Consider the following 243,793-nt stretch of genomic DNA (forward strand, 5'->3'; position numbering starts at 1 on the left):
TTTATAAAAGGAATGTTGATTTTTGAAACCTTCAGATATGCAAAAAAATGCTCCTTAACTAAAACACCTTCTACTGAGATGGACTATTTGTTTTTATAAGGACATAACTTATCACAAACGTAAAGAAAAAAAAAATACAGCTTAGTTATTAAAATGAGAAGACTAAATACTACGGTCACCCCAATGATTTGAGTACAGAGAGAAAGAGAGACTTTTACTGGATGCATGAATAAACCTGAATAATTTGTGTTGGGAGATAGATTTTTTAAAAGAGAGGGATACAAAGACAGGAGGTCCAAACAAAGTATAAAAAAAAAAAAAAAAAATCAAAATCCATGTTGACTAACTGTCAGAAAGGGAAATTTAAGTTTTGTAAAGTACATTATAAGGAAAATGAATTTGAAAATATTACTCGGGAAACTGTCACAGACAGTAGTAGATTTTTGTAAAATCAACTGTAGCAATAGCTTATAGTTACAACTTTTTTTAAAACAAACAAACAAGTCTCTTTATCTCCATGAATACATATGCAGTGCCAAAATAAAAGTGCCTGCACTCCACAATTGGTCAACATATTCCCAGCAATCATCTGTGGCCTCTAGATAAGAAGAAAAAGTATTTTGCTTGGTTGCAATTCAAAATCTAATGCAATCAATACAAACAACGTTTGTGAAGAGGACCATTAAAGCAATTTTCAATGTCCGACAGACAATCAATTTACATGTTTGAAGAATCAAGTGCTGACCTAAACTAAAGTATGTCCAGGGAAGAGCAGGTTACTATTGATTTACTTCTAGATGAGCATGATGTCTTGTATTTTTCTCTATGGGTTGTGTATAATGTGGACCCAAATTGAGAAAATGGCCATTTGGTCAGGGAGGACAGTGCTTTCTTTATTAGGTTGATTGTGCATTAAACTCAATGAAACATGAATGAAAAGATAAAGTAAACAGTGACCACGAGACCAGCAGCATTCACTGTCTAGCAGAATTTAAGAATATTTATATCAAGTATGTGAAATGGACTGCTGTAGAAATAACATGGAAACAAAATTAAGGCTGCGTCCTTTTTTGACAAATGGTTCAATTTGCAGGATGTACAGTGAGTGTAAACTTCTCTTTATCGTGTGTTTTAATACTTACTACAATATCACAATATGAAGACATTTACAAACTTTAGTTCATGTGTGAAATGTTGAATAGGGGAATACTAAATCCTTGTATCAGCTTCGCTGTTGACAACATGTCTGCGTCAGTGATTGCAGTGGTGGATGTGAAAAAAAAAATAAAGAAGTGCTTTCTTACAGGGCTGCTTTTAACAACCGTGATGAACAGAAAATAAAAAAAACCTTAACCCACCGATCGTGTGTACATTTAGAAACATACTTCTCTCCCTCTTTCACAGTCTCCCTCTTTCTGTGTGTGTCTCTCTCGCTGTTGTTTGGAGATCGATAGAGTCACCTTGGTTGGCTATTTGTAGCCTCACGGTTGGTGGGGTTATATGTGTGTGGGAGAGAGTGCTCCCGTGCAAGGGATGGGGTGGGTTGCAAATGTGTGTGTATGTGTGTATGCGTCTGTGTGCATGCATGTACAGGAGAAAGAGCACACGGGGTGTGAAGAAAGCCATGGGGATCAGCATTAGCTACAGAGCCCTTTTTGCTCCTCTTTAAACTTGATCAAAGGCAATAGTAGTTGAAGCCTATTAAAGCACGTCCCTCTCAAATGTGCAGAATAAGAACAACACATATTCAGAAGGGACCACAGCCACAGCCAACGAAACTGAAATGTATACTTTTTTGAAAACATTAATGCCTAATGGTAAAAAAAAAAAAAAAAAAAAAAAAAAAAGCGCGAAGGCAAAATGAAGAAGAAGAAGTTTTCTGAAGGGGTAAAGGGCTGAATTCAAAGCCACACCTTTGAAATCTTGAACGGCTTGATCCACACTTGCTAACTGGTTTATCAAAATCACCACAGCTATTTGCTGTGGTTGTCTGAGCTTATAAAAATACAATTTCAACTTCAGGGAAATGTTTTTGATGGCTTTTCAGTCACATTTTTATATAGTCCACCAGATGCAGGCTGCTTTCTTTTGAGACTTTATTTTTCCTGGTCTCCACTTCATATTGTTGAAACTTAATCACATTTCCATGTTTCTTCCTCTGTTAAAAAAAACCTGAATTAATTTTGTCCAAATATAAAAACTTACATGATGGTGTGTGAAAATACAGACAAAGTAACTGAACTTGGTAAATAAGTTAATTATATTCTGACTCTCTGTTGATAAAAAGAACCTTACACCTTAAATGTATGACAAATACATATCTTATCCAACACAAATTATATTTTAGCGTGTGTATTCTGTTAATTGTATAGTATTTACTTACTGCAATAAAAAAGCATCTTGGACTTCCATATCGAGCTTCGTCAAGGGTCAAACAGTGAGTAAAGATTGTGAAGCGATGCACGGATGAAATAGATACATGTATTATGACTTAAATGACAGATTATGAATGGGCGAGCGGATGTTATGTGGAGAACTAAACAGCGATTGAAGAGGTGAGGGGAGTTCCTCATGCCACTTATAGCTGGTGTGTCTGGTGCTTGGTTTCTCCGTGCCTCGCACAGTCCTCCAGAGGGATGAATTAGAATAAACATATATAATCAGATAATTAGGCATTCACCACAGATCCCCGCACACACACACAAGCACACACACAAGCGCACACACACATTTAGTTGCATGCCTCGGGCTGGGAAAGCCAATGAAAGCAGATTAGCAGATGTTTAAAGACAGTAGTGAGTGCTGGGGCTTGTGTGTTTATTTTTGTGTAATGACCAATTTAAGGTTTGATTTAGATTTTTTTTTTAAGAGGTGGGATTTATTTTAAATTAAATGATTTTATTTTAATGGGATATAAAATGTTTTATTTGGAAACTATTTTTCAACAAGAAAAAAAAACATGAAGGGCATGAATTTGGCTGCTGGGCTTCAAAGCAAGTTGAAGATAAACCACAAATTATGAATGTCAGCTACTTGTTCATTTTGAGGGAAACTAATCAAGTCAGAGGCCATCCTTTCATCAGCAGCAAAAGAGTGCGTGATGTTGCCCTTGCTCATCCCACCCTGTCAAATTAATTAGTACCCATCATTAATTTGGTACCAAAACTGGCTGTGACCTGCTAATCCAGCTCCACTTTGGTATCAAATCAGCCGTGTATACCTGTCAGATAAATTCTCATATCCTGTCCCATTTCTTATTCAGGAAATCTGTCAAAGTTAGCTCAGCCTTACCCCCTTCTCCCCACAATGAAAACAATCAAGCAGGAAGGATTTGCGTTTGACAGTTATGACAAAGCAGAGGGGGGCTTGTTCAGTTTCAAAGTGGAATGACTGCACCCCCTAAAGGTCGTAGGAGGAATTTCACACCAGTTTTGCTTCACCTCCAACACCCCCTCCGCCCCATCCACCCCAGCTCCACCACCAAGCTACCAGACAGTCACATAGAGAGGAAGAGGGAGAGGGAGAGGGAGAGAAGACAGAGGGGTGTTCGTGCCACCAACATCATCCTCTCCTCTCCACCAGCCTGCTCTCGTCTGCTGGGGTGCTTATGATCCATTTTCCCCCAGATATGAGAAAGTTGCTCGCTCAGAGGAAGAAAGCAGTCAATCAATGCTACTGAAATAGCCCCACTCCATTAGCAGGCGGTAACAGGAGCTGTGCCCTTGCTTAGGGGACTTTGGCTCATGCGGCTCCAGTCCCCTAGTCTCTCTCTCTCTCCTGTCTTTGACTTACTGACTCTCTCCCTCTGCCCGTCTCTCCCCACCCTCCCAAATTAAAACCAGATCCAGATAGTTTTACAGATATTATGGCATATCTTCCAACAGCTCTCTCATTTCCGCCTCTTTATTTCCTCTTACCTCAACACCCACCGCGACAGTGCACCTTGTGTCATTTTAAAAGCCTGTTTGCGCCCGTCTAAACATCCTTGTCTTTGTCTTGCCAAGTCAGCCAGGCAGTCGGTCAGGCAGCCAGTGCCCTGCTTGCCTGCCTGGCCCTGCTGCCTGTCTCTAAAGACCTCTAATTGTATTAAAAGTATTCCCCTCTGCAGACCCTTACACCCCGATCTTTGTGTCGCAGAAAGCCGATACCTCAAAGCTCCTTTTGTTTTATAAGGGGAAAATTGTTTGGGAGTGGACCCCGGGATCTCCACCTGGCGTGCATGCCTCTCTCAACTGCAGATTATTACAAGGAACATCTGCTCAGGGGTCACCAGCAGTGTCAGTTGGCATAGAAAGACAGGCAGCGTGGATCATCTTCACTTAAGCCCTGCACCCTCCCCCGTTTGAAGTGTACAGGACGAATGGTTTCATTCTGAGGAGCGAGTAAAAAAGAGAAAGTTTGAATATGGTAGAAAAAGTCATACAGGATGAGCTGAATTATTCGGGTTAGGGTAAGGGTTTAGGGTTGGATTAGGGTTAATCCTCTAATGTGGATTTGTAGCAAGAGTGAAGGACACACAACATCCAGTGGAATTAAAGAAAGAACTGGGTATCACTGAAGCCGCACAAACACTATCAACACAGAACAGTGTAAAGAAGGCCTAAATGTGAGAAAATCCTGTCATGTTACAGATTGCAAAATTTTTATTTTATTTCCTTTTTTATGCCTCTGTTTTATGAAACAAAACAAACGGCGAGCAACAAAGCTGCATTAATCTCAAGAATAAACACAGTCTCTGACATCTACCGGCCTCATATCCAGTGCTGTCTTTCCTCAGGCACATACACCCCACCCAAACCCCCATCTTCTTCACCCCCTACCCCCACCTCGCCTGTCCTGTCCTAACCCAAACTCAGCTGGGCGGCACAGAGATCGTAGCTGTGTGTAACGCTGTGTCAGGTGCTATTAGAGGCTGTTAGGTGGCAGCCTCCATCACTCTCTGCCTCTCCGTGTCCACTCCAGGGGTGAGGCAGTGCAATTGCCTTACATACACGCGCACCACAGTGCAGTGACAGGAAGGCCTGATTGGCAGTGACACGACCATGTTGCAGAGGGATGGTACAGGAAGAGAGAGAGAGAGAGTGAGAGAGAGAGGGGGGACCCAGGTGGTGTCGGAGCAGCTCCACAGGGTGTTATTCTATCTATCCAGCAGGACCTCAAGAGCTGATGGGAGGTTCTGTGTGTGTGTGTGTGTGTGTGTGTGTGTGTGTGTGTGTGTGTGTGTGTGTGTGTGTGTGTGTGTGTGTGTGTGTGTGTGTGTGTGTGTGTGTGTGTGTGTGTGTGTGCGTGTGTGCGTGTGTGTGCGTCCCAGGTGTTAGCATGGCCACTTCCCCAGGTGCTCTGTTGGGACATATTACATATACTGTACAATGACAGAGATGGCCCTGAATGAGACTGGATGGACTGGTCGGGGGAAAGGTGGTGTAAAACATGTGACAGAGTGAAGGATGTACTTCTCTGCTCTAGTAGAAATCTCCAGACAGCTTGTAGATAATAAATTATTGTGTTAGAATGGATATTACTGTGAAGTTTGGACTGAATGTGTTCATCTTACTTTTGGCAACCACAGAGAGTATAGTAATAGTTAGGTGTAGTTATGTATATAGAAAACTATGGTGGTTAAAGTTAGAAGGTTTTTATCAATTTTACGTCAAGTATACAAAACAAATACGTCCTTAATATTTGTTCTGGTAGCTCATCAGCCTAAACAAAGATGCCATATTCACTTATTCAGCTCTATTACAAACAGAAATTCTCACTATTGAAGTGGATTTTCTGCATTTAGCTGCTAACTGCTGCGGAGCATGCTGCGGTAGAATAAACAACCATCTGCATGACAGAAACCACTGCTCCCTGCTTTGTGATGAAGAGAAATGAAAGGTTCAAGAGAGGAGTGAGCATTAGGGCCCCCCCCTGTGGGGCTGCCCTTGTCTTGCCTGATCCAATGTGTTGAAAAGTGACGGCAGCTCTCTGGCAAGATGGCTCTCATTTGTTTCAGCTGTTGCTCAGCTTTCTTATTTCCTCCATATGCTCCGTGTCTCCACCTTAAACTTCCTGCAATATTATTAAACAAATGTGGCTATTGATTTCCTGGGTCATTTCATATCGCCGTATCACGGATCATAAATGACCTCCTGTGTGTGTGTGTGTTAGCGTTCATCCTTCTGATTATTTAATTGCCCAAAATGCTACTTTTAATTAAAGGTGGTAAAACCGAATCACCTATGTCATGAATATTTGCGAGCCATAATTCAGTATTCTGCAGTAAAGGCTGGGCCATATTTCAGATTAACTTAGGAGAGGTTGAAATGTTCCCACTGGTGTAATTTCTTTGACTTTTATTCCTTATCAATAGTGGTAGTGTAACACAGCAGACTGTGTACAGATTTAAGTATTCGTTATTGTAAATAACTACAAATATCATTTCACACAGGTAATTTTTTTTCTAAATATACAGTCATGATGCTGTTTGGGAACAGAATGATGTGTTGTGAGTTATGAATGTGTTATTTGAATATTAAGTGCAGGGAATTTTGCATCAAATGAAAAAAAAAACATTTTTTCTGCTCACTTCACATTACAGATCACTGCTTCTTGTTTCATATCTTTTTTGCCATTTGCTTCCTTATTTTTTTCCCCCTAAACTGCACTCAAAAAAGCACTGTTCCACCAGTAGATGCACTGCCTTCCATGGACGTTGTGTATTGTACTGCATGTTTCTTAGGTCACCAACAAACAGGATTCATCACACAATAATGCCTATACAAGTAATTGCCTTTCTTCAGGCTATGAGGCCCTGAGGTCCTCTTGTCCATCGAAAGCTTTGCTCATAAACTCCTGATTCTAAAATTTGATATTGTGGAGGCCTCGCTATTGTTGTTCGTACCAAAGCCTGGCTGATACTGTGTTAGCGCTGGGACTAAATCTCATGTTCTTCACATTGTATCTCATAACTCAGTTAGCTTTTCAAAAACACAAGATGTTTTCAGATTGCTCAGAGGGAAATTACTCAATTTTGACAAGTAAAAATGCTTGAATTATCAAATTGATATAACTTGTGAATCATCTTTTACAAATACACAACAATTTTTATACTACTGCATTTCTACCACTATTAACCTCTCACCCAGTAACACTCCCTTCATCTGCTTCCACTTATCAACAAAAACAAAGATGCTCTGGGCCATCAACAACCACTTTACTGCCCCCACGTATCCCTGGTGCAAAAAAAAAAAATGTCCCAACCACAAAGAAGGAACTCCAACAAACAATAAAGACAATTTAATAGTAATGTTCAGTGTAATTTTTAGAATCAGACACTGTGGTTTGTCATTTCTTATTTGATTGAGTCTCAGTAAACAACATTATGACCTTTGCTTATGTTGCTTTGTTGCCTTTGGCTATCTGCCAAATGCAGCCAACAAATCAGGGCTTATTTCATAAATGCATTTGCCCAGCCTATTGCATCGGACAGAGGAAGATCAGATTTATTCAGGTATATGTGTACCACTCACCCACTACTGACAGTCACACAATATCAGTTATATTATCACTGACATACACTACTTGTCACAGTACATGATTTTGTCCCAGGATTGTGCACATTTCTTCCTTTCAGTTTTAAACCATGTTGATACTAATGAAAGCATGTTGACTGAGGCAAGGCAAGCCTAATAATTAGGCACACTTCCTCTTAATATATATAGTGCAATATCACCCAATGGCCCTTACACCTAGTTGGGAGCAGTGGAGTGTGTTTACATGGCTCCTCTTCTTTGAAACGGACACATCTTATTAGCGTTTGTTTGTCCCTTGCCTTGAAAATCCCAGCAAATGACAAGGGAGTTCATTTTCTAACATCTTTGAGCTGAACATGAAAGAACCCTCTGGTAATTAGTATAGTGATTAATGATTGTCAGTATCATAGCTTCTTTTGCTTTAATCAAATAAACACACACACAGAGAAAAATACACCCTGCGTACATCCAGACTGCTGTTCCCACTTGGGCATGGTTTTGTAGATTCTGAAATTTGTATGTGGACGGAATCCTAAAGCACAACAAGGTTTTGCTAAATTAATGAGTACATGGTGCATATTTACCCTGTATCTAAAGCAGGGTTGTGTACTGGTGAAGCCACATGCTGTCCCACCCACATGTAAATGGGCTAGAGTTGGAATGAAAAAAAAGAAAAACTTCTTTTGGTCAAACTGTTTCAATGAGAATAACAATCAAATAAAATAAAAATCTTACGGTAGACTGCTATGATACAGAATGTACATGGCAAAAGTTTATTTTGCACATAAAATTATTATTAATAATTTTATCTGCCTAGTGGTGCCTTAGTAGTTTAGACATATTTTCAAAGGCTTTCAATCAAACGCTACGAGGCAAATAAGAAGAGGTAAACAGATCCATGCAGGCCAAACAGAATGGCACAAACACACTCGCAAACACACACAACGCATGAGCACAAAAATCATTGCTAATTATTTCAAGCAACACACTGATCAATCCTTCATAACATAACATCATTCCCCATGTAGGTTCTCAGCTACAATCTGATTCTGGTAATGTTTTTAAGGCTCTCATGCCGTTAGCTTTTCTATCAGCTTTATGGATTTTGCTGCAGTGAAAAAGAATAGGAGACCAGTTTTGTTCTAAAGGAGTTTATCATAGCCCATCTGATTAGATTGACAAAATATTCAATAAAACGCTTGTTAAAAGTAATCTAATAAGAAGCCATGCAATGTTAGCCAAGGATCCAAACTAGGCTTATTGTTGAGTCTGCATATTGTATATCATTTGCTGTTGGACTTAATTTTATTTGAATCAGACATAGTTTTAAATTCCAAAAAGGAAACTGAATCCGTTCTTTCCTTTACATTTTCATGAGATTTTCAAGACAAGAGCAGTCAAGGGTATTAACACCTCTTGAAAATGTGCACTTCTGCACATTTATGAACCCCGGAGCTTCCCCCAGCCTGGATTTCTCTGAGGTGAAAGGTTCCAAATCCCTCTTTAGATGGGTTGATCTTCTCAGGCCCATTGTGCCCCTTCACTGTGACAGACTGGAAGCTGAGAGGCAGTTCGGGGCAGAACACAGATAAAGGAGGAATTAAAGAGAAAAACCAAACTCAACTTCAGCATTTGTATAACTTACCCTATCTTACACCTGAGCATTAGGACAATTCAGTTTGTATTCCCTCCTTAATGCCTTGTTTCCCATCGCCCTTCAAACTATTGGGCTAAAGCCCTTCACTAAAATGTCAGCAAATCATTTGGGGACTGTAGACAAAAAAAAGTTTTTGTAAAGCTAGAGAACTGAACAATTCTTCATTGGCATAATCCCTTTGAAGGCTGATTCAGAAACCTCCATTATTACCTCCTCCATTATTACCTCCAAACCTCCTCCATTATTAAATAAATCATAAATGTAATCATTTTTCGATGAATTTTGAAAAGATGATGTGATGCATTTAAGATAAATAAGTAAAGAAATTATACTAAAATAATTTTTGACTGATTGTACATCTGAGAAAAAGCTAGGAAAAAGGTTTAGGAAAATGTAGAAGTCAGTGTTGTTGTATTAAGTTGAATCTGAAATTTTGATCCCTTTTCTGTTGCTAGAAGTACCAGTGGTAAGGTTTCGCGGTTTCGTATGAAACAATCAGATGTGGGTCTTGGATTAAACACTTCTGCTCATGGATAGGCACTTTATGTGACATTGACCAAAAAGTAAATAATGTTTCATTTTCAGTTATCACTGGATTACGGCTGCACTGCCCTGTCCACTTTTGTAGTGGGACAAAGAGTGTATCTCATGACAGTAAGCTGACTGAGCTGAGGGCGACAACTAAGTCCCCAAAGAAAAAACTGAGATTGACTGTTGGGAAACCTGGGACACAACTCATCCCCTGAAGCAGTTGATCACAACACAAATGACAAATAATTGACTGGATGATGGATGATGAGATTAGATTTATGGGTTTAAACAAGGTCAAACATCTCACTTCCACCTGCTAAACCACAACACTGCTCCAAACGATGGAATCAGAATTATGGTTATGTGCATGATAATTCTCCTATCACGGCCTTGGGAAGGTTGTTAAGGACTCGTGCGATATCCAATAGGTGTTGGATTTAACAGCTGAGCCTGCTGGGTCAAAACACAAGGTCAGAGGAACAAGGAGAGAGATCCATTTACTGCTACTGGGGTTGGCGCAAAGGAAGTGGTTAGATCTTGGTCAATTTCATGGCTGTGTCCAAACATAAGATGAGCCCAAACCGCTGAAATTAACTATAAACTGACAAATTCACCGGGTTCTTTGGTCATTGAAATCCAAATATCAAATTACAGATAATACTCCAAACATTACGGAATAGAAAATAGAGGAAAAAATGACATGTTGGAGTGAAGTTGTAATTTTTTTTTGCTTCATAAAAAGAGGTCTTGCAGAACATTTACAGTGGCTCCTATTGGGTTTTACTCTCCATTCTTGTACCACGTTGTAGTTAATGAACTAGAAAATACTGTCAGTTTTTACAATAAAACACTAACGTTTGAAGTGAAAATCCTTTAGTGGCACAGCATATTGTAGATATATGACCTTACGTATAGCTCTTCTTACATACTGTGAGTAATTTATGACTGCAAGTGTGAGGTCTGCTCATGGGTTCTCTGTGTTTTGCATTTCAAAATGTGAAGGGATATCTCCATGTCATTTATTTATAAAGGCAATTTTCACTGCTGATATAAAAACCTTCACGTAAAATGTGCAGTGTTTACCGTAAATCCTCTTTCTTTGATTAGATCAATCATTTGGTCACGAACTCTGCACTTGAGTCACATAATGAAGGCCAACCTCTCTCATATGGGATATTTTTTCAAGACAAAATGGAGCTCGCAATGCTGTTTACTTTGCCGTTAACTCATGAAGAATAAATTACCCACTTTAGAGGTTTCCAAGTTCACTACCGGTGTGAAAAAAAGCAGGAGAAGTTTACTATTTATAGAAGGTAAGTGGTTAACTTTTATACACACTTTGGTAGTTTTTACACAGTTTGTCTCCTTCATCCTCCATGGCTCGAGGACAAAGGAGCTGTTAACTGTTGAGAGCCAATAAAATTGTTATTGCTGCCATCTTTAACATGCTGTGAATGAGGCGAGTCTTAAACAAACTACAGACTGCAGCGGAAGAATGATTAACTCTTGTATTTATAATGCTCACAGTGTAAGGCAGCCAACTGTATTTTTCCAAATGGTTGAATTTTATTTATTTACACATACATTTCCTAAATCCTTGCCAATAAATTTACCATCAACCACAGGATGAGATGTTTAAATGTGTTCTTTGCTTTTCCAAAATAACTGATTTCACATGAAACACTACTGTATCCTCAAGTAGGATGAAATAATAAATCGTTTTATTTATTAACAATATAGATCCTTGAAGAGATACTGTTGTGAATTGATGCAGAGGATTTCGGATCTCAACCGACTACCAAACACCTAGCTGCAGTTGGCTGCCTTCACTTGCAATCACAGGTGTAAATAAGTCTCTGATCGGATCCTAAAAACTGTGTCTGATTAATTAACGTATGGATATATGAGTCCATACTCTAATTGCAATCACGCTAATGATGGATTAGCTGATATTATGCATTTCCACAAAATATCATGTTAAATAAAATTTCTGTATTTCTGGAACAAGCAAAACAATTCCAATTTATCTAACAGAGTTACAGCAATCTGTCCATATGGTTACCTATGTGTTATGTTTATGAAAGCCAGTGAGTGAGTACTTTGCTGGAGACAGGTCATTACTTAAGCAGCCAATGCACACATTTGCTTTTTGAAAATAATTTATCTAAGACCAAAATAAATCAATGCATATTTAGAGAACATATGTTACTAGATCTGGACAAGCTGCAAAGCCCAACCTCCATTAATAAATTGAGAATGTGAGGATTCATTACAGTATGGATTTCGAGAGCATATCCATGCAAATGACAAAGAAATGCAAATGCACAGGCATCATCAAGCAGAGTGCTCAAAATAGATTGCCACAAGGTAATCACAGGGCCCACCGCAAACATTTCCACTGGACTATGTGGGTCTATCAATTCAAAAATCATAATGTCCAGTGTCTTAAATGTGGGCATATATTATGTCAGGGAATATCTATTTGATTTAGATGTTGATCTAGAGCTAGAGAGGTAAGGAGTACCCGCTTTCTCTGACAAATGGCATTTTAACCTCTAAGTGAAGATCTGAAATTGCTCTTCTTAATTGCCCTTTAAGACAACAACACCAATTATTAATCAATGGGTGTCAAGGGAGCCAGGCCCTCCCTGTATTTAAAGCAATAAATTGCTGAATTATATTCATATTTATTCTAAGTAGGTCTTCATTGTAATTGGCATGTTATTAGGCTGAGGGCTTTTAGTCTGTATCAAAGTAATTCAATTAAAAAAAAGTGAAATATAGATCTGTCTGGGATAAACAAACAAGCCAGCTGTAATATGACAGAAATGCAGTGAACGGTCTGGTTAAGTAGCTCATTATTTTTGCCCTTCCTTGAGGAAAATAGCTGCTTCAGGAGTATAGGGCCTGTTTCCATTGTAGCAGCCGGGGACTATGGAAGCACCTCATCAATCCACTTATCCCTGTTCCGTTGGTTGGATAATCTGAGTGTCTGACACTAATGGTGAGGTTGCCTCACGACTGAGAAAATATACAGAGGAGCCAGCTGAACCCCCTCCTCAGGTCTCTTCCTCTCTCGTCTTCAGACACACACTCTTTCTCTCCCTCGAACACTCACACTCATACAGACAAACATGTAGTGCATACTCCGTCTCTCTCTCTCTCTCTCTCTTTTCCAATGTTCAGTCAAGAGGGTAATCCTAAGCTCCTTTACTTATCTGAGGGAGGAATTTCCAGCATTAGTCATGATAAGACACAGGTCCTCACTGATAAAGCAAAGGAAAAGCTCTCCAAAGCTAACTAAGGAGGAGATACTTATGGAATGCAGTTTCTGCAAGAAACCTGCTGGATTTAGATGAAAAGCTATTGTCTCTTTTCCCTCAAAGGAGGCAGTAAACTAATTGTTAGCCAGTTTTCATTCAAGAAAATAATCAGTGTGTTGGTGCTGAGGTTCTAATGTATCTGTTCACTAACACAACAGTGTTTAAACACTATTTCTCTATTTTTAAAACCCCATAATCCTCCCCCAAAAAAAGATACAGTATGTGCCTGGTCTGCAGCCAGTTCCATATAGTACATCATGTCCTTAAGTAAAACATCATCACAGATCTGTTGCTAAGCCAATATTAAGCAGTGAAAGAGAATATTTGGCTTGCTTTCCAACTCAGCTGTGTAACTTCAGTATCACAGACAACTCAGACATCATGATTCAAACTTATTAGGCAGAGATGAGCCCCCTGTCTGCTGAAACAGTGGCGTTTACTTTGGTAAGAAATTGCAATACGTTAGGTTTTGCAACATATTGTTGGAGGGCTTTGCAGGTCAAAGTGATTTACACCTTCGGAAAGAGTTTGGCTCATGCGAAGGTGGAGCAGAGCTATGGGAGGAGGGGTTGTGGGGTGTAAAGATTTATCATTTCTATGAACTTTTTACAAGCGTCATGCCTTATCCAGAAACAACAACACAGGTATTTAACCTGTTCCTTGTCAAGCACTGCCTGGAAAACCTCCCTTCTTCTACAGGGAGTAGGTGACATTTGTTTATTTTCAACTTTGGCTAATTGACCAAACTATCTTTACAATTTTCCCGTTGCAGCACCATAAGTACATGACTGAAATGAACATTCTACCTCACAGAAAACAGTATCTGACGGATGGCGTGGGTTCAAATGAAGGTTAGGGCCTATGAGCGTGGAGAAACTAAAACAGTGGGCCTACACGGCCCCCCTCTGCACCCTGAATCCTGCTTTAAAGAAAGCAGCTCTGTCACATTAATCTTGGAAGCAAACTTGCAAAGCAATTTGTTGAAGGTCAGCAGAATATGTGATAAAAGTGTAGTCTTGTTAAGCATCCATCACAGGCTGATTCGGATTTTGAGCAAAGATGTAGTGACAAAAATACACAATGGGTTGAGGGTAATGGGTTTAGGCAGGGATATTGGTTTGGGTAATACAGTTAATAGGTCCTTGGATCTGGGGGCTCTTTTAGGCAGATATGAGAAGCATCACCGGCTGTCATATTCTCCGATGAGAGTATGCATTAGAGCAAACTCTATTTAGTAAAAGACAATTCAATTAGGGACTATTCAGAGACCCCAGATTATTTCCCTACGGGCATTGGCTCAGTCGAGGCAATATTCAGATTTCATTGTGTTTTCAAAGTGGAGAAATGTCAACGGCTGGCTCCTGCAGTGGTCGGGGGGCCTGTATGGACATTTATATTTCAACGGTCAAACAAATGAAGACAGAATTTTCTCAATACAGCCCTAATGTACAGTAGCAATATTTTATGGATTGAGTGGCTGCATTTATCTTATGACACAGAGGCTTTATGGCTCTGTTAGTGTTTATCTGTGTGATAGAGAGTCCTCCGTTTTTTATATATTCCCCTTCACAAATAAAAAAAACACCATAGCAGCCAAAAATGAACTCGAGGTTAATTACACCAGTCTGTGCTGTGTATCGAATGAAACATAACTAGATTAAAGCAATATTTAGACATATTTGTTAATAACATTGTAGTGTAAAATTCAGCAAAATACAAACTTCAACATACCAGCCACCTGAGTACATTCACATCTGCAAAAACAAGAACTGAACACTCAACAACTGATGGATTTCCATGTATACAATTTACATTCTACAAATTTACACCACATGAAGAGTTGGGATTTTCTATACATCGAACACATATGCTGCACATATCATGTGTGACCATATAGTAAGTGATATATCCTCCATCACCGAGCATGAAAGTATATTTCCATGTCATACACACATGTTGCACATATCGTGTATGTCAGTGCATGGGACATATACGTTAACGTTCTACTATGTCAGTACATTAAGGCAGATGTCTACATTGTACACACATATGTTACACATATCATCAGACGTCGAGACTACACCTGTCTCTACATGAAACTGGAGACCCGCGTCTGCATCCAGGGGCTATGCAGTGCATTGACAATGCAACTGGGTCACAGATAGTCATAAATCCAACCTCCTAAGGATATTACACAAGAAACTGAGATGCCAGCAAATCAATTCACAGTTTGGTAGAGGGCTCATAAAGTGTCTTTACTAGCTCATCTAAATCCAATCAGCATGCTTCCTATGTAAACAAAGACATACAGTATTTCATGCAAAGGGACTTCCTGGAGATGACATTGCAACCGGGGTGTGTCTCATAAACAAGCAGGCAATTGTTTAAATGTTAACCTAATCGTTTCATTGTGTTCTGTAACACCGGTTTGCGAGTCTGCTGTTTTGACAGTTGCTAACTTTATTTTGACCAAACACTGACAGATCTGGGGGAGCAGCGGAGACCCGACAACTTCTTGGAAAACATAAAACTTCACTGTGTCGGTGCAATTAATGAAGCGCTTGAAGAGTTCTTCCTTGAGCGAAGAAAGGGCAGACAATTTTACCAGTGGAAAGAAAGCAAGAGAGATGTCTCAGTAGATTAATTCGTCGTAGTCGCAATGGTGTTATTACCGGGAACAGCTCCAGGATTTCTATTTCACCATGAGACTGCGTTGATAAAGTGCTCAGAGCTCGGGACATGAATCTACCCGTGCAACACAAGTTGGGCAGATTTTAACTGTGTACATTAGATATCTCCTCTGCAGACATATTGAATGACGAAAGACATGACATGATAGTGGCAGGCTACTAAGATTTATTCTGAAATCCAACCATATCACATAACTGCTTTGAGAACTGTAAACTTGGTTCCTGACTCCAACTGACATTCACATTTAATCCACCACTGAATCATGTCCTTCCTGCAGCTCTGTCTCCTATACACTACAAAAATGCAATGAATGCATTTTGACACCAGGTCAAATAACATTCAATATATTTTTTTAAATTATTATACACATGCAAGCTTAATCACTATCAGCACACTGGTGACCGTCCGTCTGTGAGGTGTATGATGTTAAAATATGCTGGCGCTTCTATTCTTCAAATCTCAATGACAGAAGGGACCTTGGTAGCGAAGAGCAAATGTCCATATTCGCATGTAGAACAAAGGAGCCCGATATCAGCACAATGCTTAGGCCGGTATTTCCACCGCCGCTCGTCTCAGCGGGGTTAACATTTTGCCTCCGACTGATTGGCTGGTCACTGCCCTTCTCACTGACTGTGTGGACATTAACTTGTCAGAAGAAAAAGAGAACAACTTTGACAATGTCCTTTCTTTTTCCACTCGCCACGTAGATCTTTGGCAAAGTTTGACTGAACCTTTTGTCTGGGGGAGTTGGGGAGAGAGGGAGAGAGACACACAAAGTGAGACAGAGAGAAAAGGAGAGAAGAAGGGGGGAAAGGGGACACAACAGCGACCATATGTTCAATGTGACCCTCATTATTCTCAATTAGGGCAGCCATCCATGGAATGGTCTTGCTGATAACAGCCCATAACACCTTCAGTGGAATGGAGCACAATCTTCCAGTGACACGATGGACGAGCGCGGTGGCGAGCGGGTGCGTGCATGTCTACATATTGTATATCTGTATGTGTGTGTATGTGTTCCCCAAGTAAGTGTGCACAAACACCTTCTGCAAACTTACAAGTGTCCGCGTGCATGCATACAGTCATTTTTGTACATGAATATGAGCATCACTGCTCATGAAATACATATGTGGTGTATGTACAGGAGCTTTGCGTGTGCTTTTGGCTTTGTGTCTGTGTTTGTGCATGCTTGAGGGACCTGTGGCGAGGTGGGGCGGGTGGGCAAGCAGGCAGGCTTTGCCAGCTTCTGGAAGGCTTACAGGGGGTATGCAGGGCCACAGCCCAGGTCCCCAGGACGTCTGGATGGATGAGTTGATGGAGAGTAATGGGGTCACATTGAGCATATGATGTAAAGGCTAACCTTATGCCTAACCGTTAATGACATTATGAATCTGGCAGAGCAATTCCTCTTTCCCACTTAACGTATAACAAGAACAATATTTTGACTGGGGGTGGGTGGAGGATGGTCGGGGAGAGATGCATACTTGTCTAATCTCTTTGTTCGTCATCCCTAACACTCTGTCGTTCTCTGTAGTCATTATTAGTGCAATGCTGAGCTGAAGGTGACCCATGCAAGAGGCAAGTGAGTGAAGTCAGTAAGAAGTTGAGGGTGAGTTTTTCTTTTTTATAGACTCCTCTCATTTCAGTTAGTAAATCAAAAAGAATTGATGAATGTGTCAAAGTGCATAACTTACATATTTATTCATAACCAGAAGTGCATGTATTTGCAATAAATTCTCATAAAACTGCATCTTATAAATAATATGAATGTCCTTTTTAGTTTATACTCAAAGTAAATGAACTTTCCTGCTGAAGTAAATGAATGAGGCTCATACTAGTCATTTGTGACTATTTCCCCCTGGCCTGCTTCCCAAGCTCTTACTGTAACCCAAGGAAACAGTGACATCACCCTCATTCCTTCTTCCACTGAATTCAAAATGGCCCAGGTGATTAAGTTCCCTATAAAGAGATGGGAGTCGGTGCAAGGCCGCGGCATTGAGCAGGCTCATTGATTAAAACCAAACGAGAGCCCTCAGCACACTGCAGCGGCGGCAGCACTACTCACAGTAACTGGTACACATCATTCGTCTTTGATCTTGTCCTCCTTTGACTATTGTCTCCATCAGCCTGCTTCTGTGTGGCAGCTGGTTCCCAAATGCAGCACTCTTCAGCAATAATGCCAAAAAAAAAAAAGCTAAAGTATCATGACTGCTCAGCATAAATCTGGTAATCTCATATTGTAAGACTGCCGGCTTATATCAATTCTCTGAAGTCCTGCTTCATCTTTAGATCATGGTACAATATACAAAAGTATACTGTAGGTCATTTAGTGTGTTCAATTTGATTCACAATAACAACACAGATTTACAATTTGGTTTTTTTTTATAAATCAAATATGCAAGCTACACACATGGTCTACAATTCTGAAGCAACCTCATGGAGAGATGATGATATAGGTGGTCTAGAACTTTAAAATTGTTGTTTCCTGTGAGGGTCTGTTATTTCTATATAGGGAAATTTAAGACAAAAAAATTTAAATAAATAGCTTGACCACCTACATAGCCTTCGAGAAGATGCAGTGCTCGCTGTATGTCACATATCACTGGATCAGTCCCAGGATGTAGTAAAACAAGCACAATGTCATGGAAAGCAAACACATGATGAGTTAATTATGCAGTTGGGTGGGGTGGCTCTGACCTCATTTCACTCTGAGCCTCCTGCTTTGAAGTTTCCACTGGCAGTTAGGGTTTTGCTAATTTAACTATTATCTAAATATAAAATAAACCTCAACACATTGTTTCAGTTAAGATGCCTAACCTTAACTAAAGTTATACACAATTTGACCCACAGCTATAACCATAATCAAAACCCTAGCCGAAGCCGCAGCTGTACAGTTTAAGTTGTGTTACTGTAGTTCAATAAACATAACCGTTTCAAACCTTTATCATGCGACAGATTGGTGAAAACATTAGTGTTGTCACATGATCCAAATCCAAAGTGAAGAAACACAATGAGTGTAAGAGCATACGTTGATTTCCCAGAATGCCATGCGTCTGTATTGCACTTGATTATATATAGGTATTGCAAAATGAAATGAAAACGGCATACACACAACCATAATCAAGCCACAGCCTCCTCCTCCTGTGTACACCTAAAACAGAACAAGCCCATACAAGTTTGAAATTGATGAGTGCGCCACTACAAGTTCATGACTTTGACCTCCAGGGTATTTGATCCCATGACACAGAGTTTATTTTTCTAAAGCTACAGCTTGATATTCCAGCACTTAATTTAAGAGTGCAGTTAAATCACAGAAGCCATAATATGTCAGGCGATCCCACGACTGGGGGTAAAAAGAGAGTGAAAATGGGGAGGGGGAGGGAGGGAAAACAGTAAGTAATGAAAAAGCTATGATTGCTTTTCTGTCCCTCCAAATGACAGTTAGCACCTCAATGACCTGCTCGGGGCAGGGCCATCTAGAAATGACACGCTAAGGCACAACGTCATCTAACAGGGTAGTTACAAAAATCAATACAAAACCCATTTCAAAGATGCTCGGCGAGCGTGTGTGCGTGAGACTGTGTGTGTGAGACAGAGAGGGAGAGAGAAGGACCTGCTGTTATGTTCATTTATTGAGTAGGCCTGAGGGGCAGAAAACAAACTTTTCTGATATACACATTACCTCGCAAGCAAAGGAATTCTGAGGGCTAAGCAATAACTGCATTCCCAGTCTATTACTTAAGTCATGAAGAGCCCCTTCCACAGACGGGGGTCTTTCATTGCATGTCAAGTATGGCTTAATTCTAAACTCACTGCCTACAGCCCTCTTCATTGTCACACTTTTAGCTAAACTAGGTATTGGCCACTAGAAGAAGAATGGCTCTTTGTCTGCTGGGGGATCGATATGCAGTCTTTCTGACATTCACAGAGAACACATGTAAACCAGCCAGCTGGGCCGTACGACTATCTTGTCTTGTTGGGATACTGGCAAACATCACCATATATTATCCCCTTTGATTTGTTGTCAATACCCAATCAAGGCGAAGAGGTGCAGGTCTAGCGGAGCACAAAGACACTAAGGAGTGTAAAACAGACAAATGGGCAGGAGGGACATCAATCCGAAGGGCACGTCAGCCTGGCCCCTGATGAAATAGGGCGCCATGTCGACGGCTGAAATTTATAGACAGTAACATGTGAAAGTGCTCACTCCTCACAGCCCCGAGAGAGGTCAATAGCCTGATGCCTCTGTCCAAATGGGGGTTCTCATTAAGTCAGTTCATTCAAAGAGTGTTGTGTTTTTTTGGGGTTTTTTTTGCACAGCAGGAAAGAATACAAGGATAACTGGTTGTTTGTTGTTTCAAACCAAATTACCTCCCTTTAACAAAAGCTTTATGTCTAATAGAAATTGACGTGCATGCCTTGAAACACTTTGTTTCCTGCTCCTTTTTCTTTCTCTTTCTTTCTTTCTTTCTTTCTTTTTTCTATCTGCTTCCCTTTGAACTGTGCTGTCTGCATTGTACCATCTGCATTATACCTTACCATATATCTTTTGGGGATCATGTCAGATATCATCATAGTGTTTGGACTGTGCTGTGTGAAAACCGAGGTAAAAACCATGGGACTCATTTGCTACACTTGAAAGAATCTCGGTTCAGCTCTGTGTGGAAATCCCACTTGTCTAAAATTTGGAAAAGACACACACTACAGCAGGTGATTGAGAGGTAGGATTTTGGGTCAGCGGGGTGCTGGATTCAACACGGATATTCCTTTGGAAACACAATCAAATAGAGCTTTTACTTTGTGTCAGCTACATTTCCTGTGAGAAGTAACGCTGCTCCGGAGATCCGATCAGTGTTTCAACAGTACCGGTGTCGCCATACCTGGTTCCAGTAAATTACATACAATATGAAAGGGCTTGGCTCTCGCGGATGGACCTCAAACAATCTAAGAGAAAACACTGGTACATCGTCCAGTCGCATACACACACACACACACACACTCACACACATATATGTATGCACACAGAAAATAAATTTAATGTTGTCACTACCCTCAAAGCCGTCAGTGTCAAGAGAGACCACTGGCAATTCAAAGTAATCGGGAAGCCACGTAACAAAAATAAATTTGGGGCTTGACACGCTGTTGGAAAAGAATGGCAATCAGCAAATTTAATGCATTTCTGATGTATATTTAAGGCTCTGACACTAGGCCACAGATGTACATGTGTTGGGTTTCTATTTTGCAAAAGATATGGTTGGTGATAACCTATTATGGGACATCGTCAGTTTCCCCACTGCCTCAGCCTCGGATAGGAAAAATTCCATCACTTGCTCTATCCAGGAGATGTAATATCGAAACAAATTATGGTTGGAATTGAAAAGTCACAAGCTTATTCCGTCTTGATCAAACCACTGCCAAGAGGCTAAGTGCAGAAGTGGAGATACCCCCAAAATGCTTTTTATTGCATTATCATCATTGACATCTACGGTACTCCCAGTTCACAGCTTTAGTAGTGGATATAAATATATAATTTTTTCAAGATTTAATCCAACGCACAGGAAACAACACAAATGACAGTTACCTCTAAAAAACAATCACCTGCGATTAGTTTGTTGTTGTTTTAGTCAACAAGAAGTTTGCAGTTATTTTAAATTTCTCGTGACGCATGGTAAATATGATTTTAATGTGTGCAGTTTAATATCATATTAGTTTTACATTCATACTCAGCAGTTTAAGACCAAGTGGATTTGAAATATACATAATATTCAAAAAACAAAACACACAGACTGCAGTGAGGGATTCTGATCAATGCAACTGTACCTACTACTTTTGCTATCAGTCAGTGTTAAGGTGTCTGAAGTCAGGCCCAACAAGAAAACAAGCCATTAATGTGACCCCGCTGCACAGACAAATCTTATTTGGTGGGACATCGTTTGTAAGATGTAATGATCACATCTCAAAGTACATAACATTTGATTGGCTGGCAGGAGTTTGTTCTGGCGGCAGCAATAATAAAAGAAGTCTCATCTTGGTTTTATGGTGTAGAATATTGAACCATCTGAGTGCTGCCTTGCTCTACGGTGGCCTGGAGGCGCTTATTCTTTTCAGCAGTGATCAGTCCTGACACACGAGAGGCCTGCTGAGACCCAGTTAAAGATTTCTATTATCATATCAAATCACACACCAGTGCTCTCATTATAATTGACACATCTTGAACAGTGAATAAAGGCTGCTCTACATAATGCATAATTAGAAAGTTTTTTGACATTTTTTTTTTTTTTGCATATGGTAATGTGTGATAACAGCTGATGTTAGAGAGAATAGCCTTAGTGGAACATTAAAAGATCTCATAGAAGTTAGAAGATTATGGTTGGGTACATTGACCTCCTGACCTGGCTGGATCCCTCTAGATGGCTGAGCAGCGGCGAAGCTTGGGCCGACGAACGCAGGGGCTGATTCCCCCGTCCTTGCCCAGACCTCGTTAACGACTTAGAAGACCCATCAATATTTAACAACTCTATGATTGAAATTTCAAATTCATCTCCACAATGGTAAATCACAAAGGAGAGGGAGATGGGAGCGAGGGGAAAACGGGGAGAGAGAGGACAGAGGCAGAGAATGAGAGCGACTCATTTTTTATCAGAGAGCTATTTTAAATAAAGACTGTGATTTAGTGAGGCCACACCAAGTCAATTAGGGGCAGAATATCTGAGCACTGTTTAAGTAGTTACTGAATCACCATATTGGATCTGACTGTCTAACAATCGCTCTGATATGAAAACATACTATTCCACCGGTGGGGAACGAAGAGTGTGTGAGATACAAGAGTGATTTCCTTCCTTCATCTCTCTACAATTCTTGTCCTCATTCCTCCCTCCCTCCCTCCCTCCATCCCTCCACTCCACTTCCTTGATTCCTGCCATCTACTTTTCTTTTATGCATTTCTCAACCCCCGTGCCCTCTCCTGTTCGTTCGACAGACCTGAGTCAGAGAGCAAGAGATAGCTTTACTATTTTATGAAGGTGTGAGGTTTCTTGGTGGTGCCAGTTTTCCGTGTCCGACAAAGTCCACTCGCTTGTGTGAAGGTACCATGAGACTCGAGTCACACGTTCAAAATAGAACCCTACTTGTGTAATTCAAATCTGAGGACAGAAATACTTACCTCTAAAATCCTCACATTAAGTAGCATTTAGATTTTTGAAATCTAAACAAATCTAAAGAAATAATGTCTCAGGTGCAATGAGGTGAAAATAGTTTGTTTAATTTTCGGGTTCATCTACGATGGCAAACACTCATTTGCATGTGGTTGTATAGCTCAATGATCTGTGTCTTCTTTTTCAAAATACTCTCTCACACACACATAATATAATATCCTCTGATATATTACAGAACCGCACAGTGGGCTTGGACATAGTATACCTAAATCTTACCCTAAATGGATACAATGCAGTATGTGTCCTTAATTCTGTAATTGCCGTCTTCTCTCTTTGTGTGCTTTTGTCATGTGGTTTCTCGCAGTTAAACAGAGCGGCAGTAAAACCAAAAGAAATCACTTCCTGATGCAGCACAGTCATCTTCCTCTGTGTATCAAAGACTGTTTTCGTGGGAGTACCCCTGCCTACACATCCCATTCCTCCCCAACCATGTGCGGCTTTTGGTTCACTGGAGGTCAGGACGATCATTCACCCCAAGGCCTGAGGGCGCCCATATACTCTCCCCTTTATGACCACATAAAGAAAGCCAAGTGCTCAGGCGTGCCTGATTAGCTGCCCTAATATGCTATTTGTGACTAATTTCAGAGGCGCTAAGTCACAGGTGATGGTCCTAGGCTGTAAATCTAACTTGGCCAGCCTGTGTGTGTGTTCCTGTGTGTGCGTGTCCTCTCCCCTAGGATGCAGTAGTAGGTCCCATGGTGAATATGCAGAGGCCATTTCGGTGAAAGGCAGGGCATAAAGGTAATGGATGGTAGATGAAGCCATCTCAAGATGACAAGTCAACTTGCATCTATACTAAGAAGAAGTGCGTGCATACCAGTGTGTGTGTCTGTTTGTGCGTTCATTTGCAAAAATATGCACTTGACTAGAGTAGTTTTGTTTTAGCACAATCATTACTCTTTGCCTCCAGCACAGATACACTCTTACTGCTGAAATTTGGTGGTGTTACATTGTACATTTTATGTGCTATACTGATTGACTAGTCCACACAATGCAAATCAGAACAGTTAAAAATAGTTAATGAGTGTCTTTTGGCAGTATCAGAGTGGAACAAACTGTTTTACACCAAGAACAAGGGATTTTTGACCTTGTCCTACAATATTTGTTAGATTTTTTTTTTAATTGTTTGACAAAGATAAAGCAAAATGTTTTGATACTGGTCCAGAGTAATTTGTTGATGAGAAAACTCTCAGAGATTTCAGTGCAATTTTTATTTCTAAATAAATACAACTGTGAAATGTTGCCATATTGTCAAGTATTTCTATGTATGTATTTATTCTGAGAATTTAATGAAAATGCTCATTTGAAGAAGGCTGTAGATAGTTAACAGACCTTCACTCTCTGTTCCTGTCTATCCTTTACCACCTGATAATGTGTCAACAGTTCCCTGTATGAGCTGTTTTCCTATTATCCTCCTGACCGCTGCTTTTCTGACCCCATGGTGGAGTTTTGACAGGATAAGGGAGGAGAGGGGAGACAAGCAAAGCAATGCTGTTGAAGTGCCCACTGTGTGTGTGTCTATTGGTGTGAGTGAAACAGAGGGAGCGAAAGAAGAAACAGAAAGATGGTGAATGTGTGTGTATATGGAGAGGCAGAGACGGTGTGTATGCATGGATGCATGACTGCATTTGTGGTTGTGTGTGTGTGTGTGTGTGTGTGTGTGTGTGTGTATATATATACACCATGTGTATGTGTGTGCGTGTGCTCCAGTGACCTCTGCACGGGCTGTGCTGTGTCCTCCAAGCTGACAGAGTCCTCTCCTCCAGCTTCTCAGTGTTTAACACCCAGGGTCTGTTCCCAGATGGGCAGCCTCAAACACCCCCTGCTTGATGCACACACATACACACACACCTTTCAGCAGTATGAGGGCTCCCACTCTGCACCCTAACACTGCTCCAGCTCCAGAGAGGTGAAAGCCACGTGTGTGTGTGTGTGTGCGCGCGGTGGTGGTGATGGTGGGGGGGTGGGGGGTTCTGAGCTACACTCACCTCAAAGCCACATAACCAAAAGGTTAACAGTTCTGCCAGATGTGGGGTCACCACCAGTAAAGAATCACATTATTTCTATATGAATGACAATGTACAGCCTTGAGACATTTGGACTTGTATTTATTCAGCAGAGCTGACAGACTATGGCACCCAAGACATTTCCCGGTGAATTGTTGAGATATGCAGCAACAGGGCTGAGACACTTTTAAGCCATTTGCATTTATGAGAAATGAATGACAATACACCATGATGCATTTTGGGTAAGAGCAATTACAGCATGGGCCTGTCATTGGTATTTCACTGGTGCTTTCTTTGAAAGGTGCGCCTTTTCAGTTAAATCTTCAGGATGTTAAAATAATTTTTTCCAGATATTTTTATATCCAATCAAGCTCTAAGAGTAAAATCCATTTTTATTTTCTTTATAAGTGGTTGAATGGAAGAGCCAACGATTCCATGAAAAGATCATAATTACGATCAAAAGCTCAAATAAGCCAAGACATTCTGGAAATGAAATAAATAAATCATGATAGATAGATAGATAGATAGATAGGGTCTTCTTTTTATTATTATTATTATTTTTAATTTTTTCACTTTCTTTATCTTTTACTTACAAATTCTTTTTAACAGTCCTAGCCTCCTGTCCCTCACACCCCTGGGAACATTGCCCAAGCAGGTCATAAACACCCCAGTCGCACACAATTGAACAGCCGAAGTTAAAGAATAGTCCAAATAATAAGATGCAAGCCTCCAAGTCTGGTAAATCAGTGTAAAAAGCACTCTTCCCTGCAGCCAAAATACTTCAACCTCCTGTCCCTGTTTTGAAATCATAAACAGCCCACCGTCCCTCACCAATGGTAATGAAATGCAAAACGGTGTGTAAGAAAATATCAAAACCTGCCTAAGCTTTGCGCCCCTTCATTGAAAACACTTCAGAAATGCAGGGGGTATCACGTAGCAAAAACACGGATTCTGTCTGAGCCAAATTAGGGACATTAAAAATCACAGGCTGAGAACTTGCTAATTATTACACCCACTTACAAACAGAGACAGTCAAGCTAAGCAGCAAGCCACTGGCTGACTCCCAATGTCACTTTCTCTGGGTAACAAATATCCAAAGGTCAAAGTGTGTACTTCAGGGGAATAGGGAAAAGCTCAATTGGCTTAGTGGTGTGTGTCTGTGCGTGTATGTGTATCTTTGAACGGATCTAGCCTCTCATGTCCTCTAAGACTATGCTGCCACCTGCAGCTCTGGGTACGAACAAAGACACAGGGGTCCCGCTGAGGGGAATAACAGTCAGGGTAGTAAGTCACATACTGTAAAAGTCATGCACAATTACCGTCAAAATATCAACCTAATCTGTTGCTGCAAACTCATTAAAATGACAGCCTGGAGGTTTCACAGACATCTGAAACACGGTTGTTGTGCATCCTGTGTTGTAAAAATAAGACTTTAATACTCTACACTCTAATTGTTCTTACAGCACAAAAAAAAGAAACTTTGATTTTTTTTTTAAATATTGCCATATTGGAAAGAATATTTCTGTGATCAAGATGATAACTACAAAGTTCATTACAGGACAATATTTTAAAAGATATTAAAATTCAAGTCGTACAACACATCCATAGTAAATATACGGCAGATCTATTTAAATACCATTTCCAATTAAATAATGTTATATATCCACAAAATTGTTATTCCACACGAGGAAAATACTATCGTGTATCCCTACCTGTTGTGATTCATGCAGTGTCTATTGTGAACTTGCATTGCAGAGAATTATCCCATCCCAAACTCCTGCTTATTGTTTCACAACCCATTTATTGTTGCAAAGGACAGATAGATGTATGACCCTGCAGCAATTAAAATATTAGATATCAAAGTGCCGATGCCAGGCACTGTTAAAGAAATGTGATAGTGAGCATGAGTAATGACGGCACACATGACTTGTCATAAATAGAAAAAAAAAAAAGAAAAAAAATGAAGGGTGGGGGTGACCTCAAATGCAAGGATTCTGTATTACAATATTCTGTTGCCTAACAATCAGCACAATATATATATATATATATATATATATATATATTTTTTTTTTTTTTTTTTTTTTCTAGGAACTCTCCTCTACAAAGAGCGGTGAACTTTGAACTGACATTTGTACAGATGTGGTAAGGCTAGAAGCCACCCTGTAATTAAAGCACTCACCCTGGGAAAAAAGGTGCGATCTTCTGTCATATTTTGACAAGGCTCCAAGCACCGGGCAAAGCAATATAGTTACATGCATGGTAGCAGCTGGAAGAAGAATGACTGTACGTTTGATTGCCTGATAGCCAGACTGTATCTCCAAGCTATTGTCTTTGGTGATGGCGAGAGACCCTGGCGCTGTGTGTGCGTTACGTGTGTGTGTGAGTATAAATGGATGTGAACTTGTGTTATGTGAAAATTTATTTTAAAAATACCTCTGTATCCTTGACAAGGACCTTTGAAATATTATTTTTCTTTGTTTTGCATTTTACTAAGGGAAGGATAAAAAAAAAGTGTTTTATGATGAGATACATTCCAATTTTAAGATGATCATATCAGCATTGTAACCAAATCCCTGTTTAAGTGGATGAGCATTTCAGTAAATATATTTTGACTTCACTTCACTGCCTTGTAGAAACCTGAGACAGACACCATATACGCTCTGTCAGAATCATTAAGTCAACATGCCATCAGGTTCAACTCAGAGTCTCTCCTCAGAATTTGAGAATGATACAGCCTGACGCGGCTTGAACTTTACGTCTGCCAGGAGGGGCTATTCTCTGTCGGCTTCGCCATTCTCCCATGGCTTTAAATATTGTAGGCATCTTGGGGATGTGGAGACGCATTTGTCATCCTTGTTTGACAGGCTTGATGAAGGGGTTGTCTGTCAGTGTTTCACAAATCCGACCAGACCACAAGCCCGCGGGTGGCACATAGACAGTCACGAGCAACGGGGAGTTCCCTCCCCTCCTGGCTCACAGGGTAATTGTGATAATACTGGGATGGAAAATTATAGAGGGGTGACTTAAGGAGATACTTGAGTTAAATGCAGAGGCTTGACACAGTGAGGAGAGTGTGGGTGGTCTAAGACTGTGAGGGCAAGTTCTTACAGTTCATTCTTAAATGCTGTGATAGTTGTAGCACTTACATGTACTCTGGTATTAAATCTAATAACCCAAACCTTTTTTTTTTAATTTCTTCTTTCTTTGTGCAAAACTACAGAGGTGGTGAAAATTGCTTGTGCTTTCAAATTAGGTTCTGCATTGTTAAACCTGCATTGTTAAACCTGTCACTTATTTCATAATAACTTCAAACATCAACCAACTGAAAATTTCAGGTTATGCCGTTAAGGATTTGGAGACTTTACTGTCGAAAAAAAAAGAAAAAAAACACATTTTCCAACCTTTTGCATAAAATGCTGAGATGATCCAACCCAGTCAGCAAATAGCATAACAGTCCTATAAACTAACTTCAGCTGGAAAGACACAACAAACACTTTCTTTTCCTCTGTTTCTCTCCCTATCCCTCTCTCTCTCTGTCGCTGACATAGGGGTCAACCTAGCATATAATAGACAAACTTGGCAGTAATCTTGGGACTCTGAGAGAGGTCCGGGAGATTTATCAATCAACTGGCCACATTAAACGGATTTCCTAATGAAGTGAAGTCTTTACAGGGATTAATCCTCTACCACCTGCGAGGAGCCACCTGCTCGACTGCCATAATTGGCATGGATGGCACCGCCACCATCAGCAGAAAGAGGAGAGGCACAGAATGAGAAAAAGAGGGGGAGAGAGAGCGAGAGAAAGGGGGAGAGAGACGACTGGGATGAACAGAGTGGGGAGAGAGAGAGAGAGAGAGGGAAAGAGACGGACAGAGAGGAAACAAGTTGGAGAGAGGACAAAGAAGCCAGACACTGGGGTGTCAAACTCATGCAAATGATGACACTCAGTGTGTTGCAACGACTCAACGAGGGAGGAAAATAAATAAAATATTTTAAAAAAAGGAGACGAGACAGCGCCAGGTCTCTTATGACACGGCGATGAGCATCCAACCCTTAGTTTGTGCCAGTCTTGCAGCATTCCAAGACCTTGACAGCAGCTCCTCGCTACATCTTCCAGCTGTGTCAAATCTGCCTATGTGCTAATGAACGTGTCAGCACCCCAATCGTGTCATTGCTGTGTGTGTTTCAATTCACCTCTGAGCACTGAAATTCTACCCCAGGTGTACCAGCTTACACATTACATTCACCCGCAAGTATTTCTGCATGAATAATTACACAGTTGCTGCCGTAAAGTTAGAATCCAGGCTGGTTTCCTGATTGTTCTGCCAAAACAATATTTTTGATTGTGTTTCTGATTGCTTTAACTTGACCAGACTGATGCTGTGCATGCAATATGGACACACATTTATCAAGTCTGAGTTAAGCATGACCAATTTGGCAATTTGTCTGATACTCACTTGACTGATTGCAGTGAGATTAAAGAGACACTCCCACTGGCTCACTGGAAAAAGCTATGTAAAGTGAAGATTTTAAGGCCTTATTCTCACAAATCATGGAAGAAACATAACGATGCTGTCAGCTGATGGCACTAGCTCACATACTGTGTGTAGTCTCACATCACAGAGTTACCATCTTGTGTCATGCAGTCACGCAGTGGCAGAAAAGGGCTAAATTAGCAGGAAAAGGATAATTGGATTATTAGGCTCTTGTATCAGTCTTTGACCATCCAATTACCTCCTCTAAGTGCAGCACGCTCATTCTTCATCAAATGTTTGCAGATTACTTACTGTATATACAGGAGTGTCCGAGTGGCAAGGTGCAAATACATCACTCCAAGTATGAATATACAGAACTTCAATACTATCGTTCACATCACATATCATTTACATAACTGGCCTACAGCAAAGACCTAATTGTGGGAGTCAGTACTAAGATATTAATCTTTCTGTCAGTCTCAAATTTAACCAGAACAAATGCAATCACGCCATACTGTAGCTCCACCAAACTGAGTTGTTTACATAATTCTATGCCAATGCAAGGTCTTAGGTGCTACTTTCGGGAGACATTGGAAAGAAAGTGATGACACATGAAACTGATACAACCCAGAGGTTTTTGGCCACAAGCATTTGTGAACCTCCGGGATCTCAGTGATACAGAGTGTGGAGAAAAAAATGGAATAGTGCAAAAATTTTCTTTGCAAAAAATTTCTACTTCACCGGAGGTTCTTCAAGATGTCACCATCCTCACTCTTGTATTAACAGTTTGTACTGGGAGCTACTTTGAAGCTTAACCTTACCACATCAGAGCTTTGTGTATGATCAGTGTTTAGTGCTCTTGTGTAATGCTGAATTATGACATGCTCAGTGGGTGAGGCTACATATATCAATGCAGCCTTGATGGACGGAATATGCCACTCCAACAACCTTTAGATGGCTACAGGGATATTCTGAACTCAAAGGAAACACCTTCATGCATCTTAGGAGCAGACAGGTATGACGGACAGTAGGAGGAATTACTCCTTAAAGAGGGTTAATGTGAAAAAACTATTTTGTATATTGACTTAGGTTGGACACAGGGGATGTAAAGGCATTGAAATGATACTTGGTGCTATCTGACTGAAAATTTCAATATTACATCATAGAAAAAAGACTAATTAGATGAGTATGTTAGTACAGTCTCTTGGTGCCATATTGCATAGCATTTAGTTGATGAAATTTAAAATGGTTATTTGAATTTTTGCCAAAAAAAGCCAAAAATGTAGCACATGCATGTGCAATGTTATGGCAAGACATGAGGCTATCGAATGGGAACAGAGCAGAAAACATACACCTCTACCCAAACAAAACAACCATTTTGGCAGTGCATGTTGCTACACTTGATTTGTCCCAAAACATAAGTCTCATTGATTTGTTCCCAGACCATTTGCTTCAATTGCATTAAAATCTTATAGCATTTTTCAGTGATTGTTCATTTATTCTTAATAGAATCCACTGACAAAACTCAGCTACAGTTTATGTTTAAATATGCATTAAAATTAAGAGCAATTAACTTACTGAAGGGTGGGGCAACCTCTAATATTTCATGTCTGAAAAGTTGACAGAGATTTTCAAGCAACTGCAGTGATTTGTTGTCCTAGGTCACTACGGTCAGGTGAGTTACAACCTGAGTCACATTTGATGAGTGTGTGTCTCTGTTTCTGTGATTCCTGACTAATGATCAACTCTCCAGAGTCATAACTCCTGGGAAGAAAAGATGATTTTTGTGGAGTCTGCCAAGGGACTGAGACTATTGGCACAGCTAGAGTGTCCCTCATTTGTTATGGATCCATACTGCCACCTTGCCAAAAGAGGTGCCAGGCCAAGGACAAACTCTGTGTGTGCTGGTGTGCGTGTGTGTGTGTGTATTGTGTGTGCGTGCGTGCATGCGTGCAGTCTGACCCTCATCCCAGGACTAAAACCTTGGTGACAAGCCATATTGGCATCTAAAAATATTCTAATGGAGCTATAAAGAGGAAATAGGCAAAGCACTTGCGTTTGTTCTCAAAGACAGACAGAACTCCTGTTACTATTCTTTTATTAGCTGAAACATGGTAGTGGAATGAATCAGGTTTAATCTGTTTTTATCCGTTTTACTAGCCTGTTCATAGCTAGTGGCCAAATGAATTCACTAAACATGTCCAACTTCTCTGTATTTGGATGATAGACCTCCTCGATGTCCAACAGTATAAACTAAAGTGGGATGTTTAACCTACTTAGAGGAAGATGGAGTGTAAATCTGCATGCGAGGCCTGCTACTTTTCCAAGGAACTGTGCCATGTTTGTAAAGTTACGGATAGTTTCCAGATTGGTCAGACAGCATTGTTCAGTCTTTCTGGAAAATATCACAAAGATCAAGGTAAATATATATTTGTGACTATGGTATAAGAGCTGCCCTTACACACACACACACACACACACACAGAGAGAGAGAGAGAGCGCTTCATCCACCTCCTCATCTAACTCCTCAAGCTGTGTTGTTTTGAGTGAAAGAAGAACCGTCCCTAATCCACTTCACGGATCAGTTTCACAGAGACGGTAAAGCCATTCTCCCTCCAAGCTAAAGCAATTCAGATCAGACACCTTGATGTCTCAAAGAGCACACAGTGAGCTCTTGTTTTCTGTTTTGACTGCTGGGAATCCATGCCAGACAGCACCCCTGATTCCAGCTCAAAGATAAAACTAATGAGGTTTTCATTCAAGTCCGTTTTATAACAATAACTGAGTCATCGCCAGACGTGGCTGTTTTCACTAGCACCTGAGATTCTGTGATCCACTAATCTAGGATTTGGAGGAGTTAGATTTCCAAAACTGAAGGTGTAAGGCTGTACAGCATATCAAATGCAGTCGTTACTTCCTTTTTCTTTCATCATTCCTTATACATGTCTTTATGATAAATTGTATGGAAGTGCAGCAAGAATGAGTAAAACCATGAATTGGCTTCTTTTTTATTCAGATTATATTGTTGAGAATTTTAGATTTGGCGTTTTTTTTTTCTAATTACATTAATCATTTAACACTTTACCTCATTAACAATTCAATTTGTATCTGACACCTGAAAGAACTTTTGTCACAACACGCTGTTCGGTATGAGGTGTCAGTGGCATTAATGAGTTCATTTGCAGCTAATTGTTTGGTGATAGGAGGCTAATTATAGGGATCAGCTAGTTGACACATGCCTTGATACCTACCTGACGTCTGAGAGACCTGTGGACACACCCATTGTAGCTATGTGTCCCAGCTACACCCACAGCCCCCCTTGCCCTTACGTTTCACCAGGAGGTGGCATTAGCAGCTGACTTAAACATCAAAGACAAGGCCTTAATCCTTTAACAATAACCCTCGATGTCCCACAAAGACATTGTTTATATAGACATCTCAGGTCGGACACCTCATCTAACCTTCCACTAGGTGCCTCGAGGTGACTCTGTGTTGTCAGCAGCATTCCTGAGACCAGAGCTTTACACGTCTCAAAGAGTTCTCTGTCAGAGAAATCCCTTCCTTTCTTTCCAGGGGCATTAATCTGCAAGCAGCAGAGGCCATCAAAAAGACAACTCTCACAAGCAATTATGGTTCTGCCGATATTTTCAAATTCCAACCTGGAAACAGCAACTGAATAAGGTTACTGCAGGCTCTAATAATTCCTGAGGTCTTCTCACACTGTGTCATAACTCTAATCATGTAACAGAGTCTGGTTTAGTTTGTTGGGAGTTTGTCGGAACTTGTTTTGGTCAATGATAGTTTTGCCATTGTACAGGTTTTGCTCAAACCCGTGCCCCTTCCCCCGTCCGGTGGCTATACTGTTTCTATCTTTCCTCAATGACATCATGATATAAGGTAAACGGTTCCAGAAGAAAATAACTGGTTTTAAGATGTAACAAATGTGTGAAAAACTTTGGCCATAAAAAGCTGACACCATTCAGAAAAGAAATGTGTTTTCCTCCTACATTGCTTCTATCCAGAGGCCTAATAACTTGGGTGGACTAAGAGTCCACCTTTTGGCCACAGGGTCACCAGTAAACATAAATAACAGATTGTAGAGCTGCTCCCAAGTGGTGGCAGGGGCTTAGATGGGCTAGATAGAGCAAAAATATGTTATACAATACCCACTTGGCAAAACAAAAACACCTTATAAAAGCATAATCAGCCACGTATTCTTTTACAGGTACCGTGACAGAGTCCATCATTCCCACTAATGTGTTTCCCAGGAGGCTTGGATTCTGCAATAGAGTTTCTACCGCACAGATTTGTGAAACTGCAGCTTCTTTCTGCATGTTTTCCTCTCCTGTACTCCAACAGAGTGTGCAGAACTTTCATGCAGTTGCGGTTGCATCAGCAAGTTGCCAGTAAAACTGTCTCACACGCCACTTAAAGTAAATAGCACTGGTGATATCTTAGAAGAGATTTCTGAGAACTCAATTATGCCCGCTCGGCCCGAGATGTTGGTGTGCACAAGTCTGAAAATCAGACCACCAGCATGACAGTCCTTCCCAGTGATGATGTTGTCATGTCAGTCTATAAGAAGACAATTCATCTGCCACTCATGTCATCACAAACTGGATAGCTCTGTTTCTGTTGTGGGACATACTATCATGGTCCTCATGCAGAGAAGTAAACCCATGAAAAATTATTTATTCCATGGCTCCAACTTAATCAAAAGTCACGACAATGTCACTTTGGAGAAGTGCAAGTAATTATCAAAGCAAATCTTTGTTCTTCACACTCAGTTTGTGTGGTATGCACCATCGGCGTCTTACCGCTAGGCCCTCGTAATGTTAACGTTTCAAAGTAAGAATTCACCCCGTGCCCCAAATCAGAGGCTCAGTTAGCACTGACTTAAATCTTATGTAACTCTGGGCTTTTGACAGGCAGACACCTCTGCTGACTACAGATAGGTAATTTGTTTTGATCTGTGATTATACCCCTCGTGTTCAGAGGAGGATGTAAACCCTCTTGTGAAGCTGTTAGGCAAATCCTCACAATGTGAGGAGAAGTGCCCCCGGGGGTCTAAAGTTTTCACCCTCCTTCTCCTTCTTCTTCTTTTCTCTCTGTCTTTCTTTTTTTTTTTCCTCTCTTTTTTCATCTTGTATGAGAGACAAAGCCTCCTGCCAAACACTGAAGCCCCCCAGGAGCTCATCATACAGAAAACTAGGGCTCCTCTGAGAACGAGAAGAACGAGCGAGAGGGGGCAAAGGAGGAGGGCAGAGAGAGATGGAGGGAAGACGAGGGCTTGTGTAAAGGTGGGAAGGGGGTGCTTGCATGTGTGTATGTGCGTGTGTGTTCTTTCTACATTGTTAATGACTGTTAAGAGTCTATCAGAGCCACGGGGCCTTTCGCACATCCCACAAGCCTCCCTCCTTTGACTGCCTCCCTGCTATTTCCTTAACACTGCCTTTTGTGGCCTGTGCCAGACATACCTGCAAAATTATCTACTAATTATCTACTAAATATGTTTGTTCATGTTGGTTGAGCAGCTCACTTAATTGAAGGGGCGCTCTACCTTCCCTCTGCTGTTCCCCTCCTTCATGCCCTCCAAGTATGGGGGGTGGGTGGGGAGGGGTGGGGGCTTTGGAGAGTGGCTTATCTCCAAGAGCTCGTTATATTAATGCCAGTAATTATGTGTTTTGCTTACTTTTGATGTGCCTCTGTTCAAACGGGGAGAGTTAATAAGAGGATGACGGCAAATATGTCGGAGGGCCCTCTGTGTTGTCTTTGGGCTCTGGAAATTCCTGTGTGTACCGGTGGGGGTTTTGTATGTGTGTGTGTGTGTGTGCGCGTGCAGGGGGGGGAGGCAGTATGAAGGGGTGGCACCTGACTCACAAGAATGTCCAGTACAAGTACACAGATAATGGCAGGAGCGTATGATCAAATCTTCACTTCATTTTTATACTACCGTTCCTCTCAGGCACACACACACACACACAAACACACACACCAACCAACACCTTTCTTTGGATCCTAAAAAGGGTGGGGCTGGCAATGGGAAGGGGTTTCGTAGAGGAGATTGTTTCAACTCTGTTTAAGAGGGTTAGAAAGGGAGCTGCTCTTGCCAAGAAGAGCACAGGTCTCTCCGCTCTCCCCGAGGAAAGTGCTGGCATGAAGAGGCACTCTCTAATGGAAAGAAACAATCACTAATGAGGGAAATAAATAACAGGCTCATAAAACCGAGGGGGGCTGGGGGTGTAGAGGGAGAGAGGATGTAGGAGAGAACAAACGGAGTAAAGTTAAATTTGAATGATGGTCATAAGCACAGGCAAATACAGCAGATATACAGACACACACACACCCAGTGATGTTTAGCTGTCATTGCTAATGAGACAGTGTCTCTGTGATGTAAGGACAGGAGCTTGCTGATGGAGATTCAGACAGACAATTGAATAACATTATCTTCTCTCTCATTGTTCATTGTTTGCTTCTGTTTCTTCCTTTTTTTCTTTGTTTCAGCGCAGTGATTAATATGCTCAAACAACAGAACCTTTCCATCTTCTATCTTTTTTTTTTGGTCCAATGCAGTGATTTGTAATGCATAATATAAGAACATTTGCGTCACATTAGATTAAATTTACCCAGCTCTAGATTGAAAATAGAATAGAACAGGATACAATAGAGTTATGACAGTGTGTGAATGTGCAAGTACAAGTGTGTAACTTTCATTTCTTTTACTTGAGGTAAAAGGAGCTATGTTGTCCCTGTCTGCATTATTGCCTGTTGTGTCCTCTGGGCTAGAGGAGCAAATGTCACTTTCACAAGTATGTGATGAGCAAAAGTGACATTTCAGTGCCTCTACAAAACAACTATCTTCCCTATGTGACAATATTGAATTTTCTTGAAAGCACCATGTAACCAGAGCTTTCTGTGACTCTGCTTTTAACACTCAGGCCATCACAGTGTAAGTGTACAGTATAGCACGGCACTCGAGGGCATAGCTTCTATTTTTTGCAAGTAAATCTGGTTTTCATGACACTTTCAATCAGTGGTGGTTGTCTGTCCTTTTGCTGACTGTTAAATTAAAAGCACACATTTCGGTTTGCTTTGGTTAGGTTTCTGCAAAATTTTGAGGCCTGGAAAAAAAAAAAAAACTCCTTCTCTCAATATCTATTTCTGTGCGTGTCTTTTCTCTTTTCATCTCTTTGTACCTGTCTATGTCCCCCTGCGTCTCTCTGAGGCTCACTGCTTTGTGAATCCACTCCCTGATTCTGTAGAGGCGGAGACAGAGACTGGTTGAAACCCACTGCGGTTTTAACATTCACATTCCACCTGTGTTTTGACAACACATTTCACAAGAGGGATCTGAAGTGGTTTTAGAGTTTCTCTCTTCAGCATTTGATATCAAACAATGATCCCTGCAGTGGCAGAACACGCAAGACTCCATGGGATAGATTAACGCAACATTAAAAGTAATCCCCAGAGTCAGACACTGCTTCTAAAGCAAAAGAAGGAAACAAAGAGACAACTGCCCTGGGTGTCTTTATCGGAGGTCTGATAGTTCCCATGCAGATCAGGAACAGAAACGTCTTCCTGTATAAAATGTTTACACTGCTGATATTAAATAAGTTGAAACTAGTGATGACAAGAGTAATAATTATCATTACACGCATGACTGGCAGCCACCTCAAAACTGAATAAGAGATTAAGCTTAAGATTACTGTCTGTTTCATGGTTATGTGCCCTTGCAACTATAGCCTTGTCTTTTTGCTCAACACTTCAAACAAGAAACAGCCACTTCAAAAAAAATCTTAGTTAATTGCTTTTTTTTTGTCAGGAGGTCAATCCTAGTTCATCAGCATGTTGAAGGTAAGATACTACGTATTTGTCTGTTTTATAAAAAAAAAAAAAATTTTACCCTGGGATTATGATAAAATGTGCACACATACAGTGTACCTCATCCTAAGCTGTAAATAATGGAAAGGAATTTAATTTTATACATAAAACTGGGGCATTTTGCCAACATACCAGTCTCCCAATCAAACAATGGTAAGGTACACACAACGACAGTGATAACCATTACATGTGAAGATTGAAATACATTACAGAAACCCAACCATTTGGGGCAGCAAAGCCGTGTACAGCAAGAAAAGAACTGCAAGTAAGTTAACAAAGGCCTACACCAAGTACCAGCATGCTCTGATCAAGGAAAGTACTTTAACACAAGTTCCTAGCCTGAGATATGGCATTTCAGTTCTGCTGATTAGCATATAATTCAGGATTATTTTACTGTATGCTGATGACGGAACGCTCTCTTCAATACCCATCGCCCCCTTCTCTGTTAACCTCTCCCTGATACCACTCTGACTTTTAACACTGGCCCGTTCAACACCAGCTAATGATGTAACGGTCTCCTTAAATATGTAAAGTATAAGACTTAATAAAACCCAGCAGTGTGATTATGTCTTAAGTCTAAAACCCCACTCCTGGATATGCAGTTCTACATGGTGATCCATTTTAAATCAGCCTCTTATCCACTAGAACAAGGGGAGGAAAGTTCATGTGTAAATTACTGAAGTCAGTGCAGTGGAAGTTTTCCAATAAAAGAGTGCTCTCGCTCGCAGTTTCTCAATTTTTATGTTGAGATATCAAACACTCATTAAAATAAAGGTGAAAGAGGAAAATGTCACGGGTGTTAAAAGGCAATTAGTCTTCCTGTGCTATCACAGTGTTAATCAGAGTGATGAAAATGAAGATATGACGCTCATTATCATGTATTCAATAGTAGATATTGCTTTCATGAAAGATGAGACACAAGATGAATAATGAGAAAACCTGTGACTGCCTTGCTGCAGAGCAATTTTGTTCAACATTTGATGATTTTTGATAAGATGAAACCAATGATATGTTCCAACAGGTCTGCTTTAAAGTGGTGAGTTTTAATTGCTGGATAAACAATTTTTTTATATAGCTTTTTCAAGTCAGTCAGTTCAAATTATGAAAATAAACAAGCACGCATCCAAAAATAATAATCTCACTTTTTGGCACTGATTTGGTCACAACAAGAGAAGACAGATCTCATTATCTCTGTGTGGGAAAAAAAAACTGAAATGTTATCTTGAAACAACAGACAAACAGAGACTTTATAAATTTGAGTGCTTTTATGCCAAAACACAAACAGGGTGGAGAGACGAGGCGGGGGGAAGAGACAGACAGACAGTCAGCAAGACAGAACAAAACAGACTAAGAATAAGAGAAAGTGAGAGGGGGAAAGCATAGCTAATGGCATTGGTATCAGATTTATTCCAAAGAGGCAGCAGCAGAAGGAGGCAGGAAGGAAGGCTGGATGATTTCTTCGCCCCGTCTTCCCCTTTCCCTGATTATGAAAGGAGACATGGCGCGAGGTCGAGGGTCAAGCCAAAAGGAGACAGCATTGTGTAGAAACTGTCACGCACCGCCACCTATTTTGACATGCACAGGCCCGTTTGTTGTCTGTCGAACATGCAAATTGGCAAGCCCAGGCTGTCATATAAAGGCAGGCAGATATGCGCCAGTCGGGAAAATGAGAGACCACCTGTAACCAAGAGAATGGGGAGTGATGGACAAGCATTCAGTCAGCCCGCTCGTCATTTCCAGGCCCGCCATTCACCCATCAGCGGTGTATCCCCCCCCCGCGCCCTCCTCCTTTTGCCACCACCACCATCAATCCCATCCCCAGTGCACACATATACATGTAAAAATCTATTCTTAATATTCAGAAGCAGGAAGTGAAGGGAAATAAATATATACGATGGAAGGGGATTGGAGGGGGTCGGTGGTGGTGATTTCAACCTGCTGGCTGCCTAATAGGATCCTGCTTGGAGACAGCTGAGGGTCAGACCTGGATAATTAGTTGTCCACAGAGGAAACATCACTCTTCCACAGGGAGTGGACAGGAGGGGGACCCTGAAAGGTGGCCTTAATGCTGTGAATCCCAAAGAAAGTCCAGAATGTGTCAGGTAATCGACATTAGATTCTTTTGTCCTGACTAGGCTAAATACTACACTGTGCTGATGCTTTATGTTTTAGGTTGACAGGGACTGGACACTGAGGCCGGACATAACACTCACTGTCTTAATTATACGAAAAGATGACAGTGTGTCATGTAAACTTGATGCATTTATGTAAACCATCCGCGGTGTAAAGTTGACCAGATAATTAGCTGTCCAGTAGAAACTTCACCCTTACAGAGTGGCTAGACAGGGAGCAGTGGAGGAAGTGGACAAAAATATTAGTTTAAATGTAGAATTTTTGTAGAATTTTTCTTTTGCATAAGTCTTTTTGTAAAATCGACGGCTTTAATTCCAAATTATGTTTAAAATCCCTAAGCACTGTTTCATTTTATTTTATTTAATTTGCTTGATTAACTTACGAGTGTTAAGTTGAAGTATAAACCAGCATATGATCCTGACATATAATTTGGTTTAATGTAAACAAATACACCTGAATGCAAATTTTAAAATAAATAAATAAAATAAGTAAATTTTACTCTTTCAAGATTCAAGATTTCTGTCCGACACTGACAATAGCAAAAAGCAGCACCAAAGAGGGAACCTATCCTGATTCAGGTGAGCCCTGAGTGTGTGCATAAGTGTGTGCACATTATTGTAATGGTGGCACATGACAGAAATCTAAGGCAGTAAATATGACACATCTAATGGCTTCAGTCTTATTTTCAACTTTCTAGGTTTGCTAATTAGTGATCATCAGGAACCACCTCCACATGAACATACGTACAAATGCAAATACTTTCTCCCCTATTCACACAGACACACGGGTGCATGTGCAGAAACACACACCTCCAAAGCTCAGCCACTCAGGCACCATATGTGGTATGTGGTCATGTCTAATTTATCATGAGCTGTTTTGAAGAGAGAAGTTGAAAAGAATTATTTTATTCCCCTAAGACACCCCGTTTCTGTACTTTGCTACCAGAACAAAAGGGTCACACCGGCTGTACTCTTTTCCTTCCCAGTCAATTTAAGCAATAGATCATTACCCATGTAGACGTAAGCTAATCAGTGCTGTCCGCTGTTGTCAGTTCACCAGGCGAAACATTTTTCTCTGGCCAAATGATCTATTAATATTGAAGGATTAGGGTCTCTTTTCTGTTTTGATATAGGGCAGAAACTGTCCTCATTATATGATTTAGTCCAGTCAAATGTATTCAAATGCCACCTTTATTACCCTGGAGGTGCTTTGCATAAATTGAATAAATCCAACGGATACTCTGCAAGAATCAAACATATCAAAGGTTTCCTGTCTTTGAAGTGTGGGTAGTCTCTAATTCCAAAACAGATTTTCATGATAAATAAATACATTATTTATGAATTGTGGGGTAGTGGTGGTAGAAGAAGACCAAGAAGAAGACCAAGAAGAACAGGGAAAAAATGAAAACAACGATAAAAATGCATAAAACATTTTACGCTGTGGAAATGTCAAGAGACGCAAAATGACACACAGAGTGGCGCGTGCCGACCAAGTGCCTGACTGATAAACAAACTGATTAGCATATGCACATTGGAGCATATGTTGTGCTCATTTGCTTACACAAAGTCTCAATCAGAATAATACACCGCACTCGACGTATGTCATAGAAGTCTAGAAATATGTTGATGGGAATGATGAAGATGGAAACGTTTCAATTATTTAATTTCTGACAATTACACTGACAGTGTGACAACCTCAACAACCAGAATGCAGCATGGTGACTAATTGCCCTCAGGAAATTTATGGAAATGGCAAATAAATAAAAACAAACCAACATGTTGACCAACTGCAGCACCAGTTCTTACATTTCTGTTTGTTGACACATTGTCATAATAATATTCTCACATAATTCAATATCTTTTAACATGAAGTGAATTTGTAAATGTGCAAAAAATGAGATGCTAGTTGCAGAGTAAGCCCTGGAAGAAGGTTGGTAACTGTGCGTGTGCATCTTGGTGTGTTTTTCTGAACAATTCCTTGTGGCAGAGAAGCAGCAGTGCCACAGCAAACGCACCAAGTGTGTTAAGATATGGACCTTTAGGAAGTGTCAGGGGTGAGTGTTAACGGAGCAGCAGATCGAGGGTTGAGGTGGGACTGGGGGCGGGACATCCAGTCAGGATGCATTACTAACCTGTCTGAGAAAAGAATAAGGGTTTAGCATGGCACACAGAAGGCAGGGCCATACAAGGCCTGCATTTTCCTTTGGAGCGCCGCAGGATTCAGTGGTAAGTAGAGCCAGATTCTTTGAATAATTACACATTGGCTTAACTAAATCAGACTGTCAGGCGTGCCTTTCCACAAAAGATGGGTCATTATTAGACTTCCAGTTATACCTGAGCAGATGTTCTGTCTAGACTGATGCACTATACCACATATAAAAGTTATCAGGTTTTTTTTTTTTCGGTATTAACCAAATTGTACATCAGGGTCTTCCAGCTGCATATGGAAGCGTAATGAGAGTCTTTTAAACAACAAACACTTTCCTTTCTGACTTTTGTGTTACTCCTTTTTATATGTATGCGTCTTGAAAATAAATTAAAATCAGAACAAATGTGATTGGTTCTACAGTATGCAGACCTCGGGTGGTGCAGAAGCAGTCCTTATTTCTGCTGTACAAGACATATTACTGTCTTAGTGCCATACAAACCCACGCTGCTTGGAGCTGTTTGATCATCATTTAAAATGCCTGACTATTTTTTTTCTATCCCAAAGGCACACAGAAAAAAAAAACACATTAGAAATATTACAAAAATATATTGAATGGAGTGGAGTGGATTAATCAATTAAACCTTTGAGTAAATAACCACAAAGGGGAGCCCATCGGGGGTAAATAATGGAGGTTCTGCACCTACGCAAACGTTCATTTAACCTGTGAACCACAAGGTTATTTCTGTTAGAAATGACGTTAACACACACGCACGCACGCACGCACGCACGCACGCGCACATACACACACACACACACACAGCCACACACAGACACTTAGACACACACGCCAGCCTGGAGGAAGGATGATTTATGTGGGAAGATCCATCTTCATCATCTTGCCTCTCACCTTGGTCTCCATCAGTGTTAATTAAAGGAAGGTCAGTGTCACCCTCCCTGCTCCCCCCCAACCAACCCTCTTTTACATAATAAATCACTCCAGACACACAAAGGAGGCTGTTGACACAAACAGAATGCTCCTAGCTAACTAGCTAACTTCAGTCCGTTGGGCTGAGGAGTCAATTCATAGCCTGCCATAAATAATACTGAATGTCACAGTGTTGTGTCTTTGTCTGGGATCAAAGGATAGAAGACAAAGACAGGCTGTTCTTGGAGTAAAAATAATCAATAAAATATGCAATATGTAAAAGCTTGTATAACACATAGAATCCACAAAATGTGCAAATACACAAAGGCAGAAAGAAAAAGTGTGGTTCTCTTATTTCACTCATACTGCATAACATATTGTATTGAATATTGGGGAAAGCTGGGTGTTTTAAGATTATTTGGTCAGCAGCCATATCTGAAAACAGCAGAGAGAAGGTCTGTGGAAAGCTTACTGGTGGGTTGTGACATTATGTCAACAAGTTTATCTAAAATCATCTATGACTGAAAACAGTAAAATCCCACAGTAGTCATTATGCGGGTGACTTGCTGCATATGCTTCCATTCTTTATCCACCCAGGACAGAATATGAATGTGTGGCTGACTTAAAAAGAAATACCCATTGGCATGAATACAACACCCACCCCAAAACACTACAGTAGTTTGTGTCAGAGTGCTTTGGTCAGCCCCACATTGTCTATGTCATTACTTTCTTGAAATCAATTTTCTGAAACAAGAAGAAAGAAACAAGAAACATGTGCTTTGTATTGTGTACAGTTTCCTAGGTTTTCTAGGTTACTGTCAGACTTGCATAATGAGGGCCACTGCGCTGCAGAGTTCCCCTCTTATCACAAACTAGCATGCATGGCCCCGCTGCTCTCTCCTCAGTCATCAAGCAATTGATGTAATTGAACCAGCCCTTTGCTGTCAAGCAAGCAGCGCAGCTCAATAGCATATGCTCCGAACACTCTGGACAATGAGAGCCACGCAGCCGGGCAGGAAGGCAGGCTGGCTCGTTGCTGTTCTGTCAATAAATTTCAATTCCACTAATTGTCCGGAATTCATTAACTGAGCCTTTGAGACAACGTGGTCCCATGAAAAACAACACAACAATAGGAGAGAAAAAGGCAAAGGAGGGTTTTTGATGATGTTGTGGGGTGTGTTGTGTATATTGTGAGCTGTTGTTTTGCATCCTGTTGGCGATGTTTGAGCGGATCCAGCAAATGACGAGTGGGTACTCTGGGACTGTCCTTGTGAATAAAAATCTGTGAGTGACAGAGCTCTGCAAAAAACATTTTCACTGTAGTAATTTATGACAAGCACAGTGTTAAAGCAGATCTGTAACTTGTGGCACAATTTAAATGTGAATGAATAATTGTCCAACTTCAACAAATACATGACCAGGTGAATTCCTGCCCCAGTTTCTGTCTTTTTATAGATTAAAAAATATTTTAATTGTATTTATTGTGTTAATAATTTAAATTCAGTTATTATAATTGCTAAAAACTCACAAAATTTAGGCTACTCTTTTTTTCTCTTCTAATTTCAGTGTCCACAAATTTGTAAAATCATGAACCCTGACCCAGGGCCAAAGTGCATCTATATACTACAATGGCCTCATTACACTTTATAGTATCTTTTCTCCACATGAGTTTAGCTGTCTTATTTCTATATTTGTTTACCATGATCTCAGTATGATATTCTTAAATATTAAAAACATGATTAAATTAAAACAACTGTATTTAAGTTTTTAAAAAAAAGTGAAAATAACTTGAGGATTGCTCTAAACAGTGGATGTTAGTCTGCAATTGCAAACAGCATTCAGCTCGTGGTTTGCATTAATAATCACCCTGACTATTGAATATGAAAGTGTTTGGAATTATCTAAGCCATTTTTCTGCACCAGCCGAAGTCACAATAACAAACAATAACTTCTTCCTCCCCTGTTTTCCCTCCTTCGTCTGATTAGGACTGGCCTTCCTTTCTCAGAGTCCTTGTCGCCCTCCGACAAAGTCCTCAACGTCCCACATATCTGCCTAAGTGACCTGCTACGGGTCAAGGGTCGCCAGGAGCTGCCACTTCCCCTGTCACAGGAAACAAGCAGCAGGAAGGCGAAAGGAGAAAGAGTGGAGGGGAGGGAGGGAGAGGTGGAGAAGAGGGAGGGAGGTGATATTCAAAACACAACAATGACAAGGAGGTGCCTGAAATTAGCGCTGTCTTTCTGCCTCTTACACACACACACACACACACACACTGTCAGTAGGGTAGTGGTTTAAGGTGGATAATAACAGTGACAGGAAAGTGGTTAAAAAGGCGTTCACCATTCAGGTTTAGGGTCTTAAAAAATTGTTTTTTCCAGTATACAGCCTGTATAAGGTGTAGTCATATTTCCACAAAACACAATAATATACACAACCACCTCCCTTGGAAAAACACACACACTTCTTCACACATATATAGGCGGGCCCCAGTGAGAGCAGGGTGTGTTATGGTTGAGTAAGCATGGAGCCACTGCTGCTGTTGAGCCCAGCGCCGCTACTCAGGAGGGATCACTAGATCACATTATCAATCATACAGAGCTGTACAATCACACGTGCAGTATATACTCTGTGTGTGTGTGTGTGTGTGTGTGTGTGTGTGTGTGTGTGTGTGTGTGTTGTTGCAGTGCAATTTCTCCTCTTTTTCTCTTGTCTTAAGATGTGTGTTTCTTTGGTTGTGGTACAGTGTATCTTCCAATGAACCCCTGAGTAGACCCATGTACACAGCATGAGGCTTCCTAGTAAAGCAATTACAGGGTATACTTTGAGTGTTAATATTGTTAAGTATATTTCATTTGTAATTATGAAAATACAACTGCTGTGAAAACAGCGTAAAATCTTGTTGTCTTCTCTGCAGATTTAATGGAAGATGCAGCAATAGTCTCCTCCTAAGGGTTTTTTGAACACTTGTGGTACAACAGTGCAACAACAGGGCAGTCACCATGTAAAAAACCTTAAACTTGGTGCAATGGCTAAATCCACAGAACCACTGATTGTCTTAGTGCGTACCAAAACACTACTTAGAGTGGCGACACTGTCATCTCTTTATTCGTAAAAGAGCCTAAGCGCGGTTCCGTGAAATGAAAATAACTATTATCAAGAAACTTCCGCATGCGCAGGCTGCCACAGCAAAAAATGGTCCTTTGTGAGACTATAAGCTGACACATACATATGTGAGTGCAGTTATAAAAGTTCTTTAAAATGTCATGCACATAGTTATTTTGAAGAGCGGCCTGTCATTATGTTTGATGTCAGTGCGTGGTCATGCTCCTCTCCTCTCTCACCCCCCGACAAGCTTATTTGATTTGTTTTACTCAGAGGAAACTGTGAGCGAGCCAGTGCTAAGGCCGAAGCAGTATGGATAGGAAGAGATATAGAAAGTGTTTATGTGTCCTGGTTTACAAAGTCAGCACGTTTGGCCACATTTCTGTATAACTGAGTGTTTCAAATTTAAAAGAAAGACCACCTCGTCAAGTGAGCATGTACCCAGCATCCACATGTGTGCACAAGAAATTAGATCCTTTGAAATCTCTCTGAGAAAACCAGAAACACAGTCATTAACCCTGTGAGACCTGAACTATGAAAGAATGGTCAGAAAATTCTAATTTTTCAAATATGAACTCTTTATTTGTCCCTTTGACAAAATGTAAAAAAAAAAAATTAAAAAAAAAAAATTCTAAGTATATTTTTTGTTTGTATCACACATGTCAAAACATTTAGAAAAGTGAGGAGTGTCTACCAGGAGTCAGTATACGAGCATAAGAGTTCATCTAAAAGGGTTAAATGCAAAGTTTATGCTTGATGGTGATGCAATGAGTCCCAGAAATGTGGGTATCATATATGATACGTACGGGCTCACAGGGTTAAATATAGCAGGCACTCAAGCCAGGGATAATATTTATTGTGCATGATAGCCTGCATAGGATTCATTCCAGGCATGCTAATAAAACATAGTTTTGATGGGTGAACACCATCAAACACTATGAATTTCTAAAAATGACTGCCTAAAATATATTTCAATAATTCACTTGTTCAATTATCAAGTCTTTTCACAACATTCTAGATTTGAAAGTACAAACTTTATTTTCATGTTACTCCTGCGTTAGAAAATCAGCAGCACATGCTGACTATTCAGTTATTGACAGTAATTCACTCAACACTTTATTTCTACTGCACACACACTGTCTCAGTACCAAACCAGTAAGGATATTTTTTTGTATTAAAACCTGCAATCTTTCATTTTGTTCATTTTATGTGGAATGTGACTCTTCTAAATCACTTTGCAAATTAATGAATAAGAAGACAACTGTCACTTCTTCGCCCACTGCCATCCCCTGTTCTTATAAAATTATGCATTTATTTATCAAAGTCTTTTTGACTAGTATGAAAGACAGAATAGTTAATCGATTAACACTTTTATTACAAACCTGGTGTCAAGATACTTTGGCACAGAAAAAGTACAGCAGCCTCTAGGTTAATAAGAATTGTCCTCTTTAACTAAAACACATAACACATCCTTCTTTAAACTGTAGATTCTAAGGGAAAGGTGAGGAAAAACTTTTACATCGTCCCCCTTTGTTCAAACTGAGCAATGAATGCACAGGACCTGCATGTTTACCCAAAACCCTGAGACTGCACTGCCCTCAAATGGCACAATGAGGTCAATGCATACGACTCTTTCATCCCGTCCCTGCCTCTCTCCTTATAGCTCCTCCAGGACAAAGAAGCATTAATTAAGAAGCAACCATGAGCAGCCAAGGAGCATAATGCACACAGACGAAACACTCTTAGACACACTTACACACACTTACACACACACACACACACACACACACACACACTGCTCTGACTCACAGCCATTCCCTTCTATTCTCCACAGCTTCTGATAACTGTGAAATTCAGTCCCCCTGCACAAAGACATGGCCGGGGAGGAAAATAATTTCAGTAATAGAGCTAATGGGTTTAAGTGAGACTGGAGAGCAACCAAGAGCAGCTAAAGAGGAGAAGAGGGAGGAGGAGAAGAAGAAGACATGGCTGTGTGCATGGTCTGGAAGAAAGAGAAGAGAGTGAGTAGAGGAAAAAGAGAAATGCAGAGTGTCTTTTGTTTTGTGTCATGATTAGATTGTTGGGGAACAGAAAGAGAATGCTCATTTTCTCCTGACTGCCAATGATACAGTTGCTGATAAGAGTCGCTCTGCGTGCACAATGGGAGGATTTGGAATGGTGGTTAATTTAATTGATAAAGCCAAACAATGGCACAATGCTTGGAGACCGATTACATTTCTTTCTGTGTAATCACCGTAGAGGGAGTTAAATAAAGCAAAGTGAGGCTTCCAGGCAATCTGCAATGATCCTGAATGCATAGTATCACTCTCACTTATAAGTAAATACACACACACACACACACAGAGATCTGCACTTAGAACAACATGGCCACTTAGTGCATCAGTAAAAATTAGATATCTCCTACTCCTTGTCTATCACCAGGATTCTATCAAACCATACAAACATGTTTATTTACAACAGCAGATGTGTTTTATGACTTCTGTGTCACAGTTTAAAACTGAAAACTCAGCACTCATAAGTAGTCAGCACTATCAAGTTTAAAAGTTTAGTTTAAAAGCAAAAGCAAAATATAATGTTATCTTTAAATTTGCAAAAAATAAATTAAGATCACTTTATAAATTTACATATGCATGTCATTTTGGGACTATTTAGCCTGCATCTAATTGTTATAAAGGAAATGTGTCATCAGATATGTATCTATATATTGAACCATACTGCCAATTCAGGTTTAGGCAGGTTTATTGTCAGAAAATTACATTTTCACAACACAAATGAGCAAGCAAGCTAATCAGAGCAAAGATCTAGACAAAATAAAGAAAAAAATGGCTACAGAATAAGTTCATGCAATGCAGTGCACAACACAGTAATCCTACTAAAGCTGATCGCTTACTCGAGGCCCTGTGCTCCGTTAATGAACAGTTGAAAAATGCAGAAAGGTGATGAGCAGGAAGGATCTGTTCCAGAGCACAAAGCACAACGGGGGTATACAAGCCAAATGCTGCAAATCTCAGCACCAGATAAAATAACTGCTGAGTCACAGTTATTGACCAACAATCCTATCAAACTCCCACACATATTATATGCATTGCTGGTGTTTATTGCACAAAAGAAATATAGCACAGATTACACTTACAATTTAAATAGCTCTTTTTTTTGTGTGTCTTGTTTCAGCAGTGATCCCCCAGTGATTTTCATTTTCTTTCTCCACTGTCTGCAAGACTGTTGCCGTATTCCGTCAAGAATATATTTTGTGGCCCTTACACAAGCAATCTCAACTCAAAGGGCAAAAGCAAACACTGAAGTAACAGTAGACAAAAAAAATTTCACTTGTGTGAACGATGATGGATGTGATAATTAAGCTAACTACTGTGAAAAATAGCTATATCGTCTCAGTTACCGACTCAAACTAGTTCTAATGTAATTGCATTGGAGGGATGCTTTCATTATATAAAGAGCCTGTGTAGAAAGGAGTTCCCCAGCAGCTGCTACATCAAGAATCAACTGTCACGTCCTCAGCAGAGGCTGAAAGAGGGCCAAACGCACCCCCTTTCCTCCCTGTTCCTCTCCTCTCCTCTCCTTTCCATCCACCCAGCCAACCATCCCAGTATTAAGTGAGGCGAGCGACAGAGATATGAATGTGATATTCCCTCTGGTATTTTTAACCGCCGTATTGAATTCGTATAAAACACTTAAGGCTCCTCGGCTTCTGCCTGATGGGAGCCTCTCGCAGGGCTATCTGTGTGAGTCTCTAGAGAGACTTCTCTCCTGCCACGAAAAATTCCTGTTTTCTCTCTTACACCATCTATCCCTCTCTACCTCCATCCTAACCTTTCTTCCTCTGCTCTTCGATGCATATGGGGATTTCATGAGGAGCCCCCCCACCCGCCTGTCACTCATAAAAACCTAATGAAGTTAGAAGGAAAAGTCCATAAAAATCTCATTAGGGGTTCACCTCCTGATATTGGATACAAATCAAACTTAGAAGGCCTCCTGAGGATTGGTGTAATGAGTAGTGATAAGTAGTACTTCTTTGGAAAAACCCTGCCATTTCAAGACATGTGCTGGCAGGATGTTTGGTTCATGTTATGTTAAAAGCACAGTAAAACAAGGAGTCCCCCCTGCTACATAAAAGTAACAACAAGCGAATGAGGACAGACACATTGGCGACACGATGAGAGGGAAGATCAGTGGAAGATCGGTAAATGGTCTGCTAAATGAAGGGATGGGGTGGTGGTTTGGGCCACTACAAACAAATTAGGTTTCTTTTCCCATAAAAAAGCAAATTAACAAGTTGGGATGTGGCCTTAAACTTCACATTTTTAAACCATATGGTCAATCACTGTCTCTGAGTCTAACCACAGCAGAGGAGACCATTAATGATTCGAGTCAGAAAGAGGAAGTACGAAGCATATTAGGCTATATTATGAATAATGGAGAACCTTGAGAGACGCCTACACTGATCGAACACAACCTTATGAATTATACTGTGATGGGTTTTCATATTTATTTCTGGGCCCCGGCTATTTCTCATGCTTGAGCGAGGCTTATCACTTAACAATCAATTATTAACATGTGTCAGAATAAGGAGTGCTATTACAGGGATTGAGATGCATGTTGTACACTGGCCAGAACTGACAACACTTCTTGTACTCTCGCTCTCCTGTCTGTTTGAAAACCTTGATTTTTAGGTGGAAACTGAAATTTATGGCTTTTAATTTGTGAATAATGCATCGGCCAGAATATGCATTATACTAAAAAGTAGGAGTAAGTGGAATGGTACATTAGAAAAGGTTTCTCAGTCTACATGCTTGCTTTTTGCTATCATTTGCTAGAATATAATTAGATTTGATAGATATGGACAGCAATTATTCTGTTATTTAAGTGATAGGAGTTCAAAGTTCTCTGCCCGTCACAATGATTAAAACCCCCACGCATGATATAAACACGATTCTGAAGAGTAAACAACATAAACTGCTCAAGGTTACAGATTTAGCGTTGTACACATTATGGTTTTAAATTCTTCAATTACATCAGTTCAGCACTCAAACATAATGTATTCAACTACATCCCCTGATTAAGGTTAAAACTGGATGGCCCCCCAAGAATATTAATAAGGCATACAAGTCAGTCAAGAATATCATCATCGCATCCTCATGTCCATCAACAATGGTACAGATGTAAGCAGTGGTAAACCTGATGACCGTTAAACAAAGACCACATTCATTATGCAGACAGATCATCGTTCCACATTCTGTTCATTTGCATATATCACAATCTCATCTATTTGTATGATAATCTGATGGTTGATGAAAAGTGTGTATGTTTCGATTGGGAGCTGCAAAAGGAACAGGGAATGGGAGAAAAGGGTGGGTGTCTTAATGCAGGTTTTGAATATGCAATGCGTGTCTGACCTCACTGGGTACGGAAGAGGAGGCATGTAAGATTTATAAGTCGTCTGCAGACCCCTGATTGACTAAAACACAGGGGATCGTTTAGATAATGCATCCTCACTCCTAACAACTGCTTCGGGTCAAAAAGTAAAAGAAGTCTGCGTTGATGAGGCAAGGTAGATAAAGTATCCCCAAAAGTGCACAACAAAAGTTATTTTTCCCTCTGCTTCTATGTTTGATATAATTGTTTACTTGTGGTTCGTCTGAGCACGATCAAAATGATCTGATGTCATATTTTGGTGTGTGTGACCAGAAACTCAAGAAGTGGGAGGAGGATGTAGAACCTTTACCTTTTTTTTTTTTTTTTTTGCAATGGCAATCTGGGTATGGGAGATAACAGAGTGAAAAATGTTGGAAGCAATCCACTCTGCCTTGGAGTAAGACCTTTACGATTTCACCACTTCATTAGGAAGTGGCTAATCTCTCCACTTGAAAGGCCTGATAAGGACTCTGCACTAATGCAGGGGGAGTCAAAGTTCAAACAGCCTTCGATGTTTTGATGCTTAACTTACTAAAGTTCCTGTATGTTCATTAGACAGCTTTATCAGGAAACTCTTCTCTTACATTCCCCAATACCCATCAAGATTGGAAGAGGAGGTGGTGGTGGTGGTGGGGGGGAAGGGGAAAAGGTGGAGAGCGGCGCAGTCTGCAGCTGTGTGGAGATAACAGATAGCGGTGATAGCGTGCTCTTGTAGAAGGAGGGATGGAGGGATGAAGTGGGGAGAGAAAGGGAGACGACTGGTCAGACCATCTCCTCCTCTCCTCTAGAGCGTTCGCTCTATATCTTGATTAAGCCTTCAACCCTGACTGGAGTGTAAGTGTAAAGCCAATAGAGAGTGTGCGTTCGTCTTCGTGCGTGTGTGTGTGTGGCTGTGTATTTGTGCATGCACATGTGGATTTCTGTGTGTGTTCTGTGTGTTTTTCTGTACTGTCCACATTTGCATGCATCTGCACAGTTTTGTGAGTGTGAGAGTGTATGTGTGTGTGTCTGTGTGTGTGTCAGGCCTTGATGTCCTTATGCAGTCACATCTCCATCCACGCGACAACAGCCCAGGCCCCTCCACTCATCAATTTTGCATTGCCATTTAAAAAAGCCTATCACAAGTTCCCCATCAGATTCACATCGGCCCCTGGTGCACATGAAAAGGCCTATTTATACTGATCCCCTCTCAGTGAAATTGTTTTTCAAAGGGAAGATATTATTTTGTGCCCTTCTAGTATCAAAGGCTCGTCAGCACTCCAGAGAGTCAACCACATATATCAAAGTAACACAGGAGCAAGACGACACATTGAAGAGAGAGTGAGTGTAAAAAAAAAAAAGATAAATAAATAACACATTTAGCATGAACTACTTTGGGATGTTTGGATGCTCTTATTTTTGTTTACTGAATCTGAATTCTGTCACTTTGTGTCAGGCGACACCCGGGCTCTTTTTTAATTGGGTCTGACATGTTTCTCATCTTAGACTAACTTTACCGATGTACAAACATGCTGTTCACCCTTCACAGAGGAAGTTGTGAAAAATATAGAGTACAAACTCCAGAGAGTGGATGAATCAAAGGTTACAAAATGTACAAAATGCATTTGGGTGCATTTGATAAAGTGCGCTTGTACTGGGGAGCTACCTCCCGAGTGCAGGTGCATTTAACAAAAAGTCATAACACTATAAATCCTTTGGAAATGTACTACAGTGCAGATTTCCTCCATGGCAGGCAACAGAGGATTAGATTTTCAGTCTCTCATTGAGACCTGTGGGATCCTGGGTACGGTGATTCAGTCTACAAGTGTTTTATGAATCAAAAAAAGGTTTTTAATGACGACTCATGAGCTGCTCTGTGGAGGATGTTATGGTGATTTGGGCACAGAGGCTGGTGTTGCATGGTGTATGTCCACATTAATGACCTTACATCATCTATGTTTAAGGAGGGCAATAGAATTTCACTAGGGTGCATCTCCAGTTTGTGACGTATATGAAGAGCATATCAAGGTGCAACTGAGGACAGCCAAATTGCCATTTCAGTGATATTAAGAAGACATCTCAGGAATAGAGTGAGGAGTTCAGCCATCCCAGAGTAACACAGGAATAAGACCCAATGTATATTTGAATTCAAAGGTGTGAATTGAGGTGAGTCAGGCACCTGGTAAGGATGCCCCCTTTGTGCCTCCCTTTGGAGGTGTCCCAAAAGAAATGTGACTTCACGGAGCAGATCCAGGAAACACTGAAGAGATTCAATTACCCAGCTTGCCTCAGAGCTCTTCAACACCCACAGAAATACCTTAGGAAGCTGGTAAATTACATTTGAGCTGCTCTGGTTACTCTGCTGCAACACTGACGCTAATCTGGCTAAGTTAATAAAGATGGATGAATGCATGGATGGGTGGATGGATGGATGGAAAAACATTAGTCAAATCCTTAAGTGGCAGCTGTTCTAGTGTTAAACAAAGAACATAAAAAAATTACAAACTTGTTACTGAGTCATGGCACACTGCCTCAAATCATGCACAACACAACATTTTGATGCACAGAGTGAGTTTGTTAACCACTCTGTCATAGTATGAACAAGGATTAGTGGCCACGTTAGATGCATGTTAGCATAAATAATAGCCCGTTCCCTAGATTAGCTGTCTTATCTGAGACTATTCGACAAAAACAAAACGAGGATGGCATGGCAGCTTGCCATTTCTCACAGGGATTAGATACATAGATATACATCTTGATCTACAATCTGAATCCTTTTCAAAATCTTTTTGTTGGCAGTATAAAGGTTTTTGTTAAATACCCAAACTAAAAAATGGTGTGACATCACAGTCTGATGGTATATCCAATGGCTTAGCCACTTTAAACAATGAAGATTTTATCATGTGTTTTAAAATAACACTGCACATGGAATACCATCTTTATATATCATCACATATTCACCTTTTGGCATATCTGAAAACATAATTCAACAAATCTATTTTATCAGTGAACAGGCTACCACTTGATGTACAGATGGTGGTTTTGTTGGACTTTGTTGCTTCATGGACGTCCACACAATACAATGAATAACAAAGTGAAGAAGTGAATATGTCAAGATGTTTTATTCTGACATTTCTCTCTACCTACACAGACTGTACCTCAGTGTATCTGTGAGCAGATAACAAATGAAGGTGCCAACTGGGCCACAAAATGCTGCAGAGATAATCTGCTATCAGTGAGCCTCTCTGATCCCAGGGAAAAGAAATAGGGCTTAGAGGGCGAAGTGTCAACACCTTAGATATCTGTACATACTTAGCCCTGGAATCAAAGCTAAGGTGGCAGGGCCTGCTCACTGCTTAGCCTCATATCTCCACAACAGTGACATCCCTGTGCTACAAACCAAAGTGACTCTTGACTTTGAACCCTGGGAAGGCAGTGAGAACAACAACATCTACACAACTGAGTTGTTTCTGAAACACAATGGATTCACATTAAGAAAATGTGATCACGATAAAGGTTTTGTTTCCCTACAAAAATTCATCATTGCATTCCTTTTTTTTTGTTCTTAAATTCACATTCAAATGCTGTGGCCAGAGTGATTGGGCTTTTGTCCTGATGTTCTTTTCTTTCTCTGTGACCTTGTTATTGTGTTTGGCTTTTGTTGTGGCCAAAATCTAGAGACACAAAAAACAGGATGTTTTATACTTACAGTGAGCTTGAAAGAAACATAAATACTTTGCATAATTAGTTGTTTAATTATGCATAGTTTGCTCAGTGAAGTGCCTCACAAGGGAAGAGATCAGGAAAAACCTTGAACTTTATATCCACTTACAGAATAAAGGGAACATTTAACAAAGACAAAAAGGATTGTGCGCTGGGAGAAATCCAATCCAGCACGCTTCTTCCATAATCCCTCTCTTTAAATGACTGTAGCAGTGCCCATTTTTTACAAATCATATTTTCTTTTTATTTATACAGACCTTTTTTTTTTTTTTTTTTTCAAACAATATTGTTTTTTTTTCCTATTATTTTTGTCCTATTTTCCAGCTAGATCAAGATCATGGGGTAATTCATGTTTCACAACTTTTACAGTCTTCCTCAAAGGCAGTGGATTAAGAAAAACATATCTAAAATTGGTTCTAATAAAACTGTTGACCAATATACTGCTGCTAGAGTAAGCTACCAGTGTCCAGTAATCTATATAGTGGTATATAAAGATTTAACTTTATGTGCTGTGCAGTCTGAACTACTTTTCCTGTGTATGGTAGGGGTGAGTATATATATATATATATATATATATATATATATATATATATATATATATATATATATATATATATATACACTTTAAATCAGGCATTATGGAATGAAAAAAATCAAGAGATGTGCCTTTACTTAGTCTTTTAACTGTTCAGTGTTTAAATAGATATAAGTTTAAAACACATTTGAAGCATGTCAGCCTTATAGTACTAACTACAACTAACTTCTTTATTATTATCAGTCACTGTTAACATGAATCACTTGTAACTTTGGCAGTGTCATTGCCTTAATGCTGCTTTATCAACATAGCCTATAGCTACACCGTTGCGTTACACAGCGCCATTTATAGTCACATCTGTTGCATCTATGAACTCACTCTGCCCAACTGTTTAATTTCCTTGTGCTGAGCCACTAGGGTGCTCTCTTGGTATAAAATGAGACTGTATATATTAAGAACATGCATCTTCTCCCATGAGCTCTGGCGGTATTTAACTCCCATGAATTTTCCCCAAAGCAAACCAGAGCCTTCATTACGAGTCATTAGGTTTCATAAGGTTTTCATGAGATTTGCCGTGTCTCTCTCGCTCATGTAGAGATCCATGCAAATTTCTCAGGCAGCTGAAATCTGCTCACTACAGAATAACAAAACAGATATTCCAAGCTATTGGAGGTCCCCAGTGGTCTTTCTTTTCTTATGACTCAGTCTCCTTTTACCCACCACCATAATATTTTCACAAAGCAGGTCCTCTCCTAGTTTTAAGAAATAGAAATAGAAATACCAATGGAATAGCATACCCATCTCCATAATTTCACTGTGCTACCTCCAGGTTATGTAGAGACATGTGCATGTATGTAGGTGTGTAAGAATGGGTGTGCATACCTCTGTGTACATGTGTATTTTGATATTTTTTGGGAGGCTTCAGACGAAGATGAGCCAGTCTATCAAACACGGGTTTTCCTTTATCCAGCTTTCCATTTCTCCATTGATCTTAGTACAGTCACCTCAAAGGGCCCAGAGAACTATAGGAGTGCAAAGCAGGTCCAATCCCCACTTTACATCTGAAGGACAGCCTTGGCCCTGGATGATACCACTCTCAACCCGACACTGATAGGCCAGCCTGGCTTTATTACCTGATGGTTTGAACCTGAGCAGAACAGAGGAGACACCAAATATCAGTTTGCCACAGGCATTAAAACTTTTTGGCCTTGTCCACACCCCAACTCCGTCTCATCTTCTGTTTCTTTCTCTTTGTCATTCTGTCTTTCTATCTCTGTCTGTCTATGTCTGACATGGATTTCAGCTTCAAGAAGGTCATTGCAGAGGGAGTAAAGTGGATAATTCTCCTTTAATTTGCAAACACATCTCTCATAATGCCACTTCCTCTCAGCTTTAAATATATCCTGTGACTACATGTGCACATATATTGAATACAGATATACAGCAGACAAGTATTTGCAGACTCACTCAAACATATTATGTTGTCGACACATACTCTCATACTATACATACCCTTACATATAACGCGGTATGTACCTTTACAAACATGCTCACACTTAGCCATCTTCACACTCACACACACCATAAATAAACACATCGCCACCTCCACACACGTCCTCCACCACCTCCAAATCGCAGCCCAACAGCTTGATCTTTAGAAGTTCTCTTAATCAAAGTGCAGCTGCGAGGCTAATCAAAGGCCCTAAATAACTCCATCTCCCAACACAGGCCATAGGAGGATTAAAAATCCACTTGCCAGAACTGGGTTTCTTCGATCTGGGGGCCGCTAACGCCTAATGAGAACTCCCCAAAGCCCCAGATCACAGCTGAGCTGCTGGGCGCAGCATGCTGAGGCCCCTCTTTAAATCCTAAAGAGATCCTATCAGGACCAGATGAAAATAGATATTGCCCTCTCTGGGTGTCAGATGATTAAAAGAATGGCAGAGGATTATAGAGTCCAGTTTGGACGTTAGTTCTAGGAGGAAAAAAAAAAGAAGAAACTCAAAGTGTTCCTGTATTTGTGTGTGTCTTTTACATGGCATTAAGGCCCTTACAGATAAGAGTAGTCTGGGACCAAGGGTGAATGTAAAGGCAGTGCTCCATTATGCAGACTTAGAAGACCTACATTTGTTTACTTAGATCTTATGGGGATTACAGAACTGTTTGCTGTGACTCCATTAAACACCAAAGCCTCTTGTTCTAGTGTGAGGGTTGATGATAGTTAAAGTATGTTTGTCTTTACTGAACTACTGTCTCAACATAATAACTGTTTGACCAGCACCTCTGATAAGTGGATCATGATTACCAGTATGCTTTGAACATAGTTTATAAGACATACTTTTGTTCTTCTTGCTGGACATTTAAATTCCCAGTAAAGAGTGCTACTGTAACTTCTATCAATAATAAAATAGTTACTTTTAGTCAAGTTACTTATAGCTATTTTCTTCACATCAAATAATGTCAAGAACAAATATAATTCATGTTCAGTAGAAAAGTATACCTGTTGTATTTTAGCATTTTAAGCATCTTCAAGTACTAATAATTTTACAAACTCAACCCTGTAATAAAATCTAATCTTCATGTATTTTTGCATACCTATAAATACAAAATAATATTTACATTGTTAGGAATCTGACAATTAGTCAGCTATTTCCCTCTTTTTGCAGAGAGACACATCCTGGCACCCGATCTGCCTGTCGGTCTTTTCAGAGAGGAGGATCTGTATGCTCTAACTAGACCAACACAGATCTGACAAGGTTGTGTGCACCTGTCATGTCCCACTCTCCTATAACTTTAACATGTTCATGTCTGGGCCTGGCAGGTCATTATAATAAATGAGGTGGGCTCAGTGGACAGCCATGGCTTGTTCCTCTTCCCTAATGGGAGGGAAGAAATCTGCAAACCAGTACTTTACACTGACTGATGCTGAAGGCTCAGAGAAACTAGTTAAAGTGGACAATTAGATTTGCGGATGGTGGGGGTACATCTACCCCCCTCGCCCCCAACAATCACATGAAATGTCCCTTGTTATTTTAATAATTCAGACAGCGGCTAATTTCTACAGCCCAACTGTGTCAAGGTAATGTGCAGCTCACATGTCCTAGATGTGTCACTTTGAACTTGGTCACTACAGCTTCTAAAGTACTGCAGACAGGTTCCTAGCAGGGGAGACGGTCCGGACTTTCAATTAAATCAAGCGTGGGGGGACAATATTGAGAGGGAAGACATGCAAGAGGTAAGAGCCAAAAGCCTTTTATTGTGCGGCACAACATCTGTGGTGGTGCATTGTAGATATACAGAGGCTTGTCTCTCTTTTTTTGATTTGACAGCAACCATATTCTATGTTCAGCACCACAGCCCCCCCCCAACAATATGTTGAATTGAACACAGAAGGCATAACTTGTATGAAATTCTCTCACCCCTTCTAGGGCATATTCTGCCCTCAGTGCTTACACAGCTCAACAACAGACCTACACACATACCTTGATGCTCAAGTCTAAGGCTGTTAGACCCTCCACTCACATCTGAAGTGGCTTAGCACAAGTGCAAATCTCTGCAAACCAGACCCTGAGGACTCTATTTCATACTCCCAGCGCCTTTCTGCCTCTTCCTCTCCAATATGCCTGACCTAGACGTCTGCGCTCCTTTCATCCACATTCCCATGGAAACTCATTTAGCCTAGCTAGAGGGAGAAGGCAGCCCTGGGTTCAATTGGCTGGATTTACACTTGAGATATTATTCATTACATTAGCTGCCATGCTGATCTCTTGCTCAGTTGTTCTCTCTCTCTCTCTCTCTCTCTCTCTCTCTCTCTCTCTCTCTCTCTCTCTCTCTCTTTCTCTCTCTCTCTCTCTTTCTCTCTCTCTTTCTCTCTCTCTCTCTCTTTCTATCTCTTGTTCATTGTCTGGTGCCAGGCTTCTCAATATATTCCCTGTCTTAAAATTCATGGACTTCTCCTCAATACATACCTATATTCAGTTTTCTGCTATTGTTACCTTCCCTGTCTCATCGCCACATGGAAATTGCATTCTTGAATGTCAAGAGCAATATTTTCAAGGACAAATTAAATTGATGGCACAAAGCTGCTGCATAACAAAGTAAAGTTGTCTCAGATTTATTTGAATGTATGCCAGTGATTGTAACAATATGCAAATGCAGAGATATTCCCCTTTTTTCTTGAGGAAAAAAAAACAAATAAATAAGAATAATTGAATTGTCGACGCTTGTTAAGACAATTCAACATGGTGTCCAGACAATGTAACAGTGAGAGGATTTTTTTATCTTCAAAAACCAATGTGTGGCTATCAGTACCATGGAATGTAATGGCTAATTGTCCTTGCTACTGCAGATTTTATGGTCTTTAAGCTTATTATATAATTGCTTGCCAGATCCTCCTTCCTGCAGTGAGCTGTATGTGTGTGCATATCAAACGAAATGCATGATCCTCCTTGTACACATTTGTACTCAGTCCTCATTCACTATCCTTTCCACTTTCTCCACTTGCAGCATATTTAATTATGTGGCCTGTCTGTTGATGGCCAGCTGTTGGGATGCAGTATGTGGCATGTTAATGGACATTACATGACTGGAAATGAAGCTATTATTCCAGAATAAGCATTAATATCATCAGCTGCCAACAGCCTGGGGGACAAGTAATGTTAGATGGGTGGCAAACAATGATTAGCTCCAACTCTAACTCAAAGTTTCACACATTGCACGCATATTGTACAATCACTGGCAAATATGCGTCACCACCTCCTCTGCCTGACAATGAAACTCTAGAGAGTTTTTATTTGTTTTCTGGTCAGATGTTTTGCTTGCATTTTACATGTGATATTACAGTATATTGTATATATACTTTTTTTTTTTCTACACTTGATGTGCAAAGTCATAAAGTACCACACACACACACGTGGTTTGTCTGTGCCTTTGTGTGCTTATATGTGTTTGAGTGTGCACATTCATTTACTGTATGTGCACATGGCTCTTTGTCAGAGAAGGGGGGTGTATCCATCTTTCCCAGTCCATTTTTTGGAGATAATGACGGCCATTTCTTCTTCTCAGTGACTGATGACAGGCAGAACTAACCGCTAATGGCATGCCAGTGCTGGAGCGCGCCACTTATGTTATTTTCCCTGACAAGGCTCAGGGGAAGGCTTCATTTTTTTGACATTTGACCATGCAAATTCACTCCTGCTACATTATTCCACATTTACATCCATCTCTCACCCTCCCCCCACCCCCCCTCGTCTGATTCCATCCACCCTAACTCACCCCACCTCTTTCTCTCTTTCCTTTAGAATATGCTAGTGGTTGCAGACAGTAAACGTCAGGCTAAAGTGCCATGAAAAAAAAAAAAAAAGTCAAATAGCAATACAAAAGAAACCCTGAATAAAAAGCCCAACCTTTCTTATTCTGTACCTTTCCAGCTTAGGCCTTTTTCAAAGCAAATGAGGCAGTCAGAGGGAAAGCTGGTAAATGCAAAGGGACGTGGTAAATATGAGCAGTGCAGAGTGCAGTCAAGGTGAATATGAGCAGTATCAAATAATTCATTGACACAGGAAATTTCAATTTGTGTCTTTGTGTATTGTTCATTTTTTTTTTTTAAATCTCAGGTTGTGACAAATGCTGGTGCTGTAGCTGTACATTACAGAAGGACCTTATGATCTAGAAATCCACTCAGACGATTTGCAAGATTTATTATCAAACTTTTAGAGAGAGCCGTATAATGAGGGTCGCTTGGTAGAGATGAGCCACGGTGAGTCAGTTTAGATCAGAAACAGCACGTAACTGTAAAGACACGTTCACTATAGACTAATGCACACCTAAAGACTGATCTGGAGTCCTGGACCGATTACAGTTCTATCATGATGCTCACAGTAAAGGCAGATTCTGCGATCATAAACGAAGTGCCACTTTTGTGCTGCTCTGAAATAATTTGGCCAGAACAGATTCATATTTAAATTCTATTTTGGATTTTCATCCGTTTTTCCTCACACGACCAACCTGCATTATTTACCTTCAGGAATCACACATCCATATTCAAAACCCCTTTGTCCACAAACATCGGGTGTTGCCCGCAGCCACTAATAAGGCATTACACCGTGATGTTTTTTCATCTCCCAAGTTAGTGATACAAGACTGCACTCTTATTAATGCAACAACTTCATCTCCCTTCAGATCACTTAAAGAGCTATTGTCTCAGTGACTGTTTTGTGTGTGCGCATGTGTACTGCCATTCGTGCACATGTGTAAGTTTGCATATGTGTGTGCATGCAGTCAGAAAGTCTATGTGTTTCAACTGAGTCTGCACGTGTGGGTGTGTGTAGGTGTGTGTATGAGAGAGAGAGAGAGAGAAGCAGGGGGTTGATGGGTCTTGGTGGGTCAGCACACCTGCTGTGGCTACAAGCACTCTGGGACAGCTAATGTTCACTGAGCTGACAGGAATCTCCCCCACTACTCCAATGCCCAACCCTCCTCCCCTCTCCTTCCCCTTTAGTTTGAGCTTAGATAGATTGCCCTTGTAACGGGGGCTAATAATGTGCCACAGAAGGCTTTTTAATGGGGAGGACTTTGATAGGTTTTCCAGGACACAGAAAAAGCCACACAGAGGAAGACATATGCATGGCATGCGCAGGAAGACAAGAACGGACACACACACATGCATGTCTGTGAACTCACACACATCCATGCACGTTCCCACACACACTCTACCTGTCGGCTTGTTTTACCACATTATTATGGCTGGCAGGGGGTCTCTGGCCCTCTGCTGTTCTCCAAAGGCAGCCTGTAATGTGTCAAGATAGAGAAAATGAGGAAGGAGGGAATAAAAGGAGGAAAAGAAAGAGGAAAGGAGGAGGAGGTAGACTGCCAGCTGACAATGAAATAAAGCCCATTAGAGAGAAGTAAAATAACACAGGGAAGGAAGTGACAGCAGGCCTGTTACACACACAGCTTTACTGTCTTTAACTACTGTCAGCCCCACTGGGTGACAGCAGCTGCCATCTCTCACACACACACACACACACACACACACACACACACACACACACACACACACACACACACACACACACACACACACACACACACACACACACACACACACACACACACACACACACACACACACACACACACACATAAAGGCAGGCATGTACGCATGTACACACATGCTCACAAACATAGGTATTCACACACACACACACACACAAGGTTTGCAATGGCACATTCCCTACTTCCTACGTGTAATCATGCACATGCAGGTATGTGCAAATAAAGGGACATACAAATACATGGACTCAGAACAGACACAGCATGCACACATCAAAACAGCAGTGAAACGCACACTGCGATTCACACAACATTTGAAAGATTGTTTTTGTTGTTTGAGTGTATTATTTTTAATTGTCAGTATATTTAAATGTATTTCTGCACTGTATCTAAAAAAACAGCACTGTATATTGTTTTTCATCATTGGTATACAGGAAGGGCACTTCAAAATAAAAACAAAAACAAATTAAAAGAAAGAAATCATCACTGGTCCTTCTGACTTGATATATATATATATATATATATATATATATATATAATTTTTTTTTTTTTTTTTTACTTGCACGCATTCAAAAAAATAATTTTAAATGCTTTCAACAGGCCCCCAAAAAGCATGCATGGATTTCCCAGCACACACATGGTTAGGAAATGTAATAAACCATTTCCATGACAAATCTTAAGGATTTTAAAAGTTATTCCTCTTTTCTACATCTATAAACTTCCACAGAAAGTTGACCTTGTCATCAATCTCCCATACATTTCCAAAAGCTCTTGTTATTAGCGTGAAAGAGCTGCATGTGTCATCTCCCTCTTGCCTTAAGTAGCACAACTTTATTGCAACAGACCTGTTGCTGTGATCAACATAATTGTATGTTATATCAGTATCATGGCTGCACCTTTTCTTTTTTCCATTTTTTCTCCTGTTAGAGTCTAGAAATGCACAATTTTAATATGTCATTATGCATGTCTTTAGACAGTTGTCACCCCCTGTTAATAACTACAACACCAGACCATAAAATTAGCTCATGTCTAAGGTCGATGTTCCATTTTGTAAAAGAGAAGAAGATTAATCTAACTTCCTTTTACTTCTCAGTTTATAGAAACCACCCTGTTTTTGAAACAACCTCAGCTACACATCTTAGTTGCAGCATGAAACTGGACTTGGACACTGGAAAGGATAATTCCAGTGATATGAGGTTAGTTGTTTGGAAATAAAATGGATGTCATGTAAAGAAAGATTTCACTAATGTTCTTGTCGCCATGGTCATTCAAATGCATGTCTTAAAGTGGCATGAGGCTGACCTGTCAGGAAAAATGGACTTTTAAATGATATGGACAGAAGACTCGTAAAGCCAGGTCTCACTAATATTTTGAAATATTAATGCGTACCTCCATCAATGCACAACTGAGGGATATTCTAATAGATACTCAATTATTCATATCCATAAATAAAACCTGCTTACCTAGATTAGGGCTAAAAACCCCTACCATGATGGTTTATGAGGACAGGCTAATAATGTATGTATGCAAAGGTTTTAGATGTTCAGCTGTACCTGCACATTAAGTTCAGGCCACAGTCTGAGGAAGATGGCTGTCACAACCATGTGGTCGCAGCTAAAAGCATGGCCGTCAGGTATATGCTCATTTTACAGAACACAACTTTCTGGCCCTTACGGCACTATTTCAAATACCCCCCTTGCATACTTCAGCATGTGCAGTAAATGTATGGTGAAGGCCAGTTTGTTAGACCTGTCAAACCAATACATGGCCACTTTCATGACACAACCACGTGACTTCAGTTACACTGGCTTTCGTGTTCGTCTTGCAGCAGTTTCATGCAAAGCAGCTTTTAGCGTTTGGAAGGTTATTGCATCATGACTGTGTATGATGCAAGGTCTTTTTCCTGAGGACTGTATAGTAAGAATAATCTCTACACATGTCTCCTTTCTTGCATGGCTGATATTAGTAGTTTGAGCTTCCTGATGCAGCATACACGCACGTTAACAGTTAAGGTCTGACAGAAGACAGCAGAGACAGCAGAAAGTAAGAAAGTACTGAGGTCCAGATTCGAATATACAGTGTTTACAATGTGTACAAGGCACTCTGGAGAGCCATATCTTGTGTTGTGTGACGTTAAAAACCAAATTAAATCTAAATGTATTAATTTATCAAACAGTTAAGTCTTTGCAAACACTATCCCCACCGTAATAAACTCACCCAGACGTACCCCCAGACGTGCCTCACCATGCGGTTGTTTTTTGCTCCACTGACACGTCTAGTCTGTTGTATCCTCCAGATCTGTGAGACCACTTGTGAGAGAGAATTAACTGCTAATCAGTTTTAGTCGCAGGCTGTTAATATTTAATTGAATAAACAAACAGACACAAACAACTTAATGGGGAGTGTTATGATAATGTTTTGCATCTTCCCTTACTTAAAATTCTGTCATGAAAAATGTAATTATTGTTGACAAAATTAATCGCATTATAATTAAGTTGTGAGAGAAGACGAGAGTTGTGGAAGTGGGTTAAACATGGAACACTTTTCTTTAAGTTATTAGTCTAACTTTTTTCTTTTTTTTTTTTAAAGTTGCATTTCATCATCACTTACGGATTTAAGTATGTTACAACAAAAAGTAACAGGAATCTCTTTTGTACAGTACAACTTTATAAAATAAACATTTCTTTTGAAGTAGGAGCAACTTTGTCCATGGTGCAGAGCCAACACTCTGATAAATGTAGTCCAGCCACCCTACCATGGACAGTTCAGATAGAATATACTGTTGTGAAGCCACCTGGTTATTGATTGGCCCTTAAAACCGGGTGAAAACCAGGTTGCTGTTCCTCAAGATTGTTTTTAATGTCTAGTTACACAACAGGATCAGTGTGAGATTTGCGTGTATAATATGAACATTTAACCACTATACATCTGATATAATAGAACAAACATCTTTTGTGAGTTAAGTTTCAACATATGCAGACATGCTCTCCCACCTCACCTTACTCTTCCACTCTACGATAGGTATTTCAGCTCCATTTGCAAAACATATCTAACAAAGAAAACAAAAATATTTCAGGGAAACAGGCTGAGCCAGAGGGGGGGAAAAAGTAAATAAAGCCACTCATTTCTTTTTTCAAGGTACACTATATGTCAGTATATTTTTCCAATGAAAATAGATATGTTTTTTCCTGCAAAAGCTGAGCACAGTCAGTTGCAAGACACACAAAACTAAAAAGTCATACGAAGGTTATCATAAATTTAAATCTTAAAAATGCTCGAATATTGTGAAACTGTTTTGGGTTATTGACATTTTGAGTGCAGTCATAAAGTTACATAAAATAAAAAGATGCCTTCAGTGTTCCACTCCATTATACCATGTCATCAAATTTATTATGATGTTGACATATTTGATAAATACTGAAATGCACTTAGTAAAACACAGTCATTGATCTTAAAATGCATCGGTTTTCTTTGATTCTATCAAACTTTAAAATTTGGAGATAAAATGTTTTCATCTGACAGCATCAAGACCCTGTGCATCTCTTCATACCCTGTTAAAAGCAGCTTCAGCACGACGTTGTCAATTCAAGTGGATGCTCTAATAATCAGTGATCGCTTGGCGAGAAAAGAGCAGACGCAATTATTGAATAGATGGTGAGTGTTTAAAGGCTTCTGATGAGGCGAGCCCAGTGAGCCTGTGGAAAATCTGAGAGGCAGGTTCCACCGATAATGAAGTCTTCAGCTGCGGTGAGGTACACAACTGTGTGTGTACATCTGTGAATAATGATCCCAAATTGTGTAATTAATTATGAACACATCTGAATAGAAGGGAGATTTCAATAAAGGCTTGAGATACATGTAGAATGAGAGGCAGAAAAGGAGAAAGGGAGAGATATAAAGATCCTTCCTCCTTTTGAGTTGTTTCCGTCTTAATAAAGCAGCAGGGTGAGAGATGAGCCTGCTGTGCCCTCCTGTGGCCACAACAGTGAAATATCGCCTGTCCCACTTCACTGTGTAATTCTATTATCATGTGATAGGAGTGCATCATGGAGTCATATCAATCAGAGCTGTTTTAATAATAATTTGGAAGAATAAAAATGTTTTTATGTCAGTGAAAAGGTGGGATGAAAAGGATTATGTTCTTTTAAATAAAAATACAGTGGATGACAATGAGCTGCATAAATGAAGTCTAACATTCATTTTGCAATGACAAACAAGTTTTTAGACAGACAAAGGATGGTAACCAAATAAATAAACACTGTGATGGTTGTTTTATCAATAAAAACTAATTTGTTTTGTATTTGTATTTGTAATTTGTATTCTTGAACTTCCAGCACACAATTATTCTTACTACAAAGAGTATTAATACAGCAAATGTAAGGCAAATAAATAAATAAGAAATATTCTCTGAGGATTGATTAATAAACAGAAACACAATTAAGAAGAGGCTACCCATGTTTTCTTGTTATGGCTAACCTAATTTGTGTATGTGTTATTAACAATAAAGAAATGCTGATTACCGATCATTAAAAGTATTTAAGCAAATATTAAATACATAAATAATTTTTATTTAAATGAGTGAGGTTTATCCTCCTCGGTTTGATGGTGTATTAGTGTCTGCAAACAGACTCAACAATAAGCCAAAAAAGCAAACCACCAACCAGATCCGTGTTATAGTCTGTGAGACAAACAACCACCAATCCAGTCAGTCAGACAGTTGGCCAACAAGCCACCCAGACCGGCATCTCAGCAGTCAGTCAGAGTGACAGTCATTCCACCAACAAGTCAATCAGACACTCAGCTAATCCTTTAGTCAGTCAACAAGCCGGTTGGCTATCCAGCCAGCCTGCCACTCATCGGGGTAGCCAGTCAACATGCCAACATGTCTACCAGTCATTTAATTTGCTCCTCTCACAGCCGCCGAACCAGCAGCCAGTCTAAACTTCAAATAACCAGTCAGTTACTCAGTCAGCCAGACAGGAAACCAGTTAACCTCTGCCAATGAGTCAACCACTCCGTCACTTTAACCAATAGCCTACCTGTCAGTTTAGCGCAGCACATATTAAGTAGGGCTGGGTAGCACACATGACCTTTCTCACTTCCAGTGTGGAGGAGCCAAATCATTAATATATATGGCAACCGCAGGGCAGAGACACAAACTGGGGGATAAATAAAGACTGAAGCGTTTAAGAGTGGCCTCCTCACACAAGCATATGTGCACAGACACAAGGATGTGCATCCATATACAGACACAAACACACATACACACACTCACACAATGTGGTAGCTGACATGTGCCCATCTCCTCTGTTCTGCCCTTGGAGAATCTAAATGCTAAATGTATGTGCATATTTTTTCATAGCAAGAGACATATTAGAATTTTTCTGGCGACCCCCCCACCACCACTCCCGATCTCCATTCGCCGTCTCCCATACGGAGGACATGAAAGAGTCTGAAGCGCATAATGCTGGAGGAATTAAGAGATTCCTTGGTGGCCCTGAGTACCAGGGGCCATCGTAATGATGAGGAGGCTTAAGCGCTTTGTATCCTCCCTTTTACCCTGCTCTGTCTCTGCCTGTCTAGCACTTTCCATTTTTCATATTTTTTGAGGATGTGTATGTGTGTGTCATTAAATATTCATCTTGAGGTAAAGTAATGATCATCTGTTTGTTACTGAAAGAGCCACATTTATCATAAGACAGAGGAGATAGATTTGTTCTTGTTTGGAAAGGGGAGAGACGGAGCATTGTACAGGGGAGGAAAGAGTGTCCTCGTCTGTGTGTCCATGCATGTTTGTACTGTATATGTGTGTATTTGTAAACGCTGGATTAAAGAACCCCTCATGTGGAGAATTCAGTTCTTAAAAGCCACTTCCTTAATTTTTTCAGGTTTCACGTAAATTGACTACCTAAAGCGAAAAGGGCAGACTACCAGAAAGACACAATTTCTCTATTTCCCCCAGTGAGTTTATGCGAGATGATCTCACTCTTCTCCTTTATCGCTTCTTCTCCAATGATGGCTATTGATCTGGGTCACAGAGAGCAGGAGGAAATTGATTGAGAAACTCTAGCATGGTCAAAGAGGAAGGATTCCCACTAGACTTTCTGACTGGTGTTGTATACTTTATATGGATCACCCTCCATCAAGAGCCACTTACCATCTCACCACCGCTGTCAAACACTATATTGTAGACATACAGATGCTCTCTTTTCCCCTTTTTCTGAGGGGAAGCGGGACACAGATGTAGTAATTTGTGAGTGAACTGTGTTGACTTTATCCAAAGAAATGAAAGTTTTTGTTTTTTGATAGGACACATCTTGTGAAGTTGATGGAGGAAATAAGCCAGCCAGCGTACACGCCATCATAGTTTAATAAAGATGATTCAGAATACATCCACTTCATTTATGCTCAAGATCTCCTGTCAGTAAATAATAACCCTGTGTTAAGAATATGCATGAAAGTATAAAACAAAAACTCCAGTTTGCTTCATGATTACATTTCTTCCATTTCATACTGAAAAAATGTTGACTATCATTTAGCCTTGACAGATGAGTCTCACTTGTGTGATTAAAATGCTTCTGGAGACATTAATAGAAAATGTCCACTAGAGGGAGAGACTGGACTGTTTATTCCAAAAATAAATCCAACAACTTACATTTACATTCTTTGTGCAGATTCCACTGCACTAGTTAGGAAACCTGATATAAAAGATGCTCCTTAACTATTTCAGCTGACTGCATTAATCAGTAAGGGGATCTTGCCTTTGGTTTACTTAAGTTAAATATGCCAGATGCCAGACTTTTCCCAAGCTTTCATGTGGTGGTATTAGTACAAGTTGGATTTGAATGTACATAGCATGATGTTTCACTGAGCCACAGCAATGAGATGAGAGATAAGGTTTGACATTCCTTTTAGAACTAACAGTCATTAAAGGATCTATATCTGAATATAATATATGTAAATGTAAAACCATCACAGGAGCAGTTAGTGTAATATTACAACAGCTATGTGCACCTGCTCTTTATGTGCAATGTTTTTTTTAAACAAATCTTCGTCTGAGTCATGCTGTTGTTCTGACGCAGATTCATGAGTGAAACTTTACCAAAGGCTTCACAGCTCCCTCAACAGCTTGCATTTCATGTACAACTCCTAACCCTCACCACAATCACTGTCTCGCAGCATTACCAATGCAAAAACAAGAATTTTAATAGAAAATGTCCACAAAATGTATTGAGTAAAATCTGCCAGAGATCAAACTGCACCAAATATACAACCGGTTCTATGTTGTTATCTAAGACAATGTAATGCACATGATAGTGAACAGGCAAGTTTTATGAAACATAAGGTATTTTTTCTTATTTTCTATTGGTTTTTGTTTTTTATATTGTGATCCTATTACTTTTTCTTAACAAAGGCAGCTCAATTGTTCACTCTCAGAAAGCCTCAAGGTATCAAGTAAGTTAAAAAAGAAAAAAATATATCTTTCTGCCCACCTCTGACGGCAAGTACTGTAAGCTCATTGTAGTGTGACAGGTTAGATTCGTGTTTTGTGTTAGTTTTGGCGTTGTTCCCTCCAAGGGGGAAAGTGAACTTCTGTCAAAGTCTCACATCCAGGCAACACTTGTCTTGATCAAAGATGGCACCCGCCTGGCCCAGACTGTTCTGGTGTACATACACACACACACACACACACACACACACACACACACTACATGTTTAGCGTCAGTGAATGCATACACAAGTACATGCACACTATATTTCAAGGGCACACAAATGCACACTAAGACAACAGGGATGAATGCAGACTAGAAGATATACACAAGCGCCACCAAAGCCACACACACAAGCACAAATGGGCACTGAGCTGTTTAGGCCACACACATGTGAATACACGAGACACAGAGAGAGAGAGAGAGAGAGAGAGAGAGAGAGAGAGAGAGAGAGAGAGAGAGAGAGGGATTCTCACTAAATCAGCAGAGGAATACCTTTTGAAAGAAAGGAAAAAAAAAAAAAAAGGGAAGCTTCTCCTCAGAGTGTTAATCCCCTTTGTTGTTATCGATGTTAATTGAAAGAATGAGCTCTATAATATGGTCCCCCGCTGGGTGATTACTTAGCCTGAGCATAGCCTGGCACGATTCATAAACACTTCCAGGAAAAACCGAATTACAGCCATTCTCTGAACTATCATGTTGAATAAGGTAGCAAACCCCTCACTTTTTGCGGGACACAATGTTTATTTGAAGACACTGATCTGTTCGGCTGTGGGTGTTCTGTTATTTGAGAAACACAATTCACAGCAATGGTGGAGGCCGAGAAAAGGGCGAAACGGAGAGGGGACAGGAAACAAAGCGACTTACATTTCTCTTAGATTGACCCATATTCTCATTGGTTTCAGGGTCAAGCAGAGTTCAGTGACAGTTCGCACACGGTGTCAAGTGACCCCTGACGCCATCCAAGGTCTCTATCATTATTGTAGTTCTTACCCCCTCTCAGGTTTTGTGGGAAATGTGGCTGTAACTCCACCAGGCTGTTGTTGTATGCACAGCCATAGGTCCAACTCCCACTTTTAGATCATGAGTTTTCCAATTGGTCTGAACAATTTGATCTCACACTTGATATATGTACCAATTTATCAAAATTAGGAGAAATATGTAGCTAGATGCTTCAGAATTAAAGAAAAAAAAAAGACTTTGCTCGCAATGCATTTCCTTTGTATGTGTGTGACTCAGCAAAGACTCTGCAAAGAAGGAGCTTTCCTGGCATGTGATGATTGGTGCACAAAGATGGCAGCGCAATTGTCTACATATTTCAAACTTTAATGACCTGAGAAGGATTGGACTGATATCCGTTCTAAGGCTTATATTTCTGTGGGTGCAGCTTTATGTGCATCCACGGGGAGCCTTATGTGGCTCCAGGGGGCTCTCAATGTAAGAACAACCTCTGACCAGCTGTTCACAGGATCTATAGCAGAAATGGAAGGCATCTTCCCCTGCAGTTTTCGCCTCACGGACCAAGCATGTGTCACACACGGGAAGAACGGTGCGGGGATCCCCCACACCCCCCACCCCACTCGGCTCATATCCTTTCCTGGATTTCTCCTGCTTCCTTGGGGGGAGTTTGATATTTCCAAGTCATATTACCTTCCTCAACCCCCTGTGAACAGTGAATATGGTTTTGCTCTTCTGCACTACAGCGGAAAATGACCTGGAACTTTGGCCAGACCCTTTTTCTTGCAGAAATATCAAATATCAAATATCATCATAAGCTTAAGCTAAGTGATGTTTAGTATTTTAATTTGGATAGGAGAATGAGCGCTTTGTAAGCTCTAGTTGGTCAGTGGACATCACACAGATGATCACATAGATTCAATTGTTGTAATGTAAGACAAATGTTCAACTTCTATAATAAAAATGCAATCAGTTCAAGTTAGGGCCTTCAAATGGCAGCAGCAGCTGTGACCCTCATCATTCAGGTATAATCCATTCTTAACATGTGTTTACTCCCTCTGGTGGCCAGAGGATGCACAGCTACTCAGCTACATGGACTCTAAACTATTATCACACATAAACACACACAAAAATACAGTATAGTATGCACACACAAACTGCTAATATGTGACTGCTGATCTGCAGCCAGCGGCAGGTGCTGACTTGCCCTGAGTTTGGCTCAAATATCAAATCCTCATCAATACCATATGACCAAAATTACATTTAAATGCCAAAGTGGAAATGTTTTAACTGATAAGTTTACACCAAGGGCATGTATTACGCATTATCACTAATCTCCAAATTGCACATGCAAATAATATGCATACACTGTGCACGCATGCATAACATCTAAGCAGGTGCCGGTCATTCATCTTGTCAGTCTTTTTTAAGTACGGCAGCTCTAATTATCCTACAATCACAGAATAATAATTTCTCCTTTGAAAACAAAATTACAGCCCCTCTCTCTTTTTCAGGCATTATGGAATGCGGCCCAGGCTCTAAGTGCTTGTGTATGTGTGTGTGAATATGTGTGTGCATGTGTCTTATATTGTAGAACCAAGCACAGACAGAGAAGCTGTCAGTCTTCAAACATTTGGCGCAGGCCCCAGGATTTGTTACCATCCTAATTAGACTGATTGAAATGCACTCTTGGATTATCACGTAAAGGTTTCCACTCGTTTGACAGAGGTTGTTTGTTGCAGAATGCTGAGCATGAAATGTGGTTCTTCCATCCTAGTTTCCATTCAGTCTGTCTACAGTAGAGGAACTGCACACTTCTTTCATTTGTTTACCCTTTTTTCATTAAAAGAGGCAATGATGGCAAGGAAATCAGCCATACACAGTATACAGCATAATGCAGCTCTACGTGATTTCAGTTAACTCGATTTAAGTAAAATAAAATGTCATAACTTTGCCTGTGTGAGCTAGTGTCATAGTTGCTAATACTGACCCCAAATATAAATAACCACATATTTGTCTGCATTCTACTTTTAAATTCTGGTTCTGGCTTGTTACTTATCTTACAGCACAAATTTTAATACTACATTCAAGTACCATATTTACATCATATCAAAGTTACTTCTGTTTCCCCCTTAGTACTAAGTATCATTCATTCCACATGGAAAATTTGTCTAGTATTTTAATACTCGGCTCATAAATCAAGTGTCTGAAGAGTATACAGACCTGGTGCCCCTGGTGATATCCCATTATGCAAGGTGATTGGATATTAATTTGATGTTTTATGGATTCATTTAAGTATAAAGTAACAACATTTGCTCTTTATTAGGTGAAAATGGAGCGCAACAACATGATTACTGGCGCAAGTATTTTTACTTGCCTGCCAAATGTGTAAAAAACAATATGCCATGTAAAAGTAGTGAAATCCAATGTTTCTGTTGGCTTTTACAATTAACACTCAGCAGCTAAGCCTGCTGCTGCTACGTGGGTCCTTGAACTTCTGTTGTGTTATTTTCCCAGCAGAGGTTGTACGGTACCTTCTGTCGCACCATCCAACAAAAACTGTCAGCACTGAGGAACTCTTATGACAACATACCCACTAACAACCACTGATCTTCAGTGGGCTTATTTTCACCTGATCCTTGGTGGGAAATCAGTTGGCAGGAATTGAAGAGCTGTTTTCTAAGCCACTGTATTTCGAATAGTGATGGACAAAAGTTTAACTAATGGAAAATGAGTGAATCTAACCCAACAAAAGCCTACCTCAGACACCCTTCCCTGATTTGTAATCGGCTTAGTCTAATGATGTTTTCAATGTAATGACTAATGAGCTGTAACAGCTCTGTAAGTCACTGATTGATGTGTCTAAGTGGGCAGCTTTTTATAGTGAGGGATGAAGGGTGGGTACCTAAACAATGTAAGAGTGATTGACGAGATGTTTGGAATACCATTTCAGTCTAGTCGGTTCTCAGCATCTCACCGTTTCTGTGTTTCACACTCCTCCTCTCTTTATTTTTCTCTCTGGGTCATTAAATTACTGTCCATGGGGGTTCCCGATGCACTGTTCAGCAACATAATGGCATGCCACCTCGAGCACATGCATGCATACACACATACTCCAACACAAGCACACATAAGTCTAACACTCTTCTCTCCCATCACCCCTTTTTCACAATGCCCCTTCCCACAATCCCTGCCAGTCATAGAGGAGCCTTTAGCCCTAACAATACCAGCCTTTGTCTGATAGATGAGGTTTTGGGGGTATTCAGTAAACCTGGCACAGGTGAGCACTTCCACCAGGCGCCTATAGGACTAGACTGGAAAGCGTGGTAGTGTGAGCCTCTGTGGGGTCACTTGGAGGTAACAATTAGAGTTTAGGAGGAAAAACTCCACTTACAGAGACAGACTGTGCAAAATGAGGGACTGTCACTGAGTATGGACAGGGTTTCTGCTCTATATATTTGCGACACAATAAACCCAACACTTGTCAAATTGTTGTAACGGACAAAATGAAAGTGTTTTTGTTTTTTTAAGAAAAAAAAAAGACGAATGGACCATCTGATTACTTATTAAAAATATAAATTAAACAGTCACTATGAAATGCCACTGGTCAACCACTGCAAGTTAGACGACACACAGACTACACACTGTCTACAGTAGTACTAAAGGCTTCTATCTAAGCCTGTTGCAGTTTAACACACTGAAACGCAGAGCAAGTTGGAATATTTGGTTTGAGCCCTGCACATGATCAACAGTGTGAGCCGTGCTCAATACAAGGCAGGGCACAGTGCACAGTACAGAAGACTAGTGTGGCCTGGCCACAATGTGTGGCAGGTTGCATAATGCAAGGGGAAATTTGAAAATCAAAACCACACGGCCTGAGAAGACCATTTGTCAATGATGTGTTTCACTTTAACTCAAAAGAAGCCACTGAAATGGTCCTCATTAAGAGAAAATAAACAGAAACACAGATTTTAATTAAGAGGAGTTTGGGTGCACTGAAACCTTTTGTTGAGAACATTTGTTGCAGACAGTGGCCATCTCACTGGTTGTGCAATGATCACATCCCTAAATGGTCAAAGCTGAAACTGTTTGAACTTTGCAAGGCCTAAATCTGAGCGTCCTGCAATGCCCTGAGTATTGAATAGTTTCTCATACTTATTCTCAAAGGAAAGCATTGTGCAAGGTGATTCTCCTACTGACCACCTGTAAAGAGCCTAAGAGAGAGTTAAATTCATCACCTCATAAATGCCCATTTTAAGATTTTTTTTACTAATGCCATGTCCCATCTGTGTAACTTGACAACATGCTGCAAGAATGCAAACTGAAAGAACAGGTACAGACCTGAGGTAGCACATTACCAGGTTCGGTTTGTTGGTGGATAAAGCTTGTTCAAAAATCAAGTGCGCATCACTACTCCAAATCACTGCTCATCGCTGAGATCTCTCTGCTCTATCAGCCTATGTCACCTAACACTCATTTTTATTTTTTTATTTTTGAGTTGACAATCTACAAGAGATGGGAAACAAGGGCAGAGAGACGTGTGATGTGCAATATTTCCTCCGACTGAGAATCAAATGGTGGACATTGCAGTTATGTGACATGCGCCTCACTTATTAGTCCACTGGATGCTCCTAAGACTTATTTCACATAAATATCTTTGTATCTTGTTGCTATAAATGTGAGCATGTGGTAAGAAGAGGACTGAAGGGAAAATGTAGAGGGAGATATCTAATAGTTTTGAGGCAGCACAGTGGCTACAGTAAAAACCAAAATTAAGAGTTTGCAGAGAAAAAAAAGAGACTTAAAATGTCTGCTCATGCCATCTGATGAATGAATAATAGGTGTCTGAAACTACCTCCCATAGACCGCAGTTAAAGTGATGTGTTCAAATACAAGGGTTTGGCTGATGTTCAAGTCACCCACTGTTCAACAGCCACTAATCATCTTTAAAAACATCTGAAATTATCATCTCTGTCTCTAGTAAAATAGACATCTGACACATCTCGAAGAGAAATCTCCATGCCTGACAAATCAACATCCTGAGGAACAAGGAAAACTTAAGACAACACCTGTTAAGACAAAGGATTCCTTTTGACAAGTGTAACTTTTTCACTCTCACGTTTTCACTCACTTCTGTTCTTCTGCCAGATAGCAGAGAAATGTAACGGGGAAATACAGAGACCTTTGCTAAAAACAGCTGGTGAGAAAACTGATGTCATTTGGGAAGTGAAGTGGGAATCAAGTGTGAAATACATTACAAGGAGACCTGTTCCTCCTTCATCATATCAGTCAAACTGATGTCCGTATAAAATTTACAATCCATGATGCAGGACGGAAGAAACACCACTTTGTGGTGACAACTGCACTATTGAAAAAAGACTAAAGGAATACAGGATGCCTCAAGAAAAAAAAAAGGTATACCATTATACCATTACATCATTCTCATTCATACTCATTCTCTCATCATCTAAAATCTTGAGCATAATAAATATAATTTGGACTTAGTAAATACTACAGCCTTTTACACCTTGGCTGTTGTAGTCCCAGGATAAAAAGGATTCTGCTTATCGACACAGAACATTTTTTATTTTGCACACAGCAATTCCCTAAATATCTGCCACCGAATGTGACACTGCTTCCTGCAGTGGGACTAAATGGTGCCAATGAAGATGAGCCACTTCTGAAAATGATCTGTGCATAAACACATACTAATTCCTTGGCGAGGAAGATTTGAAATCTGTAAAGCCCCTTGAGGTACTTGCATTGTAACAGGTTGTGCTATCCATGAATCTGCTCATTAATAAAAAGTGTCAGCCTCTGTCCACATGGGGAAGGAAATCACTGATTAAATAAAGTAAAATATTTTTGTAATCAGAGTAGTCCAGAAATGTCTACATCATGTCTTTGTTGACCTCTATTTATTTGGTACTAGCTAGGTTCTGCATAGTTGCACACTCATGACAAATTAATATTGAATTCAAAACTGGACTGGACAAGGACTAACGTGCCTCTGCTGCAACACAATCATGGCAGCTGCTACCAAGGGAGGCTGTTTCCAAAGAGGGGGATTAGACAAAACCAGTTGTCAGTGGATAAATGAGAGCCATGGGAGCAAAAGAGTCTCCCTGATACACAAACACACACACATACTCTCTACACTTTACATGACCACATACAAGTTTTTTTTTCTCTGTGTGAAACACTGACTTCTCCATATAGACTGTGAGTGGTATATGTGTCTGGGAATCCCTTGGACAATCTGAGGGTGTGTGACTGAAATCACTGAGATGCCATAGACTCACAATAACTAATAAAAGAGAAAAATGATCATGAGAGCCTGCATAGATACTGCTGAGCTTTTGTCAGAGAGCAGATAATCTCAGTTAAACACGTTACAGTTCCAATAAGTGTAATGGAGCATTTTAGCTCCTCTGTGATTAGTCACAAACCTAAAACACAAGGCAGATTTATTCTCAGTGCCCATCCATCCACCCACCCCCTCCCTTCCTTCTTTTTTCCAGCCATGTTAAAGGTCTTATTTTTCCCCCCTTCTCCCATTGCTGAATCTTCAGACTTCCTTTATGTGGGATCTGTAGAGAAAAGCTCTCCATGCCAAGAGACTAATGGTCTGCCATTTTCAGATAATGGGCTTTCAGTCGTCTCAGCTATATGGACAGAGTGACACTTCTTGGGGACTGCCCACACAGAAATACTTCTCCTTTCACACAAGGACAGGCTTGTGAGAGAGCAAACTGTCCGATTTGACTCTTTGTTTGGATGCTTTCATTGTATCACGTTTAGTGAAAACATTATTGGATTTGCATTGTTAACACACACATTAGTATGAGCAAAGAACAAAGGCCTGACTTGGGGCATCTTTAGGGTTCGGTGAAAATGAAAAACTTATATTTCTCTCATGTATTGTGGAAGGATTCTTGATTGAGACATTACTGGTTCTCACAATACAGTTTGGGATTCTGACTAGTGAAAGCAAAAAAATAAATTAACAAATGTTTTCTACTGAGACAAGTTCGGTATGTACTCTGAGTCCAGCGCTGACAAAATTCTTGGCATTTCCCTCTTACTCTGTTTTTATATATTAGTTTGGTAATATATAATTTGCCAAAAAATATATAAATTGCCAGTGATCAAAAATGGAAGTACTGCAACCTTGAAAAGTATTTACAAACTTACTTGAGTACTGCGTGACAAGGTTTACCTTGTGGTGACTGACTGAAACTTGTTCTCCTGTCAAGACTTACAAAAGCTATTTACAAAAGCTATTTACCAAAGCTATTTGTGATTGTTGCTGAAATTTTTCATCACCACTTTTACTCGACTCAAATACGCAAGAAGACAAAAACAAGATAGACCTTACAGATATTACAATAAGCTTTGACCCACAACATCGGGGGGAAAAGGCACATTCAAGACACAACAAACAAAAGGCTGTTTATCTATCTGATAGCTCACTAGATGGCTAGATTGCTAAATGGATTGTCAAGGACAGTGGCCAAGACACGTCACATCAGTGGCACGGCAGCCAACTAAGAGTACACCAGAGAATTAAAAGTAATGAAAACATGACACTTCTTCTACATGAGAAACAAATTACTGCACATACATTGACCAAAGCAGATAGACAGATCAATAGAGCAATAAATTACAAATCAATAGACAATAGAACAATACGCTTTGAGCCCATTTTGGCATGTCATCAGAGATAAGGCACATTCCAGACCCAACAAATAGCAGGCTGTCTATCTGTCTGATAGATAAATAGATAAGCAGGCACAGCAGCCCAAACACGTCACATCATCAGCATGGCAGCCAAACAAGAAGACACAACAGAATTAAAGGTAATGAAAACATGACACTTACTGTTTGTAGATCAACCTGAAAACCAAGTTATTTACATAGACACTGATCAATGCAGATAGATAGATTGATAGGTGAAGTGAATGATCGATACAATGATAGATAGAGTGATAGGTCAATAAGTCAATAGAACGATATATCGAAAAATTGATAGAGCAATACATCAATAGTTTGACAGATAAAGCGATAAATTGACAGATAAATGTCACATTAAGCTTTGGTCCATTTTAGTGCAAAATTGGAATCAAGGCACATTGAAGATACAAACCCCCCCCTCAAAAAAACAAAAACAAAAACAGGCTGTCAATCTGTCCAATAGGCATGGCAGCCATCCAAGAACACGCCACAGAATTAAAGTTAATGTAAACATGACACATTTAGTTTGTAGATCTGCGTGAAAAACAAGTTATTGCACAGACATTGATCAAAGCAGAACTGACAGACAGATACATGTCACAATAAACTTTGTCGCCATTATGGCACAGCAGCCAGGACAAGGCACACTAAAGACAAAACCAACAACAGGCTGTCTTTCTGTCTGATAGATAGCTAGATAGTCAGACAAGCTCGGCAACCAAGACACTACATCAGTGGCACTGCAGCCAGCCAAGAACACATGACACTTACTGTTTGTAAATCTACTTGAAAAACAAGTTCTCAGAAATCTCAAAATCTCAGAAACAAAATGAAAAACATTTTTTCAAATTTATTAAATGATTTAATAAACATCCCAGTTCCAAAAAATTAGAATTTTCTGGCTTGATATGTCAGGTTTTACAGGGTTAACATAATTAAAACCAGGATGTAACAATATGTAACAAGAACATTACTGAAAATTGAAAGCAAAATAAAAAATTATCATTAGGATTATTATATTTGCCTCAAATGAAAAGATCAATCCCCTCAAGAGCACCATTGGAAATCTGGCCTAGAACACCAAAAAGTCCAGAAGCCAGGCAACTAAATTACTTATTGGTATTTGAAGTTACAACATCAAAGCAAGCACAGGCAGCCAGCTCAACACACTACACAACAAACAAATTGCAAATAAGAATGGTTTGGACTTACAGTTTGTCACCTCTGGAAATAATCTCTGTGTGCCTTTCTTCATGAAGATTCTTGGTTGGTTGGTTGGTTGGTTGGTTGGTTGGTTGGTTCTCCTGTAAAAGTCCTCCTTCTTGGTCTTCAGCTTTTCTTCCAGACACTTGATGGTCAATTCCACTCGTGTATTAAAAATAAATAAAACTTTGAAGTTCAATTTTACTCACACGGTTACTGGTTGAAATCATTGAAAAGTATCAAGTGTGAGAGTCTCAGGATTTGCAAAACTTTCTCTCATTCCGTTTAGCATTCAAGTGTTCAGTGTGTTCATTTTGGGTGGCATGGAGCTAATTCAGTACCAAACTATAGAGACAATGACCTCCATTTTGGCATTAATTGTTTGACATGTGGCATTTAACTTCCTGGGAAATTGTGTATTGGTGAAATGCTGCACAAGTGGGCAGGGCCAAAAACTTCAGCCAATAAAACCAGCACAAACATTTTGAACAAAATCCCCGCTATCCCATTGGTGTACTTACAGGCCTCGTCTTAATATCCTGTTTCAAGAGGAACTACCTCTTATTAAGGAAGTAAAGATACCATTTCATCAGACTTTTGAAGATGACCTACTTGGATGGTCTGGGGATTTAAGATGCTGACAATAAACTTCCTGTTATTTGTTATTCTTTAGAAACTGAAAGGTTGTCTGATATTTGTAGGTTTTAAATTAGTTGTGATATTATTCACAACAGCAAGTTGCTTCATAAGAATTTAATATAATGATATACAAAATCCAAATAAGCAGTTGTTGCCAGTGTTAAGCTTTAGTGTTACTAAGCTGCTTAGTTAGCTGACAGCTATGCAGCTGTGGACCAAAAAAATATGAATTCAGAACATCTGATTCAAATACAATCATGAGCAGAATTGAAGCACATACAATCCAATCGTGTTGCTCAGACAAATTAGTCTGATATGTTTCTGCTACAGTAAGCAATTTTTACATCCAGCAACATTTATTTCAGATTTCCACAGTCTGCGTATTTTTCCACAGCTGGTGACCCGTCTGTCCACCGTCTCCTCCAGTCTCTTGAAATTTGTCGACCAAATGTCCACCAAGTGTCGAAGATCAATATGTGATTATATGCAACTATCACAGGCTATTGCAATGGATAAATGTTCTTGACAAGTTGCCTGGTGAAATATTATTTAATACATTAAGTCATTTTAAACGCCTAAGAGCAGTGGATGCATTTGTAAAGAGCAGCCTGATTATGATTGATTATGAAAATTGTGAAATGGCATTATATTCAACTTCAAGAAGAAAAACAACCCTACATCACCAATTCTTTTCTCCGTTGTCCAACCAGAAAAAAAGCCATTTGTCATGTCAAGAAAACAAGAACAATTGAGGAAATATAATATAGAATTCTAATTAACATCAGCCAATTTTTAATGCAACTAAAAATGATTTACAGAAGTTTGTGTTTTTTTTTCTCTCTCTCTCTACTAAAGATACCACCACATTCAACAGCTTAGCTTTTCATGGGGGTTTGATACTGCTTCTACATCTATGAGAAATGTAAGCTGTAGTTATTTAAAGTATGTGTCACCATATGTGTGGTGAAATATTATCAGGTGACTCCAGATAATCTCAGTATTAGCTTTTCAGAAAGGCCCGCTATGAAAATTGTGCAACACAACCTTGGCTAAAAAGAGGGCAGGACTTCAGATCTCTATTGAATAATTTCATTAGCTGTGCTAGCAAAGTGATTGACAGTAGTCAACTTTGTGGCTCCCTAGCGACAGCAGAAAGATGCCTCCAGCACTTCTTCTTTTGCATTCTTCCCTTAATAAAGGCTGAGCTGTGGGCCTCCCAGTTCACGCCTACAATGCATATTCTGTATGAATGTACACTAAGCGCAATAACTCGCACTATCAATGTATATAAATGTTGCAGGTAAGGTGAATGTAATCCAACAGAGTGTTGTGCAGCAATGGTTGGAAATCAACAAAAGGCTACTGTAGTTAGGAAGGTCTAGTTCAAGTGAGCACAGATCAAAAATCTGTGTCTCTGAATGTGAGATGTGTCTCGCTTGTCAGCATCAGATCTCTGACATCTTTTATCTTTGACCCAGATCGAAGGTAGGAATGTGGTTTTTACTAGTGGAGACATGGATATGTAAACTCCCTGCACTATGGGGTCAGAGGGCACGCCACATTCCAAAGGAGGCTCTTTTTTAAAGTCATGAGTGACAGCCGAAATATTTTCATAGTTAATTTATGGGTGATGGTTTTATTGCTCATTGTTACACTGAGCAAATCAACTACTTATGAAACATTCCAAAAGAGGGACTTTCCAAGGTTTCATAGTTTGTGGAAATACCAGAACAAATTCTATATTTTTAATGGTGTATGGTGGGTATGTACCATGCTATGATTTGCAACCAGATGATTTTGGAAGGAAAAGACTAACTGTGAAAGGTGTGAACTTCACGTAAATAAATTCAGAACTGTCACTGTGTTATAGAAAACCCTAAATACACTGAGAGGAACAAATGGTGCAAGCCAGCCCACCCTTTAATCTAGCAATCAAACGGAAATGTTTTTAGTTGCTTTCATTCTATAGCCATAGTTTTCACCTTTGGGTTTCTCTCAGTGCTTGATGCTTCCAAACATATATTTTCAGGTTCACTGACACAGCCACACAGGCAGCCATGACAGCTTCAGTCAACTAGCATCTCAGGACCTTTGAACCTCACAACCAAAATAAAGCTTTGCTACCGCTATGGATGGTCACCTATTCTGTCACTGACGGGGACACACACTGACGGAGGTGGTGACCTGTAATGATTGTCCGTTGGATGGAGAGTGTTGTTGTTGTTGCTGCTGTTGTTTCTCTATGTGTGAGTGCGTGTGAGTGTGATGAGTGACCCAGAGGAGGTTGTTTGGCAAAGACTGGATGAGCCACTTGGAAGAAGGTGTGTCAATCTTTGTGCCTCCTTCCTGTGTCCATGTTACTTAAATGTGATGTGCACAAACACTTTTTTTTTAACTTTTACAAAACCAGAACATGCTCTCTTTTACACACATTATTCAACAAAATTAGTTGGACGTTCTGAATCCAAATGAACCCTGTTTCACTGCAGCAGATGTTCTGTCAATGTAGGTTGTCAAATAGTGACACACACCCTACGTCCTTTCACATTTAAAATTACACACAACTGCTTTGGTAAATTGTCACCATCTTAAACGCTAGATTAAGTAAAAACCTCATTTTGAAGTATTGATGTATAAACTTCAAAAAGATGACACTGTGTGCCCTGAGGATCTATTATGTACAATAATATCTAAATCATACTGAATACTGTCAGTAGCTCTGTAGCATGGAATTGCATCACCTCTCTTTTTGTTTTATGCACTCGAACTTCTCTAAATTCCTAATTATCCCCCTTCATGTCTTTATTCATCACCTGATGTATCTCTCACAGATTCTCTCATAGACACTGATTCATTGCTGTGAGTAAACCACAGCTTGAATGCCCATTAGTATAATACTGTTCAGCTTGTCTGCACTTTGAAGAAATTAAGCATTACTAAAAGAACAAAGCAGGCCCTTCATAAGGGAAGGTGGAGAGCTCCTGCAGCCACACAAGGCATTCCCTTCAATCATGGCTGAAAGTTTGTTATGGATGAGAGCCACGGTTCAAGCGTTCAGAGATACAGGCTTGGCATCCAGGTGGACCATAATTTCTTTGTCAATTAGGCCATTGTGCCACCGAGCAAAACTTGAATGTGTGTACACATTGCAGTGAACATGTATGTGCATAATTACTATAACTCTGATATTTCAGTCTTTAGCTTTTGCTAATTTCACAGGACTCTGTGGAAAAGTACGTCACATTCAGTAGGGCTAACTGTTTTTGCACCATGCTGTGTTCCTGGGTGGTCGGTAAGCTTTCCATACTTTGATTATCCTGGGGGGCGTGAGGCAGGTTGTTGGTCTGGTGACTGGTAGTGAATTAGAGTTTGTTAGAATTTATGTGCCAATGACGGAAATTTTAATCCACATCAGTAAGTTTGCTTGATGTGGCTTTGAACAGCAACTCGTTTGTTAGAAACAAACACTGTTATCAAATTCAGGTGAGGAACAAGTGTAAACTATTCCAGCATAAGTCCGTTGATATCTGAAATGTGATTTATTGATTGATGTCAGAACCAGTAGTGAGGAACTAATGTCTGCAAGAGTTGAGTAGTTGCACTGAATAAAATCCTAAAGCTGAGTAGGTGGTTTCCTTCAAACTCTTGCTAATTAGCTTGGTGTATAATCCTCTGTCTCACACATTAAAGAACATCATTCACTATGCTATGCTGACTGAGCTATTATACTGAACACTTAAAACTTAGTCATTGGCCCTTTTCATACTTTGGCTGACCCACAGTGGTACCTGGAAACTCATGTGGTTCTGTGGAAGTTACTGTAGTAGTCTCTGTATAAGTCCAAACACCCTGCAAGATATCTGCATTACAGTAGCAGAATTTGTCTCTTGGAGGTAGATCAACGGTGAGAAACACTAATTAAACTGTGCAGCAGATGTCCACCAGGAATTCCAGATGGTTATCTGAAACCGATTAAATACTTCATTGATCTAAACATGCAAATTCTCTGTTCACAGGACTAAGGTCAAGTTAAGTTTACTTAAAGCCCCGGTCAGTTTATCAATCAGTAAATCTAAGTATGGAAGCTAGAGTTCAATGTCATCAACCCATTTCACTGCTTTATCTATAATATAGAAACTAGTATATTGACAGGTTTGTGAATTCTGCTCCACCCAGCAAGAACTTTGCACGCATGGGCTTTGGGCTAAATGAGGAGGTTTGTTCTTTTCCTCATCTTCCTGCCAGCAGGTCCAGTTCCACACCACACTATGGATACTAGTGGGCTGTGTGGGTCAGAGACTCTTGGCCAGACATCACTTTGCACAGAGTGAAACCCCACCACCAGTTTGCAGACATGCAAATGTTTGAGTGTGGAGAAACACTTTCCTTTGGGTCTGGCACTGTAAAATAGAGCTACTGTATAGTGCAGAAGGTAAGACTGGCAAGGCTGCTGAAATTAGCCTGCATTTCCTTTAGCCTAAATCTGTGCAAGATTCAAGGAGCATTTCTGGAGACCGAGGTCTTTGCAAAGGTTTTTAATCCAAATGGTTAAAGGCCCATTTATTGAACATTTTACACATGTATTACTCATGGAAAGATGTTGCAAGTAATGTTTTCGTCATTTTATCCAAATTTGATTCAAAAACCTGCAAACAGGCCACTTTTCATCTGCCATCTCTGATAAAAGTTTTACAGCCTTTTTCCCGGCCAAGATGAAGGTAGTTATTATAACAGCGCTGCTTACACAATACAGAGGTGGTGAACTTTTGCAGGCTTTCACCCCTGCAGAGTGTCATAAGACTAGCCACTTTGTTTTTAGGTTTCACCCCTCCAGAGATGCTCTTTCTGCCCCAGCGATCACATACAGCTCACTACCAATAATTAGCGCAATTCTTCAGCCCTTCATTTTCATCTCAGGCTCTAAAACCCAGAGAAAATGGTGTTGCATTAATACCTTGAGGAAATATAGAGATGTAGGACAAGAGACAAGGAAAGTTAGCCGCAACTAGCTGTATTTTTCATGGAATACTGTAACTTCCTGTACTAATGTTGTCCCTTCACCTTTAATGAAAGGGAGGAGCTTTTACAAAGAACAGAAGTGAAAACAATGAATCTATGTACATAAGTTGCAGTTATGGCTTTCAGTGCCTTATCTCTTAAAATAAAAGTAAATACATAAAACATATTGTAATTATCTTAATTACTCACAACCTAAAATAGGAAACTGTGACCCAAACTATTAACTCTACTAGTGTTGCAATTAAAGAACTTCACGCACTCAGAGCGTGACCACTGTTTTGATAGGACACTTGTTGCCGAAAATAATGCGCAACTGATTGGATTAATAGCCTATCCCACAACTTGGACAGCAATAGATCAACATGATGATTGCCACCATAAATCAGATTAATCAGGAATATGTCAGTTTCCTCCAGCATTGTGTCCCAATGTGAACTATCAGTGCTCACATGATCAAACAGGGTCAGAACAAGACCTCCCACGCTGCAACACTTCTCAGGCCAACTGATGTAGAGCACTGACATCAGCACAATAACTTCACTAATCAGTGGTTATTATGAAGACTAATGCTTGAGGCACTCAGCCATGTCCAATACATTATCTAGTTCAGTGGAGGCTATTTGAAAAGGAGGGGTGAAGCAGTACAGTAACATGTTCCAAGTGCAACTTTCCACCCGACTGCTGGTGAACCCACTGTACCAACAATCTGATGTTTGGTGCTAAATAAGTGAAACTACCACACCTCCTGGATAATATACCTGCACTAATACTTCTTGTGAAGACTTAAAAACAAAATTATTTAAGACTTTAAAGATGCATACAATGTGGTAGGCATTTGTCAGCCACTTTAATACATTACAATATGTTGTTGTAGAGTGTACACGTACTTTATTGGCCATTTACAGAGATATTCAGTGCATAAAAACATTTGAAGACAGCAGCTGTCCTGTCACCTGTTTCTTCACACATCTGACTTTGTGTTAACGCTCATATGTAGCTACCCCTCATCCAGTTCGGATGCAGTCACAGTGCTAAAGACAAAGCATATGTTGCATGGCATACTGCTTTCCTGGACAATGCAGATGTAAGCACATACTGTGTGTCCTTGATTGTGTTTGATACAGTAGGTGATGTAAAGACAGAACTTTCATCATGTTCAGATTTTGAGAATTGTTACTGGAGAGAATTAAATTAAATGCTGCCAAGTTAAATTAATGACAGGTCTTAGCTTTTTACTCTCAAATTGAATCAAATTGAAATTAAAGGATTGGGGGACAATCACAAGCAAGGCTCCCGGTACTGCTCTTGAACTTTGGATTTCACTGAACCACTGAGTATTAAATGCTAATGATTATGTGGTTGCTGGTCATACTCAGCACTGAAACAAAAAAGGGGACTGTATCCTTAAAACAACAAATTTAATAGGTCTGATTTATTATAAATAACGATTACTTCTGAAGTCTAATAAAGATTTTTATTGATAATTGGTTTTTCTTTTTTTTTTTCTTTTTACCACTATAGCCTCTACAGTATCTTTACATAGCCAGTCACTGTGTTCTTCCCTATTGAAAAGATTATTGATTAAGACACTGCTGGTTTGCCAAAGGAGAAGTAAAAGTTTGAAATTAAGTCTGCAACTGTTCTATTCACTTACTCATCATATTGTAGCCTGTGCAAGTCATGCAAAACTCAACCTGCATATGTAACATAAAAGAATAATTTCCACAACACATAATGTATATACACACGTGTCTTCTCTTCTACTATTGTGTTAAAAAATGGAAACATTATTTCATCTTCTCTTGTCCAACTCAAGTAGTAATTTTAATAATTGTAAAGTATTATTCCAAAATCAATAATGTGTGAAATGTTCCTAATAATTAATTAATTAAAAAAATTAATAGTGACCTTATGCTGTTTTTATTTAACCTATACCAAGATGGTGAAGGTTCTTCCATGCTAGATGATTCTTTCGGAGTTTACATTGATTATACTTTCAAATAAAGTAATGTCAATGTTAGTCTAAAATATAAAGTAAGATCCGTGAATTGATAACTGGGAATGTTTCCAGCAATGTACAAAAGCCAGACTTCTGCACCATCTGCAAATATTTAGAAGGAAACAGTTGTTTCACTCTGAGCTGATACATCCAAGGTGTATGGGTTAGACAATAGCCGTAAAGGCATCAGTATTCTTCGACAGCGGTACAGAATTTCTGCAAAGCCTGACTAAACCTTCAATCATCAAGCTAGCTGGCAACCAGCGTCTCCCCCTGCTCCGCTCTCACCTTCATCTTCCTCTCCCACCTCCCTTCACTCTTGCTCTCTGTCAGCTCCCATCAGCCTCCCCTCTGTGATGCTCAGAGAGGAATTTTACAGCTGCTGTCAGCTTACTATTCACGCACACATACACAAAGGGAGCAAAACGCACAAGCACACGCAGATATGCAGGCACAGGCTCACACTCGCGCAACGACACACAAGCGCATAAATCACGTAAGAGAGCTTGCACACAAACTCACATGTTGCCTTGATGACAGTTGTAGACAGCTAATTAAGTGAGACTGTGGAGTGAGAACTACCTGGAGAGACTATAGCAGAAAGAAATTTTAAGACCTGCATTGTGAGACTCAAAGGAATAATTCAACATTTGCTAAGAGATAGATGAGAAGATCAGCATAATTCTCCTCAAGCCTGCACAGCAAATATGAAGCTACAACCAGCACCCAGCTAACTTAGCTTAGCATTAAGGCTGGAAACAGAGGGAAACAGTTGTCAAAGGTAACAAAATCTTCCTACCAGCACCTTTAGAGCTCACCAGTTAACACACTGGACCTTTTTTGTTTAACCAGTACAAAAACTGAAGTGTAAAAGTGGATAATCTACTGTTTTACAGGGCGTTACGTGGCGAACTATTTCTTGGCTGGGACCAGCTGCCAAGACACCAGCTGAAATCCGAAAAATTGTAATTTTTACACTCTAGGTTTTTGTACAGATCAAACAAATAAGAAATAACGTGTTCATTAGTTAGTTTTACGGTCTCTGTGCTAAGCTAAGTAGACCAGGTGATTGGTTTCCCAGATGATATTGAAGGCAGGCAATCAGGCAAATAGTCAAGCTGATAGAGAGACAAGCAGGCAGACAAACAAGCAGTCAGACAGACAGGCAGGCAGACTGAGAGGCATACAGGAGCTCAGAGGTTCAGAGGTCAAATCATTCACGGCAGCCAACTCAGTTTGGACTACAGGGGGTTTCTTTATGTTCAACTGCTTCAAACAATACAATGTCTTCACTTTATTTCTCAGTCTGCTGTTTTTCGATCTACCCGCACACCCCCCGCAGGACAAAATGAAGCATACTACCATAGATCATAACACTATGCTGTCAGACTCTTTCAGAGTTCAAAGGTTTGGCAGCTGCTCCAATCAGCTGTGCGCATTTGCATTTGCTGAAGAAATATAAGGAACTGGCTAATGTAAGTGAGCAGCCTGTTTCCCATACATTCACAAAACCAGTCACATTTGTGCAGAGTGAGTATTGCATTGCAGCATGTGCACACATGTGTCCGAGTGAAGGGGGGAGAGGGGGGCTAAAGGAGGAGGGGTGATATAACTTCAGCAGCAGCTGACACTGTAAAGATTACCTGAGCCTCCAAACATATGGTAGGAGTTCTCCTCATGATGGCATTTTAGCACTGATTAAAACCAGAATTGGCAAACATAGGCAGAAATCTGGAATATGTTTCGTGTATGTATCAGTTTTATAGGCTTAGAGCATGTTACTCTCAGGTTGACAATGTTCTAACATTTAACAATCAAACTTCTTATCCGTGGGGAGTTGCACTTAGGGAAAAGTTGGTCACTCTGTTCTGGTATTGCCATATTGTCTCATTCATTCCATTCCTACCACTGAAAACAAATAAATCTTTCATGTGTGATACTAATAAACTAATTTAACATGACACCGGCCATTTGGAAGATGCATCAAACACTTTGCGCTCCAGTGAGAAGCAAGCCCTCAGGACAGAGAGCTGAAGTCCTGTCCCACTTTTAAGTCCGGCCTCTGTTCCTCTTGAACATCTTTTGCTCAGCGAAATTTGTCATAGAGGGCGTCTCTCATCACTCTTTCTGAATTGCTGAAACGTGACACTGGAGTTTTCTTTACTCTTTCTGAACCTCATGGCAACCTACTGTGATGGGCAGCAAGCACCAAAGATCACATTCAATCAGCACAGATGTCAGCGCATAATAATTATCATGAAGTGCTTGCATTTAATTTGACTTATATGTCGATGTAAAGCCTGAGCTTCTTCAAATTTTCAAAAAGTATATGCAAAAATACACTGCAGGCTGACACTTGTGGAGCAGATCTAAAAAGGGGGTGGAACTTCATGTTTAATCTCATTTATAATCACCTCAGATTCCTTTTGCTCTCATCCTGATATTCTGACTTAGTGCCAAAAAGATCACACCGTAAACCGTCACACATTTATTTCTCCTGCCACACAGCAGAAAACTCATCTGGTTTTCTTTTAGGGAGGATGAAATGCTCCAGAATATGAAACAAGCGCTCCCAATCCTTTGGCTCCCACACTCCTAAGCACTTCCATGAATGATTGTGGGGAGTTAAGAAATGTTGGCAGGCTGCCTATCAGTGCAGCTGCGGAATACAGGAGAAATGGGAGAATGACGAGCGGATTAAACAGGGTCAAAGGTTAAATTTCAGACTGTAATCCATCACAAATTACTGATTACCTGCTGCAGGGTGTAGTCTGCAGATCACGTTTGGGTTACAAGATCCAGACTACTGGATTCAAGTAAACACTTTCATTCCTGTATACATCCTTTGAAATGCATCATTTGCAAATGAACTGATTACAAACATAACAAACAGCTGTTATTGCAGCCTCCTTATAGTGCATGGAAAGAATGCATGTACCTAATTACCAGAACACTTTACCTGTTCTCTTCTATGTCTCACACACTCCCTCTGTTCCCCTCACACACATCTCCCGCAACCAAACAGATACAAAACCTGTCGCTCAGCACAGGTGTCAAATGTGATTGGCTACAGGCTGTGCTTACCACCCACACCCACACCCCCTCCTCAAATCGCACACATATGCACACACACGCACCCACAGGGCCCTCATCAGCCTTGTGTTCAGTGCTCCCTCGACAGGCTCCCGGGGGAAACTCAGACTCGGACTCAGTGCGACTTTCATAGAAGTCTGCTATTGCCAAGACGAGACGCAGCCTATTTAAGACGATCACATGATTCCACTGGGAGTCAAAATGGTCCGCGGGGGTCACTGGGTAGAGAGAGAGAGGGAGAGGGAGAGGCAGAGTGAGCGTGTGTGAGACAGAGAGAGAGAGGAGAGAGAGAGACGTTAGATACTGGTCGCACTGTCTGAGTGGAATAAAGGAAAATGACTTGCCGGGAGAAAGAGCTTGAGTTCATGCGATTTGCCGCCTTGGGATACTGCGGTTGGAAATGAATGGAGACCAATGTGGCACAGTTGAAGGAGCCCGCATCTGAAAGTCGTTGATGCTTCATTCATCACAAGTCCCACAGAACTGCTGCGGCTGCTGGACTGCTTTATTTAAAGTGGCTGTGTGATATAGGCTTCAGTTTTTTTCTTTGCTTTTTGTTTCTTTTCTTTTCTTTTTTTTTTTTTTTGTGGGTAAAGGTGATCCACAAACATGACTTTCTTACGGATTTGTGCAGAGTGGAAAAACTGGACGCTGCTCGTTTTCCATCTCCTTTGTCTTTTCACAGTTGGCAAAGTAAGTGAGTTGCATTATCTCCGCTGCGCCTGTACGCACATGCATGCAGAGCTCACAAAGTCGTCAACACTTCACATGACAAGGTGTCGAGTTGGGCTCATTTTCCGTGATCGGCTGCAGGATACACTGTCTCATTTGCATTTCCTTTCTTACAGAGCTTGCTTTCGAATAAAGGTGCTGACAGTGCAGAATCTCATCGGGAGGAGTCGGCTTTACTCCGATTTCTCAATTTACCTCAGCATACAGGTATGTTGTCTCGCAGATTTCAGCAAGGCTTCTGCGACTGTCATTAAAGTTTTTTTTATGTAGGAGAGTGCATTTTGGTACGCTGGTTCACCGTACATTAAGGGAAAAAACATGAAGAAAAGCCATATACTGCATCCCTCAAACGGCCAACAGCATCAAACAGCTCTCACCTGCGCTGCGAGTTGCCTCTCTTCACCGCTGGGGGGCGACCTGCACCCTGACACAGAGCCATCAGTATCTGCTGCAGCAGCAGTGGAGCTCAAACTGGGTTTCACGGTAAAACGAGGAAAAGTTTGTTTTAGAAGTAGATAAGTTCCACAAATCAAAAGTTCACAAAATGAACTTTTGATTTGTGGAGGCCTCAGATAATAAGCAGTTAAAAGAAAAGTATCAGTGTGTGGCATTCATTTAATTACTGAATAACACAATGAAAATGCCCCCCATATTTTTTACACTTAGATTGTTATAAGACACTGAGAAGTCAGACCTAAAAGAAGAAGCACTCATGCCTGTTTTAGCTGCTCAGTCTGCTCAGTAATTAGTGCAAGCAGGAAGTGCAAGACTTTCATCTGTTCTTTGTTTTGTGGATCTAACCCCATGTGGTGTGCTGAGTCAGCAGCTGCTTTGGCTGTGCATTCTTCTTCAGATCTTTTGGGTTTTTTTGTTTTTTTGTTTTTTTTAGTTACCATGAAAAGCAGACACAAACAAATAAACAAAAATCAAAACTCCTTTCTCTGGGTACATGTGGAGATGATCTGAAAGAAAGGTGAGGGGAAGCCCTTATCTCTGTTTCACATCATCCCTCAGTCGATGCTTTAACAACTACTGCTCAGTTAATGTGTTTAACATTCATACGGCCGTGTTAGAGTGGGTGAGGGAAGAGTTCACATGTTCAAACCTTTGTTACATTTAAACCAAGGCACCCATTGGTTAGAGCCCCTATCAGTACTAATGGCACTCAGGAGCTACTAAACCAACAAACTAACCACTGCAGGATCTTGTCTCAGTTTCTTAGCCCGTCAGATATCAAGTGTGTGTGTGTGTGAGTGTGCACTCCGTTCCTGCAGACTCTTTTGTTTGTATACTGTCAGACATGGGTCACTGCAGCTGGTTTTTTAGTTAGGACGATACAAACACAGTTAAGTGTAAATGTGTGTGTGTGTTGGGGGAGGTGGACAGAGTGACAAAGACAGAGAAGACCATTTTCTGGTTTTGCCTGAGTGCTTTGGTGTCTGCACAGAAAAGGCTTGAGACTTCAAGTATGTGTTTTTCTCTTTGCAGTCCTGTAGCTCCCTGGTTAGATCACAGTTGCAACATTGCAAGGGTTGGAGGTTTGCTTTCCACTGTGACCAGTCATGCTAAAACACATGCACTCATGGTAATGCATGGTGCTTTAAATAAAATGCATCCACTAACGAGCATGTGTAATACTGAGCATAGGGGCTTTAAAGTCAGCCTACCCAAAATGCACCAAATAGCCAAGTTCAAACCTCAGGCATTCACACTGCCAGTGATGACACACTGTCTGTCACCCTGCGTGTTTCTCCCACTGACTGCCAAAACACTTCTGTCTCTGTGCTATATTTACTCATTATTCAGACTTGCTAAAGCAGGTCATACTGTACAGTAACTGACTCTGGCTCTTGTTGACTGTAAGTCCAAGGTTGCTGTTATTTCTGTGCACTTTTAACTGATAAAATGACCACAGGTCCATTTTCCCATGGCAAGACTGAACTCATTTGCATTGGCCAATACAACACTCTGTAATGTAGTTGTTTGCTTACTGGTTACTCATAGACCCAAAGTGTATCAAGAGCATAATGTTGGCTTAGAGTATCAGGCACTTTCTATTACTATGATCTCACCAGTTGCAACTAAAGTATGTGAAACCCATCACCACCAATTAGAGAAAAACAATTCTCAGTTTTAACACATTTTGCTGCGTTTTATACATTTTACACATCCAAAACCCTGCAATATATCCACAGCCTTAAAGACAATTAGGTGCTTCATTCCTAACACAGGAGGTCCTCCTTTAGTAGGTCAGCTAGTTCTTATTCAGAGGATGGACAGGATCTGCATTTACTGTCATGATTTCCTCTGGAAAACCAATTTTGGAGCAGCTCAAGGAGTCAGCTACTCTTTTGATTTGACCTTTGGAGGAAAGCAGGTTAGTTTCTGTGGCCACAGCAACATTAGACATTTAACTGGTATAAGAGGCCAGGCCTGCCTGTGACAGGCCACCGGCCCTCTTTACGACCCGCAGTTATCTAAGCCTGAGCTGTAGTAAAAACTGTAGTAAAACATTAGGTCAAACATGATTCACTCTTCACTGACCGGCCTGTGTTGGAATTGTCTAGAACCCTTCCTTTTCTTGTAACTCTTTCTTGACCCTGCCAGCAAAAGTATATGAGGCAGGTCAAGGAGAATTTACAAAGGAACGGAAAAGGTTGTAGTTTTCTCTTCGGTCCGTAATGCAGCCAAGGTAGCAGCTGACACAGCATGCAGAGTATCATTGCAAACGATGTTGACATATCAAATTAGTATGAACTGACTACAATGACCACAAGGACGATGTGTTTTATTTTTGCCAAGTTGCATCTAGAAAATATAGTCCATTACATTTGGCACCACAAGTTTCTCTCAGCATTATCTTCCACTATTTGATTCCATGAAGCTCCTATTTATCAAAGGAGTAGATTTTGTCTTTAAACGTGATGCTTTTCACCACCTAAATTATCACTCTCATTTTCTCTCTCCATCTTTTGTGGTTAAAAAATGATCTCCCAACTTTCTGTCTTTTTCTCTTCTCCCTTTCTCTCTAGAATATGAGATTGTATCTCCGTATGAGGTCAACCACCAAGGTACTTATATCTCTCATGAAGTTGCCCACCACCAGCGCAGAAGACAACGCAGATCCCTGACCCCAGATGCAGGCTCATCAAACACTGATGGCAGCAGTGAAACGGTCCACTTCCGGCTAAGTGGCTTGGGGCAGGACTTCCACATGGAGTTGAGGGAGGCCTCGGAGAGCCTGATTGCACCTGGCTTTACCATCCAGGTCCTGGGAAAGAACGGCACCAAGAGCCTGAGGGCCTACCACCAGGACGACCTCTGCTTTTACCAGGGGTCGCTGAGGTCGAGGGTCAACTCCTCAGTGGCACTGTCAACATGCACGGGGATGGTGAGTCTGAACGTGCACGTGTGGAGTCAGGTTGCAGGAGGGTTTGGATGAGAAGGAGGGAGTAGATGAGCTGGATCTGGGCTGGTGTCTGTGTTTGCATCAGTAAAATGGACTTCAGGGTCAGTTTGACAATTTGAAAGTTTGTCTCTTGGAAAATTTTATTTTAGTTTAGTTTTGGCAGCTTTAGATTGATCTACCAAGTGAATACTGTAGTTGCACTTACTGACCTAGAAGAAATAGTGAGCCTGGGAGCCAAATTTAAAAAATTTGGCTCATCCTGGGACCCCAATAAAATAAACACAGCATCATTGTTCTTGTTATGCTGAAAGCCAGAAAGGGAGAAAGAGAGAGGTCCATGACCCCTTTTGAATTTCAAGTGAAAATTTAGAAAACACTGAATTAGAGCAGAAATGTAGTAGAATTAGAAGTAGAAGTAGTAGAAGAATAGAAGTAAATGACTGAAAGCATAAATATATATACTTTAATTTGGGGTTTGAAGATATGAGACATGTGATGCCAATCAGAAACTAGAGATAAAGAAAAGAGTGAGAGGTAAAAGCAGGATGAAAGGAGGAGAAAGATTACAGCAGCCTGTAAATCTAGATAAAACCAGAGACCCTGTAAGACCCTGTCTTGTTTTGTGTTTTTTACACATACGCATTCATCAAACTGTTCTTTCAGTATGTTACTGTGGGGCTGCCTTTCTGGCCTGATCTGGTCATAAAATTAACTTCTACTGGACTTAAGTTGACTTGAAAACCCACTGACTAAGTTGGCAAGTTATGCAAACAAGTTTCTTCCCTCAGTCTGTCCTGTATCATTAGTTTTTGCTCATTCCATGTATATTGCACTTTTGCCTAAATCAGCTAATGAATAACTAATGAATGGAAAAGTCAAGTCTGCAGACACCACAGAATGCTTGGTGTAAAAGCCAGGAACATTTTAAAAACACATACATGTCAAATATGCCAAAACAATGTTTTTGTGGTATTTCATCTTCTTATTGAGCACACAGTATGCTGTTAGACAAGTTTTCATGGCCAACGCATGAAGTACAGGTCATAGATATAAATTCATATTTCATATTTTTCAAGCATGAGTGGCATCTTTTGCATTGATCTTAGCTGGTTCTCAACTCAAGAGCAATAGTCTTTGCTGATCTCACACAGCTGGCACCATAATCAGTGAACTGACTGTGTGCGAACTACAAAATACAGAAAATTTAATTGAACAGAATTGTATTTAAGGAAGGGCGGAGTGCTAGCAAGGGAATAGATGGCAACTAGGTAGCGGGCTAACTCTGCAATGTACGTAATGTTAATATTAGTGTCATATAATGTACTAAAAGCTACACATTTAATAAGCTGATATCCAATCCAAAACTGGACTAGCTCTGCACTTGCTCAGGTGGTGTTTGGGGTTAATTTTTGGGTTCCTTTCTGTCACTTTTCATGTATTACAGCCAACTTATACTGGATAAAAGTCAGTATTTTAATATGAGGGATAAAATTGCTGAATGGACAAATTCTAATTATTACCCTTGTGCTGTGGAGAAAGTTGGCCGAATTTCAATTCTTGCCTTGGTGGTCCTCCTGTACAGCATGAACATGAAGGAAACATTACTGTAAGAAAGACATTAAGTATGCCTAAATGAGGCACCTCCACCCTAAGACCTCAAGTGTTTTGCTAGCCCTCTTAGTAGTCTGGACTAGAGAACAAAGGACTTTATGAATACACATTAATCCTCAGTCTTGAACTCACATAAACACATATTATGTTAGAACTCTACAATTACTGGAGACAGAGGCAGCAACTGGGCAGAAGGCAGAGAAATGTGCGTAATGTTACTTATTAGAACTGAAGCATTAATGCAATCTTTAGGTTTCCAAGAAACAAATTGTGTCTCGAGCACATTCAAGCTTGTGGTCAGACAAGCTTTGCATCTGAAGGACCTTGCTAGAGCAAACATTAAATATGGGTACTGAAATTCAGTGGCTTTTCACAGTTTTAACCAAAACGAATGCCTTGAAAAACCACTTCAACTTGGATTTTTTGGCGTTTTTAATTATAATAAATTCCAGGCCTGACTTTGCTGGTTTGCTGTTTATATTTATCATTGTGAAAGACCACTGCCGTGCCTGAGAACTGCCCTCTAAAACAACAGACAGAGAATGGCACATCTCCAGGGATGCTTCCTCTTCTTTCTCTTCCGTGTGTGTGTGTGTGTGTGTGTGTGTGTGTGTGTGTGTGTGTGTGTGTGTGTGTGTGTGTGTGTGTGTGTGTGTGTGTGTGTGTGTGAGTGTGTGAATGTGCATGAGAGAGAGAGAGACCGACCGAGAGAGACAGAGAAAGGCCATGTGTGTGTACATGTCTGCATTTCAGACCAGATCCCAATAAAAGATTCAGCCAAAAGGTCCAGGGTTGTAGAGACTGTAAACGTGGTTCTCACGACTGAGGCCGGCTGAGATGGACTGGGTCAGTGAATCAATGGGAATCTGGCTTTTTCTGATGTGAAATGGGGAACTCCAAAGCTATATTAGCAGACAAAGGTATTTAGACGTCTGGGGAAAGTTAAAGATAGTTGGCATTTTTCAAAATGCCAAAATGTCTCTTATCAGACTCTGAGCTGCATATTTTATCAGTATAAGAATATTATCATATTTACAACCTGATCATGTACAGTATCAAGTCAGCCACTTAATATAAGATGAGTTTTTTACATTCATTCCCTTTGGATTTATTTATTTTTTCACTCCCCATTCATCTTTGGATATAGTGCAATACTTGAACTCATCTTCCTGTAGCACCAAACCCACTCAGCATTTGTTTTTTTTTTCCTTTATCATCTATTCTGTATGTGTGTGTGTGTTGCACTTATGTACACATACCCTTTCTGTGCTCCACGTTATATGCCTATGACTGGTTGAAACTTGGTAACAAAGTTCACAGGGGCACTTGAAACCTCATAAGGGACCTTGTGCTTTGGTCAGGTTCCTATTTGGCAGGCAATGGGTAAATATTGACTGGAGGAGCCCAGATCAATAGCTGTATCAGTAAAAGCACCTGGCCTCCAGCTGCAGCGTGGTACAACTTAGATGAAACCATTTCATCACACTTATTTGCTCTGTCATTGTTTGAGAAATTTTACCAGATAAGGCAGTTTAGGTCAGAACTGAACCTGACCTAGACATCAGATATAGCAGAACTTAGTATACTTCTGCATGCAGTGTGAATTGTTTTCTGCTTCACTCTGTTGTAATAAGTCTCAATTCAATTCTCTCCATCACCATCTTTTTTGGTGTAAAGATGGAAGTCATCCTCATTATAAAGGATTTAGTATTATTCAACTGCACTTAGATTGACATTCACAGCCTGTATGTTAGTGTCTTCTCAGGCTTTCTGATGGATGCAAAGAGAAAGATCAAGAAAGATAAGAGAGAAAGAGAGAGAGAGGTAGAAATGAAGGCAATAAGGGCCATTGTTTTCTCCCTGGCATTTTGAAGTGCTTAAAACCGCTTGTAAGGAGTGTTACATTGTAAAGCCTGTGTATAAGTTGCCTTTTTAACTCCCCTCTTCTGGCAGCCCATATAGTGGCTGGCCCCGCTTTGATGACAGTAGGGAGTTCAACCATAAAAATCTCTTACTTGCAGGCAAGGAATTGGTGGAATAAAAGAAGCAGGCCAGTCCCAGTGACTGCACTGTTCACCTGCCAAATTGTTTGAGACTGCACAGTGGAGTTACACACATGTGTAGGGGGAGACCATAAAACAGGTCCTCCTCTGTGTCGACTTTATGCTGTAGCGTAATCCGCTTTAGTCTGGCTTTTATGGGGGTGAGGGAGTTGAGGGGTGAGTAGAGTGACATGCAGGCAACTCTGATGCCATGAATCACAATTTTTCCCCCTATATATTATATCTTGTGGGATTTTTAGCTGTGCATGAAACATGGTTCTAAGGATGGCCATCTTGGTCTGTTGGTCCACCTTTGGTCCCAACCGAAATATCCCACCATCTCCTGAATGGATTGTTTCAAAATTTTGCACAGACATTCATAGTCCTGAGAAGATAAAGTCTGCAGACTTTCACAATCCCTTAGATTCTCATTTAGGACAATCCTTTTACTTTGTCCAGTACTTTGGTGTGACTAAATACTTGCAGACATTCCCGTCACCCTCAGCTGTACTTTGTGATTAGTGCTAATCAGAAAAAGGTAGCATAAACTAAGAAGGTGAACATGATAAAAAATTATGCCCCCTTAGCTTCAGTATGTTGGCATTGTTATTATGAGGCTGTTAGCACGCTGACATTAGTGCTGTACCAAAGTGCAGCCTCTCAGAACACCTAGCATGGCAGAGGACTCTTAGTCTTGTTAGCACAGGGACGTCAGGTGGTTCTGTAATCTAGTAAACATTAATCAGGGACATTACTAGCTCTGTTCCTATCTCTTTTTGCCTCTAAACGTACATTATTATCTCTGGCCTTCACATACATCTCTATCTGTTTGTCTAATCTAATTTTACCCAGACTTCTAATGCACACCTTTCTTTTGTACCAAAGGGAAATGCTACATGTCCTCCCACTACAAATCACTTGGGGGTCATGTGTTTTCCTCTTGTAAAAGGACGGGTGTGTTTCTTGCCTCAGGGCTCGTAGTAGTAGTAATAATAGAATGTTGCACACTCGTCCCACCTCTGGGATTTCCAAGAATATATGAGGGATGGTCTATTGATGTGATGGAGCTTTGAAAAGCTTGCAGTGTGGTCTTGGCAATTTCTTCTAATCAATTTTCAGCATAAAATACATCAAATGATTTTAAAGGACTGATACTAGTTTTATCCTTTGCTAACGTCATTCATGGTTTCCTCAGCTATAAAAAAGCAGATTTGGCACTGAGTCATGGGCATGTGTCTCTGAGACTGGAATTAAGTCAGTTTGTTAAATGGATATACCTCCAGTTTGTCTAGTGCGTTCTGGATCACAAGCCAACAGATGACAAAAGTACAGCTTGAAGCGAAATCGCTAATTGATTAAGAAGTGATGTCTAGTGCTGAAGTGTGGTGTCATTATGGTATCATTACCAATTTTCCAATAAGATCTATCAACACTGAGCCAAAGTTTGAATCCTTGAGCTGCTAGATGTTTATGCACCAAAGACAAGAAAGATATTTGTTCTATTGCTTTTATTGAAGAATATGTTGTTGTTGTTGGTTACAATACATAAAACCAGCAGTGATAATAAAGTAAATCTGGTTATTATTCTAAGGTACTGTATTAAATTTTCCAAAAACTCTTTAAAACTGAATTAAAACACATGCTTGAAACAAAAATATTATTTGGTCTCGATCCCATCAAGAAAGGCAAGTTAAACAGAGCTAGGCAGAAAGAAACAGAGAACCATATATTGCACACAGTCAGGTGCACCTTGTAATGCACTGAAAGCCCCCCCCCCAGTTCCGTTTTCCTACCATTTTTCTCGCACCCCCCAACCCCCCATTCCTGTCGCTGCTTGTCTGGATGCGTCTGACTCCAGAGAGTCCAGCTGTTTGCGCCCTCCCAAGTAGTGTTTCAGCACTTTATGACTGCTATTTGCACCTCGTAGAGCACAGTGTGTAATCTGATGACTTTGACTATTTAGGAAAGGGACTAGTGTGACCTAATCTCCGAACAGAGTGGCTCTCGTACACACACACACACTTTGAAGAAAATAGCAATACATGTTGTTTTGAATGAGGCTGTGCAGAGTTTACAGACTACAGACATTATAGGAAGATTATCTGTGGGATTTGCTCCCTGTTATGCTTAGGAAGAGAAAGACGATGCAAGTCATTGTACATACAGTGCACTGCTTATACACATGGATTTGGGTACAATTTCTAGTCTGGTTTCTGTCTACAAATAAAAACTTATTATATGCACTGCATATAAAATTTGGTTTTAGAACAACACAGACCAACACAAGTTTATCATTACAATGTCTACATCTGATTGAATATCGTAAGCACAGGGCAAAAAAAAAACAAAACAAAAAACATAAAGACAGAATTCATTAAACAATAAGGAGTATTGATTTGTCTTGAGGACAGACTTATGGTTCTTGTTATGGTGAAGCCACAAACACAAGCCATACCAGTTGCTCATCCCTAAATCTAAAAAGGGTTTTGAAAAGATTTTCATGTGAGGACCTTGCAAAAAAAGTACAAATCATGAAAACACTCAGTTTGACAACAACTTCAATAAGGAAGCTAAATTTGAGAAGATGATGGTTGTTATCTAATCTGAAGTTCCACAGACAGTTGTCATACTGCAGGGAAAGTGCAATCAATTATCATAGTCTACTTAGATTTCCTTACATACGGTACATGCCCACTGTACAGTGAGGAGAGTTGGTAATAGGCAGTTGAAAATAAGCATACACAGTCATCTCCATATATCATCTATTTTGCTGAGGGGCCATGGGATTGGACCTGAACCTGAAAATCTCCAGACCCTTATTTGGGAATATATGTCACACAGTAGATTTTGACATACATTATAATAGAACCAATATATCTCTTTTGCACCAATGTGATGACAACATAAACCCCAAAACCTCAGCAGCAGTGCTGAAAAAACAGTGCAGTCTGTATATAGAAACCATAGAATGTAACATATGCATGTGGTGCTGACAGGGAAGAGACAGGAGAGGCAGTCATAGAGTGAACATTGTCACCATGAAATACTGTCATAACTATCATGATGTTCATGCTTGTTGACGTGCCTCTAGTGGAAGTGGTAAAAAGACTTTGACTTAGGCTGCACCATTTTATAAAAATAGTACCTCTGCGTGATTCTGTTTTGATTTGTTTGCTGCATGGATGCAAACATATCTGTGCTCTCCCTCTTTTTAAGACAGAATGTCAGCCAGATTACCCTGTCAACCCCTGACTACTGTTTAATATATATCAGATCATGACAGTTTCTATAACAACTCCGAACTAAACAGTCCAGTCCACAGGCTTCAGGTGTAGACCCAATGATTGTCTCTTTCCATCATGGATTTCCTCTTTTTTTATCTATCCCATCTCCTTTTACTGCTTTTGGAAGGAGAAGGAGTCTGATGCTCCTTCCAATGAGGAGCATCAGACTCTCTCATGACAAAAACAACAAAAAGGAGAATTTCCTTTTATTCCTCTCATCCAAAATCTTCAGCTCTCTACTTTCAGGATCCGGATACCAAATCAGCAGAAACCCCCTAGCCACCTACTCAGACAGAATGAGTACTTAACATGAAGTTTTGAAGGTTGACAGGCAGCGCCGTTCAGGTCAGAGGCCTCACCGTGACTTGGAACCAAATTATGACAATCGTCTGTGATTACACAGCGCCGGGGCCGGTGCCATGCGGATGACGGGATCACGCACCAGTTGTCACAAGTGATTGTAAAGAAACGATCTTGGCCTGGGTTTTCTGGCAAGAACTGTTTCTTGACCAACTGGCAGGCAGGCCGCAGTAAAAGGTGGTAATGCATTAGCAAGCATCTCTCTCTTCTCTCTCTCTTTCTCTTTTTCTCAATAATTGATCCCCCACCCGCTCATTTCCCGAAGCAAATTGCTGTGTTGAATCATGGTCCATAGTCAGAATCAGATGCAACATTGTGTGGGATTCTCAGTGCAACCACGTTTGTAGCTTTTTGGGGGATTTTAACATAGAGACTAGAAATGACTGTGCTGGAAAGTTGCTGATGTAGCAAAACCTGCACACTGTCAGAGGACTTCATTATAAAGCGTACATAGTTTTTTTGTGTGAGTGGGCATTTTTAAAGGGTTTAAAAGATTGTAATCATCTCAGTAAGTACTGGGCCAAAAAGTGTGTTTCCGGTTGTAAATATGTCTCCATATATATTTTTGCGGCGCTGTTTGTGGTTTTCTTTTGTCTGTCAAACACCAGTTACTGTACGGTGGGAAATAATCATTATCCGACACAGAACCATCTGTAAACAGCAACTGCTCTACACTGGCTTGTGGTAAAGGCATAAAACTTAACAGTGGGATTTGAACAAGCGTTCCCGGCATTTCACGATGAAGCGCTGTGACATCTTAACACTTAAGGAGTTGTGTCCTTCAGGAGTATGCATGGATTTTAAATGTCTTTGTTCTCTTTTTGCTGTTAGATAATGCAAAATGTGAGTCATATTTTTTATGATATTTAAGTGACTATGCCAGTTTAGCTGCTGTGGAACAAATAATGCACAAATGCAACATGAATGCATGATAGCTTTCCCTGACACAGTACGTGATGAAAGCTGTAAACTGTACAGTCATTGTGGTCACAGCTGACACATCTGTATTGGCTTGTATTCATGTGTACTGAGTTCAGATTTCTCAAAGTCAGTGCATAATGCAGTCGCAGTCTTTTCCAAGAACTTTCTTCCACTAGTCCCCTGATCTGTGGTTAATAGGCTGGCAGAGGTGGAGGCCCGGGTTAGTAAATGATGATGAAATGGGGTAAATCAGGACTGAGAATCATTACAACATCAAAAACATCACCAATAGAGGTCTGCGTCTGCAAAATCACCATTAGAGACGGTCCTACTTACATGAACAGATGGATACACACAAATCTCTATTTGACATTTAGACATTTCGTTACACATAAATAATCTGTCTTCTCTCTCAGACTCTCACCCTTTATTGTCCCACACACACACACACACACATCCATCTCGTACTGTCTTGAGACTGTCACACATACACACTCATCCCAGGACAGCCACAGCCTCACCGCTGCCACTGTGTCAGACTGTTTCTGTCAGCCAGCAGAAAGGCGGTGGTGATGAAGGACCTCACACTCCACTCACAGCTCACAGTGAAAACACTAAAGGAGACTGTAGTCAATTAAATGTATTTTAGGGAAACTACTATTACTGCCAAGCGCAGTTACAGTCCAAACACTACGCGCCAGTTGACTGTCAACACAGATGTGGTGCGTGTTTGGAGAGACCGAGAGAGACAAAGAAAGAGGCAGAGAGCAAGAGAAAATAATCTCCAAGTGTTTGAGTCGGCTGTGTTGATAGAAGTTTATTGAAAATGGAATATGAAAGCTGAAAATGTCTCTGCCTCTCTCCCAGAGAGAGACTGAGATAGGGAGAGAGAATAAGGTCAGCTGAAGAAATCTTTTGCTGAACCTTTAGAGATTTATAATGGGCTTCGCCATAACTTATCCCCTTAAATCAAAAGCATAAGGCACTGGTACTTAAAGTGGGGCCCTCACCCTTACATGGCCCTCAGTAACAGCAGCCTCAAAGATTAAGAAATGTTTATAACATCAAAGGACACATTTTAATAAAGGGTTTGTTAAATATTACACTCAGATAACACTTGAGGAGCTATTTTTGTTTGCTAGACCTCTAAGACGTGAATATTAAATTGAGGAATGCCTAAACCTTGAAAACCTCGAGCATATACATTGTTTATGAGAGAGATGCCACCTCCTTTCATCCTCACACCAGCACTTTTGTTTGAAACTCTTTCAGTCTGACCTAGCCTTATTTAGATTTTGCTGAGATAACGTCTGACCCCGAACAGCAAAACAGATGTTGAACATGAAGAAACATGGCCACTAATTGAGCCGCACAGAGATTTTGGTGGTGGGGGGGTCAGGTTCACAGTGGCCCAAGAGTCAAACCTTGACTAATTGCTGACAGAGACAGATTGGGTAGCTAAATGAATAGCTTGAGAAGGTTATTGTTTTGTTCATTTGTAATGTATGAGTGCAGCCCTTTAGGGCACTTTCAGTGGAAGCGAGTATGTCAGCTGTTGAGGTGTTGGACATAAACCATTTATACCCTACAGGTCACTTTTCAGGTTTTTTTAATATATTTTTTTGACAGAAGTGTAGCTATTTAAATAAAGGCTAAGGAGGTAGATGTAAAAATAAAGTCAAACATTGTACATTTTTTGCAAAGTACAGTATATTTCTGCACCCATAATTGATGTAAGTGTCTTTTTTCTGGGTCCCATGTAGCCTAAGTGCATAAAATTAATATGGGTTGCCCAAATAGGTGTAAGAGCCACTGCTGTAAAGCTAATGGGACTGTCTGTTTTGCCTCTAGTCAGGTTTGATCAGAACGCAGGATACGGACTACTTCCTGAGACCAGTGTCCCTCAGCCTCGCCCAGAGAGAGAACTTCACAGCACCCTCCGGTCACCAGCCACACATCCTCTACAAGAGTGTGAGGGATTTTCAGACAGAGCAGAGAGGTCATCAGCCTCGGGTGCTTCAGAAGCGATCCACAGATTTATCTCCTCGCAAATCAAACAGACACTCTGTCACCAAGAGATCCATAAATTCACCCACGGACCCCACCACCAGCACAGTTACTGAAGATCACCACAGGGGCCAGCAAAAACAACAAAGGCACAGCCACGATTATCATCATGACAGTGATAACAACAATAGTCATGATGACCAAACGGAGCATCATGGCAGTGGCCATCACCGCAACAGCCATCGCCATGACAGCGACTACAAACATGGGGAGAGGCAGAGACAACACTTCTGCGGGAGACGGAAGAAATGTATGTAAGGGCAATTTCTCATTCTGGTCCACATGTAACAGCATTAGTCCAGAGTGCACATTCATATACTAACCCTTCATGTTGAGATGCAATTACTTCCCATGCTCTCTTGCATGAACCTGTTCTGCACTGATGATACAGGATATCGTCTTAAAGACTTCAACAACAAATTTTATAATGAGGTTAATCTTTCTCACCTATATTCTCCCACCTAAAAGATATTTTCCATTTGATTGTTTGTTCTTTAGCTCTTTAGCTCACTAAATTAGATTACGTAACATATTTTGTCCTAAAATTGTCATGTAGTCATTTTTTTGCCATTTCTACTCCCTTAAAAAAAAAAGGTTAACATTTGACACTTAATGAAGACTGTTCCCACCTCAACGTACTTCTCGCATTACACATTTTACGCACTGTCATAATAAAAATGTTAAACATCAAGATATAACTAAATTAGTGGTTTGAACTCAGAGAGGTTAAGATACTTTCTTTTAGGAATTATCACACAGCTTACAGTTTCACACAGAAAAGAAAAGGATTGGCACATGATAATAATTCTCTTTGTTGACATTTTTGGTTAACTGTGTTAGCAGTCAGCCTCACAGGGTTGTGGTTGGTTAGTGTAATGGGAACACAGAGACATCAGCCCCAACAGAATATGTTCCCATGTTCATTGTAATTGCTATGAATGCTAATGTAATCATACGAGCACAGAAAACATCCACAATACTGATTGTAGTGGTGTAGCTGTAGTAGGACAACTATAGTGTTTCCTTTCATAGCGCAGCAGAAAGTAGGAGTAGAATCTGTGTTAATATGTGTGATTGTTAACACATCATTAGCCCCTGTGTGTGTTCAAAAGAAAAATCAGAAAATCTGTGTTGTCGCTCACAAAAAGGCAGACTGTTAATTCTGTTAAGCCTCTTTATTAAAATTAGATAGAGATGATTATTATTATAATTTAGACAACAGTCAAAATGACACTAATATTTTGCAGCTAGAGCAGGTTTTGATTTGTGTTTCTCATGATGACACGTGTTCGCTCTAACAATAATCATCATTCATCATTATTTACGCTGACATTTTTGGTTGATTTCATTAGTGACTTAACCTGTGAAAGGTTATGGGAAATTTTTCACTTTACACGGTGACAAATGTTTGCTCTCAAGAAATTACTACAAGATCAGTTAACATTGCTGGTGTCACAGGGGTCATTCGAAAGCGAGGAGGCAGGGATTGGACTGGTACCACCGTCATTACCCTGCAGAACCCCAGCTGTCTGTCCCCTGTGAAAACACACTGATGTTTACATTCCCACAGAGTGACATCACTGAACACCTGTGCCGTGTTTTAGTAAAAAAGGCACTTTGGTCGCTCACCTGCTTTCCGACTATATAAGCAACCTTTCGAACCTTTGTAGTTTATCGCAGCCAGGCACTGATAGGTGAAAGTTCTGATAACTTTAAAAACATGAAGCAGAAGATTTGAGGTGATAATGTCAAAAGCTACAATGGTTTTAGGCTGTTATGCTTTGACTGGTGTATACTATTGACCTTGTGTCATGTAGGAATGATTATGGACGTTTTTTTTCCCAGAGGTGGCCCAGCTTCAAAAGGAGAGTTAAAAACAGGGGAGAACTGGGCATTTTATGATAAGATTAAGTTTGTGTTTGTCTGAGTCACATGTTTGCTAAAAAATTAAGTGCTGATAAGTCTCAACAATAAGCCTGTGTTGTTAATTGATTGCAATTTTCGTCATCATTTTTATAATAATATAATAAAACAGTTTCCCCTCAGGAAAAAAAAACTGATCAGTGACACTGACATTTTGGGCACCATTCAAAATTACCTTTATCTAACATATGAAGACTACACAGACAGCAAAAATGGATTGACTCTTAGCATGTGAAGCTTTTGTATAATATCAAGAAAATTTGACTTGCTGTAGGTGCTGCTAATGCATAGTACATCACACGCTGTGGTTTCACACTTTACTGTAGGATAACACTGAGACTGCCAGAGTCAACATCAGAAAGAAAGCTCAGTTTGCAGTTTATCCATGACATCAGGTCATGAAAGTAAGAGTATAGTTAATCATCCAGAATGGCTGTCAGCTGCTTGCCAGAATCGCTGGTTAACACTCACAAGCAAGGTGACTATTTGGCTGGTAGCTATAGATTCATTTCAAATCTTGTGCAACGTACAGTATAATCAGCTGTGAGACGGAAGGATTGTATATTTGTAATGGACGTTATAACTGCTATTAAATTGTTATTATATGCACTAGTGTTTTTTTCTTTCATCAATCACTTACAACCCACTACTTCGCTGTTTGTTCTTGATCACACTGACTCTGCAGCCACAGTCTGTTACCTAAAGTTTAATTCAGTTCAGTTGTTACCACATAACTTTGCTTGAAAGCAGTTGATAAGTTAATTCATTCTACCTCCCTTTACCTCTCTCCATCTTGTTTTCTAGACATGCCCAAACCTCCAGAAGAGGATGTTTTTATCCTCCCAGATGAGTACAAGTTCATCCCCAGGAACAAAAGGGCAGTGCTAATGAAGAACCAGCCCAATCAGAAACTCAACGTGGAGACGCTGGTGGTGGTGGACAGAAAGATGATGGACAACCACGGCCATGAGAACATAACCACATATGTTCTTACTGTGCTAAATATGGTGAGAGAAATGTAATTGCAACTACAGTGTAAGACATGATCGAGGTTAAATTGGGATTTCACGTTTTTTTGAATACTTTGGTTTAATGAGCAAATACCTCCAAAACTAATCACATTCCCATCAGCCTCAGCTGTACATTGTTTTTAGTGTCCGTAGCCTGAATTCAAAATTGTTCTTACATGTTTTGTAATTATACAGCATGTAAAAAGCAAACATCAGCTGAAATTGATTTGCCATACATAAATAAGTTTGCCGTAGATAAGAGTTTAGTAACTGGACACCCTTGTCTTCTATTCTCACTTATCAGAGAGAGCACATCTAAAAACATGAAAGTGATATCTGGGTGAGATCATCGCCGCGACACTCACAGTGACCCTCGTCCCTCTCAGCTGATCTGCAGGAGAATTCCGTCACGCTCGTTTTGCTACTTAATGACTGACTGACAAATCCAAAGATAATCCATCTATTTTGAAAACACGGTTCCCTATAGTAGAAACCAAGTTGGAGTAGTCACAGGCCGCCTCAGAGGAATCACTTAAATACAGTATGGAGTTTCACAGAAAACACCCAACCCCCTGCACCACCTGCCAGCTCCCATGGGTCTCAGAAAAGGTTATTTAATATTTGCTGAAAATTAAATTTGATATGCTTTTCCAGCTTTTGCACAGATTTATGTTTTCTTCGTGCCTAAGTGGAAAGACTTCAAAAACATTTTGTAATTGCAGATTTTAAAAAAATATGCTGTACATTCTGTATGACCAAACACTGAAGCTCTATGGAAACTGGGGTGATTGTTTCTTTTATGAGGCAGTGAAAACACGGTGATTCACTGTATCTGCTGAAGTGTGTGAGACCGAAATGCTGGTGTTCCAGGATATCGTAGTTTAAGTAAATGGTTTTGATTGCCTCTTTGACCTCAGAATTCAGCTCGAATTCTCTAACAAACCACAGCCGTGTGTCTTCTCGTGAGTCAGTGCAGAGGAAGACCAAACATCAGGAACATAAGGAATGAATGAGAGTGTTCCTGACGGAAAAAAAAAAAAAAGCTGGTGAGTGGCACCTGAGTTATTCACAAGGCTCAAGAGAAATACAGAGAGTGAACAAGACCAAAAGATCAGAAGTCCACTTTCAAAGCCCAAACTGTTATGATTGATGGTCAGATATTCGTGTGAGCTCAAGAAGCTGAATAGGAAACAGCAGTTGTGGCTATCATACCTCAGTGATACCATCAAAACGGCTGTGTGTGTTATTTCTACAGGAACATCAAGGTGTGTTGTCTCCTGGACACAGACTCTCTCTAGCCTTAATATAGTTAAAGTGTATATGAAAATATCAACCACAATTATTTCACGTAAAGTTTACATTTACAATATCACACAGACACAGAGAACTAAACTGGTGCTTAGTATTCATGATTAAGACAAGTGATTAGCTGATTGTATGTGTGAAAGATGCTACAGGGTGTTTTTTGGAACAGCAAGCATTTTGACAGGCACTTTTCTTTTCAGAGGTGGGTCTGCGTTTTAAGGCTTTAATAACTGCATATCAGATGGCAGAATAACACTCTGACATCATGAAGCCTTTCAAATCTCTCTTAAAATCTCTGTGCTCCCTAGGTTTAAGGGGATAACAGGGAATCAGGTTGGGAATAAACAGCTCAGCCTGTGTTCAGCAGGACACTGTCTTAAATTGTCTTGGGGGGCCAAGTTTTTCAGGTTTTTAACTGCTGTCAAAGTCAATTTGCATTGATATTTAACTGTAAACAGAAAGGTGCCACAGTGACAGGGCTTTGATGAATGGATTGCAGAAAAAATTAAAGCATTTTGCAAATAACAGATTTTAAAAAAATGTAATAACATCTGTTTGTGTGTATTCTAGGTCTCCAGTCTCTTCAAAGATGGCACAATAGGGGGGAACATCAACATAGTGATTGTGGGCCTCGTGCTTCTGGATGAAGAGCAGGTTAGCTTCGTTCAAGTATATATCCTTACCTTAAGCACCCTGATCTTTGTTAGCAGTGACATTATGGAGCTTAAGGAAGGGAAACGAAGGGAATGCAAAAAAAAAAAAAAAACATAATTTGTTTGTTTGTTTTTATGCCTGTAGGTCTACATCTCCTAGGTTTCTCAGAGATTTTCCCGGGGTTGTCCTAACTACTAAGGACTTTTACACTGGTTAATTATAGGATATACATTTCTTGGATGTTTGCCAGATTCAGGAGGGAAATTCTTGCAGAGAGCAGGAGATGGAAAGACTGCATGAGCAAAAGAGGGAGGGAGATGAAGAAACAGGTCAGGTACCGTCAAGAGTCAGGCAGTTTGAGGACAACTCCCCTCTCACATCTTCACGTTGCCTCTAACATACATACAGTACGCCAAAGATCTTGGAGGTTGATTGTAAAGACAAGGCAAGGCTCTGGTAATCCAAAAATAAACTAAGTGTCTAATTAGAGGAAGGTGATGTTTAATTTGACTGCCTTTTTTTCCACTGAAGTCCACAATTGCTTCTTTCCATAAAGACAACACTGTCTCTCTTTCTGCCTCCTTTTATCTGATCTATCTCACAGGATGGCTTAGTGATCAACCACCATGCAGACCACACACTGAACAGCTTCTGCCACTGGCAGTCAACTCTGGGAGGCAGAGAGGGACGCCGCCACGACCACGCCATCCTCCTCACAGGACTCGACATCTGCTCTTGGAAAAATGAACCCTGTGACACTCTTGGTATGTCTTAATTGCCCTGTTTATTGCTGCACTGCTCAAGAAACATTGAGGAGTATAGACTCTGCAGAAAGAAAATGCCTGAAAGTGTAATTTGGGAAAATACAAAGGACTTGCAGCAAATTCACTGCTCCAAATGTTAAAATAAAGAGACCTGTGACAGTAAGAGTGCTTTACTAGAAACTCACTCATTTTGTCAAAGTCACACGTATGTCATCTGTCCCCATTCTTTGTCTGTTTGTTGCTCTTGATAGAAATATGTCATTGTCTCTTGCTGTCTGTCTCTCTCTCTCTGGGAAGATGCCCCTGTCATCTGTCACACGGTGTGACCCAGGATCACACCAGACAAACAGATGTTAAAAAGATCTGCAGCTTTCAGATCTTTTCTTCCCCACAGCATCACATATGCATGCACTAATATGGAGTAATATAAAGTTTAACAGCATATAAAAAGAAAAATCATAAGTTGTGAGCAGGAAGAAAGTGGTCAGAAGGTCGGTTTGATCAGCTTGATGCAGCTTGTTGCAGATGCAAAACCAGAAGAATAAAAAGCAAAAAAATAAATAAATAAATGAAATATGCTAATTCACGTTTTCACTTACAAGACAAAAAAGAGTTCAGCTACTTTAAACACACACACACACACACTCAGTCATCGTGAGTGTACACCATCTAACAAACTAACAACAGCTTGTTTGTGGTAATGACCATGCCAACACATTGTTGTCTTCCACACTGTGAGAAAAAGCTTCCATTTTGTGTCCCAGAGAAACATGAACACACACACACACACACACACAGACATACATGTGCGTAGAAACAGACACTACCTTCAAACAGACTTAAAGTTTTGACTTCAAAGTGCTGAGACTAACATTAGCCCTAATCATTGCTATGAAAGCCCAGTTCAAAGGTGTGTGTGTGTGTGTGTGTGTTTCTGTGTGTGTGTGCAGTCAAAAAAGTGTTAGATCTGACTAATTCCCAAAGAGGAAGGCAAAATGACCATTAGAGCTACCAGTCTGTAAATAACACAGTTTATTTGCATAACCGTCACAGCCCTATGCCTCATTGTTTTCCTCCATATTTAACCTGTATATTATATCAATGATGTACCACTTTCCTGACCTAAATGGCAGTTCTCACAGTCAGTCTGCCTTCTTATGTTTAGTATCATTATTCACATTAGTTATGTACATGAGAACATTACTTTAGGGGTTTTGCACTCTTTAGCAAATGAGTTAGAGCTGTAAAATAACAAACACAAGGCTAAATTCTCCCTGAGGCACAAAGACAAAAACATTAAGGGAGGCCCCCACGAGTATTATCCGTTTTGATTCAGAGCCAGGGGTGCTGCGTGAGGAGAGTCTGTGTGTCTATGTGAGGAGAGACAGAAGGAGAGCGGACAGAGAGAGGCGTAAAGGGAGCTGAATAGTAAAAGGGAGTTTAATAGAGAAGGAGGGATACGAGGAAGAAGTGAAGACAGAGGAAGAATGTTTTAAAGTGAATTGAAAGGTAGCAAGGGAATCTGAGAATGTGCCCACAGAGTCCCGTATTTTAACATATGGAGGGATGTTAACCCAGTTATGGTGTGTTTGATATTTCTTCTGCATGCAGTCCACAACTAGCTGAGACTAGAATGAGTTTTCAGTGGACCTGAGTGATGTACAGTTTGTAAAAGTGTGTCACCAATTTTGCAGGGTTTGCTCCAATTAGTGGGATGTGCAGCAAGTACCGGAGTTGTACCATTAATGAAGACACAGGCCTAGGTCTGGCCTTCACCATTGCCCATGAATCCGGACACAAGTAAGGGTCTTTGCACATCATGCCAGCACATTTTCAAACCAATCTCAAAAAATATGTTGAAAAGTTAAGCAGCATGTGTTTAATATTTGTCAGTATAAACCATAGATGTCAAACCTGTTCCACAAAGGGCCGTGTGGCTGCAGGTTTTTGTTCCAACCAATCAAGAGCACACAGTTTGACCAATCAACTGTCTGAAGACTGAGATCAGTTGATTAAATGAGTCAAGTCTGGTGTGCTGCTGCTTGGTTGGAACAAAAACCTGCAGCCACACCGGCCCTTTGTGGAACAGGTTTGACACCCCTGGTATAAACAATCCGGTTGAATAACAAATGCTTCCTACTTCTAATGCACATTTAAATTTTAAGTTTTTATCCATTAGGTACCCACAGTAATGCTGTTTATGCTCGCTCACCCTTTCTACAAACACATTCCTATGATGCAGGCTGTCTTCTGCTGTTTGATCAAATACAGACACTGTGACATTTTCGTGGAACCCGGCCTCCATAACTTCACCATGGTAAATATTTTACTCTTTTTATTTTGCCAGTTTTGGAATGGTCCATGACGGTGAGGGTAATGTTTGTAAGAAGTCAGAGGGCAACATAATGTCCCCCACATTAGCCGGTCACAATGGTATCTTCTCCTGGTCTGCCTGCAGCCGCCAGTACCTCAGCCGTTTCCTCAAGTAAGCAGCCATATTTTACCATTACTGTTTTGCTTTTGTTGTGGTGAACGATTCAAAAAGATTTGATTTAAGAAGCACTTACTGTTAATGCTGACATTTATGGGTAACAGAGTTAAGTTTTCATGACAGAAGAGTTACAGTGCATCCATGTGGCATATTGATGAGTAACGAGGAAATCCTCATGCCAGCTTTTGTTAAAGGCTCATGCAAAAAAAAAAAACATAAAGCACTGCATCGGTTTATAAAAGAGAATTATTAAAACAGTCATTTTTAGAATGCATTGTGTTTATATTATTCAACATGTGTTACTGATAGATGAACATGTGTTGCAGGAAAAACATGTCAGCAGCAGATACTTCAGTTTCAAATGTTGCTCTGGTCCAAAGAGTGCCAAGTGAAAAACTGCACTGATGTTATAATGATTACAGGACTTGCTTTATTTTTGCTAAAGAAAGGACAAACAGGCCTACAGTATGCATGTGTGTAGGAGGCTGAAATACATAGCTAACGTGGCAGCTAAGTTAACTGATATGTGGTGCTGCTATTCTACTGTAAGTGTTGCTTTACTGACTGCATATGTTTTGTATGTCAAGGTACATGTGAGGGAAAGCGTGTGAGGGAGAAAGTTGTGCATGTGTTTGTGCAATAACACGATAACATTTTCATGCATGCAGCCTGCTCACCCAAGTGAAAAACAAGCATCACAGACATAGCGTCTGGCTGTGGCTAGTGGTTGTGTTTCTGTGTGTCTGTGCGTGTTTGTGTGTGTGTGTGTTTGTGTACTTGAAACCAGATAGCCCAGAGCCAGTGCCCTCCACTAAATTTACCAGTGTGTTAACTGAACTGTCAGGTCTCCCCTCTCAGAGTGGTGGAGACAGACAGTGTATTTCCTCGCTGAGTTATTAGAGCTGGAGTGACCTCACCCTTGTTAGACCTGTCAGCCTTATATTAAACTCCCATCACCCCCAGAGGCCACGTGGAGGGGATCTCTGCACCACTGAGCCAGCCGAGGGTCGTCTGCCTGTGTAATCACTGAATGATAAAAATGCTGAAATGCTGTACGTTTTTTCTAATTGCAATCAACAGAGTGTTATCATATTTAACTGTTTTTGGCTGAATGTGTCTCATTAAGTTAACTGAGACTCCTGAAAGTCTCTGTCTTCATCTGCTGTGGAGGGGAGCGCTGTGTCAGCCAACAGAGTCCTGCATCACTCTCACTCTAAATCTGCCTCGCCTCAGTCAGCTATGACAGAGAGGCCTGTGCCAACACTTTATGTATAGTCAGATGCTTTATCTGAGCTCTTTGTCATGCCTAAAATGGATGGACAACTTTCATGGCAGGGGAAGCAAAATCCCCTTAAAAGCCACTTGGAGTTGTTTTTGTTTGAATGAGAGCTAGTGAAAAACCAGTGATAAGTGAAAGTTACAGGATTCTCTTATGGTCCTGTTTCTTTTCTTTTCAGAGTTAAACATGTCACAAATGACAGTTTTTTTAACCATGATCTCTGTGTCTTTTGTAAAAGCTCTTGTCTTGAGAATTAGATGGCAGGATTGATGCCACTGTCAAATCTGGATGATAACTATGTATGTGTTAAAGACTGGAAACAGGGAATAGACAGCTCATGGGATCTGTACAAATTCATACAAAAACCAAAGTGTAAAACGACAATTTTACCATTTTGTGAGGTGTTATGTGCTGTCTCTTGGCTTGAACTGGCAACTTCTTAGAGTCCAAGAAATTGTCGGATATATAACCCCCAACAAAAACAGCAAGCTGTCAGCAAATTGTCATTATCACAATTCAGTTTTCACTTCAATAAGTGAGCTTTCAAGTGGATTCTGTTACTTTCAGACTGAGCCAAGATAGCTGTTTCTCCATGTCTTCATACTAAGTCAAGCTAACCAGCTGGTGCCTCCAGCTACAAAATGTTGAGTTGGTCCTTTAAATGTTCTTTTGGTTGAGTGTTTTGTTAACTGCCACAGGTGTTTTATATTTGGCATATGTCATCAAGACTTTTGAGACTTTTTCACTCCCCACATAACATGATTTTGCTGTCTTTGATGCATCAACTGTTATGGGGTTTCCAGGAACATGGGACACATGAATTAGGATATTTTAATAACAAAATTTGAAAAAAAATCACTGGCTTACAGGTAAAGAGACAGGAGGAACTAAAGTTCACACAGCCAGGAACAAAACTCGGGAAAACCAAAAATATCAATGTAGGGGAAAAACACAGAAACAAAAACTCAAAGGAAACTCAGGAACTTTTACGTGAGCAAAAACAGGGAGAAACACAGGAAGTGAGCATGGTAGAACAAGCACAGACAAATGACAAGGAGATAGGAGAACACAGATACTTAAATGCACAAGAGATAATTGGGAACAGGTGACACACATTAGGGTGGGGCAGGCAATCTCAAAAGGAGGGAAAAAAAACCCTACAAAGACAGGAAGTAACTTCAGTGCAGAGACACAAGGGATGTAACTACAAAATAAATCAGGAAATACTAAACAAAAACACAAAGAAACCAAACCAAAGTCCACAGTGACTCTCACTGTGGTCTGATCGTGGCATTAACAAACCATGGGTGATAGAAAATGCCCAGCAGATTTTTTGTTGTCTGGAAGAGATGAGTCAGGAGATCTGCAGGGAATCCTTGAAAAGAATGGGTGCTTTTCAGATTCCTTTTTTTTTTTCTTTTTTATCTCTAGCTGATGATAATCTTGTGGTCTACAGTGCTTACAAGCTCAAAGGGAAAAACATTTTGTTCTAAGCCTCTTGCAGCTCCATCAGTGGACACAAAAAGCTGCTCTAAAGGGAATCTGTCCTGAGATTCTACAAATTAGCTACATGGGCTTTGTAATTTTACGTGCGAGTGAGCGATTGGTTGCACACATGCTTGCCCGCAATCCTTACGCGTGCGCCTGCTGTGTACACCACAAATGTAATTTATTTTGCAGAAATGTTATTATGTGAATAATGTAGAATATCAGAATATTGCACTTGCAGAGCAGCCATTGTTCTCTGTAGACACATAGGACCCATAAAGCAATGGAAGATCACACACACACACATATACTCTGCTAAAGCAATCAGGACCACTCACTAGCACATTGAACAATTCCAACATATTTTGCCTTTTCATGCTCTTTCCACCATATTTTTGTATTATATTCCCCAGCCTGCAGTGTTTAAGCTCTAAAACATCTCTGTATAGTAACCAGAGATATCAGTTAACACTGGAAACCCCCTGCTGGTGTTAGCATATGAGAGATATGGGCATGGATTTTTTTTTTTTTTTTAATGTCTGTCATAATTGAGTGTCTGATGCATTAAAACCATTACTCTCAGGATCTGAGTTTGGCAACATGTTATGTCTCCATGGCAACACTTTACGGTACTATCCAAAGTGGGAAACAATGGAATATCATGGACTGATGCTCTCTGTTGTGGAATTTCTGTGCACACAGCATGAAGCCTTATATACCAGCTACCTTACATTGTTACATGCATGTTGTATATTGCCAAAGTTGTTTTGAAATTCATGCTTAATCTTTAACCCCTTCTTCCCCTCCCTGACCTGTTCACCTCCACTCCCCTCTTTCTTTTGCTATCCTCATTCCCACCCTGCCACTTCTGCTTCACTCCCACATCCTTCCTCATCATGTGCCCTTTCTTTTCCTTTTTTTCTTCTTTTGTTCTCATTTATTCTCATCCAGCTCTGCTCAGGCTCTGTGCCTATCAGATGAACCCAGAGCAGTCAAGGAGTATCCATACCCTGAGAAGCTGCCTGGCGAGCTGTACGATGCAGACACACAGTGCAAATGGCAGTTTGGGGAGAAGGCCAAACTCTGCACCCTTGATTTTAAGAAGGTAAAATTGATTTTGACTCAATTATGCCATCCCATGCTAATTTTAAAGTGAGTTAAAAATCCCATGTCACGATTCTCTCAGGGGTTTTCTCAACACACCCACTGCAACCTGAGTGTTTAATTATTAAAACAATCTGATGGCAGTTGTTTCCTCGGAAAAACAAAGAAATCAAGAAAGGGATGGGGAGAATGAGGTAGAGGAAAAAAGGAAGAATAAAGGAAGGAGGAAGTAAAAGAGAAACTGATTAGGGTAGCATGCCCTCATGCACATACACACACACACACACACACACACACACAAAGATGCATCCACGCACACAAAACTGTGAGACTTATAATGCTGCCCATGAACTACTCATGGGATGGATGACTAAATATACACTGGAGCGTTGCCAATGGGAATCTCTCCTTGTTGCTATCCCATTGTCTCATTACTGCTGATGTTGCTGTTTGAGATACCCTGCCTGGGTCCAGATAAGATTGAGATTGCCTCATTGTTTTATGACACACTTAAGGTCCCTTAAATTATTGGTGTTCTTGCACCTGGATTAGAGATATTCATAAGTCCAAACCCCATCTAATCCTGAACCAGAGAGGCACCTGTCCTTCCAAAAAAAGGACAGTCAGTGGAATCAGTATATATTTGTTTGTTGTGGGGCAGTCGTATTTGGTTTCTTTTGGGGCCAATCTGACAAAGAGCTCTCAGATGTATTAAAGAATATAAAGTGGAACTTGACTAACAGTGGTAAAAATCACCCAGGAACCCAGACTCTGACAGCACTTCATTTGTCATGATTTAATTTAGATAACTGATTTGTATAAACACAATTTGCAATGCTGTGTTGGTCAAATACAATCATATTTAATCAACTGGTAATCAAATGAAGTTGAGGTACGGAGATGAGTGTGATTGGGGTTAATAGGGGACCACAACTCAGTTTTGCCCCAGGCCTCCTTGCAGATTAATCATGGAATGGAACATGGAATCACATAGGTAACTAATTAACCCCAAAGTAAACTAATCTTTACCTCCAAGAAGATAGAAATCTTAAATTGTGAGTTTATAGCATGTGGGCAGTTATTATAAGACTTAAAATAACTGGTATGAAATGGCAGGCAAAGTTTTTATTTAGCTTTTTTTTCCTTTTTTTTTTTTTTACAAGATTACTTTTGAGATTTTCCATTTAAATGAAGAGCATGATGGAGGATGATAATGCTGTTGCGAAACATATAAACCTGGTCTCTAGTTGGAAAAGAAGGTTTTAAATATCACAGAGATTATCGGTTAGATTCGAACCCCTGATATTGACACATTGTATCCTCCCTAGCCTACTCATCTAAACACTGAAACACCCATGCATTATATCAGCTATAAGATATTCGAGAATTGCTCCCTCATGGTTTTGTTTTTGGTCTTATATCGTCTCTGCTCATGCACCTGGTAGCATCAAGGTGCGCAGAACCCCCAAAATCCCCAAGCAGCCCTAATGCTCACTGTCTTTCCAGACACTTGTTACTCATAAAAAACACTCAAGTATCAGCCTCTGCGGTGCAGTTCATCGTGTAATGAATTCATATTTCATGAAACTTCTTGGCAGGCGTTGTCAAGATAAAGTACCACTGGAGGAACCAGATGATACTCTCCATGGTGTTTGTGGTCAGATAGAGCTCGGTTACTCTAGCAAAAAGCAAAATAATATGTATGGGTCTTTTTCTCTGTTTAACTCAGTCTGTCTCACTCTGTCCATCACCTCTCCGTGTCTCTCGCTCTCTGTCAACTCCTTCCCTCTTTCGCCCGCTCTCTGCTGTTTTTACCACTTCTAAAGGGCTTGAGCAAGCAAAACAGCTGGACAAAGAGGCCTTGGGATGGATTCCTTGGTGGCTCTTGGCAGCAGCAAGCTGAGGCCTAGTGGCCTGTCAGCATCTGCACCAAGTTGTCAAAATCTGATATACTCATTCAGATAGTAATAGAATTGATGTTAAAGTGTAGCAGGCCGTATTTCTCAGGCAGGGAGGGAAACCACCTGGTGTTCCCATGTGAATCTCAGACTACTGCTGAGAAACACAGCTATGACATCATGTAAGTTTGGGAAGGTAGTTGTGCCCGATTAATGCACATTATTACATGGGATTATCTCTTTGTCTTTTTGTATGTTGAGAAGGACTGTTAGGTAAATAACACATATAAAATACTGATTGCAGCTTTTTTTTTCCATTTAATTGGTTTCTGATTCTGCATTGGAAACAATGGATATGCATGTTTGATTATCACTCATGCATTGCCTGTTAAGGCTGTACTTGGACCTGAACCCAAATGCACGACTCGAAGACAAAGTACAAAATAAACAAAATAAATAAACAATAATTTATTACAAAGTACAACTGAAAATCACTCCAAGAGGCAACGAGATAATGTGAGAACAAAAAATCACTCATACAAGGACAAAAGGCACAATGGTAAAAGTAACAAAGGAAAATCTAGCAATGAAAACAATAGCTCTAACAAGGAAAAGTAACTAATACAAAACCTGGCTTGACAAGGTATATTGACACCAGGTAAGGGGAAACAGGTGGAAACAATTAGGGCGGGGAAAACAATCACACAGGTGGGAAACAAGAGGAAGGGTAAGCCACCTGGAACAAAAGGAGAACACATTTCAAAATAAAAGCAAAACCCACAAGACAACATGAACACAGGACAAAACAAAACAAGACATTATTTCCTGACTATGACATTGCCTGTGTGCAATTTCATGCATTTTCTTCTTTTTTTTTTAAATTCTCTTATCCTAGCTACTGAAGCATAAATATTTTGGAGATACAAGGTTGCTGCACACTGATAGCTTGCCAGAAGATCATTATTCAGACAATCCATAGTCCCCCAAGTTTCCATCAACATGTTTTAATAGCTCTCAAGAGGCAAAATAACAGTGTTATCATAATTTATTGTTCTCCCCATTGCTTGCTTTGTATACAGATGTTGTGAGAAGCATACTGATCATCTCAGACATATTAGCACTACATTGTAATTTACCCTTTGCCTTCCTCTCATGTCATTCCAGGACATTTGCAAGGCTCTGTGGTGCCACCGTGTTGGGAGGAAGTGTGAGACCAAATTCATGCCAGCTGCAGAAGGCTCTGCCTGCGGTCCTGATATGGTGAATTAATGTGTTGTTTAATTTTTTTATTCATTTGTTTTGTGTGTGTGTGTGTGTGTGTGTGTGTGTGTGTGTGTGTGTGTGTGTGTGTGTGTGTGTGTGTGTGTGTGTGTGTGTGTTGGTGTGTGTGCGTGTGTGGGTTCAAGAGAGTGGATGATACACTCACAGGCTTTGTCATCTCAGGAGTGGCATCACATGACTGGCATGAGAACCCATTCACTTCTATTAGATTTTTTTTTTGTCCATTGCCTTTGAGGCAGTTCAAGTGGTCATACCAGTGAAGTTTCCAATAGCTAGCAGGGACATGCAGCTAGATACTTCTTTTTTCAGGATATCATTCATCTTTTTTACCTAAATTCACCATCCATTCAGGAGATAGTTACCATTTAATCATATCATCCCTAAGATAACCTTTGTTCCATTTTAGCCAAATGAGCCAAAATTGTCTTGCATTTGTTCCACTTTTAAAGAAGCCTTGCTTTATTTTGTCAAATGAGGACAGCATGTTTTTTTTTTCTTTTTTTTTTTGACTGTTGCAAATGCATGGCTCCATGGTAACATCTTACCAAATAAATCCACAAATAAAAGGCACCAAACAACAGCCTCACAGAAACATTTCCCTGCTGTTTTGGTGAAAAAAAATAACCTCCAAGAACAACCCAATTCAAACAAGAACATTAAAAGTGACAGTTTTCAGATTCCCCTTTCAGTATTAACAGACTGAGCTGCGCTCAAGCCCAGTGAATTCAACTGTCAGAGCGGTTTTTCCCTTTAATTATCAACTGTGCGGCATTTAATATCAGAGGGAGTAGAGCTTGTAAAGAGACGTCTCACACACAGACACACACTTGCATTCCTCTTCCAAGGGATACCTCCAAGGGATTTATTATGAGTGAGTAAATGGCACAAAGCATGATTGTATTTTATAAGGTGAACAGGCTAAATTGATGGAGATACTGCTATAAAATAACATTTATTAAGCATTTTAGTGTTATAAAGTGCTGATACTTCCACTTAGTTTGGCTGTTTCAAGAGAAAAAGAGCCTTGAACTGTGTGACACTGCACTTCTTTTAATTGGGTCTTTTTACACACCAATGTCGTTGTGTCCCGATACAGACTAATAAATGCACTTGTAAACTACTTGAAGAGTTTTGGTCGACTTTACTGTGCTTTAAATTTGAGTTCATCTAAGTGCAGCGTCAATAAAATCTCCCTTCTTGATAGAGGTACCACAGTCGTCTTCTATTATTTTACCTCAGGGAGCAGCTGCAATTGGTTTGTTGCTGACATGGCAAAAATATGCCATTGGGGTTGGGGCCAAAAAGCAATCTGTGCTCTTTATTTATTCTTTGTTTTTTTTTTTTTCTTCTTTCAAGATGATTCTTCCCCAAGGCTCACTCTTTCTCTTACCCTCTCTCTCCCCTGACAGCCCCTCATCGACATTTGCTTCTCAATATATTGAACTTGATGGTTTAATCCCGCCCTCTCTCTCCACGGGACAATTAACTGAACACAAACAATGACAGGCTCACTTAGGAATCTGTGGCACTCAGCCGCAGGGGGAAAACTGAGGGGAAATCAGCTGTTCTAGTTTGTAGTCAAGGACCACGAGATTAGTTGGAGGAGGGTTTGTGTGTGTGTGTGTGTGTGTATGTGTATGTGTGTGTTAGTGTGTATGCATCTGTGGGTTCATGTGCAGGCATGAACACACAGTGAGATCAAGAACAGCTGAACATATGCCGGCTATCAATATTCGTGTGTGTGTGTGTGTGTGTGTGTGTGTGTGTGTGTGTGTGTGTGTGTGTGTGTGTGTGTGTAGGTGTATGTATGTGTGTGTTTGTGCTTGAGATCCCTCCAGGGCAAACAGTTGTGTATATTGTGACCACTGATGTCATCTTGACATGTACAAATCCAGTTCATTGCTGTGCCAGGAAACAGCTTGTGACATAATGTTGCTTTAAGAGAGTTTAGATTTTGCAAAGTCTTCTCACGTTACTTTAAGGGATTTGGAGTGAATCACTGCTCATTTTGTAACGCGTGATTGGTTGGTTCGTTGGTTAATGACTCAGCCTTTTTGAAGTACATACAATAAATAACTTGATCCTGTCGTATGAAGCATGTGTGTCCTGCAGCACCTCCATCATTTCATGTAGTTTTCACATCAGCTTTCCAGTACAGTTTGATATTCCTCTTCTGCCTTGCCTGGTTACCTCATGGAACACATTTGGTAGTGTTCATGGGTGGAAAGCAGCTTGGTCAGGGTGGCCCCCTGACCAAGCTGCTTTCCACCAGTAGAAGTTAGCAGCAACAAGATTGGGAGGGCAATTTGGGAGCGCATGGGAAAAATATCAAAAAATGCATAGTAAAAATCTGCCTGACCCAGTTCACTTCTTTCAGAAATTACAGAGAAACTAGATATAAATACTAATAAACAAGTCGCAAAAAGGCAGATACTCCACCCACTTATAGCTGATTTGCACTGGAAAGAAGTTAAATTATCTCAGTGCCTTGGCAGATATGTATTCTTTTGTTTCAGAACTAAAATTGTTTATAAGGATGTTTTTCAGCAATGAAGAAACATTACTATGTTGATTTGTGCATTGTTGGCAAGGGTATTTCAACCTGTTTCATGTTTTTGTAGTTACATTTTTTTGCTTTTAGTGCTTTTAAAAAGAAGAAAAATGGGAATGAGCCAAAAAGCAAAGGTTAAACACAGCACAGGGCAACATGGAAAGCAAATATGATGGTACAACACAATGGCAATGTATTATTGTGTATTATTTTAGGAGAATATCCTTGTCAGGTATGAGACCGTTTTTTCCACTTTTCAGTTGTGTTTGGCTTAGCTCTGTTAATTCTAGCTGATGACAGCTCAAGGTAGAGACTGTCCAAAAGGCAGCACAACTGGAGTTTCACTGACAGACTATGAGTATATAACCAGGACTGGACCACAACTGTTTTGACAGCAAAAAGGCCGTGGCCATACATGTGTATGCTGAGACCTGAAAGCTGTATCCTACAGGCTTCTGCTACGGGTTGACAGTCATCATAAGGAAGATAAAGGGCAGGGTCCGTTGGAAAGTCTGTATGTTATGGACAATATTAAAGACTTTGCTCTTTGCTTGTGTGTGCCTCCCTTCTTCTGCTTCCCTCTATCCCACCCATAATTCCTCTCTCTCTCTTTCTCCAGTGGTGTCGTAGGGGCCAGTGTGTGAAACAGGGTGACGAGGGCCCGAGGCCTCAGCATGGCCAGTGGTCAGAGTGGTCATCCTGGTCTGCCTGCTCACGGAGCTGCGAGAGCGGTGTCACTTATCGAGAGAGGCAGTGCAGCAACCCCAGGTAGAGACATACTCAGCAACAGTGCTTAACAAACAGGTACAGCAGCGCATGTTAGCAAAATGAGAACAGCACAAAAATGTAAAGCAACTAATGCTCAGTTGGACATTTTTAGGCAACACTTTCATAAGAAGATTGATACCACTGTCATGTCTGTGTGTTAAGTATGGAACTGGAGCCAATAGGTGATTAGCTTAAATTACTAATTAAAATGTTGTGTTTTTTTTTCCATCTGTACTCAAATAGCAGTTTTTGGCCTTTAAGAGAAGTGACATGCTGTAACTAACTTTTTCTTAACCAGGTGCAGTCAGGTCTACAATCTTGCTGATTCTTTACCAAGAAATAGTTAAAGCATGTAGCTCCAATTAAAACCAAAATCTGTTGGTTTTACATTTCTGTTAAACAAAAATTGTCAGAAAATTGCAGTGACAATTTGCAGATGTACATGACACCAAAAGCGTAATTAGCATTTTAAACTATCAAAAGACTACCTACCAAGCAAAACCATTTGGATCACACAAATATTCTTAATAAATATATAATTTTTACCATGTCCTAATTTGTAGGATTCCATTCATTTCTCTTAATTAATGTTAAAATAGCTATAGCAATATTTAACATGTTGTTTTAACATGTAAATATATACACACAGTCATACATTAAAATATGCAGGAACTGACTTAACTAGCATGTATACAAAAATGTATACACACACAATTGTACACAGAGGATTAATAGAGAGAAGCCTTGTAACAGAGAACAATCTGCACTGTTTGTGATTGCTTGACTCAAGGCCAAGATTATATTAAGACAAGTGATTAAAATAGTGAAGATCCCTCACATGGGTCCGCCGCCTCATCACTTATCTGCTCACTTAGTCCCTTACTCATCAGTCACTCAGGATTATTTGCACTGCCAGGCAGTCGGGGGGCCCTATCCTAAACGCCAGGGCCTCCCCTTTATCATGTCATGCCAAGGTCCTGACAAGTGGTGGACTAAATTAAACAGAGAGGGATGAGGAGAAAGACCAAGAGATGGGGGGAGGAGGGATGGCAATGGAGGGAGAGGAAAACAAAGACAGGCAAGGGGAGGGAGGCAGAGAGAAATGGGAGGGAGGGAAAGGGGGAAAGAAGAGATGACAGAGAAGGGATTAAAAAAGCAAAAGATGAAATGTAGAGATATAAGGATAGAGAAGCTGAGAGCAAGAGAGAGAGATAAGTGACAATGTGATTGGGGGGCTTATAGAGGGTGTAATTGCCCCGTGGAAGGTGTTTTAAGGAACATAGCCTGGGGTTATACACCTGTGATTGGAGAAGCCTTCAAACAGGCACACTCATTCACAGCCACATATGGAGGGAAGGATATTCATATGTTAGTCATGCCAAAATGCAGTTACAATGAAATTCTGTGCTATTTGTATTAAAACACAGTTTTCTCTGTAGATCACATACATATGAGAAGAAATCATAGTAATGAAATCATAAAATAATTCTGTGGTGAAATACCGAATATCAAGATAAACAACAACAAATAGAAAGCTTTGTTTTCATGACTTAGGCTATGTATGTATGTGTTCCTCTCCTCAGACCCGCATATGGAGGGAAGTTCTGTGAGGGCTCCTCCAGGTCGTACAAACTTTGTAACACTGAGGATTGTCCACCCAACACCGTTGATTACAGAGCGCAACAGTGTGCTGAATTCAACAGCAAACAGTTCAGAGGATGGTACTACACCTGGAGACCATACACGAGAGTGGATGGTGAGACAGTGACTGAAGTCATGAATTACTCATGAAAAAAAGATGTGAAACGTCAAAAGAAATTTTGGGGCAGTTTTTTTTTTTTTTCTTCCAGCTGGCCATGTCATGGTACTAAAAAATTTGCTTGTTGCATCTGGCCCCTGTGGCTATTTTCTTTTCTTCCAGATCAAGATGTATGTAAGCTGTACTGCTTTGCTGAAGGCTATGATTTCTTCTTTGCCTTGGCCAGTAAAGTTAAGGATGGGACACTCTGCTCACAGGACAGCTCTAACGTCTGTATTGATGGACTGTGTGAGGTAATACTTTTAAGCTGTCAAGCAGTGAGCCAGTAACATGGTTTTGTTAAAGAATGAGAAAGTGTGTGGAGTTAGTACTAGATTTTTTTTTTTTTTTGAAGATGATATCATGCGTGAGATCTTTGAAGTTGAGCAATAAATTTTGAGAATGGGTTTAGCAGTGGAGAACATCAATAGACACCCTTGTTGTGCTCTTTCACAACTTCTTCAAATGTAATGAAAAAGAAAGTGCTGACCTGTCAACACAAGAGGGAAAAATGATGGTAGCTTTCAGCCTTTCAGCTGTTGTAAATCACCACACTGTATGATGTAAAGTAGCATTTTATGGTTATAATCTACTTTTTAGTGAAAACCAATGATGTTTTTCTCCCACAGAGAGTGGGCTGCGATCGTGTGTTGGGCTCCACAGCTGTGCCTGATGCTTGTGGGGTGTGTAAAGGAGACAACACCACCTGCAAGATCTACAAAGGACAGTACACCAAGCAGCATTATACTAATCGTAAGTCATAAGTATGTATTTGTTTCATCATCCCAGATAGTGAAAATACTTTTTCCTACCTTTTATCATTTTATAGCTCATATATAAGACTATTTTGTGTGTTATGGTGTCATTGTGATGTGATTGTGTAACATTTTTTGTTGTCTTTCTTAGAGTACTATGGGGTGGTAACCATCCCAGCAGGGGCTCGGAGTATCCGTGTGGTCGAGCTGAATACATCAAGCTCATACCTGGCTGTCAGGGACACCCAGAGACGTTACTACCTGAACGGACACTGGACAGTGGACTGGCCAGGTCGACACCCCATCGCTGGAGCCATTTTTGAATATAAGAGACCCTATAACAGACCAGAGAGCCTCTTATCAACTGGCCCCACCAATGAGACACTGGTCATAGAGGTAAAGGATGATCAAAAATTATTACTTTGACCAGTGTTATGTGACTTATTTATGTGTTTGTGCCATTTGGTCATTTTTTAAATAAACTGTTGAAAACCTTCCTTCCTCCTTTTGATTATGTCTTTCTTCTTTACATCTTTACTTAGTTATGTGCTTGCGTGTAATTTTACTTCTTTCTGCAGTCTTTCATCTCATCATTCGTACCATATTCTTTGCCCTGTAGATATTGTTACAGGGCTGGAACCCAGGTGTGCGCTGGGAATACACTCTGAAGAAAGCTGATGAGAAAAAGAATCACATCAAACACAATTATACATGGGCCATCATACGCTCCCAGTGCTCAGCAACTTGTGCTGGAGGTATGTACAAGCACGAATGCCAAAAAAACATTTTTAGTAGCATTATCATATTACGCTTGTGCTGCAAATTAAATCAAAATGTGCTTTTACAAATTGCAATGATAGATATATTCAGTGTAGTGTAGTATAGTCCTTTTCCATCTCCCCTGTAACCTCAGACGTTATTTTATTTGTTCATTGCTTCATTTTTGTATGTTTTTTTTATCTTAGATATAAGTTGCATTGATGAAAAAGGACAGATCATTTCCTTTCAACGTGGGCTGAGTAATCTGGGCCAGCCCACAAATTAAGAAGGCAGTTTGTAGATCAGTGGACAAGAAAGCTCAGTCTGGCCCCTCTGATCTATAATAAGGCTTTTAGCTGCAGGTTAAATGGAGAGAGGACCATTCCCATCATTAGTTGGGGGGACAGTAGTAGCTCTTGTTTTGGACTGGTGGGACCTCTCCTTGTTCTACTAGAGAGCTGCTATTACATGCCCCCACACACAAGCAGATACACTAAAGCAAGCAAGCATACACATGCATGGCTTCGACTGGTGGCATTTGTCCCACCAGATGCCTGGTATTAAACTAACACACACACACAAACACACACACACACTGACATACACGTGCAAAGACTGCTATAATGACTTGAGCAGTCCCTGGCATGGTGATTTGAGGGTAGAGGTCAGGAGATAAAAGTGCAAATGTGTGTGTGTGTATGTGTGTGTGCGTGTTTGTGAGTGTGTGTGTGTGTGTGTGCGTGCTCAGCTTCATGAGTGTGAACAAAGCCCCCAGTGTAGAGTTCCTGTTGATTGACCCTCCAGGTTAAAGTTCCCCACCCTGGTCTGTTGCGGTCCAACCTAACCACCTCCACCTCTTTGTGTCCTGATTGTAGGCTGTGATGGGTTGGGGGTCGTTTGCTTTATTAAAGAGTGTGACTGACTAACTGACCTGTATGAGTTGAGATGTGCAGATTGACCTTGCCTAAGGCCAAATACCAACTAGGAGATCTGTGAACCTGGGATTCAAGTTTCACATAAATCAGAAATTGGGCAAGAATTCGCAAATACAAAATTCACACAATTTAAAAATTATTATTAGATTATTATTATTAGAAGTAAAAAAATTTCAGCAATTGTTTTCATGTTTTACTAAGGCAAATTCTCTGCGCGTGTAGAACACACAATGTATTTTATCACCTCAAATGTATGTCCATATCAGTGTGAAACCAGTTTCATGTTATTAAACAGGTGTCACATATTCACATATTGCAGGTATATTGTGTGCAAATACAAATAACAAATGACTGTAGTTTTGTTTAACTACTGTTCTTTTATCATAGCCAAGCAGCAGCTTGGAATAGACTGCAGCTCAAATGAAAATTGCCTGAACATATTGATATTTAACCCATACAGGCCAGATGAACACCAAGTCAGCGTGTTACAAAGACTTGAGAGTGCAGGTGAACACATCCTACTGCAACCCCAGATCAAGACCAGCTACTGGACTGATGCCCTGCAACACCCAACCGTGTCCTGCCAGGTCAGACCCCATGTTCTTTCAAATCTCACTGCATTGTGCATGCTAGTAATAGTAGTGATGGTTGGTGCTGTGAATGCAGTTGTACTCAGTGTTAACTGGTGTCATTCAGTTTTGTCACAGAAATCGCAAACCTCAGTAAAGTCAGTGGTAATTTGCGGCTTCATACGTATGTGATGGCCTCATCAATATATCTGCACTCTGGTTTTTAACTGGCTCTCAATATGGACATCATTAAAAAGTATTTGAACTGTGCAGACATTTGCTCATATTTTCCTGATACATACTTTTGGATGGAAAAAGACTGAAAATTTGGTCCTTCTAGACCTCTGGACTTTAGGGTATGTCAGTTATTCAGTCGTTCAATTGACATACCCTGGAAGAGCTATAAAGCGCCCTGTAGGCTATGTGATAGCCAAAAACATTGTTGGCTGTAAGAGCACAACATTCTGCACATGCATGTTCATGTTGGGAACTTGAGGAACTTGAGGGGCCATCGGCCAAATAGGTTGATATAGTTATTGAAGTTCGACATGCTAGTGAAGAGTTTATCTTGTGGACAAACATTTTTAGTACTCTCTTTATCTTGTCTTAATCTCCTTCTCTGTCTCTTAATGTGTCTCACAAATCACCATTTTGGATGTAGTCTTTTGTCTTCCTACCGTCTGTCCCTTTCACCTTCCTTCTCCCTCACTCCTCCTACCATGTGTTACTGGTCTACAACACCTACACATCTGTTCTGTAATTTCTTGACATGCGGTGTCAAAAAGAGCTGTTTATTGGCTGAGTCAACTCTTCCGAACTTCCCACACTATCTCCTCATAATAAAGTGAATGAAGGGCGTCAGGCAGCGCTGACTCTATTCTCCACCCTTCCACCTGTTCCACCATGACGGCATTTTCCTCTCTAGTAATGAAAAATAACTTACATTTTGGCCCAAACATGCGTGTGAGACACGGGGAAGACAGGGGAAGTTCCACTGGATATTCTGTTCGTGTCTTCATCCAATTCAGAATGATACCTCAACAAACGTCAGGAACAGTTAGCTTCTGTGTTTGTTTAATACAGCAGGCCAAGGACTTGTAAATCTTTTCACATGTAGAATCACTGTGGGGACCCAAACTCATAACAAAAGGTTAGTTCCCTGGCCCTACCAAGACCCACAAGGGACATTTTAGTTCTAGATGTGTAGCTTAAGTAACACTGCTGTGTACAAAATGCAGTGCCAGCTTATTCAGTGACAAATGTTGGTTCATTTCCAAACTCTGGTGATTCTCAGAATATATTGTCCCACAAACATCCACAGGAAACAAGCTCAGGATTCATTTGCAGTGGGGAACCAAAGTAGGAAATGTTATCATTGGTTCAGGTTCACTTTGAGGTTGATGTGGCAAAGAGGGCTTCTCTTGATGTTTCATAATGCCACTGATGTCACTTGAGAGTGGCACTAACACATTTTCCATGATGTATGACGATACCAAACAGAGCAAGAGAGGGAGTGAGACCCACTAATGATTCTGTGGTTTCAGGGTGTGGTTTCATGGGATCTTGGCTCGGCTCAGTTGGTTTGGTCACTGTCTATACCCCTGACAGACAGGGCCAGGGCAGAGGATCAAAGATCAGTCAACATGGTCCGATGCTGCGGACATCATAGGGAGTGGTGCGTCCACTGACAGTTCGGACATGTATGAACACACTTGCATAAAGACGCACACAGGGGAAATGTCCCTCCCTTGTCTGCGCGGCTCTGGACATTGTCATGAGGGGTAAAATGCTGGCCAGAAAACAAATCAGTGAAAGACGCTCCTGGGATACCACATGTTTTAATGAGGAGGGAACTTGAGATTTTGTTGATGATGATAAGCTTTCATAAAAATGGGATTTTTAAAAAAAAAGCTGGATATGGATGTATAGTTCATGGAAAGAAATTTACACAACAGGATAAAAGGTAGGAGTTGATGGTTGACCTTTTTTGGGGATATATGTTGTATCACATTTACAACAGGTTTTTGACCACATAACACCTAAATACCAGTCAAATCAGTGCAGTCATTAATGGAGATGCTGTGTTTCATTCCTACAACAGCTGTGGCTGAGGTATTATTTCCCCTGAGTGTTTCTGCAAGTGCAGTTGGAGTAATAATTTCTAAGATATCACGCAAACAGGATCTCATGGGCCTACATAACTCCTGCAAGAGAAGGAGGTCACCAGTGCAATACAGTAAGGAAGCATAACGGGTCACTTCTCTCACGGCCACCAGTTGTTACAGAGAAGCTAACTCTGATGTTGTGAGAGGCCTTCCCACAATGTGGTATAGTCCAAAATTCTTGCTGAATTCAAGGATAGGAAAAAACCGACCCCAGTCCCCCTTTAATTACTGTTGCTACTCCTGTCAAGCTTTCCATTCTGGCACAGCCCATATTCGGTTTACAGTGATAACTTTGGCAGATTTGCCACTCAAAATTCTTAGTGATTTTTGAAACACTGGGACCTTGATTCCAGACAGAGGTAGACAAGAACATTTATCTGGAGCCCTTTGACAGCTGCTATTGAAGCATCAGTTCCTATGTGCCTCTACTCCCTTGTACACCCATGTACACTCTTAGTAATGATCTGAAATATCAGCCAAATTCTTGCAAATTAAATGGATACTTCTGACAAGTTGTGCCTTGATTGTTGAGGAGAGTAGGGTTTTGCCGAGACATTGACCTCATCTCGGGTCAGTGTTGTGTGTGGATGTCCAGAAAAATTCATTTGTTGAATGTCCAAATGTGACTTTGTCCCCTGCGTGTAAAACTGTTTTGTTATGTTGCAGCCAAGCCACTTGAAATGCTTTAACTTTAGCTTTAAGAGCTGTTGTTATTTGGTGTTAGAAGGCCATGCCAGAGACAGACACAATGGAAATTAGTGCCTTTAATCTTGGCCACTGTCTACAGAATGAGGATGTTTAAGTGCCTGAAATGTTACATGATATGACAGTTACTTGTAATGTTCAGGAGTAAATTAACTGTAAAGGTATAGCAGAGTAAGACAGACACAATGAAGGCAATAAACTTTGGTTCAATGTGGTTTCAGAAATAAGAGATTCTGTGGTGTAGTTATTGCTGTATTTGAACCATAGTTTTTTGTCTGTGCACAAATGCATATGTATGTATATGTCATGTACAGAATACATGCAGTCATCATGTATGATGCTGGTGTTGCTGGAATCATGCTGCTAAGGGCAGAATGACTGGCCATCAGCTGCTGTCTGGCATACACACACACACACACACACACACACGCACACAAACACAGAAAGAAGACAGGGCAAGGCAGAAGAGGAAGACTGGTGGTGTCTAGTTACTCTGAAGCTTGCTCCTCACCCTCTCATCAAGACCTTTTTAAGTGTCCCTGCTGCACCCCACCCTGAAATCAGTGTAGTCAAAAGACAACAGTCTATTAACTCTGATGCAGATATTTGGTTAAGACGAGTCATATTCAAACTTCTCACTCCATCTCTCTTTTTCTCAGTGTTTCTCTTTCGAATCTTCTTGCTTATGAAGTCATCCCTCTCTTAATCTGCGTGCCACTGGTGGCGTCCCAACACCTGCTGAAAAAACCTGCTGCTGCAAAAACATTTTCTCAGGGATACAGTATTTACAGGACACCAATATTATGTAGTCAGCACTGAAATCATGGAATCCCAGTTACATTACCATTTGTTCTCATGTTTTATAGAAACCAACAGCTGTTCAAAAGGGGATTTTTCCTCCGCACAGTGTCAGTGAATTAATATTTCCCTCTTTCTCAGTTTGTGTATTTCTCCATTTTGGAACAGGTATCCTAGGAAAATTCTGCCTGATGACCACAGAGCTGTCTCATATTTACTGACATAAAGTAGTCATGTTGACAGAAAATATATATATAAAGTTGTCAGAAAAAGGAGGCCATGTCCTCCAGGACTTTGTTAGGTCAGACATTTTCAATAATAATATGTTTGTGGTTCATTGTGTCATCATGTGTAGTAATTTTGGTGTATATTATGTAGTCATTTCTGCTTTGTTTTCACTGTTATATTGAAGAAAATCTGGTACTGTGAGCACAGCTCACCAGTGCCAGCATTACAGATGATTCCCACCCAGGCTAATAATGTCTGCACTCATAGAGCTCTGAGGTACTCTGGATAAAAGAGTCCACAAAATATGTTATGTTAGGATGGCTACTACTGACCTCCACCTAAATTTTACATTATTATTATTATGTAGGCTTGTATTGGGGTAATTACTGTTGCCAAGGATTTTACTCAAATATTTTACTTCATACCGTAGAATCAAAGCTTAGAAAAGAAAACATTTTCAATAATAGGAAGCTTCACCACTGACATAAAACAACATAAATGCTGTAAAATGTCACTTTATGTAATTAGCTCTATTTTGGTAAAACAGCAGCGCCCTGGACAGAAGGTCAAAATTCATAAATTCAGACTGTGGCTTATTCAGTTTTTGGTAACCCAAAGTACTCAGTGCAAGGTGCAGCCTACTTGTTGTTTCTGAAGAACTCAACCACATCTTGTTGCCTTTGTTGACAGCAAAATTTTATTGACAAAATGTTACCTGTAAATCTAATGATGTTAGCAAATGTGTTTTTTATACATAATTTTACATACATACTTTTTTAATGCATCAATTCCTTTGCATTGAACAGGCCTTTTTCACAGCAGACATCTGTCAAACAAACAGGTGTAACTAATGACCTTTAATTGCTGCAATGCATTGCATTAACTGCACCAAGGAGGTAATGTTTTCACCTGTGTGTTTATTGTCAGTGATTTGCACTAAGCTTGGTGGAGGGATGGGACATGGGCCAGGGAAGAAAAAGTTAATTTTTGGTGTGGATCCAGTGAAAGGGCAGATACACAAATCACTTTCCTTTATACTGTGACCGAGGGCATTTTTCAACATTTTCATCAGCGTCATCAGGAAACAATGCTTGGCTCTTGATGGAAAAAAATTAGACATAGTTACTGTGTTGAGATCTATGAGTTTGTACAGTTTGGTGCAGATCCTGATAATAATCCAGATCTGATGGAAGAACACACAAAGGTGTATTTACTATGTTTCATGACTAATAAATCATTTGTGTTATCTCACTACTTCCTTTTTCCTATTACGAGAGCGAGAGGGAAATGTGTAGGATTGTTTGGCCTTGGCAGAGATATGCACTCAACTGAGTGCCACTCTAGTTGCCAGAATGGAGTCATCGCTAATGTCATTAGTTCCAACTGTGCTTTTACTGCTATGGTAAGAAGCTGAAAGCTGAGTTGAAAAGAGCTGTGATTCTGAGTCATTTGGAACATTCAAGAAATGAGAGCGCTCAGATACTAGCAACGCTGGCAAGATTCAGGTTAGAATGATTTTTTTTTTTTTTCAGAAATCAAAATGACATGTAAAGTGGCATGTAAGAAAAGAAACACTGGTGATGCCCATCAAGCAAACATATCATTTACATCCAAACTATGACGAAGCTAATCTTACCTAGGAGTTCACTATCAAATGCAGTTGGTTAGCCTTTTGTGAGTGAGTAAGAAGTTTGGCTGTTTGAGCAGAGTTTAACTGGCATTTTTCCTTCACTCAACAGAAAGAAATGAGCAACATGCATTTTGGCTCTTTTTGTTGCTAGTTTCCCCAATATTTCTGTTTGATAAATATACATTCAATTTCCTCATCGAAGGGGAGCATGAAATCTTTTCAGTATCTAAAGAGGTCATGACAGAAAACGTTTGGGAACCACTGGGTTACAGTATGTTAAGTAAAAGCATTGGGATTTCCTGTGAGAATCAATTACAGCACTGGTAAATTTCTAAATTAATACTTCACAATAGAAATGTCACAGATCGATTTAACTCATTTGATGCACTCCTAAAATGTCAATTTTACACTGAAACAAGACTCACTAAATGGCCTCAACTATATTTGTCAAGTATACCATACTTTCATAGAAATCATAACACAAATGGACCTATTAATATATTCGTATATGTATGTGAACCAATATGATGTAATGTATTATGTTTCTGTGCCACGCTTACATTGGAAAATTTAATTATGGTCCTATTGGTAAATGGATCCTAGCAGAGAAAGGAAAGTAAACATTTCAGGAGAGAAGAGGGCATACTGTACATCAGGGAGGACATCAGGAAACTCATGCTCGCAGCGTTTGTGGGTTTTTGCCAACGAGCCAAACAAGCCAAAAGCTTTATCTAGACATTTCCAGTGTGTGATCACTCTGTCATTATCTTGTAGCCAGAGACAGTGACTGTTTCGTTTCCATAGATCTCAGTCAGTACTTAACTGCTGACTCATCTCTCAGGATACTGGGAGATAGCTACAACAGATGCTTCAGTTTCCCTCAACACAGACACAAACACTCAAATACACTACTTCACTGCAGCCAGAGTTGTAGCCATTTATGTACAGGGCGAGACCACTTTCTTGCCCTTTGTGTGTAAGCCATAAGGTCAGTTTCTGTCTGTCTCACTGTCTGTCTCTCTTTCCCTTGGTCTCCCTTTCACACACAGAGCCATAGGTGAAGCCCTTGAGGTCAGTTTTCTGTCCCTACACACACACACACACACACACACACTGCACAGAGGAACAGCAGGCTGGGTCGCCAGACCTCCACTGCAGTGTCCATTAGCCTGGGTGGCTTCAGGCTCAGCTGTAAACATTACCCTAATGGCCTGGACGCTTTGATGTGACGTCTTTTTTCTCTGTGACCTGTCCAACCCTGTCCCGCCACACATACACATACACATAGACACACACACACACACATTTGTACCACCAAGAAGCCAGCCAAGGATAGCTGTCATTCAATCTAAGTTGTGCTCTGGTTGCAGCACTTCCAATCTCTCAGCAGGGATTTGTGGGGCTGTGGCTTTATGACAAACATACACACGCACTCTCTCTGTCTGCTTGTCAGTCAGTCTGTCTGTCTCACTGTCTGTATCTTTTAAAAGTGATTTATAAATATGTTCAAAAGCACATTCTCCCTCTCTCATGTACACCAGCACAGCTACTCTACCCAGGTCTCTCGTGGTTTTCTTAGCTGTTGATACCCCTCTCTGATATTTCTTTCCATACCTCTCTTACCTTCTCTCTCACACTCTACCGCTTACAAATTTACACACACTGCCCCTATCAGCATTTACTCACTAATGGATTTGTGTGTTTACACTGAGTTGAGGAAGGAGTGATAATAGTGGCTGTAAAGTAATCTCACAACTGTTTACACTCATCTCTTGGGCCTATCTCCTTCATTATCTACAGCTGGTGCTGCTTAAGTGTGTCTGTGTGTATGAGCATGTGTGTTTCTGGGAGGGGGGGGGGCTTGTTTTATATAGCTTTTATATAGCATCCAGCTTTGTGGGGACCAAAAGGTGTAAAAGGTGTGTGTGTGTGTATGTGTGTGTGTGTGTGTGTGAGAGAGAGCGAGAGAGAGAGAGAGAGAGAGAGAGAGAGAGAGAGAGAGAGAGAGAGAGAGAGAGTATTAGAGGAACCAGACACTTACAAAGCTACTTGGCTATTTACATGTTTTGCATTCAGTAATGTGCAACAGAATTTTTTAGTGTTTTGATAAATTAAATATTTATGTGATGGTCTTTGGGAGCTGACAATTAGACGCACTGCACTGCCTATGAATTTGTAAATATTACGATTTACCTCTGAATTGTTTGAAACTGTCCATGCTATGAATAAACTGTTAGGAAAAGTAATGGCACCCCATGGGTACTTCAACCAGTGATTTTTAAGTTACAGGGATATTGGGAACAGGACATATATTTAATTGATTATGCAGTAATAATGTTGACTAAAGCACTTACTCAATTTATTGCTCAGTTCTCTGTTATTTCTCTGTTATCGATCAGTATGTTACAGCCCTTCTGAGGTAACAATTGCCAATCAATGAAATAACAATATTATTGAAATACCCAGGAAATTATTGCATTACCTTCCTAAAGCAGTTAAAATAGCCTTTCATCACATTATGTGACAATTATACACTCTCAAAGTATCCTGAATGGGTTCAAGGCCCACTATTATTATTACTATCTAATTCTAATGAAACTAATATTCAAATACAAACAGAGCAGCAGATTTCTCATGTTACAGCTGAAAATTATACAGTAATAACATTATGTAATCCATCTTTTTCCCGTTGGTTACAAAAACCTCTAGGCTGCATTTCCATGCTTTTACACTGTAATTACAGTTATTTGCAGCAATGGCTCAAATTTCTTATTAAAGGTCAATAACATACGTATAATATAGTTACAGTGTTGTAGTGTTTGGGTTTCTGATGATCACATTTATTTGTGTATCCAACTTTATCAGAGTTCTGTTCCATGGTTTAAACAACCACAACTAGTTTCAGTTGTACCTATGTAAAAATTCCTTGTACAGTATAGAAACTTTTAGTTGAACTAAAGTGAAACATATTGCCTTATTATATGTGCATACCTTTACTTTTTTTTTCTTTTTTGGATCTGGGAAAGTTTTGTGTGCATTGCTTTCTTACAGCATGTGGGCCGTCAGTGTGCATAAACTGTGAGCTGAAACAAAACATGTGCTGGACCTACCAAAGCATGCGTTCTAGGCTAGACTGGCTGGCTGGTGGTCATCAGTCCATCTCTGCAGGTCATACTATTCTGAGGCCCCTGCTGTTATTTCATTTTGCTGTGTCTGCACCCAATGAGTTGGCACGAACAGTCATTACATCATGGAAAAAGGTTTCCAATGCCCGTTCGCATTTAGAGCATGATATCATTCTGTCTCACAGTGTGGACATCCACTAATATAAGCAGAGAAACACCCACACACTGACACATACACATGAAAACCCAAAGACACGCAGCCATAAACACTGGTCAGAGGTTATTTAATGCCCCTGGTGAGCATCTAGACAGCATCATTTAGACCACAGGGGCAACCTGACACTCTGTCCACAGGATATGTGATCCTGTGTGCCTCTGTCCACAGGGTGTGATGCTTACTCATCCTCCAACAACACCTACTGATAGCAGCCGAGGCAAAGATCACAAGGTGGTCTATAATTTGATATGGCATTAATCAGTATATTATGCCAATGGCCATTCCAGTGAGGTCACTAAGTTGATAAATCCGTGGCACAAGTAAATGCCTTTCAGTATTAATTAAAGCTCTAACACGTCGCCTTTATAGTCTGCCACATTTCAACCTTTTACCCACTGTGGGTCAGATGGCTATATTTTACTTTTCTGTGCAAAAAGTGATATCTCAGATGTGACTAAGTGGTGTAAGAGAGCCAGAATAAGATTTCATCAAGTATGCCAGTATGATATCATACTGTAGTGAGCTGGTAAATGTTCTTACATAATAAATCCATGATATCAGCTAACCACTACGCTGGTATGTTACGTCATAGAAATCCTGTTCGGTTTAAGTACTGAAATATTTTTGGTGATATACAAATTAAGAAAGACATAAGAAAAGAGATATTAAATTTACTCTGTCTTGAAGCTAACAGTGTAAGCGTAATGTGTTCTAATATGTCTCAGCTAAATTGCTGTGACTTTAGTTGGTCTACTGTTTGCTTAATTCTTATGTATTTATGTAGGTTTATTTCCTGTTTCCATGCCAAAGGCTAATAAATATCATGTCAGTGTGTTAAATATGTTACATGTATGTGTTGATCACTAGGTTAAATGTTTAAAGTAAAAAAAGAAAAAAAATCTCTCATCCTCCCTTTAATCTTCCTTTGATTATACTAAAGTGTGTATCTTCCTCCTGACATATATTAGACCAGATGGAATTTCTCTCCATATTTATTTAGATCCGATAGTGCACGTATAGGGCTATACTCTTCTCATCCTCCTTATACAACATTCCAAGCAAATGATGCTGCAAATTACTACAAATAAAGTTTAGATTGTTAATATATACAACTCAGTGTGCTGACAGCAACATTTTGGGGGCTGTTTAGGGGTAGATCTTTGGAAGCTGGGTGGGTACACTGGGGTGAAGTTAGGGAGAGGATGACAGAGTGTGTGATGTGGGATTGAGCTGCCTGCATTCTCAGTTTGGGGTCATTTGGGATAGATGCAATGAAGCTTTGAGGAAGAGAGAAAGGATAGGAGATCCAGGGATTAGGCGACTTAAGACATACTGTCTGCCAGGGTACGGTGTTGGGGGAATAAAACCCAAAAAAAGCACCAAAACATAACATAAACACTGCTGTCCTAATCGGAGCGCTCATCAGAGTCAGAGGATTATGTGTCTAAGATGCATTAATATGAGGGATGCTTAATATATATCTTGAACCAGCTACGTTTATGTGGTTGCAAACATATTTGTTACAAGTACACAGTACAAATGGAGGTAACGATGAAAAAAATATGTGATGATGTAAACTAAGCTAAGTTTAGGCGGGGGGGGGGGGGGGGGGGCGGCGGTGTTAAAATTGTGCAGTGGGGTTTAAATTACAGTCTTGGCTGTTCTGACTTGCTCTGAAGCCAGTCAGCCATGAATAAACATCTTAAACCTATAGAGTTAGGCCTGTAACACTCTACTGTGTCTGATAACAGTGATATATGGAGACTGGTGTTTAGAATAATGTTGAATAAATCTATTAATACTCTGTAATTTGGATAATAAGCTATTGTTAGACATACAGTATGTTCTGGGTTTTACCGTCATTTCTATTTTGAAACAAATTAGCTGCAGAGAGAAGTAGCTTAGGTGCAACACGGGGAGTCTTCTACAGCTGCTACCATTGTACAGTTATCGTCTCATTGGCAAATTCCCGCAGGCCTGTCTGAATAGGTGATTGAGGAGCTGTGCATGTTGACTCAGCGGGCTTTTTGTGTTATCCCAGCTGGTCTGTAGGAGAGTGGGGGGGATGCAGTCGGAGCTGTGGAGGAGGAGAGCAGATGCGGCAGGTCCAGTGTGTCCAGAGAACCAGCCAAGCCAACGTAGACGCCCTGGCTGACTCTCACTGTCCCCAGCCCACCCCAGCCAGGAGGCAAGCCTGCAACTCACATAGCTGTCCACCAGTTTGGACCACTGGGCCATGGTCACAGGTAAGCATGTGTGAAAGTGATCTGCCACGGACACACAAAGATGGGATTTGTGTGTTTGCATTGATATATGAAAGGCGTAGTTCTTCAGTGGTACAAAACATTTATCCACAGGAGGAAAGAAAAAATGAAACAGTTCAAAGACACACACTTGCTCTACACACTGCGTTGCTAAGTGAACCACAGCCTTGATGGCTTCACCACATTTTATGACAGTGATCTCAGTGGCTTTAAACTATGAATGTGCCCACTGAAACCTCATATGTTTTGTTCTCAGCCCAGTTCTTATACATTATGTGTGGTGACTCGTTTCACTTCCATTTTACCCCAAATGTCCCTAACTACCTGCCACAAATGGTGTCCAGTTTACATCCTCTGTGGCTCTCTGTGGTACGGAGGAAGTGCGTCAAAGGCCCCCTTCCGCCCCCTGTTTCTTGGATGAAGTGAAATACTTTCAAGATTTTGATTTAGGCTGTGCCATAAGATGTGTGCATAGGAACAGAACGAACACTGGGAGAATTATTGGCCTACCTAAAAGGAATTATTAAGGAAGTAAAGCACAGTAAGTCACTGTGAGGAGAATGAATATATTGTAGACTGTGCATAATTGGCTTGTTTAGATCTTTGGCTTGAGACATGTCTTTCTATGTTCAAGTCTTTTAACAGATCCATTATGTCAAATCTTGAATTGTGATAAATTCTTGCTTATAGTCAAAAGAAAGAGGAAAGGCTACTTCTAAAATGATGAGTGTACTACAAATGGACTTAAAAAGTGGATCATTCATAATCTAAATTGTGTTGTAGTTGAATAATAAAATGTACTCTGTAATGGGGCCTGGACGTGATTCTCAGGAAAGCAAAGGTGTAAATGTTTGAGGATTCATATAATGGTCCAGTAAAGATTTAATTTACCTATTGAATTTATTTTCCTTCTGCCTCAGTTAGCTTACTGACATTTTTGGAATTAACTATACAAATAATATTATCATAATGAGATCTACCAATCATGAAGGAAACTGTAACGCTTAATTAAATTATGAAGGCATAATGAATCATCGTTACCATGCTTCTCTTTATCTGGCAGTGTTCTCGTAAGTGTGGCAACGGCCTGAGGAAGAGGACGGTGCTGTGTACAAGCGCCAACCCAGGTGCCCAGACACACACACTGCCAGACAGTGCGTGTGCAGGCCTGCCGAAACCTGCCGGTCAAGAATCCTGCTTCATTAGACGCTGCCAGAAACAACGAAAAGTCCAGTGGTTTGTCTCCACGTGGCAAGAGGTAATTCTCCAGCAGTTATAAAGACTGATTATAAAGCCGTATCAAATTAAAATGACTAAGGCAGCAATTGCTGAGTTTGTAAAATTATTTTAAGCAAATGTAAATAAGTTTCTCCTTTTTTTCTTTATTCCATTTTCAGTGTTCAGTAACATGTGGTCGTGGCTATCAGGCACGCTTCATTAAATGTGCAGAGAAGGTCTGTATTGTATGTTTACTCAAATAAAGCACAATGTTGATTTCTTATTATTAAATCAGTAACTTTACCATTAATTGTGACACTTCGCTGCTTTAAATTCTCACCTCTTCCAATCTCATTCTATTATAATTTCGATTTTTAGCTTTTTACTTTAGCTTTGTTTATATTTAATGAATATAGTTCTATAGATTTTATTGTAAAGAACAGTTGTCTTAAGGGGTGACATGTCATTCAATGGCATCTTTGGTTTTCATAATACAGGACACTGCAGGAAAATACAGAGAGCTTGCTGCCAAGAAGTGCCACCATGTTCCCAAGCCCACAGTAGAGCTCCAGAGGCCCTGCATCGTGGCTGAGTGCCCTGTCCGTACTACACCACCAGTCCACCGATGGAGCACACATCATCGCACCTATCCACCTCAGCCACTCCCTCAACCTCCGCCTCGACCAGAGTGGCACTCATCTCCTTGGTCTCAGGTTAGTTCATTTAGAGCAGGATTACTCAGCTGAACCATGCACAGAGCACTCTACTGCATTTTATGTCTGCAGAGTTTCAGCATTGTTTGTAATTACTTTGTAAACTCATCAACACTCGTGAATTGACCAGAGAGGGGGGATTTAATGTTTTCATCTACAAGGACTTGTTTCTTTGTTTTCTACAGTGCACGGTGACATGTGGAGGAGGAGTGCAGGTCAGAACGGTCCAGTGTCTGGCTCAGGGGAAGCCCTCTCCTGGTTGTGCACTCCATCTTAAACCCTCAATGTCCCAGGCCTGCAACACCAACTTCTGCCCACAACCTGAGAAGAAAGGTACTGAAGCTTTGATGCCTGTAGACAAGCTAAAACTGCACTTCTTGTAATCTATAGTCAGAAAATAACTTGCCAGAATAGAAACAAACTTCTCATTTCTTCTTTCTTTTCTTCTTTCTTCTTTTTCACAGACCTTGCGTGTAGGGATTACTTCAACTGGTGTTACCTGGTGCCCCAGCATGGAGTTTGCAACCACAAGTTCTATGGCAAGCAGTGCTGCCAGTCCTGTTCCAATTCAAACCTATAATCATACGAAGTGACTGTGTCTGTGTCACAGACAGATAGGTAGTTAGATAGACAAAAGACTATATTTGACTTCCATGCTTGAAAAGACAGTGTTTTTTGCTTTAAGCGTGTGGCGAGCACTGAAAAACATAGGACATTTCAATGGAAGTGCAAGAGAGTTTGCAGTGCCCTTCCTTCTCCCTTCGATGCCGGACATCTGGATACAAGAACTAGACGGTGACAGCACTACACAGGAATGTGATCAGGACAGTACAAATAAAGGACAGAATTATGAGGAGGAACGAGCAAAATGGGAATCTTGATTAAAGAGAATAGGACTGACGTGTCCAAAAGAAACTGAAAACCTGAAAATTCCCAGCTTTGTTTATGTACTATATGTGACTGAACAGATCTGTACCCGGAACACCCAGCATCTCCCAGTCAACCAAGAGCCAATGATGGCAACAGAAAAAAAAATGGTTGACGATGTTTCAAGCACTGCCACGCAACAACATGTGATACGCCCTGGTGTGCACTGCAATTCTTGATGAATTGGAAAATCTGGAGTATGATAATGAAAAGGGATGTTTCAAAGAAAGAAGTAATAAAATATATCTTTACTGTAAGGCTTGATAAAAAACAGGCGGGGAATAATCAAAGTGGGCTTCCTCTATAGCTGGACAATAGCAGAAAGCTTGGTGTTGTCGTATAAAAGAAAAAAGGAAAGGAAAAAAAAACAAAATGCATAATGCATGGGAGAACTGTTCTGAAGTGGGTCTAGACTGTGTGAACTGGCTTTCGTACTCAGTGGTGCTATAATGTCGTCTTTTGTCACCGAGTCAGTGTGAAATCCTCAAGTTGGAGGAAGGAACAACTGAATTGTGTGACCCATGTACAGTATTGTTTGTTTTATTTATTGGCTTTACAATACAGCGTTGCTGGAAGACTGTATTAATAAGCAGTATAAATATGTCCTTTTATTACTCTACCCTAAGCCTGTTACCCTTGTATTTTGTATTAAGTTTCATAGGATTTCATGCTGATAAACTGCACCTTTCTTATTCAAAACATTTATTTAAAAAAAAAAAAAAAAAAAGTCTGTGATGATGAAAAGCCAGTTTCAGCAATGTTCAGCAATCAATAACAAAAGGTATGAGCATGCTGTGCAAAGAGGCACTGGTCCATTTTTACATTACACTGTCCGACATTATTACTCAAGGCAGTCATGTATTGCATGCATTGATATGGCACAGAATAATGCATTACATATCGGTTATGGTTAAAAGCACTGACAGATGATGGCTAATGCTATTTCAATGTGAGTTTTACAATGTAAATGAAATAACAATAAACAAATGTGTGTCATGTCAGCATCTCAGCTGCGGCATGAGTCGTGATTTCATCCTTTTGTCAGTTGTCAGTCTGATTGAATTTCATCTTCCGAGGGGGTATAAAACTTTGAGACTCTGAATGTTTTCTTGCTAAGTGAAAAAAGGCTTAGGAGGGGAACTTGATCTCTACAATCATACTTCTTTGGCTGAAGTCTTCAACTGGCGCGGTGTTGTCATCATGCCCTGACAAAGAATTTGTCTTTCAACAAGCATATTATTAACATCACTATCATCATTGTTACATGTTTTCACCTACATAATAGCAGAGAGTAGACTGTTTCTCTGCATATCTGACACTGTGGTTTTAATATACACACACAATACACTTTGTAACTTTCAGACCTGACAGCTGTAATGTAGTCTAAGTTTGTACATGTAAACATAAAACTCCAGCCTTTGATTCTAGTTATTGTCTTTCTATCCAACGCATAAAATATTACATGGCCTATCTCTGCCATACTTAACAAGCCTTAAAAGAAACCCTATATTCTTTTGCATTCAAGACAAAATCTTCCAACAATAGCATTTCTCCACCATAAAGCCCTTCTTTGGAATACACTCCTAGAGTCTGTTAAGGAAGCCATCTCTCTTCCTATGCTTAAAATTAGACTATAATATATTTCCTCAGTCTATCTAGGGAGTGTAGATAACTTGCATTTTGATGTTTCTGGGTTAACACTTAACACATTGCAATGTTTAGGCTCAGTGTAGACTTGGCTAGGCTTGGCTCTATTACTAGTTGTTAAGCCACTAAACCTGCATTAATAAAAGTTTTCGGCCATTCAGGGGCAGCTCAGCTATGACTTTTAAAGTTGATACAGTGAACATGAAAACCTAAATGTTCAGTCAAGTTAAGCCTGTAAGCACAGACCTGAATCAAGCTTCAATGCAGCGGTTTACAGGTAGAAACTGAAACAGTTACTAATTCAAGTAAATTTTATTTATATAGCACCAAATCATGACAGAAGTCATCTCAGGGAACTTTTCATATATATAGTGCAGGACTAGACCGTACCGTGCTACAGCTAGCATTACATGTCATGTCATAACTTAGTAAAACTCAAAAGAAGAAGAGTAATCTGGCATCGGAGAAAACCTTCTCGTACCTAATGCGAAGATCTAGTTTTCAGTATGCAGTGGAGTGCAGCACATAAGCCAGCGCCCTGGCTAACAGCAATGCCAATGTGGTATTAGCCATTTCAACACCTATGACATATTGTGTCTGGGCTTTACTCTTTAGTCATTTTTCAACAAGTCAAGGAGACACAGATGCCCAAAACAGAATCGCCATTGTCATAAACCCAGGGGAAACAGCCCTAAGGTCCTCAGATGGCGAGGGAAGGAGGAGAGAAGAAGAGTGTGAGAAGACAGAGAGAAACAGAGTGGGAAGAGAAAAGGGAGAAGGCAGGGCATCTATGTATTTGGTGCTGTCATAGAAAAATGCTGTGTGAAAGACAGGGAGGGAGCCAGAGGGAGAAGTAGGTATATAGAGAAAAAGGGGTTTTCCTCCTTGTCAACCACCTCTCTGTAGTTGATTCATAGCTGGTCAGCTGTGGACACTGCATTGCTCTGTCTCTGTGCTTATGTGTAGACACTGTATGACTGAATGAATGTAGGCCAGGAGAGCAGTGTGTTGTTTTTTTTCCACAAGCAAATGTCTGCATGAAGTTCAGAGATGCAAAATTGTTTTATTAATTAATGTTAGTTTGCTGACAAAAGCAACACCACACACACACACACACACACACACACAGAATCATATTACTCTAAGCCCTCCACCCCCCAGCTTCCTGGAATGTACTGTCATCAGCCTCTTTGCGCCCCAGTCAAGTAAAAGCATAAAAGACCCCAAGCTGCTGTGGGTGTAAATCTAAATATGCATTTGTTTTTCTGTCAGTTTTACTGTGACTTAGCCCTGTGATCAGCTGGTGACCAGTTTCTTTTTTTATATCTTGTTTCTGTTCTTAGGCTATTAAAAACAAAAATGTATTGCTTCTGTGACTTATACTTTGACTTTCATTAAACAGCAAATTTATTTCCACCTGACTCCCTATAATTGTCTACAGCGGTTTATCAAAGCAAAAAGAGGAGGAGGAAATCCAACTACACAAGAAGAAAGGGATTAAGAGGATGAAGCATTTTTGTTTATACAAGGATAGAGATCAGACAAAGGCTTCCTGCAGATAAGAAAGGTGATCAAGACAAATCTGGCAACATGCAAAGTGTTACCTAACCTATCATGTCAGGTAACAGAGGAGATTATCTGTCAGAAAGAGACAGGAAGCGAGAAAAGCATGCACAACACTCCCAGTTCCCAAACTATGCTATCTCTGACTGCATCTGTTTGGAGAGAGTTGGCTCTTTAGCCTTGAGGCTACACTCTTAAGGTTCATCTGAAGTTACAGGGTCATTTTACCTTTCCATCAGGATGCACCTACAGCATATCCCAGCACATTTGGTTGCTTCCTCTCAGCTATTAGACAACCTGCAGCCACAGTAATAAAGACCATTGTAGAGCACAATAAAACAGGGACACTCTTCTCAAAAGAAAAGCCTAGCCTCTCCATTTATTTCCAAGGAGACATAATAACCTCTCAAACAGGACCACAATATTGAAGGTTTGCATAGCTCAGTGTAAAATTAAACACTTACAGCATGGCTAAGGCATGATGCGCAATTGCAGTGGAAATCAGACCACAGACATACTACACATTGCTGACTAAAAGTTAATGTCTTTTTTTAATGTGTGTAGGTCTAATGGGAAGCATTTAAGCAATTAATTCTTTTATCCCAGCAGAGTAGTTGTTAGTTTCACAGATTGAGAGAGAGTGGAAACACAGTTATCTGTACAACAGTACCCTCTGCTGACTATATATAGAAATGAAACACACCATGCACACTCTGAAACAAAAAAGTGAGCCATATGCGACAGCTGAACTTCAAGTCGTTATCACACTATCCTAGACATTTTGGAATTCAGCAATAGTTGATTGCCAAGAAACTACCGATAGTAGGCTTCAAAAGGAAGTTCCCTGACCGGGAATCGAACCCGGGCCGCGGCGGTGAGAGCGCCGAATCCTAACCACTAGACCACCAGGGACAGACACAAGCTAAAGTTCCTTCTTAAGATTATATAATTATCTAACTACGGAACACACGTCTTTATGATTAGGAGTGAATATCACATAGCTGTGTGCTGGGGGCAGGCATTGGCACAAGACTTGTATTGTAAAGTGTGTAACATTTCAAAAAACACAAACAAGCTATTGTGTAAGTGTAAATTACATTATGGACACACAGTCATAACATTAAACAGTTACCTATGCCTGCTGGCGCGTACACGTCGTATCGTATTTGCATGGATTCCGGCCTTCACGTTAACGCCCCCACGTGCCATAATACAGTGCCTGAAGCAAAATCCGAACGACAGAAAAAAAACATCCCATTTCAACCGACAGAAAAAATCTAACATACAATTTAACTCTTGTATTACTCACATTCCATCAAAAACATGCCACAATTTGAATACGCCAAACAACATAGCGAGACAACATAGCGAGAAATATGTAATTTTAGCTTTTCACAAAGGCATTTCACAAATCACCCTTTGCGGGGTCCTAGCTTGGGTCCTTGGTCAACGTGGGAGACGCGAAAATGTGAAGTTGTTTTGAACTTGGACATAAATCGTTTAACGGAGATATGGTCGTTAGTTTACAAAAGAAAAAGCAACGGTTGTGACGTTTACAGTGAAATTTGTCTTACCATGATGCCGGGGGACAGTAAGCCCAAAACAGTGGCAATCGCCGCGGACGCGACGGTTGGAAACTGTCAGAACTGTTCTGTTTTGCATCAGGTCAGACCATCTTTCTGTGATCTTTCTGTAACAGAAAAGACAATTAACAGTCGTGTTTTGGATGAGAAAGCGGAATATAAGCAGTCTTGGCCGGTTGTGACATGATTCATACGTTTTCTATTATATCAGCTAAAGTGAACGTGTCTGTAATTATGAATTTCCCTGTTTGTTTTTGTTTTCTTTTGCCTCCCCTCCCTCCCCATTACAGAGCCTTACCGAATATGTGTCGTCATTTCTGGCACTGAAACAGAAAATAACGGTTTCGGAGTGAGTATTAAAGAAAGTTAAATGACATGGTGACGCTTCTTTACACATAAAAACTATTTTATCTTATTGTACTTTACTGTTAGCTTGATACTTGGATGAACTCGTCTTTTAAAAATATTACTAGTCAGTATTCAGGCAGCAAAGCAATTTTGTTTGGCATTGAAATTTCTACGCATTTTAGCGTACGAATTATAAAGTTGATCTTTAACGTTTCTCAGCGTTTGTTTTTCCTAATCAAAACGTTAAAATCTCAGTTTAGTGATTCAACAGGAATGTGATTTTCAATTATTTACTAAATGCTGTCCCACATTGAAGACTGTTTTGAGATAATTGTAATCAAAAATGGTCCATACTATTGTAACTCCTTTTTTCACAGCTGGCTGGCAGTAGCGTTAGCTGTATAGACATTTGTTGTGGTTGTCTGTTGTCTGTCTTTTGTAGTATTATGCTTAAACACTGTTGCTGTTGCACATCTTCTTCTCACCATTAGATGGAGACTGCTGTAACCTATTTTTGAAAACCAACAATATGATTGCACACATACTGTATCTGTGAGGACAGAATTGCTTTATGAAGCCACACATAGACAGTTGTATGTTATTTAATATTGCATGCAAGTGGATTAACACATTCGTGTTGTTAACATGTTTTATGCAGTGACACTATCCGGCTTCAGCAACAGCTGGAAGAGCTGCAGATCAAATTGGTTTCTCTGGAGAAAAAGACTGCAGATTATGAATCTATGCAAGCAGAACTGGAAGAAAAGAAGGTATGCCCTTTATGTGTATAATCCCATTTAAAGGATATTCTTTCTAATAGAAAGATGGAAATGTATCTATCTCTGAATATTAGTGCTACAACACAAATTCTGTCTGTCTCTGAATACATTAACCCCTAGTTTTTTAAATTAATTTTCTGCTTTCATGCTCATATTGTGTATATTTTTTTATTTTTTTTATAGTGTGCTCTTACAGCTTATGGACAGATGTCCGAAGAGCTTGAAAAACTGAAGGAGGAAAACAGCAGGACAGTAGTAAAGTAAGAGATGGTGATGCCAGTCGTAATCATGATAGTGCTGATAATGGTAATATCTGCATGGGTTAAATGATAACTATTATGTGTTGTATCTGTAGGAGTACGAAGCTTGAAGACGAGCTAAAGAATGTGAAAGGTACTTTGCAGTGACATATTTTAATTCAGCAGAGAATTGCATAGTTTGTAAATAATTTGATTTGTATGTATTTTTTTATAAAATATATGTGAAAATACACATTTCATTTTGTGCTAAATTGTCTTTCAAACTCCTAGAACTGACCGAAACACAGTCACTTGAAAATGCACAACTGAAGAGGGAAAAGGCTGAAGTAGAAAATGATTTGCTGGAAACACAGGTAAGCATTAAAAAGTGGGCTCTTATTATGGGCTTGAGTCATATGAATTTGATGCAGTGTCTTCACTGACCCTGGATACCAGACTACGGGGGGGCTTTGTCAGAATGTAGCTCAGGAAACTTTCTCTTTGTAATGTTGTCTTTTCACCACTTCAGACATCTCTGAGGAAATCTCAGGCACAAGCAGATCAAGTTGAAAAACTGTTAGAGAAGAATGCAGAAACAACAAGCATGTAAGAACTCTTTTTCTACTTTTTATATTAAGTGTTAATACTCTTTAATGGACTTATATATTTAGGTTGTTGTTTAACTTGTTTTGAGAAAATATTTACAAACAAATTATGCTAAATGTTTTCATGTTTTTTTTTTTTTATCAACAGAAAGGAAAACCTTGAAAATCAAGTTAGACAGCTTGAAGGTTGGTATTAAAACTTGGATTTGACTCAGCATAAAGAATGATTTTGTGTTCAGAAGGATTTCTTGAATTGAGTGGCTATATGACAATGCTTGTTTGGTGGTTTGGCTTTACATGTTTATACCTATTTTTTTGTCCTTGTTTTAGACTCACTTTGCAAACAGAATCATCAAATATCCCAACTGACCAAAGAAAAGATCCTCCTAGAGAGAAATATTGATGATCTCCAGGTGCAGTAATGACCTTTATGCACAGCAAATTGGTGGAAATATTATTTTAATACAACAGAACTGACCTTTCTTTATATATATTAATTCATTTGCAGGCGAGACTGATGAAACTGGAGAGAGAAAGGAGTAAAGGTATAAAAAAAAACACAATACAATACAGAAACAATTTTACCTTTGTCATGTCTTGTGTCTTCAGAAATTTAGCTTTTCAGTATAGAGGAAAATAACTAAGAATTTTCCAATTTATTCAACTTTTAATGCTCAAAACCTTTTTAACTGGGTTTCACAGGCTCTAAAGGAAAAAACGTCTTACCATATAACATAGTTCATTTGCTCTAAAAAATGTTTATTGCCCGATAACAGCAGCATCTTAAATTAAAATTTTAAATATAGATATGGTCCAAAAATAATCAATATCTGATTTATTTCTCAACAGAGTATAGGAGCGTATCAACTCAAGCAAATTCACCCAAGGAGCCTAAAGTTGACAAAGGTATGCAGCTGGCTTGACTTATTATTTATTACATTAGGTTGACGAGTTAATCACATGCTGTAACTTTGAAAGCAGATTGAAGTAATGTTACTCTTGCATTGTGCGGATGTTTGTTTTCCAGAGAAAATCCGGGCGCTGCTAGAGGATTTATGGGCATGTGTGGAGCCTCAGCAGCAGCACTCAGCAAACCTGTTGCACTTAACCGGTGACGCCTCATTAAGTGAGTCAGCTCAGCTGCAAATTTTTTAATAACAGCAGTGACTTCAGGTTTTTTTTTTTTTTTTTATCTTTCTTTTGCCACTGTACCCAAAAAATGTATGGAATCCTCTCTTTTTTTGTTGTGATTTCAGAGTCCTGCTCCTGTTCCAAGCAAGTTGTACCTCCCTCTCCTCCGAACAGACTGCACTCTCATCTGAGAAACACGTCCCAGTCTCCTCCTCAAGACATCAGTACATCTCACAGTTGCCACTTAAAAGCCACTTATACACAGTTAAAACCTTCTCCTCAGAAAGCTGTCAAACATCAAGCATCTCCTCCGTGCTCAAGTGGAAAGAAGCAAAGAGTCACTCCCAAAAAGAGGAAGCCATTGTCAAAGGAACACAAAACTGAGGAGCCATCGCCCAACATGGGCAGCTCTGAAGTATCTATTGAGGAGATAATGGAAATGTTTAAACCGATGCATCCCTTCATATCACCACTACCAGACTCGGTGAGAGTTTGATTATAATAAAATGTTTTAATAAAGGTTTTTTTGTTGTTGTTGTTTTCAGTCGCTGACTAAAATGCGGTTTTCCTTGTTAATATTCATAATTCAAAGCCAGCACAGGTTGCTGTGTTTCTATGCAGTATGTGTACGTTGCAATAATTCTTATAGTAATAAAGAATGAACAACTAATTTAAAGAAAAATCAAAGAAGAAATAATGTAAATTCACTTTCCAAAATGTGTGTTTCAACTGTTAGTTGAAGTCACTGTTTTTGGTTCCTTAAAAGATTTAAAAACTTTACTGACAGCACAGAATGACAAGTGCTTTAGTATGTATAACTAAATATGTAAACATTTTTTTTCCTTTTGTAGTAATTTTAGTAAGGCACAGGTCTGGTTAGCCTTGAGTTGTTAAAAATTACATCCTTCTTTTCTTGTCTTTTTCAGGACACAGAGTTGGAAACTATGGAGACGGTTGAAGGAGAAAAGGAAAACCACCCCAAACCCTTTGATGACTCTGTTCCTCTTCAGCAAGAAGAGGCATCCTTATTTATCACATCAGCGTCAAGCCACTGTCCAAACCTTTCTGCATTACCAGCAGAGGAGATTGTAGACTTGCCAGTTGTCACAGCACATGAAGTGGAACACATTTCTGATGAAAATGACACCAAAGGCTTTGGACAAAAGGAGTTCAGCGGCATAACGGAAACAAAGGACGAAAGCAGTACAGGTGGTGAAGAAATGAATCTTAAAAAAGACACACAGACAGAGCAGGAGACAGAATCTGTGCAAATATTAGCAGCATTATCTTCTTCCACATCAGACAATGCAGTTTTGGTTGAGGTTGTGTCCTTAACTAGTGAAAGACAAGAAGCATCCTGCAGTGAAAATCCCAGTAGCGGTATTGCCAGCAGCATCTCTGAAACAGAAAATGTTTTTGGAAAGGCAAAGGAAGATCAGTCAGAGTCTGTTACAAAGATGGACGTTGACGGGAGCCCAAGTGATTTTACCGATGCCAAAACAGTGACTACCTGTGGTGGAGAGTCACCTAGAGGAAGTGACAACACTGTAGTCTCTGAAACAGCAGGAGATGCGCAGCTAGTTACTTCCTCAACACTCACTGACTGTGTGAAAGACACAGAGGTTTCAAATACAGAAAATGGCTCAGAAGCCAAAGAAAGCCACCAGAATTCTTGTTGTTTGAGAGAGGAAAGTCAAGATGTCACTGTCGTAAATCTGCAGGAGATTCAATTTTCTCTTGGCAAGGACACAGGCATGCCAGAAGATAAACTTTGTGCGTCAAGCAGCAGTAACGGCTGCAGCAGTGCCTCAAATAAAAATGTTGAAGAAAATGATGGATCCATAAACAACAATAAACAAGAACAAAGAACTGAGAGAGCTGATAAAACACATTCTTCTCCAGAGTCACACAGCAGTATAAGACCTCAGTCACCTCAAATGTTTTCACTGTTAAGGATGGAAGATTCAGACAAAGGCCACACTGGCCAGGAATCTGGTCAAGCAAACGTTGAAACGCCTTCACAAAAGAAAGTTGACGTAGAGACATTGGAAAGTGCAACGGTGGATGATCATGGACCTTCTCGTTCTGACTCCCAAGAGACAAAGACTGCTAACTGTGAATCTCTGACAGAAAATACACATTCTCTGTACAGACAGTTGACTTCTTCATGTCTGTTTCCAAACCCAGGAAACATTGAGCACATTTCAACAAACAAAAAAACTCTGCAGCCTGGGCCTAATTTAGAGGAAGAAGCTGTAACTGAAGAGCCTGTTGTCAAAGACTTACCTCAGGGCAGAGTCGATGCAAGTAGTACTACCTCATTATTACAAACTGCTGCTGCCACAAATGGGCAAAATATATGTTTGGAGCCATGTGAAAGAGTGCTTGAAAAACATAGCCCACATATTACCCAAGAAGCAGAGGAAACTAGCCCAGAACCAGCTTCAGTTTCAGCTCAACCACCAGAGTGCATAGGCCAGGTACGCTCTGAAATGGGCCCTCCACTTCCTCCTTTACTGACCCCCCTGTGCACACCTCCAAAAGCAGGCAAGTCAATCAATCCAAGGCAGGCTATTGGGAAACTCTCTTTTCCCTCACCCATGGATAGATTGGCTTCTCCTACCACTCCTGTCCTGACCCCCCACATGACACCTAACAGTCAGCATCTGAGTTCTTCATCCCAAAACAGTCCAGTCCCTCCAAACGGAGTCCCCTCTTCACCACTTCAGTTTGGCTCTGCCACTCCGAAACATGCTGTGCCGGTCCCAGGTCGCCTGCCCTTAACAGCCATGAATTCCTCCCCGTCGTCCTCCTCCAGTCCTTCTCAGGAAAACTCCATGAGGATTCTTGACACCATGTATCCAGAGCTCTCTGCCCGTGCCCGAACTCTGAGCATTCTCAGGGGGAATGTTGGTCTCAGCATTTGTTCTGCAGAGAGTGGGACATTATCTACAACAACTGACAGTCAGATGTCTGGCTTTAAAAGCATCAACTCCATCTCAACAGCCTTCACCAAAACTGAGATGAGAGGAGAAAAGAGACAGGCCGTCAGTTTGCCTCAGCTTAAAAACAGCAAATGTCGCAGGCTTGATAGCTCCTCTCCTACCATCAGTCGCAGTCCGGTGCCTTTGTGCTCGTCAAACATTGGAGAGGAGACCACCTCACCCCAGACTCCGAGGCTTGAACAGCTCAAAAACGAAACAGCCTCTCAATCCATGGACAGTGGAGAAGCTGCAGAGCAGGATCTTGTAGTTAACGCCTTAAAGAAAATCGAAAACCAGTGCTTTGATCTGTTGCCTGTGATACAGAGCCACCTGCACAGTGGGAAACTTCCCAAAAAGCCCGTCTTGAGAGATGAGGAGAAGGAGGTCATCTCTGAAATTTCCCAGGACGGCTCGGTTAGTGTGCTGGATTATCGTGCTCATGTAATTTGCTTTGTTTTAACAAACAAAATGTGATTTGAGCTTATTCACATTTCTTTTTCTCTTTTCAGCTCAAGGCAGACGATATGTTTTTGGCCATCCTGAACAAGCTGAAAGCTGAGAAAAAGGACCTCAGCAGCAACTACATGCAGGCCCTCTGCCGAGTCTACACAGGCATCTGCAGGCAGAAGAGATACTGGGAGAAGGCTCATATCCTGGCGTACAGCATTCTCACAGAAGGTTAGCAATTTATTTCATGCTGTTTAAATGCAAATGAACTAAATTACCCCTGACCACTCTTAATGCTGTCACCTTACATCTTGTTAGGCACCACTTGTGCTTAATTGCATTAATGTTTTATCTGTTTTTGTTTATTTGTCTTCCTCACTGCAGATTTCCCAGATTCTGCTAAGCTGATTTTGTTTATGGTGACAACATGGCCCAGTGTTCTCTCACACAGTAGCTCCCTGTGCCAGGCCATACATGCTGTTATGAGACAGAAAGCACAAGAAGAGCCCCTCAGATGCCTCTCAGCATTCCTCGGTTGGGAAAAGGTAGTTTAGAGACCAGGTTCTACATTTGTGACGTTTTTTTTTTGTTTTTTTTTTAAACATTTTGTTAATGTCTTTGGAATTTTAAGACACTTTTAAGGGTGTGTTTGCTTTGAGCACTGGTTTATTTATAACCTCTGCAACCTTATTGTGGAGTTAGTTAATTTTCTTTATCACATCATCTCTTCTTGCCCATCTCTCCTGTCTGTGTCCTCTCAAATAAAGTAGAGTGGACCCTCAAAGACCTAATCTCCCTGTTTGTCTGCAGAGTCCTCCCTGCGACATCGACCAGCTGATCTCCAGAGTACTGTCTGAGCTTCGGTCAGGGTCAAATCTGTCTTTCACAAAACACAGTCGGTACGGGTACGACCTGGGGGCTGAGGCTTGGGAACATGTCTTCACACTGCACCTCCTCTGTACACACAAGAAGTGGAAGTGGACCTATGAAAATGTATTGGGGTATGTTATTTTTTTTCCTGACGGGAGCCTACAGTGCTAAATGATGTAATTTAAGCCAAAGTTGTCTTTCACAGAAGATAAAACAATAATGTGAAACTTGGTTATAGAAATTAGCACCTGTGTTAATCTGTTCATTTTGCTTTGGCAGCAAGGAGCTGTGGCCATTAATGAACACATGGGTGGCACAACCCAGAGATCAACAAGCACCTGTTTCTGATGTAACTGTTGCCACTGTGCTCCGACTCATAGGTCAGTGGTTTTGTTTATTTACTTTGGATATTAACCATGAACTGACGTTATTTGTAATTTAATAATCACCAGAGGACAGGGGAGAACTTTATTGTCTTTTTGTTCTAAATAGGACGCCTCGGTCAACTGGGAATCAAAGAGAGGTGTGTTTCCTCTGTGGGAACTGTGGCCAGTGTCATCAACACATTTGTTAGGCATGGACAGGCTGAAGGTATGAAAAAAGAGACACCAGTTCAGTTTGGCTGTAACTAGCACACATCCTCTATCGTGTGCTGAGATTTTTTAAAACATACCGTAATTCGGATATTTATCTTTTCCACATGTCCTCATACAAATAAGCAGATTCCAGTATTTCTATCTCACTCTGTCATGTTAAAGTATTCTTGCTTGTCAGTATTTTATTTCTCAGAATTGTGCCAAATGAACTTAAAAAAAAATACACACACACACACACAGTATATTGCTCTTAATGTATCCTGATGTGAAACAGAAAGGGCCACCCAGCAGGTGAATTTTCATTAAGCAGTGTTGTCATATCTTCTCTCTCCAGGTGTACCATGGGAGGTCCACTTAGCAGCTGTCTACTGCATCTACGAACTGTCGCCATGCAACCCCAAACAAGTCCTGGGCGCCCTTGCGGCATGGAGAGGGGAAATGTCTCGGAGCGTCCCTCCAGCTGTCACTAGCTGTATTAACCAGTTAGCCTCTATCTGCAGACAGGTCAAGAGCTGAGGGAGACACATGCGCTGTACAAATCCACATGGACATGCATGTGGATTTGTAAAGACAGGAAGAATGCAGATCCCTAGATAGAGACGTTTACCTCATGTACCTCAGTAAGTCTTGAAGTCACAGTCTCAGACTTCTTAAACATTTGTTTATTTATATGCACTTCTACTCTAAAATGAACCTGTTAGGTAAATCTATCAGTTCTCCAATTTTGTTGCAAATTTAAATTTTTAACATAAGAGATGCATAAAATTTGGTTGCCAAAACTGTTTTAGCTGTCCACATCCTGTTGTAAATGTACTGGTATAATTGCTGCCTGTCTGCTATACTCAGGTAATGCTCTAAAATATTGTAAAACATGTACATGTTTATTCTGATTTAACTTTGGTGCTGCTGTAATTGTTTCTTCATTCAAAAGTTTGTAAATATGAGGAGTTAAAGTTTGTATGAATGAAAAATAAGGTTGCCACAGTAAATGGTTTGTACAGTTTAAAGTTAAAGAGGTTATTTAAATTTTTTCAAATTAAAATTTTCACATATTGAACCAAACCAGCTGTTTTGCTGCAGTCTCTCTTCACCTGCCTCTCCTTAAATTGCCCTCTGGCATGTTATACACTGACCTAATTTGCATCTATCAGCCTCGTGAGAAATGGGCATTAAAACCTGCCGGAAAACAGACTGCTGTTCATAGCTTTGACTGTTCGGTAGACATTATGTCTCACAGGTATTCACCACAACATCTAGAATCATTTAGAAAAGAGAGAGAGATTAAGTAAGCCGCTAACGATCCAACCAAATTACTACTACTGTCTCATTTCTGTAAAGGGGTCAAGCAAATGAGAACCACTATTTGTGGGGCTGGCCTTCAAAATAAAAGGCTAAACTACGTTTGAAATATTAAATTTTAAGCACTAACATGCACTGGAAAAAAATATGCAAGATGCGGAAAGATGAAAAATGTTAATTTTTGTGATTACTTTATGTACAATTTTACAAATACACAGTTCTTGGGCATTTTGTGTTTGGTTTGTTGTGACGATCTTAAATGAAAGTGTCTCACTTCCGGTTTTTCCGCCCAGTGTATGGTTCACTTGACGCATCTCTCGGTCCTGAGGGGTGTGTTCAAAGATTTAAATCCCTCAGACATGCGTAGATGCCAATCCGTGCTGCTGGGTGCGCCATATTGGCTGACTTACATGGGGAGTGGAGTTGGACAAGCTGCTTGAAAAACCAAACCAGTTGCCGGACATGAAGCACTTCGAGGATAACAAGTAAATCGGCGCGGTAGGATTTATTTGTTGCCTTAGGTGCGAAGTGTTAAATTTGCCAAATTGCTCGCCATTTTCCCGTGGAGAGGTTCTCGGGTAAACTCGAGTCCAATGGATCCCAGGACCGCTTGGATTCAGCCGGAGCAGAAGGGACCTGCCAATTCCCTGTGGATGCGCATTTGGGAAACCTCTCAGGGATTCGCAGCAAACTCCGGCATCGATAACCACTTTCATTACCAACGCAACTTCGCAGCGCAAAATTCAAACTCCGCGGACTCAAACGGCGAGTATTGCAAAAATGTAGCACCGCCGTCGGGGGTTGTGTTTGGGAAACTGCCGAAGCAAGACGGCGGCGGCGGAGACAGGGGAAGTGTCCGGAGGAAGGGTTCGTTGTCGCCGTCCTCCTCCTCTCTGGACTCGGAGGCCGAGAGCTCCTCGCCCTCCGGCTCCTCTCTGCAGATCGACAATTTGAACGTTGCAGAGGAGGCCAGCCGGTTTTTACACTACGGCGAGCACGAGCTGAACGAGAACAATCTCCGACAGCTCTACCCCCCTCCGCCTTTTCACACCGTTCAGCAACACTGTCGCAGCATGCAACAATCTAACGGCCACACCCCCACGGGGATGAAAAATCAGCATGGGAACAAGCACCACTATCATTCACATTCATCCGGCCGCAGGAGGCAGCTGAACAGGGCCAACACTTTCCACGGCTGCAATGGACACTATGTGGAGTCTCCCTGTAGTCTGTGGAAAACCAGACGGTACAGCCTGGGAATTAATGGGTAAGGAGATATGGAAAGATTTTTCTTTTTTTTTTTTTTTCAACAGTCATGAAAGGGTTCTCAAAGTGAGGTCTGGGGGCCTCATGGGGTTCTTGAAAGAATCCCTACAGCACCAGGTCACCCATCTAACTACTACTGCATGGCCTTATTTAATGTGCATATCCAGTTTAAGTATTTTACAGAAATGTTATGCATTTGATGCATAAATCTATTTTTTTCCCATATAATTTGTGTATTATCTGCAGTGTACAGTCTTCAGTAGGCCTTATCAGTCCATGATCCCAGATGTCCTGTTGCCCTTGTTTCTTTACAGTCTGCATGAAGAGATAGTGGACTTTTTCAACTTCATGTCACCACGACCAGAGGAGGAGGCCATGAGAAGAGATGTTGTGAACAGAATAGAAAGTGTCATCATGGATTTGTGGCCTACAGCACGGGTGAGTGTCGGTAGGACTGTCATGTGCCAGTGCCGCGACTTGGAGAGGTAATTCAAGCTGTGGTTACTGTGTATGGGTGTAAGACTCTGATCTGTATTACGATATTTTTTTTAATAACCACAAGTCTTGTGTCTTGAGCCCATGACATGGTGTTCACTTTTTTTTCTGATGTGCTGCTTATCATCCTGCACCAAGTACTGAACTCAAACCCAAAGTTGGACAAGGCTGAGATTAATGTTTGCATTGTCAGACAAAGCTGTCATGGTCCTTAACTTAAGAATTTTTTAAAAATACTGGCTCTCTGAGAATTAGTAAACCAGATGGTTCAGATATATATATATTTATTTTGGGCAGATAAAACATTGCAAATATGATACTTGTGCAATTTTGTGAAGCTAATTTTATCATAACTGAATCAGTTTGAATATGTTTCTGCTCATTCTGTGTCAGAGAGGTGATGATTAAACTCTTGTCCCTTTTGAGGTGGAGGTAAGTGATGGTGATAGGATGGACTGCTTTATGTTGAGATGGTTAAAGTGTCTGATGTGCTGTTTACTTGCATTTACATACAAGAGGAAGATGGAATATTATCATGTAAGTGAATTACCTTCTCTGTGACACACTATCTAAACCATGGGCTGAATATCAACTGTGTGTTGCAGGGCTATTGCATTGGATTGTTTTCAATTGTACAGGTGTACCTGATAAACTGGTGCCTTCAGCATGCTGTTCTTCTTCCTCTTTCAACACACTGAGTCGCTGCTGTCAAAAAAATATAGTGTATGAATCCATTTCAAACAGTGCATGCAGAGGCACCAGCTTTGGGGGAGGGGGGACAGATGCAGTTGAGATTTTTTACTGATTACCTCGGGGTTTGGCTTGTTGGTTTTAATACATTGTTTTATGTCTTGTATCAACTGGGTTTTTTTTTTTGTTTTTTTTGTTTTTTTTAAATCGCTTTGTAAATGACCTTGCAAAGTCGTTATGTACTGTGTAAATCAATGTTGTCTTATATAGCCAGCAGCCAGTGTGTCTGGATGTTTACTGCACTTTACATAACGTTTGGCCACACTGTAGGCAGCCAACAGCCTAGTTTACTCTACATGTCCAGACAAAGTTGGCCATATATATTCATTATTCATGTCACTAAGTAAGTGAATTATTTTCCAATTTATATTGCCAACAGAATGTTAGTGTACTTTAGAACAACTAGCACTTTTATGGTTATTATTACTATAAGCATTTTGAACTAATTCTGGCCCAAAGTCCCACTGGACCATACTAAGTTTGTTTTTGGGTTTATTTTCTCCCTTTTCTCTAAAGACTGCTCTGTGTCCCCCTTCCAAGCTGTGGCAATACAAATGTTTAATTTTTGTAATGGGCTCTGGTCCCTGACTAGAAAATAAGTCTATTCAACAGGAAAGTGGACATACACAGTCAGTTATAATTTCTAATACCAAGAAATAACATGGCCATGTTCTATAGAGATCAGTGTGTCATAGTTTGACCTGATGTCTGGCTTTTTGTTGTATTTCATAGTATTTTTCAGTCTTTAAAGTTAATGCAGTCCAAACTAAAGTTGCCCTCAGCAAAATCAATTTTCTATGACATGAAAGTGACGTGGTTTGTAGTGGTTTGTATTTTAAGGACAATTTATGAAGTTGGTAAGGCTGAGTTAGCCAAGCAAGACCTACTAAAGCTATTAACATGCCTCTAAAAAGGAAGTTCGTCCTGTTTTAGACATACAACGATCACAGGTGAGGTCTTTTTGACATTTATGAATAAAAATCAATTTAATTATGTAATTAAAGTTTATCTGTACAGTTCATAGGATTAGTTAGCACAAGAGCTTCCATGTGAAAGATGTGAAAAACCCCCATGTGAAAGGAAAAGCAAATGCGTCCGATGTTTGTTTGGACACCTTTTCTTGACCTGTTGTATTTAGCCAACACTCACACCAGGCAGTGCACTTGCAATGACATTAAATCAAGAATGATCTTGTTTTATTTAAAGAATAAATACATGTGTAGGGAGTAAAACAAATCCAGAGATAGTGAAGCTAAAAAAGTGCTTTAAACCCATGAAGTGTCCAAACCACATACACAAAGGTCAAAAACTTTACACACACAAGCTGTTAAACTGATAATGGTTACAGTGTTGTGTCACAACTTAAACCAGGCTTGTGCTGATATGTCTTCTACTGTGCAGGTGGAGATATTTGGCAGCTTCAGCACAGGACTTTATCTTCCAACAAGGTAACATTTGTTTTTGTACTTGTCTTGCACAGTCTGACTTTACAATGGCTTCTTTTGAAATGTCTCATCAACATGCTAGTTTTGAGGAAGTGGGAGCACTAAATCTTCAAGGTCATGTCCGTTTTTGTCAGAGTTTCAGTAAAATACAGTGTCCTGTGTCACTGCTCTGCAGCTGGAGCAGCTTCATGTGGAAATCATTTCAATCTAGCCGTAATTTCATCAATTTATTTTTAGAGTGGGGGAAGTAAAGCAGCTGTTTAGTGCAATGATTGTTTCAACATCACACCACTGTATTCACTTAATACCGACTCATTCGTTGGGGCTAAACTTCATGATCAACAATTATGAATTGGGGCCACATCATGGACTAATTTCCCTTCTTTCTGTATCAATTCATCAATGTTCTTTGTATAATTGCACAATCTTTTCAGAGGGAATTATGCATTGAGAGGCGGTCGAGAACCTTGTTTTCAGTTAAAGAGACAGAGAAATGTTGCTTCACTGCAGTTATAGTTACCATTTCTTCTCTTTTATCTTGTTGTTGTTCTGTCAAATTGTCACATTGTGCTTGCAAAATCTTTCCACCCACATCTTTGGCTCAGTGGCACTGGCTCTGAGTATACAAAACAGAACTGTGCACCGTTCCAAAAGCCTGAATTAGTTTGGATAAAAAGCATAAAACTAGGCCCCCAGTGTTGTGTTTTTGGTGACCTGCACATCACTATGCACTGTGTGTAGACAGGATACTTGGGGAGATAAACTTTTTTTTTTTTTTTTTTTTTTGGAGTTCAAAGTACTTTGTGTTTTTGTTCTTAGTGACATTGACCTGGTGGTGTTTGGAAAGTGGGACCATCCTCCACTGCAGGAATTGGAACAAGCCCTGAAGAAACACAACGTGTCTGGCCCGTATCCCATCAAGGTCCTCGACAAAGCTACAGTAAGAGTGCCTTCTTATTTTTCGCCCAAACTGTTAACGCTGACTCAAGTTCTAAACAATGGCTTAACAAAAACATTGTCACTCTTTTCAACACAAATTTTGAAATGATGGTTGACTCTCTGACTTGTCCCTAAGGTCCCAATCATCAAGCTTACTGACTATGAAACAAAGGTGAAAGTGGACATCAGCTTCAATGTAGAAACTGCCGTGAAAGCAGCACAGTTTATCAAAAGCTACCTTAAGGTAAGCCCTTTAATGACATTTTCAACACAAACACTGCCTTTTCTTTTGTTTTGTTTCTTACATTTGTCTTTGTGTTTTGTAGAAGTACACTGTCCTGCCGCCCCTGATCTTCGTCTTGAAGCAGTTCCTACTGCAGAGGGACCTGAATGAAGTCTTCACTGGAGGCATCAGCTCTTATAGCCTCATACTAATGGCCATCAGCTTCTTGCAGGTACATATACACATGCATGCTCTTATCGCAGTAACCACAGTTAGCTTGGTAGTGTGCAAATACATTAAATTATTTAAATACTTTTCTGTCAATTCAAAACACTGCAGGTTTTATAATTGCAACAGCAAATAAACAGAGAAGCTCTTTGCTATCTCAGAATTGTTTCATTTACACAGAGGTGCCAGTGAGTTCAATGGCACAATTTTAAAAGTGTTTCCGTATAATTTTGGTTTACTGTTTTATGTATTCATGAGGATATAATGCAATACAAATACATAATATGAAATACATAGAAATACAAAATATTACGTAATATGAGTTTAATGCATTTCCTGCTGTGCTGTCCTCCAGTCTCATACTGGCTGGATTTTGGATACAAAGGTGATTACGAAGTGTAGGTAATAAATCCTCCTCATCCTGCTGAACACAGTTACACCCTCGGATCGACACGCGACGCACCAACATCAACCTGGGCATCCTGCTGATCGAGTTCTTTGAGCTGTACGGCCGCGATTTCAACTACATAAAAACTGGCATCCAGGTGAAGAATGGAGGGGACTACCTGTCCAAGGAGGAAATGCTCAAAGCCATGGGGAATGGAAACAGGCCCTCCATGCTCTGCATAGAAGATCCAATACAGCCAGGTCAGACTGGAATTTCAAACCATGAGTAAATGAAGATTGATATTGTCAATTCACCTGTCTATATATTGGAGAGGGGAATGACAAATGGTGTTAAAATGGGAAAAGAGCTGTTCAAAACCAGCTGCCAAAAGACTGAACACCTGATTTTCCCTTCCACCTGATTAAAACCTGCTGAGAACAGGGTCAAGCACCTGGGCTGTTCTGCCAAGATGTGGAGTAATTCATTACAGTTTTATATCTACATCATAGCATAGAATCAGAGTGGTATGCATTTTGCGCTCTTCACAGGAAACGACGTGGGCAGGAGTTCATACGGTGTCCTGCAGGTTAAGCAGGTGTTTGACTTTGCCTACATGGTGCTGAGTCATGGAGTGTCTCCTCTTGCACGTGCTTACCCCAACAAAGAGTATGACAGGTTGGATTCTTCATTGAACCTTTTCTTTATTTACTTTTGTTGTGTTTTTCTCAGCATTTATCCTGATATCATTATGGACAATACTTCTCTTCTCTGTTGCAGTACTTTAGGGCGCATTATCAAGGTTAGCCCAGAGGTGTTGGCCTACAGGGACTGGACAATCAAGAAGTGGGGAGCCAAGCAGTATCCCAAGCTGGAGAACCACGGTACCTTTGTGGCAACTTTGGGATTGCATCTATTTTCTGTTACATTTAAACTGGAATTGTAGTTTGTGATGGATCCAGAAAAGTAATAAAATTATTTTTCCATCTTTAGGGTCAGATATGCTCTACTGACACACTGTTAAATCAATTCAAAGTTTTTTCAACAGTAGTTTTCTGTTCAGTCCTACATGTAGAGACCTGTGAGCAGGACCTTGCCAGGCTGACACTGGTTTCTGTGGAGGATCAGAGAGACAGTTCCTCCCCTCTCAGTGCTGACTCCCCCTCACCTTCCCCAGTCTTCCTTCCCAGCCCTCAGCACCATTCTTCATCATCCTCAGCATGCTCTCTCTCGTCGTCCTCCGGAAGTGACATCGTAAGGCCAAAGGATTTTTTTTTGACCATTCATATATTTACTAAATCACTAAATCTTTGGTTCACCACCAGTGTGGTAACACAGTGTCGAAACGCTGCCTTTGTTTTAATGTATTTATAAAGATCATCCGTATAATGTAATTAGAGCAACCACGATACTCTCAGCCATAACTTGCCTGTAGTTCGTATGCTTACGTTTTTTTTCCCCTGTCCGTTTAACTTTGTTAATCTGTGTATGTCTTTTTCCAGGAGTCTGATTCTCCCCCGAGCACTAATGCTGCTATCCAACTCCACCCCCTCACCCTGGCCTCAGTCCATCCATTAATCCACATGGCTACTAACCTGAGGGCCACAAATCCAGCAGGCTTTATCCACGCCACGCCCCAGGTTGGTCCATTTTGTTTTTTGTTTTGTTTTGTTTTTTTACTTCACAGATGAGTGAGAAACATGACCATGAATAATACTGCCTTGGAATTTCAACCCAAATAATGTAGATGATGTGTATGTTTAATGTGGGTATGTAGGGAAACAAAAAAATAATTTAAAGATGTTTGTTTTCCTCTTTGTATTTCAATAATCCTAAAAAACGTACTCATGGCAAAATTCATAGTAAATGTTATGCTTATTCTCTTTTTTTTTTTTTTTCTTGCTAGGTCCAAATGTCCCTCTCAGAAAACCTCACCATTTCCCTCTCTGATTGCCAGTTCTACCATGAGAATCCACCCTCAATAAGTGTTGTGCACCGTCACCCTGCACAGGTCTCCCAGCACACTAACTCCACTAGCCCTCTTCCCAGCCCCCTCCACCGGCCACACCACCCTCAGGTAGGAGGGCAGCAGAGCCACAGTTACACCATGAGATCCAATTCCTATGGCTCCATTGAGCCGCACAAATTTACCTTCAAGCACAACCAAGGCGGCAGCCTCCGAGGTCAAAACCACTCTCAAGGTAACTTCAGCCCGCAGCGGCGGTTTATTCCCCAGGGTCATAACACGGCACCGGGTTTCAGGAACCAGCAGCAGTACAACCGTAACACCTGGCGACGCAGAAAGAGGGACAACCTTCCTGCTCTCAACCAGAGCAGATGAAAGGCTGCAGGTGCAGGAATTTGACATCACTCATATTAGTATTTGAAGGCCTCACTCCCATCATGAGTCTTTGAGTTGAGAAGCTGTGAATGATTCATGATACTTTTTTTTTTCTGTTGGAGGCTCTCTAAAATTCAACCTACATCACACTAGGATTCCTAAGACAATGCAAGTTGTCTCCCATGGTGTCGAATGATCGATCTGTGCTAGCACTAAGTGATGCCACAGAGCCCTTGCAGGTGAAGGAAGACTGTAAAATAATCATCTGCGTTCATTTTGTTACATTGGTCTGATGGTAGTCAGAGCCCTCCCTCTAAATTTGATGTACACCAGCACAGACTTTTTGAATTAAATGAGGACTTACTGATCCCAGATTGAGTCTTCTCACCAGTGTCACTTCCCAGCAGCTAAAATTTGCAGCTGGTTGGCTGAAGAGTTTGGTCAAGTACTGAGTTTCCATGCAACTTGAACATCGTTAAACATCATGTGGCATGGTACTGAACTGGCGTGTCAAACCTGGTCTCGCTCTCTGTCTCTCTCTCAAAGTTTTGGGCCTTTTTGATGAGGGTTGTGGTCTCATTTGGTCTTCTGAATGCGACTCCCTGTTAGCACGCTCTTGATTCAGAGCTCTTACAGCTTTGACTATCATCTGTGAATTGTACTCTGGACTGAAGCAAAGCACTACCTTTCTACCTATGCAGCGCAACGCTGACTTGATGTTTTTGGTGTGACGGCACAAAACGGACCTTGTCTCAAGTGCTTAAACTGTGATGACTTGTTTGAATGTACTGTTTCTTTTTTTTGTGTGTTTGTTGGTCATTATCCTTTGTTATCTTGTTTTTGTCACTGAGGGATTTTTTTTTTTTGTTCACATTGGCACTATGATGTTTTTGTACTGTAAACATTGCCACCTTATTTTAAGTTTGTTGCATTTATATGCAATAATAACTTGCTTTTATTTAATTTATTTCACATTTTAGTTTTTATTTTAGGGGTTCTCCCCACTATAAGTTTGCTCTTTCTTTTGATTCTAGACTTCATTGATCTGTGCAATAGATGGATTTAAGGGCCTGGAAGGAATGTGTTTGTGTGTGTGAACAGCTTTCCAGCAGAAGGGGGAGCTATGGTATAACGACATGAGAAATGTGCCAAAAATCCCATGATGCCAGCATTTTACTCGTGTTTAATTTACCACCGCATTATGATCACTTGGAACTTTTGCCAACTTCCTGTCCGAATGTTTTTCCACCTCTAGTTGTCATTTTAAATATATCACTCTTCTCAGTGGGGGTGTGGGCGTATTTCCTCTCGATAGGCCGTAGAGTGTACTGGGGAAATGCACCGTTAGCAGTGTTTACTCGTGTCATTTCAAAAATTAGGTTTCAGAAATAGTTGGTGCTACTTATTACCAGCAAAGTGCTTGTTTTCTGCCTTATATCTCCTTTGATTCTGTTAAAGCAACAGGTTAACTGCCTTCGTAAAATGACCAAATTTGCCCTTTTTCCTGTATGTAGCCGAAGCTCTCTGTCTTTGTTTTTATAAGCACTGTCAGGATTGCTTGGCTCTTTTTACAGCTTCTAGGTGTATGCTCCAGGAGCAGACTCCTACTGCAGTCAGTGGTTGTCAGCATTAGCATCATGTCACTTTTTTTTTTTTTTTCTTTTAATTCAAAGGTGATTGTTACAAACCAGTTGTGTAAGAGGTCCTTACATTTCAGAGGTTTTCCTCTCCATATTTAAAGTCAGTATTTCTAAAACAAGGTTCCAAAGCAACATAATTTACACACCAATCCATAAGAGGACTAGAGCTTGGGATGTCCCAGATTCACCATTACAGGAGTTTTGGTAGAGCCATTAACAAAACCAAACTCCCGGTGAAGTCTGATTATTGTGACACCCTGGGTACCAAACCGATGGACTCAACATGATACTGCTAACATTGTCCCCTTGTTTTCAGTGCGGCTTTTCAGCAAGCTGTCTAAAGGGTAATCGACAGGTTTTTACATCTCTTTTGCCACAAACCAAATCCCCAGCTCATATCTGTGTAATTAAGGATTGGTTGTAATGTGTAAATGACTGACATATAGATGTATACCTTGTTTTTTTTATGTAAGTTTTTCTATTTTTTTAATAAACATTTTAAAACTCCAGTTCAGTGTGTAGAAGTATGTTTGTGATGTGTTATGTTTGCTCTTGCACTGGTCAACATTTTTGGTCACTGACTGTGGTTTTCAGTTGGTCTTTTATTATCTGGTTTACACCTGACTCCCCAGTAATGAGGAGCACAGTCACATGTTGTAGTTCCTCATGCTTTCTGATGGGGGCACTGCTGCATCATTTCTTATCTGTATCTGATCCATTACCTTTCAGATTGTCAGCAGGGTGCAGGGAAGCAGAACATGACAGAGGAGAAGACTTCAAGAAAATCACTCCTCTGAAGGTTCAGTCACTGGAGGGTTAGTAGCTGGAACTGTTGTCATTTTATACCAATTAAAACCAAGGGAAAAGAGTGTCCTCACTGAGACCCCTTTTACCCCTTCTTGACTCAGAACTAGCTGACTAAGGCACTAAGAAATTAGATCCTGCTTCCATGCCATCATCCACTTTCGGCTCAGTTTTCATTGATGATTAAATAGTAGTGATACTTTGGCACAGGCACGCAGACGAACAGGGAGGCATTGATCCTGAATTGAAGATTTGCAGACACAAATGCTCATGTCACATAAGGACACACACATACACAAACACACACAATCTTCAACCTGGAGACCTAGTCTTGAGTGTTCAAGATGAGAAATACAGTTGCCTCTGCCATGACACGCAGCAGCTGTCTGTACAATCTTTAATGTTGTAACATGATGTGTAATATTTACAGGAATGTGCAACTTTACTGGATGCAGCACACAAGGAAGAAGCAGCCTCCAGCTAACATCCTCCTGCTGAGATCTGCAGTTAGTAAAGAGGACACTTCTCTGTACTAAACACTCACATGAGGACACAAAACCACGAGAAGATGCTGCTGTTTTCAAATTGTGTTGTAGTATATCTCCTCCTAAACAAGTCTCTGTTGTTGACTCTTCTGTCTGACCTACAAGCAAATATTGTGACTTTTTCCATGTAAATAAATGTGTACTGGCATACTGAAATAAGAAATATAAGAAAATAAGTTCTTTAAAAGAGCTTACTTCCAAATCCCACTTGTAGAAAGATTAAAATTCTCCAATAAAAAAAAAAAGGTCAGTAATTATACCTTCAGGCTGTTTGTGACTGTCAGTGTCTTGACAGTAGAAAATCAGCATCTCTGCCAATTGAAGTCCCACGAACAGGCCCACCACAGTGTGATGTGAATCAGTACGTGGATGTAATTAGTGTTTGCAAACAACATTGTTCAAGTGACAGTCAGTGAATGCTGGGACAAAGGAGATGTCAGTTAAGTCTGAAGTGTAATGACTCCATGGAGGCATTCAGACTGACAGACACTTGTAAATAAATGTCATTTCTCTGTGTCCTCAGTTTCTGCCTTTAGGCCATGACAGGACTCATTTTTTTTTCCTTAAATAATTTAATATTTTATTAGTCTTTTTCAAATGATCAAAACATGGTGATGATCAACAAATAGGGGACAGTTAATGTCCGTCTCATTTATGAGAACATGATTGTCACAATTCCTTTAATAGTATTCACTAGTACAGACATTGCATGCAAATTAAAAATGTAATTGACTTTTTGATTCACAGTACAGAACTTTATAAAGTAGTGCAAAGCATGATCTGTGAGGTCATAAATCCATTAAACTTACTGCAGTGAAATGAGATTAACTAGCAGCATCATGTCTCAGTACGACAGACGACTAAGAAGAGCTGTCCAATGAACAACAGCAGCAGTTGTAATTTTTTGCTAATGACGCAAGCCTTCCTGTCGCATATAACCTGGTGGTGAAATCAAACATACAGTGAAGAACTATTTGAACAAATTATGAACACAACATTGTGGATGATTCCAAGTCAAGCCTAATATAAAGAGGGCACACAAGGTCTGTTCAAGTGGACATCTCATTCTATCAGATGAAACGTAAGCAAATGATGTTCTTCTGTATTTAGAGATTAGGGCTAACAGTAAATTGAAAGCTTAAATGAATATTTTTCAGCTGTCATCAGCTGCTCATCAGCTGTCCTCCTGATGTCCTTTCTTTTCTGGATCTCTTTAGAAGCATTTTTTTCTCAGTGCATCATATGTTTCTATAATTAATATGTGTAGTAGGTGCAGGTATGCATTTGTAACATCTGGTGTGAGTCCCTTGCATTTCAGAGTGCCTCTGTATACACAAAAAACACTCACGATTCACATCTTGCCAACACTTACCAAAAGTCCCTAGTGGCTGACAAAGTAAATAAACAACATGTTGTTCAGTTTGTGAAGTTGAGAACTTGTGAATGAACTTTGAAATGCATTGATTTTTTAATTCATGTAGCAAAATATGTTTTCCCAAAGTGGGGTTCTTTAAAAGTTAACACTAAAATGTACTGAGACCATGTTTTCAGGCAAAATAACTGATGATAAGTTTATTTTTGGTGTATTCAGTATACCTCAGTTTGAGGTTGTACACATTTACAACTCTAATCAACCATCAACATCTTTTCTTTGTAGCTTGCACTCTGCCTAAGATTAGCATTGGACTGGTTTTGTTGTCATAAATTAGAGATAAATGGGTTGGTTTTCTATTCAGTTTTACACAGCAGAGCAAAAGAGAATAAAACTCTATTCACTCCTATTTCAACACTATCTTTTGTGAAAGGAAAGAGTCATATTGCTTTTCTCATGACCTTTTGAAATTAGGAGGGACAATTTTAAGGGCACCAAAGATGTGAAAACCTATGTGTATTAAGCCTACAATATCCCATAGCTACAATCCTGCTGTCTCTTTCACTCCTATCTCAGTGCTCAGCTCTCAACAGTCTGGGAATTAAAAGTGTTACTTGGATAGAGTCAACAGCAAAAAGACCTTGAGGACCAGCTTTGTTGTATCCCCTGTATGTATGTATACATGTATGTGTATGTGTAAGTCCTGCATGAGACACGGAAAGTCAGTGACATCAGTATGACTACAGTGTGATCACCACAAAGCTGGCAGCCTCTGCTGCCTTCTACACTGCACATCCACAGAGTATCACCTAACCAAACCTAAACCAACTGTCTGCTGGGATTAGACAGTCTCTCTCACTCATCCCTTGTGTCCCCCTCCCTGGTGTGCCTGGTTTGTCCCTGTTTGTTCTCTCCACCTGTTCATGTGTTTTTGTGTGTGTTCTGGCCTGAGCATGGTCACCTATATCAGGGGTGTCCAAACTGTTCCACAAAGGGCCATTGTGGCTGCAGGGTTTTGTTCCAACCAATGAAGAGCACACCGTTTGACCAATCAACTGTCTGAAGACTGAGATCAGTTGATTAAATGAGTCAAGTCTGGTGTGCTGCTGCTTGGTTGGAACAAAAACCTGCAGCCACACCAGCCCTTTGTGGAACAGTTTGGACACCTCTGACCTATATTCTCTTCTTAACGACTCACCTACACACCTGACAGTCATCAACCCACCTCCAAACTGCTGCACTTAAGGACCAGGTCTTCATTCCATTCTCCTCCAATTCCTCAGTTCACCCACAGTGAATGCAATGTTCCACTGACTTTCTTTAGAAAACTTCTCAGTGTTGTACTTACTTGTCTCTTGCCTGTACTGCAGGTTGATCTGCACCAGCCACCAAGATCCACAATGCTCAGTGCCTCACCTGTTTCCCATTTACCTGGAGGATATTCACAGAGCTCTCAGACAGCTACGCTCTCCTGCAGATTGCAAGGCCTCTATACTCAGCCTGTTTCCCAGAAATCCATCTGCTCTGCAACTGCCAGTCCTGCTCCAACTAAGAGACTAAATTCATACATATCCTGGTCAAAATAAAAGACAGTACTTTACTCCTGGTCAACAAGTGTTGAGCTCTGCACTTTGGGTCCTTTAAAACTGACTAAACAAAACACTGTAATTTGAATAGTTTTTGTAATGGCCATTTATAACTGTTTCAAATGACCATTCAGTGGTTTTTAACAGTGTTGCACTGCTAATCAAGTATTTTAAAACTTGTTAAAAGAAATAAAAAATTAAATGAATGAAAAAGAAAAAAATAAGATGAGTTTGGTTCTTTACTTTTCAGTTTAGTCACTTCATTTTTGTTGGCATTGAGTCTGACATCCGTCTGGAAGGTTCTCTCTTCACCTCAATCCAGACCCATCCTCCTCATCTTGCCTGGGGAGGTTTTCTTGGACCCCAAAGCCTCCTCATGGTCCTTTTTCCTCTTCTTGAGATGATCCACCTGGGTCATTATGTTTAGCAAAAATAAAACAGCATACCTCAAGTTATGAACCATCATGCCAATAACATTGGATTAAATGATTAAATAACATCATTAGGTTAGCATCTTTTCCTCTCATTTGAAACTGAATACTCCTTAGAGTTTTTTTTTTTTTTTTTTTGCCAGCCTGACACTCTGCTGTCATATCACCCCCACCCCTGGTGGGGGTAAATAGAGAAAGAGCATTTAATTCTTTTTATGACGGGACACACAATACTGTTGCATAAATTATTTGGTTATTGAATATGTGGTCTCCAGGTGGTTGTCTTTTATTATCTGGTTTACACCTGACTCCCCAGTAATGAGTCTTGGAGTAGTAGCATGTTGGCTTCCAATATTTTCAGAGCACCTCATTCTTCATCATGTTCATCATAGTCACAGACACTGAGGAGCATGTTGTAATTCCTCATGCTTTCTGATGGGGGCACTGCTGCATCATTGCTTATCTGTATCTGATCCATTACCTTTCAGATTGTCAGCAGGGTGCAGGGAAGCAGAACATGACAGAGGAGAAGACTTCAAGAAAATCACTCCTCTGAAGGTTCAGTCACTGGAGGGTTAGTAGCTGGAACTGTTGTCATTTTATACCAATTAAAACCAAGGGAAAAGAGTGTCTTCACTGAGACCCCTTTTACCCCTTCTTGACTCAAAACTAGCTGACTAAGGCACTAAGAAATTAGATCCTGCTTCCATGCCATCATCCACTTTAGGCTCGGTTTTCATTGATGATTAAATAGTAGTGATACTTTGGCACAGGCTACAGTTTATAATATTGTTAAAAGCTGGCTCTTTGTTCCCTGAGGGATTTATTAACCAGGTTAGAGGAGCAGGGAGGCATTGATCCTGAATAGAAGATTTGCAGACACAAATGCTCATGTCACATAAAGACACACATATACACAAACACACACAATCTTCAACCTGGAGACCTAGTCTTGAGTGTTCAAGATGAGAAATACAGTTGCCTCTGCCATGACACGCAGCAGCTGTCTGTACAATCTTTAATGTTGTAACATGATGTGTAATATTTACAAGAATGTGCAACTTTACTGGATGCAGCACACAAGGAAGAAGCAGCCTCCAGCTAACATCCTCCTGCTGAGATCTGCAGTTAGTAAAGAGGACACTTCTCTGTACTAAACACTCACATGAGGACACAAAACCACAAGACGTTGCTGTTCTTACATTTTTCAAATTGTGTTGTAGTGTATCTCCTCCTAAACAAGTCTCTGTTGTTGACTCTTCTGTCTGACCTACAAGCAAATATAAACTTTCTGTGACTTTTTCCATGTAAATCAATGTAATATAAATGTGTGAAATGTGTACTGGCATACTGAAATAAGAAATATAAGAAAATAAGTTCTTTAAAAGAGCTTACTTCCAAATCCCATTTGTATAAAGATTAAAGTTCTCCAATAAAAAAAAGGTCAGTAATTATACCTTCAGGCTGTTTGTGACTGTCAGTGTCTTGACAGTAGAAAATCAGTATCTCTGCCAATTGAAGTCCCACGAACAGGCCCACCACAGTGTGATGTGAATCAGTACGTGGATGTTCTTCTGTATTTAGAGATTAAGGCTAACAGTAAATGCCCTTTCAAACCCCCAGACTCTAGAAAGTAGTGGGTGTTTTTTCTCAACATTTACTGCACAGTTGCTACATGGATTTTGTCATAAGTGGTATCTGGTTCCCCTCAGTGTCACCATCAAGCCTCTCAGACTAGATTTGGTGAAAAATGTTTTTTTTTAACACTCTCTCTCTCTCTTTTGCTCTCCCTTTTGTATTTTTGTCAAATACAGAGTGAAATCTGATCAAAGGCTCTGCCTTAACTGCTGACAGGTCCTGTTTGTTCTGCTCTCAGGATGCATGGAAGACACATTTCTACTATTACGCTATTTACAGCATGGAGCCACCTAGAAACATGATGAGATTACAAAGTGTGGAAAATGGTGGGGGACACAGACAGAGATGCTTTTGTTTCATTAGAATGACTGTGGTTCTAGTCTCATGGACTGATATTTTTCATCATCTATGTTCTCACACTGTGTGAAACATGTTCATTATTCTAACACATCTATTTAAATAACTGGGAAATTCATGTCTTTCCACGGTCCTCTGGTACAAATATAGTATCACTGGTAACTTCTAGTCCTGTATAATGATGAATGCATCTGCATCTGTCTCACTTCACTTATTTTTTTTCTGTCTTCAGTGGCTCACATGAACATGTCTGTTGTGGTAATGGTGTCTAGTGCTTGTCACATATCATACATCCCCTTATTTTGCATGATCAAAGTAAATATCTAACCTTGTGCTTGGTATGTAGACAAAATGAGATATATCAGCTTTGTCTCTGATTTATTTCATATCCATCAGTCTATCAATAATACCTACAGGGGTCTACTACTCTTCGTGTTGATACATTATGCAGCATCCCTCACACATTTCTTACAGATAAATTGGAACATTTGCTCATAACTAAGACAATTTTTTAAATTGGTATTTTGATTGGTATAATTTGTGACAAGTAGACATATCATTAGATGCAGATTATGTTGATTTTGTTCCAGTTGAATACACTTTTACATCTGACTCGCCTTAATGTGTTGCCAGTGTATCATCAGTGTGAGCCTGCACATTTAATTTGGGTTAGTATAGTTCAGATCACTGATGTGTTTTTGGGACACCAGAGCTTAATTCTGAGCCCCTTCAATTAGCCAGCTATGCCTCTTTCCTCTAAAACCAAAAATGTAGGTATAGCTTACAGTGAATCGCTATGTGCTAAACATCAGAACCCATTAAATACAAGCCTATGGGTCCTTATTTTTTCCTGAGGTCAAAGCACATCTCTCCATTAGCCAAAGTGCATAGCCTCTTTTGGCCCAGATATCTTCACTTACCTTGATTTCATGCTCATTCACAGTTTGAGCCACTGTGTGTTCACTTGAGATATCCTTTCTTCTCTGACTCAAAGAGGCCTGGTGGACTCTGTATTCTGCCTGGTAAAATAGCTCCATTCAGCCTCTCCCTAGTATAAAGATCACTAATGACCCATAGACACCAATATTCAGGAGCTTCACACAAAACCTATTTTTCTATGAATAATGGACCCCTTTTTTTCTGCAGCTTTAAGACACAGACTTTACAGCTGAGTGGAACAGACCCTGGTTACATGTGTATTTGCAGCTCATTAGTTGCATTTTTGATATTTCTTCCAGTAGCTTGGCAGTGGGCAGTGTCCATTTTTCATCTTTCACAGGAAAAATATGAATGTCACGAGTGTCAACAAACATTGCATGAACAGCAACACCACTGCGGCACGGTCTTCATCAGCCAGCAACAAAATAAGCCTGCTCTTTGACAAATGCTGGTAAAGATTTTTGCAAGGTTCTTAAAAACAACAAGAAGCTGCATTTATTTTATTCACAACTTCAGCCTCATTCTTATGTTAGATTTTTCTTGGCTGGCACAGAGCTGGAAGAATTTGACACAGACAGAAAAACTGTGATATTTTGACATTCACTTGGTATTGTCCTGCATTAATAACATGGATATCATTTACACATACACACGGGAACCTTTTAATCTGTGTCATGAGTCATCAATGTTACATGTTGGCCTCATGTAATAAAACTGAACCATCAATAATGTCGATGCTGTGGCCACTTGGGTGCAGAGGAAAAAGCTGTTATGTTATGTTATGTACATGTTATGACTTTTTAATTTTGCTGTGGCTGACATGATATCTGCCCATTCAACCATCCAGCAGAAATGGAGCAGCCTTAGCCTTTATTTGGTGTTAAGCCCTGATGAATGTAAGTCCAAATATAACTCTCATGTTAGCTCTGTTTTGGTCTCCTGAGAAAAATATACAGCTGTTTAGTTGCTAAATGCTCCTCTACATAAACAGGCTAGTCTCTAACTTTGTCTATTCACTGTTTGGTACTGTTCAGGTAGCAAAAAAAGTGGGTTGCAAAGCTGTCAAACTGAATCAAAATAGTGTCTGGCCCAGAAAGAAAAAAAAAAAAGATGAAATCATGAAAATCACATAAACAAAATTATTATGCATAGCATCATGCATCATGCATAAGACGACAGCTGGAAGAGTCTCACTTGCAAATAATGAAAAATATTTACTGAAGCTTCTCATGCTTGTTACGTTACAGACTCTTATATTAGTTTTCTGTGCTTCCTGTGTTTTTGTTGGTTTGTGAACTTCAGAAGCTTAAATAAATATTTTCCATTGTTTCACTCCAGCTGTCCTCCTGATGTCTTGTTCTGTATCCCTGTTTTCTTTTTTTTTTTCTTAGTGGATTATATGTTTCTATAATTAACATGCATAGTACGTGCAGGTATGCATTTGTAATATCTTGTGTGTAGGCTATTCATTTCAGAGTGTCTCTGTATACACAAAAAACACTCATGATTCACATCTTGCCAACTCTTATCAACAGTCCCTGGTGGCTGACAAAGTAAATAAACAGCATGGGGTTCAGTTTGTATGAATACACTAAATGTATTGATTTTTTATTTTTTTATTTTTTTTATCTACATTGCAAAATATGTTTTCCCAAAGTGGGGTTCTTTAAAAGGTAACACTAAAAATACCCCATGGGACCATGTGCATGTTTCAGGCAAGATTACTGATGATATGTTCATCTTTGGTGTATACAGTTTTATAAATCTAATGCCTTCCATCAGTATCTTTTCTTTGTTGCTTGCACACTGCACAAGATGAGCATTGGACTAGTCTTGTTCACCTCTTCAAATGGAGATACTTTGGTTGGTTTTCTATTCAGTTTTACACAGCAGAGCAAAATAAAATATAACTTTATTCACTCCTATTTCAACACTATCTTTTGTGAAAGGAAAGAGTCATATCTCTGAGACTGATGGACAGATGAATTTTCTGTCCAGCAGTTTCAGAGACGTGGCTCTTTCCTTTGACGACATGCTCAGAAAGTCAGGGTGCTCTGAAGGGTCGATGAAATCAACATCTCACTCCAGTGCTTTGGTTTGTGTGTTAATTGGTGCCAAAGGTAAAATGATCTTATGAATTTGGGGTTTGTGGTTATGTTTTTATAGTGTTTACTCTTTACCATTTTCTTATGTGCAGTCGTCCATAAACAATCCGTCACTTTTCCCATGACCTTTTGGAATGAGGAAGGATGATTTTAAGGGCACCAAAGATGCAAAAATCTGTGTGTATTACACCTACAATATCCCATAGCTACAATCCTGCTGTCTCTTTCACTCCTATCTCAGTGCTCAGCTCTCAACAGTCTGGGAATTAAAAGTGTTACTTGGATAGAGTCAACAGCAAAAAGACCTTGAGGACCAGTTTTGTTGCATCCTCTGTATGTATATATACATGTATGTGTATGTGTAAGTCATTTATAACTGTTTCAAATGACCATTCAATGGTTTTTAACAGTGTATGTTGATTACTTTGAGGAAGTTTGCGATTGTATTTGTGTGTGTATGTTTGCATGTTTGTTATTCTTTTGCTCTTTGCTCTTGGAATGAAATGTGCTACATAAATAAAGCTTTCACAAGCCAGAAGTGAGAATAACAGATCACTATAATCACAAAAATGTGTGTATAGAAACCAAGGAAGTACAAGGTTGCACAAACCCATGAAACTGAGCATTTTTTTTTTAACTGGCATATGCTAACTTTGGCTGGCACCTGTCAAGTGACAGCTTACACTGACAACAAATGGCAGACACTCTGTTCTAGAGTGAATTAAAATGCTGCTCATTATTCATGATTAAAACAACCAAGCTATCAGATCAGTTAAAGACAGACATTTGGCATCAATCAAGTCCTGCAGTGACAAGCTGCCCATAAGAGGTACTACAGGGATTTGTCAGTGTTTGTGCAGTGACAAGATGCTGGTCCATACTCTGGTACAGACTTCCAATGACGACTCCACTTGTCAGTGTCCACTCACAGATGTAGATAGTGGGAGTCACAAGGTTTTTCTGGACAGTCATGCTGAAAGTCTGCACAATGAACATTTTAATCACAAAAATTAAAAAGACTGAAGTTTAATTGACATACAATTTTTTTTTGGGGGGGGGGGGGGGGGGGGTTGTCTTCTCTACATATCTTGTCTTGTGTGCTTATACCACTTTGTACACATCAGCAATAAACTATGTAAACAGTAGACCCAGATTTGTTAATCGTAACTAGCCTTGACCTCATCTAAATGCAAGGTCTTGATGAGATGAGATGAAAGGCATCACAGTGTGAAATAGAAACAGTTCTGAGACGATATCTCAGTTTGACAACTGGGCTGAATATGGCCCGCAGTGTTGGGATACTGGAAAAGAGTGACAGGTAAATTGACTGTTGGATGATTAATTTTCCCTGGCAAAGATCCAGATCATCCTCAAGTGTCACTGGAAAGGACTTTTTATGACAGCAATGGATGACTTTTATTTTCTTAATTTTCATCTCCACCTAGCTCACTACAAGGCAAGAGATTAAAAGATAAAATAAATATATGGAAATGCTCATCAAACTTCTGACTGTGGATGATAAGAGATGGCAGCTTTTAATGTCTGGAGGATAGCGGGGGGGAGGGGGGTGATTTATTGGTGCTTTCAACATAAGCTGCCACAAATCTTCACTTTTATGCACCAATATCATGGTACAATAGTTGCAATTTTTTGGAGGATTGAATGTGTCACAAAGAGCAGGGTAACTGCAAAATAATATGCATTTTACATTGCAATAACTGTAATAATTTGCTGGCTGTTAAACACAGATATTGGTTACTAGGGATGGGTCTTCACTTGACCTACAATGACCTAAAAATTCAAACAGAATGAAACAAATACTAACAGACATTTGTCATGGTGTAGCTTGGCATAAGTCCATTGAAAAGCGGGATTTGATGGATGAACACATAAAAAGTGGGACAAACAGATGACTCTGGTCTCACCTAAGCTCAATGTGTTCCCCTACTTCACTCCTTGTTTGAGGCTGTCATGAAGGCTGGAGGCTTTTTCTGAACACTGCCTGAGATCTCAGCCTGGCCGTCATGTCTATCACCATAACACATGCAGCTGTGCCCCTTTAATGACGACAAGGCTTTAATTATAGACCTTGTTCATTAACACATCCTGCTTTGCATAGAGCCAGTCAGCTGTGTGCAGTATTTTAGGATATGTCAAATTGTGTGTGCATGTGTCAGTGCTCTGTCACACTTCTTTTATTGCTGTGATCCACGTGGCATGGACAGGTACACTGTTTGCAGTCATACCACTGGCACTGCTGACACACACCCAGAAGATGAAGTAGAAGTTTCTGTCTCTCACATAACTTTTATGTATCTGCCTTTTATGTATCACTGTTATGGCTGTTTTTTTTTTTGTTTGTTTTTTTAAAAAAATATTTTCCATTTCATTCCTTTTTAAAGGTGCATCAATGGACTTTTAGCACATGGCGGGTAAACTGAGATTTTATACTCTCCGAAGCTGATTTATTCAATTATTTATCAAATAATGTGATAAAAATATTGCGTGAAATGTGAAAGAGGTCATTGTAGTGAGAATTACGTGACTCTACGGGTCCCCTCAGCTCTGCAGAATGCCTTAGAGTCTTTCAGGTCCTTGTTTTGATTTTACGCTTCAGGTCCACTATAGTACTGATCTGGTTTGCTCTCATGGACTTACAGAACATAGTGGAACACTTAGCTGCTACACAGCCAGATTTTATTCTCAGAAGTTCGTGGAGACCAAAACAGAGTTAAAAGGAGACTGAATATTGGACTGTGTGTATGTATGGTGTGCCAATGTTTCATTTACAGCTTGCTGCACTTCCCCTAAGTGGAAGAAGAAATGAATCACAGCGAATTTAAATATAACAAAAAGAAAAGGTAGAAAGAGTACTGAAAAAAATGTAGATATGAAGTACGAATTAATTAACACACAATTTGTTTTGTGACTTTCAGACTGGGCCTCCTAAATGGCATTATTACTGCTTTGACATTTTCTTCAACCTCCAGAGTAGATTTAATGTGGAAAATACTGCTAATGGAGGACTGTTTTGATTTAGATTTCTCTATTATCCACTCTAATGGTTTTGATGTTGAAGCTGATTTACAATTCAAACACGGCTATAATGTAACTCAGTCACATTAAAGATTGCATGGTTTCAGAATATTCTGTAGGATATGTCGCTCAGGCGTACATTTAAAAAGACCCAGGTAGTTCTGGGATAAATTAAATATTTAAAAAAAGCCCACATTGTACTGGGGCCTTTCTCAGGCAAGGTCAGGATGTAAATGGAAATGAACAGCGCAGACATTGTACAGACACAGGTATATTTAACAAAAGGGCAAATTGTTATACTGTTTATATTGTCCACTGTCCGGTTTATAAGCAAGCTAAAATGAATGCACTTGTGTGTGTAGCCTTCCTTCACTGTAGGAAGCTATTTTTACATTTATGCAAATGATGAAATGTTTCTATGATGAGGAGTGCCTGTCCTGGCCTGTTTTTTATCTCCACATTTAACATTGATATACTGGATTTGTGACAAGTGATATCCTCAAGAGGATGCATTTATGAGAGATGAAGGCTACTTGAGAGGAGCCCCCCCCCCCCCCCCCCCCCCCCCCCCCCTTTTTCATGCCAGAAGGCACTGGCTGACTATTTTGGTAACTTGGATAAAACTTGAATTTCAAGTTGAATAATAAAAAGACAACTAGATATCAAAGACAGTGTTTACTTCCAGTTACTTGACACTTGCAAAAACACTCTATGACGTCTTTGGTGGTGAATTGGCAACAGTCACAGTCTGTATGTAACTTAGCTGGCATCAGTTACTGTTGACCTATGATGGAAAACTGGCCCTCTGTGCCTTTTGACACAGTGTTTTCGACCTGACGACTCTGGCTGGCCATTCTTTAAATATGTCATGTCTGTGCTGATGGGATTCTCATGATATTTTGTCCGTGTCCCTCCACACCTCCTGTTAGCCCTTCAGCTATGCTCATTGATTTTGTGTAGACTTAAACAACACTTGACATTTGATTTCCTACGCCAACATCACATACTATGAATAAATGTTGCCAAGGTAACTAGAATATCAGGGGTGAGAGGTGTATTGTATGTGTGCATTGATAAACATCTCCTATACAATGCCTTAAGAGACAGGATCCAGCCCTCTAACAACCATCATTGTCAGGGATAACACTGAGGAAAAAGCACTAACACTTTTTCATTTAATACAAATTGTAGCTAACATAAATGTACACACACTCACTACACAGCACGCATATGCACACACATACTAGACATGCATGCAGAGTAAATGGATGTGTGTATGAATGTAAGTTTTTTTTTTTTCATTTATTAAAAGTACCTTCATACCCCAGTTATTCTATGGAGACCACTTTCAAAACACACACACACACACACAGTGCCATTTGATTTGGGGTCACTGCTTTGCCATTGCTGCAAGAATTTTGGAAGCCACACACACGCAAGCACACATTGTTGCTGCAGACACTGCCCTGAGCCTTGGCACCCAAAAGTAGAAACAACTAATGGTATGATATTGAAATCACTCAGTGGAAATGAAGTGGTGCAGCACATTGGGGCCACCTTTAACTCAACACCCACGTCGTAACCTGAGCATTGACATTTGCCATATAACACCTATATCATAGGAGTTTTTGCAGTGTGTTTTGCAGTAAGTGTTCAAACACCTATCCTCCATTGACAAACATTGCACAGTAATCACCTACATTTAGTGATCAAGCTTTTAATCTCAGTGTTTTTGACTGCTTATGGACTTTGGTGCTCGTGCACACAAGCAGACACACCGTAGTTATTAGGCACCTCCAGTGATAGGCACATTATTTTGATGATATTAGAAAATATATTAAAATGTCAAAAAGGATATTTTTTTCACACATTCTACTCTTATTTCCAATAAAAACAGGCATTAGGACCAACCAGAACGTATAAAAGACCACCCCGGCAGTTGCTCCCTCTGGGGCTCATTTTCAAGCAACAAGGTGGTTGCACCTGGGTTTCCCAGCAGCCTGTGACCGAAGGGGGTTATATAAGTGAAAATTAGAAAAGCAGAGGGACACGGAGAGTGATGAATTTGAGAGGCAGTGAGAGAAAGGTGAGAAGAGGGATGCCAAGAGAAAGGAGGCCAGATACTAGAAGTTAAAGAACAGTTAGCAATGGAGGGAGGAGGAGAGACAGAGGTAGTACAAAATAGTGGTTTAACTGGAAAATACTGTAAAGGTCAGCAGCTGATTGCCTCTCCCTTTGCAATGCAATGTAATGTAATGTAATGTAATGTAATGTAATGTAATGTAATGTAATGTAATGTAATGCAGTAAAAAGAAGATGGTGGGAGTGAAAGAGAAAGATAAGTCCCATGACCACACTCCAGCTGTTCTCATTCTGTCAAGTCAAACACGCACACACACACACACACACACACACACACACACACACACACACACACACACACATACACACACACACACACACACACACACAGTGAAGCAGGTACTGTCACATCACCCTCTTCCCAATTCAAAGAGTGACAAAAACAATAAAGCACATGCATTCCCCAGCTCATTTATTTTAAATTTCACACACTGACTTTTTCTTTTTACCCATATTCATTATATTTCGCCTTTGTATTTTATGATTGATGTCAATACGAAGGTTTAACTTGCTACACGGCAGTGCAATCAGAACGGTGGGGCGACTTAAGTGGAGGAAAATTGAGCCCCTGATTAGTTGTTAAGCGTAAATTAAAGAATAAAAGGTGGATCAGGGTTGAGGCTGAATATGTCACACTTTCTTAACTGTGAATGAAGAACTTTTTTCCCCTCTCTGACGCCATGGAGAAGCTGTGAATAATTGAAGTCATTTTCAAAGAGAAGCAGTGTGGAAATTATGGCAGCAAGGAAAAAAAAGATTCTTTCTTCCTCCCACTCTGAATTTAGATACATTCACTTTGCATATCTTTCCCATAGGAAACGAGATATAATTGTGGTGTTACATACAAATTAGAGGTCTTCACTTCTCTTCTCTCCTCTCATTCAGGAACCTTTCACTGATGAGCAAAACAAGACACCTAATTGGTTTGATTCTATCAGGAAACTAAAAGCTTTGTTGTCTGTGTTTAAAAGAGGAAGGTCAGTGAGTCCCTTGTTGGGTTTATGGCTCCTGTGCATGTGCAAGTGCAACATACTGTAAATACACCTTGGGCTATTTTGCAGTCTCCTGTCAACCTGAATCCAAAGAACCAGTGATTAAACAAGACCTTTCTGAATAAAAATAGAACATTTAAATAACTGCAATTTCCATTGCAGCCCTTCATTCATATCATCCATGCATGCATGTGTAGTTTTTCAGGAAGACTCACTGACAGCTTAAGATGATACACGTCAGTGAGTACGCACAGACAATGAAGAGTTAAAATACTGTAGTGACTGAAAATGTCCAAGTCTATCTTGAGATCTAGGTTATGCCAGATGAGAACTGGAGACAGCCAGAATCAGATCAGATTCATGGCAGGAAAAGGGTAAGATGCTCTAAACCTTCTAGCAAGCTGCACCCTTGGTAAAAGGAGGGTAGGTGGTGTTAGCATACTGTCTAACAATGCCTTTAAGAGGGTGGTGAGTTACCAAGTGTAACATAAATATATGTAAACGGGCAATATATTGCCTGCTGTTTAAATGTAGACTGTATTTTGAATTTTGATCAAATTGATTCAATCAATTAGTAAATATCAATCAATCAATCAATAAATCAACCAACCAACCAACCAACCAATCAATCAATCAATCAAAAAAAAAACATTAAAGCTAAGTTTTCAAGCCAGTAGTTTTGGTGCATTAAATCTGAAAGCATTCTTTAATGTGTTAGTTGTTGTTGTGTTGTTAGCACAGTGAGAACCTAATTAAGCAAAGCTAACATTAGTTAGCTCATGCGCTGCTTTTAGTCTGTGTTGCAATCTGTGTCCCCGAGTTCAGGCCAAGCCATGTCAACACAGACTGTCCTACTATATTGTGTGAACAGTCCCCACACCTGCGACGAGTGGGACCGAGTTGACGCTTGCTGTTGACGCCACGCCGCCCCTCCGAGAAAAGGCTGTTACCTTCCCGGTTCCCGTAGCAGCTCAACACCCCTCGTCTTTACTCTCGTTATCTCTATAGCTGTGTCCTGTTTGAGTGTACAATAGGTGAGAAGAGACCACTTTTTGAGGTCGAGAAATATAAAGACACACAAAAAAAGATAACGAGCCAAAGCTCTGGCGATTAGCTTTTCAGATGAGACGCTTGCCATTGGGCCTGGGCCACACTTCTTATCTCACCAAACGTTGTGTTTTTTTCGTATTATGTCAGTAAGTTATCAGAGCATTAGGTGAAGAGCAGTATTTTTTTTTTTCTCACGGTAAACAAAAAACACTTGACTGCAGCTCTTCATTTTTCTGTCCGCTCATCAACGATGGATGAATATTATCATCGATGGCTTTTACACCAAGGAAAACTCAGTGTGGGATGTTGGTGGACACACGGGTGCGTTGCGTGCCATCGCTCTTCCTGCAGGTAAGATGGTAACTCCAGAGACTTTGTTTTGACTTAAAGGAACTATCTTATGGTATGTTTCATATTTGTGATGGAGTGTGTGAAGGGACAACATAATAAGTGACTGCTTGGGCTTACAAAGTGAGCGGTCGTTGCCAAAAATGCTGCAGCGCTGTTAATGACTTAATTGTCATCAGCTGCAATCGCGGACAGTGCCTCAGAGTTTGAGGCTTGGAGAACTTCAGAGGGTGAACAGATGGACGGAAAAGTTGAGAAAGGAAGAAGCAGGTGATTTATGGGATTCCGTTACTGTTGTGAGTTGGCTGTTTCAATGCTATAATAATTAATTTGAATTCTTTTGAGTTTGGGTTCTTAAAAGCCTCACAACCCCCGCACAATACATCTAACTAGATAGCGTGACTTTGTGTTGTGTGTTTTAATACTTTTGAAATGTAGCTTGGTTTGCACCTTTTAATCTTCATATACAGGCTAAATTATAAGTGCTGGTTATGTCTCTTTATCACTTTGGAAACAGAAACACTGTGGCAGGTGAAACCCTGGGCACTCCAGATTAAAAAAAAAAAATGTTATTCTAATGTTTTAATTCCTTCATCCATTCATAAAACTCATGTTTATTTGCCCTACTATGTGAGCTATTTAAAGACAGTAATATTAAAAACAGCTTAGACTGTATATTTGTATACACTGCAACATGGGAAATAATGTGTGAAATATGCTGGGGATATCTAATGTTGCATATTTATGACAATTTCTATTTTCATTGTCAAGGTCATATATATCAGCCATTTGGCTGAACTTGTGTGCTGACTTAAAAAAAGAAAAAAGAAAAAGTAATTCTGAGCCATGAACCTCCATCTTGGATTCATATGATCAGCATCAGTTAAAATCTTAAAATTGAACTTAAAGCCTCTGGATTCTGATAAAATTCTTCAAAATTTGCAGTGGCATCAAAGAGATTTGCTGATAAAGAACCAAAGAAAAAGCAACTGATTGTATGGCTCTTGACTGATCACAGCTTCTAAAGCAAAGAATGAAGCAACTGAAAAAAAAAACATGCTCAGCTGGCAGACACAGATAGCACCAGGCTAACTGCCATAGCTTCAGGTGGTCTGTCTGCTTTCATTGCAGAAGCAGATCCTCACTAATTTGGTGACAGACTTTGTTTGTAAAACGCCTTCTGTTTTTAAGCTCCCGGGGGCAGGGGGGGCACTAATAATAGTTTAAAAGATAAGAGGTTCTTTGACATCATATAGCACAACACTTGCATTTGAACTACTAGTTGGTTAAAAAAAAATCTCTGCTATGCCAGAATTCCTTTTCCTTTTTTTGTTTTTTTCTTTTCCAAAGTGATGGTCTTGCAGAGTAATGTATCGAGGCTAGTATTGGTTTGGACTGAAAATAAAAACGAGTCATAAATGCTTTCAGGACTGGTTGTACAATAGTGCTTTAAAGAAATAACATCAGTCGGAATATGACAGTAATTTCTATTCTGGGTCTTACTGTTCTAGTTTTGGCTAATATTGTGTGAGCACAATGGGATCAAGGAGATGCAAGCCTCAAAGCTGTGTGTTCAACTGCAACAACATATGCCGCTGTAAACATAAAAGTAGTGCATGAAAATGTGTGTCCTCTTAGAAGAACTAGGACTGAAGAACCAGTGCTCCCAGATCTTATTGAGGCTAGCACTTACTAATGTCTAGGGCAGTTCATTTCTGTAAGAAACGTTCCAACCAAACTGACTGTACCTGCTATCCATAAACAGTTGCTGGCTTGGGAGGTTTTTCTTGGTAGGCGACGTGCCCCCCTTATCACCTAAGTAATGAGAGAACTATTAGAACCGCATCACATGTTGTTGCTGAAAGGGTTCCTTGAAGTGGAGAGCCCCCTGCAGAGAATGCAGACAAATTTTCCTGACAGTGAAGAAAACAACTGCTAAGGAGAGAAATGCAGTGTCCTGAACAGGATAGATATTATGCAGCTGAAAAGTAAACTTGCTGTTATTGTCAAAATCAGCCATTATTCATGTTGCTGTGTAAAAATGTGGCATCTATAAACTAGAGGGAAGGGGGCATGGAGAGTGTCTGAATCAGCTTCCATTGTCAATTATTTATCTCCACATGTCCTCGTGTGCACATGTCTATTTCTTGTAGTTTTCCACTGGTCTGCTGATCCATATAATATAACCTGTTCAGTTTCAGCTTGAAAACATATTGCACATGAAAATGAGCCTTTTCCCATGAAGACACAGATTCATAAATGCCAGCTCCATTCATTTCTGCAGCAGTCAGTTGATCTGTGATGCGTTTGAATTGACAGGGATTAGTGTGTTGCCCACAGCTCTCTGGAGAACAAACTCTGCAGTGGTGACCCTAGTAGTTAAACAGCTAAAGCACCGATCTTGGACTTCCCGTTATTATAATTTCTTGTTACTTATCGGCTGTTATAAATGCACATACTCATGTATCTGCAGTGAGCTTAAATCAGCCAATAAAATTTGCCTGGTCTCTAATACAGTAACAATTGCATGCTGTCTTGTTTCTGCCCTAAATTTGTCTGAAATTCAAGTACCACTGTTGCCTTTTCTTTCCCAAGTGAGAGAGATTTTCTGCATCTTTGTATTACTCTGATTAGTTTACCTCACCTGCTGATTTCTTAGAATACAGCAAAGGGGTACTGATGAGCTTTGCGTGATGTATTGACAACTGAGAGCTGTTTGGCGATAAATCAGCAGTAATCATTGCAAGTACTTAAATGCGAGTGTGTATGTCCATGCACATATGAGCATACATGTATATACCTGTGGGTGGTATGCGTGAAAACACACAGTTTCCCTCTTTAGGGAGAAAGCGTGTGCCTGCTTTTCTTGACCTCCACTTAACCCTGAATAGGTCAATATCAGCCAGTTGCCTCACAACCTCTTATGTGTGCAAATGTGTTTGCATTCATCTCACCTCCTTTTGCCTCCCTCGCAGTCTATTTTGGATGCTGCTCTCATCACCTTAGTGCAAAAGTCAACAAACGTCATCACATATTTTTATCTCAGTATTACACTCCGTGAAGTAATAGGTATTTGTTGATCATGAGAAGTAAAATATGATGTCATAAATGCAAAACCACAGATACAAATGTAAATTCCATTTCATACTGTGTGTCCTCATGGAACTGGCCTATCCAATGTGTAAAATTTCTCATAACTGAGGCCCTTTTACAAAAAAACAAACCAACCTGTGGCAGTCTGCAACAGTTCATACAACAGTCTTATAGATACTGGCTTTCCTGTTTCTATGGTTTCCTGTTTCTGTGCTTTGTCAAGTAATGTACTAACTCATGTTACTTTTTCTGTGATACAGGGAATTACTTACTGAGTCGGTGTACAGAAATATACCTTTGCACTATCCTCATCACCTACAACACATGACCAAATCAAACCCTATCAGCGATATTTAGCCACAGGAGAGATGATGTTATAACGAAGCAAAGGGGTACAAGATGGTGGAGTAAAGGAATAGGAAGTAGGTTGAGATGGAATGAGCTTGCCAATAGGGAGGATGAGAGGTGGGGGGAGGAAAGGAAAATGAAAGGCATGTGGGAAAAGGAACCTGAGGGCCTGGGGTGGAAAATGGTTTAAGGGGAAAATATCGCATGAGGTAAGAGATACAGTAGCTGAGGTTCAGGACATGGAGGCAGACATTGAGGGCCTGAGTGTAGGAAAGAGGATTTTGATGGAGAGAGAGTGAAAGGTTGCATTGCAGAGGGTGGGGACAGAATGAAGGGTGTGAAGAATCAGGATGGGGAAGATGAGGACTGTAATTCAAGAGCAGAGGAAGGATACTGGTGGAAAATCATCAGAAAATGAGTGGGTAAATGTGTGAGGATGAAATAAGAAGTGAAGCCAGCAGAGAAAGATAAGAGAAAGGAGGTGAAAGAAAGGGCATGATGAAGATGAGGAAAGTGAGGAAAGAAAAACAACATGGTGCAGGAAAGGGTAGATGCTTTTTTCTTTTTCTTCTTCTTTTTTTAAACTGCGTCTCACCAGTGCTTGTGATAAAACCATCACTACCGCTCCCATTATCTCCAACAGCATCACAACTGGAAAGGAATCAGTGTCAGGTTTTCAAAGCTATTGGCTGCTTTTTCTTTACCTTCCTACTTTTATGGATATATAATACAGAGCTTTACTTTTCAATTTTCATTAAATTGGTCATAAAATCTACCAAATGAATGGTCATGCTAATTAAAATCAGATTAGATGAAGCTGTAATGATCCCCGTGAGGAAATTGGGTCTTTGTAGGAGCAGAGAAAAGGATATAGATAAGAACAACGCCAATGCAGACTATGAAAGATAACAAAATAATTACAACAGTATGCAGTGAGATAACAAATGGTTAATTGATTGAATGTGTGTTTGTAGAAGCTTTTTACAGATCTGCAATGAACAGAAAAGATTTTGCCACTTGTACAATAGGCATTTACTAGTTGCACTGATTGGTGGAGAGTTCCATCACATTTCTCGGCTTATGTTTATATTTGGGTGTTTGGTGGACACATTTCCCTCCCTCACTGTATGTGAAGGGAGTTAATTTTGCATCAATTAGTTCAGAACACTGAAAAATAAATTTGAAATTTTTAATAGCTTTGTATTTGCAGAAACGGTGTAAACTGTTCACTGTGGCATACAGCAATTTTAGAAGTGTAGAAAGGGCTTCTGAAACACACTTAGCTCAAAGGGTTGAGCAAATTCAAAACACGTCGCACAGCTCTTCTCCAGTGCCATGTTTTCATCTGTCTCGCCTCCATCAGGGTGGTCGTCTTCAAAGGGATGGGGTTTGATAGCATTTTATCATATCTGGATCCTTTATGCCTTATCAAATCTTTTTAAATAGTTTGTTTGGTGGAGAATTGTTGTTTTATTGACTTTGGAACATTTAAGCTGGTCTGCCATGTTTTTTTTTTTATGCAGAAGGGTTGATGACGTACACGTTTGTATATGTCATAAGTCTTTTTCTGCTGCCTTTAGTGTCTGAAAGAGAGACTGAACAAAGAATGTGAATAAAAGATTCAAGAAGGGATTCATTGGCCGCTGAATATTTTACCAACTTGGAACAAACTAATTTGAAGGCAATGGCCAAATTTTTGATCTTGGCATAATGTTTTGGATGTAGTCGCAGATGGTGTCAAGGTGTTGCAATAGAAAAACCGTACAACCATGCTCTGCCCCTCATCCTGGCACAAAGACCGACAATGGATCTATGTTTGGCAGCATGTAAGTGACTGTCCACCCACTTAATTATATGAATGAAGGTTGCAAAATAAATGTACTGGGCTAGAATAAAATCACTCACACAAGTGACAACCCGAACAACCCATTAAATATTCTTTATGAATATTTATATGTGCAATTATAAATTAATGCTCTGTGGAGTAATAGTTCAGCAATTTAAACTCTGCACTCAAATGAGGTAGTTCATGTTGAGAGGGGGTCAGAGGAATCTGGAAGTCATCATTTATTTATTTTTACAAAAGAAGCAGTTTGGCACCATGTTCATCATGTTTTGGAGCCTGTGTATGCAGAGTCTGTGCATGCGTGTTTTCGGGTGTGTGCATACAGTATTTGAGTAAATGCCCTGTGTGCATGTGTCCCCTTTTTGCTGTGCTTTCTGAGCGTCTTATTTGCACAAAAGAACAAAAGAGTCATCTGTCAGAAACCACAGAGTTGTAACGCATAATTGAGCCAAAATATTCTAAAATGTATATGTTCTATTGTGTTTTTCATGTGGAAAAACAGCTGTCACCATTTTTTTTAAACTGACCTTCACTCATGGATAGTTCCCCTTTACTCTCTATTTTTGTCCGTCTTCTACCAGTTCACCTTTAACTGTTTGGACAAATCAGTAGGCAGATTACTGTCCAGTTTTTTGGGAGAGAGCAGGTGAGAGGGACTGGGATGACTGATAAACTTAAGGTGTGATGGAGTTGGGTTATCTTGGTTCAGAAAATCATCATCTCTGAGATTTAGCTGAAAATTTGAGCTCAAACTATTTTTTCCTCCAAAGCTTTTTTTTCTCATTTTCAGTTCAAATAATTACATGGCATTAATATCACATATTATTATCCATTACATATTATAATATCACATAAAGAATACTGCATAAATGTCAATGATTTCTCCAATCTCTCTTTTGCTTCTCTCACTTGCTGACTTCTCCCTGCTGCTGCACCTTCTTTTTCTCCCTCCCCCTCCCCCTTAGCCCTCTCTCCCTCCCATTTCTCTTCACTTCCCTCCCACTTTTCTCTCTCACTCTAAAGAGCACTCAGTCTCTGCACTCCCCTTCATTTCCCGCTCCAACATGTTGGCAGGAGGAGAACGAGGAGGATGCTGCGCTCTACCCTTGGTGTGTTCTTGCCACCTCTCCGGCCAGCGCACGCTGCCTCTGACTCAGAGTCAGCTTTCAGTTGTCTCCGCCTGAAGGACTTAAGAGAGGAGGCGGAGGAGAAACCGAAGGATACGCTGGACATCAGGAGCTCTCACACCAGGGTCCCCAACAGGAACAACAACAGCAGGAGAGCAGAACAGAGCAACTGCTCCTCATCCGTGGTGGAAACTACTAATACCTCAGCAGTGACCACCTCCTCTGGTTTTCCTTCCTCCTCTTCCTCCTTCTCGGCTCCAAGATCCATGTGGCAAGAGGCAATAAGGAGGAAGCGTTATCTCCTGGACCGGGCAGGGGAGTCCGGTGAAGGGGATAAAGGAGGAGGTAGAGGTCAGGAGAAGAGGAACAGGTCCCCCGACTGGCTGTATGAGTCCTACTATTGTATGAGCCAGCAGCATCCACTGATTGTGTTTCTGCTACTCATAGTGATGGGAGCCTGCCTGGCTCTGCTGACTGTGTTCTTTGCTTCAGGACTGGTAAGCTGCTCATTCACAACATGTGCACACACACACACACACGCACACACAGAGGTTCGCTATGCAAATTAAAAAAGTACAAATAGACAAACGTCCAGGACCATACAAACATATGAATGGGATTATACTCCAGCATGATATGTTGCATATCCCTGTGTATTGGCTGTAAATGACAATGACAGTATGTGTTGGAAATTCATGTTAAGTGTGAGCTCTTTAAACAGTGTGAACAGGCATGGGAGTGTGTACGCAAACATACACAAACACACACACAGCAGTTTTTAACGTATTCTATAAGCAGGCATAGAAATAGTGTTACACAAACTGGCTTGCCAATTATGTGTACAGAGAGTGCACACAAGTATGTGTGTGCTCTCCTCTCATTGACTCATGCATACAAACTTGTGCAACACCTATATGCCCGCGCGTGCACACTCTCACAGCATGCGGTCCTCATCGCAGCACTAATGTGAAGAGAAGGGTGAGATAAAAGTGAGGGGGGAATAAGGGGCTTAGTTATTGTCTGAGCTCATGGTTGACTGAACTACAGAAAGGAGATCTGTTTCCCTCTGTCACTATTTTGACAGGATTATCTTTGCTCTAAAAACCTGAAAAAATTCAATGCAGTGAGGGCAAAGGCACTGTGTAAAATAAAAAGACACTGAGCTAAAAAAAAAAAAAAAAGACTTTATTTGTGTGCATTTTGTCTGGCTGGGATTTAACTATAAAGAACCTACCTGATAATATGTTTCTAAAGAGTTTTAGAACAGGATGATATATTAAAAAAAAATCTTATGATTAACTTTTAAAGGATGTTCTAATATAACCTTATTAGAGCTTATTACATTTTTGCATTAGGAGAGTGCCTCTCCCATTCCCTGTCTCTGCTGAGTCTGCTATTAAGAAGGGATTAGTCTAAAACACACTGAAAGAGACAGTGTGAGACAGAGAGAGCACTGACACACACACACACACACACACACACACACACACACACATCACTCTGCATCTCAGAAAACTCATCAGAACACAATTAATCAAAAGGAACACTTATGCATTGCAGCTAGACAAAAATAAAGAAAATAATAAATAATAAAAACTTGCATGGTATGTTGATTTCATGCACATAACAAACAGATGGTGAGGACAGGAACATCAGTGGTTGGAGAGCCAGCAATTGCATTTCCATGCAATCAAAACAATCATTCAAACAAAACAGAATCACTTAAGTCTAATTAGGCAACAAATGAAATCCGTTTTCCGAAAGATTAGAAGAGACAACAATCTTTTGAAAGAATCATATTTTTGAATCTTTTGAGTTTTGAATCATCACCTCAGCCACAACTTGTGTTTATACTTTAATGAGTTACCTTGTTTTTAATTCATTTAGATTTATTATTCAATCCAGCTGGCAACATTTCTGTTAAAGCTGTGATAATGTGTGGAAGTATAATTTAACCAGCAACTAAGACATTAAATATCAGAAACATGGATGCTCCAAAGCCAAAAAGAAGGCCTTTGAAATTTCCAGTTTTGAGGAGAATGTTTTCCCACAATCAGACACAAAACATATAATTTTGCGCCTTTTGGTAGCAATGTTTCTGTGGGCACACAATCAACAAGCATCTCAGTGAATGTTTTTTATCTGTTAGGCCACTGCTGAGTCTCTGTCTGTCCTGCATCCTCTTTTTGCTCAATCCCTGTGCTGTATAGGCACGACTTTTGCAGCTTTTCTTCTCCATCGTCCTCTATTCCTCTTCACTCTCGTGTCATCTCTCACCTCCTCATATATCTGTCTCTCTTTTATTTGTATCCTATCATCCCTTCATCCTGCTTGCTGGCTGACCTAAATCCTGTGCTGTTTTGGAGCTCTGCTCTGGGCGAGACAAACTCTCTGTGGCTCTCTGCAGCCACACACATCCTCTGCTGTCCCAGTGCATTGACTGTGTGCATGAGAAAGAGACAGAGGGAAGGTGGGGGGTGGGGGTTTAAAGAAGGAGAGAGAGGGAGACAGAGAGGAGAGGAGAGGAGAGGGGGAGAAGTGCAAAGAGCAGCACAGTGAGATAGGCTGGCTGACGAACAGATAGATGATTTGGTCACTTTCGAAAATGATGGGATAAAAACCAACAAATCATCCCCTTTTAAATGAACAGCAGGCACGATTGTTAATTTTTACAACATCAGTTAAAAAAAGGGAACTTGAATATAGAACTTAGATATTTGGAATTTTTAAAGATCAAAAATTAACAGGAGACCAAAACTCACTCAGTCAACTAGTCTTCACATGTTTATGATATTAATAATTTATTCTGACAGTATATATTACTTAAATACATATTTTTGGAGCGACATCAGAAAATGGTTTGAGTTCCAGGACTGACAAAGAATAAGTAATATTGTTATCACTGCAACATTACAAAGAAATACAAAACTGCAACAGTGAGCCTTTAAATGAGCCGCCTGACACTAGCAAAAGGGGTAGTGATAATAATTGTCTCGGAACACCCAGCAAGAAGAATGCCAGTGAACGTTAGCCTAATATTAGGCTATTTACGTTTTTCAAATGAGAAGTCATGTTTGAAGTCAAGAAGTCAAGGAGTTTGCATGTTACCTTCTTGGGGCCTTCCTTTACCCTGACTTTGGATTTCCTGCCCAACTTCTGTAGTTCTTTAATAACCACAGGGACCAGCCGTGTAAATGACACCTGTCCATGACTGACTTCCCGTGGAATCTGATTTTTCTTTTTTTACCCTCTTGTGATCATCAGACCAATCAAAACGTGGTCCATTGAGACTCTTCTCATCGACTAATGTTTGGTTGACTATTATGTAGGCACTGTAGTGGACAGGTAAACAGTGTCATTGTGCAATAAGGTTTTCTTTAAAGAGTCAGCAAATTACCAGCCCTGATAGGAAAACAAATAAAAGTTGGAATCGGCTTTCACCCAATAGCAAAATGACATAAGGCTATTTGGAGTTGAATTCTATTTTTGATTGGTCTATTTCGGTGTATATCACAGATTTCCTTGCCTACACATCCAAATGTGTCAGTGAGGATGTGGCACATCTGTCTACATGTCAATATCTATATACGTGACCTTCTTCCATCCCCTGTCACACCACTGGAAAAGCATTGATGGGATGAAGCCTGGCGAAGGCAGGCAGCAGAAACGACTCATTTCACTGTGCTGTCCTCCCACATCCACCTTGAAGAAACTCCTGAAATTTTTATTAGAACTTTCAGATCTAAGTGTGTTTCAGAAAGGCAGCAGCAAATCCATTATGAATGTGGCTTCAACTTTGCTACTGTTAGCACTGGGGGCTTTTTAGGGTTTTTCCTCACTGCACAGGATGTTCTCAGTTCAGTATAAAGGTTTCTTCACTTTGTACATTTGTGTATTGAATGGAGGATATGGATCCCTGGTTTGTGCATTCAACCATACTGAAATCATTTTAGTTTTTAATTAAGCTGTTTGACTTTACCATCAGTGTTTATACTTGATGATGTTACACATTGTGTTGCTCAATCATTTGTCATTCTCTGGTTTTATGAGAACATGTATTTGCGTTATGATCATTTTAATATCTGTATGCTCGAGTGAATACTTCACTCTCCGATAATGGGCAGCAACAGGATGGGTAGTATTTTTTTCTCTTTCCTGGACAAAGTTGTCCATAAAGTTCTCCTTTATGACCTGTTCATGTTTAAAATTTCTAAATTAAATTAAATTAACATCTAACAGCTCAAGCTAGAGAAACAAGTATGCTGCAACATGCAGCAGGTATATATAGACAGAAAAGAATTACATGCTTTATTTCAGTACATAAACCTGAAATATTCTCATGTTGGCTTTTTACCTTTTCACCCTCCTTTATATCTTATAGTGATGTGGTATTTCCCAGTGTGTATTTGAAGTCTTGTTCTGAGTCATGTTATCCTGTGGCTCAAACATAAAGTTAAAGCTACTGAAGGACATACAGAGCAAAAGGGCATTTGTTTCATCTTGTCACTCTCAGATTACATCAAGCAAAAGAGGGTTATCTTAGTAGTGACACCTTGTTGTGTTTCAAAAAGCAGGAAATCAGAGGAGAAACTGTTATGCATTTACTGCCTCTCTGGGTCATTCACATGTCTGCCTTGGTTGTTTGTGCTTTCAGGACACTAAAGAGAAAAGACAGAGCTAGAGGAGTGGCTTTTTATAACACAGTTAGGCTGTTTCATGCCCCCTTGAGAAGTCTCTGTCTTCTAAATGTTATTCTTTGTTTATCTCTCTCTCAGGCAAACCTAGTTCTCCCTCAAATTAATTATTCCTCTTTTCTCTGATAAATTACATATATCTTTCCCCTCTCTCTTAAATTGCCCATGTGGCTCACTGTCTCTCTCTTGTGCTCTCTTGTTTTTTTTTGTCCTTTTTCAGAACGTTGAGGACCATGTGGCCTTTGTAATCACTGTGCCCACGGCGCTGGCTATCTTCCTGGCTGTGTTTGTACTCGTGTGCATTGAGTCCATCTTCAAGAAGCTTCTACGTGTTTTCTCCCTGGTCATCTGGGCCTGCTTGGTTGCCATGGGTTACCTTTTTATGTTTTCTGGTGGGATCATCTGCCCTTGGGATCAGGTAAGAGACAGATATATTCTGTAGTAAATCTATTTGTTATAGACAAATGTGGCACTTTCTCTGTTTTACTTGATGTGTTTGTCTCCTGTTTTATTGGGTAGTTTAAAGAGATTTAGTGGCTTAAAGAAAAGTCATTGCAATGAAATGACAGCTTTGAGTATACAGTACAAGGTTCATTCAGGAGTCTTTTGAAAATTAAATGCTTTATAGTGTGTCAGCAAACCAAACATGGGTCAACTGTAAGCACATAAACACTAAGGGATAAGACAGAAATCTAGGCCAATTGATTTTGGATGTTGCTGATGCAAGTTTCTTCTTGCATTCACTTGCTCTATTTTTCTTTTAAACTCTTGTGGTGAAAGACAACATCTGTAGGGCTTTCGTTGGCTTTAAAAGTGCACACTTTGTAAAAGTTAACCGGATAATGCCAGCCATGTGCATACCTTGATCATTTCCACTTGTGAGTGTCAAAGAACATATTTATTTTTTCACAAGCCCTACAAATATTACATCAAAAACATTCCCCTGGTTGCCAGAAAACAGCATGAAATCTGGTAGCAAGAGGAGCTCGAGATTTGACTTGGCTTTTGTTCACTTGTATTTCTTTTTATTTTTTTTTTTTGTTCTGCTTGAGTTCGCTTCTACCTGATAGTTAAACATATACAGCTGCTCTCCAGACCAAATGTGATTTTTAGTCTATGATCAGAGAGTGTGGAGTGTACACTCTCTCCTCTCTGTAGTGTGGAGTGTAGATATAATGAACTGGGATGAATGTGAAACAAGACGGAGGGATTCAGTTGGCCTGGGAAAAAAAAAGCTCTTTAAGCTTTTATTTCATCTCTTGTGATTTCTGACCTACATTCTAAAACAGGCTGTCTTTTAAGGTTTGTATTTGCTTGAGTGTTGCCTGACATCTCATCATGTTTTTTTTTTCTTTTTTTGATATTTTCTTTAAACCTTTGCTCAGTGAGTGATAGAAATAAAAGTAAAAGTTATACCTATTAAAAATCTAGAGTTTTTGTCAGAATGATGTATTAATGGAATCAGAATAGCTTCCATTGTTGTTGACTGTTGAAAAGGCAAGAACAAAGGCAATATAACAGAGAAGAAATCTGTGGAAAGTTTATTTGCAGGATTGAATTAGACGTCTCTTAATGGCTTACGGTTGAACCGCTTCTTTTGCTGCAATATGTTTTGCCACATTTTGTGTGTAATTGCAGTACTGTTTATGTATATGTTACAATGGCTACTTTGGCAGTTTATTCCCTTTGTTACTGTTGTAATGCCACATGGAGTTTTTTTTTGTTGATGAAGGTCCTTCTTTTTATACATACAGAGAGGATACAGCTGATGGCAGATTGAGAAACGACAGTGTAACAATGAATGTTGTGATGCCAGGGAGCCACCACAAAACCTTACACATTATTATTATTATTATTGTTGTCATGTTTGCTGCTACAACTGCTGAATTGAAGGTACAGAATTTGACAATCACGGCATATGCTAGAGAGCTGATTACATAGTCAACAGAAATGCATAATCACAGCAACATGGAATAGTATTACTGTTACGGTTACAAAGCCACAAACGGATCATCTATCAGTGCCATGTTGATGAAAAAGTGCAGTCAGCTGGTATAAGGGAAGCCTGGCAGATGTCTTGTGTGAAGCTGCGGTAAATGAACTTGTATAAATCAATACATTACTTTTGTCCATGCATTTCTCAAGCTTCTTAGGACACTAGTGCAGGCTCATGGACTATGTGCCATGTGGCCCTGTCAAGACCACGATGAACAATATGAGTCACAATACATTTAAAAAAAAACTGCTGTTGACTTGAGACCAGTTTGCCATAAAGTTTGTATGGATTATGTTTGCCTGTTGCAACATAAGCACAGGAGATAAGATTTATTATATATGTAAACCATAAATAAAATGTAATTACATTTTTCTGTATATCAGAATTGACAGATGCTAATGTAGTTACAGTAAACATATATATCTGAATCTGCATCCATATATATAGAGAGAGAGATATGGCGATATAGATCTGTATCCATTTATAGATATATTAGTACCTTGCACTTGTTTAACAGTTTTTTTTCCAGGAGCTGTAAGCTTTATGTATATATGCTATGTATATTACAGTCAGTAGTAGCACTACATCTGCAGTTAAATGTGGCAAGATGAACAAACAGCAGTTTCTCCATCCCTACAGCCAGATGCATCCTGCAACAGGGCTCACTGGGGAAAAAAAGCACAGTACATTAGGTCTTCATCATTTGAAAGCTGTACTCATTCAACAATGCTTGGCAAGACAGATGTCTAGTGTGGACTCATCTATCACAAAGATGTAGCTAAAGATGCGCTGATTCATGCATTACTCTATTTATTCCTTTCTTCTGCTTACTGAAAATGTCAGACGATTATGCCATTACTGCTCTCTGACTGCTGCATCTTAGCCATGTTAATTAACACTGACCTGAAAAGACACTATTGTTAACTGGCACTGCACTGTATGTGTTTTTAGGGGCTTGCTGGCGTACTATAGGTACAAGGAAATGACTCATTAGTGTTCTCACATTGCTCCACCGTACTATATAATATATTCATTATACTTTAATCTCATTTATCACTGGTGGAGTACAGAGAGGCTACTTCAGGTATCAGTGAAATGACTGTAAGTCACATCTCTTTATGCAACCAATAGTGAAAAAGCTTTGAATAATATATATGTGGTGTTTTCCAACAACCTGGTATAAATGGAAAAGTAGTATTAGCATTCTGTTATCCTGGATGTGGCTTTTTAGGCCTCCCTTGAGACACGCTAATGTCCGAACTAAAAGGAATGTTTTTCACATCTCTCAGGCTGCGAGAGGACAGTCTTCGAAAAATATCTTATGATTACACTTTAAAGGGACTTTTATTTTGTCTTTTCTTTTTTCAGTTCAGTTTTGATGTTTTGCTTTCTTGCTTCATACACCCAGAGCTGCACAGTCATTTCTGTCCTGTGTCAGTTACCATTAGCTGGCTAGGTAGAGCTGTCTCCTTGTTGTGACTAGAACTAAATTATATTTAAAATGACAAAATGCAATTCTCAGCCTACGAGGCTGACAAACTCTAGTCTACACTAAATATAATGACTAATCTGTGAACAGTCAAAGCAAAGTTAGAGGCCAATATACTAATGAGCTGCAATTCATTTTAAAGACGTCTTGGACACCTTAAAGATTTGAATTTTTTAAACAGACAGTGAAATTCAGAAGGGTTATTGATGATAAGGCTGATTACAAATATCAGGAACATTCCACTTGTCACGGGATGTTGATGGGGTCAGTGCTCTTAGGAGTAGTATATGTGGATGAGTGCTGGGAGTACCAAAACTTGAAAATGATGAAAAAAAAAAAACCCAACACATTGTAATGTAGTTACAGCAAAAACAACCTTACACTGGATTTCAGCTGCAAATCTGCAGGAGGGGCAGCGAAGAAGAGGGTTTCCCAGTCCATTACTGCCAACTTTAGAGATATTGTGTCTGTCAGCTATTGATTTGGAGAATTGGAGACAAACTTCAACAAGGTCCTTCCATTTTTCCAGGTCTTAGGTTGTGCGTGCTATGTACTATGTAATATACTATATACGTGTACTAGTATTGGTGCCATTTTATTTTAGCATCCTTCCCAGTGCTGCAAGTTTGCAGTTTGTACTAGTAGTAATGTTTGTGCCATTTATACTGCTTTATGCTGTCAATGCCAGAATACAGTGTTGTGCATTGAAAAGAAAAATACCTGTCAGAAGTGCTGCAAAAAAATATTTATGACTGTCGATGTTATTATTTACTGCTTTATATATAGTACGCTATTGTGTGTCTAACATTTAGGACATAGCGAATGGGGGAGTGACTTTGGATGCAGTTTATTCATCCCACTGAAAATTCTCCACCAATACCAAACAAATTGTGTACATTCATGTACATCTGAAATTATTAGTTGAGTAGTTGATTGACAGAAAATTAATCTTTCACTACACCAAATTATTGAAATATGAATCCAGAAAATAATTATATAATTAATTAATAATTAATTGATAATGAAAATAAGGTTGACTTTGACATGTGGAGTTTCAACAGAATTAAATCCTCAAACCATTTTGGATCTCAGCCTGAAGTAAAAAATAGAAGACCCTGCCCTCCCTGTTGTTTTAGTTCTTCCCCTTGTAATCCTGGACTTGGAGGTTGCTGAACATTTGCTTATGGGCCAATTATATTATTATTAACCAAGTCTTTTGAATCTGTAGCCACCCTTGTGTTATTGTGCAGTTGCTAAGTGGATGTCTGCTCCAGAAAAGAAACAAAGGGAGGCAAAGTAAAAGTCACAGCTAATTAAATGCTTTCTGTGCTGTAGCGAGGAGGTAGCCAGTAGGGAAAGCAACAGTGGCTCATGCCCTCCCATCGCCTCACCTGTCATGAATAGCCCTAAGCTCATTAAGGACGATGGCCTTTGTCCCATGTCTTTCATACAATGTTGCTGTTGCTAGTTAGTGGATGGAAATATTTCTGACCATGGTCTCATGTGCACAAAAAAAAAGTCAACAGTGATAACTGAATGACTTACATAACTAGATCGAGAAGCTGCTAGCAGTGTAGTAAGTGGAGAGAGCAAAAAGGAAAGTGGGACACAGATGGGGACGGGAAGAATTCATAAATGATTATTATATCTTATGATCTGAGCATTTCTTTCTTACTGCCTCCCTGCTGATATACAGTGATGAGCTTGTGGTTCACTTGTAGTGTACCATGTTAATGGGATGCACTGTCTGAATTTTCCTGCTCTCCTGTTTGAAGTTTTTGCTCCTTGTTTAAATTTCATGCTCCAACACACACAAATATGCACACTTTCAGACAAGCACTGTGCCGTACTGTACAAATACTGACAGTACTTCCTATGCACCATCTAATTTTGTTTAACCCTGCTCCACCCTGTATAAATTGCTCCACAAAAGAGATGCAGCATCATTTGCTGTCAGTCACAGTATAAATATGTTCCCTTGAAACAACTGTGTTTTAACATCATGTTGGCATCACCTATTTTGCAAGGGCACAGATATGAAATTTACTGTGATGTTTTCTGGTGTGACTGGACATTACTGCCACAGATAGAAGCTAGCTTTAGCAAATTTTATTGACAGAGACAGAATTTGGTAGACTATGGAAAAGAAGTCATGAAAACCTTCTAAAATCTTAACTGAGATACCCATCAGGGGCTCTTCAAATGAACTGTTTATCCCCAAATGGGCGTTAGTGGCTGTGGAGGGTTTCTGCACGGCATGAAGGGCGTGTAGGAAAACTTAGCAAAAACAAATGAGGAGAGGAAATGTGCTGAGATTCTTAAAACTTGTTGAGAGCTTCATCTTTCATTTATAGTAGTGTTCTGCGATGCAGGATGTGATCAGGATGTTTCTAATACAGCAGGTTTGTGTATCTATCATTTCAGTAGGAGAGAGGATGTGCTCTATTCCCCCGCTCATTATCGGACCTTTTAAGAAAACCTTTCTTTCTCGTTCTGTGCAAGTCAAAGTCATGAGAAAAGGATTATATCAAATATTTATTGACATACACTACACTTATAGGCTCTACACTGTATACAGTTTTAATTTAATTTATAACAGAATTTTGCAGTCACTGCACATGGATTCTTTTCCAGCACCATGCGTCTTTTCCTATAAACCCATCGGCTAATGGAATTGAACAAGTCAGTGTCACTTGAAAATCTCACTCAGTATTTGTGCAGTGATCAGTCAAGATACAAACTGTGGTTTGATTAGTTTTCTGTAGTTTCTCCATTTTTTTAAACCTCCAACACTTTCTATTCATAGCAGCGATGGCATTGTTTCATCTTTTAATTAGTTTGTACTGTTTGGGTTTTTATTGTTGTTTTTTTCCAATAAGTAACTGAAGATTCTTGTTATTATTGTTTGCCTTATGTCTCTGCCATTGTTTTTCCCAAATTAAATCAGCCACAATAATGACCTCTGACTGTCACTGTTAATGAGTGGCATCTAATATAGTATCTGTAGAATCTGTTCAGACACTTGGATTCCCTTCTTTGAAATGAAACACATGAGTATCCAGTGAAATATAACAGCAGTAAATTTGTGATTTATCCTGCAAAATATGTGTTGTATGCCTGCGATGTGTCAAGTAAAAGTTGTTGTGCCATAAATCCGAGGAAGGGAATAGGCTGCAAGAGGTGTTATGGTAGGATGGTGGCAGTGTGAGAGGGAAAGGCAATGATATGGAACAGGATTACCACTGAAGCACCATGACAAGGGGCTGTGCTGCAGCTGGGAAAACGTAAGAGTACATATTGAACTGTACATTATACTGTAATTAGTATAGTGGTTGTCAAGTGTTATTAAAAGATGAATCTAAAAGGTCAAAGTGACCAGTGTTCTTGTCTAAAGATAAAATCACAGCGACAGCTCACAGTGATAACTAATCGTTAAAGGAGACCTGAAATGACACCAAAATTACATGTAGGGAATAAACTTTTTATGAAATAAAAAAAATCTGCTAGTAAGAGGAGTAGCCCATGCATGACTAAATATAACACTTTCTTGGCTTTAAGAAGAAGATAAGGTGAGGTCAGTGATATGCAGCATGATGTGGAAGCTCACTGCTTTAATAAGCTCTCCTTCCATCTTACCTTTTTCTTTCCTCTGTAACAGTGTTTTGCACCACCCTCTACATGCTAATGTGCATTCTCTGCAGCTCTAATAGGACACCTTTTTAATGCTGCCAGTTACCAGTGGTTATTACATATATGCCATTACTATGCATAGAGTAAGAAACTGTGTCTGAAAACAGTACTGGACAAACTGTACGTTCACCACCTACTTAGACAACCTCAAATTCTCCTGCAGCATCATTCTACAGTAATGGAAACATCCCTCCCCCTCCTCCTTTTTATGTCAGTAGATATTAGTTTCCACAAAGCCTTTGCATGCTAACAAGCTAAATGGACTTCTTCACTGCAGGAAATAACATGAGTTGTGGAGCTTGTCCAAACAGCTTGAGTCCAGATGGCACTTATAATTTAATATAGTTGAGTTACATTTCTGCTGTGGTTTGGACAAAGCTAGTTGAGTTCCTTATTGTGCTCCATATGTTTTCTTTAACTCCAGTGGCAAGAAGCAGCGTCCCCACATAGGGGACATGGTCAGCTGTCAAAATAACTGCATTGTTTGTGTTGACATCCTCAAAGAGAGACAGCATGAGAACAAGAGATAGTTACAATACAAACTTCAGTCAGTACAGTACACTGTCAGGTAAAAGAAATAGCACAGAGGCTCCAGATTTCCCCTCAGCTGTGTTGTTCTCACCATCCTCTCTCCCCAGAGATAGTTTGTATACAGTATACACTTTCAATTTTCAAACCTGAAATCAATTGGATGCTTATCCTCTCCCCACAAAGCCGCCTCTCTTTGCTGACGGTGGGGTGAAGGGCTTATCTGTGTGGTCCAGTCTCTACCCCTCACTAAGAGATGTCTGGACCCTGCCTCATCTCCTGCCTTCCTTCCCTCTTCCTCTCTTGATCCCTCACTGTCTCTCAGTCACACACATGCACAGACAAACACACACACACTCCTTTGTGAGTCTAGATTGGAATAGTAAAGAAGAGGGTAGATGGCAAAAGTAGAACAGGAACTACTGAGAGAAAAGACAGACAAATGGAGGGGTGATAAGGGAGGCAGGCAGAGACAGGGAGAGAAGCAGGGTAACATTTAAAGAGGAGGAGTAATTTTCTTAAATCAGGTTGAAGTTTTGACTCAGGAAATGGGAAAGAAATTATATAATTTTTGTGCTAAACACTCAAGGTCGACCTGCCCCGACTGATGTGTGTAAATTACAAACCATATTGCTGAATATTCCTTATCCTCTGCATTTAATACTGCATCTTCACTGTAAATCAGTAAATCTGTATTTCACTTAGATTTAGTCAGTGTAGCTAGAAATGAAAAGAGCATGTCTGTCTTCTTTAGGGTTTAATTACAGAGCACATGCTCACATAGACACAGACACAGCACTCTACACTGTAAATCTAGCCTGTAAACTAATCTCTGCCACAGACTGTAGACTAAAAGCCTGATGTAATCTGACACTCCATCTCTATAATTTGTTTTGTAAACCGTCCTCAGTGTCATTATCAAGGAATTGATTCATGGGGGCAGAAGCAGAGTTGACCGTACCATGAGGACCGCAAAAAGCCTTGTCCACTTAATTGTCTGTGAGAGGGTTCTTATGTGCTTGCGTTGTAATGCGTTAAACACAACGAAGAAAGCCCCACACTGTTTTATTACTGCATCAAGTATCAAGTACGCTGGGTAACTCAGCAGGTGTCTTTCCCCCAGCAGCCTCTCCATTCTCCTTGATACAGTTTCATGATTGAGTTAGCAGCATTGGATTTCAGAGCATTCATTTAGAAAAAAGCTTTCTGGACTCTAAACAAATTATGTTGCCTTGCTAGATGATATTTGGCAGCAATTAGCAGCACTCTCTCGTATTAGGAAGTAAGTTAATACTTTCTTATTCCTCCTTTGACATGGTTAATAAATAATAATCCACAGAGGAAAAAAATATGTGATCTGATGCTTTTAGGTTGGAATGTGAATTGTCTACCAGATTCTTTGAGTTTGAGTCCTATAACCTCACATGTGGCTTTTTTAAATGTGGCATCCTGTGTCTATTTATTTTAAGATTTTAGATTTTTTTTTAAAAATGTGTTTTAGAGAGGTCTCTCACCAGCCTCAAGACTCTTTTTTCTTTCCTTTTTTTTTTGGAACTTTATTCTCAGGGTTGGTCACCCCTGTTTAGTTTTCTCACCTCTGCTAGTCATCTGACACATTTCTTCATAGCTGTTTTTAGTTTTGTCATTTGTGGCACACGATAAAAAGACAACTGTTCACCCTCATTTTTGCCAGATTGTTAATGTTGGTACGTGACAATTACATTACTGCAATTTCTGCTTGTTTTTCTATTCCTGCAACCTCTTCTCATGTGGCTACCTCAAAAACCCACTCTGCCTTTATGTTTGCGTTGGGATCCTAACTCTTTTTGCTTATATAACTGAACCATGACACTGTAGGAACAGAATAAGACTGTGCCCACTTAAAGCTTGGTCAGGCAGGGATATAAAGAGATTGGAAACAGTTCTTTCATGGACTGCAGTAATGCAACCGCTGTTCTGCAGAGGCCAACATAAGGAAACCAGAGGGCAAATTAATCAAACTTTATAGTATAGAGCCATAATCCACTGAAATACTGTTGTTGTTTCAGTTCTAGTTTTTTTTCCTTTTGCTTGTCAACGGGTAGTGGAATGGTTGCCTCAGAAGGTTAGAGTTAGAAGAAAGCCACCTGCTTAGGGTGAATCACTAAACTATTCTTGACTTCACTTCTGAAGGATTTAATATATTGGCCATTCTTGTAGGTGCAAAGATGTCAAGAGGTGTAAGTGCAATTCCATTTTTGGTGAGCTCAAATCTATGCATCACCCTTGTTGGTTAGAAGAAAAAACAGGGCAGACCCTTTTTTCTGGATACTAAAAATAATATTTTCCATCACACAGAAGGGATTATTACAGTGAGCTATTGTAAACGGCTTAAATAGAAAGCAAAATGGAAATGACAGAGTGCAGATCTATAAAGATAAGCTCTAATAATTGTGAAAAAGAGACAGCTGTTGCGAAGGTTGGGCCAGCCAGCCAGGACAGCCAGTCAGGCTGTACAGTTTTATGGTCATAGTTGTGCCATGACCAAGAGAAATTTGTCATTAATGGTACATTGACAAAGTAGCAGTGACACCTGCCAGCCCAAAGAGACCAGTCGTTACAGACTTGAAAGAAATGGTCAGATGTTGGAGCTGACTTCAAGAAGCGGCTAATTATTGTGTGCCTTTGCCTTTGTCTTTGCCCAGGGTCAGGGGATATCAGAGGTTACTCCCCATGACAAGTGGTTGGCTTCTGTAATTACAGGATGTCTCATCAATGCTGTTGTTCCACAGAGAAAAGAAGGAATAGACCTGGCTATGGAAAAAAAAAGTCATTACAGATAGTCTAAAAGCTAGCCAATCCTTTCTTGTGTGCAGGAAACAGTTTACACACTTCAGGGGATACCTGTCACTGCACGCATGGCTTTTGGAACAAATGAAAACACTCTCTTGTACTGTAATTAGTGTACATGTCTTTCAAACCCCTGTTTTGTGGTCTAATGCACGCCCTACCTGTATCTGATTTTTGTTACTCATATTTATCCCTGCCATTTAAGACTTGGGCTCCCTGTATCAAGGTCCAGGTTACAGTGTGTGTTTAGATAACCTTCTCATTGACCCTCTCTCTGTCTCCCCAGCTATATATTGACTAAGCTCTGTTGTCCCAGAGTTATAATTGGAAGCTTCCTGAGACTTGGAGACTCATTGAGCATAAAGCTTTACATATTTATCCCTGACTGCCACAAAGATCTAATTCAGTTCAGGAGGCATGCAGAGAAGCTGTGTTTATTTGTGGTCTGGTTTAGAAGCACAATGTACCTCCATAGCCCTCGATAATACTGAATTATATCTATCATGCAGTATAATAATACCCTGTGCAATTAGAAATGTAGAAATGTTTATAGCAATTATTTGCAACCTTATTTTATTCCCAGAAAAACTGGATTTGAAAAAAATAGTCACAAGAAATAGCAAAGAAAGGAACAAGGTCACTTTAGGGAGTTGCTTCTAGTTCTCTACAGTATACATTTTATATTTATTTATTATGTTTCTTGAAAGTAAGAAGAAAAAAAAAAGCATAAATGTTATTTCCTATACAGCAGCTTTAAACATGGACTGGAATAAAAAGGTCACTGGTAACATGGTTCTGCCACAAGGTCTTAGTTTTAAATAAGTAATTTGACTGTGTCTCCCTCTCTGTAAAGACTGCAGGAAATAACAGCAGCAACCATCACTACAACTGCTGCTCATCTAGGGCTAAAAATTAGTGGCATGATGCTTTATGTTTTTTTAGCTGTTGAGAGACATTAAGAAACACACACATTATTCTTGTAGAGTAACATTTCATTTTGAGGGGACAGTTCAGCACTTGTCTCATATACTGTCATACAAAGTGGAGTTCTTATGAGAGGAAATATAAAGGATGGATCATTAAACATTATGTATACCCTACATGTTTTTTTTAAGTTAAAAATCAACGTTACTTTATTTCAGATCTTTGTTAAGGAAGCTGTGGAACAAAAGTACATAAATATGTTATCAAATTTTACTCTCCACAGTAGACTAAGAGCCCTGTAATCTTGTTAATACAAAGTACTTTACTCCTCTGGGTGTCAAGTATTAATATTCAGATAGATTTTGTAAAGACTGTGGTGATTGTATCAAGAAGACAATTGATATGGTGCCTTTTTTTCCAAAGAAATGGCTGTACCATCTTCTCCATCTCAGCCAAACTATACTTTTAAGTAATCGTAAAATGTGGCTCATGTTTTGATTTGCCTTTTGTTGTAGATGATTTGAGAAAATAAATAAATAAATAAATGAGGGGATAACTAACACAACCTTTACTGAAAGGGATTTGTTTTGTTCTGATCCTTTGTTTGTCCCCGTGGTGCAGTACATTACTGGCAAAGGATTGCACCTGCTCTCCAGTGGCAGTCAAGCAGGGGGATTGTTGCTAGAGTGATACATCAGGTTATCAATAGATCAAGGTGCTATGAATAGATTATACTATACCGTCCACTGACACCCACGTGCAGCATGATGGATGTGATACAGCTTGAATTAGGCCATATATAAATTGTATAATGATCACTAAGACGTTGAATGTACTGTACGTGACCTGAGCTTAAAACACAAATACAATATACATTTAAAAATATAAACATATCAATGACATGTTAAAGACAGTGATAATGAAATGTGTTCCTTATTTTCATATAATAAATTGCATGACAATTTGAATGACAGATCAGGCCTGCTTACTACAAGAAAAAAAAGACAATTATCAGCTTATCCTGCTGTTTTAACTTTAAGACTTTCTGTTTGCAGTGTTAACTTTTCTAGCACATCATACCGACCTCCACTTGTGGGTTTTACTTGAGTTCTGCTTTTTGGTTTTTGGAAGAGCAGCTGTCTTTTTCCCTATTGATCGCACTATCATACGGCAACCAGAAGCAGAACATAAGAAAATCCTGTTGCATTTTCAGCAGAAGGCACTTCTTACAGCAAACACTTTTCCACATGGTTCACCTTGGCAATTGCCAGCAGGTATCTACACTTGAAAAACACTGATTTATGATCCTTCAAAAAGTGAATTATAAATTGATTATAATAGCTTGGCAAAAGCCACTTATGACTCAAAGTGTACATTGTAAGTTGTATCTAGTATGTCTTGCATTAATACTGTAGTCTCTTCTGTAGTGGTTGTGTTTTTTCTGTAAGGCATTTTGTTTCTACATGTTCACTGTTGTTTAGCAATTTGAGAAAATTAGAAGCCTACAAGAGATGATCATGATTAGACTAATGAGTAAATATTTTCTGTCTTTATCTGTGGTGAAGCAGCAGGAGGTTTGCAACTGCAGGAGACACATTACTCATTTGACCAGAATTTTAATTCAAACATGATTAAAGCTTTGTCTTTAAGGTAAATTGCCATCCTTTGATATTTGCTGCTATTTGCATTCACTAGCATAGTTAGACATTCAGGAAGTGGCAGTGTGGAGCTTTATGTTAGTCAACCTAGCTTAAACAGAGGAGGTACTGTTTTTCTCATTTCAGTCGTGAAAGGGTAACTAACTGGCACCTGGCTGCAGCTTGTGGGAACCCTGGCCTCTGTCTGTACATGCACAACAGCAGATGAGCTGCTTTAAGATTGCAGCCAAAGGTTGTGTGTGTGTGTGTGTGTGTGTGTGTGTGTGTGTGTGTGTGTGTGTGTGTGTGTGTGTGTACACGTGTTTGTAAGTGTGTGTACACGTGTTTGTAAGTGTGTGTATGTGTGTGTGTGGAGCTCAGGTAAAAAGGGAAGCACTCCACATGCTGCATTAGAGGTGTCAGGTTTGAAGTGTGAGAGCTGATTGTCCCCATTTCTGGTTCCAGCAATCAAGGGAGCTGAGGTAGGCTGAAGATGCTAAGAATGTTGTGATAGATCGGCTGTTTAGTGCACAACGTTAAAATATGTCTAATATCACAAAAAGTCCTGTCCTCCTTTTTCGTCCTCTCATTGAGCCTGTTGATGTCGAACACTTCCCAGACAAGGCCTGATATTTTTGTTCTGTATTTATTTTTTAATGTCAATGATGTAGCTGTGCATAAATAAACTTCACTTCAACAAGCAGTGTTCATGGTGTTCAGACTTCCTGGGTTATGCTCTTTCTTTCCCCACAGGACTGTCAACACTGATATTTTTATTTCCGTCTGAATTTTCTCTTCTTGTGCATCCATCTGACTCTTTCTCTTTGTCATCCTCTCCACAGGTGTCCTTCTTCCTGTTCATTGTGTTTGTGGTTTACACTATGCTGCCGTTCTCCATGCGGGACGCCATCATCGCCAGTGTCCTGACCTCTGCCTCTCACACCATTGTGCTGAGCGTCTGCCTGTCCACCACAGCTGATCACATGGAACCAGTAGTGTGGCAGGTAAGGTGACCAAACTTTAGTGTGGTTAAACAGGTCGCATGCACGTGTATGTGTGAGAGGGCACACTCTGAATTGCAGAAATTCACAGAATAAGCACACACGTCAGTGTACCTCACTCAATGCAATTAATTAAATAATTCATTATTCATTACCATGTGTTAGTTAATTACAATTACAATGTGTATGTGCTGACGACTGCATTTGATAACTAGTCCCAGCAAAGAATCAGAGGACTTGTTTTCTTTGTTTCACTTACTAACATTCAGTGAAACTATGTTGTTATGAACTAGTCATTGACCTTTAAGAACACACCGAATACACAAAGAATGCTTAAAGGATAATCTTGGAAACAAACTAGTTTTTGCCATATAGTAGTAAAATCATGTGTCCTTAAACTTGTCTCGCTTCCCTGACACTGAATGTGTTTTCTTACCGAAAGCAAACAAACACACATAAAGTTGTTTCATACTCAACAAACATCCAAAAACCACAGTTTTTTTTTTTTTTTTATGTTTTTGTTTCATAATCCAGAAGGAATCATAATGGAGTTGTTTTCCTCTCTAGACATGTGTCTGATGTTTTCCCATCCTGCTTACAAAATGAGCAATTCTGGTCATTTTAACCATACAGTATGTATTTTTAGCAAACAAACAAATGTGACCTTTAAACTTAAACTAATTTAGCATAGCAGGTGAGCGATAGAAATTCTAATGTGATTTTTTTTTTTTTGTTGTTTTTTTTATACTTTTATTAAAAGGTCACTCACTTTCCACCAGTTTTGCTGTTTCAAGCGCAAAATGTTCAGGCAGTTGGCATATGCAGAGAAAGGCAAAGAAATAATATCAGGAAACCAATTATCTGTGTAATGCAGACTTTAATAAATTTGATTTCAGCTCAAACCTGATTCCAAAAGTCAACGATTTCCAATGCACCTAGGGCTAATTCCAACTAATGTATAAAGGAAACAACAATAATTTAACAAGCATGTCACAAAAGCCATGCCTCACTGATAATCATATATTTCAAAGAACAGGATGTAACTTAACATTTTAGATGCAAATCACAAAGGGCATTGCTAGCACACACAAAGATGTAATAGTTAATATTGTACTATGTCCTCATCTCATTGACTCTCTACATGGAAAATGATTTTTGAAAAATGGCTGCAACTCTTAAAGCTTTTCCAAACATTAGGACAATAATAACCTGTCCTAAAAATATAAATCAAACGCACATTAAAAAAAATCTTCATAGACTTACAAAATATTGCTTATAATGAAAAGAAATATAGCTGGTTTGTGCAACTAGAACTCTAGTACTCAGTGGTGGTTCTTGTGCCTGTATTTTCAAACAATACTATGTTCCCTTCTCTTAAACCTTTGCGAACTTCTCTGCTGTGATGGCCTGTTATTTGGTTTCCACCAACGTTTCTTTCATCTGTTGTGTAACTGTAGTATGGGTATACTGACATCTGGGCAGCCTGGGGCTGTGTGCTGTGGTCACCATCTACCAGGTTGTCTTGTGCATCAGGTCAGTTTAGCTGTCAGTGCAATTCCAGTGGTAAATATGCCAGAGAGGAGTTACCTCTAAGAGAATCTCCCTTGTAAACATATTGGATAGCATCAGTAAAGTAAAAGTGAAAGAATGTTTGCAAGATAAAAATATATCTAAGCAAAACCAAACACCAGGATTCATATTTTTTTCTGTGCGTAGTGGGAGAAAAAATGCAGTGAAACTATTTTCTTTCCAATTAAAATCTCTTAAAAAAAGACTCCCACTTGTTTCTTTTTATGGGCTCAAATTGTTACTAAATTACTAAGTGCAGTCTTCAGTAACTGCAGTCTTCAGTTATTTTAGCTTAGTTTTGTATATTGAGTTTTTTATCATTTCAATTTTATAAAACATTGTATTCTTAAATTCATCCACTACATATTGTACTATGTAAAAAGAATTTTGGAATTCCAGATGTTTAGATGATCCATCACAGGACCATTAGGGAGCTGTCTGATTGGTACCAAATTCATTCTGCAACATGACAACGTCCCTAAACTTACCATCAGAGTCATAAGGTATTATCTTCAAAAACAAGAAGAACAAGTAGTCCTGCAACAGATGGTCTGGCCCCCACAGAGCCCTGATCTCAGCATCATCGAGTCAGCCTGGGATTATTTGAAGAGGCAGCCTGAATCCACAGACGAGCTGTGGCAAGTTCTCCAAGATGCTTGGAACAACACACCTGCCAAGTACCTTTAAAAACTGTGGACTGGTGTACAGAGGAGAGATGCTTCTGTTTTTAAAGGCAAATGGTCTTCACACCAAATATTGATTTTGATATAGGTTTTTTTTCTGTATACTGCTCTTCAGAGTTAATTGATGAATAACTGCTATTCACGAAATGGAAGAAAGTCACAAAAATGGCAGAGACAACGGAAAACCACGCTCAAAGAACAGACAACAGGCATGGAAGAAGCAAACAAGTATCTTATTCACATCAGATTTTTCCAGATAATTTTTGCAAAAGTAAAAATAGACTGAATGTTCATCTCTTGCTTTTCTCTAAGCTTGTAAAATAATATTTTTCTGGATTTAAGTTAGAACTGTAGAAATTCTTAAGCATTGTGCATTGTATGTTGTATATATGCTTTCTTATGCACAAACAAAACAAAACATTTAGTGATTTTATTTTTTTATCCCATGAAAAATGCCTATGATAGACATATTAAGAAGGCATTCCTCTTTCTTTTTTCTTTTTTTTTTTCAGTCTGTGTGTGTCACGCTACAAAGGCATTGTTGGAAGGGGACAGATTGCTGCTCAATTGGCAGTCAAGATGGCGTGCCGGCGCTAGACGTGTGATTGCCAAGGAGCGAAATGCCCACTAGTAAACACAGACTAAGCCAAATCCTGTCTCTGTGTTTAGTTATCTGAATTTAATGTGTTGTCAGTGACAGTTACTATGTTTCCTATCAGTTTGTTTGTTGTTCGTAAGTCTAAGACATAGGACACATATGCTACAAGATGAAGGTCTCAGAGGTGTTTCAACCAGACACACATCTTCAAAAAGCTATGGTGTTTTCAAAGCCAAACTGACTGCTTTTTACTGCAGTTTGATTGTGATGATGCAAGACCTTCCTACTATAAAGGTTTTTTTTTTTTTTGTTTTTTTTTTTTTTTTTAGGTAAAATTATGAAAGGATTTTGTCTTTTTATTTTTGCACCTGTCTCTTGACTCTCATCACTGTGTTCTGTATTCACATGGAAGCACATTCAGTGTGCCATGGAAACAGCACCCTGAGTGGCATGTTCTCCTTTCAGAGGAATAGTGGATCCAATAACCTGACACTTATTCACTCCAGTACTTGTAGTAGTGGGGTGCTGGTTCTCATAATAGAATGGCATTTGCCCACATCAGCTGGGGAGATCAAATAAAAGACATGCTAAGGTTCTTGGTAGATCTTGGTAGATCTGTCCCTACAGGTCTTGGAATCATAATTTTTCACCAGCCCAAACTGTTACCAGAAGGCTAGTAATTGAACCTCGTGTAAAAATACAACTGAAAACACTAAGTTTCATAAACTCAGCAACAGTAGGTAGGAATGTGTAGTCCCACAATCCCAACAGCAGCTGCACTGTGTTTTTTGTGTTCTGGGTTTTAAAACAAGTCACTCACAGATCACTACGTGGAATTAGAAGCTCTTTTTCTCCCTGCATTCTTCTTCAGTTTTTATTTCACATTTTCTTGCCCACCCTCTTGTCCTAATTTTATTAACCCAAATTATCCATTATTTCAACTAACTTGGCTAACTGATCTTTGTCTGCATTATATAATGGTTCAAAAAGGGTGGAAAAGTCTCATGCAATTAATTTTCAGATTTTGTCATGGATCCAAAATAGATGCAACGTTTCTCTTCCATAATGCTGTGTGCATTTAAGTTGTTGGAATAGGATGAATAGTATTAAAGTGCAACAACACCTGATAAACAAAAGACAAATGAGTGACATTCATAATTTTATTTATTTATGTTAGGATTCATACATTACATGTCATGTCAGGATTTTGCCTGTATTGCTTAGTCCTGTACTTTATGTGTGTTTCTGTCTGTCTGTGCCATCTGTATATTTATGCTTTTGTGTTTGCCTGTGAAGGTGCGTGTCAGACCGAGACAGTGAATGCATGCATCTTCCTCTGCCAGTGTTTCACTGGCAGTATGCCAATGTCAGTCCAGTCCTTTGTGCTGGGACAGGCTGAGGCTTACGTCCTCCTTTTTAGATGAGGTTGGGTGACAGGATGCTTTATGGCTTAAGTGTCAGAGGGTACCCACTGAACAGCAGCTTTAAAAACCTTTCCAGTTTTCTATGTAGCATTTTCCAATCAGATGGCACTTCTTGACTTTATAACACTTTCTGACTTTTTTGGCTACTCTTGAATAATTACCTCTGGCTGGACACTGAATTGAAGATATTTTTTTTCTAATGCTATAATTTGTTCAAGTACTAAAGTAAATTGATTTGACTTAGGCTATAGCAATGTCATTTTAAATGAATATGCTAAGGATATGCAGTACACTTTTAGATGTATCTAAAGATGTTTTTTCCCAGAGCCAGAGACTTACAGTTATTGGTTACTCTCTAAATAATTTAGTTCTTAAAATGTCAAGAATTGTGCCCAGTCTGGCTTCATGTTACTTATTTTCTATCACCAACAATGCAACCCATGAGTATACAGCATATAATGATGCATATATAACTATATGATTACATAATTGATACGGCAGTTAGAAGCAAATCCTTAGATCTGAGAAGCAGACCTTTTACTTTGCCTGCACTCCAACCTGAGCTGTGTGTAAACTATTTCTCTTAATGCATTTTTCATGAGTTGCTTACAGAGGTGGCGATGTAAAGGTCACAGCTTCAGATACTGTGATCAGCTGGGAAGAAGTTGGTGATAATGATTGATGAGAAATTTAGTGCCATCTTTGAAACACCTGTTGTTGTTTAGAGGCACCAACATCTTGAAAACTGCGACACAAAGACCAGGTGGTTTTGCATTTGTACTTCTAAACATCCTTGCGAACTATTGTTTGTTTATGGGTACATGTGCTACATTTTACAGCTCAAGACTGTATTTGTACCAGGCAGAATTATCTTGCCATGACCAGAAGTTACAAAAAAATGTTGTCTTTGTCTTCTTGGCTAAAAAAGGATAACCTCTTTGGACAGAAAATTGTTGTTCAAGTGTTCAAAAAAAAAGGAGTAGTTTGATATTTTGGGAACACTTATTTTTTTTATTGCCCAGAGTTAGATAGTAAAATTTATACCATTCTCATGTACTCTTGTACAGAAAACGTGAAGCTACTGTCAGCAGCTAGTGTCTCTGCTTGGACAACCTCACAATGATGACAAAACTAAAAAAAAAATGCCTCCTAAAATGTCTAAAGCACACATGTGCAGGCATACAGACACATACACTGACACACATAAACATACACAGTAATAATGAGTATGTATGCACTAGCGGTGTTTTGGGATTTTAATTTAATTTTAAATAATTTAAATATCCCCGGCACCAGTCTGTCCTTCCTGAGATTTGTAAATGTCAGCCATTAAATGTCTCCAGTTGTGCATTGTCCTACGTGTGCATACAGACTGTTGAGGGGGTATTAAGTCAGAAGGAACCATGCTGACATCTCCACTCTGTCAAGTCCATTAAACTTTACAAGGCTGGCTCATTGGAGTCTTAGTGATCCAACTCATTTGCTGAAGAGGTGAAAGTCCCCTGTTAGGTCCAGATTGTCCATGTAACATTTAGAAAGATTCAGTTCCATCTTTTCCTGCATGGAGTGTGTCGAGCAGTGACGCACTGCTGCATTTTCATTTTTGATAATTTGTTAAAACTTTTTTGTTCTCTGTTACTAAAAGATGGAAAGGGTTCTCTGGCAAAAATATATTTGGTCTTCTAGTATTTCTACACAGCTCTGCTTAAGAGGATGTGAATACTCTTTAAATATAATAATTAATTATTTAACAAAAAATCCCTTATTCCTAGCACATAACATTTTTAATGAATATATGTGTTGAATCTTGGGAAAGAGTAGAATATTGCATTCTTCATTATTAATTGTTGAGTGCTAAATCAATCAGTAATCAGTAATTCATCACAGCACTCATGTTGTAGTTTGCAGCTGTTGTATTTTAAATGTATAATCTGTTTGAAGGAAAGAAGGGCTTCATTTTAATTCAGTTTTTGCTGACATAACACTTTGATTGAGCTTAGAGTAATTAGGGACCACGTTGTCATTGTATGTCACCCAGAATTTAGGTTCCTTAGGTGTCCACTACACGTCTCTCTTAAGGATGAAATAGTTTGTTTTCTATTGGCGAAGTGGCAGTTTCTCTTAAAATAAGTGTGTATACTTCTACAACGCTAAGTTATTGATTGCTCATTTGTACTTGTGCTATTTTCTGTTGACGGGATCATAAATGATGGGTTGGATTTATTTTGCCAACACGTTATTAAAACAAGACACGCCTTACTCACTGATCTTAGATAGTTGTCTCCCTCTGCTCTTGGCCGTATAATAATAACAGCCTTAACACCCTGAATAGAGAGTAGCTCGCTGATTTCGATAATCTCAGAATTCACCTGCATGGCTCAAAGCACTTTAGAGGCCAGCCTCGCGTAAACCCACTGTTATCTGTAATTGTGTGAGGTATGGATGATTTGCACAGCCAGCCGGTTCACACGGCTGACCTTTGAGATGGTCTGGATCGCTGTCAGAGTCTAACAGACGTGAGCTAATATAATAGCACACAGGTTTAATGTAATCTGTTGAGCATTTAAAAAAAAAAAAAAAAAAAGATACATAAAGGAAACTATTAAGTATTTTCTCTCTGTTCAGCCTGCAGATGATGTGTGATTTGATGACCCACCGCATGAGGGGTTTGTCAGAAAATTTTAAAATAGATTTGTAATTTTTTTTTTTTTGCAGTGTGTTAGAAAAATATCAGATTGCAGTTTTTACTCCAGTAGAAGTGCACCCCAGCTGTCCTTGTATACTGGTGTCAAGAAAGGTCACTTAAAGGAAATCTGTGTGTGCAGGAAACAGCAACTGAAACTTTGGTGACCTGCCGTGAGCAAGTTGTCGCTCTTCTGAGAACTAGACCACCCCCACCCCCCGCAGCCACAAAGAAGTAATAATTTACGGCGAACATCACACATGAGTTTTGAGGACTACAAAATTGCAATTGGGCTCTTCTGGCTGATGTTTTGGGTCATCTGATACAACTAAACTTAACTGGCAGGCTCTCAGAGAGAGAATACATTTGTGGCTGAATGGATTTTCTGTTAAATATGATGATGCTTTAGAGTTGTTTAAAGTTACATTATAAAATACTGCATACAGTATATGGGCTACTGAAAACCCTTTTTTAAAGCAGCCTACAAAGGCTCGAGTCCATCTTGTTGTGCCTGCTTTCAGTCATTCACTGAACTCTGTGCTTGGAACACTATTCAGTAGCACAAAGTCCAGACTGTTTTATTAGACTTTCTATTGAAAGCAAACAGTCAGGGATTAAGCCAGGCTTGTAAATGTAATGCCTTTAATTTGGGGGAAAAAAAACTGAGTTTCTGTGTCTTTTGTCATTGTTTAGAAATGTGCAAAGAAGAGATAATAAATTCAGTGGACAAGAGAGGGATGTCTGTCCCAAATACAGTGAATAGATGTGCCAGTAGACCACGCTCTTGCATATGGCCTCTCCCCTCATGTTTGCTTTTGTCAAATATAAAGGAGTGGTGGTTACGTTCCTCATGTATTCACAGTGCTTAATGCATTTATCTGATATATATCTGGAACAGAATGTGTATCTGAACATACAGATCAGAACCTGTTTTCTCTGTAAGAACACTCTATATATCTGTAAAAAGCTCCAAACTAACTCTTCCACTGGGAGCACTGGTGCAGCCAACTTTCTTAGTTGTTTGTGCCAGCGCATGATTTGGTTGCACCCTTTTGTGTTCCTCTTTCGTAGTGTTATTGGCAGTGTTGAACTTGATGACCATTTCATTCTCATCTGTTCAGTGATCACTCAGTAGATGTGAAGATGAATGACACAAGTCAGGCAAACGAGAGAATGGGAATAGGACTGTGTATGAAAGAGTGAGAAGGAGAGGGAGAAATTATTCCTTTTTTTAAAACGTGATTGGAGAGAACCATTAAATTGTCCATTTGCTTTAAATTGCAAAATATTGAGCTCAAGGTTATAAGCCCTCCTGGGTCTTTACACATTCACCTGTCATCGCTGGGCCACAACCTATCATAATAGTTCCTCTAATGGACCTTCCTGTGTAGTGCTGCCATGAGTGATGCATGAAGTGTGAGTGAAAATAAACCTAACAGACTGCATTTCTCACAGATCACAACTGGCAATCTGTAGGTATAGTGTAGACCTTTGGTTTGAGTAAGGATTTCCATGCATACAGGAACAGTACAATTGCTGAAGTTTTCTTTATGATTGTTCTACCTAGTTCTAGATCTGTTCCAGATCGTTAAAAACTATTGGGACAAAGAATTTAAAGTTTGGCCTGAGGGTAATGTCAGAGAAAATGTCAAATTAGCAAAATCAAAAGGCTAATTCTCTGTTCAGTATTCATCTCAGAACATTTCAGGCTCAGCTTGTCAGACTCAGTTTTACTTTGTCAGACTTAGCTTTCACCTGTCTAATACTGAGTTTTAGTTTCTAAAATTAGCTCTAGATATTCTTTGCTAACCTGGATTTAGATTTATTAACAAAGGTGTAGCACAATGGGTGCACAATAGCAATGATTGGCTAATCACTAGTAAAATTACAATAAATATAATCAGTAAAGATTTATTAAAATGATCAATATCATCAGTGATTCTCACACAAGTGTGACTCTAATTAACCGCAGTTTCGTCACTTAAGCCATGCCATGGTCAAATGGAGCCTGTAGCGGGATGTGGTGTCTGCTGTAATCACAGTAATTAAGGAGCAAACAGGCCCCCCTGTGTGCATTGAACCCAAGCTCATTGGAGACTATTTATATAGATGAGAGGTGTGGGCACATAATTAACCACTGGGTTTATTTGTTATTTAGTTTTCGTTTCATTTAATTTCTTTGTTTTTCTCCATCAGCAGGATGGAGGGAAATCTTATCAAGCCACATTAGAGCTGGTGTGGGAAATACAGAATGCCATTTTCAGGCAATAAACACATAAACAGAGGCAGAATAGGGTTAAACACTATTCCACACCAATTCCCTTTACTCCTCGTTCTACTCTGCGTATTTCTTAATGTCTGAGGTCATCAGTGGGTGGAGACCGTTTCCTTTAAATAACTGATTCATAAGAAAATGAAATTAATGATCTGCTTTGTCCTTAAATATAGTGTGTAGTGCTGGATGTCGATATCACAACAAGCTCTCACTTTCTAGGGTCTGGTACTGATGTCACAAAAAACCCATGGCCACCTCAGGACTTGCAATGGAGTTTTGTTTTTTTTCATTTTCAAAATGCATTGTTATTAAATCCACAGATGATACAGAATGGCATACAAGCAATGTGAAAAAAAATAGTACATTTTCAAAGCCAAGGATGAAAAAAAAATAAGCGTAAAAGTATGTTTCACCAAAATATGGTCTTTTAGCCTTATTTTCATTTAGACTGACTTACAGTCTATTTCTTTTCATTTTCAAGAGATAGCTAGACAAGAGACATAATATATACATGTAGACAGGGAGAAGTAAGGGGGGGAAAGTACAAATAAAACAAAATAAACAAAAATGGTTTAGCTTTACACAGTTACATACATGATACCATGAAATATTTGGACACCAAAGACAATATGATACAGCAACAATAAATAAATTGTGAATGTTTCTTCAATTCATTATCTTAACAAAATGAGGTCTGGACGGTTTGAAGTATTGCACCAATTTTTCCCAATGTTGTATGAAGATGTCCATCTTTAATTTTGAAGAGAAATTAAACAGAGACTAGAAGCAGCCATGTCTCATTCCTCCTTAGAATGTGAGGAGTTTGGATAAGTAACCATTAATTTTGATTGTCATAGATTGCTTTAATGTTGTTTATCACCAATTCATTAAAACCAAATGTATTTATAACATTGTAAAGATATTGCCAACTGTCTGAATCTAAAGCCTTTTCTGCCTCTAAACTTAACATTATGTTATACATGAATCAGTGTAAATCTTGTGGGTTCTTTTCTAAATGCTTTTTACCATCACTTCCTTGTGATATATTAGCTTTTAGTCTGCTAATTGCCTCATTTAATGCTTTAACAATTATTTCTGTTCTTAAGACTTTATCAAGCATATTAGTGTTTCTTGATCAAAGGTATACAGCTGTCTTTAATGTGTGGCTCCAGATGATAAAATGGCTTTTCTGATAACACACCCTCAGATAGTGATACTGAATGTATTTCCCTTTGCAACTTTGTTTCTGCTCTTTCAAGTATATATCAAGTTACCATTCCCCCATTTAATTTATTTGACTTGAATATTATTTTTGTCTGATTTATCTAATACTAGTTCTATCTGTCCTCTATTCCCATACAGATATTGGCCAATTTTATCATTTTCATGTGTGGCAACATGGCAGGGGCATACCACAAGCATCTGATGGAATTGGCACTCAAACAGACTTATCAGGACACCTGCAACTGCATCAAGTCCCCAATTAAACTGGAGTTTGAGAAGAGACAACAGGTAAAGTGGTCAATAAATCTTAATGACTAGTGAACCAGTGAAAGTCAGGCAGGTAGCGAGTGGCTGAGCATAAGCAGTAGTGTGGATGGTGATAATGTTGATTGCAGTGATGAATTAAAAATTAGCATGAATGAGGAATGGTTTATGTGAAATATATAATGATGATGATGATGACAGTGCCTGTGTAAGGAGACAAATAAGTACATAAATAAAAGCAGTGCGGCAGATTGGAGAATGATGTCAAATCCAGTGCAAAATAACTGATGTTGATCTAAAAAAGGTATTTTGTGGTTTTCAACCCTTTTTGTTGGAATATTATTTTCAACAGCTTTTTAATGCTGCACTTGAGTGAAACTGCTGAATTTAAAAAAAAGCTTCAAGCTTCACACATCAAAATGCCATGTTTTTGTTTTATGTGCCTATATCTCCTATAGTTAATGGTGTTAAACATTCACTCTGCAAACATTTACTGTTTATCTGCTTGTTGTGCCTAAAGAATTTTACCTAAAATTTATTGTGGAGTTTATCGTCATGGAATCCAATCATCTTTGCATGTAGCTGTGTGTGCTTCATTCCTGTGGTTTAGGAAAGAAGGAGTACCCAGAGACTATGCATCAAGGGTTGTATTTTACAGAAAGTGTTAATTGTTAATGACCTCAGTGAGTGTGGTGGTAATGTTAAGTCCCTGGAGCCTAGTGCATATGCTCAATTCTCTGTGGTGAAAATTCTTCTGCATCCAATGACCGGTGGTTGAAATCTTTGCAGCTGGTTAGCAAGATATAAGAAGATCTGTGACTGTATTTTCGTATGTAGCAAATGAGTCCCCTTACAATGAGGCTATTGATTGAATGATGTTAATAATAATTATGATATTCTCATGTCCATTTGCTCTTCCTTTCATTGACACATCTGTGTGTTTGTGTTTGCCGTGCAGCCTTTTGGATGACATTGATTGGATATTGACACAGCTATAGGCAATTATATGTGATTCATCCTTTGCAACATCTCCATAGTGACACTGATTGACATAAGGGGGGCCTACAGCATTTGTTAAATGTGTTGTTGGTCACATACAGTATCTCAAACACTAGAGATAACAAATCTATGATTGTGATGGGTCTCATTTTTACATGACTACAGGGGGTATGTCCTATTTTCTCTTCCCCACTGTGCTTGATTGAGAAAAAGTAACATTTTGTTATTGTCGCATTCAATCTGCTTTTCACATAAATGTGTGGAATTCCTTTTCAGTATCCGAACAGCATATTTCTTGGCTACTTCATTTTCATAACCCATTTGACAAAACATGTTGGAATGCTCTTAGTGTGGCAGTTAAGGCAGGTGAATGTGGTGCTGCTACTTACAAGCAGCATGGCCTCTTCTGAGAAATTAGCAAGGTGTTGATTAAAGCTTACTGCTGTGCGAGCTTGGGATTCAGCCATAGCTTTTCACCACAGCTGCTGTAGTCGTAGCTTGTTCAGAAGGAAAGGGAATCTAGCTGCTGCTGTAAAAGCCCAGGCTTCGGGTGGAGCTGGTTATCCCTCTGGTGAATCCAGCTTGTGTCGTTACAACTGCCACGAGTGAAGCTGAAAACGCCTCAGGTGGAGTGTTAGGCAGTAGCCCTGGAGTGCTGCTGTTGCCTGCGACAGATGGTAGCAACAGTGCAGAGACACATTTCTCAGGCGCTCAGTGCACTCATAATATATGCTGTTCGCTGCTTGCTTTTATCCAAAGTGCCCTGCAGTACAGTGAGTGCATGCATTTTTGGTACGAGTGGTCCAAGGGGGCCTATGTGAATTCATCAAAAACCCAAAGTCCTGGCAGTGTTTGTTAGCAGCCACTGTGGACCTCTCTTTCACGTAGAACCCTCTGAGCCTCAGCAACAGTGCAGGGAGATGATGATCAACAGTGCAGAAAAAAAAACTTGTCAAGTTGGAGGTGACACTGGCTTAATTGTTTTCTCTAGATTTGAACTTTTACTCACCCCAAGAGGAGTTTTATTTGCTAATTACTGTGCGGGTTGGCTTAGAGTAAAACCTACAGTGGCTTCAGAGAGAAACAGAGACATGATTAAGCAACCACTACATAAAAGAATAAGGGCTGAGTCTGTCTTCTGGTGGCTGGCAATGAAATAACAAGCACTGTAACTTTTTTTTTATTGATCATTACTTTGAGTAACAAGAAGTCAGCCTGACACAATGTAGTGCCCGATTATGGAGGTCGGTGACATAGTGGTAACAGCTTTTTGTCTCCTCCTGTTATCAAAGGTTAATGCTTCTGAATATTATCAGGACTGAATTCAATTGAATATCAATATGGAAAATGTTTTCAGTGTCAAGATCCTTGATCATTGTAAATGGTTACATACATATGTAAACTTTGGATCTGGAAGTTTGTTTTGTTACTAAAGTCAAAGTTTTGTTCTTGTTTTCCATTTCAATCACATTTAATTTTGGTCATCCCACTTACAGTGAGTGAATCTTTGGGGTGTTGAGGCAATGAGTTCCTGAGAGAAAATACTCTGAGGCTAAAGCAAATGATCAAATTAGCACACTGCAGCTGTGGCCGCTGGTCAGAAATGACATGGTTTCCTATATGGAAATGACATGTTGTCCCTATAATATATCTATTGTAAATGTTGATAGTTTAAAAATAAGCAGATCATCAGCTTATTTTTCCTTGATTATGCTAACTATCCCTGTATCGCTGCTGCTTCTCTCTCTGTGTTAATGCCATCAGGAGCGTCTCCTGTTGTCACTGTTGCCGGCTCACATCGCCAGAGTGATGAAAGCTGAGATCATCCAGAGACTGAAGGGCCCAAACTTTGGCCAGATTGAGAACACAAACAATTTTCACAACCTCTATGTCCAGAGACACACTAATGTCAGGCATGTATCATTTACTTGGATTTATGTGACTGCACTGCACTCGCAAGACACATCTTTGTCACACTGTGTGTGTGAGATTCACCAATTTAAATACCACACAGCCCAAATATATAGTCATGGTTTTGAAAGCTGTTTTTCATTATACATCCATTATATTATAGTGTATTTTTTAATATATATTTTTCCATTTCTAGTATTCTGTATGCTGATATTGTGGGTTTCACACGACTGGCCAGTGACTGTTCACCTGGAGAGCTGGTGCACATGCTGAATGAGCTGTTTGGCAAATTTGATCAAATTGCCAAGGTAAACATTTCATTATTGGACCTCGTCACTGAACAACACATCCTAACAAAGTGCTAAGTCTGCTTCTTCACTGAAGATTAAAAGCTCGTATGTTACCCGTCTCACTTGTTTGACCACTTTTTGTTCCTTTGTGATGAATTTGTCTTATTCCTGCAAATGCAGGGTCTGCATGGCTGATCTGGCTTCACACACAGATATTTGCAGTGCAGATGCAATACAATTTCTTAACAATACAATACAAATATCTTAACAAAAACATTTTTTGCCCAGAAATCTTCACTGTGACTGATAAACATAATATATCAGGATTTTTTGATCAACCTCTTAAAATGAAAGAGCAGGAGCTTGCTTCTTAAAAAAAAAAATCTGCGGGCGGATTTTCCCTCAAATGGTTATTGTGTTGTGAAATTAAAAAGCTGCCTCTGCTGTCTGTCAGTTGGACCTTTATCTGACCCAGTGTATCTGAGCCTGTGCTATTGTATGTGCAGGAGAATGAATGTATGCGGATCAAAATCCTTGGCGATTGTTACTACTGTGTGTCCGGCCTGCCAGAGTCTCTGCCGAACCATGCTAAGAACTGTGTGAAAATGGGTCTGGACATGTGTGAGGCCATCAAGTAAGTGCCAGCTAAATAACGGTGCTAAATAACGGTGCTGCTAAAGAAACGCAAACTTTTTGAAATGTTTGCAACTCTGCTACTGTACAGTTTGCCTTAGCTAAAGCACCCCCCACATCTACAGTACTAATGTTGTGTAGATCTTTGATCAGTGATGTGGACGTATTTGAAAATATCTGACCTGAAATCAAATGTAAATAAAGGATGAGGAAACATGCACAGCAGTGTCTCATTCTTTATATTGCAACCACTCGAAAACTGAAATTAGATGCTACTAACAGCACTAAAAATTTACTTCATGCTGGTTTTTGTCTGTTAACTCTAGAGCCGCATTTAGCTGCATCAAATATGTTAAAGTATTGCTGTGTTAAATGTGAGGTCCTATCTTATCTCCAGGCATCAGCCTGAAACAAATCAGAGGGGGCTGGGACCGAATTAATTGAGATAGAAAGACCTCAGTGAATTAAATTTAATTATGGAATTCAACACTGTTTACATGCATGCTAATAATTTGATCATGATCACATAGTGTGATTGTCAAAAATGTCAGAGCACGTTTTAACTGGGTGTCCTTAGTCAAAGAACCTTTAAAGTCAGGATTATTGTATCTGTTAACAGACCTTAAAGTATGTTAACAAATACAAAAAACAGGTTTACTCAGAAAACTAAAAAAAAAAAATACTGTGGCTGGTTTCTATCTCTGTGTCTTCCCAGTGTTTCAGTTCTTTTCATACAACATAAAGGTCACAGAGTGAAGCATTTGCTCTCTCTATTGTACAGATACATGGCAATTTTTTAAATTTTCTATTACTCCATTTTAATAAAGTCTGTTTTTGGTGTACGACAGGAAAGTGCGAGATGCCACAGGCGTTGACATCAACATGCGTGTTGGTGTGCATTCAGGGAATGTTCTGTGTGGTGTTATTGGACTTCAGAAATGGCAGTACGATGTTTGGTCACATGATGTCACATTGGCCAATCATATGGAGGCAGGAGGTGTACCAGGGTGAGTGAGATGGAAGTAAAGCAATTATATAAAGAAGTTGTTATTGATGTATTGTTTATGGTATTTTTTTGTTATCAGTATTGTCTGGTTGGTTGCTGTTGGTCCTTGCGGACAGGTACAGGCTGAGCCACAGTGTTTGTAGAAAACCTGTTTGTTTATTGTTCCCAATTGTTCATTGCCAGACGAGTCCACATCACTTCAGTGACACTGGAGCACCTGAATGGTGCCTACAAGGTGGAAGATGGGGATGGACAGGAAAGGGACCCCTACCTAAAGGAACATGGCGTCATCACCTATTTGGTCATTAACCCCAAGGTACCATAGCACACATGCATCAAATTCAATTGAATGAATATTGGACATAGAATAAAATGCAATAAAATAACACAATGTCTACATATGTCCAGGTGGAGCGTCGGAGCCCACAGCATCATTACCGTCCCAGACACACTCTAGACGGAGCAAAGATGAGGGCTTCAGTCAGGATGACCCGCTACCTGGAGTCGTGGGGAGCAGCCAAGCCCTTTGCCAACCTGCACCACAGAGACAGCATGACTAATGAGAATGGGAAGATCAACACTGCTGTGTGTAATTTTTGCCGCACATATGTTGTGATTTAGGTGATGGGGAAGTTCAGCAGTAGCTTGTAACCCGTCTCTCTCCTCTTGCTCTGTGTCTAGGATGTGCCAATGGGGCAGTATCACTTCCAAAGGAGATCAGAAAGGCAAGCTGCTCATTTTAGAGCTCCAGCATAATTTTCTCTGGCAAGATTATCCTCATCCCTTAACAGTACAGAGACAGACGACAAGATGTTTAATAAGACTAGACTTCTGCCAGAGGCTTTGATGTGTGTGACTAATATTATGTGAACTTAAAAGATATTCTGTGTCTTTTTCTTGTTACCCGTTACAGGACAAAGTCCCAGAAGAAACGGTTTGAGGAGGAACTTAATGAGAGGATGATTAGAACCTTTGATGGGATAAATTCCCAAAAGTAAGGGTCTTTTTAAAAAAAAAAAAAAACAATATTAATATTATGATATTATGGTACAAAAAGTAAAGTAAATCAGAAAGTTCAGGAAATTGTCAAATGCACACATCTGATTGACAGCTGTTGTATGCAAATGTCATGCCACCTGTGGGCAATTTGTTGTTGATTCTTCAAGTGAAAAGAAGTAAATACAACCCCTGCAGACATAAAAAAAAATTAGCTTTTCTTCAAAGCTAGGAAACACTAATTAGCATAGCTGTCAGCACTTACCTAGAATTCAGCCAAGAGGATACCTCTACGCGCCTTACGTATAGAGTCCCGCAGCGCAACTCATCTCTCAAAACTATTGACAGTCACAAATGTAACTAAACATGCAGTGAGTAGTAGGGCCTCTCCAACCGGCCAGCCCACAAGAAACTCATTTAATGTGAAAGGCTGACTGTAATGGCTGCCATCAGCTCGTGTCCCCGCCAAAGGGCTCCCACGTCTAAGCTGTGGTGTGATAGTTTTTTGTGTTGTTTACTCAGACTCAGTGATGAACTGACTAGATTTCTGTGGTCACTGTCTGCATTGTCTACTGCTGTCGTCTACAACTCAAGGAGATAATTTCAGTTATCTGGTCTATAACTTTGTCCTTATATTTCCAGACAGTGGCTGAAGTCTGAGGACATCCAAAGAATATCATTATTCTTTCACAACAAATCCTTGGAGAAGGAGGTAAGAGGCAGTCTAAGTATATTGGTATAAGTAGTTGTTTCAAAGAGAATTGCAGACCATATTGTTTCTGGAGGTTCTTTTGCCTACACTTAGCTTACCCTGAAAGTTTGATAAATAGAGAAATGTACAGTCAGGAGGCTTCTGAAGTAGCTTGAATATCAATTTTAAAAGCCTCTTGTTGAAACTTGACGTTCTTTTTATTCTTTTAGTACAGAGCAACAACCTTGCCCGCCTTCAAATACTATGTCACCTGCGCCTGTTTGATCTTTTTCTGCATTTTCATTGTGCAGATTCTCGTCCTTCCGAAGTATGTGTGCTTTATTTCAAACTATTAAAGGAGAAACATTGTTAACATAGTGTTTTATTCTGTGTTACTGTAGAAAATAGCATACATATTTAGTCATATGCAGTATACATTATACATTTGCTTAATTTAATTAAGTACTTTTGAGCTAAGGCAGTGAAAAATACATTTGGCACAAGGACATAAAACTTAGCTAAACCTGGTGTTATATTGTTTTTGTTTTATTTTTTTCTTTAGGACAACTGTCTTGGGAATATCCTTTGGTATGGCTTTTCTTATCCTTTCCTTGATCCTCTTCATATGTTTCATTGGACACTTCCTGGTGAGTAAATCCATTTACTACAAGCATCACTGTTTTAGTCGTGCTCCTTTATATTAAAACCTGCATTTAACCAGGATACGCCTGCTCTCTAATGGGACACTTCTGTGTTTAATGTTTGTCCTAATGTCATACCAAAGGCACATGAGTGGTTCAAGTTCCCCTCTGGTCATCTCAACAGCCCATTAAGTGCCCTTGTTGTTGGCTTAAGTGCCCCTTAGTTTAACACAAGTGCCTGGTGTGACCCTGTGGTAAAAATTAATCTTGGCTGTCTTCATGAAACAGGTGCTTGTTCTTCATTACACCAACCCCTCGCCCCCCTGGTCCCTTAGAGAGCCTGTGCACACACCTGCCTTGGTGCATGCTTCAAAGGACAATTATTATATAATAATTTTCAGCCAAAATAAAAATGCACACATCCATTAATAAGATGTGATATTACAAACTTATCTTCATCTTTGTAGTGCAGTTATTTGTTTCCCCTCATAGCAAACAGACAGTGCTGTGCATTAGTCTCTGCTGGGTCTTGTTTTTATGGGTTTTACATATCATATCTAGTATGTCATATGCATTATAAATCACTCAGAAGAGACTGAATTAATTCATGGTAATCTGTGATACATTTAATGGGGGTTAAGCCCCCTTAACAATGGCCTGACGATTGAATTGCTAACAATGCGTTCACATGCCCTTTTGAAAGAGCAGGCAGTCATGTCTGTAGATATTGTCAGTGCAGTCATATCTAGCCACTGGAAGATAGTTCAGGACATGAAACACAGCTTCAGCTCTCTTCTGTGTGCTTCGGTCTTCGGTAAAAATAAATGAAAGATCAGAAAAAGGAAGAAAGGAGAATAAGGGTAGAATGACTACTAAAGCATAAAAGGTACTATAAAATTCTCAAAGCCTTTACAAACCATTCCACCTGAGGTCTGGTCTTTAGTTCTTTGCAAGTGAGAATCTGCTGCTTGGCTGTGAACTGTACTCCCCACGGATGTTGCCCAAGGCTCAAAAACAAAACACAGCACTCGCCAGCTACATTTGAAAAGCCCTCTGCTGCCTTTTGTCAGATTTATTTGGCATTGCTGGGTCTTTGCCTCAGTTTGTGTCTTGTCATTGTCTAATTTTTTTGTGAAATTTGCAGACAACCATCAAAGCTTATTCTAGGGTTTCTGCATAATAACTCACAATGATCCTGGGTCCATGGACCCTTTGTGATTAGGAACCATGAACTCCATGATTAAGGTGCATGTCTTTTCTTTGGCTCAGTGTTGCAGAAGAGTTCCTTTGTCCCAGCTTCATGTCTCAAGAAGAGATAAATAATGAAATGATCCCTTATTCTCCAACAAATGTTAGCCATCCATGTAACATGTAACACGTGAGGCAAATCTTGAGATTTTTCCATTAAAACCATAAATGAGGAATGTATAATTTTGAAATCAATTGCATTCTCAAGATTCAAAATACACATCACATTTATTCATACATATTTCCCTCTCTTGGATAGAGTTTGAAAAGTGGACACCAGCCAGCTGGTTGAATTTTCACAGCTGCACCACCAGCATGCTTTACTATGCGTGTACCTAGTTTTCCACTGTCAGTCACAAAATAAGGTATTGGTCTACTTAGCATTTCTTGCAGAACCCTTGTCACTGTATTGGAGGGAATGCTGGAGGGCACCTTAGAAAGGTCAAATATGATTTTTTTTTGATTAACTGACTGTAATATTCTGCCGGTCTGCTGGTTCTGTGATTGTGTCTTGACATCTTGTACTTAAATCAACCCTGGCAGATTCTCTTACTCTGTATTATAATTCATATTCGTGTTTCATTCAAGTTATACCTATTATTATTTAAATTCCTGGTCTAGAGTTGAGGTTTGCAAGTGCCTTGTTTTCAAAACAAAATGATGTGTCCAACTAGCTTTATATTTTCAGTAATCTTGCCGGTGCATAACACAGTCTGCCATCTATAGTTTACTGTATTGTAATGTACATCCCTGAGCTTCTCAAATGTCACATCCACTCCCAGTGATGCTCAGATATTGCTGTGAGATGATCAAGCAAATGATTTGGGCTTTCATCGGCATTGTCTTGCAATGAAACACATTCAGCAGAAGACAAGCAAGAAAAGTAATTGACTGTAACAGGCCCAGCCAGCATTTGCTGAAGCCTGGGAAGATTGCATTTTTGCATGAATGAAAGCTCAGGAATAAACAGTATATAAACTTATTAAAATGATAATGCCGTAGTGCGTGGCCTGTCAGGTACTATTGCTGGGTTAAAATGAGGATCGTCGCTGCACAGTGTCTGCTGCTTTTAAAAACATACAAACTTTGACCCGAGAAATAATGATTTGATTAGTGGAGTAGGAGGCTAATTAACAGCTGCTTTAGTTTTGATTGGCTTCTAATGAAAGTTACACAATTTCCTAGTAGAGTCAAACCTGAAGGGTTTGCTGGGAGCAGTAAATAATGCTTACATGATTACATACATGATGAAATTACATTTAGTTGTCATTTCATAGCGCCAGTATTGCATATTGTTTGAAATATATTCCAGCACGCACCGATAATGCAAACCCTCTCTCCATAATTGGTTGCCTCTTGAACTTGTTGCTTGGCACTGCTGAGGCAATTTGTATTTGATCAGTAATAGGTGCTTCAGTGTGTGAACTTGTAATCTATTTATTTCACAGCAATTGCTTACTCTACAGAAATAACTGTTGCATATGTGTTATTTACTTATTTTAATTAGTCCATGTGTGTGTGTGTGTGTGTGTGTCCGCCACCTTTAATATCTCAGCTCCCAAGTCCTCTTGTGTACTTTGACTCATATGTTCTTGTATTTTTGTGTTGTTGTGTGTTTCTTGTCCCTGCAGCACTGCAGTAAAAGCGCCTCCACTTCTTGGATGTGGCTGCTGAGGTCATCAGTCATTATTGCCAACAAGCCATGGCCCCGCATCACTCTCACCATGACAACCACAGCCCTAATACTCATAATGGCAGTCTTCAACATGGTAAGCTTTTATGTTTAGATACTGCAGTAAGGGAGGGGGTAACACAGTTAGAGATTCACTAGAAATGAAGTATCACAACCCTTCAGATGACACTCCCTTATTTGTAACTGCAGTGTAATTAGGGGGTAGTAGAATGCAGCATGTTGCATGTTATAAGCTGGTGATTTAAACAAATAGATTTTTTTGCAAAATTATATTTGTCAGACGAGCTTGTGTTAATGTGTTCACCATACAGTTAACTACAGATTTTTTTTTTTTTATTTTTTTTTTGCCAAGCAGTCTATCAGCTGGCTATTTCAGACATGAAGATTGTGGTTTCCCTGCATAACGGTGCTAGCACCATTTGCATGTAGTGATAAGGGGATACTGTATATAACATTTTTATTGTTATTTTGCTCCTCTCCATTCATTTTCTAATTTATCTGATAGAGGCTTATTTCTGCAGAGAGAAAAACGACAAAATAAAAAGGCTTGGATGAAGATGGGATTGTAGCCTGAGGCTTGTGGGCAAGTTGCATGATAAAGCACAGTGTCAGGACCCCGGTTTAGACCTTCACACAAATCGATTCCAGAGATTATAATCTTGTTTTGCGCCTGACGTGGGTCAGTCGCTCAGGGCGGATGAACCAAATTAACTTGGGTTTGCTCAGTGGGGCAGCCAATCCTCATCTTGTCCTGCATTTTCACTTTAACAGACATTATTGAATGGTTGTCACTACTGGCCTCTTATCTAACAAGATTCTATTTTCCTCCTGCAAGTACAATGTTAGACTAGTTTGTCTTTTCACATGCTGACGGTCAAGGCAAGCAGCCAGAGACAGCGTGTTTATAATTTGTATGTCAATTGTGTGATTTGTTTCGTGTGGTTGATTTTAATTAGAAAGATTTTTTTTTTTAGCGCTGCCCAAAAATGAGACAAACTTTTATTTTCTGTTGCCTTTTTTTTTTCTTTTTTAGTTCTTTTTGGAAGACAGTGTGTTCCCTCCAGTTCCTGTTTACAATTCATCCAATGAAACACTGTTTTACCCTAATGGACAACCAATTACCTTCACCGGCAAAAACAATTTCTACCTTCCAGTAAGTGAAGATGAACATTATCATAATCACAATTCTCTACAACTTCATTTATTTTCTTTGATGACTTTTGAATAAACCAATCTGTTTGTCTCTTTTTCTGTCTAGTATTTAATTTACAGCTGCATACTGGGCCTCATCTCTTGCTCAGTATTCCTGAGGATAAACTACGAGCTGAAGATGATTATTATGCTGACAGCGGTAGTTGTTTACAACATCATTATTCTGCAAACACACGCTTCCCTGCTGGATGAGTATAGCAGGTTCCTGTACAAGACTGAAAGCCTGGACAGGTAGGTATACACTGACAGATGTTGTTCAAGGGAGGGTGAGAGAGAGATATAGAGTCAATGTGGGTGGAGAGAGAGAGTGTTGAGGTGGTATGAGAAAAGAAAAGGAGGTTGTGTAGAGATGATGGTTATTTGCTGTTAATCCTGTGGGATTCTGTGTAAATGGAAAATCATAGTGATATGAAGAGATGGAATATGAGAAGGTAAAAGGAGAGAAATAAGGTCTGCCTTGAGGTCTTCTTGCAGTCTTCTCAGGAGGCACCCAGGGGCAATCCTTAACAGGTGCTAGAACCACTTAAACTGTTTTTCTTACAATGTCAACGCTTTCTCCATAATCTTATTTTTTCTTTCAACCACTTTCAGACTCTATGCCCCTATAGATGGGATTGTTTACCTCTTGCTCTTCTTTTGCAGTTAATTAATGAGTCAACTCCCACTTTTCTTTTTAATAGATATTTTATTATGGTTATATAATGTTATGCTACAGTATTTAGTGAGACTGTGTATATAGCGTTCCTGCAGGTCAAACACTGAGTTCCTTTGTGTTCACTACATTTGTATACAGGCAAAATATAAGCAAAATATAAATATTCATTAAACTCATTACCAAATGGCAGTGTACAAAACATTCAGGTAGAAGCTTTTTAACTGGTGCTGTCCATCACTTCCAGTTATTAAAATATCTTAAGTTGCTGCCTAATCTTTCATTCACAGCATATTGATAGTTTAAGCTTATCGGTTTAATAGTGTTGAATCAGGACTTTCAGTTTTTGTCCCCTCACCATTGTTTGTTCATCACACAGTGTCCTCCTGTCCTTTCCTGTCCTTTATCTTTACATATAGGGAGGTCAGTTAAAGCTGAGTGTCGTCACTTGCTGTGACAGCAAATCGTGACAACATCTAGTAACACCTGATTAGACTGATTAAACCAAAAAGCAAACCAGTCATTATCCCATAAAGGCAACTAGTCTGAACTCCAGGCAGTGAGGTCTGATCACGTCACATTAACTCGGCGTGTTCCCTGCAGCTTGGGTGGAAAGGGAGAGCACTTGTTTTCTATAAGGTCAATGAGATGTAAATGTCATGTCAGACTATGATGATAAGGTTTGCGTGGCTGAAATGATTGAGTCAGAAAATACAGGTCAAGTTAGTTACAGTCTGTCAGGTCTTATGGTCTCAGGGATCTGTCAACCTTAGGTCTCAAGTTTGTCAGTTACAGTCAAAGTCATGCACAAGTGTCCATAGTGATTCTGACTTAACTACAGTTTGACGGTAGAAGTTTCACTGCAAACTGAATATGTTGTAGTGTTGTAAGCAGTTAATCAGAGCAGAGAGGATCATGCTATTAAAAACTAGTTTAAATATACTGTACAATTACAAATTACATATTTTAAGCCTGTATTTTTCAGTTAAAGATCTTAGACCAGGTGTGTGTGATAGGAATTTTCAACAGCTGATGAGTTTTACATCTTGGTCAAACAGTAGAAAACACACCCATAAAATCCTCTGTCTTAATAGATAGACAACTGAAATACACCAGTTTGCCAATACTTGAGTACCGGTCGCCAGCTCGGATTAATCACCATGAGTATGCTCCTCACATGCCACTGTCATTCACCCACACTGACCCCACTGTGTTCCCCTCTCAGTGCTTCCCCTTCATTTTCTATTCCACACCACATTCCTACAGCCTTCTCTGTTGCCAGCAGCTCAGGAAATTAGCTGCTTAATAAGGATGAACTGCATAATGAGGCAATAAAGAATGAAACCAGTTTCTTGCAGATGTTTTTAAGAGAGAAATCTTGCCCATGGATATGTCACACATGCCATGTGGAGACAAGTAAGGCCAAGCTGTGACATATGCTTAATAGAAAGCAGTCCTCAAGGTCTACGTAACCAATGAGGTTTGCTGTTTTGTCAGTTGATCTGACAGCGATACGCCACAGAGAGGTTTGTTGCTGGAAAAACTGTTTAATGGAGATGGGGAGTCTAATGAAACAAGATGTTGATGTACTGCTGGAAATTTGGTGTCATACAAAGTTAGCTTACATTGGTTTGTGTCCACAGTAATTCATATTAGCCTCGACCATTGTAATGAATATTCATTTACCCTCTATATTATTCTAAAATGCACTGAGCTGTATCAGTATATTGCTGTGTCACTGAGATCTAAGATTAGTACAACAGATCAGCCATCCTTAAAAAAGATCTCAAATGGCTGTTTTTAATCCTGTGTCTGAAATATCCACACATGTACTCTAGGCATGTTTATATGGCTCCTAGAAGAAAGATAATTGACCATTTTATACAGCAATTAAATTCAAAGTAGGCTATTAACATCCTTCATTTGACAGGAGACTATTTAATTATATGTATAGGTATGTGCCAAGCTCAGATTAATACATCCGTTCATCACAATATGCAGCATACGTAAAGGGACAGTCCTGCATTTTGGAAAATAGGCTTACTGCCCATTTCATCATATTGCAGAGTCTGAGAAGTACATGCGTTATCAGTTTTTTTCTGTTTCCGCAGATGTTGGACCACTTTAACTTTGTTCAGCACAAAGACTAGAAACAAGTGAACTGAGTCAGTTGAAAGTGAAATAATAGGTCTTCCAGTAACTCCAACTGTGTCTTAAATGCAGGTTGCATTTCCTTAGCTAGCAAGCTACATCCAGTAACACCTGGGTTTTTCTTGACAGTAGAGTTAAATCATCAGAGTGCAAACCTGGAACACTGTTGTCAGGATGAGGCTTAATAAAAATGGTGCGTGCTGTTACTGCACCCTGAATTCAATGAATAGCTCTGAAGTCTTGTTCCTGAAACTACAGTGTCTGGGTTTTCTGTATATTACTTCAATAAATGTTAAACAGAGATAACATATACATGAGATAGCTGTGTAGTAGTTGGAATGCACATAGTTTTACTTTGTCATTATTTATCAACACCAGACTAATCCCTTTCTGTACTGGATACACACTTTTTTTCTGCGTTTTCTGTGACACCAGAAAATTATACTTCTCAAAGTTCCTTTTCTGTGATATTGCACAACTCAACTTTAATTTGTGAACTTGAACAACCCTGTCCTAAAACTGAGCAGCCAGTAGAGACGGTGGTGGTGACATCATCTACAGACGAATCCTGGAGCTGCTCCACAGACGTCAAATAATGGAATAAGTCCTTGGACATTATTTCAGCGCCTATTGTGGTTTTACTGGAAAATAGAGAGATTTTCTGATTCATAGCTGGAAGCTCTCCTTGAAACTAAAAAGGTTTTTGGATGTAATATCCGAAACAAAAATTCTTGGAGCCCCCAGCATCAATCACCAATTCACTGTCAGTAACTCCAAAACTCCAGAAAGTGTCACCGGATGACACCATCAATTCAAATCTAAATTGTCTGATTTCCAGCAGAGGAACACAGTTTTCTGTCTTTGTAGTGATTGACTTTCCTGTCCAAAGCAACTGAAATAGCATAATGTGATTCTTAAGGAGTTCTTGCTCCTGCTAAGCCAGTAATTTTCACACAGCTTTGGTCAGCTTCAAAATATGAAAGTGTTTAGTGTAGAATTGGCGAATTGAAAAGCTTTGGTCATTTCTGTATTTGGAAAAAAAAACAAAAAACTCTTGATAGCTCTTTTCATTAGAGGGAAAAAAAAAATCTAATCATGCTTCCTGTCTGTGTGGTTTCCATCTCTGATTTGTCTTCAAGTGAAACCTCCCAAATCTGCTGCCTGTCCTCAGTCATTGCCATTCATTGTGTGTAGAGAACTGATTAGACAATGAACCAGGCAAGTGCAGAACTTGCAGTCTGTTTCCTCTGTTGTCTGCTGAGCTCTGCCCCAGATAAGAGTAAGAGTCCATTAATATGCAAAATGTGCTTGCTGAAATTAGGATGTAACAGTCCTGTTTGAGTCTTATCACTCTTTCAGAACTTAAATAGGGACGACTAGACTCCACTGCTATAAAGAAAAATCTCTTCCAGTGTTGATTTAAATGATCTGTGCACTTTTAAATCTCTTTTTGACATGGTCTCTTGTACAATATGTCTTGGGCTTTAAGTGTGTGCATGTCTGTTTGAGTGTGTACAGAAGCTACATAGTATGTATTGTATGGCTTTTTTTTTTTTTTTTTACGCTTTCTTGCATGTATACAGTACAATACATACACACCATAGCTGTAGCTTGGTCGGCTTCCTAATTCTGCCTTGGACAAATGTTCTATTTTTAGTGTTACGATGGTGGAAAGACTAGAGCTTGAAGTGTATTTATAGTGCTGATTCTTTCTTCAACATATAGTGAACACTATCTGTTTTTCTGTTTACTGCATCTTGAGAAATGTTTCTAAAGTGCAACCTTGCAGGGAAGCTCAGCCACTGGCACGTAAACAGTAAACAAGCTCTAGTCTCAGCAAAGCAGAAGTGACAGTCTTAAATGAGTGGCAGCTTGGAATAAAATGGTCTGCTAACCAATCATGTGACACGTGTCACAGACTATTGATTGCAATTAGATTTACTAATTAAATGTCCTTAATCACTTCTCTTTTACTTTTTTCACTCCCTATCTGTGTGTCTATCTTTTTCTGTCTTTTTTCTCTTTCTCCACACACGAACACATTCTGTTCTTTTTTTTTCTCTGCCCTTCAAGACCGGGAGTTCTCAAAGACCTGAAGACTATGGGCTCTATCTCCCTCTTTATCTTCTTCATCACTCTGCTTGTGCTTGCCAGACAGGTAAGTCCACACTATAATAGTTTGAATGACGCTATCGTCTGTCTTCTGCTCCACAGTTTCACATCCACAGCTCTGAAAGAATTGAATTTTCAGCTTTGCTCTTACATCATCACCAGTGCGCTCTTGATTTTGTTCACCACATATTTGCTGTTTTATTACCTACTCTGCCTTGTTTTTTTTATTGTTTTTTTTTTTGCCATGATTTCTCGCAGTATGGAATGGCTATTTTCCCCATGTGCTATGGTCTTTGTCACAGCTTAATTAGTCTGTTGACCTGTAAAATGTGTAAACTGCATCGTGAGAAGCTCAAGTTATATCCTCTACGTGACTCTCACATCTCCCTGATGGGGTAAAATACCTTTTATTACCTCAGTGCTTAGATGAAAATCACCTCTGCACAGAGCTGATGAGACAGTAAAGCTTTTTGGCTGCTGTGCCACACTGTGAGAGAGAGGCATCATGACACCAGTTTGTCTGGCCTCCCTTCAGCCAGTCAGGGCCAATGATTTACATCAGCAAGGCTGCTGTTACTTGGGTGGACTCTGAGATTTACTACCCAGGAGATGCAGGGACCAGAGACTGGTCACTCTGGAGAGCTGTATGCACATTAGTCTTACTATTCTAACATTGTGCCTCACTGCAGGGCAATCACTGTATTTGGGAGCGATCCAGAACTGGGGGACTGCTATGCACAGGCGCTACAGTGCAGTCTTGGGCAGCAGTTGCATGCATTTACAGTTGACAGTAATCAACTCCATGTAAGCTTTACATTTTGATTACGCAGGTATTTACGCACAATTCCAAGCTGCTGATAACATGTAGTAGATAGCACAGTACATGTAAGCCATGTCACACATTCATTGTGTCACTTTATCTTTTTTATGTGGTTTAGAATAGACTTGAACGCAGGATGAAGTCACTGTACCCTGTCAGCGAGAGAGGACACGTGCAGAGCAGTATTACTGTTTTATATCGCAGCTTATCATTAAATGGCAGCCGATCCCCTTTATTGTGTTCTGGAATAACAGCGTGGCTGCTTCACGCTTTTTATTTCACCGTGGGGAATGAACTGTGTCCACAAAAAGCCTACTGACTACGTGAGTGGATATACAGGTGTAAGCAAAAGCACCCCCTTTTACCTCATCCATCCTGTGACACTGGTAAACTGTTACTACACAGAAAAATAAATTAATTGTGCATTTCAAATGTGATGACATTGCAGGGACACTTGTTTGGCATCACAGTACTCTGAAGATATGTGCTCTATGCATTATTTAGTGTGATATAAATAGGGTTCCTTCCCACAACTGTTGACACTATAAATTCCCATTGGGAGCTTCTGTTTCTGTGAAAGCTTCAGGCTTACTGTCTCACAAAATGTGGAAAATGTGATGATAATAAGCTTCCTGCAACAAGTGCTGCTGGATTTTGATATAGAGCCACAAATCTAGACATGAATAATAAGAAGATTAAGTTTGAAAGGATAATAAATGTATTTGCAGAAGACAAATTACTGATGTATTCGGCTCGATGAAAAGGCGCCAGGTGCAACTGTCTGTACAGCAAAAATAACAGATGCCATTGATTAATATCTGTTTAGTCTCACACATGCTGCTCTGATGTGTATACACACTTTGTCTCAGCTCCACCCCCCTTTGTTCTTTCTGACTGTAACAAGTAATTATATTTCTAATATCAAGTCATATCACTCTCTCTGCTTGACGAATTTTTTCCATCAGATCAACTTACAAATGTGCTTCTCCTTTATCAGATCAGTTCATGTACTGCTCTGAAACAGGCTTAAATAGTCTTCATCATGGAGCACCAAAGCTGTGACCGCTTCACACAAAATGGAAGAAAATTAAATGTCACCTTATGCATTGTATCTGCAATATTTTCATCAGGGAAAGTCCCACCTGCCCTGAATCAATTTGCTCCGTCTTCCATTAGACTGTGTCCTTCCAAAAGTCATGTTATTGTAGTGCTGTTTCTTGTAGGATTTTCCTTATATGTGATTTAACCAGTGCCATAAAACTCACTGTATTTCCGTCTTTCTCGATGGAAGTTGTATGAGTTTTTTGGCAAAATTAAACACAAATGCAGTCCATTGTTTTCACTGTTTCATTTTCTTTTCTGTCTTTAAGCCTTGGTGGACGCCTCGCCGTTTTCTATTTTTTCTCTGTTGACTTGATGGAAGCAAGCTGTACAGCTGTACCTTCAGTCTCTTCACCTCTGTGTCCTCTTGTAACAGAATGAATATTACTGTAGGTTAGACTTTCTTTGGAAGAACAAGTTCAAGAAAGAGTGTGAGGAGATTGAAACCATGGAAAACCTCAACCGGGTTTTGCTGGAGAATGTCCTGCCTGCACACGTCGCAGAACACTTCCTGGCACGCAACTGGAAGAATGAGGTGTGATGTTTTCTCTTCACTGTAGATATGCACGATTATGCAGATTCTGGTCTGACTAACAGCTGCAGGACCGATGTACGGTGGTTTTACAGAGGTCTTGCAGCACCAGTGGCTGTATTCCAAGATCCATTACATTCCTTAGCTGTGATTAGGCCCTGCAGAAGCAGCTTACCTCAAACATAATCTATATTCCACGTCAATACAGTAGATTTGAAACAATGTATTTACATATTTTATTCCTTTGCTGCTAATCATGTTAAATTTTAATCCATGCAAAATGGGTGCTGTCAATACATGAGGTATTTCAGCAAGGTCTTTAGATAGATGTAGAGAGTTTTAGCAGAAAATCCAAAACCAGAATGAATAATAAAGTAGTAGAGAAAGTGCTTGGTAGTGGATGGAAAGTAGTAATGTAGTATTAGTATGATTAATATGATGATGATGAAACATTGAGAGTCCAGGTGAATTTGCTGACGTGCCTTTGAGACCTTCTCATTCATCATTGTGAATCACATTTTATCCCCTGAGCACTTTTCACAGGGCGAACTGTGAAAAGTAAAGTTTTAACATCTTAGGAAGTTTAGAGGACGTGGGATCCTGAAGGTTAAGTGAGTTTAAATAGAAATGCTGCTTCTGCTGCAAAAATTTCTGAATGAAGAGTCAGCAAATGACTCTGCTCCTCCACTTGAACAGGGTCCAGCAGCTAGCTGCTTTTCTAATGGATTTTTGAGCAGCTTTTACACGAATGGTGGTTTGGGTGGTTTCCCTACTTTCTTTTGTCTGTCCAGTTCATCACTTGTGTTTTATCTGCCTCTGTCCAACCACTAAGGAGTACTATCAAGTGTTTGTAATCTTAAATATACAGGAAACTCTTATATGATCCAAATCTAACATCCATCCATCAGAATCTGTGCTTCATCCATGTCGAAAGTCTGTGGTTTATCAATTTTATAACCATTTTTATAACATTGTTTTCTTAAGTCTGTATTTTATCTTGTGCTTTGTTGCGCAGGATCTGTACCACCAGTCCTACGACCTGGTGTGTGTCATGTTCGCCTCGATCCCAGACTTTAAAGAGTTTTACACAGAGTCTGACGTCAACAAAGAAGGATTAGAGTGCCTCAGGCTCCTCAACGAAATCATTGCTGATTTTGATGAGGTAAACAGCCCTCACTCTTGCAACCATCACAACATCCTATGCTTGCACCAGAAATGCTAGAACCAAGGATGTCTTTTCCAGTAGGTTTCAATGCCTTCATAGTAATATGTGATTGAATTCTGTCTTGTGCATGATACTATTGTAATGGTATCTGAATAATCTGAGAGGCTTTCCTTGGCTGAGAAGAGGGAAAAGAAAACAGTAATGTTTTTGTTTTTTTGTTTTTTTCATTCATTTTGTCTATATATGCACACAGACGTACGTCTCTTTTACAAATGACGGCATGTGCTATCACTTCCCCTCTAACTGGTCTCAAATGTTCTAGCTGCTGTTTGAATTGTGCATGTATTTGTGTGTGTAGCTGCTGTCTAAACCTAAATTCAGCGGTGTGGAAAAGATCAAGACCATTGGCAGCACTTACATGGCTGCTACTGGGCTGAATGCATCACCTGGACCTGAGTACACATCACAGGTAGGCTCAGCACACACACGTTCACACACAAATAATTTTATTTAAGAAATTCAAGCACATCAGTCCTAATTCTCCATTTTGGTGCGACTGCCTCAAAATCTGTTGCTGCTGTTTATACTGTCTATACTCTATACAGATTCGATATTGTATATACTGCTCACATTGTGAATATTGTCATTTATAGTATTTTTTCCCCCAGTAAATCTTAAGTCTTATATTTTTGATTTTTTGCATATTCTGGGTGAATCAGTTTTGCTGCTGTGACGGATACAATTTCCCCATTGTGGGACTAATAAAGGTGTATTTTATCTTATCTTACTGATTGTGTGCTTTCACTGTTTCTCAGGAGCATGACAGGCAGTACATGCACATAGGGACCATGGTAGAGTTTGCATTTGCCTTGGTGGGAAAGCTGGATGTTATCAACAAACACTCCTTCAATGACTTCAAACTCAGAGTTGGTGAGTTACTCATGAACACTAAATTTAAAAGCAAAATGCTGTGACTACAACACTTGTCCTTCCATTCCATTTTCATTTTGCTTTCTAAAACTGACCGCACTGTGAATTCATCATGGTTTTACCTGTTGGTTTGGCTCTAAATGTAATAATTCAGCAGTGGGGAAGCGACTTTGTTGCCTGTCAGACATCAGAATGCAGCAGATAAATATGATGAAGCCTGAGAGCACAACAACATCCCTGCTGCTGGATGAGAGTTACAGCCCTCGCAGCATTGTTTGTGTATTGGCAGAAATCATATGTTATTGTTCTGTTTAGAGTCACACAGGTAAAGAATAAGCTTAAATGTAGATTGCAGGAACTCTATGCTTCATTGATATATTAGGTGTTGCCATGGACATGGCATTTTCTTGACAGAAACAGTGAGAGGTATGTACGTCAAAAATAACAAGAAAATAAAACTCATTTCAGCAAGACGTAGGTATAGTCATGGCAACATGGCAGAGAGAGAGAGAGAGAGAGAGAGAGAGAGAGAGAGAGAGAGAGAGAGAGAGAGAGACTGACTAAAGAGCGGAGGGAGAATTGCAGAGGAAAGCAGGCGGGCAGGTCCCAGCTCCCTGTGTGCAGTAAGAGTCAGAGTTCGATACCTTCAACCTGTCTGTGAAGATCACAGCATGGGATGGTCCATTAACTCAGCGGTGTATGTGTGTGTGACTGTACGTCCCTGCTGCGTCCAGACGGGCCTAAAACGCTCCATCAGAGAGGGATACAAGTCCCCACCCACTGGGACTGGACAAAACCAGTGGCCGTGTGCCTGTGTGTGCGCCGCTTGCGCACTTGTACAGATTGCAATTTCTAGCAATCTGGAAATTGACTCAGACGCCAGAGTGAAGAGAGGCCCAGTGTCATCTCGGTGCTGTGAAAAGCTACAGAGCCTCCTGAGCAGAGGTGCTGAGAGTGTTTGGGATTAAGAGTTCAGCTGCATTTAGCTTCCACTTCATCTCATGTTCTGATGAAATCTTGTGAAAAGCTTTGTTTATTCTGAAAGCAGCAGGTCTCTTGCCGAAGGCCTTTTGGAGCTGCACTCTGGCTGCATTCAATAATTAATCAGTAACGTTGAAAATGGATTTTAATACATCTCTACCAACACTGTTCACATATGACACCAGAAACAAAAACAAAAAGACCTGTTCTTTTATAATTTATCATTTAAAAATGTGCCACTTTATGACAAGTGTCTTGTATTACATACTTTAGCGTTCAAGTACACGATAGCAAGGTAACGTGTCAGCAATCCTGTGTTTGAAAGAGCAACACAGTAATAGCAAAAACCGGAAGAGAGATTTCCCATTCAGATTAAAAACAAGAATGTGAAAGTGTAGCAAATGAGTGGCCACGATACAGATGCATTAACTAAGCTGAAGTGTTCACGGGGTTGTTTTGTGTCCTTTGTCAGGTATCAACCATGGTCCAGTGATAGCTGGAGTCATTGGAGCCCAGAAGCCTCAGTATGATATCTGGGGGAACACAGTGAATGTAGCCAGTAGAATGGACAGCACAGGAGTCCTGGGAAAAATACAGGTAACAGCCGCATGTTTTTCTTACTGCTCATATAACTCATGATCTTATCAACAGATTTTGTCTGTGTAGCCTGATATTCAGCATCTTATTCCTCTTATGCACCGGGTGTGTAGTAGTATATTTTTGAGTCCAATCCACATACGCCATCCTGCTGCTGGAAATACTGCGTAGTTTATAAAGTGTTTATCAATCATTAGTTGAAAATAGTTCCCCCAAAAAATACCTGTTAGAGTAATCTTTGCTAAAAAAAACTACAGTTCCCAGGTGTCTTTAGGAATAGCCCTTTTTAACAGCAGACATTTTGACTTATCATAGCAGGAAAAGCAAAGGTGAAACACATTTTGTAAACTCTTTTAAGTGACCCAGTAAACATGCACAAAAAACAGGGCAGACCAACTGCTTCACCTAAATGAAATGCACTTGATATGAATCTTATTCCACCTGCTATGACGTTCCAAAATGTCTGCTGTGATAAAGGTCTATTACTCAGACTCATAAATCCTTAAATATTATTTGTGGTGGAAAAGTTTTTTTTAATGTCCTCAGAAATAGTGAACAGGAATGTTTTTTTATGGGATTTGTTGACCATAACAAAAATACAGAATAACGGCAGCTTTGACTGTTCTCTGTGATGCATTCGAGAACAAACCCGTTCGATTCTCTGTATCTGCCAAATATCACATTGTGTTTGAAGCTGGCTGTTTCTTTCAGAGCAGCAGGACTGCTCCATTTTCAAATGCAGAGATTTTAAATGTCAGTACGGATGTTTAGAAGATAAAATTCCTATTCCCTCTGCTCATGCTGTTCATAGCAGCAAGGACATCACATCATCTCAGCATCACGTGACATCTTCAAATCTCACATTCGCAAACTGCCTGAGCACTGATAAGATTAAGTGTTTTTTCACCTGCATGTCATGTGCCTGTGAGAATCATTCAGTCTTCAATAGGCTGCATTACACTTCACAGCCTGTACACATTTAATAAAGCCATCTGCTGCTCAGCGCAGCACAACTGCAGCGCTTTCACTGGCATTCCAGGACTGCCTGATGATATTTTAAGACATGCAGAGGCAACAGTAAGAAATATTGAATTCTTCCCAATTAGCAGACATGTTTCCCATCCTATGTTAGTTTTACGAACGATCCCTAATTTTAAAACTCAGAGGATTTTTTTTTACAGTGTTATATTTTTATAAATAAAGTTTTACTGTATTTTGCCAAATTCTGCTTTGTTGTCTGGAAGCTGCAGTGCTCTGTGATGATTGGCGTGCTCTTCATCTCTTACAATCCTTGATGACGATTAAAAATACAGTAGGGACACCTACTTGACATACATATTTTTTTGCAGTCTGGTCTGAAATTAACCTAAAGGTTAACACTTTATATTCAACTTGAATCCTGCTTTTGTCTTCTAATGCAGAGCATCATGCCAAGAAGACCAGAGTTTGTTACTGATGAATTAATGGTCAGCAGATTTTTTCCCAGCTGCTGGAGATGTGTAGAGCTGAGTGTTTTTGTCGGCAGGAAGTTAATCCACTTGTTTGAGATAAGCAAAATGGATGTTATCCGTCTGGTTCTCCCTGTAGGTGACGGAGGAGACGAGTCGCATCCTTCTGACCCTGGGCTACATGTGCTCTTGTAGAGGCATCATCAATGTCAAGGGCAAAGGGGAGCTCAAGACCTACTTTGTGCACACAGAGATGACCCGCTCACTGTCCCAAGGGAATGTAATGCCGTAAGACTGGTTCAGAATACGCTGAATTTACACAGGCACAAAGCACAGACCTTCATTCCAGATAGACGAAGACGTTTGATCTTCTCAGTGCTGTTGTAACAGAAACAAAGTGTGAGGCACAAAGGAATCAGATCTGCGCTGCGAGGAGAAAAATCTGATTTTAATGTTGCATTGCAAGTTACTTATGCCACAGCTGTAGTATACATTTTGTCACTTATCTAATTGTAAGTGTAGCATGTGCAGCAAGTAGGCAATAACCCCTGATATATTTAGTAATTAGGATGTTGGATACAGAAAAGCCACAGTGGCACAAGTCAGTCAGATCTAATATCATTACAAGTTCAGACAGAGAGAAGAGTCTGAAAAGGTCGTAACTTAGTATTCTGACTCAGCTCTGGGAGGA

At 39.9% G+C, this 243,793-nt stretch overlaps 4 protein-coding genes and 1 non-coding gene across 5 annotated transcripts; 4 read left to right on the plus strand and 1 right to left on the minus strand.

The window, feature by feature from the left end:
• The first annotated feature begins 91,084 nt into the window (after positions 1-91,084).
• Positions 91,085-142,320, plus strand: LOC121186097 (A disintegrin and metalloproteinase with thrombospondin motifs 16). Its single transcript, XM_041044722.1, has 24 exons — positions 91,085-91,168; positions 91,324-91,414; positions 94,240-94,598; positions 104,686-105,151; positions 107,629-107,831; positions 109,710-109,793; positions 110,398-110,557; positions 112,252-112,357; positions 112,905-113,042; positions 116,767-116,920; positions 119,982-120,077; positions 123,269-123,417; positions 125,001-125,173; positions 125,339-125,469; positions 125,845-125,968; positions 126,122-126,366; positions 126,590-126,725; positions 128,125-128,251; positions 139,143-139,347; positions 140,429-140,623; positions 140,763-140,819; positions 141,081-141,296; positions 141,482-141,629; positions 141,761-142,320. The coding sequence occupies exons 1-24, from the start codon at positions 91,085-91,087 to the stop codon at positions 141,874-141,876; spliced, it is 3,963 nt and encodes a 1,320-aa protein (XP_040900656.1). The 3' UTR covers positions 141,877-142,320.
• Positions 142,321-146,273: 3,953 nt separating this feature from the next.
• Positions 146,274-146,345, minus strand: trnae-cuc. Its single transcript has one exon. It is a non-coding gene; the product is annotated as a tRNA-Glu (tRNA).
• A 544-nt stretch (positions 146,346-146,889) lies between these two features.
• On the plus strand, positions 146,890-156,056 carry ice1 (KIAA0947-like (H. sapiens)). Its single transcript, XM_041045388.1, has 20 exons — positions 146,890-147,098; positions 147,307-147,365; positions 148,023-148,134; positions 148,327-148,403; positions 148,499-148,536; positions 148,674-148,756; positions 148,912-148,988; positions 149,136-149,173; positions 149,318-149,400; positions 149,496-149,532; positions 149,837-149,893; positions 150,015-150,113; positions 150,244-150,602; positions 151,045-153,516; positions 153,612-153,780; positions 153,934-154,094; positions 154,360-154,550; positions 154,699-154,799; positions 154,912-155,010; positions 155,350-156,056. Exons 1-20 carry the CDS (start codon positions 147,009-147,011, stop codon positions 155,529-155,531), a joined length of 4,584 nt encoding a protein of 1,527 aa, XP_040901322.1. The 5' UTR covers positions 146,890-147,008; the 3' UTR covers positions 155,532-156,056.
• Positions 156,057-156,716: 660 nt separating this feature from the next.
• LOC121186547 (terminal nucleotidyltransferase 4A-like) lies at positions 156,717-166,529 on the plus strand. Its single transcript, XM_041045314.1, has 12 exons — positions 156,717-157,581; positions 157,895-158,018; positions 160,227-160,273; positions 161,090-161,210; positions 161,346-161,453; positions 161,536-161,664; positions 162,095-162,308; positions 162,597-162,723; positions 162,826-162,929; positions 163,109-163,299; positions 163,548-163,685; positions 163,952-166,529. The coding sequence occupies exons 1-12, from the start codon at positions 156,908-156,910 to the stop codon at positions 164,384-164,386; spliced, it is 2,412 nt and encodes an 803-aa protein (XP_040901248.1). The 5' UTR covers positions 156,717-156,907; the 3' UTR covers positions 164,387-166,529.
• A 23,507-nt stretch (positions 166,530-190,036) lies between these two features.
• Positions 190,037-243,394, plus strand: adcy2a (adenylate cyclase 2a). Its single transcript, XM_041044578.1, has 25 exons — positions 190,037-190,282; positions 194,700-194,897; positions 208,415-208,576; positions 219,168-219,317; positions 222,057-222,205; positions 222,400-222,511; positions 223,000-223,127; positions 223,975-224,133; positions 224,316-224,448; positions 224,541-224,717; positions 224,814-224,857; positions 225,046-225,126; positions 225,771-225,840; positions 226,050-226,147; positions 226,382-226,466; positions 229,340-229,477; positions 230,435-230,554; positions 230,660-230,844; positions 235,490-235,574; positions 237,826-237,984; positions 238,997-239,143; positions 239,505-239,615; positions 239,962-240,076; positions 241,530-241,654; positions 243,242-243,394. Exons 1-25 carry the CDS (start codon positions 190,052-190,054, stop codon positions 243,392-243,394), a joined length of 3,315 nt encoding a protein of 1,104 aa, XP_040900512.1. The 5' UTR covers positions 190,037-190,051.
• The last annotated feature ends 399 nt before the right edge of the window (positions 243,395-243,793 follow it).

The sequence above is a fragment of the Toxotes jaculatrix genome, chromosome 8 (assembly GCF_017976425.1).
Source record: "Toxotes jaculatrix isolate fToxJac2 chromosome 8, fToxJac2.pri, whole genome shotgun sequence".
NCBI lineage: Eukaryota > Metazoa > Chordata > Actinopteri > Toxotidae > Toxotes > Toxotes jaculatrix.

Coding starts and splice junctions, on each gene's coding strand:
- adcy2a (XM_041044578.1), top strand. CDS start 190,052: ATGTGGCAAGAGGCAATAAGGAGGAAGCGTTATCTCCTGGACCGGGCA. Junction 219,318..222,056: donor AGTTTGAGAAGAGACAACAG/GTAAAGTGGTCA, acceptor TAATGCCATCAG/GAGCGTCTCCTGTTGTCACT. Junction 225,127..225,770: donor GATGGGATAAATTCCCAAAA/GTAAGGGTCTTT, acceptor TTATATTTCCAG/ACAGTGGCTGAAGTCTGAGG.
- LOC121186097 (XM_041044722.1), top strand. CDS start 91,085: ATGACTTTCTTACGGATTTGTGCAGAGTGGAAAAACTGGACGCTGCTC. Junction 125,969..126,121: donor CAAGCAGCATTATACTAATC/GTAAGTCATAAG, acceptor TGTCTTTCTTAG/AGTACTATGGGGTGGTAACC. Junction 140,820..141,080: donor TCATTAAATGTGCAGAGAAG/GTCTGTATTGTA, acceptor TTCATAATACAG/GACACTGCAGGAAAATACAG.
- ice1 (XM_041045388.1), top strand. CDS start 147,009: ATGATGCCGGGGGACAGTAAGCCCAAAACAGTGGCAATCGCCGCGGAC. Junction 148,135..148,326: donor CAGAACTGGAAGAAAAGAAG/GTATGCCCTTTA, acceptor TTTTTTTTATAG/TGTGCTCTTACAGCTTATGG. Junction 148,757..148,911: donor ATGATTTGCTGGAAACACAG/GTAAGCATTAAA, acceptor TCACCACTTCAG/ACATCTCTGAGGAAATCTCA.
- LOC121186547 (XM_041045314.1), top strand. CDS start 156,908: ATGGATCCCAGGACCGCTTGGATTCAGCCGGAGCAGAAGGGACCTGCC. Junction 157,582..157,894: donor TACAGCCTGGGAATTAATGG/GTAAGGAGATAT, acceptor GTTTCTTTACAG/TCTGCATGAAGAGATAGTGG. Junction 163,300..163,547: donor CGTCCTCCGGAAGTGACATC/GTAAGGCCAAAG, acceptor GTCTTTTTCCAG/GAGTCTGATTCTCCCCCGAG.